Source organism: Muscardinus avellanarius, assembly GCF_963383645.1.
Source record: "Muscardinus avellanarius genome assembly, chromosome: 5".
Lineage (NCBI taxonomy): Eukaryota > Metazoa > Chordata > Mammalia > Rodentia > Gliridae > Muscardinus > Muscardinus avellanarius.
This window is the reverse complement of record NC_137790.1, coordinates 87089796-87364214: the sequence shown is the minus strand read 5'-3', so window position 1 is coordinate 87364214 and position 274419 is coordinate 87089796. Positions and strand designations below refer to the sequence as shown.

Below are 274419 nucleotides of genomic sequence, written 5' to 3'. Positions count from 1 at the left end.
TCGCGAGCCTCCAAGTCCCCTCGGGGCTCTCAGATCTCCTGGGACTGTAAAGCCCGCAACTCCTCGCTCCCCACCTCCACCCCGAGCCCCGCACCCCTCACCTAGCGCTGCGGCGCGCCTCCCCCGCGACCTGCGGAAACCCGCTTAGCTTGCGCTCCGGAACCGTTAGCCGCCCCCGCCCGAAGCCTCCCAGGAACCGAACCGGACCGGGCCGCGGGGAGGGAGGGGGTAGCCAGCCCCCGGGGGTTCACCCTAGATGTGTGCAGGGACTTGGAAGATTCTGAATCAGCCCAGGAACTCTCGCCAGGCCTTTCGGACCGGTTGCAGGACGCCCCCTCGGATGCGTCCTCGCCCCCGCAACACCCCCTCACCTGAGGCTGCCGCGCTCTCCCCCTTGCAGCGGCCCCGGCGGCGCAGGCGCGCTCACGCACGCGCGCACCGGGCCTGGGTGCCTCGGCGAATAGCTGGGCCGAACTACTCAGAAGACCGTGAACCGCTCAGCGCACCAGCCGCTGGACTCTGCGCCGCAGCTGCCAACCAAGCTGGAGCGCTGGCCCGGCCCCCAGCGGCCCACTGCTCCGCCCGCCGCCATTGGCCCGCGGCCCTAGCTTAGCCCGATTCCCATTGGCCGGAGGCCGTTCCCGTGGCTGTCCATCACCTCTTGTTTACCCTGTCCTCGGGCAAATCCAGCCGAGCCGCCCCGTCAACTCTAGCTCCCATTGGCCTAGAATAGATCTCTCTCCACCCCAACAGGGGTCTGTTTTACATAATTTATGCACCGGGGGCCATTGGCCAATCAACACAGGCTTGTTTATATAATGAATGTAAGGACGTTTTTCATTCATAAAAAACGCGACCTGAGGGGGGAAGCTTAGCTGAGTCAGTGAAGTACTTAAAGGGGCCGAGGCCGGTAGGAGCCGCCTTTACTTCCCTCCTCGCCGCTCTTCGGACTTTTAGCCCGGGCATGGCCCTTCCTTCCCCGCTTCTACCCCCATTTCTCTCTTAGCAACGCCACGGCCAGAAATGGATCGCCTGGCGCCAGACGTTCGCAGCTGCAGCACCAAGCAAAGTTATCATTTTAGAACTGAAGCGAGAGGAATTCGTCATTCCACACAGAGAGAAACTCGCTGACCGACCTGGGCATGCGGCCCACAGAAACGCAGAAAACGGAAAGCGAGCACTCTAATCTTAGTTACCTTTAAGAGAGGCTTTAATTTATTTTAACCAGGTTTCCAGGGGGGAAGAATAACCAGTTATCTCCCTTTAAATCTGAGCTCTCACAGCGTTAGCTATTTTATACTGGCAAGGCCTAAGACCCCATCAAATCCTGTTCTCTCCTTCTGTTTAATTGCAGCTTGTAACCGTCCCTGGAATGGGTCGGGGCTCCATGAAATCCTCTGGGCGGAAGGCACCAGCCAGTCAAAGGATCTCAAAACATAAATCCCACTGAAACGGGCCTGCAGAGTTAGACCGCTTTGCTTCCCTCCCAGGCTGCTTGTTTTCCATTTAAGTGTTGAATGCAAGATGGTGTATTTGCGAATTAGATCCCGTGCAGCTGGGAAGGACGGGAAGTAGCTCTGCTTGCCAGACGATAGGGCACTAACTGCAATTGCTGAGATTCTTAACAGGGTGTTCCAGGAAACAAATAAACAAGCAATCTTCTACACCCCCACGCCCTCAGCCCCCTCCTTTGAAGGCCTTGGGGCGGCTCTCCTCTTCCCCAGGATGCCGGGGACTTGTGAGGGAGTTATTCTGTCCTCATTCAGTTGGGGCGCCCTGCCATTCACCAAGGTGCCAAACGTTAGGAGAGAATCTCTGGCAAAGGGGGCCCTGGGGAGGCCAGTGCCGGGGTTGTCCTTCATCCTTCACCATGCAAGATGCATGTGTGGATTTGTAGAGGAATTTTTTTTTTTTTAGTCAAATTTGGCCCACCTTTTTGTCTGCCTCCACTTGTGTATCAGAGTGGGCACTTGTGTGTTGAGACCTTTGAGTTCTGAAGGACCTGGAACACTGTGTTGAGACCTGGGCCCACACTTGGCCGGCTGAGCTGTCCTTGCTTTTGCCAGAGCCTGGAATAGGCACGAGTTGATGTGTGGGAACATTCTCTGAACTTTTAAGGAGCACTTCCTCGACACTAAATTTCCTTATTGTTATGTTTCCTACTCCATTTTTTTCTTAGTACTTTTCTCTATTTCCCAAAATGGCAGCACCATTTCTCTTTGGTGGCTGGAAATTTTACCGTAGTCCGCTTGGGCTCCCAGCTTGTTGGTGACATCTCTGAGGGCTAAGTCTCCTCAGCTTAGATGCTGAGGAGACGTTTTCTTCCCAGCCTTGTCTATTTCCCACCCACCACCAACAAGCACTCCCTTGCCATGTCCCGTGTCGGCCTGCTCTCATCTTGTCTTTCTCACAGAGCTTGCTTACTCCTTTTTAAGTCTGTCTGCCCCACAGGAGGTTTGTAACCCATTGGGGCCCTTGTAACTACATGTTATCACCACATAGACCATAGCAAATCAATCCCACTTGATAACTTTGACTACAGGAAAACAGTGCAGGGCACTTCACAGCGACTTTTTCACAGGGCTGGACTTGATGCCTGGAGTGTGGCTCTTGTGTCCTTTGTCTTAAGCCAAGGCTTCCCTGGGGAGAAGTCGAGAATTTCTGGATTGAGTAGAAACAAACAGTAGCTGAATTGGGGAAAGAGAAAGAGGTAGATGACAGGTTTTTATAAGAAGATTGCCAGAGACACAAGATGATATGCAAGGATTTATGCCGGAATAGAGCCATTGTTAATTATTTTGTAACAGTTTGTACTAAATATTCAGCCAGATGATGTACTAGGAAAAAAAAAAAAAAAAAAAAAAAAAAAGGGAAGGAAAGAGTAAGACCCAGTTTTTACCTTGGAGAAATTCATAGCCTCATGAAAATTTCAGTAGCTGTGGTTTATTAAGTAATAATATATGACATGGCCATGCCATTTACAGCTCTCCACAAATTATCTAATTTCATCCTTACAATATGGTACCCAAGTGGTCAGTACTATTAATATCTCCAATCCTTTTTTGTTATTGTTGTTTTTGGTACTGAGGATTGAACCTAGGAGTATTCTACCTCCAAGCTACACTCTGATCCTTTTTATTTGTCCTCTTGAATTAGGGTCTCACTAGGTTGCCTAGAGTATCACTACATTACTGAGGCTCACCTCCAACCTGTCATCCTCTTGTCTCAGCCTTCCAAGTACTAGGATTGCAGGCGTGTGCCACCACAACCAGCTCAATATCTTCATTCTAAAAATGAGAACTGGGCCGGGCGTGGTGGCGCACACTTGTAATCCCCGCGCTTGGGAGGCTGAGACAGGAGGATCACGCAGGTTCGAAGCCAGCCTCAGCTACTTAGTGAGGCTCTCAGCAACTTAGTGAGACCCTGTTTCCAAATAAAATATGAAACAGGTCTGGGAGTATATCCTGGAGGTAGGAAGCCTCTGGGTTCCACTCCTAGTACCACCAAAAAAATAAAATAAATAAATAAATAAATAAAAATGAGAACTGAGGTACAGAAAAATTAAGTAATTTGCTAATGGCTCCAGAGCTAATACATATGTTGCTGAACCTGAGTAGGAGCCAGGCCAGGTCACTCCAGAGCCCACATGTAACCTCTGTTGTTCAGCAAGCCACCAGGAAACATCATTTGAACCCAAATGCGTAAGAGGACAAAGCCTGTTGAAGTCATCCCATCCACCTTCCTTCTCTTGTTAAGAGTTAAGGGTCAGTATTTAGAGGGTCTTTGTCTAGTACATTGAGTCTTGCCTATTAAAAGCATTACTTACATTGGAGACTTGTACAGCATGTGTTCTAATTATCATTCTTTCTCCTCCAGGAGAGAAATCGGGTTGGAAAAGAAAACAAAAGGAGAGACCAGCTTCCCTGGAACATTCATCAAGCCCCAGTCTAGCCTTTGTCCTCTCACAGAAGCAAAGCTCACATAATCACAATAAGAAAACCAGATCCTGTTCTTTACACTCTGTGTATAGTGTATCTTCAGGGAAACAATGTGGAAGAATAGAAAAGAGAAAAAGAAAAAAAAAAAGTACCTTGCCCCAAGCCGACAGCTTCTGTTTCCCTTTAGGGGACTGCTTTTAGAATTTCCTCTTAAGCCAAGTGCAGTCGCTACCTGCCTATAATCCCAGTATTTGTAAGGCTGAGACAGGTGACTCCCAGGTTGGAAGCCAGCCTGGGCAATTAGTAAGACCCTGCTTCACAATAAAAAATAGATTAGGGCTGGAGATGTAGCTCAGAGGTAAAATGCCTCTGGGTTCACTCCCCAGTATCACAAAGATAGATTAAATAAATAAGTAAAATAAAGTTTCCTCTCAAATTTCAAAGCAAGTTAAAATATAAGGCAGGCAACCTTACCTTGAGCTGATTACCAAACTGATGATGGGAAATGTAGCCACGTTATGATCCTGGTTCCTCATGTTGGGAGCAGGTCTTCTGTTCCTATGTTAGAAATGCCCATTGTGCTGGTGCACACTTGTAATCCCAGTACTTACTTGGGAGGCTGAGACAGGAGGATCTCAGGTTCGAGGCCAGCCTCGGGTACTTAGTGAGGTCCTCTACAACTTAGTGAGATCCTGTTTCAAAACAAATAATTTTAAAAATGGGGCTGAGGGTGTAGCTTGGAGGTAGAATGCCCTTGGGTTCAATTCCCAGCACTGAAAAAAAAGAAAAAGAAAGAAAGAAAAGGAAAAAAAAAAGAAATGCTATTGTGAATATGGGCCTGTCTAGGGCCTGGGGTATGGGCAGTGGGCACACAGCTCCAAGGTTCTTCTCATTCTTATCCTTAGGAGGAAGGGACTGGAAGATAGTGTCCAAAAGGTATAGAAATTGCTGGGAGTGGTAGTGCACGCTTGTAATCCCAGCGCTTGGGAAGCTGAGTCAGGAGGATCACACAGTTTCGAAGCCAGCCTCAGCTACTTAGTGAGCCTCTCAGAAACTTAGTGAGACCCTATTTCCAAGTAAAATATAAAATAGGTCTGGGAGTGTAGGGTGGAGGTAGAAGGCCCCTGGGTTTCATCCTCAGTAACACACACACACACACACACACACACACACACACACACACACACAGGTATAGAAATGTTTTTTGTTTTTGTTTTCAAAGAAGAGATAAAGAATTCTGTCTTTCTTTCCAAAATTCAGAAACAAATGCCCTTCCTGAGGGAAGAAAAGAAAATCGTATAGATTCAAAGTCTCTTTAAACAAGCAGAGACCACATTGCCTCCTGGGTTCCTCAGAGCCAGGGACAGCAATGGCTAGCGGTACTGAGCGCTTAACATGAATCAGACATTATTAGACACTTCACTAAACACTCAGTCCAACACGGACTCTCTGAGGGAGGTACTATTGTTATTACCTCCAGCTTTCCTCCACAGAAGACGCTTAGGCACAGAAAGCATTGTAAGTTGCTCCAGGTCATATAGCTGGCACAAAGTAGAAGGAGGGGTGTGCCAGGCAAGCTCCTCCCTGAGCCCCCCACTTAACCACTTACTGAGCCGCCTCAGCCACGTGGAAGTGGTGTGTGCCCAGGGAAGACTGTCATCCCTCAAAGAGCACCTCACTGTCCCAGGCCCTCTTTCAGAGCCTTGCTTATATTATCCCACTTGGACCTCAACAAGTCCTGTGAGGTAGATGTCATAATTATCTTCATTTTGTTTTATTACTTTTTGTACTAGAGATTGAATCCAGAGGTATTCTACCTCTGAGCTACACCCCAAGCTTCATTTCATTTTATTATATTTCATTCCATTTTATTTATTTTAATGGTACTGGGGATTGAACCCAGGAATATTCTACCTCTGAGCTAACTCCCAGCCCTTTTTTATTTTGAAAAAGGGTCTTGCTGAGTTGTTGATGGTTTTACTAAATTTCTCAGGCTGGCCTCAAACCTGCAATCTTCCTATTGCAGCCTCCCAAGTACTGGGATTATAGGCACATAACACCATGCCCAGATGTCCCCATTTTACAGATGAGAAAACAGGCACAGAGAGGTGGGGAAATTTTCCCAGAGCTTGAATCAGGAATTGAATAAAAATCTTGAACAGAACCAGAGCTCTGAAACACCTGGGTGTGCAGCCTTCATTCCTTAAACCTCTTACTCTGTCATCCCTATCATCTTACCTTGGGGCCTGGCAGCTTACCTGCCACTCCAGATGGGAGTGCTTCCTTGGGAACTTGGGCCAGAAACTCCAGCCAGACTTCTGAATTATCATCCTGGGCTAGGCAAGCAAGGATTTGTCCCTATGAAAGCCACTTTAGAGAGAGAATGGAAATTGTATTTACTGAGCATCCTCAACATACTATGCTCTGTGCTACACACTCAACATATAACGTATCCATCCATCCATCCATCCATCCATCCATCCATCCATCCATCCATCCTTCTTTCCATCCATCCATCCACTCACCCACCCACCCACCCATCCATCCTTCCTTCCTTCCATCCATCCATCCATCCATCCATCCATCCATCCACCCACCCATCCATCCATCCATCCATCCATCCATCCATCCATCCTTCCATCCTCCCTCCGTTCTTTCTTTCTTCTTTCTTTCTTTCTTTCTTTCTTTCTTTCTTTCCTTCTTTCTTTCTATACTAGGGATTGAGCCCAGGAGAATTGTATCCTCTGAGCTATACCCTCAGTCCTCTCTATTTTTACTTTGAAATAGAGTCTTGCTAAGTTGCTGAGTGCCTCACTACATTGCTAAGGCTGACCTCCAACCTGTGAGCCTTTTCTTTCAGTCTCTCCAATACTGGGACTACAGGTACGCTCCACCATGCCCATCTTACAGTGCCTTTTTAGTGTTTCCCAATCCTTCTCAAAAGTAGTGATAATACCGATTTTGCTGACATGAAAACTGAGGTTATATATAAGAGATTTAGAAACATGCCTGAGATTTCTCAGTTAAGGAGCAGGTCAGGTGAAATGCATATTCTTCACTTGACCCCGTTGGCCTAGAGGTGTTTTTTCCACCCCTGGTTCATTTCCTGAACTCATAGATGTTGCCTCCTCCTAACTCAGTTCTTAGATCTTATGAAATATCTATTGAGTGGAAGTACCTGGAAACTTCCCACAGCTTCCTGTTGCTCTGTGACAGGTTCTTCACAGTGGTCCAGTGACCCTGTAGTCTCTCCCAAGTCCCCTGGAACCTTTGTTATGGCCACACAGGGACAGAGCCAGCATCCTGCACTATCTCTTCTGGCCATGAAAAACTGCCTGTCCCACATGGAGGACCTGCAGGCCACTATGCTTTTGAGGGATCTGTAAAAACTGATCTTAAGAGTTGTCCTTCTTCTTGGATTCGGTCTTAGATTGTCAACCAGAACTTCTTGGTGCGTTAAGAACTTGGCTTCTCCAGCCCCTCATGTCCACAGTAATTTTCTGCCTCCAACCTGTCAACTCAGGAACCAGCAAACCAGGTGGGCTCAACGCAGGCTTAGAGAAAGAGCCCATGGGTTCTGAGTGAGTGCTGAGCTGCCCACTCCAATGCAGAAGTGGAGGGACTTGAATGTGTAGACTTGGCAAAATCTATTTTGACCAGCCAGAGTCCTCTTTTTGCTTCCTTTTATGCCCTTAGTGGTGAGTTTCATATGACCAGGAGTTAACTCTTGCTGTGACATCTTCAGACTTTACTTCCAACAGGAGAGCAAGTTAACTCAGCCCTTGGCCACCTGGAGCCTTGACATCTCCCAGTTGTCCCGCTGGAAGAGCTGCTGAGGGCCTGGCAGGAGCACTGGAACACAGCTTCTCTCATGGGCCTACTTAAGAATGGCCCCAAGACAGAGGGTGGCAAGGCAGGAGGTTCTTTCGGCACTCGGCTTGGTCTGTAAGCACCCACCACTGCCAAGGTTCTGCTTGGCCTAAGTGTGAGAGGGAGGAGATCAACAATGGCCAACTGGTAGTTGAGGCCCAGATGAAATGCCCCATCAGCAGATTTGATTATTTGGCCTCATCTGGGACATCAGCCCACCCTTTCAATCTCCTATCTGTGGCCACTGGAAACCTAACCACCACAGTCAGTATTTAAAGACAAAATTATACACTCCCTCCCCCATTATGTTTCTTGCTAATGGTCCGTCTGTGTGCCCCTTGGCACTGGAGCAGACGGAAGCCTTGATTTAAACCAGAATCATCTGAAAGCCCTCCTCTCCCCTCTCCCTTCTCTAATCTTTCTTCAATCAAGAAGCCAAATGATGCCAAAATATGCAAAATATGAGAGCAGCATCCCATCCCAGGGCATCCCTGGCTTCTTGGCAGTGTAGGTGCTCATATCCTCCATCTGTTCCTCCCTGCCCAGAGCTGTACCTCGAGGCAGTGCTCACGAAGCCATTAGGAACCACACTTTGGCTCCACCTCCATACTGGCTGTCCCATTACGGGATGTCTAGGAGGCAGGAAGGTCAGCATCTGACTCCCAAGAATGACTGTCAGGATGGTGTGGTGTGAAGGGGTGCTCAGGCATCTCAGTTTTGGTCTTCTGTGTGTTTTTTACTTTTTATTGATGTGTGACACACATACAAGATAATACATAAATCACGAGTATAGGACTTGACAATTTTTAAAAAGCATCTTTGTGCATGCAGTACCCAGGTTAAGAAACAAAACACTACTAGCTCTTCTCCTTACCCTTCAGAAGCCCCTAGCTTGCTCACCAAGTACTAAACTCTCCTTTCTCCATCTTAGCTTCTAACATCCTAGGCCAGTTTTGCCTGTGTGTATACTTTATATAAATGGAATAATACCATACATACTATTGTATCTGGCTTCTTTTATTCAACATTAGGCTTGAGAGGGTCATTTATTTATAGTTGTGTTATTTATTCTCTTTTTCAAACATATAGTGTTCCATTGTATGCATATATTAAGTCGATCTATTCATTTTACTCTTAATGGACATATGAGCAGCTTTCAATTTCAGCAAGTTTAATGAGGCTGCTGTGAACATTCTAGTGAGATGTTGCTATGAAAATTCTCTTGTTAATTTTAGTTGATTCATTTAGGATGTAGTCACAGGATTCATTTAATGTCTTATTTCTCTTAAGAAATGACAGGGCCTCACGACAAAAAGTCAACATCATTGAAAGGTATAGGGAAAAAAAGTCAAAGTTCCTAAATCACCTTCTAGCTTATATCTATCTTCCAAAATCACACATTGTTAATAGATTTTTAGCTGGTGACACACATCTGTAATCCCAGTACTTGAGAGACTGAGCTAGGGGGGTCGCAGGTTAGAGGATAACCTCAGCAAGTAGTAAGACTCTCATAATCTAGTGAGACCCTGTTTCAAAATAAAAATAAAATAGGGCTGGAGGTGTGGCTCAGAGGTAGAATGCTCTTGGGTTTAATTCCAAGTACCACATGTACACCAAAATAGATTTTTTTTGTGTGTGTGGTACTGGGGATGGAACCCAGGGGCATTCTACCTCAGAGCTACAACCCCAGCCCTATTTTTTATTCTTTATTTTGAAGCAGGGTCTCACTGAGTTGCAAAGGACCTCACTAAGTAGCTGAGGCTATCTATGAACTGCAGTCCTCCTGTCTCACCCTCCCAAATGCTGGGATTACAAGCGTGCACCACCATGCCCAGCTAGAAATAGATTCTTGAATATCTTTCTTGGTGTTCTCCATTGCCTAGACAAACATATTTAAGTGTATGCATTATAGCCCTTTAAAAAACACAAATTGGATTTTATTACTCTGTATTTCTGCTCCCTGGTTCCTCCCCTCCTCTGGCATGTCCAGGGACTGTTAATTTCTTGCTCATGTGTGGCTAACCTGGAAGATATTAAGACTAGGAGGAGACATGACTAAAGGAGGGCTAGAATGGAAATTTTGGGGATAGGACATCAGGGATCCAATCATTAGAGGGATGATCATTCACATTTTGAAATCTTGTAATACATTTCATTTGCTTAAAAGCAATCAATCAAAAGATACAAAGACTGCTTCAAGCATCATATTCTCTGTGGTGCTCTTGATTAAAGCATCTACTAAATTTTTGTGCATCTTTGTTGCCCATGGGACAAATTCCTCCAGTAGGAATGCTGTCAGATTCTTGTCTGAATCCCCCAGCCTGGAATACATCACTTTGTACTTGATAGGTGGTCTCAAAAGTTGACTATGTATGACACAGTATAATACTGCACCTGGGAAAGGAAGCAAGTGGGACTCTGTAGACCTAATTTCATAGATGCTTAGCTTTGGCCCTGCCTACATGGTGGGAGAAGAATGAGGAGCTGGTAACTTGGCCTCTGCAATAGCTTAGGGTGTGTGTTCAGGGAAGCACTTCATTTCCTTAGCAACAGGACTTGGGCCCTGATGCCAATTTTCATTTGGGAATTGCATGGCGCTTAATAGGATTTTGAGCCTCATCTTAGTCCTTAGAAACCCAGAGGAATTCATACTGCACCAGAATACCCAAATCTCCTGTTTCCGTGTTGGCATTCCAGTCTTATTTGGAAGAAATGGTTCTGCTTCCTCCTTGTCTCATTCAACCTGTTCCCTGAGCCCAACCACCAACCAACATGGATACCTCACCTACTGGGGCTAGGCAGCATTGAAAAGGATAAAAGAATCACTTTCCATTTCTTCTTTTTTCTAGGAAGATGGAGGAGGGGACTTTGGGATCCAGAAAGAGAGTGTCTTTCTCATTCCTGCTTGCCTGGTCCTCATCCAGGTCGCTGGTTTCCTAGGGGGTAGACCCCAGTGAACTGGAGGGCCTCCTTCAGGCCACCAAGGAAAAAGAACTTTCTGAGGCATTCCTTTCTGCCTGGCCACAGAGCAATTTTCTTCATCAAGTAGCGTCTTGGTTAGGGAGAATTTCCTACGTCCTCTGACTTGAACCACCTTTGAAATCTTTCCACACTCTTGTTGCTCCTTGCTCCATAACCTAATTGCTTTGTAATTTATCTGGGTTTCATCTGGACCTTCCTACTTAGGAATGCTCATCTTGAACCTGGAAGCTGACCTCAGGGCCTGCTCTGACAGGGTTTGTCTGTGTCACGATAGAGCATAAAGACTAAATATGGTCTTTTCCTCTTCCTCCCGGTATGTTAAACTGCTTTCAATGACAAGATGTAATTTTTCATTACAGGATCCATGTTTTACCCATTCCAACCCAAGCGTTCCTAACTAGAATGTGAGTACATTTTAAGTACAACTATGCATACACTTTGTAAAGGTAAATGGTAAGTATGTAATCCATATGGCATTATGGTAATAGTGCCATAAATTCAAGTCTGGAAGAAGCTCTTTATTCAAATATTTTCAGTGGATTAAGCTCTCTCTCTCTCTCTCTCTCTCTCTCTCTCTCTCTCTGTTTCCTGGATTCATCACCTTCTCTTGAAGCTACTAAATTATACCTGTGCTTCTATATGGCAGCTGGGATGTGGTCAACGGAGCATGCACTTGGAACCAGAGTCCTAATTCATATCCCAACTCTGCTGTTACTTACTGGCCTATGTATTCTTATTGATGTAGGCCATTTTATTTCTACGCACATCACTGTCTGTCTGTATCTATCTATCTATTTATCTATCTATCTATCTACCTATCTAGTGGTATTGGGGATTGGAATCAGGGGCATTTTACCTCCAAGTTTACTTCCAGCCCTATCTCAGTTTCTATTTTTGAAAATGGCCTCACTAAGTTTCCAAGGCTGGTCTTGAACCTACAATCCTCATGTCTCAGCCTCCCAAGTACTGGGATTACAGGCATGCACCACCACACTTGGCCAGGCTTTTATTTAAGAAATGGGAACAGTAGCTCCTGCCTCACAGAACTGTTAAACTATTTAGTGAGCTATTGTGTACAGAGATGTGTGATGCCTCGCAGGTGTGGGCAGTGGAGATAGGTTCCCATTATGTTTAAGTGGACAAATTTGAGCAAATAATTTAGTTTCTCTGAGCCTCAGTTTTATCATTTGTAAAATGGGAATTATAATGCCAACTTAAAGTTCCTAGGGGAATAAATTGAGTATTTGAAAAGCATCTAGCAGAGCATCTGGCATAAAGTAGACATAACACATCTTGTTCCCTCATCTCTTTGTGAATTCAGTCACCAGATGCTAATGTTTCATGACCACCACTGACCTTCTCAGTAAGACCCACAGTAATATTTGTGGAATATATTAATGAGTTCCCACTCTTTCCTTCTCAATTTGATATCTCTTGTAAATTTCACTTAGTCCTATCTTCCTCTCTCTTCCTCTCTCTCTCTCTCTCTCTCTCTCTCTCTCTCTCTCTCTCTAGGTGGTACTGGGGATGGAACCCTTCTATTCTAACTCTGGGCTACACTCCCAGACCTATTTTATCTATTTTTTTTTTAAATTTAGAAACAGGGTCTCTTAAGCCAGCGTGGCTGGCTTCGAAACTGCGAGATCCTCCTGTCTCCATCTCCCAAGCGCAGGGAATACAAGCGTGTGCCATCAAGCCCGGCATAGCTACTTTTCTCTGATGTTGTGTCTCCCTCTTCATTGATCAATGAAACTAAAAGAGTTCTTGGTGCAAAGGACAGAAAGTCTCCAAGGAGGATGGGGTCTTGCAGAATGTAGAAGTATTCTTTGGCAAAGAAGGGGGCATAGAGATCATAGGCAGGATGGTAATGATAAAGGCAGAGACGAGCATGAATGCACAGCATGTTGGGTGTAACTTGTCTGACACAATTGTCTGCAAAGTTATCAGAGTGTCTTGGCTCACAGTAATCATGACACCGTACTTTTTTTAAAGGCTATGACAAAAGCATGTGGTTTATAATCCTATTACATAAATCAAGGACACTTCACTTTTATTGGTAGAAAATGGGCATTTGCTTCATGTGTACCTATTAAGCCACAACCGTGAGCACGTGTCTGTGAAATAAACAAGCTGTGGAAAGACACGTGAGGGGCTGTCCCTGAGGCTTTCCTGTGATTATTCACCGGGGACTGATTCCTTCGCTTTGCCATCTGTGGGTTCTCACAAGAGATAGGCAGAGCTGCTGGTGCCAAAGGTTTAACAAAATTTGATTGGAAAATCTTAACATTGAAAGGATGTATCTTTTTTTCTGTTTTAGTGAAGAAATATTTCCTTTCAACTGATGGCACTTCTAAGGGCCACCGAGGTGCAGGCTGTGGGTCAGGGAGGGCTGGGCTGGCGGCTGGGGGCTGGGTAGGTGTGACAGGGTTGGGGGAGGCTAATTCTGGAGGGAGTTGTGTAGGACTGCTTATTGGAGATCTGTGGAAGTGAGGTGTGATTCCTTCAACAAGAGGGAGCCACAGTTTTAGAGTAGGGTAATAACAAAAGGGGAAATTTGAGAAAGACAAATCTGATAAGTTTGAAGAATGAGTTGAAGTCCATCTGAGCAAAGATTGAGAAAAAGATAACACAAAACCTGGATGAAGAGATAGGGGGACCAAAAAAAGCTTTCTTCAGATGCCTTCTTGTCCTGGCCCAAACCATCTCAAAGTACAGAGAAAAGGACTAGGGCCACAGGAAGAAGGGGGGGGGGGCATCTGTGGGCTACAGGCACCATGAGTGCCTCAGAATGATTGGAATCAACCCAGCATGTCCTTCTGCTGCTGCTAGCTGGGAGAGAGAACAAAGCTTTAAATTCCTTCAGTGAGTAATTAACTAAGCTCCTCACCAGCAGTGGGAGGGTGAGCCAGAGCAGAGGAGGCTCAGATTTGCTCTCTTCCCCTGACCCTTCCTCCACCCCACAGAGTCCTCCTTCATCAGAGCTGATCATGAATGGTAGAGATCCATCCAAGCCTTTTAGAGCTAGAGCCCAGATCCAAGTCCACTGTAGACAGTAACAGAATCCTGCAGGCTGTTGCATTTGTTATTTTGCAAGACCTGGTACATTACTAGTAAGGGAGTGGTGTGGGAAGTAAAAATTGTTCTTTCAACTGGCAGGCATGGCTATCTGTCATGATACTTTTAAAAAATCAAATTTATGGCCTAATTCCAATCAGAGAAGTTTCAGATATTTAGCAATCAGGTTTTTTTTTTTTTCGCAGTTCTCTAAAATTGATTGCTTTTGTTAATTTTTTTTAAAATCAAGGCCTTAATAATTCACCCAACTAGGGAGTTTAAAACAAGCTAAAACATCAAAATACAAAATCATTTTATACCCATTGTGTACAATTAGAAAAATTTAAAATAATGATTAAAAATAAACTAGCAAGCATTCATCATCCTAGACATGAATGCTATTAAAATTTAAACATATTTCTTTCCTGTCTTTTTTTGCTGCTTTACATAAAGGAGATATTTTTTAATATATAGCTTTGAATGTTTGCCTTTCATTATATCATAGGCATACCTCCAGGAATCTTCATAAACTCCCCATTCAAGATTTGCCTAACATGCCTTCTTTGGCTATAGCATCATTTACTTGTTTTTTCTAGTATTTTCCCAATTTGCTACAATGAATCCCCCCCACCCTGTGTCTTTTAGAATATGCAGGGTTTTAGGCAATCTGACCAAACACTTGCCTGTTTCAGATGAGGATTAGATTATCCCCTTGCCTTTGTGAATGACAGCTGTCAGCCAAAGAGAGGGATGCAAGAGAGACTGTCAATCTGGCTCCAGGGAGAGGATAACACTCAGCACAGGAATGTGGTAAACACATTAGAAGTCTTGCAATTCCACGTTGTAATGGAGAAACCTAAGAAACAATATATTTTCAAAGAAAACAGAGGTTTCCAAAAGGCCTTTTAAATAGACTAGGTTAGTATTGTATTGTTTTTAGATCACACATGATAAAAAAAAAAAAAGGAGACCTAATGAGGTGGAGAATAGCAGTGACTTTGAATAACAAATTAGTAAGAATATTATTCATGAAGTTCCAGGCAGGCAAAATTTTTTGCTGAAGGAGTTCTCCAGGATAGCAGGAGATTTGGGGCCAACAAAATAAAATTCTCATCCTTGCTTGGCCATATTAGGAAAGTTGTTTGACCTCCCTGAGTCTCAGATGTCCCATTTACAAAATACGGCAATGAGGACATTAATGTTTCTCACCTGCAGTTTGATGAGAGGATTCAAACACAAACGAAGTGTCAGTAAGTGGCACAGCAGTTAGGCAAATGCTCTACCACTGAACTGTACCCCCAGCTCCCAAGGCTCGTTCCTAATCTAGAATTCTAAATAGGTGTGCTTGACTTCAGGATAGCTCAAGGCAGAAAACTCAGACTTACAAAAGGTGGAAATGAACGGAGAGTCCTGGATTTTGTTTTCAGAATCCACTGCAGGGATCTTAAACCCCCTCTCTTTAGGCTCTTAATAAGTGGTTTAATTTGCCCACATTGGCTTTCCATAATGGCTAGTTTGACATTGTCTGTGTGTATGTGTGTTTTTTACCCCAGCCTATAGGGAGGGCCAGGGCTGAGCTACAGGCACACAGAAACATTGCATTCCTCTTGAATCTCAGACACCCTGCAATCAAACCTGAGGCCAAAGTTGGAAGCAAGTGTATCCCATGACAGTTTATTATAGAAGGTTCTGAACTTCTATGAATTCCAGAGTAGAAAACAAAAACAAAAGTTTCTTCCTAATTTTCTATGACTAGAATTATTTTCTCTCTCTTCCATTCTGCATGTTTTTGTTTTTGTTTGTTTGTTTGCGGGTCTGGGAATGGACCCAGGGACATTCGACCTCCCAGCTACACCCCCTGACCTATTTTTTATTCTTTATTTTGAAACAGGGCCTCACTACGTAGATGAGGCTGTCCGCGAATCGCGATCCTCCGGGTCTCAGCCTCCTGAATGCTGGGATTACAAGTGTGTGCCACCATGCCTGGCTTCTGCATGTTTTTCTTTAAAGGTGTGGGCACACAGGATCTGTGACAGTTGCGTGGGAGACAATGAGTGTCTGCAGGTTCAACACACACATCTCTGGGAGCTGAACTTCTCCCTGGTTGGTTCAGTGTGCATGTGGAGCAGGATTTCTGGTGTGAGTGTGTGCCTGTGTATTTTCAAATCATGAGTTCAGCCCCTCTGGGCATGTAGAATAATAGAGAAGGGAAGCCTGTGGGTGTGGGGGTCCTGGCAAGCCCACAGCAGGGATTATTTACAAATATTCAAGGGGAAACTTGCCATCTAGCCTTCATTTGCCTTTCTCTCTGGGAAGGAATGAGCCTCATTTGTCCTGCCCCACTGTGGACATTCTATTTTCACAGTTCTTTGAAGTACCCTCAAAGATCTAAGCATCAGGCTGAAGGCGGCTCTGTGTATCTTTGCAACAGATTAGAACATATTCACATTTTGTTTGCTTGCAGAACAAATATTTCCCTTGGAATGAGACCGAGGCAGTGGAACAGGAGCAGGCAGGACCAGCCACCAAAGAGCCCCTACCCCCAAGGATCGGGTCTCCCTAGTCACTTTCTTTGGTGCTATAGACACATATGGATTGACTGGCTATTCATTCAGAAATATTTATTAAGCCCCAACCATGTACTAAGCACTAGACAGGTTATAGAAATAAAAAAGAGTCTGTTTTGAAGGAACTTGTAGTCAAGTAGGGAGATAAGAGATGTTTGGAATTAATGACTCTAATCACAGTGACAAAGATAATTCTTCAGAACTCGGGAGAAAGTGTTCTGAGGTGGGTTACTATTCTGTTTGTGTGTGTGTGGGGTAATTGGAGGGTGTGTGCCATGATTATGGGGTATATATGTCTCAGGTGGGGGACGATGTATATAATGACTCTGTGTGTGTGTGTGTGTGTGTGTGTGTGTGTGTGTGTGTGTGTAAACGTATGTATATCTAGTAAGTGGAGGCAGTAGTGAATATGTGTGTGAGCTTGGGATGATCATGTGTGGTGTGTGTGTGGTGTGCATGCACACATGGTGGTGGTAGAAATGAGAAGGAAAAGCCTTCCTGTCAGTGAAGTAGAGGTGACAGCATAGGAGGAAGGCCCAGCCAGCAGGGAGTGGTCAGCAAAAGTATGGAGAGGGAAAACTCAGAAAGGTATGTCAAGGGGTGAGTGTAGGGAATACTCTGAGGAGAATTTTTATATTTAGATCAGTAGTTTCTGATCCAAACAATAGCAGCTTCCACTCCTCTGTTCTGCTCCCTAAACTTATGTGAGGTTATTGGATTAGAAGAGATGTTCCCGTCTCTGAGGATGGAAGTCCAGGATGGGCTGGGGATTCCACCTGTGAAGGGCTATATATGTCTGAATCTCTGAGCATTTACTGGCTCTTTTTTTTAACTGAGCTGCTGTGCCAGGGATAGGCCTGAGAGTCTCTAGCTGCTATGGCTCCGAGAGTAGCAAAGGTAGATTCTACTGGACTTGGAGCCAGAAGTTTACATGCCAGAATTCCCGAAGCAGATGGAAGAGAGTGCGGTATGCCTCTACCTACAGGCAAAGCAAGGGGGTCTCTAGCTTCCTTGTGATGCATGGGCTATCTTGGCTGGGTCTGCATTTTGTGGAGGTTTTAAAAGAACACACAATTAACTTAGTGAGGCCCTCTGCAACTTAGTGAGGCCCGGTTTCAAAACAAAGAATAAAATATAGGGGTGAGGGTAGAATGCCCCTGAGTTCAATCCCAGCAACACACACACACACACACACACACACACACACACACACACACATGAATACACAATGAGGCAGATGGTGGGAGTTGGTTCCCTTTCTCAAATTTTGGTTTGCTTTGTGTTCTGTCCCCCTTTCTGGATAGGGTTGAAGCCACTTCATGATTAAACCTTAGCTAGATAAGAATTATTTATTTCTATTTTATTAGACAGGGAAACGAAAGCAATATGTATAGAAGGCCTAATGTTTGCAAAATACTGCGCTTGTCGTATAATTTCATGTCATTTTCTTTCTTTCTTCTTCTTCTTCTTCTTCTTCTTCTTCTTCTTCTTCTTCTTCTTCTTCTTCTTCTTCTTCTTCTTCTCCTTCTTCTCCTTCTTCTTCTTCTCCTCCCTCCACCACTCCTTCTTCTTCTCCTTCTTCTCCTTCTTCTCCTTCTTCTCCTCCTTCTCCTCCTCCTCCTCCTCCTCCTCCTCCTCCTCCTCCTCCTCCTCCTCCTCCTCCTCCTTCTTCTTCTTCTTCTTCTTCGCCAGCGTGGCTGGCTTCAAACCCGCGCGATTCTTCTGTCTCCACCTCCCAAGCGGGGGGATTACAAGCGTGTGCCACCATGCCCGGTTTCATGCCATTTTTCATAGTTTCCCTTGAGGAAAATATTATTATCTCTATTTTTTAAATAAAGAAATTAAAGCTACAGCATTTGGGAGGCTGAGACAGTAGGATCTGGGTTCGGGGCCAGCCTCAGCTACTTAGTGAGGCCCTTTGCAACTCAGTGAGACCCTGTTTAAAAATAAAGAATAAAAAAATAGGGCTAAGGATATAGCTCAGAGGTAGAATGCCCCTGGCTTCCATCCCCAGTACTGAAAAAAATAAAAAAAAGAAGAAAAGAAAGAAAGAAATTAAAACTAAAAGAGGTAAAGTAACCCAACCACTCTAATAACCTCAGCAGTGAGCTTCCTATCACTGGTCATCCAGTTGGAATTTGAACCCAAGTCTGTTTGGCACCAAAGACCAGGCTCTTTTCATATGTGCCTGAAGTTTAGAAGGCGCATGGGGAGAGAAAAATAATGGTGGTTTTTTATCATTGGTTGGGCCTAGCTTCAAGCTGAGCCTTCCTATTCTGGTTATGTATGTGACCCTGTATTCCTACTTTTCTTTTGCCCTTGTCAGATGTTTATTGAAGGCCTATTAGATCCATATTAAGCCCTGGGCTGGGGTCTGAAAACGCTAGTTAAGGCCATCGTCCCTGCCCTCCAGGGGCTTCCAGTCTGGTGGATTATGCAGACCACAAAGCAGGCAGTTGCAACGTGGCTCTAGGAGAGCTGTGATGAGGAAGCTCCAGATACTATAGAGTCACCTCTAGCAGCTCTGACAGCAGCTGCTAACCTGGATTTTGGAGACAAAAAAAAAAAAAAAAAAGACAAAGTTCTGTATTGTATTAGTAATATTTTATGTCGATTGCATATTGAAATGATAATATGTGGGGCATGTTCAGTTTTAAAATATTTTGCTAACTCAGGTGTGGTTCTGCATGCCTGTAATCCCAGTATTTGGAAGGCTGAGACAGGAGGAACATAGGTTTGAGGCCAGTCTCAGAAACTTAGTGAGACCCTGTTTCAAAATTTAAAAATGAAAAACGGGCTAGAATGTAACTTGGATTAAAATACTCCTAGATTCAATCCCCCTACTATATTTACTAAAATTAATTTAATCTGTTTTTTTTTACCTTTGTGTGTGACTACTAGAATATTTAAACTTATATGTGTGACTTGCATTACATTTCTATTGGAGAGCCCTGTTCCAGAAGAATAAACACATGGGATGGTAAGTCCTATTTTAGTGCAATGATTAAAGAACATTTATCCTATTACCTTCCCAGGGAGGTGCACATTTGCACGCGCTTGCGTGCGTGCGTGCGCGCGCACACACACACACACACACACACACACACACACACACACACTGCTTAATGTGTAGGAGTTTCTCTTCCTCCAAACGTCATTTAGGTGGCCACTATTGGAAGGGTTGTTCACTGTAGGATCCTCAGTCCTCTGATACTGAGAAGGTATCCAGGGACATGGCTACAGAGCTCCTTGTTCAGCCCCCTTGAGGATCACTTACCCTTTGGGTCCTACATCTTTAGAAATCACTGCTGCAACTCCTCAACAGAAAACAGAAAAAGAAAAAAGAAACCATGGCAGGCGATCAGCAATCAGATGCAGTAAATGTTGCTCATTGCCATGGCCTCTAGCCATCTTTGCTTTTCCTTATTTTAGCAAAAGATAGTCACATTAAATATTTAGTGAAGACTGGTTTTTAGTATGTTCATTGGATTAAAAAAGACAGGAGACCATGGAATTAATGATAAGACTTTAGATTGGTGGAACTGGGTAGGGTCTTGGGAATTAACTAGTTCTACTAGTCCTTAGAAAGTGAGGCTCAGAGAGTTAAAGGTCTTTCAAAGGGCAGCAGATCATTTGAGGTGACAGGCCTGGGACTGTGCCTCCAGATCCCCTCCTTTCATGTGCAACTCCCCACCACACTGCACATTCTTTTCTGCGATGGTCTCTTTTCTGTCCTTCTTCCCACCTGCTTCTCCTGTTTGGTAACTCATCCTCTTCTACTGCCGGTTTTCTTTGACCCACTGTCTTCCCTTTAATCTAACAGGTAACAGAAAGGGAATAAAAAAGATATAGACAAGATTAAGTATGGGCATAAATTAACCAAACAAAGTGGAACAGCAAAAAAAAAAGACCCTAACAAATGAAGTCAGGAGGACCTTTCTTGGTCAAGTAGTGTTTGAAGTGAAAAAGCAACATGGGTGTGCTTAAGGAGTACTTTGAATCACAGGCTCAGGCTAAGATCTGACCAGATGGCCTTGGTAAAACTGTAGTTTCCTTGTCTATATCAATTACACTGGATTGTCCTGAATAGAAAGGAGAGGATCTTCTAAAAGAACTGTCATCTGGGAAGCATCATGGTTTGAATGTGGTTTATCCCCTACTGCACCACATATTAGAAGATTGGTCTCTGGTGTGTGGTGTTGAGGCTGTGGACCTTTGAGAGGTGGGGTCTAGTAGGAAGTGATTAGGTCATTGGGGTACTACTCTTGCAAGAGTTAAAGGTAGCTCTCATAGGACTAAACTGAAAGAGAAACTAAAAGAGCAAGCCTGAGCCCCGAATCTCTCTGACATCTTGTCTCCTCATGTGATCCCTTATACATACACTTCCACCACTGTGATGCCATCCCCCAGGAGACCCTCACCAGAGCCTAGCAGCAGCCAGTGTCATGCTCTTAAATGTCCACAAACTGTGAGGTATATGAACCTCTTTTCTTTATAAGTATCAGGCCTCAGGAATTTTGTGATAGCAATGGAAACGAAGACACCAACGATAGTTATTATTATTCATAAGAGGCTAGAAGATTTTGTCAACTGAGAAAGCAAGATGAATCAGCAGGGTGACATAGTTGCCAAAGAAAGCTACTATAATATCCAGAGCAAGGGATACAGCTCTGTACTTGTCCATCTATTTCGGAGGCACTGTACTGTGTTCAGTTCTGGGAATCTCATTTTAAGAGGGACTTTGGCAAACTTGTTTTTCCAGAGAAAGTTGTAAGAATACCTTAGGGTTTCAGAGTCATGGCATATAAGGGATGATTTAAGGATTTGGAGAATGTTTAGTCTGGAGGGGAAGAAAAAGGATTTAGCTGGGATGAGTTATCTCCAAATATCGCCCCAAAAAAGAGAAGAAAGATTTCTTCTATGTTGCTATTGGCCGAGCTAGGGCCCAGTGGTAGGAATTACTGGGAGACAGGCTTGTGTGCAGTAGTTGATTATCTAAGGTTCAGAGAGCTGCTCCCAAGTGGGTTTCCTGATAAGGTAGCGAGCTGCCTATCAGCGGAAGTCATCAAGCACAGGTGGCAGCCCATGGGACCTGGAGCTGTTTAGGGGAGTCCTACTCTGGTGGAGAGGTTGGATCAAGTGTTCTCTGTGATTCCTCCAATTCTGAGACCACAGTGACTTTCTGATCTCTCTGATCTTTCTTTTTGATCTGTTTTGCTTCCATTTCTGGTGCCTTTGTTGACTTTCTGCTCCCTCTGTGAATTGCTTTAGGGTTTTGGATTCAGAAATATTTCCGTAATAATTGATAGCCTGGTTTAATGGAAAGTGGGAGGGAGAAACATTTACAAAGGTGGTTTTGTTACGCTGAAGGGCACACAGTAACCTGCTAAGTGAGGGGAGGAACAGGAACATGGTCATATGCTTAGAGAATCCTGTAAATACTACAGCAAATGAATAGGCATCATTTATTCTTAGCTATAGTTCAAAATGCAAACAGGATTGCTGAAGGCCTTTGTTCTTGAATGGCCCAACATTTTCCTTGTTTACACAATTCTTTTGTTAGCTATAGAGATTCAAGAAAATCCTCACTATAAGAATTCTCTTACTTTAAGAGAATTTTCCAGATTGCTACTTTAAGTGCTTCACTGATTGGATTATACCACATTCTGTACAGGAGGTGTTTTCTTGATTTCTTGACTCCAGAGAAACCATTTTCTGAAGGAAAATATTTTTCACGCATAGTTAGTGTTGCAGTGGGAGGCTAGTTCCATCTCTGCAGTGGAGTTGGGCAGCCAAGCTATTTCTAGTATTTTTGTTCTGCCTCCATGTAGCAATTATGTATCTGTCTCACAGTGTCCAGCCTCAGACCAAACATCATTTGAGAAGCCTCCATCTAGACTCTGAGGCACAAAATAAAACTTGGCAGATCCAGAGGAGGGAATGCGTAGGAATGAGTAACGTTATGGTTAGCTTCCCTGAGGTCAGAGCCCTTGTCCAGCCCTAGGAATGACAGCAGGGACATGGAGAATACTGAAAATTTAGGGCATGAGTTCCAGGGCTTTTGGAACCTTGTTGGTCAATTGTGTATAGAGAAAACAGTAATGGTTCTGCAGATCCAGAGGACTAGTCAGTCTGGCCATGCTGGGATGAAAAGGCTGGGGGGATCAGAGGCAACTGCAAGGTCACCTTGGTCATCCTCTGAAGTTGCTAACCCTGCCCTGATGTGGCCTTGAGCCCCAGGCTTAGGACAGCCTCAGACTGGAGACCAGGGGTGAATTTGTTCCTGGGTCTAAATTCTGGGGCAAGGAGCCAGGTTACTCTGAAGTCCATGGCCTTGCTTCCCAGTCTCTCTTTCATTCCACACCTGCTTCTTCACCAGATCCCTTCTGCCTAAGAGTGTTCTTGCACAGGCTCTAGGTTTTAATTTGTTCTAAAGCCCTGAACTATCTTTGTTCTCAGAGAGTGGTCCACCCTTCCTGTGGTTCAGGGGACCTCTAACTTCCACCAGTGAAAGGGTCCATTTGTAGCCCCAGCTTATAAAATACCAGCTTTCAGAGTCCTGCTCTTAGACTTCATGACTAAGGAGGTCTGGGTGGGACTCAGGAATCTGGAGCCCAGGTGTTTCTACTATAAGGAGTCCATGGGCCACACCTGGAGAAGCACTAGTTTTGAGTATGGGACTTGAACTTGGGGGTATGAGCAATAGAACTGGGTTACTTATTGTGTTACTTGTTGAGCAAGTTAATCACCAGTTTTGAGCCTTCTCTTTCATCATCTATATAATGCTCACCACTTCACAATGGAGTTTTCAGATGTCAGTGGGATGATGTATACAAAGTGTTTATCAGGGTTTACTTAATAGAGTGTCTTCCTCTCCCTCCCCTTCAACACCAGGAAAATGGCAATGTAGACTTTCAACTCCTTCTAGCCCTGGCATATCAGAGGTAACTTCCTGGTTGTGGGCAACTGTGAAAAGATTACAGAAGAGACTGGGGGAATAGCATACCCCCAGTGCTCTGTGGCAGATCAGACAATTTCAGTTTCTCAAGTAATGACTATATATATATATATATATATATATATATATATATATATATATCCACCAGGAGGTCAGGGTTCAGCCGCCTACTGCCATTTTTATTAGTAGTAAACCACAGAGTCAGGACACACATACATAGTACACTCCAGGCCAAGTCCAAGGTGCACTCTGCAGGCAGACAAGCAGGCTGGAGCAGGCAGCCACTGTTACAGAACAACATATCTGCGGTGGGGGAGGCTGTGGAGGTGGGAAAGCAGGGAGGGAAGGATCTGGATTCCCACACTGTGCTAATTAGTTACTGCTACAGTCTTGGCTGGTAATGACTACAGTTGAAGTGTGTCGGAACCTTTACCTTCGACCTGTGTCTATGGTTATCCTCAAGCGTGATGGTTTAGTTAAATTCCCTAAGTGGAAACACTGCTTTCCCATTGTGGGACAAAACTGTCTCCCAACTTTCTGGCAACTAGGAAGGGTAAAAGAGGTTTGATACACAGAAGGGAAAATGCTTTGAGTTTCAGGTTTTATATATGTGTGCGCATGAGTAGGTGTGTAGCCAGAAGGCTTACCAAAAAGTTTCTTTGTAGTGGTTTATGTTGACTCAAAATCAGCTAGCCGGGCCTGGTGGTGCACACTTGTAATCCCAGCGTTTGGGAGGCTGAGACTGGGGGATCGTGGTTCACAGACAGCCTCAGCTATTTAGCGAGGCCCTCCGCAAGTTAGTGAGACCCTGTTTCAAAATAAAGAATAAAAGGCCGGGCGTGGTGATGCATGCTTGTAATCCCCGCGCTTGGGAGCCTGAGACAGGAGGATCGCACAGGTTCGAAGCCAGCCTCAGCTACTTAGTGAGGCTCCCAGCAACTTAGTGAGACCCTGTTTCCAAATAAAATATAAAATGGGTCTGGGAGTATCGCCCGGAGGTAGAAAGCCTCTGGGTTCCACCCCCAGAACCACCAAAAAAAAAAGAATAAAAAAATAGGGCAGGGGGTGTAGCTCGGAGGCTGAATGCCCCTGGGTTCCATCGCCAGACCCGCAAAAAAGAAAAAAAAAAATCAGCTGGTTTCTGAGTATAATCAATTACTAAGAAGAAAAAACAGTAGATGTGTGTGTGTGTGTGTGTGTGTGTGTGTGTGTGTGTGTGTGTGGTACTGGGGATGAAATCCAGGGGCATTCTACCTCCAAGCTACACCCCAAGCCCTATTTTTTTTTTTTTTTTTTTTTTGTGTGTGTGTGTGTGGTACTGGGGTTCCTGGAAACCCTTCTACCTCCAGGCTACACTCCCAGACCTATTTTTATATTTTTATTTGGAAACAGAGTCTTAAGGTCAATGCGGCTGGCTTCGAACCTGCACGATCCTCCTGTCTCAGCCTCCCAAGTGCGGGGATTACAAGTATGCGCCACCATGCCCGGCTCCGAGCACTATTTTTTATTCCTTATTTTGAAACAGGGTCTCACTGAGCTGCAAAGGGCCTCACTAAGCAGCTGAGGCTGTCTGCGTGCGAACCGTGATCCTCCTGTATCAGCCTCCCAAGTGGCTGGGATTATATGCATGTGCCACCATGCCTGGCTGCAATTATATTCTTGGCTGAGGAGCCCTCCTGGATCAGCAGAGCTGGAGGAAGGCTGGAGCCTGGTGAGAGACCCATGAGAACAAGGATCTGCCTTTTTTCCTGTGGTCACAGCATTGATCTCAGGGGAAGGTAAGCTCATTGGTGGAGGATGGGGAGGCTGAAGAACATGTTCAGGACCACAAGTCCGAGACAGAACTGTAGCCCATTCCTTTGTTACTCTTGTTTTTCTAGCCAGCATTTTATTCCTCATCCTCCATGGGATGCAGATTGGCTCCTTTCCCTCAGAAGACTCCATCCAGTATTTGCCAGACTTTCCCAAGATAGAAGAGTCTTACTTGTTTTCTGCATAGAGGCAAACCTTCCATTAGAACCCCCTTAGCAGGTTGCTTTTTAGAATTGTGATTAATTGAAGCTAGGCATGGTGGCACACGCCTGTAATCCTAGCACTTAGGAGGCTGAGACAGAAGGATGGCAAGTTCAAGGCCAGCCTCGACAACTCAGTGAGATCTTGTTTTAGAATAAGTTAAAAAGGTGGGCATGGTGGCGTACACTTGTAATCCCAGTATTTGGGAGGCTGAGACCAGAAGATCACGGTTCACAGACAATGTCAGCTACTTAGTGAGGCCCTTCGCAACTTAGTGAGACCTTTTTCAAAATAAAGAATAAAAAATAGGGCAGGGGGTGTAGCTCAGAGGTTGAGTGCCCCTGGGTTCCATCCCCAGATGCACAAAAAAGCGGGGGGGGATGGGTGTAGCTCAGAGGTAGAATGCCCTTGGGTTCAATCCTAGTACCAAAAATTTGAAGAAAGTGTGGAATTTTGATTACTTGCTAACAACAGCACTTTCTTTGAGATACTCACCAAGTGTTGGGGTCAATGGCAGGGAGAAGCACAAAAGGCTAGTTCTTCCCATTCTATGAAAGAGGACAGCAGTGCTGTAAGTGGGGCCAGAAGCTTGCTGGGAAGCCTCTTTTCTTTAGTTAGTCACCTACTTCTTGCCATCTGGAGAAGAATGAGACAAAATGCTGCAGGATTTGAAGTCATCCTTCTGAGTGAGCAACTCCCACACTTGACCATGCTGCCTTTCTCGAGACCGTTAGACTACCTCGGCAGGTTGGCACAGACCAAAAAGGGCAACATATGAAGCATCAGGCCCTGTCCAGGGCCTGACTTGCCTCCTACCCTAGGGAATTGGATTTGGAGAGGAATTATGTATATTCTGATGGAAGAACCAGGGCTAAAGACTGCTGTTTGTTACTCAGCCACAATAACAAAGGACAGACATCACACTACACTGGCCTCAAGGAACCTTCCATGTCTCAGCACAGACAGGACGCTGCATCATCTCATCCCTCTATTCCCAAGATGCATACAGTGTCTTATGCCTGAAGTCAGCGACCCAATTAGAATGCTGTCCAGCATTTTGGAGAGGATTCTAGATTTCACGGACATCTCATTGGACTGCCCATCACTGTGGTGAAGGACACATGGGAGCCCTAGACTGAGAGATCCGGTGGCTGAGTTCCCCAACTAGGAGGCACCAACAACAGAGATCAGGGGCTGCGGGTGCAGGACTGTCATCCTTCTGCTGAGCCACCCCAAGTAAATACATGCATTCTAAACAAACCTGCTTGCTTTGGGAGCTCAAGGAGCACCATGCAGCGGTGCCACGTTTGATGTGTGTGTCATTTTGAACATATATGTTATTTTGGACACGTGTGTCATTCTGAACATGTGTGTCATTTTGAATATGTGGCATTTTTGACTTATGTGGCCACATATGGGAACAGGAAGGGAACTCCTAAGCTCTGGGCATAGCATCCCAGCTGAGCTGTAGGACCCTGGGTCAGGGAGGGACAATGACTTATTCAGTACCTCACCAAGTGGGAGCTACAACCAGTCCAGGCCCTGCCTTCCTTTGTTTGAGATGAGCAGCCAGGGTCCCTTTTGGAAGGATGGGCCAAGAGCCATAGGTCAGCAGGGCACCTGTCCTCTACATCGGGGCAGGGAAACTGGAAGAGCCAGGCCTTGAGGGTGGGTAGATGTTGAGAAAAGCAGAATGTGATGGGAAAAATGGAGATAAAGTAAGAGAACCATGCTAAAACATGTTAAGAGACTAGAGCACAGTACCTGGCAAATAGCATTGTTTAAAAACAAAATATTTGTTAACGAATCAATGAGTAAATCCTATCCGGCTCCATTCTACTTGTGGGCAAAGTGTGATATGTCTGTCTTAAATCCCTACTGCTAGTTGGTGTCAGAGTAGGACCTAGAGTTGGCTCTGTGGAAGAAGTCCAGTGCTGAGCAGTGGGAGAAGGGCGCATTTCCCGACCACTGCTAAGCCACTGTGTGGCTAAGAAGTGCCCCACGGACACAGCTGTGAAGCTGAGGAAAGAGGAGGTTGCCGGCAGAAACCTGTGCCTTTACTGGCTCAGCCTCAGGGCTGCCAGGCCCAGGTGACTGAGAGGAATCCCCTGACTGCACAGGACCTCTAGTCTTTCTGTTTTTCTTTTCCCCAGTGGCTGGAGAAAAAAATCCTGACATAAAACTGTCCTTCTTTTGGAAGCCATGTAAAATATCCACTAAATTTGGAGATTGGCTCATGGCCTTTCCTTGCTTCCTCTTTCTCCTCACATCTGAGTTGCCTAAGTACAGTTTCTAGAAGTTTCTCTCGTCCATCAAGAAAATATGGTCTGGGAATAAACAGGACCTTTCACCAAGTGATTTGGAGGTGGAATCAATTTCCTGCAGGTGACCTGCCTTGGGGACCATCTCTTCCTCTGTGGGATGAAGGGAATTCTCATCTATTTTACTTTTCTCGTTGTTCTATTAGCGCTCACAGACATCTTAGAAGGGACCTTGGACCAAGGAGTCCTCTGAGATGCCAAGGAGGCTTGGCCTTCAAACTCTATTGTTTCTTTTGTTGCTCCTCTGCAGTGACCCAAAGCAGAATGGCCCCACCAGGGACAACAGCAGAATAAAGGAGAGGCTCAACACATTCCAATGAAATTTGTCTTTTGAATTCCTAATTTCCCCTTCCGGAAATTATGCTAGTTTTAATCATTGGGAAGTAGGAGGAAACACTGCGCTTCCTCCTCCCTGCTACAGAATGACTGATGAACAGTAGTGCAAATGGGCCTTTCTGTTCTAGGCTGAGTGAAACAAGGAACTGCATCACTTAGGCGAGCAAACTCGAGTGCGTGGAAACTCAACTATCTCTGGGAACACCTGCCAAGAGCTCTTATATAAGCTCCTCTGAGCTCATGTGTTTTCACGCCCATCACCAGATTCTGGGCTTCAGGGCCAAGGGTTAGACAGGAGGAGGGAGCTTCCAAGAGATTCGTTCTTCCCAAGAGGGGGTGGTCTGGGAAGAAAATATGTTCTTACACTCAGGATGATGAAAGCATTTTTCAGCTCTGTGCCAGTCAATGTAAACGTATATTCCTCTTAGTGTCGGTGTCAGGAAAGGAAAAGGTGATGCTTGGTCTTATGAGGTGGTGGGAATATCAGTGCTTTATGAGTCAAAGGTATGCAGGTGTGTACACGGGCTATGAATAAGAAAGATTTCCCCCTTATGTTTGGGAAATCAGATGGCCAATGAGATTGCCATAGGCTGGAAGTCAGGCTGTGGTTGAGTATCAGGTCTTGGTCTCTAGTTGGTGCCATCACCTAGGCCATGCTCAGATAAGAAACTCACTTCATTTATTGACTGAAGCAGTCACATATTGAGATCCTGCTGTCGCTCATTTCATCTGTGTGGCAGAATCATGAATCCTGTAGACCTGTGCAAGCAAACTGACCAAACAACTTGTCCATCATCTTGTTCAGCACACCTGCGGCCAGCTCACTCTGATCCCAGTGGCTAGGCATGGAACAAGGGGAGTAGTACCTGCTCTCCTTACACACTGCCTACTGCAAGTCATCTTTGCCCTGCATAAGTGAACCAACGTTTTTCAACCAGGCTTCCCAGACGGTCTCGAGGGGGTTGACACACTTCCAGTTCAGCTGTGCCCCAGTGGAGGGGGAAGATCTGTCTGTATATCACAGCAACCTCTCCCCTCCCCTAGTCTAGCTTCAGATTCTTCACATGATGGAACAATAGTTATAACTGCTATGTGAGTAAATTAATCTGCAAATATGGTATTTTATTGTTTTAACTTATTCAAAGTAATATTATGCCCAACCTCTCTGCAACTAATGCTTTAAACAACGTTTATTTCAGAAATAAGAGTGTGAGCTGGGGACAGTGGCATATATTTATAATCTCAGTACTCAGGAGGCTAAGACAGGAGAATCACAGATTCAACACTAGCCTCAGCAACATAGCAAGACTCTCAGCTATCTATCAAGACCATTTCAAAAACAAAAAATAAAAAAGCTGGAGGCTCAGAGGCAAAATGTCCCTGGTTCAATCCTCAATAACAAAACCAACAACAAAATAAAAGAAAGAGATAACATGATTTTTTCAGGTGAATTTCCAGTGCCTTCAAGAGTTTTATATTTTTCTCTTGGAAGGATTAGTGCTTATAACATTTCCCAGTTTAATATATTTTGAGAATTTAGTTACTATATCCTTTACTTTCCTCTTTCTAGATCGACCAGGAATAATTTGAATACAGCTAAGACCTTCCTTGGGTTCCACTCAGAACTTTCTCTTCATGGGTGGTAGAGTGATGTCCTGATTAATTTTATTCATTTAATTTCTAACTGGATTCATTCAGCTGAGGAATAACAGGGTTCGTGTGCATAACACCTTGAATTTTCCTCTAGCATTGTGGATCATGTGTATAATATTTGATGCCTAGAAAAGAATCCTCCATTATGCTGCTTGCTTAAGTATTTTGTTGTGAGATTTTTAAATTTTAGCTTTAAAAAGATGAAACAAATATAGCAAGATGTTAATAACTGTTAAATCTAAATGATGGATATATAGTTGCTTATTATACTCATGGATCTACTCTGCAGTATATTTGAACATTTTCATAAAATAAAGTTACAGCCGGGCGTGGTGGCGCACGCTTGTAATCCCCGAGCTTGGGAGGTGGAGACAGGAGGATTGCGCAGGTTCGAAGCCAGCCGCGCTGACTTAAGAGACCCTGTTTCCAAATAAAAAAGTATAAAAATAGGTTTGGGAGTGTAGCTCAGAAGTAGAAGGGCTTCCAGAAACCCCAGTACCACCAAAAAAAAAAAAAAAAAAAGTTATGTATGCCAGATGTGGTAGTGCACACTTGTAATCCCAGCATTTGGGAGACTGAGACTAGAGCACTGTGGTTCATGGACAGCCTCAGCTACTTAGTGAGGCCCTCTGCAACTTAGTGAGACCCTGTTTCCAAATAAAAAATAAAAAACATAGGGCTGAGGGTGTAGCTTGGAGGCAGAATGCCCCTGTGTCCCATCCCTAGTACCGCAAAAAAAAAAAAAAAAAAAAAAAAAGTTATGTCCAGATGTTATAATGTATGTTCGGCCTCTGGGGCCTTTAGGAGGCAGACAGGCAGTGTGTGTGGGTGTGTGTGTGTGTGGGGGGGGGAATTGCTTAGTTCTCTTTGGCTTATTACCTCAATGCCTGGTAGCAGCAGGGTATGATGATAGCAAACCCCAAACAGCAGGTCAGCCATACTTTCTATTATTAACACTTCCATGCAGTTTGGTTTTCTGAGTTAAAACATCTAGTACTTGGCCCTTTCGCCTCAAAGATGTTGGAGAGAGAAGAACTACTCACTAGGAAAACTTTTCCTTCTTGAAGATCTTGCCATTTTCTGATTACCAACTGGCACCTGTTTTATTTAAAAATTTTTTATGATACTCGGGATTGAACACAGAGGCATTCTACCTCCAAGCCCTCCAATGCCCAGAGGCATTCTACCCCCAGCCCTATTTTATTCTCTATTTTGAAACAGGATCTCACTAAGTTGCAGAGGGCCTCGCAGGTTGTGGAGGCTGGCTGCAAACCTGCGATTCTCCTGTCTCAGCCTCCCAAGTACTGGGATTACAAGGGTGCATCACCACGCCCAGCTTAAACAATTTTAAAAAGACAAAGGTTCATTAGTTACTTTGAAAGTATGGTTGTATAGCTCTTCAACAGAAAATGCAGACTTTGTGGAATCTTCTAGATGGCCACTTATATTATAGAATTCTTTTTTTTGTGTGTGGGTCTGGGGATGGAACCTAGGGGCATTCTACCTCTGAGCTACACCCTCTGCCCTAATTTTTATTTTTATTTTGAAACAGGGTCTCACTAAGTTGTGGAGGGCCTCACTAAGTAGCTGAGATTGTCTGCAAACTGCGATCCTCTTGTCTCAGCCTACCAAATGCTGGGATTACAAGTGTGTGCCACCACACCTGGCTATATTATGGAATTCTAAGATTTCCTTTTCTTTTCCATCTAAAAAAGAATTTCATGCTAAGTGTGGTGGAACACAGCTGTAATCCCAGTACTTGGGAGGCTGAGACAGGAAGATTGCAGGTTCAAGGTCAGCCTCAGCAACTCTGTAATGCAGCAATCTAGTGAGACCCTGTTTAAAAAAGAAAAAAAAAAAGGGTTGGGGGTATAGCTGGAAGGTAGAATGCTCCTGGGCTCAATTTCCAGTATCACATACATATATAAATATATACATAATAACAATTTTATTGGTTGGAAAAGTTCAATTTGTGTGTGTGTGTGTGTGTGTGTGTGTGTGTGTGGTTTGGGGAGTGGAACCCAGGGACATTCTACCTCCAAGCTACACCCCCAGCTCTATTTCTTACTCTTTATTTTGAAACAGGGTCTCACTGAGTTTCAAAGGGCCTCACTAAGTAGCTGAGATTGTCCGCAAACCCTGATCCTCTTGTCTCAGCCTCCCAAATGCTGGGATTACAAGTGTGCACCACCACGCCTGGCTAGTTGTTGAGTTTTTAATTCTGATGTTTGACTCCCTGACCTTATTTCCCTTGCCCGTGCTCTTTGCTATAGAACTTTTTATATGATCTTTTTTGAATGTTTGTGGTACTGGGGATTGAATTCAGGGGTAATATCCCTGAGCTATACCCGCCACCCTTTTAATTTTTTTTTTTTTTTTTTTTTGTTGTTTGTTTGGAAACAGGGTCTAGTTAGATCTTTGAAAGTCGAAAGTCTCACTAAATCACCAAGGCTGGTCTTGAACCTGCAGTCCTGTCTAGGCTTCCCAAAAGGTGGGATTACAAGTGTGTGCCACCACACCCAGCTGAACTACGCCCAGCTTGATGATTAGATCTGGTCTTGGCTGTCTCTTCTGTTAGTCTTAGGACACAGCCCAGATAGTCCTTGGGAGTGAGGACCTAAGTGGAAGATAGGAGAGATGGCGCTCGTGGGACTTCTGCTGCCCAAGTCTGCTCCTTTCCTGTTCCTGGCTGTCCCATGCACCCACTCGCGTAAGTGTTATTTTCCATTCTAGGTTTGTGGAATAGAGAGGAGACATGAGTGTCCAGTGCTAGAAGGAAGTAAGCCATACACAGGGGATTGATTTGAGGGCAGTTCATCTCTGTCCCTGTGTGGAAGCCCAGAGGAATCATTAGTGGCACTGCAGGCACGGACAGGGGCTTGAAGGCAGATACTGACAGATCTGAATCCTGCATCTGCCACTATGAGGTATGCTCTGTTTCTCCATTTCTTCATTTGTCAAATGGGGAACCATAGAGCATCAAGTAACTTCATAAGGTTCTTGTGAAGTTCAAGAGTGGTTATAAAAGGACTTCGGACTAGATAATAGTTGATCATTGTTATTTAGTAACAATTTCGTTAATACCTGGACATTTCAATTGTAATCTCTCTCTCTCTCTCTCTCTCTCTCTCTCTCTCTCTCTCTCTCTCTCTTAAATTTCTCCATCCTTTCTTTCAGTGTTGGACTGTAGTGCTCATGTTCACCTCCCTTACCCAAATCAGTCTTCTAAAACATACAGTTCTCTCTCTCTTTTCATCCCATGAATCTGCATCTTATTATACTGATCTCTTACTGTGTTGTAAATCTGCTTTTATGCTGCCCTTTATTTTTTGTCAGTTCTGGCCTGATCTCTAAGAAGTGGATTGCAGATTTTTCTCCCTTTCTGTACAAGCTGAATTTCATATTTTCTGAATCATGAAGCTGCCCTCCATGTGACCTAGAAAGCCCTTTGATGATCCATATTTAGCTGTATCCATCACTCAACAGATGTCTGGGTAAAGGCCCCCATGAGCTCCCTCTACATCCTGTGGTTTCAAGTTCCTGAGTTGCTAGTTTAAAAGCTTTCATCCCCTTGCCCCCCACCCATTCCAGGGTAGGACAGATACCCACTTTAGCTATTCGTTCATTTGTTTCTTTAACAGCTATCTACTCATTACCTACTACATGCCTGATTCAAGCTAGAATTTATTCTCTTTTCTTCAAAATCTGACTCACTTATAATAGCCCATATTTTCTGGTCATTTCTACAGAATCTACAATCAGCATTCAATGAAAGGGACTCTTCTGCAGTGTTTCATGACCCCTAGGAGACTTCCTGGTAAATTATGATGCTGTGATAGAGTGTACCTGCTATGTGTTATATGCATATTTCAAGATAAGACAGGCTCATCATGGCTCTCAGGGAGTTGAGTTAGCAGATGAGGCTGCATGTCATCTTGTACATGAAAATGACGGATGCAGTGGTGGCAAGGGTAGACTGCTGAACAAGTTAAGCAGGTAATTTCCAAAATCTCTTGATTTTCTACGTCCTTGGTTTCCCATAGAGATGCCTGCAAGGAAAGATGCTTCTCTGTTTTTTGAGTACTTTGGTTCTTCCCATTAGATAGCGTCTCTTGGCATCTGAAAGGCAGCCTGCCATTCTGTTCTCCCGTGGAACACAGATGGCCCAGCCCACGCCTGTCACTAATGAGGATCACATGCAGAGTCTCCTTGCTGGAGGCTCCCTTTAGCAACCCCAGCTCTCCTTTCCCGGGATGGCTGGTCACTGTCAACTATGGCATTGAAGCCTGAGAAGACTGCTTTTCTCCCACTCACAGAGCTCATCATCATCATCATCATCATCATCATCAACAACAACAACAACAGCAACAAATTAATGTATTACATAGGTACTGAGAAATGGGTTCCACTTTGGCAGAACTGGAAGACATTGAGTATTAAGGGATGGCTGCCAATTGGATAGCAAGGGTGAGGTTTTGGAATCCAGCTGTCCATGGAGGCTGTTGAGTTTAAATATGAACCAGAACTAGAAGTTCTTCAGGAGGAACATGATTAGATGGCTACACAGAGGTTGAACAGATAGGATATCAATTTGTCAACCCTATGTAACTCCACTTAGGGTGCTAGAAGAGTTGGAAACAGAAAAGAATATTAAAGGTACTAAAATATAGTAGCAAAAGAATATATTTTGGTGCAAGACAGACCTATGCTAAATCCTGGTCCTACCACTTTCTATCTATTGGACAAGGAACGTCACCTTTTTTATGCATTCATTTCTTTGTGAAATAAGTAAACTGTTCATGTTTTAAGTGAGGGGTAGTACATGAAAAGATCTTGACATAGGGACTGGCACTTAGTAAGCAGTAAGTGGGAATTCTTTTTTTTTAATCTCCCCTACCTGTTTTCTGTGTATAGCAGAATGTTGAAATACACTCTCCAAGATGGTAGAACCTCAGATTGAGCTAAAAGTGATGGCTTCACATTAAAGTCTAATATGATTCTGCTCTCCTGTTTTATTTAGAATTTTATCTGTATTTGAGGTGTGGGATAGTTTCTTTTTTTTTGCTATTCCAAGTCTGATGCTGGTTTTGTATTTGTGACAGATTTGTGAGAAGATTTTCAAGCTTCTAATATTGACCCCAATAGAAATGCAAAATCTCTTTTGGTTTTAATACCGTAGCACATTCTTCAATTCTCAGAGCTGCTAAGGGGAGATCACAACCATCATCACTGCCTTTGGGGTTCCAGAGTCAGTTCAGTCCTGCCATGTATAAATCTGAACTAGTTGGTTAGTACTTAGTGATCTGGAAATTTCTCTTGGAGTTAAGTTTTCATTCTTTTAGAAAAAAGGGGATATCAAGAAATACTGTTCAAAAGGAATAGATCTATTGATTTAATATCTATGCCTACAAAAATAGCATTAACATCTTTTTGGGCAAGATATACCAATTACTGCTTGTTCCCTACCTGACCAGACTAGTTTTTCCTGTAAGAGCAGGTGGATGTTCAACCCCTCCTTTCCCACAAAAAGGGCAGATCTTTCCACATTAGGCCAGCCCTAAGAGCATTCGTTAATTCAACAGATGTTCACTTTTCTATAACTGTCTTGTTGAATAGTGGTTCTTACTCTGGAGCTACACAGAGAAAGTCTTAACCTTGACAGCTGTCAGGTCTCCCCTTTAACTTTTTCCCCCTTTAAGCCCCTTTCCAGTTCTTCTTACACTTGCAGACTAGAAAGTCTGGATTCTTGATTTTTGCTTGAAGATGTGTAGAGAACAATAAAGAGTAGATAATTACATAGGAGAAACAATGAAGAGTGTCTTAGCTGGGTGCAGTGGTGAGTTTCTATAGTGCTAGCTACCTGGGAGGCTGAGGTAGGAGTTTGAGGCTAGCCTGGGCAGCATAGTGAGACCCTAATTTCAAAAAATAATAAAAGAGAATCTTAAAGATGGAGACTTCTTATCCACTGAAAATAAATAATAATGAATGGTGGGCTTAAGGAGGCATTTTCTGATCTATATATATTGAGAGACAAGGACTCCATAGTTTCCTCCTGTGAGTTCTCCAACCCTCTTTCGGTATCTCTTAGAAGGGATTGAGTACTGGACCAAAGAACCCTTTACATTGAGCCTTTTCTGGATATGAATGTTTTGTGACGCACATTCTAGGAAATTATGGTTTCAGATATGTTTTGAGGACTTAAAACTAGACATCTGAAATGATTTCCTGTTTGATTATTGTTGAAACCTGGAACTGGGAGCTGAGGAAGACTATGGTGTTTCCTTCTTTGGGTCCCTTGCTCCTCTCCCTTCCTCTCCCTTCAATGTTAGCATCAGGCACCCACCTGGGAGTGTTGAGGTGCAGGCCCGTGACAGAGAGAATCTGGGAGCCTAGATCCTTCCCATCCCCAGAATTCTATTTTTGTGGATCCTGATTGTGGCACTATCACACGGAAGACAGACTTATTGGGACAGGAGGTAACTGAGAGTTTTGGCCAAGATGAGAGGGGGCTAGAGATGGGAAAAGTTGATGCAATTATTTTTGGCAGGAGTTGGAACCAAACCAGCAGGAGAGTGTAAGTTTTAAGACTCTCTGGCAAAGTAACTTCCTAATCTGTCACTGAATATGTGTAAAAAAATGATTAGTGGGTCTCTATATTTATCATGATTACTCACAAATATGTAATTTACATAATATATACAGCACATTAAGTACTATGTCACCTTATATAATGTGCATATGTATAATGTATATGCACGTTATGTAATGCCAGTCTGGAGGCTCTTCCAGATTCTGCCAAGTATTTCCTAATTTATTTGGCAATTTTAACGTATCTTTTTCCATCTGTGGAAATAACCCTCTTGAGAAGAGCTGATTGCTGACCTGAATATAATCATCCTACCAAGTCTATCTCCACTCTCAACTCAGTGGGGAAACCCCACACAAAAAAAAGACATAATGAGCCGCATCTCCTAGCCCATCAGCCCAGGGACAACACAACGTACTGAAGATTTTCTGTTTCAACTGTTTTTATTGCTAGTGGGTGGAAGCGTGAAGGCAGGTGAGAACATGTCTGCAGCATGGTAAGGAGCAGATCTAGACAAGAAATAAGGGACTGGGCTCTTCCCTGACCACCTGTGTGGCTTTGAGAAGTTGCTAAACTTCACTAAGCCTCTTCCTCCTCATTATGATTGAGATAATAAGACTGTCTGCTAACCCCAGAGGTTTCTGCGAGGATCACTACAATGAGATACACCACAATAAGAAACCACAGTCATAGTGTTTAAAAGATGATTTGCAAGGTAAGATTAAACAACAACACAAGACTTACTAAGGTTACCAAAATCAGAAGTACAATTGCACTGAAGTTTGTTATACTCTGTGCCTCTAGGAGGATTGGGAGCACGTCTCTCAAGCAACATTCAAGTCCTGCACACCAGTGTAGAGTAGACAGTAGCCAATCTCTGCGCAGCCCCTTTCTGAGCCTTGTGAGTTTTGTAGAATCGGTTTCACCTGTTGATGGTGCTGCATCTCGGCAGCCTCAATCTTGGGAGATCATAGCTGAAACACATTCAACCCTTCGATAAAGGTTTTAGAATCAGTGATCCCAAACTTGAACCTGCCTCAGTTTCAGAATCAAGTGTCTTTCAATGTAGAATCTGTAGTCATTTTAGAGCTATCCGTCCATTACCAAGAACCTCAACAGTATGGAGATTCTTCAGATGAACTGTCTTCCCCTTGCTCAGCAGTCTGCAGTTGGTTGAGCAGGATGGTCCCAGATCTCACACTAAGATGGTCCCTCATGACCACTTCCTCAGAGGTAGGCTCAATTTGTACACACGATCTTAACATTCTTTTCTTTGTCCAAAGCTCCTGGCCCAATGCAAGGAGATTAAAGGCAGATCATTAGGGTGATGTTAAGTGGGCCCAGGTCTCTGAGAGAGGATGGAGGCCCCGGAAAGCCAACAGCTGAGGAAAATAGTGCTTTCCACCAATGAAGCTTTGCACAGAGTTACTCTAGGGGAAGGGGAGGTAATGCCGGCACCTTCTGAATGGAGCCCGCTGAGCTCTGCCAGGACCCTTCTGTCCTGGATGGTGGCACCTCGCAGAACGTGCCTCAGTCCTCCTTGTGACTCTCCCCTGAGGTCATCCCTGCAGCCAGGGATGAAATAATAACACCGTCTGCTAAGAAAATCTGGTGACCATGATGAAGTGACTTGTAGAGAATTCATTTTGACTACCTGTCTTGTGTCTTCAACCTCAGACCAATTTCTACCCAGACCAATTTCTACCCAGGTTAGGTCATAAAGACCTTCTGGGCAGCATTCCAAGGCCCCTGTTTTCCCCTGTGGGCTTGTCCCATCCATGTACATGCTGCACATTCATTTGCCCTGGAAACCCAGATCCAAATGAAATCACTTCTCAGTGACCAGAAGCGACACTATTCTCAGGCATGTGGGTTCTTCTGCCTATTAAATATCTTCTTAGGGGCACATATTTTCAAATCACATTAGTCAAGATACCATGGACAAGTCCATTAGCCAGACCCAGTTTTCTCATCTGATAAATGGAGAATAAATCCTGCCTAGCCTATCTTTCATGGTTGTTTTGAGGATCCAGAATGGGAGTTCTCTTCATGATAAGAAGCTCCTTTGATTTCCCTTATAAAACATATGCACAAGGAAATTATCTTATCAATGAAATGGCAGAATGGGGGAGTAAGAATCTTCTTTTTCTTTCCTACTCTCCCCCATACCACCTGTGCTTATTTCCAATTGGAAAAAGTCCACCAGTAAATAAATATTTATATATTATATAAATATGTATGCTACATATATACACACATAAGACCATCAGAAGATTCTTTAGGTCATTCCCTGGAAGTGGGAAGTGCAGAGAAGGAAAGGTACCTGCCTGGTAGACTACTTCCTTCCCACAAACTCCCTTCCTCTTATCTTCTCTGCTTTTAGGAATAATCTGCCACCAGGGCTTAGAACTCAAACAGGAAACATTCTTTGGCTTGGGAAAAAAAAGCTGGGTGTGTTTCTTCCTCCTCTTCCTCCTCTTCCTCCTCCTCCTCCTCTTCCTCCTCCTCCTCCTCCTCTTCTCCTTCTTCTTCTTCCTCTTCTTCTTTCCCTTTTACACAATCTTATGACACCAATTAAAAAAATAAACCCCAGTTTCTTTGCTTTCTCTCCCAGGTGTTCACAGAACTAAGAAAATAAATACCACATCTAAGGTGTGCTGCACAGGCAGCTCTGGTGCTCTCAGAGCTGTCTCTAAACAAACACGAAGCCACCGGGAGAAGGCTTCGGGAAAGGAACAAGTGCCCAGTGACAGTGCAGAGAATCAGGAATGGAGGTTCAGCTTTCCACAGTCCTGCAGTCTCCACAGCAAGTTCAGGGAGAAACTGCCATTCAAAGGATAACCAAGAAACCACCGTGTGCTTGCTGAGCCCTGCCAAGGATTATGCTCAGAAAGCTGGAGGCCGCTGTGTCTCTGTACAGAAGGACCTTTGTGCAAGTTTTCTGGAACAGGACTCTTTCCCTTGACCACATCCGATCTCACTGTAGCAGGAAACCTGCAGCCTGATCCTCAGGAGCAGGAAACTTGCAGGGTTGGTGAGCTGCTGTTGGTTTCAGAGGCCTGGGGAAACGCGGAGGTTGCTGTGTCAGCCAACCCATTCTGCTGGGCCCGAAGTCCGTTCTCGTGTTCCATGGGCACTGGCTCTGTTAGGGGTATGTTGTCTAATGAAATACACAGACCTATGGAAAGGTGAAGTTTTCTTCTGCAAGTGTGGCTTTGCTTCCACTGGGTAGAGAGGGGTGTGTGTGTGTGTGTGTGTGTGTGTGTGTGTGTATGTGTGTGTGTTTACAGTTTCTTGTGTTCCCTCTTGATTTAGCTGGCGTTTGGTACAGTGCTTATTCTTTTGAACGGCTCTTCCTCCTCAGTGAAAAGAAGCTGCTCTTCTGGGGAGGCCCCATCATCATGGGCGCTTGGTTCTTGTGAGTAATTTTAATCTAAAAGCAAAGAGGTAGGAATGAATTAGCAGCAATGCAAATCCCAGTAGCCTAAGAGAAAGTAAATGGCAGAGAAGAAAGAAGGCCAGCTTTGGCCTGGAAGGAGCTCCATGCAGAAGGACAACTGTCCTTGAACGGCTTCAAAATTGGCAACTTGACCCTGACTGGGTCTGGAGTTTGGCACTGCTGGAAGCGAGGGGCGGAAACACTGGGGAGAGACAGGTGTGAGCTTCCCACGTGGCGATCAGCTCGCACCTGTCTTATGTCCTTACTATTCATAGACTGTCAGAATGTCATAGCCGGAGGAGACCTTGGGGACCTTCTCATTCAACCCTTCTGTAGGATAGATAGGAATGGGAGCCCAAGGTTCCATAGGGACTTAGGTTAGCTCAAGTTCACGTGGGGAGGAGCAGGACAGCTAAAGCCCTGTTTTCAGGTTCCCAGCCTCCACTCCTGCCCAGGTAGTGGAAAAACTCAGCCAGCTGACCTGCAGGCTTCAGTGTGACTTCTGGCCAAGCAGCACCATGTGGGCAAGTTCCAAGAGAGTTCTTTAGTTTTAATTTTTTTTTTCTGAGCCTCCAGGGAAGACACTGCTTTCTTATAAAAGCACTTAAAATTTTTTACGGTTTATAAGTGTTCTTTCCTGTACATTTTAAGTAAATTTGAAGTAAAAGATGCTCTTTATCATTTTTAATCCTTTCCCCCAAAACTTATCCTCAGGGCATGGCTTACAAATGTTTAATCCTTATTTGAATGTGACCTTCTCACACTGTTACCATAATACTCTACATTCTCAGTCCATCAACAACATTGGTCAATTATGACCCATGGCCAGAGTGGACAGATGGTGTGGAGATAGGAGGCATGCAGGATTCAAAGCCCTGGGTTTGGCCGGGCGTGGTGGCGCATGCTTGTAATCCCCACCCGCGCTTAGGAGGCAGAGACAGGAGGATCGAGCAGGTTTGAAGCCAGCCGTGCGTGCTGGCTTAGGAGAGACCCTGTTTCCAAATAAAAATGTAAAAATAGGTCTGGGAGTGTAGCCCGGAGGTAGAAGGGCTTCCGGGAACCCCAGTACCACCAAAAAAACAAAAAACAAACAACAACAACAAAAAAAAACCCAATAACAACAACAAAAAAATAGCCCTGGGTTTGGATCCCAGCACTTCCACTTCTTTGCTATCAATCTTTCTTCTGTTTTTGGTGGTACTGGGGATGGAACCCTTCTGGCTTCGAACCTGCGCGATTCTGCTGTCTGCCTCGTAAACGCAGGGATTACAAGCGTGTGCCACCACGCCCGGCGTTCTAACTTTCTATTTAACCTTTAGAGCCAGTGCTTGCTGAACTATACAATGAGCATAATGACATCTGTACTATTTTCTTCACAAAGATCATATGATAAACTGTCAATGAAAGTCTACTGTAAACCATAAAGTGGAAAGTAATGGTTAGTTAAATACTTGTATTGGAGAAGAAAGAGAGAGGAGAAAACAAAAAAGAATGTTCAAAGAAACAATCTGTGAGCCCATGAACCTATAAACCCAATCTTGTGGTTTTTAACCACATTATTGGAAAAGACAGCGTGACCACAGGGAACAGAAAAATTCTTGAAGAGAGAAACAACCCATCAACAAGTTTAAATTAATGTAGGATAAACCAAGTGGTGTAAAAAAGAAGTTGGGGGCTGAGTGTGGTGGTGGCACATGTTTGTAATCCTAGTACTTAGGAGACTTAGATAGGAGGATGGCAGGTTCGAGGTCAGCCTAAGCACTCTGTGAAACCCTGTCTCAAAAATACAAAGTAAAATAGAGCTGGGGGGGTATAGCTCAGAGGTAAAACCCTCAGTTCAATCCTTGGGATTCAATCTCTGTCTCTCTCTGTCTCTCTGCCTCTGTCTCTGCCTGCCTGCCTGCCTGCCTGCCTGCCTGTCTGTCTGTCTGTCTGTCTCTCTCTCTCTCTCTCTCTCTCTCTCTCTCTCTCTCTCTCTCTCTTTCACACACACACACACACACACACACACACACACACACACACAATGAGTAGAGTCTGATGGGAGTAATGAGAGGAGAATTTTAAGATTTGAAGGAAAGGAAAGAAACGTGTTGGTGAAAAGGTATTGGGTAAGCCGGGCGTGGTGGCGCATGCTTGTAATCCCAGCATTCGGGAGGCTGAGACCAGAGGATCATGGTTCATGGACAGCCTCAGCTACTTAGTGAGGCCCTCCGTAGTTACTGAGACCCCGTTTCAAAAGAAAGAATTAAAAATAGGGCAGGGGGTGTAGCTCAGAGGTCGAATGCCCCTGGGTTCCATCCCCAGACCTGCAAAAACTAAAAAATAAAAAAATAAAACAAAAGGTATTGGGTAGAAGAGCCATGTATGAACAGGCTGAGTAGAGAAATGTGGTCCGGGATACAGTGGGGCCGTTGGTTGGCTCAGGGCATTAAAGGCGGGGTGCGGTAAGCTTGGGTTCATGCGAGGTAATGAGGAACCGTGGAAGATGGATGAGAGATGAAAGACGGCTCAAGAATAACATAATGACAAGTAGAGTTGCCAGCGTGAGCTGCAGCGGGAAATGTCTGGCTAAGCGCGGACTACTCAAGCCAGGTTTATGTTTATGTCTCCAGGAAATGGAAAGAAAGGAAGGAACCAGAGGACAGCCCAGCCTGGTGATGGCAGCTGAGAGGGACCCTTGTGTTGCTTCCACCAGCCGGGAGATCCCCAAGGGGAGTGAGTCTTTCTGCTGTGTGGGGTCACCAGAGGAGCAAACCGAGAATCCACTAAGTGCCATTTGGAGTTGTGTGTCTTGCGGGGGTTCTGGGAGTGAGGCACTGGCAGGGAACCCCCACAGCACAGATCCATGGCATTAGCACTCCCATGTGCTAGTGATTCATGGCATGTTCCCTTGGGTAAACCTCTCACTCCTGGGCTCAGGCACTCTTTGGAGGGAAAGATTTCTGCTTCCTCACCTGGGCTTTCCCTGAGCCAGCGTGGCGTCTGGTCAGAGAACACACAGGGAAGCACAGCCAAAGACTGTGTGTCCTGGCAGGAGAGAGGGCTCTGCTGGGCACAGGTGGCAGCTGGGGCGCTGCCCACACTTTCTGCTGGTGGAGCCCATTTTTTTGGTTTTTGTTTTAGATGATAGAAGATACTTGCTTCTCCTTTCTCTCCCTCTCTCTCGCTGAGCTCTGAGCTTGCTTAGCACCTCTGAGGCACTGAGGAAGTGAAACTCAAACTCAAATCCCTCTCCTTTGGTTTTTAAAGCAGTGTTGACAAAGATCTTGATAGGGGAGAAGTTTGGAGCTCCGGGCAATAGGATATTTTGGTCATGTTTGTGAATTCTATTATTACAGATAACTAAGAAAAATATGAGGTCATATCTTCATTCTGAGGCAAAGAGATTTCAGCCTTTAAACACAAATTAGGGCTGGGGGCTAGTAGTAAAACAGTTAAGATCCTGTTTTAGGAGGTGGTTTGGCACTACTTAAACCTGCCCCTGATAGAAAAAGAGCATCCCAGCCGGACGTGGTTGTGCACGCTTGTCATCCTCGCACTTGGGACGTGGAGACAGGAGGATGGCACAGGTTTGAAGCCAGCCTCTCTGGCTTAAGAGACCCTGTTTCCAAATAAAAAATATAAAAATATATCTGGGAGTGTAGCCCGGAGGTAGAAGGGTTCCATCCCCATTACCACAAAAAAAAAAAAAAAAAAAAAAAAAAGAGCATCCTACACCTCTGTCGTTAAACCAAACTTTTCTGGTAACTAGGCAGGTCAAGAATTTAAAGTCTATGATTTTCTTAAGAGCCATTCAGAACACTCATAGTTCCAGACATGCATTAAGGACAGCAATCTTATGTTACTTTTCTGCTTTATTACAGAGAGAATTGATCCAGTAGACTTTTGCATAACAGTTAAAAATTCATAAAACTACTACAGCCCATAATTTCTCCTTCTAAAATGAAGTAAATTTTTTTTTTTTTTTTTGCAGTACTGGGGATGGAACCCAGGGGCATTATACCTTTGAGCTACACCCCCAGCCATATATATATATATATATATATATATATATATATATATATATAATTATACACACACACACACACACACACACACACACACACACACATATATATATATATATATATATATATATATATATATATATATATAGTTTGCAGGTCTGGGGATGGAACCCAGGGGTATTTGACTTCCGAGCTACACGCCCTGCCCTATTTTTTATTCTATATTTTGAAACCGGGTCTCACTAAGTTGCAAAGGGCCTCACTAAGTAGCTGAGGCTGTTCGCGAACCACGATCTTCTGGTCTCAGCCTCCGGAATGCTGGGATTACAAGTGTGTACCACCACTCCCAGCTATCTTTTAAGTTTTTGAAACAGGGTCTCACTGAGTTGCAAAGGGCCTAGCTAAGTAGGTAAGGCTGTCTGTGAATCACGATCCTCTGATCTCTGCCTCCTGAATGCTGGGATTACAAGTGTGTGCCACCATGCCTGGCTAAAATGAATTATTAAATTTTAAACCTCACTAGTGTTGAAGGTTCATTTTGTTTGGGGTGGGAGAGGATGTTTTACATTTATCAGCATAATTTTATTACTTTAAAAGAAGCAATAAATCAAAGGACTTCTTCCTCTCAGAGTGAGTGATTCAGATCACATCTTAGCAAAATGACTAATAACCTTAAGTGTGGACCCTTTCCAAATCATGTGGAAAGTATCTGAGGTCTGCCATGATTCCAAAGGGAGATAAGTAGAAGGCACAAACAATCTTAAAGGGGACATTTAAAGTTCTTCTGACATTTAAAGAAGTTAAGGTAATATTCTGGCTTAAAGTGAGTCCAGGGAATGAAGACCAGGTTTGCATTAGCTTTTTAGGTCTTGGTTCTTTCTAGATTCTCCAAGATCTTTGAGTGTCCTGCTCCATGAAAATACTTACACCAGAGACCTTCAAATGTACAATCAGATTTGGCAATGAATGGGGAAGTGTGGGGTTAATAAATAGGAAAATTTGGCCAGGCGTGGTGGTGCACATTTGTAATCCTAGCATTTGGGAGGCTGAGACAGGAGGGTCGCAGGTTCGCGGACAGCCTCAGCTACTTAGTGAGGCCCTCTGCAACTCAGTGAGACCCGGTTTCAAAATAAAGAATAAAAAATAGGGCAGGGAGTGTAGCTCGGAAGTCAAATGCGCCTGGCTTCCATCCCCAGACCCGCAAAACAAAACAAAAAACAAAACAAAAAAATAGGGCTGGGGAGTGTAGCTTGAAGGTAGAATGCCCCTGGGTTTCATCCCCAGTACTGAAAAAAAAAAAAAAAAAAAAAAAAAAAAAGCCGGGCGTGGTGGCGCACACTTTTAATCCCCGGGCTTGGGAGGCGGAGACAGGAGGATCGCGCAGGTTCGAAGCCAGCCACGCTAGTTTAAGAGACCCTGTTTCCAAATTAAAAAATATAAAATAGGTCTGAGAGTGAAGCCTGGAGGTAGAAGGGCTTCCAGGAACCCCAGTACCACCAAATAAATAAATAAATAAATAAATAAATAGATAAATAAATAAATAAATAAATAAAAAATAGGGAAATTCAACTAGATTAGTGATTCTCAAAGTGTGGTCCCTGAACCAATAACATCTGCATCACCTTGTTAGGAAAGTTCTCAGGCATACAGAATAACTGGACCCCAGAAATCTGGAATATGACCCAGTAATGTGTATTTTAAAACTCTTCAGGTTATTCAGGTAAGAACTCAAGGAATCACTGGCCTGAATAACTGAGTCACTTTCAGCTTAGAAATCGTACTGTCAACCAACTGTGGGAGAAGATTCTTAATTTTGAGGCTCAGATCTTGAAGCATGAGAGATCATCTCACAGAGCTACCGTTGAGACAGTTTTCTTAATAAATATATATTTTATATACAAAAAATATGGAAAAAGTTTTTTTTTTTTGCGGTACTGGGGGTGGAACCCAGGGGCATTCTACCTCTGGGCGACACCCCAGTCCTATTTTTATTCTTTATTTTGAAACAGGGTCTCACTGAGTTACGAAGGGCCCCACTAAGTAGCTGAGGCTGTCCATGAACCGCAATCCTCCTGTCTCAGCCACCCAACTGCTGAGATTACAAGTGTGTGCCACCAAGCCCAGCTTGGAAAAAGTTTTTAGAAAACCACGCAGAGGTAATAACTTTTTGGCATATTTCTTTTAGTTTGTTTCTTTGCTTATATTTTTACAATTTTTATCGTCTGTGTGTGTTCAGTGCTGGGGATGGAACCCAGGGCATTCTACCTCCAAGCTATACCCCAGCCCTATTTTTTATTCTTTATTTTGAAACAGGGTCTCATGGAGTTGCCAAGGACCTTACTAAGTAGCCAAGGTGGTCCTTGAATCACTATCCTTCCATCTCAGCCTCCCGAATGTTGGATTACAAGCCTGCACCACCATGCCTGGCTTATGCTTATATGATTTTAATAAAATTGCAATCAGATTTTAATGTGCTCTTTTTGGGGGGGTGATGGTACTGGATATGGAACCCAGGGGCATTCTACCTCCAAATTGTACCCCTAGACCTACGTTATTCTTTTATTTGGAAACAGGGTCTCACTAAGCTGCAGAGGGCCTCACTAGATTCCTGAGACTGGCAACAAACCTGTGATCCTCCTGTCTCAGTCTCCCAAGTACTGAGATTGCAAGTGTGTACTACCATGCCCAACTTTTTAATGTGCTTTTCATTTAACATTATTTTGTAAGCATTTCTAATGTTATTAAGTATTTAATTTTAAAAATCAATATTTATTTATTTACTTATTATGCTGGAAAAAGAATCCAGGGCTTTGCATATGGCAGGCAAGTGTTTTACTACTGATCGATACCTCCCACCCTTAAATATTTATTAAATAGGATTTTCCAGTGGCTAAAAATAATTCCACTTGATAAACTCCACATTGCTTATTTAAACCCTTTCCTTAAATGTTGGACTTTAAGGTAATTTCCAGGTTTTTTTTTTTTTTTTTTTGCTATGATGCATGAATAGCCCACAACATTTCTTCTGTGAATTACTTGTTCATAGTTGCATTGTTAGTATCTTTTTCCTGCTGGATTTTAAGAGTTGATTTGTTATAAGGAATTAACCTGCACTTTGATGTTATGATTATGTATATAGAAAGTTAACAGAATCAACTAAAATATCTAAGTACAAGCTATTTTAATGAAGTCTCATAGAAAACTAGATAAAAATTGATAGCTTTGATATTGATATTACAAATATTTTGTTGGTAGCTTTTTAAATATCATATTGGTTCTTGACTTCTAGAAGTTAAAATTGATTAATAGTCAAATATGCCACTTTTTCCTTAGAAAAGCCCTACCCACAGTGTAAATATAACCATATTTTTCCCCACAACTAGTAACCTTTCCTTCTTTCCTTCTTTCTCTTTCTTTCTCTTTCTTTCTTTCTTTCTTTCTTTCTTTCTTTCTTTCTTTCTTTCTTTCTTTCTTTCTTTCTTTCTTTCTTTCCTTTTCCTCCTCCTCCTCCTCCTCTTCTTCTTCTTTTCAGAACCCAGAGGCATTCTACCTCTGAGCTACACCCCCAGCCCTATTTTTTATTCTTTATTTTAAAACAGGGCCTCACTGAGTTGCAAAGGGCCTCACTAAGTAGTAGCTGAGGCTGGCCTTGAACTGCGAACCCCCTGTCTCAGCTTCCCAAATGCTGGGATTACAAGTGAGCTCCACCACGCCTGGCTTCAGTTTATTCTTTTAGCTTTCTATGTACATAATCATATCACCTACAAGTAATACCAGTTTTTACTTTTCCAAATAGTTACATTTGTTTTCACCTTCACATATATTGGCATTACCTAAATTTTTCAAACAATGTTAGCATACATGGCTTATCCATGATTATAGTGAGAATTTATCTAATGTTTTCCTATTAAGTGAAACATTAGTTTTGAGTTTAGTGTAGATATTTATGTATGTATGTATGTATTTATTATCGGTACATTGTAGTCATACATTTTAATGGGGTACAAGATGATAGAGGCACATGCACACATCACTTATTGAGCCCTTCCCAGTTCCCACCCCATTCCCCCCTTCTCATGTTTCGTTTACTGATTGACTTTGATGTGCTTATTAATGTATATCATGTATGTTAGGGGGTTTTGAAACAAGGCCTCACTGAGTTCCTGAGGGCCTCCCTAGGTTGCTGATGCTCTTGACATCTTGCTGTCTCAGTCTCCCAAGACTGGTATCACAAATGCACTGCCATGTCTAGCTATTTTTCATTATTTTGAGGGAATTTCTTTCTAAGCAGCTTTTATCTTTAAAAGTCAGAAATCTTAGTGGGGCACGGTGGCACATACCTATTATACCTGAAAAGCTGAAACAGGAAGATTACAGGCTCTCAGTCAGCCTTAGCAACCTTGTGAGGCCCTCTGAAACTTAGTGAGACCCTGTTTCAAAATAAAAAACAAAACAGAGCTGGGAGGCTGTAACTCAGAGATAGAATGCTTCTGGGTTCAATTCCTAGTAGCTTTATCTCCCCCATTAGAAATTTTGAATATACCTGAATACTTTTGGGTCATCTGTTTATATTATTATGTAATTTTCTACATAAACTAATATTAAAAGATTTATTTTCATAGCTTTGCTTTCAGGAGTGAATGGTTCCTTAAACACATGGTTCAATTCTATCTGTCTATATGTTTCACTAGAGTTTTTATATTCATATTGAATATGAATTTATATTTGTCTGGAGTTTTCTATTTTTAAGCATAATTTTTGTTAGGTTATTGTATATGCCTCTATTTCATAAAATGTATTGGTTAGCTTTCTGTCCTTGTCTGTACTATGGGATTGTTTATTTAAATACTTATGTCCCAATAGTATGCAAGAGTCCTGCCGCAAGACCATCTGTTTTGAGGTTACCATGTATGCAATTCTTTGAAAACATTTTTTATTTCATTAATGGTTAACAAGATTTCCCTTCATTTTCTTAAGAGGTTCAAGCTTATTAGAATCAATATGATTATACATATTATCTTATAATTAAACAAAGCCAATGCCACATTTATATTTAGTTTTTGTATCACATTTACTATGCATTTTTCACATTTGAATATTTCTGATCCTTGTTTTTTCTCATTTTAAAATGAGATTTTCAAACATTTGATATGTTTAAGGTACTAGATTTTGTTCCTGTTTTTGAAATTATTTAATTCCTATTTTTATTTTTGTCATTGTCTTTCTTCTGCTTTTTCTAATTTTTTATTATTGCTATTCTAATTTAATTCAATTCTATTTTAATTTCTATTGTTATTTTAATTATTCATTATATTTTTTCTTTTTATATGATAAAGCTATATGAGGCTTTGAATTTAATTCCAAATATAGTTAAGGTCATATTCTGAAGTCTTTGAACTGAAGACTTCTTGTTTTCATACTTTTTTTAGTAGTCAATAATGAAATTCCCTTGAACCTATTGTTTTTTATGAGTGTGTGTGCATGTGTGTGTGCGCGTGTGCATGTGTGTGTGTGTGTGTTGCTATTGTTTGGTACTGAGGATTGGATCCAGGGGCATTCTACTTCCAAACTACAACCTCAGCCCCTTTTACTTTTTAATTTTGAAATAAGACCACACTAAGTTGCTGAGGCTGGCTTTGAAACCACAATCCTTCAGCCTACACCACCATCCTCGGCTCTTTAGGAGAAATTTTAAGTCTCCAAGTAACTGGATTTTATCTTCTGTTAGCAATATCTGGTTTTGTCACCTTTCGGTCCCTATTTCTCTCTCTTTCTTTCTTTCTTTCCTTCTTTCTTTTTCTTTCTTTCTTTTTTTTTGTGTGTGTGGCAATAGGAATTGAACCCAGGGATATCCTAACTCTGAGCTATATCCCAAGCCCTATTTTATTTTTATTTTGAAACAGGGTCTCACTAGGTTAATGAGTCTCACTGATTGCTGAGGCTGTCCTTAAATCTGTGATTCTCCTGTCTCAGCTTCCCAAGTACTGGGATTACAAGTGTCTTCCACCAAGCCTGACTTTTGGTCACCCTCTCTTACCTTTATTTGCCTATGTTTAACAAAGGCAGTGTGTGTGTGTTTATTCTTTTGTTTTAGGTATATCTGTTATAGAAAACATACATTTGAGCTGGGCGTGATGGCACATGCTTATAATCCCAGTACTTGGGAGGCTGAGACAGGAGGATTCCAGACTTGAGACCAGTTTACTACTTAGTGAGGCACTCCGCAAGTGTTCCACCACTAAGCTACATTCCCAGCCCTGTTTATTTTATTTTATTTTTAAAATTTTGATACAAGGTCTCATTAAGCTGCTCAGACTGGCCTCAAACTTGTCATTTTCCTGAATTACTGGGATTACAGATATGCGCCACCGTGCCTGACTTGTATTTTAATTTTTAACCCAATTTGAAGGTATTAGTCTCTTAGCAGAAGACTGAACCTTTAAAAAAAGAATCAGTCTTAAGCTGGGCGTGGTGGCACACACTTGTAATCCCCAGGCTTGGGAGGTGGAGACTGGAGGATTGCGCAGGTTCAAAGCTAGCCACGCTGGTTTAAGAGACTCTGTTTCCAAATAAAAAAGTATAAAAATGGGTCTGGGAGTGTAGCCGGAGGTAGAAGGGTTTCCAGGAACCCCAGTACCACCAAAAAAAAAAAAAAAAAATCAGTCTTGATATAGTTAACCTTGATCCCTTTCATCTACAAAAACATTTTAAATGTTGGCTTATAATTTGGTTTCTGTGTTTTGCTACATTGATAGAATTTATATATGCAGAATTCTCTCAGATTTGAAAGGTGTATGCCCTGTTTTGGTTTCACTAATGAGTAGCTAGTGATTTATATATTTTAATTATGAAAGTGAAAATAAATAATAACAAATTTAGCATATTTTTACTATTCCTTCAACAATGTCTCCCACAGACTTCCAGTCTTTGTGAATATAGCATTAGGCTTGGGATCCAAGCTATTAATGTTTATATTATACAGCTTCTCTTTTGAGGAATGAGTTTTCCCATTTGCATTTAGTTGCATGACCATACTTAACATATGTTTTACTTATTCTAATTTAATCTGGCTTTAATTTTTACCAAAAGTTCACTATGTTGTGATATCCCAGTCTTAAGCCTTTAATTTTTAACTATTTTATAGTTGGTGTGTGCCTTCAAGAAAATGGCTCAACAAGAGATAAGTTTGTTTTAAACCTTGCAACTTTAAGAAGGGCTTTGTTACCAAATTGCGTCCCTCTCAAATTCATATATTGAAGCTTTACCCTCCGTGTGACTATATTTGTATCCAGTGTCCTTAAGAAGGTAAATGAGGTTAAATAAGGCCAGAAGGGTAGGGCCCCAATCCAGTAGGATTGGTGTCTTTATGAGAAGAGACAGAGGTGATAGAGTGCACAGGCAGAGCAAAGGCTGTTGAGGGGACAGGCAGCTGGATGCAAATCAGGAATAGACACTTCAGAGAAATCAACCCTCCCAGAACCTGGATCTTGGGCTTCTAGTCTCCAGGACTGTGAGAAAACACACTTCTTTAAGCCACCAGTCTGTGGTATTCCATTAGGGTTGCCTAAGCACACTAATATACCTTTACAGGTGGATTACTGAACCTCACACAATACAATCACAGGGTCACAATTGTTTTCCCAGTGAGTTATACTCTTGGCAGGGAAGGATGCCGTAGAGGGAGTGTGGCGGTGGGGATAGAGAAGTATTTGGCTGAGGTAGAGACCAGTGCTTGGAATTGGGGAATGGCAACCCAGTTTTCAAGTATCCTTGGCCAGGTGGGAGAGAGTTTATTTTTCTTCTAGCTTCTTCTTCTTTTTTTTTTTTAAGGTAGAAAAAGCTTGGGTAGATTTTTTTTTAAATTTAGCTCCATCATCATAATAAGTAGGGAAATTCTCTCCATCTCTCCTAATTCCTACAAGATGAAATGCTAATATTAGTTTTTGCTATAATGTGCTTTCACCTTTTTGTTAATCCTCAAAGGTCAAAGTAAAATTTTGCAAAGAATCTTCTTTTTTTTCTTGTAATACTGGGGATTGAACCCAGGGTCTTTCTGTCTCTGAGCTATATCTCCAGGCCTATTTTTAATTTTTTTATTTTGAAACAGGGCTCACTAAAGTTGGTGAGGTTGGTTGTGAACCTGAAATCCTCCTGTCTCAGACTCCCAAGTCCTGGAATCACAAGTGTGTGCCACCACGACTGGCTAGAACATTTTATTTTTATAGAAATTTCTACTCTTGACTTTAAGATACCATTTCTTTTCAGCAGGTTCATGAAAACCCTCTCTATATCAGAAGAAAACTCAATATTCCAAAAGGCTAAAAGAGGAGGAGGTTATGGCGGCACCTGAATACTCTGTAGTGTAAGAAAACTTTGGGGATTTGCATATTTGTTTTCTTATGGAGGCTGTCACTCATGTAATATCCCAAGAGAGGCCCTGAAAACCAGAAGTGGTCCCCCCCCCATAGTTTCTAGCTGAGTTTCTAATGGAAAACAAACCAAGATAGGAGAGGAGGAAGCTTGCATAGGGAGCTGCCATGGGCTGGCAAGCCAGGGAGGGAAGGGGATGCTTACTTTACTTGTTCTTCGTTTGTTCAGTCCTTTATTCATCATTCAACACATTACTGTGTAACTATTACAAACCAGGCACTGGGCTAGGGGCTGGGTGATAATGCCATAAACAAATCAGATAACCTAGCAACCCTTTCTGTGGAGTTTTCAGGTAGGTCCTCTGGATGGAAGCATGTCTGTGCACTGTGTGGTCAGAGTGCCTGTAGGGATGTCCTGGGGTAAGTGTGCCCCCTTGGCTTCCACATATGGAAACACTTAGCCAGCACACTTGCTCACCAGCAGGGAATCTTTCTTTTGATGCAGTAAGTTCCCTCTCAATTGGAATGGTTCAGGCTGAGGCTGTCAAGGTACCACAGACAACCTGTCAAAACTCACCTAGAATTATTGAAGATAGGCTACATCTCATCCCAATTTGTATCTGGTGCCTCACAGTGCCTGGCACAGAGCAGGCATTCAATAAATGTTTGGCAGGTAATGAATGGATGGGTGTATGATTTTCCAAAGTCCCTCCATCTTTGAGATTCAGTGATTTCTTTTTTATGTGTGTGTGGTGCTGGGGATTGAACCCAGGGGCATCTACTTCCGAGCCACACCCCCAGCCTTATTTTTTATTCCGAAACAGGATCTCACTAAGTTGCGGAGGGCCTGGCTAAGTTGCTGAGGCTGGTCGAACCTGTGATCCTCCTGTCTCAGCCTCTTAAGTACTGGGATTACAAGTGTGCACCACCATACCTGGCTGAGATTCAGTGATTTCATATCAAGTCATTGTCCAAAAGGGGGCAAAAATCAACCTTATCCTCCCCATCTCGAAGACTGGCAAAACTCACCGTGCAACATGGCTGCATCCAGGGCTCTCCATCCACTTGCATGGGCAGCAGCTTGTTAGTCCTGGAACCCCAAAAACCAAGGACAGTGAGCTTCTCAAAGTTAGAGAATTATTGTCATTTGAACCAGAGTAAAAGTGGGAAGACCTCAGGTGTCCACCCAGGAGTGGCTCTCTAAGACCTTCCAGGACAACTCATTACAAATGGAATACTAAGCCCACTTCAGGGACTGGGCTTGGCAGTCTGGGGCCATGTGCAGGTTTCTGCACTTTCATCAGCAGTGTGGGCGATTCTGTTGCCTTGTCCATCTTCAGACCCCACTTTGAGAAACCTGTGGGCGAGCAGTGAAAATCATGAATATCTTGAAAAAAGAGGTCAGCCAGCAGGGCTGTGCCACTGCTGAGGAGACCCTTCTCAGTCCCACAGGTGGCCAGAGGGCCAGCAAGTTGCGCCAAAAGTTCTGCTCTGGAACGGGAAAAGGCTTGGGCTCCAAGCTGAGCCCAAGTTGCATCTGTCCATGAGGTAACGTCTCCAGCTGTGCGGGGCATGGCTCGGGGCTCAGTGCGTCTTGCCTTGTACTTGATCCTGAATAACGCTATGACCTGGGGTTGCAGACTGTGGAGTTGGCGTAGTTGGGAAAGGGGACATCCAGGAATATTGTCCTCAAGGATAGAAGGGGAAGAGAGGAGAGTGGTGCTTTCCTGCTTCCTTCTGCAGGCTCTGAATTTGCGTCCCTTGCCCTTTGGAGGACAGGCTGCCCTGTAGGAGCCTGTGGTTGGGATGGCAGGAAACAGTTAACCCCCGCTAGCCAGGAAGCCCTCATCTGGGTTTGGCATCTGACTGGTTTTTGAAATTACAAAATGAGAGAGGAAAGTTGCACTTTTCTGTGATGATTCTAACTGCCCTTGAGGCTATTTAATAATAAAAACAATAAATTTAATAAAAGCAAACAAGGAAGAGTGGCATTTTGGTACTCAGGGCTGAAAAGGGGATCTGGGAAATGCCCAGGAGGATGGAGCTCCTGCTTTCTCTCTTCCTATCTGGAAAGCGATCTGCTGATTATGGAGAAGTTGTCCCCTTATGCATAGCTTTTGAGATTCCTCAGGGATCAGGATGTGTTCTCTGTGTTCCACATAAGTTATGCGCTCAATATGTTGACAGACTGAATTCACTTGGTATTAGAGACCCAGAGAGTGGGCAGGATTAAAGAGATTAATCTGGAAAACAGGGTGCACATCATGACAACAGCTCAGAAAGAAAGGGAACAAAACTTTGCAGGAAAAGAAAGAGAAGACGAAGACAAGGGATGAAGAAAAGGGGGTGGTGGGATGGAGCCTCAGTTAAGACGCTTCAGAGAACCACCTGGGGGTCCTTTCTGATGGATACAGCAAAGTCTCCCCCAAAATGCTCTGATGACACTTGTCCACAGGGTTCTGGGAGAAAAGAGTTCTATGGTCAATATTCTGGGAACTCCTGCATACTGTGGCCCCTCTAGGAGATCCTCAAGGCATATTAAGAGATATGATCTATAACAATTGAATGGAAAAGGCAAAGAAATAAAGACTCCTGAAATAATCAGATGGGGGAGGAACCCAAGAAAAAAAATGTGGCTAGTTGCATTGATTAATCAGAGGCAACTGAAATCAGAGGATTCCTTTTATTAGACACCATATCTTCCTAATCCTGTAGTAGCTGGCCGTGTGGTCCATGCCCTGAAAAGTTACCATCTTCTTAGTCAGTTATACTGGGTTTGCTGATGTTGACAGTTTAGCATTCAAAGGCATATAGGAAATAGCATTTCCAAAACCACTGTCCAACAGAGCAGAGAATCTGGGTTTTACCACAGAGTGCCCCCTGACATATATATAGCATTTTAATTTGTAAACATAAAAACCCCCGAGGGACTGGACCTTTGGTTCTCTGGACTTCATACTCTTACACTTTTGTTTAGAGACTTTCAACAGTCAGTTTAAGAAAACAGCAAACTGACTGTGGTGGCCCCTCTGGCTGGTGCCTTGGGTGGTTGCATTTTATCCTGTTTGGGAAATGATCTGCAAAGATGTTCTTTATAAATGTTACCAGGCTTCATTCCTCCACTTTCCTAGCTGACGTCTGCAAGATCGTTTAGGAAGGCGGAGAGTCTCCGAGGCTGCTGGGTAACAAGGAGGCGTACCTGATGGTGACAGAGGAACACTGGGCCAGCCTTCTGCCCGCACTCTTCAGGCCGGTGTAGATCTGCCCCATCTCCATGGCTCCCTCTAGCCCCACCACTTCCAGGAGCTGATCGCTGAGGTCTGCAGAGTGAGAGATCAAAAGCAGTACAGACACATCTCTGTTCCTCCTCTGTCAGTGTCCCTTCACCTTTCACCAAATGGCTTTTTCATACTCTGAGAAGGCATTTCCCCAAAGGTCAATAAATAGACTTTTTTTTTTAATGAGCAAAAGCCCAGTTATAGCAAAAAAGGTTTTGATTCAGAACATTAATACGCATTCAATGACTAGGTTGACACACCACGAGGTGTCTTCAAATGTCACGTGACACTAATGACACATCAACTACTCCTGAGATAATTTTCAGAACAGTGAAACACGCATTGATTTTGGGCTGGATAGGAAGGAATGTTGATGAAGGCTATTAGCCACTCTTTTCTTAATGTCTGGGCAACATTTTGGCCCTCCTGATGATGGTGAGTGATGATTAATTAACCTCGACTTTGGCCTGCGGGAAAACCGTGATCTCTTTCAGGACACCAGGTGCCTAATCCAAACCAAGGAAAAGAATATTTCACCTACACCAGATTATTGTGGGCCCGCAGTAGAAAAGGAGGGATAGAAAATACAAGTGTCAGGCTTAGAGTCCCCCAAGATCAATGGCCTCCTGTCATGGCAGTTGTTTCTGATTCAAAACCTGGAAGTGGCCCATTTTGTCACCATCCTGAGGCTTGGATTTTGCCTCCCAATTTTCCTTCAGCAATGACAGGCTCTACCTTTGCCTTGATGTTGGGCTCAAAACTCACTTAAAAAAAAAGTTGCTCAAGGAAACTTTTATGTATTTAAAATAGAAAGAAAATAAAAAGGCAGGGTTTAAAAAAGTTTCTGTTCCTTTGCCTACCAGAGCAAGAGTATCTTTCTCATAGGTTGTGGCTAATCATAAATATACTATTAATAGCCACAAACTAGAAACTTGCGTCTACATTAATGCTTTTGTTTATTTAACAGATGGCTTCTGTCCTCTAAAGTGCCGTCTCGTCTGGTGTAACAGTGCTTGTTGAGATTGGCAAGGAGATACTTGGGTTTGTCTTTATTCTTTTGTTTAGAAGAGTAAGTATTGTTTAAAAAACATTCCCTTGATGGATGTATTTCCAGTGCAGACTGCTAAACAAAGCACTGGGCTGACCACAAATGTGTCAACATCGCAGTCTAAACTCCTGATGATCACTGATGGACATCGGCTGCCAACAAGTACACAAATTGTATTGGTCTCTCTGTGAGGAACACACACACGCAGCTCTTCCCTCTCTATCCATCGACACTCCATTCTCCTTTCCGAGTACTCCTTTCTGCACATCCGTGAAAAGATACTGTCTCTCCATCTCATTTGGACTTAGGACAAGGAGCCATAAAAGGATAGTTTGTTTAGGAGAATGCTCCAGGCTCTCTGAAGGAGTTTGGAGCTAATAAACAATGAATGTCTAAACCTCTAGTCACTTAATTAGTTCCCTGCTTACCAAAGAGGGTTGAATAACCATTGGAATAGTCTTAGCTTATTGCGTTACACTAATAGTGTCTGTAAAAACAACATGAGCTATGGAGAAAGAAGGAAAAAGGGAGAGACAGAGAAAGGAGGAGGAAGAAAAAGGAGGGAGAGGAGGGGCAGGAGGGAGGAAGAAAGAAATGAATAGGGATAAGACGGGTGGGAGTTATGTTGGGGTAGGAGAGAGGAGGAGCTAAGGGAGGCAGAACTTTTCAGAAGCTTCTCTGAGGGAGAGACAGATGACTTTTAAAATGTTGCTCTGTACCAGCCTTTGGTATCTCGCAGTGCTGTGATAGTTCAATGTTTTCCCTCCTTGACACATTCGCTGGTAACAAAATGTTCTGAGAAGCTGGGACTTAATAGACTCAAGTGTTTCAGCTTTACAATGTCTTGGTCTTTTAACACGTTTTCCTGTTGAATGGCTTTGACTCTGAAGTTGTTATCACTTCCCACACATTACCTTGCAGCTCTCACTTCCCACACATTACCTTGCTCCCTAGCTCCTAGGTAATGAAGGCTGAGCTCACGCAGTGTGGGCGGCTGGGGGAGGGGCTTACACAGATGTGTGACTGCCGAGCTAACACAGGGGAAGGGGCAGGATCCTCCTATACTTTTTTCCATTCTGCTTTTTTTGGTGCCCTGAATCTTCCCTGGCATAAAGAGGCAGGGATGACTGTTGTCTACTATGGAAGCAAGACAGGACTGCTCTTCTCTACCTTTGCCTAGCTGATGGTCCTTCAGCTTCCTAGAATACCTATCGAGAAATCCTAGCCGGGTGTAGTAGCGCACGTTTGTAATCCCAGCACTGGGGGTGCTGAGACTGGAGGATGGCGGTTCACTCAGCTACTTAGGTCCTTAGCAATTCAGTGAAATTCTGGTTCAAAAGTAAAAAAAAACTAAAAAAAAAATAGGGCCTGGGGATGTAGCTTGGAGGTACAATGGTCCTGGATTCCATCTCCAGTATCTAAAAAAAAAAAAAAAAAATCCCAGAAAAAGAAAGAAAGAAAGAAAGAAAGAAAGAAAGAAAGAAAGAGAAATGTTTAGTTAAACTGGGTGTGGTGGTGCAAGCCTGTAATCCCAATACTTGGGAGGATGAGATCGGAGGATCACAGGTTGGAGGCCAGCCTCAGAGACCTAAAAAAATAAGCTGGGCTTGGTGGCACATACCTGTAATTCGATATTTGGGGGACTGAGACAGGAGGATTCCTCTGGCTTAAATCCTCAGTATTTCTCTATACACACAAATAAATAAAATAGGGCTGAGGATATAGCTCACAGGTAGAATGCCCCTAGTACCATATTTTTTTTTCCTTTTTTAGTTAAAGAAACCTATTTAACTTTGTTTTCCAAACTTACCAAACAACAATACCCTTCTTTTATGTGACACCTACTTGCTGCCCATGGTAGTTTTCTTTGCAACATGCTTTCGGAAGCTCTGGCATCACCTACCTTCTCCCGTTTGTTACTGGGGATCGAATCCTAGAGTGTTCTACCTCCAAGTTACACCCCCAGTCTCCCCTTTTAATCTTGAAATAGAGTCTCATTAAGTTGCTGAGGGTCTTGCTAAATTACTAAGGCTGTCCTCACACCTGTGATACTCCTATTTCAGCCTACCAAGTACTGGGATTAGAGGTGTTTGCCACCATACCCCGCACTTAATCCCCTTTACTTCCTTTATCACAGAGATATTTAGGGAAAACTGTATTTAGTGTTAAAATAAAAGAAAACAGAATGAAAGTTAGTGTCTAGGCACACATAATAATGTTGAGAACACAGAATCCAGGATTGGGACATCTGGTATACCAGGTGTCTGTTTTACCTTAGTCATCAATGATTCTGAATGTGACTTTGGCAATTCTTGTCATCTCCATATTGCCTTTACTCTATTCAGCTCATTCGTATTTAAGATGGAATGTCTATACACCTTAATAAAACAGAAATTCATTCACTCACTTATTCATTCAATATGTACTGAGTAACCACCAAGTGCCAGACTCTAGCAATACAAAATGTTCTATTTTCACAGGACTCTTGGCCAAGAAAGAGAAAGAGAATTAGGTATAGAAAACACTATAATTGAAATAGGGAGCCCACGTGGCTGATTCTACTGGGCAAGGTACAGAAGGTAAGTGTCACGGGTAATTAAGGAAGGATGAAGGACAAGGTGGACAAGGTAGTTTTCTGGATTGAGAAGAAGGAGGGATGACATTTCAGGCACAGGGATGATGGTCATGTGTGGGGTTAGATAAGCACAGGATGAAGGTAAAATATTAATTTAACAATAATCCCACTTGGCAACTTCATAGGAAAATATTTGAAAAATTTTTTCCCTCAGAAGAATTACTGTCCAGAGACTCTTTTTGCTAGAATTAGAGGAAGAGGGTCTCTGGGCCAAGTTTGTACAGATATAGAGGCCTTTCAGTATAGCTCTCATTCTATCTTCTTAACAGAGTTTTGCTCAGTGATTTGCACACAGAAGTGCTTAATATACACTCTCCAGGAAGAAATAAAATTTAAAGTATGGGAAAATAAAGAAGAGAGAATATAGGAGCAAAGGAGGAATGGAAAGGACATTAGTATCAATTCCAATCTGGCCCAGTCTGCTGTAAGCAATTTTATAAATGCAAATCTCACCATGTCACCCACATACCAAAAATCCTCAGTGGCACCAAGAATAACACCCAATGCTGGGCAAGGGAAGAGACAATTCTTTCATACAGTGATGAAAACCAGGAGAAGCCTTTTGGAAAGAGTTTGGTCAATAGAAATGAGTCTAAAATTTACATACCATTTGATCCATTATTTTCTTTCTTGGTGTTGGTCATGAGAGGTCAATGACAGAACCCAAGTCCATATAAATATGTACATTGTGTCATAGTGGCCCATGCCTGAAATCCTAGTATTTGGGAGGCTGAGACAGGAGGATTGTAGGTTCATGGCCAGCTTCAGCAACTTATGCCCTCAATTTAGTAAGAACCTGCTTCAAAATTTTAAAAAATAAGAAGATAAAATAGGGCTGGAGGTGTATCTCAGAGGCAGAATGCCCCAGCTTCAATCCCAGACACACACACACACACACACACACACACACACACACACACACACCACTGAATGATATATCCCTATGATCGAATTCTTGCTGCCATTAAAACATTTAGGAAGTTTCAGTAATATCAAATTTATGCTATAATGTTAAGTGAGAGATCATGATATAAGTGTACTTATATATTATACTCTCAACTAGATAAGAATATGAGAAGAATAGTACAAATCCTAACAAAATCTTCATGGTAGTGAGTTCTGAGTAATTAAATTAAATTAATTGCTATTCTTTATTCTTTCCTAGATGTTTCCTACTTTCTCTAAGTATGCATTAATCTCATAACCTAAAAGTCTTTTTAGAAACCTATCAACTGCTCTTCATAAAAATAAAGGTCAGGTGTCATCAACTTCATGAAGCTTCTCTAGATTGCTGTGCCTACAATTTGATTTAGATACTTGTCAAATTCTTCCAGGTAGATATGGTCAAAGAAAGAATAAGGGGATTTTTAGAACTGATTGTGGGCAGGAGACTGGGATAATTACTGTAGTGTAGAGTCTGGGTTGAATAGGGAAGGAGATGAAGGGCTGGATGAGAAAGGAGAAGGAAGTAAGAGACTTGAGAGGTTCTGTAGCAGGTGTTCTGAGACAGTGGGAAATAGGAAGCTGGGAAGAGGTGCTGTGAGCAGTGGCAGTCGATGACAAATTCTCCCTGTGGCCCGAGTAATGCACAGCCAAACTGAATGGTAGCAATGAGGGTTGGAGTACTTGAGATGTAAAGCTGGATCGGTGGTTCCTGAACTTTGCTCTGTGTTAGAGTTACCTGGGGGCTTTTAAAAGCAATGATGCCCAAGCTGTGACCAATAGCAGTTACATTAAAATGTGTGAGTGTGGGAGCTGAGCATTTGTGGTACTGAGGATTGAACTCAAGGGGTTCTGCCTCTAAAATACACCTCCAAAGCCGGGCATGGTGGCACACGCTTGTAATCCCTGCGCTTGGGAGGCGGAGACAGGAGGATCCTGCAGGTTCGAAGCCAGCCGCGCGTGCTGGCTTAGGAGACCCTGTTTCCAAATGAAAAGTATAAAATAGGTCTGGGAGTGTAGACTGGAGGTAGAAGGATTTCCAGGAACCCCAGTACCACACACACACACAAAAAAAACCCTCCAATCCTCTTTAATTTTTTATTATGAAACATGGTAACTCTCTAAGTTACCATGCTCTGGCCTTGAACTTGGATCCTCTTGTTTTAGCCTCCCAATTGCTAGGATTATAGGCATGCAACACTCTCTGGCTCAGAGAATATCACAGGTGATTCCAAAATGCAGCAGTTTGGGAACCACTGGGTTAAGTTACGGGCCCCATTAGCCAGTCAGTGGCTCTCAGGGACTGGTCTTGGACCAGCAGCCTCAGCACCACCTGGGAACTTGTTAGAGGTGCAGATTCTTGGGCCTCACCCCAGACCTACCGAATCAGATGCTCTGGGGTTGACTCTACCAGTCTGTTCTAATGAGCCCTCTGGAAGATTTTAAGACACATTTAAGTGTAAGAACTTGAGCCTGAGGCAATAAAACTGCCTAAAATGTTTGCAGGAGTTGGAGTGAGGACTATAAGAGAGTTACTTCTGACTGTTTTGATCTAGTACTTCCTCAGTTAAAATTTAGAAACAATAATATTGACATCCAAGTATGGTTGAGATTGATTGATTGATTGATTGATTGATGGTGGTACTGGGGTTCCTGGAAACCCTTCTACTTCCGGGCTACACTCCCATACCTATTTTTTTATATTTTTATTTGGAAACAGGGTATTAAGCCAGTGCAGCTGGCTTCGAACCTGCGAGATCCTCCTGTCTCTGCCTCCTAAGCGCGGGGATTACAAGTGTGTGCCACCACGCCCGGCTATGGTTGAGGTTTAAATGGCCGGGCTGTATGTGAAAGTGCCTGACTCAGAGTGGATACTCAAATATATTGGTTTCATTTTTCATTTTCTCTACCTTCATCCTGACCACTCCCAACCATTTGCCTATTTACTTTCTTAGAGCTATGTACAAGAGTGCCCAAACATCACATTAGACCTAAAAACATTTTCTTAAATCTTCCATGTTTCTCACAGTGTTTCATGTCCATACAGAGGCTGGAAATCCAGGTGAGCTTAAGATTAAGTGAGCATCCCACTCAGTCAGATTTTTCTTTTTTTTTTTTTCCTTCTCTTCTTGGCTCCGCTCTCTTTTCCACTTCTTTAAATTTTTTTTAGTGGCATTGGGGATTGAACCACAAAGGTATTATACCTTTGAGCTATAACCCAGCCCTGTTTTATTTTATTTTATTTTATTTTATTTTATTTTATTTTATGCGGTACTGGAGATGGAACCCAGAGACACTCTATCTCTGAGCTACACCTCCAGCCCTATCTTTTATTCTTTATTTTGAAACAGGGTCTCACTGAGTTGCAAAGGGCCTCACTAAGTAGCTGAGGCTGTTTGAGAACCGCGATCTTCCTGTCTCAGCCTCCCAAATGCTGGGATTATAAGCATGCACCACCACCCCCAGCTCTGTTTTATTTTTTAATTTTGAAACAGGCTCTCACTTAGTTGAGTAGGGCCTCACTAAATTTCTAAGGCTGGTCTTGAACCTGTGATTCTCTTGTTTCAACTTCTCAAGTACTAGATTACAAGTGTGTGCCACCACACAAGACTTTTTCCGCTTCTTTTATACGATAGGTCCATTTTGCTTTTATTTTCTTAGTCCTACCCACTGTGGGGAGGAGGGACAAGAACAACTCTATGGTTGGCATCTAAGGAACACATCTGATCTGTTCACTCCTCCCTGCAGCCCCTTCTGTAGCTCTGGAATTCAAAGAGATAACGTCCACATCCAACATCAAGGTGTCAGCAGGGTTGGCTTCCTCTAAGGCCCGTCCTTAGCTTACAGATGGCTGCCATCTTGCTGCCTCTTCCCCTGGATGTCGCTAGGCACACACATATCCTGATTTATCTGTGTGTGGGTCCAAATTTCATCTTTTTACAGGGACACCAGTCAGATTGATTAGCCCATCCTAGCAGGCTCATTTTTAATCTCTTTCAAGGCCCTGTCTGCAAATATGGTCACAATCTCAGGTACCAGGGGCTAGAGCCTTAACATATGAATTGGGGGTGGGATCCTATTCAGCCCATAAGAAGGATAATAACAAAACCTACTTCACTGGGCTATTTTGAGAACAAAAGGAATAAAGGACATGAAGGTGTTCTGTAAACAGAAATGTTTCTTACTACTGTGGTATTAAGAAGCTGCAGTGCTAGAGGTGCATGGGACCCCCCCCCCCCCCCAGGAAGAAAAGACACAGCCCAGCTCTGCTCTGCAATGGGGCCAGGCCAGTCCCCAGATCCCAGCCAGGTGAATGGTAGTTGGCAGGCCTCCCTGCACTCGGACTGCCAAGGTTACGGCAGGCATTGCCTTGGGCTCCTCTCTCACCTCCAAATTTCCATGGAGATGGGGCCATGTGCCCTTGGTGAGTAAGACACCGGATCCCCAACAAAGCCAGACACTGATCAGCTCTCAAAGCCTCCCACTGGGGCTGGTCACTCGATGAAACACTGCTCCTGGTTAAAGAGCTGTGAGGTGCGACTTAGAAGCAAGCATGGTGGCCTGAAAAAGCCCAGGAATGGGGAAATAAAAAGAACCCCCAAGACTGTTTCCTGGTCTTTTTCAGGGAGGGGCCTCTGGAGTTCTATAGGCACAAAACTGTGAAGAAGAAAGAAGGCTGTAACTGGCCCTACTGGCTCCCCACCCTTCTGTTCCCATCTAGACTCTCAAAGCAGCAGGCCCTACGATACTCCAACCATAACTAACCTAAAGTATGTTCTATGGCTGTTTTCCCTAGAGATCCTCACCCAGCCACAGAGACAGAGGCAAAACAGGCAGGAGGACTCCTTCCTCTGCATTCTGGAAACCAGCACAGCAAAGTGGTCCTACGACAGGTTGCAAAAACAAAGAGCTGGAGACAGACTTGGGTCTGAGTGCCACTGCTCTGGCACTTGCTTGTCACTTGGGAGGAAGCACTCAGTTTCTCTGAATCTGCCCTTTATCTGCACGAGGGACAACCATGCACTGGCAGGGTCGTGATGAGTTCAGAAGGGATGTCCTCAAATGTCCTGGTTGGATCCCATTTGGAGCGGCGCACAGAGAGCCCTCAGGAAATAGTTCCTGTCCTTGTGACTATATTTTCTTAGAAAGGGATGTCCCCAGGAAGTTCTGTTTTTGCTGCATGATAAGTATGTGGCCTTCCATAGATGATATTAATGTAATTCAAATAATGTAACAGGAGGAGAAAGAGGAAGAGGAAGAAGGGGAGCAGAAGGAGATGGCAGGCAGGAAGCACAGGGTAAGACAAGAAGGAAGAGAAGAGAAGGAGGATGTGCCGAAAAAGAGAAAAGTGGAGACATTGTAAGGGGCAGGGCATGACATTGGGATTTTAGGGTGACTGGCCTTTCTGGCAGGTGAAGCATCCTATTTCTATTTCCTTTACCCTAAAACAGGGAGGAAGCCCAGTCTTTTATTTGGAAAATGTGTTACTTTCTGGGTTACTGCTGCTGCTGAGAGAGTGAGTGAGAGTGTGAGCAAGCCTGCAGGTTTCTTCCTCCTTCAGAGGTCTGGCCTGTCCACCCCTCCTCAGACATAAAGGTGGCCAGAGGACATCAAGTGGCCTTTGACTCCGGATGATGTTGCCGGAGAAGGGGAGGAAGGAGGAGTGGAGACCACTGCTTTCTGAGGAGGGAGCTACTGCCAGGCCTGCAGGAGAGGCTATGGGCTGGCTCTGTAGGCGGAGCTGGAATTTGGGTCTTTGTTCTGGCTCTATCTAGTGGCACAACCTTGGGCAAGCCTCTCTCCTTAGGGCCTCAGTTTCCCCTGACTGGGGGGGTGACATACTCTATCCTTAGGAAACCTGGAGCTCTCCCAGCCAAGGCAGAGCTGGTTTCTTGACTGTGTGGATCTAGAGATGACTGGCAGCCGTCTTTGCCTGTCCTCACACTGAGCACAAGATAGAGCATTAGTACAACACAGCACTGAGGCAAGAGAAGCCTAGGAGCCTGGCACACAGAGGCCACTGTTGTTGGTTCCTGCAGGCCTGCTTGTGTGGGGGTGGGGAGGGAAAATCATGTTTGCCATTCTGTGGGGCCTACTGGCTTTATCTTCTGGGGTTGGGCAGGGCTCTGATGAAGGTGTTTTAGGGTTGGAGGGCTTCTACCTCTTAGAGGGAGGGTCAGGTGCTTCAGATGGGGGCAGAGTATGTGGAAGGGAGTTTCTCAGGAAGAAAGGATCATGCTGTACTGAAGGTCTGACCTCATCGTGCTTCTGTCAGAGCCTAGGGAGGCCGGGGAGTGTGCAGCTAAGGGAGCCCCACCTTGTTGTTCATGAGGACCACTGCTGGGCACAGAATCCAGGTGGGGCCTAGAGCTTTGCAAAGATTTTGTTTTTAGTTCTTTTTTCCCCTCTGGTATTGGAGATGGAACCCAGGGGGCATTCTACCTCCGAGCTACACCCCTAGCCCTATTTTTTATTCTTTATTTTGAAACAGGTTCTCACTGAGTTGCAAAGGGCCTCATTAAGTATCTGAGGCTGTCAGCGATCCTCTTGTCTCAGCCTCTCAAATGCTGGGATTACAAGTGTGCGCCACCACGCCCGGCTTTGTTTTTAGTTCTTATGGCAGCTCTGTTAGAAACTATTAGACCAACATAAACCCCTGAGCTCAGAGAGGTCAAGAAATTTCCCTGATATAATTCAAACTAAGGCCTGTCTTATTCAAAGAACAGACGTGGATTAAAGGACTCAAAGCAGAGACAAACTCCCTTGAGGTGATGGAGCATCTGAAGGCAGGGAGGTGGGCTCAGAATGGGGTAAGACTCTTCTCTCCTCTCAAGGAGGACTTCCTGGCAACACAATCCCATTAAGTGGGTTGCAGAATTCTCTGGCTTGGAGGTAAAATAGCAGCTGGTGTCTTATCTGGAATTACTTTACCCACTGAGCCCAAGAAGCTTCAGTTCCAGAAACAGTGTATATAATAAATCAGTGGTGAGATTTCTAGTTCAGTTCAAACCTGATCCTTGGGTAAGACTTATCTAATGTACATTGCAGAGAGCTACACTGACCAAACTAAAGACAGACCAAACGGATGCATATAGCACCCAACGACCCCAAGAGGAAGCTAGAGAGATTCCTGACAGGGAGGGATTTTTCTGGTTGTTGTGACAGGATCAGCCAGAAATGGAGAGGTAGAAAAGAGTATTGTGGTATGTGTACAAAGAATTCTAGGTTTGGAATACTAGGACTTGGGTTCTAGTTCCAGATCAATGTATTAGTGAGGCCTTCCAAAGGTCAATTGTCCTCCCCGGGCCTCATTGTTCTACTGCAGACAGCGTTTCTCAGAGGCTATTATGATCTGAATGTTGGTCTCCCTCAAAGCATGTTGGGATTTAATTGTAATAGCATTAAGAAGTGGGGTCTAATGGGAAGTGTTTAGGTCATGAGGGTTCATGAATGAATTAATACTGTTATTGGAGGAGTGGGTTGGTTTCAAAGGGGAGTACGGCCTCTTTTTCTCTCTTGTTAGTTCTCTCTTGCCATGGTGCCCTCTGTTATGTAAGAAACAGCAAGAAGGCCCTCACCAGTTATGACTCTTTGATCCTGGACTGCCCAGACTCCTGAACTGTGAGAAATGCGTTCCTTTTCTTTATAAATTTCCCAGTCTGTGGTATTCTGTCACAGAAGGAGAAAATGAACTAAGACAGAGATACTGTAGGGAATTAAAATGAGATAATGAATGTAAAACATTTTTAGCATCTTGTGTTAAATTCAAGTAGATGTTTATCAAATGGTGGGTGAATCAACAGGGAAATGGGAGGGGATCTGTGTTGGCAGTGTGCTGGGGGTGGAGAGAGACACGGCCCCTGCCGAAGGCATCCGCCCTGCCAGCAGAAGCCTCCGGCAACAAGGAGTGCCTTGGATAGGAGGCAGGCAAGAAAAGGCTGAGCTTGTGACTGAAGAAGCAGGGATCCTGTCCAGCAGTTTGTGAGGAGGGAGGAGTCACCAGTGTGGCGGTGCCCTCTTTGTCCATCCCCCACAATGGCTTCTGTTTGTTCTTCCCCTTGGGCCACTGATTACCAAATGCAGGCCTTATGGTTATAAGCCTGCATTCCGCGTTAGCGTCTTTCTGACCTTGTTGCCAGTCTCTCTTTCCTATAAAACAACCTGACCAGGATCTCAGATTCTATTGCTCCTGGCTTAAAAAACTTTCATTTCTCTTTACTATTCAAAGGATCTCACACAAACACAGTGACATATTACTCAAGGGCCTCTGTCTTCCCAGTCTTCTCTTTTACTACTTCTGTGTGCTAGTGCCCTAGCACATTTCTATTTTCTCATTTACTAGTGTGTGTGTGTGTGTGTGTGTGTGTGTGTGTGTGTGTGTGTTATTAGATATTGAACTCAAGGATATTCTACTTCTAAGCTACATCCTCAGTCATTTTTAGTTTTTGTTTTGAAACAGGGTCTTACTAGGTTGCTGAGTGTCTTGCTAAGTTGCTGAGGCTGGTCTCAAACCTGCAATCCTCCTGTATCATCTTCCCAAAAGCTGAGATTACAGGTGTGTTCCACCATGCCTGACTCACTATTTTTTTTTTTTTTCGGTACTGGGGATGGAACCCGGGGCATTCTACCTCCGAGATACACCCCCAGCCCTATTTTTTATTCTTTATTTTGAAACAGGGTCTCACTGAGTTGCAAATGTCCTCACTAAGTAGTAGCTGAGGCTGTCTGAGAACTGCGATCCTCCCGTCTCAGCCTCCCAAATGCTGGGATTACAAGTGTGCTTCTCACTATCGTTTAAAACCCTTTCAAGTTCCAGTTATTAGCACACACAACTTTCTATCTTATTCATTCATTTATTCATCCATCAAATATTTATGGATTGCTTACTAGGTGCGTGGCACAGTGCTGGGCAGCTGGGAATTGAGTTCTGAAGGTGAAACCTTTTTCTTACCCTTCACATTCTTGTGGTACTTACTGATTCTGCTATTCTGTGGTGCTTGCTTGCCTATTATGCTAATATCATCAAGATTGTTAGTCACTTCCTGAGACTTAATCCTAGGTACCATGCTGGCCTCATGCAGATTGTAATCTACTTGAGGGCTGGACCACATTGTATTCTTGCTTCAGCCTCCACGACACTTGGAGCAGCTTAGGACAGGTATATAATGTCTTGTTTCTTTTTCTTTTCTTTCCCTTGCCTTTCCTTTTCTTTTTACTAGAGATTGAACACATGGGCATTTTATCTCTGAGCTATACCCCTTGCCTCTCCTTAAATTTTTTTGCTCTCTAGGTTGCTCAGAGTCTTGCTGCTCAGGCTGGTCTTGAATCTGCAATCCTCCTGTGCTAACCTTCCAAGTCCTGGGATTATAGGTGTTTGCTACCATGCCTGACTGAAGATAGGTATAAATCTGGTGCTATTACATGCTATCTGTGTGATTTTGGTCTAATCTTTTAACCCCACTGAGCCTTAGTGTCCTCAGATTTGCAGTGGATTAATTAAATATACAATAGTCTCATCCTCTAAGTAGTTATTCAGTAGATACTTGCTGGTTGATTAAGAAGATTAAATGCTCTAGGCAATTATAGGGATTATAGGTGACTCACACCTATAATCCCAGTACTTGGTAGATTGAGACAGGAGGACTGCAGGTTTGAGGTCAGCCTCAGGCACTTAGTGAGGCTCTCTGCAATGCAGTGGGACCCTCTTTCAAAATAAAGAATAAAAAGAAGCCGGGCGTGGTGGCACACGCTTGTAATCCCGTGCTTGGGAGGCTGAGACAGGAGGATCGCACAGGTTCGAAGCCAGCCTCAGCTACTTAGTGAGGCTCTCAGCAACTTAGACCCTGTTTCCAAATAAAATAGAAAATAGGTCTGGAGTATAGCCCGGAGGTAGAAAGCCTCTGGGTTTCGCCAACAGTAACACACACACACACACACACACACACACACACACACACAATCTTGGAGGTAGAATACACCTGGGTTTAATCCCTGGTACCAAAAAGAAAAAAAAAAATCAAATTCTGTTGAGGTCTGCATGTTGGTACCTCCCCAAATTCATATGTTGAAGCCCTAACCCCTAATTCGGAAGTGGAATCTTTGGAAGGCAACTAGGTCATGAGGATGAAGTACTTATGAAAGAGATTAGTGCCCTCATAAGAAGAGACATGAAAGATCTGATCTTTCCCTATGAGGATACAGTATGCATTAATTACAAGCGACCCCTTTCCAGGAACCAATTGGCCAGCACCTTGATTGTGGACCTCTCAGCCTCTAGAACTGTGAGAAATAAATGCCTGTTATAATCAAAGGAGCTCAGTCTATGGTATTCTGTTATAGTAGCCCAAACTGACCAAGAGAAACAGGTGTTGCACAAAATAGAAACAGACCAAGGAGAACATCAATGTTCAGGCCATGCAGAGCATGCAGCCAGTCTGGTATTCTGCTGTGCTCAGGAGGTATCCCATGTTAAATGCCCTAAGAACTGCTACAGGGGAACAGGAACAGGTTTGGGAACTAGATGGGCAAACAGAAGAGGGAAAAACTAAGGTATCTAGTCCTGCCAACAAGCCTAACCTAGAATTTTCTTTTGCATGTGAAAAATGGAAATTTCCTTGGCTCCGTGGTTCCTATTTTGAGCAGCAGACCTCCAAAGGCAGGAATTAAATATGAGTTCGACTCCAACCTGTGTGGGCAAGTTTGCCTCTGCAGATGATGAGCAGCCTCCACCACCACCCAGCAAATTTCCACCACCCAGGACCTCCCAGGTCTTGGGGCAGGAAGTGAAGGAGGAGGAGACACAAATGGAGCTGGAGTCTTCTTCATTCATGTCAGCTGGGAAAGAATGACCCTTGAATCCACAGTGAATTTGAGTTGGGTCTGGGCCAGGCAGAAGTAGGGAGGCTGTGGTGGGCTGTGGTGGGTACTCTGGTGTGTGTAGAAGGAATCCCATGTTTAGAATATTAGGACTTGGGTTTTAGTCCCAGTCCCACCAGTTGACTTCAGATAGGCCAATTAACCACCCTGGACTTCATTTTCTAATCTCCAGTTTTTCTTGGCATTCTTAGAGGGGGCAGTCAGGTCCACCAGCCCAATGCTTCTCATATGTACATGCAAATGCCAGGGCATCTTGTGGAAATAAAGATTTTGTTTCATCAGGGCTGACTTGGTGACGACAGTCTGCATTTCTAAAACACACACAAGGCGATGTCCTGGTGGTACTGGGGTGGTACTGGGGTGGTACTGGTGGTACTGGGGGTGGAACACAGGACTTTCTACCTCCGGGCTATACTCCCAGACCTATTTTATGCTTTATTTGGAAACAGGGTCTCACTAAGTTGCTGAGAGTTTCACTAAGTAGCTGAGGCTGGCTTCAAACCCGTGCGATCCTCCTGTCTCAGCCTCCCAAGTACGGGGATTACAAGCATGCGCCACCATGCTTGGCTAAGATAAAGTTCTAACACAGGAATTGTCCAACTATGGCTTGAGGGCCAAATCCAGCCTATTATTTTTTTTGTCAAAAAGTTTTATCAGGACTCAGCCCCCTCCCACTTCATTCATCATGTACTGTCTAGGGCTGATTTCATGCTAAGTGAACAGGGTTGGGTAGCTGCTTCACAGACTCTGTGGCACACAAAACCTAATTATTTTCATAGTTATTATGTGCCCATTTATATTAAAAAAAATTGGTGGCCCCTATTCTAGAGAACCAGGGACTATTCTGAGTCAAAAGACCTGCATTTCAGTTTGGGTTTGGCCAAGGGCAATCTATTTTACCATGCTGGTTCTCTTGCCTTATCTGCAGAACAAAATGATCTCTCTGTTTTTAAGAGGCCTATGGCTCTGGACTACATAGAAAACATCAGTTTCTATAGAAACAGGGATCAAATAACTATGTTGTATAGTCTCCATTTGAGAGCTGTAAAAATGTGTTTGGCCTAACCCTGCAGAGTCTAGCATGATAACTCCTGCCAGATGGCCTAAGAGGTCTGTGGAAATAGACCACAGCTACTGCCTGATATAGAGCCTGCTTGGAATCGAAAGGGGCTTGGGAGAAGAGGAGAGCTCTCAAAGGGCTGGAGGCAGAACTTCCCAAGCTCCAACACAGGCCGATTCTGGCCCTGGGACCCTGGGACATCACAGACCAGATTCACTCACACAAATTTCATTTTGCTAAGGCCAGCTCAAAAAAGTTCCACAACTCACCACTCCATGCGGTCCTGACTCTGGGTGCTTTTGGTCAACCAATATTCATAAGCCCTTTGAGGTTTCAGACATTGTGACAGGCACAGAGATGTAAAAGGGACGCTGACATCTGGGGCTCCTTGAGGAGCTCACAGTCTGGTGAAGGGACATCATGTAAATAAATAATTATAGAAGTGTTCCACCCAGCAGCTTCAAAGGGAAATGTATGACTCTGAATCTCCAGCTTGAGGAACAGGTGAGACATTAACCAGGCAAAGGACATGTGGCTGTGGGGGAGGCAGTGGGTTTTAGGAGGGGAGTGTGTGTAAAAAAGGGGAAGATAATGATTAGTCTGGGGCACGTTGATTCCAACGTGGGCTGCTTGAAGAACTAGATGACAGGGCTGTGATTTCCTATGAAAAGCAAAACATGGGCCGGGCGTGGTGGCGCACGCTTGTAATCCCCGCGCTTGGGAGGCAGAGACAGGAGGATCGCGCAGGTTCGAAGCCAGCCGCGAGAGCTGGCTTAGGAGACCCTGTTTCCAAATAAAAATGTAAAAATAGGTCTGGGAGTATAGCCCGGAGGTAGAGGGGCTTCCAGGAACCCCAGTACCACCACCAAAAAAAAAAAAAAAAAAAAAGCAAAACAAAGTTTCTCTATAGGCCTGCAGATGTTTAACAGGAATGTCATGTTCCTGTTGCCACTAATACAATAACTATTGTATTACAATATTTTATTTATATTTATTGTATTACAATATTACTATTGTACTACGATAACTATTGTGTTGAATAGTTGCCACGGGTTAGTTCCTAGAGCTAAGGGGAGCCCTGGTGCACACCTCAGTACTTCTCAGGCTTTTTAGGGGTTTTCACTTGCCTTGTTCTGTCTTAGCCTACAGGAGAGACCTAGGCCAGAGAGACCTCTGTTAAATGCACTAGTTTTAGGAAAATTTTATTTTCTCTGGACCCCAAAGACTAGTGGCTGACTATTACTCCCTATGACCTCACTGACTGGGGAAATCAGGAATAACCCTGAACAGCTCCTGAACCCCTGAGGCTGTGTCTGTAATAAATTGATAATAGTGAAAAGAATCCAAGTGCAGTGTTGTATACCCCTTTACTTGGGAGGCTGAGACAGGAGGATCCCAGGTTCAAAGCCAGCCTTAGAAACTTAGTGAAGCTCTCAGCAACTTAACAAGACTCTGTTTCCAAATAAAAAATAAAATAGGGCTGAAGGACATAACATGGAGGTAGAAGGCCCCTGGGTTCCATCCCATTAAACAAACAAACAAACAAACATATATAAATATATAAATATGAAAAGAAAGCCACAAGAAAGGCTGACAATTATTTTGAGTGTCTCCACTGAGCTCCCATTCCTCACTGGAGAGTGTAATCAGATTGATGGCTGGTTGAAATAGAATTCTCTTGCTTTTGAATTAAGGGCATAGTTCATACAATTAGTGAAAACCCACACAGGCACAGTGTGTAGATGATTGATTTACAGACGTTTGCAAAGCAGCAGAGTCAACTACTTCCTGGGTGGAGCCTCCACATTTGGGAGGCCCTGTCTGAGGACTTTGCCTAGACAACGCCTGTCCTGGTTGGTTTGAGGACATAGGCATGCCAGTGGTCTATATGCTGGCTGGCTGGCCTTGCTGGGCCCTGCGTTGTCAGTGACTCGTCCTTTGCCACAGTTCCTATTTTATGCCTACTTGTGGAGTTATTTTATTAAAACCAGGCCCCCCCACTTCCTAATGGCTATCAAGGAGCCACTGTTCACCAAACCTGGTACCTGGGATTTGTTAGCAGCTTTGTAAGTATGTGTTGAGTGGTCTGGTAGAGAGCCCGTGTCCCCTCTACCAGACGTGTGTTTCCAAATCTTAGCCAAGAATTGTAAAAATCATTATCTAGTGATAGTCCAGTGGAGACTTTTCCCTATTTGTCCTTGTCTTAGGGAACCTTGTTTGCAGTTCAACTGGGATAATGAGAAATGGCATATGAAGCAGCCAGAGAGGCCATTTGTGGGCCACAGTCTTAAGGCTGCTGTTGGCTGGACGTTGGAGGTAGACTGGAAAGGTGTGAGGCTCAGTGAAGAGTTTGAGAGAAGATGTATAAGGTACTGCATTTGTATTTTGGGTTGGGGCCAGACAGGGACAATGGCAGAGCTCCCAAGTTCACTCCTTGGCCTCATGGGAACTGATCCAGCATTGTGCTTCACCCCAATTCAAGACCTGGCTCTCTCTCCTCCCCTTGCTTTGCTGGGTAGCCAGCTGGGGTGAGCCCCCCTCCCCCATTGACAGCAACAGCCAAATACATTTAAGTACAACACAGATAAATAATCCCAGGATTACAGGCTGTTAGAGCCACAGGTGGTTTAAAGATAATCGAGATCAGATTCCTAAAGCAGAAGTCAAAAGATTAAAGTTCTAAATTGGGCCCCTTTCATGTCCTATGCCAAACACCTTCTACTTATTACTGGACGATAATCCTAATCACTGTTGATCAGGAGCTCACCAAGTTCCAGGTACTTGGCTGAGTTCTCTATAAGGATGATTGCATTTAACCCTCAAATCCAAGCTGAGGGAGAGAGGCTGTATTCATTCCACTTTGTAAGTGTTGAAATGGAGGCTTGGGTGGAGAGGTCGTGGCTCATCTGGTGCCACGTGGCTGGTGGGTCTTCTGAGCTCTCATTCAGCGTGGGTCCCATACACTACATGGATTCTCAAGTGCAAGTCCTTTAAGCTATATTTGAATAACTTATTTGAAGATGACTAGCATATTCTACTCATCAAATGAGTTTCTGATGGCTCTAATGAAACTAAGTTCTCAGTCTCACATGTAAGTTCTCATACTCACATGTACACCTGAGACTGTCTTTTTTCCCCCTAATATTTTCACTCCGTGCTTTTTCCTGTCCTGCTCCAGAATCTACTGCCAACTACCCTGGCCGACTGAAGGCAAAATTCCTTCTTCTTTCTCTCCTTCCAAACAACATTTTTGCAAGAACATTGTGAGTCTGGCAGGATGGTAGGTTTTGAAAGGGACACAGAGATAAAGAACAGATGCTCTTTCTCTTCCAGGGATGGGCAAGGGAAAGATATGATGAGGATACACAAGCCTAAGATACAGGGCAACCCGTAATCAGTGTGCTGGTGAGATAGAAGGCATAGTTCAGCGCTTTAAGATTCAGAGGCTGGCCTCACTTCTGGGGCCACCAAAAGCTCCGGGGAACAGATGGCAAGTAGCTGGGTCTTGAGAAGCAGAATTTCAACAACTAGATGTGGAGCTTTCCCTTGGACTGGGTCTAAATGCTTCCAGTTTTCAGAAAGCCTGGCTTGTGCAATGTATATATAATAACCTCTCTAATAATGTGTAGATGGATACCAGCCACTGGGAGCTAGGCCAGAAATCATAGACCTGGTTTCTGATGCTACCCTTGGACATAAATTGTATAAAGCATACTCTTTCTCTGGGCTGTTTTTTCCCCCAACTATTAAATAAGGATGGGTCTAACCTTTCTTATGAGTTTCTCAGTAGGATTGTGTTGTTAATACATGCCAAATTATTTGCTGATGAAATATTTTAAAAAGAAATTATTTCTCACTATTTTTGTTACAAAAAATAACCAAATACCATGTGTTTCTCAAACACTGAATACTTTTTTTTAGTGACTACTTTAAAATAGGCAGAATGAATACAAAGATGAATAACTCTCTACCTCTATCTTTGGGATCTGAAAAGTCTAGGAAAGTGAACACTGGGAAGAATTTTTTATTTTATTTTATTTATTTATTTTTTTGGTGCTGGGGTTCCTGGAAACCCTTCTGCCTCCAGGCTACACTCCCAGACCTATTTTTTAAAAATATTTTTAAAATTTGGAAACAGGGTCTCTTAAGCCAGTGCTGCTGACTTCAAACCTGCACGATCCTCCTGTCCTCGCCTCCCAAGCGCGGGGATTACAAGCGTGCACTACCACACCTGGCTTATTGGGTAGAATTAAAGACATGGTTTTTTTTTTTTTGTGTGGTACTGGGGTTCCTGGAAGCCCTTCCACCTCCGGGCTACACTCCCAGACCTATTTTTACATTTTTTTAAATTTGGAAACAGAGTCTCCTAAGCCAGCACGCGCTGCTGGTTTCGAACCTGCGTGATCCTCCTGTCTCTGCCTCCCAAGCGCGGGGATTACAAGCGTGCGCCACCACGCCCAGCTAAAGACATGTTTTAAGTGCTAGGATGAAGGCTGGTGGAGTTTGCAGGAGCTCCATTTTTTTTTTTTTTTTTTTTAGTGTTGGAGAGGATAGATAATAATGTTAAAGAAATGAACTTCCAGCCGGGAATATCTCCATTTTATAGATATGGGGGCTGAGTCTCAGGGATATAGAGTAACTTTTCAAAGTTTATAAAGGTAGAAAGCAAAAATCCAAACTTTAAATCCGAGTTATCTAACTGTAAGCCTGGAGCTCTTCCCTCTGCTCCTTACTGGTTTTTCATCAGCCAGTGGTTAGGTTATGTGTGTGTGTTACTTGAACCCAGGGCCTTTCTACCTCTAAGCTACACCCCCAGGCCTGTTTTATTTTTTATTTTGAAACAGGGTCTCACTAAGTTGCGAAGGGCCTCACAAGTTGCTGAGGCTGGCTTCGAACCTGTGATCCTCCTGTCTTAGCCAGTGTTTCTGTTGTTGTTTTTTATTTTGTTTTGGTAATAGGGATTATTGAGCCAAGGAGCATTCTACCTCTGAGCTATACCCCGAGCCCCTTTTGTCCCCCTTTTTTGAATTGGTCTTACTAAGTTGCTGACAGTCTCTTTAAGTTTCTGAGGCTGGTCTTGAAGCTACGATCCTCCTCTCTCAGCCTCTCAAGTACTGAGATTACAGTTGTATGCTATCATGCCTAGCTCAGCCAGTGATTTTATAGAATTTGTTCTGTGCTAATCTTGAATGACCTTCTTATTTAGATTTTTTTCCCCAAAGAAAGACTAATCTATGATGAGATATCTGACTGTATGTAACCCTGTTACTGTTATTTCCTCTAACACATTCTGTGATAAAAGCGTTTCTCCCACTACTCTCTCCTGACTTTTCCCTCTCCTCCATCCTATTTTAGAAACTGACAAGGAGAAAAGTATTCCAGCAAACGGGAGAGCCAGCAGAGAGAGCTCCCTGGCTCTTCAGCTACCAGTCTACAAATCTTGGGATTAAAACTCATGGAAAGAAGGAAAAAAATTGCATGTGATTCTGTCCACGGAGTCCAGATAGGTCAAAATATGACTATGATTTAATTTTGTTGAAATATAAGAAATCTCAAAACGTGATTGTCAGACTTACTTATTTCACAGATAAGGAAAACTGAGATCCAGGGAGTGAAAGAACATGCCCAGGGTCACTCACTAGTAAGAGGCAGGGTCTGCACTGGAACCCAGGTCTCCTGACTCCCAGGCCGAGGTTTTTCCACTAAAATAAGATGCATCTTTAGCTTCTACCACTAGCAACTCTGTTACGTGAGACCATGGCCCTTTTCGGAAGAGGTCTCCAGGTCTGCATCTTGGCAAAGCTCTGAAGCCAGGGCCACCTACTCGGCCTCTGCTTTAATCAGCTCACATAGTCATCTAAAAACAGGAAGTGACTTTATTATTAGCTCTGAAAGCACAATCTTGGGTGGGAAAGGAGGATTTGGGGAAGAGAGTTCCTGTTCATGCTGGTCAGGAGCCATCAGCCTACCCTTTACTCTAGCTTGAGGAAGGGGTAATATTTAAGGTTATATATTAAAGGAAAAAATGAAGGCAGACCTTGAGTCCCACCCCGAAAAATGACCTCAGCGAGAGCTTCCTCAAGCCCAGAGTGGGGAGAGAGGAGGATTCTGCTCTGCTCGGTTCTGATGGGGCTGGATGCCAGGGTGGGGTTTGAGGTAGAAGCACCAGGGTGGGAAAATTTGCAAGAACTTTATACAGTCTCCAGTGCTTCCCCACTCTCTGCTAGCACCCACAACTTCCCCTGCCAAAGAAGGAAGAAAGAATGCATTATTTGCTTTAATAATTTATACAAATTGAAAAGTTTTTTTTTTTGGTGTGAAATAAAGGGCCTTAAGGGGGCAACCAAGAAATAAAAATCCTCTCTGAAAGGATGGAGGTGTGGAGATGGTCCTTCTTGATGGCCTTGTCCTTACATAGAATGAATGGATTGTCTAAAAGATGGATGTGAATGAACAAGTAACACCACCTCCCCTTCCTACGGTCAGGCTGCCTGTCTCCTACTGGTGGGAGATCACATCCAACCTCAGCACTTAGGCCTGGGACATCAAAGAACATAGATCCAGATCTGTGTAATGCTAGGAAGAGATCTAGGCATCTGTCTGTTTCTATCAGCAGTTCTCAAGCCTGGCAGCCCATCAGTCATCTGGGGAGCTCATTACAAACCAGGTTCCTAGGAACCAATCCAGAGATTGATTAGGAAGACTGGCTGGGCCAAGAACTTTCATTTTCAACAAGCAGGCCTAGTTTAAGAACTGATGACCTGGTTCAGTCCCATTCATCCACTTATCAAAGCTTTTACATGAAATACAGATTTGCAAAGAAACCTGACGTGTTGCTAGTAACACTTGGACTGGAATTCAGTCTTTTTCCTGCCGGCATGGCATCCCTGTCAACACCCTTGAATATGGCCTCTTTTTCCTGGCCCACCAGGCCGTTGAAAACCCACAACGATTGAACAATGGACAGAGGGACCAGCTGCCAGGTGCTGTGACTAAGTCCCCACTGGGATCTCTGTGGAAGTGGCTGAGAAGGGGTCGGGGTGAAAGTTATTGTAAGAGTGTTCCTAGAAAAGTGGTTGTCTGTATTCTCCGGAGTTATAAGCAGCGGGCCCAGTTGATGGCCCCCAAGTCACGCTACCTAGTTGTTCCAGACAGAAGAAATAATGAGTTCCTGGACGCAGCCTGCTGTGTGGGTGGAGCCAGAGAGGTGGAGTGGGTTAATGGGAGGTGCACAGAAGATGAGGTCTGGGAGGTTGTGGGAAGACAGACAATAGGGGGTCTTAATACAGGTATTAAAACCTATAGCTTTTACTCAGCACTATTGCAAGATTTTTGAGCACAGTGTCAGAATGGAACATATTTTCACAGGGGGTTTTGACATAGTGAGAACAGATGGTATTCAACAGAGGTAGACGCAGGGAATGCAGACAGGAGGATGTGCCGTGAGCCAGGGAGCAGAAGACAGTGACTGACTGAGGTGGTAGGGAAGCAGGCGATGAAAAGTGGTTGGATCCTGGGTGGTTTGTTTGTTTGGTACTGGGGATTGGACTCAGAGGCTTTCTATCTCTAAGCTACACCTCTAGTCCTATTTTTATTCTTATTTTGAAACAGGGTCTTACTAGGTTGATGAGAATCTCAGTACTTGCCAAGGCTGTCCTCAAACCTGCTATCCTCCTGTCTCAGCCTCCCCGATACTGGGATTACAAGTGTACAAAACCATGCCCTGCTCTGTCTGGATGGTTTTTGAAAGTAGAGGTAGCTGATTTTTTTATGGACTGGATATGAGATAAAAATATAAAAAAGAGTTGAGAATGGTGGCAGTGTTTTGACTTGAGTCTTGGGAAGCCTGGAGTTGCCATTCAAGGCTGAATGGAGAAGGCTTGGGGAAGGGCATCAGGATTTCAGTCTTGGAGTTTATAATGTCTTTTATATGAACCAGGGGAGAGGTGACACAGGCTGCTGGACACCTAAGCCTGGGGCTCAGGGGAGGCCAAAGACAGGTTTGCCGTTATCACGGGCACACACATGTCTGATCAGGTCCTCAATGGAACAAGTACAAACAGAAAAGAGGGTCTAGGACTCTGCTTGGGGACCCTCCAGCCTCAAGAGGTCAGAGCTGAAAGACACTGAAAAGGAGCCACCAGTGAGGTAGGTAGGAGGAAAACTTAGTGGCTGGAGTCCTAGCAGCCAGGGGAAAGAATATTTCTTGGAAGATGGAGTCATCAAATTGAGCTCAATGTCACTGCAATTGAAGCAGGATGATGACTGAGAAACACTGGTAACCGTACGTGAACAGGAGTGGCATTTGACACCTAACCTCATGGAGCCCACAGTTGGACCACTTAATATTGTTACTCTCTTATTGTGAATTTTGTTTTCTCAATTAGGTTGTAAATGTTGCAGCATCTGGGAAGATGATGACTCATCTTCCCAGAGGACCAGGTTGTTGGCAGCTGTAGTCGGCTGCAGGTCCTGATACCCAGCACACCCTTCATTGGACAGTGGTTTAGAGCACGCATCCTCATGCCTGGCTTACCTTGGACACAGAGTTTCAGTTCCTTCGGGTCAGTGATGCTTTTTCTGCTTTCCCGGATCACAGCCCTGTTCTTCTTAGTTTCTCCCCAGAGATTGGTGCCACCATACATGCTGGGAATATTGAGAATAGCAATGCCTTCCAGGAAGATGTTGCTCAGGTCCACCTCCACTCCATCACACTGGGAAACAGACAGAAAAGGCCATCTATTAGTGTCCTCAGCAGATTGCAACCGATGGTGTTGTGTGTGTGTGTGTGTGTGTGTGTGTGTGTGTGTGCGCGCGCACATGCATGCGCCTGGGGAATCATTTTAAAGGATGGACAGTTTCTCAGCCACCACCTTGCTGTTGTTAGAAACTGAATCTTGGATAAAGTTGCTCAGGTTTGATGCTTTTCTACTGTAGTGAGATGGGGAGATTCAGTTCTGGTCAGTGATGCAGAGGTCAGCACAAGACCTCAATAGGTCTAGAAAGTTTTAGGGATAGTTCCCAAGTCGATTGCCAAACTGTTTACCAGCCCAAACTCGTCATCACTAATTCTATCCCTTCCTAACCACTGTGAAGATTTACAGGGATACTGAATCCAGAACCCAACACAGGAGATTTTCAACAACTGACAGAAAAAAAAAATCATCTTATTTCCTCTTATTTTACCCCTCCTTTGAGATGTATAAAACTTTCACATTTGGAAGGCTTTCAGAATCTGCCTTTCTTTCTTATCTTTATGTAAGCATAATCTTTGGCACACATGTTTGCTGATGTAGCAGAGTTCTCTTTATCCACCCTCCACCCCTGCTTTCCCCACCAGGTACCAAAGGCCAATAGACTTGAATTTGTGTGTTTCATGTAGCTTTAAAGTCAGCTCTCCAGCTGGGCATGGTGGTACATGTCTGCAATTCCAGTACTTGGGAGGCTGAGTCAGGACGATTGCAAGTTCAATGATACCCTAAGCAAATGAGCAAGACCCTGTCTGAAAATAAAAAATAAAAAGGGCTGGGAATGTAGCTCAGTGGTGGAGTGCTCCTGGATTCAGTCCCCATAATGAATGAATGAATGAATGAATGAGCACATAAATAAAATAAAATAAAGTTAGCCTACTTTGGCATAGTTCTTAACAACACAGCAAGAAATATTTTAGTTCTGATCCCAGTTCCTTAGGTTTGTAGGTAATTTACTTACATATATAGAACAAACCAGATCCTAAGAGATCAGCTTTTGCCCAATATTACACATGTGGTAAGTAATAGAGCAGGGATTCAAATTTGGAGAATTAGATTGGTAAGTCCACACTCTTGTTTATTGTGAGAAGGGAAAAGTCAAAATCTTGTAAAAGTATGAATATAGAATGGTTAATCTGGACAATCATTTTTGGGAGGGAGGAAGGGGAACTGGCGGGGAGAGAGAGGGCACCAAGCACAGTCTGAATGTATACCATTTTTTTTTTTTTGGTGGTATTGGGGTTCCTGGAAGCCCTTCTACCTCCGGGCTACACTCCCAGACCTATTTTATATTTTTGAAACAGGGTCTCTTACGCCAGCGCGGCTGGCTTCGAACCTGCGCGATCCTCCTGTCTCCGCCTCCCAAGCGCAGGGATTACAAGCGTGCGCCACCACGCCCGGATTGAATGTATACCATTTTTGATATGTTCCACATATAAATAAAATTAAAAAATAAAATAAAAATGAAACATGACAAAAAAGTATACTTCTGTGGTTAGAATGTCTCCACCATAACTCAGGTTGAGAGTTAATTGCCATTGTAACCATACAAGGTATAGGGCTTTTGGAAGGCAATTAGGTCATTAACACAAATCATGTGTAAAAAGGGCAACAGTAAGGGCCAAGTCCTTCTCTTGATCAGAAAAACAGACCATTTGCGGTGTGCTGACAGCCCTTGGGGTGTGACTATTTTATTGGAGTGCATCTTCTGCACTGTCCTGTCACCAGCTCACTTTTACTTTCAAAGTAGAATCATGGAACTTATAGATGAATGGGACCGAAGTAATGGAACATGCAACATATTTCCTAAATAATGCCTGGTGTAGTAAGGAACTTCCCTAAAAAGAAGATGGATTCAAATCATGGTCTGGTGTTCTATCAGAACACAAGACACTAGACTAAGATCAAACAGCATTTTCTAAATGACTCTCCTACAACCTCTATCAGAAAAGAAATAAGAGAACTGATATTAAGTCACTTGTATCTGTGTAATAACCAACTATTCTAGAATCTTGCCAGGAATTGGGGTGAAGCATAGCAATGTGTCATTTCTAGAATATGCTCTTTGTCATTTTTTCAAAACTAGGACATTTGTCCATTAGCTTCCCCTTAGATAGAGCCTACTGTGGTTTTCTAGATTTGTCAGAGTGGTCCCTGAATGATATCTAGAAGTTGGTCCAGCAACTTGGATTCAAATGTGTGTTTCCTCAGGTCAGTTCATTCTTTATTGACCTACCCTGGACATGGTAGCCACATTGAGTATCTGTTCGCTCATGTTAGCTTAGAGCTACTCTTGTCTCTGGAAAAGATGAAAACTCTCCCAGAACCTTAGTCGTATGAGCTATGATTTCTGTGTTTTGTTATTTTGTTTTGTTTCAAACATTCTCCACCATTCTGCTTGTCTATCAGCATTCCTGAAGCCAAGCTCAGAGGTCTGAGCTGCTTTTGTATAGTCACACACATGCCTGGCTTCAGGTCCACACCTTGCCTCTGCATGTAAGGATACAGTCCCATTTAAGAATGGGCTCAACCAAAGCTCCCTTTTACTGTCACAGGTGACTTAAAAAACCAACTCCTCTTCCTTCTCACTGTGACTAATGACCTGTTGAGCACTTATTTTGGGGATGTCTTCCACCCTTTCATCCTTCATATGCATATTACTAATTAGGAATTCAGGCTGGAGTCCACCAAGTCCTACTTCTCTTATCTCCACAATCTTTAAAATGAACTTTTCTCAACTCTGGGCTCAGTATTTTCTCCTTTCCTTTATCTCTTTGCATCAGAAAGCCACTTTCCCTCTTGGTTCTGGTTACTGCCACATTATCTCAATCTATTCCCTATTGGTGGAAACAGCCCCCTGCCTTTAGAGAGGTAATGCTAGCAACTCATGCTTGTTGAGAGCATCCTTGGGCACAGAAGGATGCCCACCTCCCACAGGCACCACGACTACCCACGGTGGACGGGTCTCCTGGGGTGAAGGTGCTTGCTCAAGGCTGCAGAACTTGCCCCCATACTGGGTGGCAGAGCTGAGATGCAAACCCAGGCATCAGATGCCAAATCCTACTCTAGAGATGAGTCAGTGAGGCAAATTGGGATTTGTGCTGATGCTAGACATAGAGCAAAATTAAACTTCCAGCTGTTGTTTGAATAATTGAAATCTCCCACTACTGTTCTATCTTATAAGTGCTTGGAGAAGTGTCTGGTGCATCAGTGTTGGATATTAGCATTATTATATCTTGTTTCTGTGCCAGGTTTGTAAAAATAAATAATTAATTAAAGGATACTACTGGCATGCTCCATGGCAAATAGTGTTCCACAGTCATCTTTCTTCCCCATTGTAGTTTGTTTGTTTGTTTGTTTTATGGTACTACGTAGGGAACCCAGGGCATTCTACCTCCGAGCTATACCTCAGCCCTATTTTTTATTCTTTATTTTGAAATAGGGTCTCATTGAGTTGCAAAGGGCCTCACTAAGTCGCTGAGGCTGTCAGAGAACTGCGATCTTCCTGTATCAGCCTCCCAAATGCTGTGGTTACAAACGAGTGCCACCACATCTGGCTTCCAATTGTAGTTTTAAGTATACTCTGTCCCCTCCATCTCTAGCCACAACCAGCAAGGGTTGCCAGTTATTAAACTTGGTCAACTGTTAATCTCTCCCTGAGAGAGGACACAGTCTCTCCTCTGCTTTCTGACAGACTGTCTCCCCATTATTTCACTGGGCCCTCTATAGATGGGCAAATAGAACAGACGATGTGGGTTTGATGTGATGTTGGTGATTCTGCCTCTGGACAGTGGGAAGCCATGCAGGACCTTGGAAAGAGCATGCTTGGGCTTGGAGACAGAGAGATAGGGGTTAAATTTTGGCTCTTTTACTGTACAGCTGTGTGGTAGTGGGGTACTGGGCTGGTTCCTTAACTTCTCTGAGCTTTGTCATCTGAAAAATGGGGAGGGGGATAAGATCTATGTGAAGGGTGTGACTGGTCTCTGGAAGGCAGTGACACTCCAAAACTGCATTATGATGACAGTTTCCCCAAACCCTGTGCCAAGAGCATATTTCCTCTTGAAATCGCTCCCTCATTACCTGAGGCTTCGCTGGAAGCAAGTTAACAGACTCTGCTGGAGACAGCCTTGCCCCCCCAGGCCTGCAAGCCTGTTTTCAGGAGTTGCCGCCTAGCCATCTATACTGATTTCCTTGGGTACCCCAGGTCTCAGGAAAGCGGGGGGGGGGGGGGGGGCTCCCGTGCTTGAGTCCAGGAAAACGGAGAGAAAGGGTAGAACACAGCCCGCCTAAATGCAACACTGGCCTCAGCGGGTTCCTGAGCTAAATCCTCCAAATGTTCCATGACGTCATCTGGCCCCCTTCCTCAGCCCCCACCTCGGGCTGCTTGAGGGGACGGCGGCAGAGGGTGGCGGTCCCTGCGCGCACCACTAGCCATCCTAAGTCTGGGTCAGCAGGCCCTCCTCCAAGCAGAGGCTGCGCTGCGGCCAAACCCAGGTATTTATAGCGCGCAGTGCGGCTGAAACAGAGAAGCTCTTGTCCCCAGTGCCAGCGCGCACACGCCCGAAAGCGTGCTCCGGGTGTGCGCCTGGGCCCGGGCACCGGGGCGGCGCTTCGGCTCGAGGTGGATTGGGGGTGTATCCCGGCCAGCCCCGCTCCGGCCCACCTGGAAGCAGTTCAGGAATCTGCCCGAGCTCGGGCGGGGAGCGGCCGGCTGCGCCTCCTCCCAGGTCCCCGGCAGATTGGCCCCCCGGGCGAGCACTATACCTCTAGCTGTTTCTCGCTGAGCCAGGGATGGCTGGCTTGTTCGGTTGGAATGCCGGCCCATAGGTAACCCGAGACTAGGCTAGGAGCGAAGTGCGTTTATGTGTAAATGAAACGACTGGGACATCGGATTCATCCCCCCCCCCTTGATATCTTGGCTCCCTACAATTCCATAATTTTGGGCAGAACCTGAATTTGCCCAGTTCTCTATCCTCCCAGAGCGGTGAAGGAGGGAGGACAGCGAAGCTTCCCGGGCCCCGAGCAGGCTTTTCCGGCCCCTCAGGTCCGCCTGCCCTGGTGACCTGAAAAGACAGCCAGAGGCCTCCTCCTCTTTAGCCCGGGCCCTCGGAGGAGAGTCCGCAGTTTATTTGGTGACCTGCTTCAGTTTTTAGTAACTAGGGAATTCTCCCTTCTTCTAACATCAATCCACTGTGCCGCGGGCTAGGCAGATTTCCCCTGGTTTGGAGTGTGCATTGTAGGGTTTCCTTGCTTCCCGCAGGGCTGGCTGCTGTAGGGAAGGGCTTCCTGCAGACATGGGCACACAGGCCCTAAGGGCTCTGGGGACTGGTGTCGCCTTTCAGCTTGAAATGTTCTCTTTCTTGGGCACCCTGCCACAGCGTTATCCTCATTTCTCTTGCTCATCTTTGATGACTCCTTCTTGGTCTTTACTTTCATTTTTTTCTTTGGATGGGCATAGGAAAGTAGAGAGTATAATAGACCTCCATGTGCCCCCAAACAGCCTCAGCAGTTAGCAACTCACAGCTAATCATATTTTAAGTCAACTCCAGTTTACTTTCTGCATTTGTACTGAACTATTTTATACCAAACTCTTGATTTTTTGTCATTTCATCCATAAGTACTGTGTACTTTTAAATGATAAAGACTTTAAAAATTACCCCAATATTGTAATCATTCTTAAAATTTACAATAACTTCTCAATATAATTAATATCTAGTAATTGTTCAAATTTTCTCAGTAGTCTCATTTTTTAATAGTTGGTTTGTCTGAAACCAACTATTTAGTTTTTATCTCTTGGGTTTCTTTTGATCTATAAATTCCCTGTACTTTTTTCCCTTTGGTTTCTTTCCTTCTCTTGGTCATTTGTCCTGAAAAGCAGCCCTGCTCAAGTAGAATGAGCATATAAATCACTTCATTTTAATAAATGCAAATTCTGGTTCAGGAGCCCTGGGGCTGGGCCCGAGACTCTGCATTTCTAATGATGCCAGTTGCTGCCCATCTACCGCCCACACTTGGAGAACTACCCAGATTCTGAATTTTGTTGTCTGTATCTTTGAAATGCCTTTTTTTTTTTTTAAAAAATTATTTTTTTGTGGTACTGGGGATGGAACCCAGGGGCCTTCTGCCTCTGGGCTATACTCCAAGACCTATTTTATATTTTATTTGGAAACAGGGTCTCTTAAGCCAGCTCAGGCTGGCTTCGAGCTTGCGTGGATTACAAGCCTGTGCCACCACGCCCGGCTTTGAAATGCCTTTAAACATCCCTAGTCCCTTCCCTGTATTTTAACTAAATTTGTCCTTTTAGGCTAGAGCCTTGAGCAGATTCATGGGTGTTTTTCTTTTTTCTAAGAATACCTCATTAGTGGGGCTGTGTATTTCTTATTATATTTCATTAGGAGGAGGTTAGGTTGTCTAGTTTTTCAGTGATATTCAGGTGTTGCCAGCCTAAACCTCCCATTCCGGTTCTTCATTAGACAGGGGTGATCTTTGGCCACACCCATTATCGCAGTTCCCTAATGGCAGGATACCCTTCAGGACACGTGTATATTTCTAGTGCTCTCCCAGGACATTTCTTTCAAATCTCCACAGCTGCCACTTTCTCCATGAATTCTTTCTTGTCCTCTCTCTAACAAGTATCTCTCCCTCTTTCCCTCACTCTGTCCTTTGCTCTTCTCTGCATTAGTACTCTCAGGGAATAAAAAACCTATAGGGCTTTGAAAGGTCACCCAGCCCAATTATCTCATTTATAGATGTGAAAACAAAGGCTACAGAGGTTAAGAGAATGGTCCAATGCTACATGGCTGATGAGAGTCAACTGATCAGGAATTAGACCTGTGGTCATTTGGATTGACAGTAAACAGAGTGACTTCATAAAGAGGTATTCTGAGCTGGGCGTGTTAGTGCATGCCTGTAATTCCAGTATTTGGGAGGCTGAGATAGGAGGATTCTGTGTTCAAAGACAACCTCATCAACTTAGTGAAGCTGTTAGCAACCTAGTTAGACTCTGTTTCAAAATAAAGAATGCCCCTGGGTTTAATTTCTAGCAGAGAGAGAGGGGAGAGAGAGAGAGAGAGAGAGAGAGAGAGAGAGAGAGAGAGAGAGAGAGAGAGAGAGAGAGAGAAAAGAAAAGAGAAGAGGAGAAGAGAGAGATATTGATTGATTCTGGATGGTGAATACAGATAGAACTTTGATATCACTCCTAATTACCAAAATGCAGTTGGTGGTCAAAAGTTGCTAAGTGACCTTCCATGATCACACTATCTCAGTGAAGATCCAGGGCTTAACCAGACTCTAGAGTGAGTTGTGGTGGCAGTAGTAGGGACACAGAGTCAGATGAGCTGTGTGGCTGACAGCACATGGGACTGAAGCTGGAATGGGTTCAAAAAGGATGATGTCAATGGGAATAGTTTTACCTGGATGTTTGAAGCAAAGAAGATACTCCATTAATTTTTGTGGGATGAAGGAATGCACAAAGGAAAGAAGTTGGAGATGACTAGGACGGGAAGTGGATGGAATGGGAGAGAAGATGTCGGAGAGAGCAATGGGACATTGGTCTGGGGATGAAACTGGGATCCTTTTCTTTCCCAGTAAGTGAGAGAACTGGGCAAGAGGGTAGCTCTCTTAAAGAGTGAAGTAACAAAATGCTAGGGCCATGGCTAAAGAAAGCAGTATTTCAATTTGAGTGGGGAGAAAGAGATAGTGCTGAGGAAGAAGTCATCCCGGCACACCTGAATAGGGGCTCTCTGTGGACTGAGGAGGGGCAGGAGGTGAGGGTGGCTTCACTTGATGCCTGGGCTCCTTGTCAGAGCCTCAGATAGACTCCGAGGGGCAGAGAGGTGGCTGACATACACCTGACCAACCCTCTCATCTACTACTTATTATAATTTTTTGAGGAGACAGGACACAGGTATTAGGCAGAGAGGGGGAGGGAGGGAGGGAAGGAGGGAGGGAGGGAGGGAGAGAGAGAGAGAGAGAGAGAGAGAGAGAGAGAGAGAGAGAGAGAGAGAGAGAGCGCCAGCCCTAGTAATTGTCCCTTTGTAGCCCAGGCTTCCATAGAGGCCAGGAAAGGACAGGGTGGCGCTATTCATTTGTAGTGGGAACATTTCTGCCACAGTGGGAGGGGAGGAGGCACGCTCTCTGAGCATGGCAAGCTGGAATGTAAGACTACAGGGAAGGCTGGACTTAGTAGGGTTCTCTTTGGCTTGGGAAAAGGAGAGTAGCTGAGGTAAAAAGCTTACTGGGCCCCAGTGGATGCCGGTCATGGGATCCTGACTGGTTCTTCAAAGAAGCCACAGAGGGGCTTACTTGCTTTTTTCCTACTGTACAAACTGCCCAGTTGTTCACCAGCATTTTTGTGCCTATTAAAAATCCTGCTCTAAAATCCCTCCTTCCAGCTGAGAAGTATCTCTTCTACAAGGCTGCTCCCAGTGCTCTGGCTGGAAAGTGATCTTCCCCTTCCCTAAATTTCCATGGCTTTGTTTCCCCTTGAAATAAGGACTTCTGCCATGGGTTCTGCATATTTGCCTGAGCCCCTGGAGACCTGGGGCTCATGGAAGGTGGGAGCCATGTCTTCAACAACTCAGAGCCTCAGAACCATCACGTGTCCAATATAACTATTTGTGAATTGAAGGAAGAATGTGTAGAGAAATCCTAAAATTGAAACTAAGATGTTCCTGGAAGAAACCTGACAAGATTTCCTTCCTTCTAGATGAATTCTTTCAACCTCTCTGGATGAATATGTGACCAGATAAGTGGGGCTGAATGTCTAGGATAGGGAGAGATATGGAAGGTTAGATCTAAGTTTGTGTGGAATGGTCATAGCTTAAAGAAAAAAACTATACCCAGGAGGCACATTTCATATAAGAGAAGCATTAAGAGGCAGAAGACAAAGGCACTTATTTATCCATCAAGAATAATGAGAGCCGGGCGTGGTGGCACACGCTTGTAACCCCCGAGCTTGGGAGTAGGAGACAGCAGGATCCCGCAGATTCAAAGCCAGTCCTGCTGGCTTAAGAGACCCTGTTTCCAAATAAAATATGAAATAGGTCTGGGAGTGTAGCCCAGAGGTAGAAGGGCTCCATCCCCAGTACCACCACACAAAAAAAAAAAAAAAAAGAAAAAGAAAAAGAAAAAGAAAAGAAAAAAAGAAGAATAATGAGAACCTAAGCCAGGAATGGTGGCACACGCTTATCCCAGCACTTGGGAGGCTGAGATAGGAGGATTGCAGGTTCTTGGCCAGCCTCAGCTACTTAGTAGTGAGGCCCTCTGCAACTTAGTGAGAACCTGTTTCAAAGTAAAGAATTAAAAAATAGGGGCTGGGTTCAGTACTCAGTACTACTACTACTACTACTACTACTACTATTACTACTACTACTACTAATGAGAACCTACCTATTCTCTGCCTATTCCCTGGGGATGGATAAGAAATGGGTCAAAGTCCTGTCTTCAAGGTGCTCAATGCAGGTCAATGCTGGAAGCAGTAGTGTGCTGCTAAATGCTTAATATTAGGCTATCTAGCAAAACAAAAACAAACCCCCAATGGTATAAATCCTCCTACAACAGCCAATTTGAAAATACCAAAAGACATCCCCGAATGGAGAGTTGAGAGAAGCTGCTCCAGCAAGCAGCAGTCTAACACACCACTGGCTGGAGGCAACAAGACAGAAAGGAAGTAGGTGTCTTTATATCTGCAAGACCATGGCCAGAAGAGAGAAATTTACTGAGAGCAAAGAAAAACAGCCAGGGCAAACAACGATATCTGTTTTCCCTAGGGAAGAACTAGAGAGAATGCTTTGAGTGTTAATAATCTGATATACTCTGTGAGGGAAGAAAAGGCGCTATACTGAGTGCTGCTGATGAGTGGTGATAGCGTTATTGGATGGACAGCATGGTACTATCTATGTATTAAAATTGACCTGGCACGCAGATAAATCTTATAGGAAAGTGTCTTCTCCTGCATCCAGGGAGGCTATTTTATATTGATTTAGGAGGTGATATCTGTTTTAGGCAGTTAGCTAGTAATACTGATTAAAAATTTGTGTAAATCAATATATAGGATATATTCGGAACTAAGTACTTCATATACTTTATACCTAATCCTTACAACCCTGCAATGTCAGCATTTGTATCCTAATTTTTGCAGATGAGGAGACACTGACCGAGTGAAACCAGCGAAGATCTTTTTGAAATTTACCAGTCTGTGGCAGGTTTCCTGCATGAGAGGACATAGCAAGACCAAGAAGCCAGTCTGACAGGCATGCGCTTGGTGCTTTTTATTCTTGTACTGTGTTACCTATGGGACCGCATCTGGAGTATCCGAGATAACAAGGGATTCAATTTTTCAGTTTAAGAGAGACATTGAGAAAATAGTCTGTCAGAAGAGTGGTCAGAGTAGCTATGAGTCTGTAAATCGAGTCCTAAAAGGAACTGAGGATGTGAAGCTTGGTGAACGTTAGTGAGAGACAATGTGGAAGATACATTTTCAGCCCTAAGAAAAGCAAGGAGTCAGTTTCTAGGTGGTTCTGGAAAATAGGTCCAGCAGATTAGGAATTCAGTCAGTTCACCTTCAGACACTTACTGTACACCTAGTTTGTTCCTAGCACTCTGCTAAGTGCCAACTAAGGAAGAAGACAGCAAGGAAAAGCACAGGTGACTCTTGTTCAATACTGAGAAGAGCTCTCTGAAAAACCAGAGCTGTCCAGCAGTGGAAGAGCCTTCTTGAGAAGGAGTGAGCGTTCTATTCCAATCTTTGGAGTATCAGGAGGAGGCTGGAGGACCACTTATTAGAATGTGCTAGAACGAATCTTTTGTGGAGTGGTTAGTGGGATTAAATCTCCTTCCAGTTCAGAGATTCTGAGTTCAGAATTTGCCTTGGCAGGCTAGAGTGTGCTGTACTGAAAAAGTGTCGTTGTGACACCCTGCTCCCCAGTCCACCCCGCCCAGCCCGGTCCACCCAGCTGTGTGCTTTGCATTCTCTGGCAGTGAGCTGCGGAGGCCGGTTACACTGGAAAGTGGCTGCCATCTGTGACAGGGATGATGGAGTTCTGGCGGGTTTGTGTGGGCTCACGGAATGCAGCGTGGAAGCCATGTACACACAACCTGCCGAAGAACATCCCATGGGCAGAAAATGTTCACTTCCTCTTTAGCCCTCCTCTGTTGCTCTGCCAGGCGGGCACAATGGTGCCTTTGAGAGGGGCAGCTGGAAGGGGTTGTTGGCAAAGATGCTGGAAGTAGAACACTGCAGCTGGGGATGTGGAGGGGGGTCATTTCCAGCCTGCGCTGAGTGCCAGTTTCCAAAACAAAACTGCTGTTTCTCCGAGCTCACGGTGGTGGGTTGCCTCAGAGTTGGACAGAGGGCAAAGCTGTTTCCTATCCGCCGCTCCACCCTCCTCAAGCTTAAAAAAATCCTGTGTGTTAGGGCATTCTTCCTCTGGATGCAGATTAATAGGCTTTGCTGTCTGTCTGGGAAGCTCAGGCTGGTCCGGGCTGGCTGGGACTTTCTGAGGGGTCCAACTCTCCTGCAGGCAGAGCTAGGCCAGTGCTTCAGGGATTGGCAAGGGCAGGGAAATCGCTGGGCAATGGAAAGGACTCAGAATGGAGACCCCTTCTGCCCTGCAGGGTACATCCTCCAAGCCCTCAGACACTGGGCACCCTTGCTGCCATATGGGTTCTGCCCACTCACTGTCTTAACTCTGGTGGGAAAGTGGTGGGAGAACCCTGGCATTTCCTGTTCTGGTTCACAGTTGTCCCAGACCCTCTGAGACTTTCAAAGATCCCGGTGACAGCTCAGAGCTGGGAGTGGGAGGTGGTTCCACTTGCCCCCGGGTTAAGAGAAGGCCTGAGTGCCAGGCTGCCAGTTCTGCCAACCCCCCTTGGTGTTACAAATGTAGCAGGGTGGGTCCTTTGTATTCTAGTGGCTTCCAACAAAAAGGTGTGACTTGAGGCTGGTCAAGTGGTAATTTCTATTAATGTTCACACTAAATATGAGATTTTCACACTGTGGTTCAATTTTATAATCAGCAACTAACTACTGAGGAATTACTTCATTTCAGGTTCTGTGGCTGGGTCTGGGAATTCAGAATGAATAAGCAATCCTTGCTTCAAAAGCTTAGTGCATAGTACATATGCCAAGTCCTGGACAGGAATACTCTATTAAATATGGACACATGCATTAGTTGGAAATCAGAAGTGGAATGCAGGGGTTAGTGCCTATTGGAGTTCACTGGCATTGTGGGGGGGGATAGGAGCTGGGATTCCAGACTTAGGCTTGAAACACATCTGATCTTAGAGTACTTACTTGTCTTTATGGGACTCAATTTCTTTGTGTAAAGAATGAGAATAATGCTCACCATATAGAGTTGTTAGGAAGATTAAATAAAACAATGTATGAAAGTGCCAGGGCAGAGCTTGCCACGTGCTGGGTACTCAATAAGTGGCTGCTCTGGTTCTTAATTTGTCAATCCTAATAAACTCAGGATTTAACATGTATTTGCACATAGGGGCATTTATCCAATACCTCCTTAGGTTCTATGACCTTCCTCTAAGAGTAAATTTGTTTACCTTAATAATTCATCTTCGGGTGAAGACTAGGATTAGCAAGTTTATGACCTTACATATTAAATTAGAAAAACAGACCTATCTGCTATAGCCAACAAGACATATCTGTATATACTATTCTCTGTCTGTTTAATAGCTGTGTTGTAGAGAGGGAAAAGATTGAAATGTTCCTTTCCTGAGGTTCTTAAATCTCTGGAGTGTGGTGATAAGGATCATGGATTCTTTTCAATATTCGAAAAATATCTAAAAGAACTAATACATTTCCCACTGACAAGGCCTCAAAGTTCACTACTTAAAAGAGGCATTTGTTTGGTAGACATTAATTGGGGGAGAGTTATTCTTTTACCATGAGGCCTTATCTGCTGAAAAGCTAAGCTCTCAGGGGCAGAGGTTAGCTGAGAGCATCTTCCAGAAACCTGTGAAGGGACAGAGTTCTAACCCAGCATGCCAATCACACGACCCCAAGCCTAGGTCCTCAGACTTCCTGGGGCCTAGTCTATCAAACCTGCTGTGTATTATCTAACTACTTTGAGAAAATGTAGCATAAGACTTGATCTTTAAGTTATTCCTAAGTCTTTGGAAGACATAAAGTATGTATTGCCTGGAATCGAAAGACAAAAGAAAATCAAAGCAATTCACAAAGAACAAAGGAAATGGAAAAGAACAGAAAGATAAAAGCATAGGGATGAATAGACACTTAAAGTGAACCACAGGGTACACATTTGTAGGAAATAAAAAAGAAGGTCATTTAAGAGAAAGAAAAAGTTATGTATCAGAACTGCAAGCTAACAATGGGATTTTATAAGGGAAAATTGACAAAAACAATTTCTCCTTAGTCAGCAGAACAAGCCTAAGCATCAGTGAAGGAAACTTGTAACTTTAGCATGGTTGAAAGAGGTAGAGAGTTGGAGGCAATATGCTGCATTTAAAAATGGAGGAAGGCCGGGCATGGTGGCGCACGCTTGTAATTCCCGCGCTTGGGAGGCTGAGACAGGAGGATTGCACGGGTTCAAAGCCAGCCTCAGCTACTTAGTGAGGCTTTCAGCAACTTAGTGAGACCTTGTTTCCAAATAAAATATAAAAAAGGTCTGGGAGTATATCCCGGAGGTAAAAAGCCTCTGGGTTCCACCCCCAGTACCACCAAAAAAAAAAAATAAATAAATAAAAAATGGAGGAAGATTTAACAAAACCAAAGGGTCAATCACATAGGTCCTCAGGAGGCTTGATGTTAAAGAAACAAAGGCTAATATTATTAAGGGATTAAAATGATATTATAATGGTACTGATCCCACTTGGTAAGAGTATGGGTTACTTTTCTTTTTTTGCTCTTCTGCATTTTAAGATATTCTACCATACATATGGATTACTTTTCAAATCAGAAAAGTAGTCGGTACATACATTAGGAGAGAACAGAAAGAAACCACCCTAGGGGCATCTGGGGCAGTGAGACCTGATGGATGGGCAAGAAGAGGGAATCTGAAGTGGCAAGAGCTGCATTGGATGGTTTCATAATGAGGAGGATGCTGGCAAGTGGGGCCTCTGCACTTGACTGAGGAAAGGAATGGACCACAAGGTAGATCTCTCTCTCTCTCTCTCTCTCTCTCTCTCTCTCTCTCTCTCTCTCTCTCTCTCTCTCTCTCTCCTCTTACTTTGGACACTAAGGTTTGATGCAAAATCAGGTTGCCCCTTTAATTTTCTCAGACTTCCCTTCCACTTCATCCACTGTGGCTAGGTGCATTTGCTGAGAGGCCAATTCTCACCATCCTCATTCCAAGCTCTAAAAGGCTCTACCTGTCCAGGCTGAGAAGGTTCAGATCATGACAGAAGAGACCAAGGCTTAATGCTCTCTCCCCTTCTGGTTGTAACACTGCAGGTGGATGCCAAGGCAGAATAAGAGAATGCTCCTGTTAGAGCTTGAGAGCTACGGGTTCTTTTCTGTCACATTCTGGATGGATGAACTTGGCCATGCTACCTGACCTGTAAAATCCTCAGCCAGGTACAGGCACATTACCTGTAATTCCAGTACTTGGGAGGCTGAGAAAGACAGAAGGATCACAGGTTGGAGGACAACCTCAGCAATTCAGCCAGACTCTCAGCAATCTAGGAAACCCGTTTCAAAATAAAAAGAACTGAGGGTATAGCTCAGAGGTAGACTGCCCCTAGGTTCAATCTCCAGTACAAGAAAGAAAGAAAAAAAGGAGGAGGGAGAAGAAATGGCAATGTATCAGACTGGAGTAGCTAAAGGTATCTGCCTAATCTTAAAGTAAATGGATTCCTTTTTGTCGTTGTTGTTAATGTTTGGTACTGAGGATTGGATCCAGGAACCTTCTACCACTGAGCTACTTAATGAACTCCCACATAACTCATTTTTTAAAATGAAGCTTCTCTATAAGCACATGGCTGTGCTTAATGTTAGTTTTAAAAGTTAGGATTCTTATGGGCGAGACCCAGATGATGATATAGATTAAGTGTCACAAGCATGATGTCTAGCACACTCCCTTTTTTAAATAAAAAAATTTTAATGAGGGTAAAATTCACAGAACATAAAATTAACCCTATTAAGATAAACAAACAATTAAGTGGCATTTAGTACACTCTCTCACACTGTCTTTTTTTTCCTTTCTTTCTTTCTTTTGTACTGGGGATTGAACTCAAGGGAATTCTACTTTCAATCTACACCCCCAGCCCTTTTTAGTTTTTGTTTTGAAACAGGATCTTGCTAGATTGCTGAGAGTCCTGTGAAGTTGCTGAGGCTGGTCTTGAACCTGCTATCCTGTTTCAGACTCCCAAGTACTGGGGTTACAAGCATGCTCCACCACACCCACTTCACACTGTCTTTTAAGATGTTAGAATAATGCGGTCATTTGGGCTGACTCCCTTTTGTTGTAATAAGAAACTGCTGCCCTGTGCCTCCATGCTCACCTGGGGCCCAGGTGCAAGAATTCTCCAGGTCTAGGGCTAGAGGCACCTGCTGTGTCAGGCAGTCTATAAATCCATTTCCAGCTTAGCATGCTTTGGCAAAGTACTCTTCCAGGTTTACTATTCGTATTCCCACCAGCAGTACCTGAGAGCTGCTTCTGAGCAGCAGTGGGTGGGGCATTCATGGACACCAGAGAGCTGTTGAAAGGAAGGAACCAGCTCTGTCAGTATCTGCAGGGACAGCTCAGAATACAAGGTGAGGGAAAAGGGCAGGTCTCAGAGTATGGGGCAGGGGGATTTCTGTTTTACCTCTCATATTTTATTTCCTTGATTGACTAATAACTGAAGAAAATAAGATACAATATTGAAAAGTCAAGGGGGAAGTAGGAATGTTTGATATACTGTTCCCAAAACTTTTCTTTTTTAATTCTTAATGCAAAAGGATCACAGATGTGCAAAGTTCTCCAAAACAGACTGGATCAAAGAGTTTACTGAGCAGCTTTTAGGTTGGATTGACTTCCCCATACTGAGGTTCCTATTTGTGGAACTGGCTAGCCATTTTTGGGGGAACACTATCTTAAAAATTAGATAAATATCAAGGAATTTGGGAACTTCTTATTTTTAGTCATAGGAAGAAATGTTTCCATAGAATATAGAAGGCGTACTTGAGTTGAAGCTTGCCTGGTCTTCCATCTAACTGTGATCACATCTAAAAATCTTTGCAAAGTTATTCTGGGCCCGGGGTGGGGAAGGTGACTCACCAGGAGCTGCTCTTACCTGCTCCAACCCCCACCTGTTTGTCCAGGTGAAATCAGGTTAGAATAAGTATAAAGGGCCTCCTTAGAATCAAAGAGGTGTCAGAAAGTTCCCAGAGAGACTGGCTTAGATTGGGGATGGTGATAGTAATAGTCAGTGGGGAGAGGGTACAGTGACATGCCACTTCTTGAATAGGGCCAACAATGAAATTTTGAACACCCCAGTTCTATGTATAGCCCTGAGGCTCACAGGCCTTCCTCTGTTCTTCTAGAGGAAACACCTACGGAGAGCATGGGAAAGATTTTTTATGCTTCCTTCCTGGTAAATGTAAAAGTCTCATGCCTTCTTTTAATGTTATCTGACATGGCATAATGAATGAGAGACTGAATTGCCAGCAAGACTCCCCTCATACCTGGCTGGGAATCTCTGCTGGCCCAACATTCTTGGGTTCCTGGTAGACAAGAATGAAGCCTGACCCCTTACTACTTATAGGTTGTGGACCTAGGTGGGTTTCTTAATCTCCTCTTAGCCTTCCATTCCTCTGTCCTGGAAAGGTGACTAGGACACCTGCCACTTAGGGCAATGTTGTGAGACATTTAGCACCACTGCCGGTTAAATAAAAACTAACAAAAAGAAAAAAAAAAAAAAGAAGCAAAATGATATACCCTACCCCCCACCCAGGCCTGAAAACTTTAACTTAAACGGTGGCCTTGAGAGATAAGCCAAACCCCATTCTCTCCATTTTACAGATGAGAATACTGAGGATCAGGAATACCATTTAGCAAGTTACTTATCCTAAGAGCAGGACCAGGCTAATCCCCAGGCCTTGTGTCTGTGGGTCCTCTTCACTGGGCCAGCCCTGGCGAGTGTCTGTAGGTGAGCAGTCGACCTGGAGTCACTTCTCCCCTGCCTGAGTCACTGGCCCCCGAAACAGGGTCCAGGGTGAGGTAGCACATGTAGCTGCGACTCTTTGGGTCTGGTTCCTTTAGGACTGGAGCACTATATTAACCAGTCCTTGTGTGTTACATAGACTAGTCTTTCTTGTCAACTGGACCAGGAGTTTTATGTCAGAGACAGAACCAAATCTCCTATTTCTTCTCAGCCAGCTGCTAGCCTCAGAGGAGTCTGTAAATTACGTGAATGACTTTCAGTGGAGACTTTCCCTGCAAAATCTCGTCTGGGCTTTGGTTTCACCCTGTAATTTTTACCCAATAATAAATAAGTAAATAAATGAACAGACTTTGCTATCTGATCCCTGAGTTCCATACAGTTGTGCTCTTTCTCAGGTCTCCAAGCCTCATGACCTCAATTTTCTCATCAGGTGAGAACATGAATACCTGCTGTGTGAGTTCTATGGGGCAAGATAAAATAAGATGCTGGGGGAAAATCTTTTGTAAACTTTAGGACACTTTTCCTTTCAGACTCTCTCTCCTGCGGTCTACCTGGATCTCTGAATTCTTCTTCATATGAGCAGCAGGACTGTGTCCTCTGATCTTTACAAAGCATCTCTCAGCAAAGCTGAACAGCTGCCTGCACTGATAGGAAATAAAATGGTCCCACGTACCATGAAGGAGTGAAGAAACAGCACATCCAGGCTGCAGGCTTTACCCAGTTTTAACACTTAGTAGGCAAATTTCTGCTTATTGAGTTACAAGCTAAACTCACTCCAGAAAACCTGGAATCTTCTCTTCCTAGTTTCCAGTAATGAAATCATGGTCAAGTTTCAAGTTACTGAATGTATTTGAGTGTGTGTGTGTGTGTGTGTGTGTGTGTGTGTGTGTGTTACTGGGGACTGAGCCCAGAGGCATTCTACGTTTGACATATACCCCTGGCCCTGTTTTATTTTTTGCTTTGAAACAGGTCTCACTAAGTTGCCTAAACTGGTATCAAACCTGCAATCCTTTTATTTCAGCTTCCATGTCCTGGGATTATAAGCATGTACCATTGTGCTCTGTTTGAGCATTTTTTTTTTTGTTTTGTTTTTTTTGTTTGTTTATTATACTGGGGATGGAACCCAGGGACATTCTACCTCTAAGCTACACCCCAAGCTCTATTTTATTCTTTTTTATTTTGAGACAAGGTCTCACTACATTGCAGAGTGCATCACTAAGTTGCTGAGGCTGGCCATGAACCTGTGATCCTCCTGTCTCAGCCTCCCAAGTACTAGGATTACAAGCGTGTATTACTACACACAGCTTGAGTATCATTTTAAAAAGGAGGATTGCTCAGGTTTGAAGCCAGCCTCAGCTACTTACTGAGGTTTTCAGCAACTTAGTGAGACCCTGTTTCCAAATAAAGTATAAAATAGGTCTGGGAGTATAGCCCAGAGGTAGAAGGCGCCTAGGTTCCAGCCCCAGTACAAAAAAAAAAAAAAAAATAGATAATACTTGCTTGCTGGTTGTCCTATCAAATGAGGACATGCTATGGAAGACAGGTACAGTTAAGGCATATGACTTTTTATTTTTCTTTCCCTTCTATTTATTCTTCTAAAACTCTGTGGCTTAGTTTGCTTTTCCATAAAGTGAGGGGTAATGATCCCTGGCCTACTCAGTTCACAGGGCCATTGTGTGGCTTGAAATAAAGGCTGGAGCAAGGCTTTGAAAACAGTGAAGTGTATTAGAAATGCCTGCATGTGTTCTCCTGGGCTCATGACTGTGAGCTGGTGAGTGTGTGCTGGTCCTCACAGGCCTGGCTGTTGTGTGCAGCAGCCACAATTAGAAGGTCACTTGACATAGCTTCTCTTACCTGCTCTGAGGCCCTGGATGCTCGCACTTCTGCTTACACCTGTCACTCACATGCCTTGTCCCCTCTGTCTCCTGCAGTCACCCTCTGCATCACAGAGCACAGGACCATCCACTGCTTTTCTCTGGATGCAGAAATGGTGCCTGTCCCAATCACAAGGTCTGTCACAAGCTGCTGTCACATGACACTCTCACCCCTACTCCCTTAGCTTATCCTCATGAATAGATACTAAAAAGACTCCTTATGAGGAGATAAGGAAAACAAGAAGTGCTTTTGAAAGCTCCCAGCAATGTACCGTGAGAAGAGCCCCACCCTCCAGAGGCCACCAGGGTGTCTAGAGGCTAGGCCATCAGCCCCCTCTGCGGTTGAAGCTTGGGCCCCAGTGGGCACAGCCAGCCTGGATCCTGCAGAGCAGGCCACAGACGCTGGGAAGCTGAGATGCTGCTGTATATTCTGAACACAAGGTCAAGGCCAGCTGCAGAGAGAACAGGCAGTCGCTGTGTGCCTGCAGCTGGCTGTGGTTAGGCCAGGGCTGTCCCCCATTTGTGGTATATTTAAAGAGACCTCACTTGGCAACTGTACCAAGAGGAGAAAATGCACACATATCTCTGTTAGCCACACTCAGTCCCACTGCCGAGGCACTCGGGCTCCAGCTCTGGAGCGGTGTTTCTGTGTAAGTAAGGGAGGGCTAGCTCTTAGGCTTCTTCTAGGTATAGGTGGTTTCTGCTATGCACCACCTGGGGACACAGGATCTTAGGTTTCAGTGCTAGTGCCTTCTGGCTGGTCTGGCCATAAGTACAGGGAATTTACCAAGGATCAGTGCCTCTCACCCTGGTGTCAGTAACCCAGCAACCGAAGGGGAGAAGCAAGCAGCTGATGAGTCAAATAGAACCTCTGGCTTTGTGTTTTGTTTGTGAGAACTCCCAGGGAGTGTGCGTACAGCCTTCCTTCCGGAGGGGAGTGGCAGGGCTCTCCTACAAGCTACATACAGGCCTAGCACCTCCCAGAGGGCTGCCTGGGACCCACTGGACTGCACACAGAGGCTTGGAGAGCAAGCTGGGGGACCAGGAGGAGCCCGTCCTGGCTCTTGCACTTGCTTTTCTCAAGTGGGAACAACACAGCCGGCCCAAATGTCCTGTGGGAAGGTGGGGCTGGTTAAGTAAGACCCCTGGGCTTGTGGTCTCACAGAGTGAGGATAGAGCAGGTGTGCATAGAAGGGTGGGCTCTCAGGTGGCCGAGACCAGGGACACCAGCTCAGCAGTCCTCCAGAGGACCCCAGTAGAGCAGGCCTGCAGAGGGCATGGTGTGGGAAGCAGGCAGCTTATTAACTAGGGAAGGGGAGCTACAGGCAAAGCTTCTGCTGGAGAGTTTGGAAAGTAGGAGTGTTCTGAAGGGATCCGCTGCATAATTTTTAAGGCCCAGGGCAGAATGCAAATGCAGGGCTCTTTGTTAACTTATCAAGAAAAATTGAATGGTAACAGAGGAGTTGTAAACCACGGGGTCTTCTTCTCCTTCTTTCTTTCTTTTTCTTTCTTTCTTTCTTTCTTTCTTTCTTTCTTTCTTTCTTTCTTTTTTTTTTTTTTTTGGTGGTACTGGGGTTCCTGGAAACCCTTCTACCTCTGGGCTACACTCCCAGACCTATTTTATACATTTTAAAAAATTTGGAAACAGGGTATCTTAAGCCAGCGAGGCTGGCTTAAAACCTGTGCGATCCTCCTGTCTCTGCCTCTCAAGAGTGGGGATTACAGGCGTGTGCCACCACGCCCGGCTAACCACGGGCTCTTCTGAACACAGGGAGCATTGTGATGTACCTTGGACCTCTAGGAGTTAGCTCCTTGAAGCCGGTGATCTGGGGTATGTCTGGTCAACTTTCAGCCCCCTAGACCACCACTTCTGCTGCTCCTTGGCCACCACTTCCCAGACTTCTCATGGGTTTGGGGCATTGCCTTTACGTACCAGTAGCCCCTCTCTCTGCGATGGTAACTTTCCTTGACTTTTGGGGGGAACAGCAAGGTCATGTTGGAAGATGGCTGAGGGCCAGAAAGGACTGTGGGCCCCAGAGTCCCAATGATTCTCTGGATAGGCCAAGAAAAACAGGGCCCTCTGAGAGAGTTTTTAAAGTGTATGGGACAGGCTAGAGGTACAACCAATAGGTTCCATTCTTGATCATCTTGTAGGAACCCAAGAGGATATGTTCTGAGGGTGTGTATGACATTCCAGGAGCTAAAACAATGTCAAAGAAGCCTTCTCCTCCTGTAGGATCTCACCTCCAACTCTATGTGGTCATGGAGTTTCTTGCAGGTAGCTGCAAAGGTCTCCGAAGTGCCAAATTCAAAGTACCACAGCTTGTTCTTCATCCTAGACCAGGGAGCAGAGAGATGGCTCAATATTCTGTATTTGAAATAGTCACATAAAATTGTCATGATAGTTGGTCCAGAACTTACATCTTCATTACTTGTTAATCAGATAACCAAGGGATAGAAATTTTTACCAATTGTTCTTGCTAGGAACTTAAAGAAAAGCCATTTATTTCTTAGACATCCTGCAACTTTGGGTGAACTGTTATTAAACAGAGGTGTGAATGACAGCATGCTGTAGTCTGCGTGTTGTCCTTTCTGCTAATGCAGAGGGACTTTAGGTAGAGGTCTCTTTTGGGTATGGTTGGGGTATGAAGTGGTCTTAAACCTTTTGAGACTTAGGGATGTGCAGTCTTAGGACAGGAGGGATAGCACTATGCTAACCCAGCCAAAATATGTGCTGCTTCATGTATGCTCTGACCGGGGTAAGCAGAGTGAGAGAGTTCATACAGGTTTGCAGGCAGGTTGAAAAGAGAAGAAATAAAGGTGACTTGTTTAGTAGCAATAGTCACCCCTCAGATGTATTTGCGTAGGCCAGGACAATCCTTCATTTAGAGACAGATCTTGTCTATTTGCTTCGAAGTAGGAGCTTACTGTGTGTGTGTGTGTGTGTGTGTGTGTGTGTGTGTGTGTGTGTGTGTGTTACTGGAGAAGAAACCCAGGGGCATTGTACCTCTAAGATATATACACTCCCAGCCCTATTTTTTAGTCTTTTATTTTATTTTTTTATTTTTATTTTTTGGTGCTGCTGGGGATGGAACCATTCTATCTCCGGGCTACACTCCCAGACCTATTTTATATTTTATTTGGAAACAGGGTCTCGTAAGCCAGCAAGGCTGGCTTCGAACCTGCGCGATCCTCCCATCTCCTCCTCCCAAGCGCGGGGATTACAAATGTGGGCCACCACGCCCGGAATCTAGTCTTTTATTTTTTGAAACAGGATCTCACTGAGTTGCAAAGGGCCTCGCTAAGTAGCTGAGGCTCTCTGCAAACTGCGATCCTCAGGTCTCAGCCTCCCAAATGCATGTGCCACCCCCACTCCTGCCAGCTCTAGGAGCTCACTGTTTTAAGCTTTAAAATTTTACATTTTATTTAATTAATAAATAGGGTTCCTATATAGCTGGGGGGTTTGCAAAGTCAGATGGCATGCCTGACACTTGGTGATTTTGATCAGATGGTCTCACCAGGAAGTGTTTCAGAAAGTATTCCATTCCTTCCACCCCAACTGTCACCCCATTATCAGGGGCTGGCCTAGAAAAGGGACACCTGTCCAGTTTGCAGGCTGACAGATTTTGCTAAGGAAGGATTAAACAAAATCACATTCCTCTTGGCACTCACGAGAGAGGAAGCCACCCTGAATATTGCTAATCCTCTGTCCTCAGATTTGTGGACCAAGAGGAAGAAGCGTTCTCCAGAGGGAGGGAGGCTCTTATTTCTTTCGGGTTTTCCTTAGGCCACAGTGAATGACTCATCAGAATAACAGGAATTTTATCTACATTTCTCCAACAGTCTACCTAGAACTTGAAAGTGAGACTGTATTCTTCCATTGTATGAAGATTTGAAGATTTAGTTGGTTGGGAAGTAGCCTCTCTGTCTCTTAGCATGCCTGCAAACAAGTGATAAATGGTGAAGGAAATAAGAGAAAGCAAGGTGTGGGGAATTATGTCTCATGAAGAAAAGCTGGAAGAACTGGGGGCACTTGAGGTAGACCCATGCTTCTCAAGAAGTGTGCTGTGTCACAGGTGTCCTGAGACACTGCTCTCCTCCATCTCCAAGGAGGTGGGTGGGGTCTGGGGGGGACTGAGCTCCAGTGTCACATCAAGCACTCTCATCAGTATTACCAGTGTATCAAACAAATGCTTTCATTTTCTATGTGTGCCGTGATGTAATGAAAATATTGGAAGCATTGTTCTATACTGGTTCACGGCTGGGCGTGGTGGCGCACGCTTGCAATCCCAGCGCTTGGGAGCTGAGACAGGGGGTTCACACAGGTTCGAAGCCAACCTCAGCTGCTTAGTGAGGCTCTCAGCAACTTAGTGAGAACCTGTTTCAAAACAAAGTATAAAATAGGTCTGGGAGTATAGCACGAAGGTAGAAAAGCCCCTGGGTTCTACCCCCGGTACAACCAAATAAATAAATACATAAATTACTGGTTCTCTGCACAGAAATGTGTATATACAAATCACCTGATACTTTGTTAAATGTAGATTCTAATTTAGTAGTTTAGGGTTGGATCCTCCAATTTTTAATTTTCGAATAGGCTGATGCTGCTGGTTCTAAGGATCTGGAGACTCTACCCGTAGTTCTCGAGTGTTAGTGTTTCTAAGAATTCCTAGAAGAAGTGATTCAAATGATGTTTCCAGGGCCCCGATATCTGGAGACTCTAAGTAGTAGTTGTGGGATGGGTCCTAGAAATGTGCATTTTTATGAGAATGCAGGTGATCATTATGCCTGTGGTCAGAGGATAGGACTTTGAGATTCATTGCTATAGATCCCAGTGCAAAGGTGGAATTAGTTAAACCTGAAGGAGAGGATCCTTCAGGGAGAAGTGAGTGAGAGTCAGTGCCTTTCAACAGTCAATGATGGCAAGAGACCAAATAACGGGGAAAACACGGGTCATCATAAACTTTAAGGTGGAGCATTCCTTTCCGGCAGCAAGAACATCTCTGTAGCCAAGAAACTTGCACTGTGATTCCATTTTCAAGTATCACTACTGGTCTGAATCATGACTTTTGAAGGTTATTGCCAAGAGATTTAGAGTTTTAATAAAAATTTCCAGAAGCCACAGCTATTTTTGCCCATAAGCAGCTCTACTGATGGTCTAATAAGGTGAAGAGGTCATAGTTAGGTCAGTATTGCAGGATGACTGGGAGGATTCAATGAATTACTCATCCACTGCTAACTGTATAATCTTTGGAGAGTTGTTCATCCTTTTAAATCTCAGTTTCCTCCTCTATAAAATGGAGATAATAAAAAGATCTGCTTCAAAGGGTAGCTGAGAAAGTTAAATGAGATGCAGCAAAGGCTTCACATGATGCTTGATGTTCACCAAGAATGTTAGCTTCTATTAGCTAGTATTGTTTTATTGTCTTGAATTGGCATATTTGGACAACAGAGTAAGGCAAAAGTGACTGATCTGGTTATATAGCTATAAATATTTTATATTTTATGGCAAGAAACATATATGATCATATTTGTTAGATCAAGTGTCTTGACTTTTGGCTAAAAATTATGTCTTTCTTCATGTCTAAAGTAATAGATTTTTCCAGTTTTGTAGGCCACACCCTAATCCTTTGTTAATTGTCTTGACTGGTCATACAATTGGCCAAAGATGTGATGTGACTGTGAATATGCTTCTAAGAAAGGGCATGCTTGATGTGAAACTAAATATTTATCAATTCAACAGACTTTCATTGTACCAGGAACCACAGGGGGTGTAACAGATACAGAGAACAAATGCAGCATTCCATGAGCCAGGCACCTGGAAAGGTAAGGAAGTGACCATATTGTGATGGAATGAGCGCTAAGCCTTGGGTACATACGAGAAGGGACACCCAAATCTTAGTGGGGTCAGGGTAGTTGGCATAAGGGTCCTACAGGGGCAATGCCAGAGTTGAGTTCAGAATGAAGTGCAAGGGAAACAGAAAAGGTGGAGGCTGAACATTCCCAGCTGAGGAAGAAACACAGATTTTTTCCTTTATTATAATGAAACACTCAAGGCTGGCAATTATTAAAAAAGATACTTCTTTAGCTTACAGTTTTAGAGATCCAAGATCATGGTGCTAGCTCAGCTTCTGATAAGAGCCTCATGCTGTACCATATCATGGTAGAGAAGCAGAAAGGGGAAGTAGGTGTGTGCAGAAGGAACACATGTTTGACAGAGGAAGCAAGAACAAATAGAGGAAGTTGAACTTGCCTTATAACAACCCACTACCACAGTAACTCACCCACTCATGAGGAAATTACATTAATCCATTCACGAAGGTGGATTCCTTATGACCAAATGACTCTTAAAGGTCCCATCACCTCTCAACATTGTTAAATTGGGGACTAAGCCTCAATGAGCTAAAATTTAGGAAGCTAATTGACAGAGTTGATTAGTTGTGTGGAGTGAGTAGAAAGAGTAGTCATAGTGATACTCAAGGTTTTGTCTTAGCATAATAGACACAGGTACCATTTCTTGAAAGAGGAGCACAGGAGGTGAGTTCTCCAGGTCAGTCCTCTTTGTAACTTCTGGCTTTGGCCAAAAAGGTTAGCACTTTTGGCTTTGACCTACCCATCCATCCATCTCTCCATCCATCTGTCCATCTGTCCATCCATACACTGTTGAACACTTATTGTACCTACTATGGGCCAGATGCTGTGGAAGACCAGAGACAAGTGAGGAGTGTGACAGGCAGAATCCCTGCTCTCACAGAATTTACATACTTTTAAGAGCTTCATCTAGACACTAACATTTGACCTCTAACCCACAAGAGACTATGTATTTGAAATCTAAAAGCTTCTATTTGCTCCCCACTCCCTTTTTTCCTAGTGTGTGTGTGTGTGTGTGTGTGTGTGTGTGTGTGTGTGTGTGAGAGATACTGGGGATTGAACCCAGAGGTATTCTACCGCCAACCTACACCTCCAGCCCTATTTTATTCTTTATTTTGAAGCAGGGTCTCACTAAGTTGCAGAGAGCCCCTCACTAAGTAGCTGAGGCTGGCCATGTACCTGCGATCCTCCTATCTCAGTCTTCCAAGTGCTGGGATTACAAGTGTGTGCCACCATGGCTGGCCCTACTTCCCTTTTTTGAGACACGGTCTCACTAAATTGCTCAGACTAATTTTCAATTTGTGATCCTTCTGTCTCTGCCTCCCAAGTACCTGAGATTATACCCTACCTGGCCTTATTTATCCTCTTAACACAGGCACTTTGAAGTTAGAAGTGAACAGATTCTATTCCCATGGCCCTTTGGCTTTTCACTCTGCTTAAATATTTTCACTTAATATCACCCTTGTTTCTCAGAAGAACCCTGGGAGGTAGATACCATTGCCACAAATAAGAATTCACAGAGTAAAATTTCCTCTGCCCCATCTTCCTTTCCTCCTTTTCTCTTACCATCCTCAGCATAGCACTGCAACTATCACACTTCCAAAGGCTTTGGTAAGAGTCTAGAGGCAGGTGATGCCCTATAGTTTGAGGCAGGAGACATGGGCCCTATCTCCCTACCAAACAGAGAGCTTGAAGACCAGATGCTTCTCTTGTGAAGATGTCTCCCTGGCCACCTTACTCTTAGTCCTTGTTGGAGGACACTGGGCATCCATGTCTGGTGCATCTTGAATTGTACAAGACTGTAGCATTTGGAAGCTGTGGGGCCAGACCTGGCTTTGCCACTTACTGACAGGCAAGTTAGTTATAGTTATGGTCTTTGAATCTTTATTTTTTCTTCTACAAAGTAGGAACATTATTCTCTGCCCCAAAAGTTGTGAAGCTTATATAGCCGATGCAAAGCAAGCACTGAGCAGCAGGTGTTTAATGCATAGTAAGTGCTCAATAACTGTTCTTCCTTGTTGCTAGGAGACACAATTACTGAATGGTTCACTTCCCCAATAATTGCAGGGGTAAGGGGAGGAGTAGTGTGGGGGTTTATCCCAGGTGGCCAATATTTTTTTGAAGAAAATAAAACTCATAATGTTTTAATGACTGCTGGAATGCTTCCTCTGCATCTCTCTTCCTGCATTTGCTTTGGCCACTATTTCCTTCCCTCTCATAATCACCTTTCAGCTAGAGATGACTAACCCATAACCAGTTGTCTTGAGACTGATTTCCAAGACCATGGAGACTCCTAGGTTCCTTGTCAGGCTCTGGTCTACCTAGCTGAACACATTCTTAAGGCAGAAGATCCTCTTCTGGGCTCCAAGGGGCTCTCAACCATGTTGAAGAATGTTGAAGAATGGCAAATAACAGTAGTGATACCACGATTGACTCTATTTCTGGATTGACTTAATCCCCCCCCCCCAGTTTACAAGAAAATAACATCAAATGCATACTAGTTAGTTCAATCTTTTCATTTGACAGATGAGGGGGAAATGAGAATAATTAAAAATGTTCCTATATGCTTGTCAGCAATTCAGGGCTAGAATCAGTCATCATCCTGTCAGCTATGAATATCCTGTTTTCAAGGATGCCCATAAGTAAAACCAAGCTAGCTGCTGGGCATTTGTGCCAGCAGAGGCAAAGAATTTAGCTCCCTCCACCACCCTGAGCTCCTGGTGGCCTTTTTCTGAGAATCAAGGAGGTTTTAAGGGCAATGGACTTTTGAAGTTGTTAAAAGTCAAAACATGAAAACATTTCTCTAAGCTTAGAAGTCTACACAGAGAACACTATAGTTATTTCTAGAAATAGAAGCCCTTGAAATGAAGGTGTTCCTCTTTGTGGTTTGGACTTTGATAATCAGGTTCCCCGAGTGGCTCTCTAATAGTTAGTTGGGCTTTCTGTGTCAGTCAGTATTAGGTTGGAAAGCCTGGAGAAACAGATGCTGCCCACGAGATGGTGTTCTGTGTTGTCGGGAGGGTTAGAACCACGTAGTGGAGGCTGTGGTAGAACAGCAGGCAGGAGACTTGCATTCCAGCCCCAGTCCTCACACACCTCTCTAAAGATGCCATGAATCACATGGGGGTACCAAATTTTTCATTTCTCTGGAGGGCTCAAAACAACTGATTTAAAAGTTTTCTCTGGGCTCCCTGAGCCACTTGAGATAACAGGAGAGGTGGGAGGACCTGTGTGCTCCATCACTGTTTCCCTATAGAAGTGTGGCCCAAGTACTGCCAGAATTGCCATTTTTTTTTTGGTGGTACTGGGGATTGAATCTGGGGTCTTCTGCCTCTGAGCTACCTCCCTACCCCTTTTTATTTTTTTGTTTTGAAACAAGGTCTTGCTAAGTTGCCCAGGCTGGCCTTGAATCTGAGATTCTCTCCTCTCAGCCTCCCAAGTACTGGGATTACAGGCATGTGCCACTGTGCCTGGAGAAACTGCCATTTTGAAAAAGACTCAAGAAATTTATATTTTAATGTAAAATATCTTGAATATTAGTGTTGGCAACTAATTCAACTTTTTTTTTTGTGGTACTGGGAATGGAACCCAGGGGCATTCTACCTCTGAGCTACATCCCCAGGCCTATTTTTATTATTATTATGAAACCAGGTCTCACTGAGTTGCAAAGGGCCTCACTAAGTAGCTGAGGCTAAAGCCGAATGTAGTGGCGCACGCTTGTAATCCCCACTCTTGGGAGGCGGAGACAGGAGGATTGCGCACTTTCGAAGCCAGCCATGCTGGCTTAAGAGACCCTGTTTTCAAATAAAAAAATGTATAAAATAGGTCTTGGAGTGTAAGCCAAAGGTAGAAGGTTTCCAGGAACCCCAGTACCACAAAAAAAAAAAAAAAAAAAAAAAAAAAAAGCTGAGGCTGTCCATGAACCTGGATCCTCCTGTCTCAGCCTTCCAAATGCTGGGATTATAAGGGTGTGCCACCACGCCCAGCCTAATTCAACTTTTTAGAGAAGACTGTATAGGCCAAAATCTACACATCTAGAAAAACTATACCTAGCCAACAGGCCATTTCTGTACATTAATTACATTATTATACATTTTCATAAGGTTTGTATCAATGAAAAAGCAAAACAAATGATCTACCATAATACCTCTGGGGTTTGCTGGATTATTGGTGGTTATTGCCACTTTTACTGAAGATAATAGACTATGATCAGATTATTAGGTAAATAACAATCTAGCAAATCAGAGTAAAAACACAGAAAGGGCAAATAAAACTAAGGTTGAATTATAGTTGAATGACGAGGGTCAATAATAATATTGAGAACACTTTACCTATTAACATTATACATTATTTGAATCCCAAATACCCTTAGAAATTTAGTAATTGTGTTAGTGATGGTTTATATTAAGAGTAAAATTTAAAAAAAAAGCAACAACAAAGCCAAGGCAGGTGGGATTGAAGGCGAGGATATCAAGTCCTGGAAGGGGCTTGTGACTGTCACCTCACAGGTGCTGCCAGAGGCCATCTGTGTCCCCCCCACATTCAGCTGCCCTGGCCCGTCAGAGGGTTTGTCACCCCATCTAATCCATCCTGCATGCTGTCCCCTATTCTCACTGCTCATCAGAATGGGCATTCGGTGACACTCAGGCACGGAGCTATGGCTGGAATAATCTTTCCCCAGAGGCAGCAGTGGCCCCTTTGGTTCAAGGGAAAGTGAACAGCCAGCAGTCAGGAAGGAGGCTTTATAAATAGCTGTTCTTGTACTCTGAATGGGACTCTTGTGCTGACTGCTCCTGCCAAAAGATCTGTGTGGGCTCAGTGTAGTTCAGCTTTAAGAAGCAAGGTATTCCCTGGCTTTGTTCCATGCTTGGGACAAGACTAGTGTTCATGGCATGCAGAAAAATATAGTGTGATGAATGAAGAGAGGACTGGAGACCAGAGACCAGGAGAAAGTAAGCAGAAACACTGGGGGCAAGAAGGGGAGAGAGCTCAAGAAAAGGCCCAAGGGAAAAGAGGGACAATAATGGAGGGAAAAACTTGCTCAGGATATAGTTTATTGTATCAGTATAAAAATCCTATTTTTATTATTATGTGTGTATGGTGCATGTGTGTGTGTGTGTGTGTGTGTGTGTGTGTGTGTGTGTGTGAAAGAGAGAGGGGAGAGAGAGAGAGAGAGAGAGAGAGAGAGAGAGAGAGAAAGAGAGAAATGAATAGAGATTGAACCCATCTGGGGCATTCTACCTCTGAGCTACACCCTCAGCCCTATTTTATTTTTTATTTTGAAATAGGGTCTTGTCAAGTTGCGGAGGGCCTCACTAAATTGCTGAGGCCATACTGACTGAATGGTGAATAGATAATAAATAATACCCCCCCTATTTAGAATAGCTTTATGGCTGACAAAAGTCTTATTCAATATGGCCTCCATGGGGGGGATGAATAGAAATAATGCACTTTTTGATAGTAAAAGGGTACGTGCAGAACTACTCTGTACCAGGTCTAGCGGGCGTTTCTCTTCTAAGCCATGGCATCCTTCTCATGGTACATGGTAGGAAACTGGAATTGGTCCTTGATGATGCAGATGGGAGATGGGAAGCTGGAATGAAAACTCCAGCTCCTGACCTCCAGTCCATATCCCTTACCACTTCACTGCCCCTGGCTCCCACTGCTATGCCCCAGAGCATCTGAAAGAAATGAACAATCAACCCATGTCATTAGAGCTAGTGATTCAAAGCTGGGCCCATTCTCATTCATGCCCGTAGGCTGGGTTTCTTTAATTCTACTATACAGATCACATGCATGGCCACAGGATCCCAGCTTGGTTGGCTAGCTCTGGTTGCTAGGGGCCCTTTGACATTCATCAGACTCAGTGGCCTGGGCCTTCCCATTGGTCTTTGGTTTCTACTTTTGTCCCAAAGTAACAAAGGGACAAACCCACCCATGAGCATCTTGTTTATAGCATCTCCTCCTTCCTTCAAGGCTAAGTCCAGGCTCCAAAGAAGGTACGGCTTCAGAGCAGTGACTCTTCCACAAGTTTGTTTCTGTAGAGTATGGACATATTCCACTTTGATATACCCTCCTGAATTCTGTCTGGCACCTGACAGTATGAAGCCTGCCAAAGTCTGAAAATGGATTCTCCGTGAGCACCGCACACGGGAACATACATGTATACTGGCGGGTACACACACAAGCCACACAAGAGGGCTTATCTGAGACTCAGGATCTGTGATCACCCAACATGCTCACATACACCGAGGACACCGGGTCTCTGCGAAGACCCTGCAGCCCATCTGGAGAACTGCTAGAATTAACAAATCCACCACTTCGGGGTGAACCTCAGGAGAGACCTCGGGGGGAGGGGGCAGCAAGGTGGGGCAACCTGTCAGGGCTTTTCTTTCCTCTCAGAGTGTTTTTCCAGTGGGTATCTGTCCCTGCCAGGAGAAAAAGTTCTCTTCCCCATTAAAAAAAATAAAAGAAAAAGAAACCCCTTAGAGTTTGGCTGTTTCTTAGCAATTCTTTCTCCCTTTGAAGAGTTACTCAGTTATTTGTGGAAAGCAAATCCCTTCAGGCTGATTTGGCTAGAGCATTTATCAGTGAGCAAAGTCAAACACTGGGACAAAAAGAAATCCCTGCCTGAGGGAAAGAAGGGAGGTAGGACAGGAATGTGTACTCCTGAGGTTCAGCAGAGATTTCTTGGCTGGGCTTCACCAACATTCATGCATTCATCAGCCCATGAAGCTCGCATCTGAAGGTGAGAGGGGACACTTAAGACACAGGTGGGTGAGAGCAACTTATTAGAACTTAAGCCCTGAAGGCCTGAGAAGGTGGCTGCTTTGCTGGAACTGAGCCTCTTGCTGAGGGTGGCTGCTTCCTTGGTCCTGACCAATCAAGGCTGAACTGCCTGGGGAGCAGAGACGAAGCCCTGAGGCAGGGCCATGCTTCACCCTGCTGAGACTGCCAGGTGGGCCCCAAGGGGTGCCAGCGAGGTCAGCCTCGGGCTCCATCTTGCTCCAGCTCAACCTGCCTCTCAGCTGTTGAGAATAATCTCCTTTCCCTCTTACCAAGGTTTACTGCATGTCTGAACTGCGTAACTACTGCACACATCGAGGGGTGCCCCTTCATTTGATCCTTACATCACCTTCAGTGGTAGGTACTACAGGGGCTATTAGACTGTTCTATGTCAGATCAAAGCTAGACAGGGAATAGTATTGAGGAGTCGGGGGGGTGTGGGCTGAATGTGCCTGTGTCTCATCCCTCCCTCCCACGAGCAGCCTTTCTGAACACAGGGCCCAACTTATGATAGGTCGGGTTACAAAAGTTCCTTGGTTAAGCCAGTTGTTTGTCACTCTGAGCACATTTTCCCATAGAAATGATATTCTGTTGAGGTTGGGTTCCCATACTAACCCACAAACACCAGTTAACCCTCTTGGTACCCAAAGTATGATGCTAGTTTCAGAGGCAGGTTGGTGGAATTGAAGAAGCTTTGGTTAGAAGCCAAACAGGCCTAGGTTCAAGCCACAGTTCAGCCCTTTTCTTGCTATATGGCATTGGGTAAGTTGTTTAGTTTCTTTCTCTTAGTTTCTTCATCTTTGAATTGGAATAATATTACCTTCTTTTTCAGGGGTTTTTGGAAATATTAAGAATAAATATATATAACCATATATTCAAATAAAGGCAAAATAGAACTTCATTGCCACATATGAAGCTGTCCTTGTGGCCTCTTAGATTCTGAGTTGGGACTTGAAATACAAGTACTATGTCTTTTCTGGGGAATTGGAATTGGTGATCTTTGCTTTCCTCAACTTCCTGGGGAAAATAAAGAGATGGAGACTCTTCTGCACTGAAGTCCCTGGTGGACTGGGCTGGAATTCTTACTAGGATGGGGCCAGAGATGCCAGAGGGAAGGTGAGAAGCAGCAGAGGAGGAAGTGGAGTAGACGGCACCCACTTAGGTATGTATCATATTTTTTTCTTTTACTGTCATGAAACTCCAGGATGGTCAGGCGACCTCCTCCTGTTTCCTGTACTTTATTAACCAGTTAGATACCTCCTGTTCAGACCAAGTCCAGAGTAAAACATTTCCTATTAGTTTTTCTTGCCTCTCAAGCCATGGAATTATTGCAAGAAAAATTGACAATTCATTAAAGGGGCAGATGCTTAGATAAATACTTCCATTCTTTTTTTTCCCCTTCCCATCCCTTTCTTATTCAATCTCCCTCTTGTGCCAGTTTTTAAAAAAATCTTAAATAGGAAAGCATCAGCCAGAGCCTCGCTCTGCCGGAGAAGCTGTGGTATACACTGCCAGCAAAATCTTTTCGATTTCGTCCTTTTGAAAATCTCAGCCATATGCTCTCGGCTTTGCTTCTACTCTGACGTTTGTGACTTCTTTTACTTCTGTGTGCGTTCCTAACACCCATTTCTGTGACTGTGATTTATGTGAACATGTCATCCCTCGTCACTGCTCGGAGGTTGTGTGCTCTCCCCCACCCTGTCTCCACCTGCTGTCTCTAAGGTCGTGCTCCCCCTTAATGAACATGACTAGCTCAGTGCGCCCCTCTCGCTGTGCAGTTGGCAAACATGTCACAGCTGTAGGTGTGGCCCTGGTGTTTCTCCCTGACAATTTCTCAGGAGAACTGGTTGGCACTACCTCTACCATGCCTCTTATTTCTAGCTCACACCTGCTGCCCCTCTGTGGGCTGTGATTTTAGATTTCATTTGAACATTCTATATTTTATCCCCTTTAAATCGCATTTTAAAACTCTCCTGGTTTGGTCTTGAAATCTCTGGCCAAAAATATTCCTCTTGGTTTATGTGACAAGCTCCCGATTCCTTGCCAGGGCCTCTCATTCCAGCATCGAAACCCATGGTCTAGAACAGTTACTCTCAGAACAGCTACAGAGCAGCTCTGCATTTCCCATAGGTGCCCGTTTCTTCTAAAATACTTAATTCTGCTTTTGAATGATATAAGTAGGTTACTATCTATGTTAAAGGTGCAACAATATTCCATAGAACAGAAAATGTTTGACTTAGACTCTCCCAAGTATGCTTGATGACTGAATACCCCACCTCCCCACCCCATCTTCCTGTCAACTTCCTTTTTACCATCTATGGATGCACAGTAAACAATGCTACTTGCTGTAATACATGCTGGAAGAAACGACTTAGGTAACTATCTCCACTGGCTAATCATGAGCTGCACCTCACCATGAGTTTGTTAGCTCTTCTGTTCTTCCTCTCCAGAAGATCCAAATCTGTCCTCCTTGGGCAGACACTCATGCTTTTTGCATTTTTCCTCAAACAGGGATTGGCATTTCCTCTTTATTTCTATGTTGTATTTTTTTTTTTTTTGTGGCAATAGGACATTATATTTCTGGGTTACGCCCCTAGCCCTTTTATTTAGTGTGTGTGTGTGTGTGTGTGTGTGTGTGTGTGTGTGTGTGTGTGTGTGTGATACTGGGGATAGAACCCAGGTGCCTTCTACTTCCAAGCTATACTCCAAGCCCTATTTTAATATTTTATTTGGAAACAGGGTCTCACAACGTGAACCTGTAAACCTGCAATTCTCCTGTCTCAGGCTTCCAAGTCATTGGGATTATAGGTGTGTGACTACTGTGCCCGGATCCTTACTTTTTATTTTGAAACAGATTCCCCTAAATTGTTGAGGGCCTCACTAAGTTGCTGAGACAGGTCTTGAACCTATGATCTTCCTGTCTCAGCCTCCCAAGTACTGGGATTACAGGTATGTGCCACCATACCCGACTCCATCTCCATGTTATATCTCTTTTCTTCCTTTTCCTTTTCCTTCCTTCCTTCCTTCCTTCCTTCCTTCCTTCCTTCCTTCCTTCCTTCCTTTCATTCTTTTACAGTACTGAGGATGGAACCTAGGGGCATTCTATTTCCGAGCTACACCCCAGTCCTACTTTTTAGTCGTTTTTATTTTTTGAAACAGGGTCTCACTGAGTTGAGAAGGGCCTCACTAAGCAGCTGAGGCTATCTACAAACCACAATCCTCCAGTCTCCGCCTCCTGAATGCTGGAAGTACACCTGGCTTTATCTATTTCTTAATCAAACTCTGCCTTACATTCTCTTTGACTTTCTGAGTCCCTTTTCCTTTTGGATATTATCTTTTATGACATCTAGTATAATGGTTTAGATCTGGACCTTAGTGTAGCAAGTTTCTGAGGAGGACTTTGAGATAACGATTGGATCAGGAGAGCTCTGATTTGTCAACAGACTAATCCGTTAATAGCTGAATGGACTAATGGGAGGTGGGATCTAGTTGGAAGAAGTAGCCATTGGGGATATTCCTTAGAAGGGTTTATTGTTTCTCCAATCGCTTCTTCTTTCTCTCTCTTTCTGTTTCCTGGCTGCCATAAACTGAGAAGTTCTGCCATGTGTTTCTATCATGCTGTTCTGCCTCAGCTCAGGGTTAGAGCAATGGAGCTGGCTAACCATCGACTGAGACCTCTGAGACCGTGAGTCAACATAAGTCCTTCCTCCTCTAAGATTTTCTTGTTAGGTATTCTGTTCACAGTGAGGCATACCTGATGAACACATCTATGAACCCCTTATAAATATAAATATACTGATCTCTTAAATTTTCCTGAAGGCCATTCTCCTTCTTTGGTAAGATATATCAGTCCATATTTATAGCACAAATAATTTGTGACCCAAGTCAAGCAAGAAAAATAAATAATTTGTCCCCATCACACCCTTATGTTTATAATTCCTGGATATCAGTGTGGCGATTTGGAAATCCAAGGATCTTATGGGCCTGGAAATGTGTTTATTTGGCTTGCACAGATGTTTTTAAAACCAGAAGATCAGACATACAAACTTGAAGCCCAGCTTCTCTTGAGAAATAAGATCTGCTAAAATTAGGTTGCTTTCCAACCTCACAGCAGTTGGCTGGAACCCAGTATGGACTGCTGCTCCCTTTCTGCACTCCCCCATGCTCTCCATGCTGGAGTCCCCACCACTCCCTGAAGCCTCACATCCACCAACTTCTCTCCTTTACACTGATTTCCTGGTCTCTGCAGGCATGCAGGCATTTATGACCCCTCATATAGACCTTTGTAGGTTTCCTTAGAAGCTGCCTTAAAAGTATCTCCCTACGCCCTTCCCAATCTGATCTTTCCCATCTGAGAAGCTGGCACCTTTGGTCATGAGTCCTAACACCTGTCTGATTTCAAGGGCTGACTGGTTCCAAGAGGGTAAGAGCTAAAGCTGCTGGTGTTTGCAAAGACTGTGTACACAGAAATGAAATAGACATACCTACTTCTTCTGGGAAAAGATGTCTTGTGTTTCTCTGTGTTTATAGGTTAGGGCACAACCTGATAGGTATACCAACTATTCCACAATCATGAAACTCTGAGTGAATGACAAACTTGTCTTTGTGTGTGTGTGGTACTGGGATTCCTGGAAACACTTCTACCTCCAGGCTACACTTCCAGACCTATTTTTATACTTTTTTATTTGGAAACAGGGTCTCTTAAGCCAGCGCGGCTGGCTCTGAACCTGCGCGATCCTCCTGTCTCTGCCTCCCAAGCGCGGGGATTACAAGCGTGCGCCACCACGCCCGACACAAACTTGTCTTTTAAGAACTAGAAAAGCAGCCTAAGCTCACATATACCTTGCCTGCTTTGCACAAATAAAGATTGCTATGGGACAAGTGATGTAGTTAGTAAGTTATCCAGTTCTTCAAATCTTTTCCTTTCTAATGCATTGACTTATTGTTGACTATCTCATTTTTCCCCATTCACTTATTATTCAGTTAGGTGTGGGAAAGATTATAAATAAAATCATAAACTAGATCATCAACTCAATTCAGAGGGCATCCTATTGTGTTATTTTCATCCCAACTCTGCATAAATGCACAGAAACCCTGATAATGAGTAGTCTTTGTCCCTTTCTCCACCTGAGTTCAGAATAAGGTGAAACAGAAGAGGAAAGGGAGAACCTGACGAACTGGAATGCACTGTGTTGACAGCTCCAATAAAAACTTCAATACGATGAATAGTTTGAGGGTTTTAATTTATCTAGGACCTTCCCACTACCTCTTACCCGATGGTAACCCAAAGCTGGAGATTACCACCACACTTTTAGCTCATTGAGTTCAAAGACAAGGTAGGGTGCTTGCTTTGATTGGCACTTTGGAATGCTCTCCAAAAAGACCCACTTCCAAGATTAAAGGGACACTTCACTCCAGCAGAATAGAAGATGTCTTGTTACTAGACGGTGAGGAATTTCAATCCAAGTGAAGGTTCAATAAATATGGATATTTAGTGATTACACAAGTCCCTGACACTTTAGTAATTTGACGGTGTGAAGTACATTCTTGGAATAAGGAGAGTCTTTTCCTTGAAAAGCATTAGAAGATTAGGAAAATGTTATGTTTTCTTAGTAAAATGTGAAGTGGTAAGACCCCTCCCCCAACACCAAAATCTAAGCACTCCTACAGTTTCAAGGTAGAGATCTGCAGTCTTCAAAGTAGAGATCTAATGACCCTCCACAGAGGGATGTTTATGGAGAGGATGCTTACGCTGGGTGGGAACTGAAATCTAAAGTCATGTACAAAACGAAGATTCTACAAGTTATTACAAATAAGAAGCCCAACAGCATGCACTTAGATACTCTACAGTGCACTCATACTGCTGTATGTCCTCCTTGCAAATTCCTATAATAAGTAATGACATATCAACCCTGGAAATTTTTCACATCCATTTACTTATCACCTTTAATTCTCATAATCATCTTGTAAAATAGTATAATGTCCATTTTACACACCAGAATATTAAGTACCAGAAAAGGGAGCAACTTCCCAATGGCACACAGTAAATAAGAGACAGGATGGGGGCAGAAACTCAGCTTTTTTTTTTTTTTTTGGTGGTACTGGGGTTCCTGGAAGCCCTTCTACCTCCGGGCTACACTCCCCGACCTATTTTTACATTTTCATTTGGAAACAGGGTCTCCTAAGCCAGCCCGCGTGGCTGGCTTCGAACCTGTGCGATCCTCCTGTCTCTGCCTCCCAAGTGCGGGGATTACAAGCGTGCGCCACCACGCCCGGCAGAAACTCAGCTTTTGAGATGTTGAATGCAATAAAACTCAGGGATTCATGTCTGCATTTTATATCAGGGCTACATGATCTGACATAACAGAGTTGTAAAGCCATTTACTCAAGGCTTCTTCTTTATTTCTTTTGGTGGTTCCTGGAAGCACTTCTACTTCCGGGCTACACTCCCAAACCTATTTTATATTTTTATTTGGAAACAGGGTCTCTTAAGCCAGTGAGGCTGGGTTCGAACCAGCGCGATCCTCCTGTCTCTGCCGCCTAAGCGCGGGGATTAGAAGTGTGCGCCACCATGCCTGGCTACCCAAGGTTTTTGAGAGATCATTTATTTATAACCATAAATGGAGTTACCAAGTTTTGGGATAAGTTTAGTGAAAGGCTTTTTTCAAAATTTCCTTTTCTCAAATGGTGCATTGCTTTTTTTTTGAAAATGTTGTCTTAAATAAGGAATTAAAATTAATCACTTGACTTTTGAGAACATCTAGTACCCTTTAACCCTGTTTTAAATTTCTTCTTAAACATGTGACGTTATATACAGTTTAAAGAAAATATGTCAGAATAAATATGCTAATTGTATAAGCTGTAAATATAAAGGTGAACCCTGCTATCCCACAAAAATATTGTTATGCAAAAGGATAATAATTCTCCAAAGTTCTAACTAGTAAAGTATGATAGAAAGCTAATGAACTCCGACATTCTTTTCTTTAGAGATAAATCACAACCAAGCAAGCAAAGACATGTTAAACTAATTTTTTTTTTGTGTATGGTACTGAGGATGGAACCCAGGGGCTATCTCTGAGCTATGCCCCCCAGCCCTATTTTTTTTATTCTTTATTTTGAAACAAGTTCTCACTAAGTTGTGGACAGCCTCAGCCTCACTAAGTAGCTGAGGCTGGCCGCAAACCACTCTCCTCCTGTCTCAGCCTCCCAATGACTAGGATTACAAGAGTGCACCACCATGCCGGGCTATGTTAAACTAATTTTAAAAGTCACCTAAGTTGACTTCAGCATAAGAGAATCTCAAATAGTGGTGAGGAAGAGAGAAGAACACATGGCTTTAAAAAACCAATATGGATTTCTGTTTCCACAACCTTACACACCATGCTTTAAACTTTAGGGTTTGTAAGAAAGCCCTGGGGTTGGTTCCCATAGTTTTCCCAGCCCTGATTTGGTCCAGCTCCCCCAGGTCAGCAGAGCTGGTTTCCCTCATCTCTCTCCTGACACTTCTGGAGATTACCTCTTCCTCTTTCTCTCTGGGTCTCTGTCCAGCCTAACACCTACACTATGGCGAGACTTCAGCAAGGCTCAGTATTTAAAGTTTGCAGTTTTCTAGAAGCTCTGAAATTATTCCTCTGTAAACCTTGAAAATAAGTCATCCCCTGCTGGGTGTGGTGGCGCATGCTTGTAATCCCAGCATTTGAGAGGTTAAGACAAGAGGAGCACAGTTCGCAGACAGCCTCAGCTACTTAGGCCCTTTGCAACTCAGTGAGACCTGGTTTCAAAATAAAGAATAAAAAATTGGGCTGGGGGTGTAGCTCAGAGGTAGAATGCCCCTGGGTTCCATCCCTAGTACCACAGAAAAAGTCGTCCTTTCAATGATCCAGTTGAAAAACATTTAGTGACTGTGTATCCTCACTGTCCACTTTCCCACTGTTGGATAAAGTACAAACTCCTGTGCAGAGCGCCACAGTTTTGCCGGGAAGTGGGGGGGCTGCCTTCCACCTGCCTTTTCGACTTACTTGGGATCTCATGCCTTTTGCATGTGCCAGTGCCTCTCACACTGTGCCCTTTGCCCAGGCTGCTGGCCCCTGGTCCCTTCTCAGTCCCTTCTCTCCTTGCTGAAGTCCAATTTCTCTCCCAAGCTCTCACTCAGAAGTTACCCTCTTTCTAAAGTCTAATCCCATTTTCGCATTTAGGTACTTCTGCAACAACACCCTCATTGTTCAAATTCCCTCCTTAAACTAAGATCACCATGTTATATTGTATTTTTGTTTTTGTGAGGGCTTGGGGGAGTATTGATGTTATTTGACAGGCTAAGTGGAGGTTCTGAAGTATGAGGGACTAAGGTTTGAATAGCAGCTTTCCTATTAACAAGTGTGTTATTCTTTCATTCTTTTTTTGGCACTGGAAATTGAACTCAGGGTCATTCTATCTCTGAGTCACACCCACAGCACTATTTTACTTTTTATTTTTTGAAACAGGGTCTTGCTTAATTGCTGAGACTGGCCTTGTACCTACAATCCTCCTGTCTCAGCCTCCCAAGTACTAGAATTACAGGCATGCACCACCATGCCTGGCTAACTAGTGTGTTCTTGAAGAAATTTAATCTTTCTCCAAACCTCAATTTTCTTGTGTGTAAAATGGACCAATAATGTTTAACACATATTTTAAAAGTCATGCCTATTAAAAATAATATACATGAGATTCTTCAAATCTCAGCTACTATTGTCAGTAAGAGTCGCAGCAGGACTAATTACATTGGGAATATTACCTTTCTAAGCACTATGAGGTGTTAAAAAACATCCTGATAGCCACTCATGCTTAAAAACTGTATAGCGCTGCAGCATTCAGATGGAGCCCTTGTTATCAGAGATGGCCAAATAAAACGGAAATGGATCTTGTAGAGATATAGCAAAACTATGTACAGGACCCAGAAATGTATAGAGAGAATGCAATTTTTTTAATTTACCCTCCACAAAAGCAGAGCTGTATAACATGTCATTTAGTTATTTCCATTGCAAGGGGACTTGAATAACAGCTTTAAAATTCTCATATTGACCGAAAAAGAGCATTGGGATTTTTTAGTTAGGAAAAACGAATAAAACTGCTTAAGATAAACACACTCCAATTGGCTGCCTTCTATCATCTTCCTTTCAAAACCTATAAATTCTACTGTGTTGATAATGTTTTAAACCACTGTATAAAGTGTGATCTCAAGTAAATAAAATTGCACAATGAAAGTATAAGCAAATATACTGTAATACTGATAGGGTTTATTTCTTGAGGGAGGGAATGCAATGTGATTTATTTTCTACAATGAGCCTACATGTCTTTTATGAAGTAAAAATACTACATATAACTTTGTACAGACATATTATCACAAATGTTTTAAGATATGTATATTAAGTTAACTGTTGAGATGTACCCAAATGTCAATATTGCATTTCTGAATGGTGGGACTATGAAAGATACTTTCCCCCTTATTTCAACTTTTTTGAGCTTTCCAAATTATTTATGAGATTGTAATGTGATATGCAAAAATACTGTATAGTATACTATTAAGTTATATAATGACAAATTTAATGGTATATTTTCTTTTCTTTTCTTTTCTTTTTCTTTTTTTTTTTTTTTTGCGGACCAGGGATGAAACCCAAGGGCATTATACCTCTGAGCTACACCCCATCCCTATTTTTTAGTTTTTTTTTTATTTATTTTTGAAATAGGGTCTTACTGAGTTGTGAAGGGCCTAGCTAAGTAGCTGAGGTTGTCTGTGAACCAAGATCCTCTGGTTGTCTGTGAACCAAGATCCTCTGGTCTCTGCCTCCCAAATGCTGGGATTACAAGTGTATACCACCTGCCTGGCGATGACATATTTTATTGAAATAATCTATTTTATTTTATTTTAAGGTACTGGGAATTGAACCCAGGAGCATTCTACCACAGAGCTACACCCCCAGCCAAATTTTGTATTCTTTACTTTTGATCTTGCTAAATTACACAGGGCCTCACTAAGCAGCTGAGGCTTAGTGAACCTGCGATCCTCTTGTCTCAGCCTCCCAAGTACTGGGAGTACAAGCATGCACCAGCACACCTGGCTAGAAAATAACCTTTTATTTTATCAAGATGAATGAACAGAAAAAAATGCCATATATTTTTATGAATGACTTATACCCTATGACCAATAAATATATGTTCAGTATAGAATTACCAAAGGGCTCTTGAGTCATCTAACATGACTACTACTGGATATAAGATATGCCTTTGTAATATCAATAATAATTATATATTAATGTCAATTAATACATAATATAAACACATTGTTATATGAATTAATAGATTGATATTAATTAAACAAGAATAACAGGTACCATTGGTGCATCAGATTCTGTAATAAACACTTTACATGAATAGTTTTATTGGATCCTAAAAATAAACCCATGAGGTAAGGTACTTGTGGTAGGCAAAATAATGTCCCAAAGATATGCCTGTTCTAATCCCTGGAAACTGTGACTATGTTATGTTTCCTGGTAAAGGGGAATTAAGGGTACAGATGGAATTTAAATTACCAGTCTGTTGACCTTGGGATGGGGAGATTATCCTGGATTATCTGAGTAGATCCAGTGTAATCTTGGGGAATATATAAATGGAAGGGAGAAGCAGAAGGAAGTCTGTCAGAGGGATGTAATATAAAAGAAACTTCTCTTTATAGTGCTAGCTTTAAAAATGGAAGGAGGTCTTGGCCTCCCCTGGACAAAACAAGGAAAAGATTCTCCCCTTGAGTCTTCAGAAAAGACATCCCTGATGACACCTTGGTTTTACTCCACTGACACTTATGATTTCTGGGAAGAACTAGAACATAATGAATTAGTGTTGCTTTATGAAATTCATGGTAATTTTGTGACAGCAACCATAAGACACACATAGAGATATATTTCAATTTTACAGGTGAGCCGATTGAAGTTTACGGCGAGTAACTGTGTCAAGGTTACACAAAAGTGGTGACACTCCTGGGCTCTTGGCTTCACTGGATCCCCAGAATACATGACTAGTACCTCCTTGCACATGAAATGTGAAAATTCGCCACCATTTCTAAGGGCCCACTCTACCTGAGTTCAGTTTTAACGGGTAGAAGTGATGTCCTTGTTTTTAGGCTTAAATTGGTCTCTCTAGTCACTCTCCTCACTGATCTGTCATGTAAAAATAACCCATTTTCTCCTTATGAGAAAAGCTCTTTAAAGATTGGAGGCAAATCATCATTTGTCCCTAAGTTTTCTCTTCTGTGGGCGAAACAATCTCAAAGTTGGTCTTTCCTATAAGATGTGGTTTAAAGCTCCAGTGCCTTCTTGACCTCTCCCTTCTGGAAAGCATCCAGACTGTCAACATTTAGCTAGCTCCCACCTTGCTTTGAATGAGTGCATTTTGATTTTTTTTTTCTATGAATTTGTTGAACTAACCTTAACCTTCTGAACTTAATTACATACTACATCTTGAACTCTTTGATGCAAATACTTCTAGAAAGCAATCAATCAACAAATACTGATTTGGATTATTTGGCCTAAAGTCTTGAAAATATTGCTTTTAAGTTCCTTCTGATATTATCACAAACTCATTCCACTCTTTGATGACGTGAATAATACCCTTCTTATTCTAGCTTGGTGGGGACTGGAAGAAAGGCCTGTTAAGCTGCAATAAGGAGCTGTTTTGGCCCATTGGCACCTTTGTAGGGAGTCTAGAGGTTCCATAGGCTGCTCCTATGCACCTTCTGAGAGGTTTTCCCGCTGGTTCCTCCTCAGCTAGGAAGGCAGGAGGAAAATAAAAGCAATGCTAAGAGCTAATGTGATCTCATCATATTTAAAATATCATGAGTGCCGGAGAACTGCACACAAGTATTAATAGCAGCCTCCTAAAATCTTTGATCATCCACAGCTTTGACTGATCCATGTGGCTGCTCCCTCGCTTCTGCAAATAATCAAGGGCTGGCTGTAAACAAATAATCCAGCCAAAAAAAAAAAAAAAAAAAAAAAAGACAAAACCTGGACTTCTGCAGTTGCATAATGATGTGCGCCTGGTGAAAAACACATGAGCCCATATTTCATCCATTTCACCCTCTGCGTCTTTCCTCAGGAGAGGTAAGGAAGATAAAACATCTTTATAGGTTAGTATGTAAATGTTCAAGGAGTTAAGTAAATTGCTCTGTCAAAACCGGCTTGAAGACTCACAGGCATTTGAACACAAAGCAAAAGATTTGCACTTCCTTTATAAATGTCTATAGGAGTAAGAATAAAAATAGAGAATAACACAATCAATTTCTTTTTCCCCCCAAATTCCATATATTTGAAAAAACAGTTTGATATTTTTGGGGAAACAGGTGCAGACAGTTTGGACTGTTGGGTACTGCAGGTAGGTATGTTTTGGGGTGAGTACTGGATGAGGAGAAACAAAGCCCAATTTAGGGTACAGTATGAAGACTCCAATGAGGAGGACTTTTAACCCTGCCATAGTGTAGTTGCAGCTGTTAAACCTTTCTGCTTTGGAAAAGCCAAATATCCGGGCTGTGATAAGGACTGCCTCACAGGGCTCCTGGAAAGACTAACATAGGAGCTGGACATGATGTCATGCTCCTGTAACCCCAGTACTTAGGAGGCTGAGACAGAAGGATTGCAGGTTCGAGGTTAGCCTCAGCAATTTAGCAAGGCCTTTAGCAACTTAGTGAGACCTTGTTTCAAAGGAAAAAAGTAAAAAGGGCTGGGGGTGTCTCTTGGAGGCAGAATGCCCCAGAGTTCAATTCCCAGTACCAAAAAACCCAACTCAAACAAACAAACACCAAAACAAGAGAAAGAAAAAAGAAGAAAGAAAAAAAAAAACTTAGAATGGCTTCCTTTTTACATGTCTTATATAAATGGTAATACACTATATGCTGGGACTGCTGAGCATACCAGGGTATTCAAGAGAGAAGGCCCTTTCATTTTCAGAACTGTGTGCCCAGAGCTTTGCTAGTTTCTGTTGTTCCTTTTTCTCAGTATATCCATTCTGCTCAGGTTGGAGGAGGGGAGGGGAGTGGTGGTTGGAGAAGCGAGCACCAGTGATGGGAAGTGTTGTCACATCTGTGGCATCTGACTTTCCCGGGGCCACCTGCTTACCCACAGCTGTGTGCTTCATGGCCCCAGCTGGTGAGCAGTGAATATCCCGAGAGTGCTTGGCGCCTGCCCTGCAACTCTCCCTCCCTAATTCCTACCCTGCCCCTTTGGTACCATTTCAGCTGGAGTCTTTGACCCCCTATTTTAATCCTGCCTTTAGATTATAGATTTAGAATCTCTGGTATTCAAGACCCCCAATATCTGCCTCTTGAACCTATGTGGAACCAGTGGAAGGAATTATCTCCACAGCTTTAGTCCTGGAGAATCCAACCCGATCATGGCGAATTGGTCCTATCTTGCCATCTTCTAACAGAGGGATTTGGTCGGATCCCATGCATCATTGCTGGGGTGTCCTACAATTTTTATCCATCCCCCAGATTTTCAGTTTAAGAACCTATGTATAGAGCAAAGATCCTATGAGAACCAGATCCCACTTGCCACGCCAACCAGAAAGCCTTTTATTGTCAATGCTTTGTTGGCAGCCGAAGGCAATGTTTTCCTCATGCTTGTCATGCAATGATATTCAGCAACGGTTGTTTATTGAAAAAACCTACTGTGTGCCACGAACCTACAGCTTGCTTATTAAATGCTGATAGCAACCTTGCAAGATTTTCAAAGGAGGAAGCAAAGGATTAAAAAGATTAACTTGCCCAAGGTCACATGACTAGTAAGCTAGAAAGCGGCACAGCCGGTTTTGATGCCAGCTCGGGCTATACCCTGCTGCCTCCTTCTATAAATATCTACTAAGGGCTTAGTTCTTTGCAAGATATAGTTCTAGCTTCTTAAGGACTCAAGCTACACTAGGCCTTCTGGGGGAACTCCTCATCGGCTACTCCATGGGCCTAGCTCCAAGAAAGCTAACACTCCAGAGCCTGTTAATTGCCCAAGGGCTTTTGGGAAAGGTGGTCAGCTTCTGGCAGAAATGAAGCACTGTTGTGGTCCCTTTGAAGGGCCCGACAGGAAATAACTTGCTTCAGTCTCAACTGCCGAGGGACATGTTCAAGTGGATGACACTCAACAGGTTTGGAATAGCACATTCTTCAAGTGCTCTGAGTTTCTGACCAACAATAAAAACCTTCCATAGTTAGACTTCTCTTTCTGGACGCTCAGTGACAGTGGCTGTGGAATTAGGTATTTTTCAGGTGTAGAGTCCATATATTCAAAACTGTCCACAGAGACTTACTCTGGAAAATTCATGAAGAATTAGGTATCAGAAGACTTGAATGGGACCCTAGTCTCCGTTGTCCCTCTGAGGAACTGCTAGTCCCTCTCCTTCTCTCCTAGTTGAACACCCTCCCTCTATTCATTGTTTCTCTCTCTACTCTGTAACTCTGGGAGATATATGCCTTTTTTTAAAAAAAAATTCCTCTTTTGTTAAGGCCAGCTCACGGGTGTGAGATCTGTGTAGTCATTCTGGGCCCCATACTTAGGAAAACTTAGTTTAATGCTCTGTCCCAAACAGTTTTTGAACAAGGGGTCATGCATCTCAATTTTGCCTTGAGCCATGCAAAATCATACAACCAGTCCTGCTCCTTGCTGTGGACACTGAAAAAGGGAGAAGACTTAGAACAGACCAAGTGTGAGTGGGTGGTGTACCTGTGCTTCCCTCCTTCCAAATGCAGCCGGCATTTTAAGGCAATCCACAAAGGTGGACACACTCACAATGGCTCCATTAGCTTCAGTTTCTTCATCTCTAAAATGGGGACAGTAGCATTTACCCTTGCATGTTAGGAGCATTGAGTAGGGTCATGTATAAAGTATCTATCAGACCCCCAGCCCTGTTTTTTATTTTGAAACAGGGTCTTGCTAGGCTGATAAGAGTCTTACTAATTGCTGAGGCTGTTTTCAAACTTGCAATCCTCCTGTCTCAGTCACCCACGTACTGGGATTACAGGTGTCCACCACTATGACTGCAGTGCCTTACACTAGAAGTTTGCAAAATTAAATCCAGGAGAGTCAGCAGGTACATCAAACAGACCTTAAACTCTGGAATGAAGGTTTGTCAGAAATCAAATCAGTCTCACTTCGTTTCTCCTAGCTTTAGTCCCTTTATCTGTATTTGCAACATTAGAGTGCTAATATTTACCTAATTGCTTTAAGTAATTTAATATATTTTAGAAACCTAGTTCACCACCGGGCATCTAGTAGGAACTATAAAATGGGTAGTAGTTCTTATTTGGTTCCCTTACAATACTGCTTCTTTACTAAAAATGGTCCATTTATGGATGATATTTGGAATATGAGCTTTAAAGTGTTTTATATTTTATATAATTTCCTCTATACTCTATGACCTACTAAATATAATTTCTTTGTATATGAAAATAATTTTATAAAAATATTTGGGGAAGCCGGGCGTGGTGGCGCATGCTTGTAATCCCAGCATTAGGGAGGCTGAGACCGGAGGATCGCGGTTTGTGGACAACCTCAGCTACTTAGTGAGGCCCTCTGCAACTCAGTGAGACCTGGTTTCAAAATAATGAATAAAAAATAGGGCAGGGGGTGTAGCTCGGAGGTCAAATGCCCCTGGGTTCCATCCCCAGACCCGCAAAAAAAAAAAAAATTGGGGGATATTATTTTTCCTTCTTTGATAGCTTAAAAATCTGGCAATTCCATGAGTAGATAGTGAAAGGGACCAAAAACAACCCATCACACATGGCTTATCTTGCTACTGCCTTGGGTCTGGTTCTTGCTCCATCAACAAACCTATTTCATCAGGGAAATAACTTGGCACAACTAAACCACCTTCCCTGGCAGCAGCCAATACAGAGAGGCCACTGGGGGAAGACTTTCCGGAAACCTCAACAGTTGAGTCATAATTTGACACCTCTTAGGACTCAAAGAGGCCTCAGAACTGTGACTTTAAACCATTTGGAAATTTGGGTCCCTTGAAGAACCTTCTGGTAGTTATAGACATAGACATTCTTTCCAGAAAAACACATCCAGTATTTAAGGTACAATTTGAAGGTGCTCTCAAAACCCCTGAAGTCCTGGACCCCATATTAGGAATTCTTATTAGAACAGTCCAGGAAACTGTCTTGGCAATGTGAAAGGATCTAGTTTCCCAGTGAGTTTTAGCCACAACTAGTCACAGTCCCTTGGTGAAAACAAAACAAACAAAACAATTACAACTCCCTATATTTAACCTCGAGGTTATCCCTAAGGACCCAGTCCCAGGCAGTAATGGTAACGGCTTCCAGCCAAACAGTGACTACTCTTTGGAGAACCTAAGTTCAGCTCAGTAAAATGAAGCCTTATTTGATAATATCGTTTACATTTCCAAATCCTGGGTATCAAGCTTTCTTCCTATCCCTTGTGGCCCTTCCTAAGTTTAGCAGCTGGTGTAATGGGGTAACCATGGCAACAACCACCTGCCTATTTAAAACCAACTCTACTGCTAAATAAGGAAGCCTGAGGAAAATGGCTGCTTGCCTGCCTCTCCGTGGACAAACTGAGCACTCCTGGGTATTTTGGACATTAATAAGCAGGTAGGAAAGATGCAGCATGGTCCCAAAGTTCTGACTAGGAAGAGTCTGATGACCTTTGTGAAATAGAGGGTGTTCCTCTGTGTCTGCATTTCCTAGACAAGCACATGGATTTAAATTCAAATCCATGTGTCTATCACACAAAGTAACCACACCACCTTGACTTCAACCAGGTGAAGAGTGAGGTGTGAACCTAAGATCCAAGAGTAGTCTTGTTAATGGGAAGTGGAAACGAAACCAGTTCTACAGATCACAGTGAATGTGTTCATACTTTGCACTGAAATGCACACTACACGTTCTTCTAACAGATGTATTTTTCCAATTGTACTTAATCACGTGGATGACTGATGATTGCTCTATTCATGTGATATGTTGACTTTTCTATTGTTTTTTAGAATATAGAGAAATTTCTCCCTCCCTCTGCTTCCTTGTTTTCTACAAACTACTGAGATTTTGCTTCTTTCCCATGCCAAGAGACCATGCAACCAGCCACACTGGCTATCTGTCTCTTTTTGCCAACCTAGAAAATATATTGTTGTTTTCTGGGTCTTGGATGGGGCACCTCTGTCATGAGAAGACCGTCCATACCAAGTTCCACGCTCTTGCTTTGTAATCCCTTTGGTCACCTCTATCCACATCGCTCAACACAAGGCCATTATGCACATCTGCGTTCCATCCAGTTTCCACCAAAGGGCAGTGCGTGCCCAACACTGGTATTCAAAATATAACGGAACACTCTTCATACCAGAAAAGTGCCTGGAGTGTAGTATGTCTTCAAAAGATACTGCTGAATTAACGAATGAACAGGACTCATGGGCTTCACAAGTGTATGGCACAGGTGTGCGAGTATGTGTGAGGGTACTTGTGTGGAAAGAGGACCTATTCCTGTGGAATGGGTGGAAGAGGAGTATTCTAAAAGTGATTATGTACACATAGTATGTTAGCACTGTGTGTAGTGACTGTGCAAGGATCTGTGTGTGAGAGCAAGAGGGGACATGCTGTAAAGAATGCTACATCCTCATAAAGTTAGCTTAGCTGCTATTAGATCCCACGAGAGTGCCATTAGCTCACTCTGCTCAAGGCCTCGTAGCTTCTTTATGTTTGGTTTCTGATCCTTAAAAAGACTTGCTGCTTCTTAGCTAACCTCCTGGGTTGTGGGGTCAGGGCAAAGAGAATTAAAAAATGGCGAAGTCTTTGTGGTTGCTGGGCTTTGAATTACTGTGCTCATGTAACACTCTCACCTCTGCTTTGAAGAGAATTCTGTGGGCTAAATAAAGGTCTGTTCTCTCAGGTTCAAAGATCAAGTCCAAATTATTATCGCCTCCCCCTTCCCCACCCTACTGAGGTTGGGGGCAGGAATCCAGTAGTGATCTTGAAATAGTACAACCAAATGGAAAGAGAAAGGATAGAACTCAGGCAGTGGGAAGAAAAAGCAAGAAAGAAGGAAGAAGAAATTTGGCAGCTATATGCCGGTGGCAACTCAGTTCTGGCATCCTCTCGCATGCAAGAATGGGTTGGTTTTCTTTGCAAATAACCTGGGATTCTCTTTCTTTTCATTTAGGAATCTAACATGCCGACTGCATGGGGCACCGGGGCTGAGGAGCCTCTGCTGCTGCCCTCTGTCGTCGGGGAAGGCAGAGGTGACCCTCCCAAGGCCTCCTTCCACCCGCCCTTCCCCTCCCCAGAAGAAACGCAGGACTGCAGGAGGCAGGCGGGGAAGGAGTGGTGCGTTTAGAGGAAGCGGCCGAGCCCCAGGAGAGGGTTTCAGTTAGCCAAGAGAAAACTCCCCTCCTGCAAAGGAAGGTGCCCCGCGCCCCCTCCCACCCCAACCCCCCCTCCCGCACAAAGCCTCTGGGAGGGGCCGGGCGGCTGGGTTGTGGCAGGTTTCTGACATTTTTTTTCTTGGAAATGGAAACCTTCCTTCCGGCAACGTGGCAGGAAAGCAAGTCCCCGGGCGGCCCGGGCCAAGAACATTTGGATGGGAGCAGGTGTGAGGCCTCGGGCTGGGCTGCGCGGGGGCAGAGCGTGCGGGGCGGGGCACCGAGCAGCCGGCGTGCGGCCCTCTTACCTGCTGTTGAATTTTTCAGGGTGCTTCTCTCTCATCATGTGGAATCTGTGTGCAATGGAAGCATCCTGAAAGCGAAAGAGAAGAAGACAGATGCCGAGTTAGGTGGTTAGGGCCCTGCAGTGTGGAAGGATGCACAGGCGCCCTCACCGAATCCCCATCCCCCAGGGGAGGATCCATGTCACAGAGCAGCTGGAACAGAGGCAACTTCAAGTCCGAGGGTGCAGTCCGAGGAGTGCCACCAGTGCCCCTCCAGCCTACCCTGGTGGCCTCCAGAGCCCCTGCAACTGGCCCTGCCCCAGGCCCAGCGAGGAGAGAGAGTGGGGTTTGGGTACTTGGGAGCAGGAAGCCCTGTCTTCTGAGGAGCAGGAGGGTCTCTGAGCCAGTGGAGAGGAAAAGCCTGCCTGTGGGGCTGGGTGTGAGTCTCTGGAACTGCCTTGTCACATTAAGTAGTCTTTAAAAATACTTTTTTATTTTGGCATATTTTGACGCACAAGAGGTTGCAAAAATAGTACAGAGTTCTATGTCCCTTTCACCCAGCTTCCCCAGTGATAACGTCTTACATAATACAACAGTGCATTGTCAAAACTAGAAAGCTGATGTTGTTAGATGCTATTATATATTAACTCTTAATCATCCTTACCAGAAATAATGAGTGCATTGGATAACATGTCTAGTAGATAACTTAAAAACATTCTAAACTTCTAGCTTCTGCTTCTTGATCGGTCCACCCAAAGGACTGCCAGGGTGTGGAGTGTCAAACTACACCTGTGGACACCTTGTCTCCTGTTGGTGTGTCCTTTGGCTGCCCTCAGAACTCACCATGAGGAGGCTTCATGACACCGTGTTTCCAGGTTCTCCATTCTCTCATCAAACTTCTTAGCCCTGAGTCCTATGAGCAGCCCACACCCCCACTGTGAGCCATCTCATGATTTCCTGAGGTTGTTTCTAGTATCTAGATTCTGGTAGCTCCAATTCCTAGCTCTAGAAACAACCCTGAGCTTCAAACTTCAACCTGAACTCAACTTTCCTCAAGTCTGGTCTTCCTCCCTCATTATTGGTCTCATTTTCCAACAGAAGAATGTGTACCACCCCCTCAGCACTCAGGCCCCATGCCAGCGCTCTGGGTGCAGGTGCTGGGCTTTAGAAACAAACAGGCTAATTGGGCTGGAGATGGGGGGCGACCCAGAAACAAGGGAGCTGATTCAGATTTGTTCAGGAATGACAACAACAAAAATACAGACCCATTTACTGGAATATGTGGCTAAAAGACGATTGAAATTCCATACAGCAGATTTTCAGCTAATGCATATTCCATTTCTCGATAAGGAAACTCTACAAAAGAACATTTCTGAATGCTTATTTAAAAAAAAAAAAACATCAGGAGATACAACAGTTCAGTGAAGAAGGTTTTTTTTTTTTTTTTTTTTTTTAGTGTGCACTGTGTGTGGTGAGTCATACTTGGGATGGGAGTGATCCCAGCCAACAGCCACCATTTGATACGTGGGGATGGCAAGACAAGAAGATGGGCTTATTTTGTGGTTGGCAAATATTCCTTGCTGAAATAATGTCTTGGGAGTTATACTTTAGCTACTGGCGTACTTTTTAGTGTTTGTTTGTTTGTTTGTTTGTTTTTTGGTACTGCAAATGAAACCCAGGGGCTGTTCTACCTCCGGGCCTACACTCCCAGACCTATTTTTTTTTTTTTTGGTGGTACTGGGGTTCCTGGAAGCCCTTCTACCTCTGGGCTACACTCCCAGACCTATTTTTATACTTTTTAATTTGGAAACAGGGTCTCTTAAGCCAGCGCGGCTGGCTCCAGCGCGGCTGGCTTTGAACCTGCGCGATCCTCCTGTCTCCGCCTCCCAAGCGCAGGGATTACAAGCGTGCACCACCACGCCCGGCCTCCCAGACCTATTTTATAAATATATTTTTTTAATTTGGAAACAGGGTCTCTTAAGCCAGCGAGGACTGGCTTCGAACCTGCGTGATCCTCCTGTCTTCGCCTCCCAAGCATGGGGATTACAAGTGTGCGCCACTACGCCCGGCCAATCATACTCTTAATATGTCTTAAACTAAAAAGTAAGCCAGGCGTGGTGGCGCACGCTTCTAATCCCCGCGCTTGGGAGGCGGAGACAGGAGGATCGCACACGTTCAAAGCCAAGCTCAGGCACTTAGTGAGGAACCCCAGTACCACACACACACACAAAAGAGACTGGTTGAGGTCCCCCTGTGGACACCTGGTGGGCAGTGTGCAAGGCGGAGGAAGGCCTCCCTCCCACCCCTGCCCCTCTACAGCCTGCACAGCTTCTCTAGGTGACAGCACTGCATGCTCCCAAACCTTGCACACTCCCCTCACTTTGAGCAACTCTCAGTGAGCAAGCAGCATGAGATTAATGTGACATTTGTCAAATGCTTCTCTAGAATTCAAGAAAACATTCCATCTACTTGTGTTCCTTTGAAGCACTAATTTTCTTCTGTCAGAAAAAAAAAAAGAAAGAAAAGAAAAAAGCAATCATATATTGCCTGGCACGATTTGTGCCTTGGCCATCCCTCTTCCCAGTACAGCTGCAACGGGCTCCTGGGTTTTACTTCTCTGGGATATTTGCGTAGGCCCCTTCCTTTGTGTAGTTCTGATTGTTCTTGGTTTTTCTATAACCAGCTTTTGCAAGGCTTCTTTTCACAAGGACCAGCCTTTCCAATAGTATTAGTTTAGCATGTGGTTCCTAATTTGACAATGTAATCTCTTGGCAAATACATAAAATAGCAAGGGAAAGCCAAGCAGCAATTTTGCTGTTAAGTCCTGAAGCAGAGATGATGGTCAAGACGCTGAGCGTGCTGCTCTACCTGGGATACAGAAGAGAGTCAAGACTCACTTTTGCTCTCTTGAGCATCTGTATCAAGCACCGAACTTGACATATTTACAATCAGTAGTGATTTCATTTGAATTTCAGTACTTTTTTTATTGATTATACATTGAAATAATATTTGGGAAACATTGGATTAATTCAAATACATCATTAAAATTAATTTTATCTGTTTCTTTTTGCTTTTTTATGTGGCTACTAGAAAATATTGTTACATATATGGCATATACTACATATCTATTGGACAGCATAGGCCTAGACATTCCAGCATATCAGATTCCAAATACTGGCTACTATACAAAAATGTCTACTGTCTACTAGATATGTATATCAATAAAAATTACTGAGATACTTGAAATTCTCTTCTTTATATCACACTTTTGAAATTTGGTGTGTGTGTGTGTGTGTGTGTGTGTGTGTGTGTGTATATATATATATATATATATATATATATATATATATATATATATATTTTTTTTTTTTTTTTTGGTGTGGTACTGGGGTTCCTGGAAACCCTTCTACTTCTGGGCTACACTCCCTGACCTATATTTATTTTTTATTTTACTTTTTTAAAATTTTACTTTTTTATTTGGAAACAGGGTCTCTTAAGCCAGCGCGGCTGGCTTCGAACCTTCGCGATCCTCCTGTCTCTGCTTCCCAAGCGCGGGGATTACAAGCGTGCACCACCATGCCTGGTGTTTGGTGTGTATTTTATACTTATACCCCATCTCAATTTATATAAGCCCTATTTCAGGCACACAGTAGCCACAGATGGCTATTAGGCAAGACAGGGCTGTCATTTTTAGTAATTTATGGGGATAAAAAGAAGGAAGACAATAGAATTGATTATTTGAAATTTGGATTGTTCTGACAACTTATGGAGGATTGGGAAGTCAAAACAAGTGTGGACCTCTTATCTACTTATCTAAGTCACTTCTTAGTGAGTTCCATTGACTTAGTACCTTTCCAGATGACAGATAAGAACCAGATACTGATAGAATCTGAAAGTTTACAGGCAATCGATGTCTTATTGACAAATTCTCTAATGGGTAGCAGTCTTGTCATTGGGGAAAACTTGGCTGGTGAACTCTAGTAACATTCTGTAAGGTAGAAAATGTTGCTTGGGTCAATGTGATGATGACACTGGGTTTTCCTTGACCTCTGGGCTCCCCTAGCATCTGAAATAGATTTCATTGATTCAGGGGATTAGCTGTTCACCTATCTGGTTAAGGCTCAGTGAAAGCAGAGCCTGTGAGAAGTTCAGAGTTGTGCATTCTCCAGGAATTATTCTGTAGTCCAAACTTCCTGTCACTGATACCTGGTCATCCTGATATTTCTGCTAATCCAAAAATAGAGAACAGGGAGGAGGAAGCCAGAGAAGTCAGAGGAAGTGGTGTCTTGGATATGACTATGCTTAATATCTCTTGCCAGTGGATATTCTCAGAAGGAATGATACATCCAACTAAGTTAGGTCTTCACAGCTGGCACATGGATGGGGATGCGGTGGCCATGAGCCCATAGTCACTTCCTGGAAAGGCCAGGTGAGTCTGTCTTATTTATCCTTGCATCTATTAAATGGGTTCTTTTGGATCAAAGGGACTGTGTAAATTCATCAGGGCAAATTCCCATCCATGACACCCTACCAGCGGTCACTGCCATCATCTTTATACCTGAGAGCCAGCAGCCATTTGGCACCAGTAAGATATTCCCAGTCCTTCAGAAAAGGCAAAGACTTTGCAGGGATCTCTTTGCCAAAGGAGTCTGACTTTATTTAATTGTTATAAGGTGGTAAAACTGGGTTGGTTTACATACCTACTTCTCCTCTTACAAAGTTTGGGAAGTCAAATAGGGAGCAAGACCTTCTGCAAATGTCAGCCCCAGACTCTGTCAGGGTTGCGTGTTGGTTACTTGTTTTCTCAAGATTTTCCCTTTACAACTTTTAAAGAGCGAGCACACAAATCTTGCAAACATTTTATTGAGAGAAGACTAAGGGTGCACCAATGAGCTGAAACAGTCTTGGCTCCTCACTCCTGTATAATACATGCACAAGCTAAAGGCATATGAAAAAAATTCATGAGTAAGATACTTTGAAGTTCTTCATAATTTGAAAGATAGATTGGATATACGTATCTTGACCACTGAGGATGATGGAGAAAATGTTTATGTATGTTTCCTTGGATGGACTGCCTGCCTGCCTGCCTGCCTGCCTGCCTGCCTTCCTTCCTCCCTCCCTCCCTCCCTCCCTCCCTCCCTCTCTCCTTCCTTCCTTCCATCTCTTCCTTTGTGAGAATGAATTAGAACTATGATTACTAATCAATCTTGGTGCTTAGCTCTTAGCCAGTCATCTAGTAAGGGGAGGTTACCTATTTCTTTTTGGTGTGTCCATCTATAGTATTTGCAAACATTTATCTCTTAGTATTAGAGAGTACCATATTATGCAGCCACTGTGCAGAGTCAGATAGAACCATGTTTTTGTCATCCAGAGCTGAGTGTGTTAAGAAAGGGAAGATGTGGGGCTGACTGTGAAGGAGCCATCACTGTACCCTGCCCTCTATCCTGCTGCCAGCTCTCTCCTGGCTGGCTGCTCTCCTCACCTTCTAGCTTCCTTTTCCCTTGTTTCTTTCAGTTTGGTTTCTGTATGCTGAAGAATGCCCTCTTTGCTTGGCAGTCTTTACTCTCTGAGGACCTGATCAGGACCATCTGCATCAGAATGGTACCAGGGACTTGTTAAAAATTCAAATTACTGCCAGCAGTAGGCCAGAGACAAGCCAGTTCTGTGTGTGTGTGTGTGTGTGTGTGTGTGTGTGTGTGTGTGTGTTACTAGGGACTGAACCCAGGGGCATTCTACCTCTGAGCTTATACCCCCAGCTCTATTTTTTATTTTTCATTTTGAAACAGGGTCTCACTAAGTTGTGGAAGACCTCACTAAATAGCTGGGGCTGGCTGTGAACCTGTGATCCTTCTGTCTCAACCTCCCAAGTACTGGGATTACAAGTGTGTGCCACCATGCCTGGCTCCAGTCTTGAAATTTAAAAGGGCTGGGGATGTAGCTGTAAAGTATTCCTGGGTTCAATTCCCAGTAAAACACACACACACACACACACACACACACACACACACACACACACACACAGTCTCGAAGCTTTCTCAGACCTACAGAGTGGAACTGGAATCTGTTGTGAAGAGGGAATTTACGTATCTATCAGATATGCTGGCCAGCCATCATGAACCAACTTTGAGGACTTCCCCCCAATCTACCCCCCACCCCGCCATCTTCTCCCCAGCTTTGGTTTTGGCAGCATGAAGATGGAAGGTTCTGTGTAGAAGCCACTTACTGGCTATAGTTCCTCTTACAAAACACAAATGCATAATGATTTCTCCAATAAGGAAACCGGGCCTGGTATGTCAGAAGTACTCAATACATGTTAGCAAGTTATACTCTGGTTACTAGAGAAAAAACACTGAGGTTTGGTCAAACTGGTGACGGGAAGCCCACGCTCCAGGAGCCCCTGATGGCCAGTGCTTCAGCCACAGCTGACCGGCGGAGCTGAGGACTAACTGCAGCGCTCTGCTGGGGGAAGCAGGGCCTGAGCAATCATTCAGAAAAGGAGAGGGGCCTGAGGGCAAGAGGAGGAAGGGCGGCTGTACAGATCCCATGAAAGGACCAGAAGAGGGCTCCAGGGAAAGATATCCTTTCCAACTGAAGTCTACTCAAGGGGTAAGCCAGCTTGGGGGCACAGGGACCCCTAGATTTGCTCCTTGTCCACTGCTGCCAGATCATAGACCTGGCAATGCTGCTGTCTTCTGTTTTAGTCACAGAAGAAGAGCACTGGTTTAGGAGTCAGAAAATGAAGGCAAGTCTCTTAATCTGAATCTACGTTTGGGGCTGGGGGTGAAGCTTAGTGGTGGAGTGTTTGTCTAGCTTAGATGAGGCCCTGGGTTCAAACTCCAGCACCACAAAAACAAAACAAACAAAAATGGAATCTCTATTTCCTTACTCATAAAATAGAAATAATAATGCCCTTCAACATGATTATAAGAATGAAAAAATTTGTACAGATGGTAAATTTTAAATCCTTTTGTAAATAGAAGGTAATATTATTTTAGCCCTTTCCTCTTTCATGCCTTTTCTTTTAGCCTTCTTGCTAAAAAAAATAAAACCCTTTCCTTACACTTGCTATCTACTAGTAGCTCTATACTAGTCCCTTTCCTTTTTTTAATTACCAAATTTTTCAAGAGGCACAGGTGAGGATGTGAGAGGTGGTTAAGGAGCACAGGTGTCAGACTGGGGCCAGATATTGGCTGGGGGGATTCCTATGCCCCAGGACAGGAGGATAGCATAACCTCAAGGTGGGGAGACAGAGAGGAAGGACCCTGGCTCCAGGGTAAAGTGCAGACATTCGTAATCTGGTTCTGCCTCTTATGTGTCAAGAGTCTTGAAGCCTTCTCTGTAAATGGGGATGTTGGGACAATGACATCTGCAGAAAGATTGGAAGGAACTAGAATCCGAATTCATAAGACCTAATAGAGTGGAGCACACCCAGTAGTGCTCAATAAATGCTAGTGTCTTTGCTGCATTCCCTCCTGAATGCTAGCTGCGTGTATAGATATGATTAATCCCTTCACTGCCCCCGACCCCCTCCTGTCCCCAACAGCTGGGGAAGCGGTGCCCACTCAAGGCCCTCTGGACCAGAGGCTGAGTTAGCGAGACAATGGACTGAGCCACACTCACTGTGCTGGGCTGGGGTATGCTAGAGGAACATGGTTCTGTCCTTGTGCCTCTGTGTGTGTGTGTGTGTGTGTGTGTGTGTGTGTGTGTGTGTGTGATCAAGAGAGAGTACATGCTCCTGTTTAGTAAGCCAGGCACATTGTCCCAGCCCTGCAATCAAAAGCACACCAGTGAGGTGAACACAAAGGGGGTGTGGGACATTAAGGGAGGACCATATCATGTCCTTTCTTGGGATCAGGATTCGCAATTCCTGAAACTCATGTGAGAGTTCCCTCCTGTCCCTAGCCCTTGGTTATTTCTCGGGATTGATTTTCTTTAACTCCTTCAAATTACTGGAAGGGTAAATATGTCTTTTGAAAATGTTCTAGAATTTTCTTTTACTCAATTAATGTACTCAGATTTAGTTAAATTTATAAGGAAAGAATTTCCTCTATAATTAAGAATAGAGAGTTGTGGAGACAGTGTCCTCCACACCCAGATTTGAAGATGCTCAGACCCAAATCAGAGCTTGGCAACAGGCAGGATGGGCAAAGAACAGGGGTCCAGAGTGGATGATGGAAGACAAGAGCACTTCTTGGGCATTTCTCTGCCATGCAGAAAGGCAACCAACTCACCACGCCAATAGAGAAATAGTTGTTCATGATGCTGTACGGGACCTGGTCCCCGTTCTCCACCTCCTCTCTGGGGGTGACTTCCAGATACCAGCGGTCCAGCATCACCAAGGGGCTCTGCTCAATGTCCTTTAGGATTTTGGTCAAGCTTCCCCCTTCATAACCTGTGGAGGATGACATTACATTTGCCACCAGAGCAGAAAGGCTAAGTTGCTGATGACGCACAAGTAGCTGTCAGGGCAGGTGGCCCCAAGGGCATCTGTGACCAGGTAATACCTAAGTGTGTCTGTGGGTTGGAATCACTTATGTTCCCTGAATTATTGAAAAAGGGAGGATAATAGGGCACATTAGGAAGAGTTTGGGTGATTTGGAAAACGGAGAGCTGGTTAGGGGCAAAGGTGAGGCAGGTGCTGGCTAGCGGTGAAGTCTGTGGAGCTGAAGTGAGCCCTAGAGAATTGGTGGGCTGATGGCTGGAAAGCTGTGTGGGAGATAATGGACCCAGGATTGTGTCACTTGGGAGATGGACAAGGTGGAATCAGAATGTTAAGATGACCTGTAGGGCTGGCTACTGCTTCTCACCCTGCCCATCAAGGGACCCAGTCTCTGAACAGTAGCACTGCCCTGTCTTGTCTTGAATCCCTCCCTGAACAGATCAGCCATCTGGAGTCCCTGCTACTCTTTTGCCTGCAAGATGATCTGTCCACTCTGTGTTGAACTAAACTTCACTCTCTGCAGCATGCCCAGCTTTGGCTGCTGCCATTTGCAAGTTCTGCTTAGCCTTGCCCCTTGTACTATAAAATCCACTACTCTGTGCTTTCCCTTAGGGAGATTTCAAAATGAGAGCCCACGCCCCTGGGGGCCTGGGCTAATCTGGATGTCCATAGTGACTCTGAGTAACTGGTGATGTGGCATTTTGGTGTGCATTCTAAGCCCTAACTCAGGAGATCATTATTTGGGGGAGTTTCATAGAGAAAACACCTACGTGAGTCTCTGTTGGAACGTGTATTGGGGACAAATGAAATTCCATCTTTCCTCTAAAGGTGACTATGTTCTATTGGGGAGTCAGGCTCCATGCTGATAGTTTCAGGATGGTAGTAAATACGGGGAGGGCGAGTACAGGGCTCCTGGAGCCCAGGAGAGGGGCTCCTCTTCCAGACCCAGCATGGAATGGAAGGCAGGGTCATGGATTAGATATGTTTGTTGTTGAGTATTACTTTGAGTGTTACTTTGTGAAATATGATCCATAAAAAGGGTAAGTGCTGCCTAGCTCTATAAAGCATCCCTGTAAACTGGAACACTAGTCCCCAGGGTAGCTTTGCAGACTCACCTCCTCCCCAGCGGAGACATCGGGCAAGGTCATTTCCTGTTCCAAGAGGCAGGACAGCCACTGGTGGGTGCTGTGCAAAATTGGCCTTATCTGAAACCCATACAAAATAATGAGAGCCATATAACATGGGATTACAGAGTCTCTGGGTTATTCTGTTGTTCCTGATCTGATACTTGAATCTCTTCATAACATTCTTTGCTTGAGTATCTACCATGATGGAGAACACACTAACTTCTTAAAGCCATCAATTCTATTTGCAGTGTATTAAATTATGCCTGAGATATCATTTTGTATTTCATATTGGGATATATATCTCCCTGTAACTTGTACCTGATTATCCAAATTGCATCCTATATACCTTAAAATATTAGTTTACATGGTTTTAATCCTTAACATTAACTAGCACTTGTCCTTATTTATTTGTCAGACCAACCCTATAAGGAATTTTCCTCCTTTGTAGATGAAGGAGTGGAGGTTCACTGAGGGAAAGCAATTCCAGAACCAGGACCCAAACCTGGATTTCTGTGGCTCCAAGTCTATTCTTTTCCTCTCTTCAGTGGCTAAGCAAGTGCATAGATTAGTAAAACAGGTAGGTCTAAGACATTAGAGGATAGTGCAGCATTTGGAAAACTAAAACTTCTCACCTTAAGATGTTAAGATTTAAAAGTTTAAAAATAGTATTGCGTTAAACAAGCAAAATTTCCAGGTGTTATTTGGCACCCATATATCAGTTTATCGTTTCCACTACCTACTTTCCAGAATTGCAAATACACAAATTCTCACTCTTTCTCCCTTGATGGTTGTGAAGGAGGATTGGCCAGCACCATTAAAGAAAGCACAGCAGAGCATGTTTTTACCTGTCTACAGACCTACAGCAGCATGTTGGCTAGGCAAGGAAGGTTGAAGAGGGAGGTGTAGCCACTCAGGGGGACCCAGGGAGCATTTACACAGATTTTTGTGTCATGGTGCCCATTATAATTGGGGAGAGGGAGCCAGGTGTGGTGGCGCACGCTTGTAATCTCAGCATTCAGGAGGCTGAGACCTGGAGGATCGCGGTTCGCGGCCAGCCTCAGCTACTTACTGAGGCCCTCTGCAACGCAGCGAGACCTGGTTACAAAATAAAGAATAAAAAATAGGACAGGGGGTGTAGCTCAGAGGTCAAATGCCCCTGGGTTCCATCCCCAGACCCGCAAAAACAAAATCGGGGAGAGGGTGCTTTAGGAATCAGCAATTGAGGCTCAAGCTGGGCCTGCCATGGAAAATTAGGAAATCACAGGTCCCCCAGGCTGTTTGGTGCCAGATATTGCTGAGCTGAGGAAAGACCCAAGACTGGGTTAGCACTGAAGAGGTGAGATGGAAACTTGAGCAGGTCACATGATGAGAGCTTTTGCCTTCCTGCCTTTGAACAAGTTCTTTCCTTGCCTGGAAGGCCCTTGTTTCTTTGCCCCTTTTCTGTGGTCCCCACCTCACAGGTCTACCATCCTTATGGTGTTGAGCCTAAAAACTGTCATCTGTTCTGGTCTAGCTCTGGAATGTCCCCCAAAGGCTCATGTGTTGAAGGCTTGCTCTTCAATGTAGCAATGTTGGAGGTGAGCCACTTAGGAAAGTGATTGGATCATGAAGGCTTTGGCTTGGTCAGTGGGTTAATCCATAGATGAATTCATGGCTGATGACATTATTGGGGGTAGTGGCGACTTCTGGAGGTGAGGCCCAATTGGAGGGAGCAGGTCACTGGGGTGAGCCCTGGAAGGGTGTGTTGTCTTGTCCTTGGCCCTTTCCTCTTTCTCTCTGTGATTCCCAGCTGCCATGAGCTGAACAGCTTTCCTCCACCACACGTTTCTACCATAATGTTTTGCTTTACTTCAGACCCAGTGGAATAGAGCTGGTCAACCATGGGCTGAAAGCTTTGAAATTGAGCCAACTATAGAAATCTTTCCTTTTCTATGTTGCTTTTCTCAGGTGTTTTGTCTCAGTAATGAAAAACTAACACATTATCCTAGGTTTTTTGCCTTTCCTCACCCTCACCCATTCACACATTACTTTCTGTGTGCTGATTCCTTAAGAGATCTCCCAAGTAGTCTCCTCTTTCCATCCCTGTGGGGCCTCCTGAATGCAGATCTGATTCCTTCTCACTGATATTGTTGCAACAGCATCCTTTCTGTTCTCTCTGCCTCCATTTCTATCCTCCTAGTGTATTTTCTGCCAGGAAGGGCAATTCTTAGGTCACAGCCCCATCATAGTAGCGCACTGTTTTACTTCTTCCATGGCTCCCCATTACCCTTTAGCATGCCACACCAGACCCCAGGATCCAGGCTCTGGCTTTCTCTCTAGCCTCATCTTTCTACATGTGTGACTTCCCATTCAACTTGTTACTGCTCTTGAAATATTTTCAGTTCCAGAAATCACAAAGCTGTTGCTGCTCAGCTCAGAAGCTGTCTCTGGGAGGCCCTCCCTGCTTGCCCTGCTCTGGAAATCGTGGCTCTCCAGAGTGTTTCCTTAGCATGAGAAATGACCTCATCATACTCTCCTGAAATTGCTTACTAATTAGTTTGCTCCCTCAAGGGACTGTAGCCTCTTGGGGGAATGCACCTCATTCATCAGGTCACCTCTGTGTGCACGGATGGAGGCTACTCTGTGCCAACTGCTGATGGTGGGCCTGAAAGCCTTGGCCCAGGCAGAGACAAGATGCTCCTGGGTCTTCGTGTGCAGAATGCACATTCACATTCAGATTGAAGAGGAAGGAGCGTGGTTCTATAAAAGCCTACTGAGTCTGGCAGGTGTGCTGGTGAGGCCACGCTGTGGCTGAGATCTGAAGTAGAAGCTGGCTGAGCAAAGGCTGGAGAGCATTCCAGAGAGTCCCTTGGGGAGGGAGACTGGTATGTCCAGAGTTTGAGAGAAGCGCTAGTTGGCTGGAGTCCAGAGGGATAGGGATGGAAGAATGGCCTTAGGCTGGAAGGGTGGGTAGTGGCTGGACCACCAGGGCCCTGTGAATTATTTGAAGGGATTTTGTCTTTATCCTAAGAATAATAGGAAGCCGCTGATATGTCTTCTGCACATCATAAACCCACGGATACTCAGGAAAGACTACTCTAGCTGTGGGGGAACAGATCAGCGAGGGGACCACGGTGGGGTGGTAGAAATCACTAAACAAATGCCTAAGTATGTGCTGAATGAATGAAGGAACCATTTTGCAGTTATTCTTTATACCTCTGATGTTTTTTCTCTTTGGTCCTAGAGGGGGGAAAAAACTAACAGTTTTCTATCTCACCTGATCTTTCTGCTTTGAGCAGCTCTGTCACCTGTGTTTTCTGCAGATACATTTTGTAAAACTTTTTACCAATGCCTGCTTTCTCCTTGTGCTATAAAACGGACGGTTGAGTCTCATAGTGCCCCAGCCACCTGCCTTCATCCTCCTCCCCAAGACTCCTCCCTCCTTCTGCCAGCATCTCCTGAGGACAGGCCAGAGGTGACAGGAGAGCCAGGATTGCATGTGTGGCTGCTAAGTAGGACAGTGTCCATGGAAACCAGAGCACGCCTCCCACATGCGGGGGAGCAGCAGCTGCTGCAAGAGGCCTTCTCACCCCTCCAGAAGGTTTGCTTACAACACCTGGTGGCTCACTCACTCCCACCCCATGCCCTAGCCCAGCTCAGCGTCTGGTCCTGGCCCACCCTTGACTCCTCTTGTCCTCTCATCTCCCACCTGTTGCCTCCACCTTCCAAAGAATCAGCTCCAGTTTCCACTGTGGCCAGCCCTGGTCACCTCTTGCTTGCACACTACAGTAGCCTCCTAACTGATCTCCCTGCTCCTGCCTTTGTTTTCTATCTGTTAGGTTCCTCCTTTGCTCAGTACTACCTGTTGTCTTGGGACTCTCCCAGCATAAAAGCTGTGCTGCATGTTATAACCTACCCCCCTTACCTTTGCTCACCCTCATGCTCTTACATGAGCTCTGTTCTGGCACTGGCCTGCTTTCAACAGCCTGGCCTGCTCCCTCCTTGGGGCCTTTGCTCTCGCTCTTCCCTCTGCCTGGTCTGCTCTTCCCTTCGGCACCCATGAGGCTCATCCCTCCTGTAGATGCCCCTGCAAACAACTTCTCTGTGCTTCCTTTGTCCTCTCCCTGTTAGTTAGCATCCTCTGATGATACATATTTCACTAACTTCATTGTTGCCTGGTTCTTGCCTCTAGAAGGCAGGCTCCAGCAGGGTGGGATATTTGCCTGTTTGTTCACTGTGGTGCCTCCAGCACCTCAAGGAAGGCCTGGCACAGAGTGGGCACAGGCAGCGTTTGTGGAATGAATGATGGAACAATCGGAGCAGCCTGGGGCTCATGGCTCTGGGCGCTCCTGACTGCGATGACTGCCCTCCCTCCTTTGACTGCCTTCCTGTCTTTATGTTCCGAGTTGCAGCATTTATCTCGGTTTTCTAGGGTTAGATCTGCGTATGCTCCACTGCGCAGTTTCACAGCCAGACTCCATCACTTCTTGGGCGTGATGTGGTCCAGGTCCAGGCATGGCTGGGCTGGAACTCAGGCCTCCAGATTCCCAGCCTGGGCTTCCCTAGATCTAGGTGCACAGGACACGGCCAGCATGGCCTTTCTTTGTTTGCACTGATCTGTATTTTCCAGATGTACTTTCTGGGCTCAGGCTCCAGGTGTTCATCTCAAGGTGATCTGCCCTGGGCTATGCATCCATGCTTAGTTCTCTGGCTTCAACTCACCACATTGATCTGCCTGGAGTCCCAGTCCTGTCTTTCCCTCACCTCCGGTTCTGCTGCTGTTCCAACCCTGGCCATGGCAGACAGACATGTTTTTGAGGCAAGGCCTGAAGCTAAACTGTTATTTCTGTACTTATAGGAATCCTCCAATTGTTGTAATTTCTTATTTTTTCATCCAAAGCAGATGGACAGTATCAGTCCAAGGGTGGATTCAAGGATGAACAGGGTCTAGCTCAATTTTCTCTCTTTTTTATTGCCTTCTGCTAACGTTGAATTTACCTACTATAATTAACCAGTCAAGGCACTCCCATGCCATTCTTACCAATGCAGTCCAAAATCCAGCCAACTGTCCCATCTCCCCCGCAGGCTAGGACACGGAAGTCTGGAGTGTCACGGAAAAAGTTCAGTCTGGGAGGGAGAAGAAAGGCCACAATGGGCTTGTTACTAGGTTGTGGCTGACATTCGATACTTGTTGAGTTAGAATCTTCCTGTTCCCTGGAATTATGTAAAGACCTTGATTCTTTTGGGGGTTGAAAGGGTCATTTAACATTCTGAAACCAGAAATTACTCTGCAGTGACATTGAATATGGAGAAAAATTCCAGGGAGTCATCATGTGTAAGGAGAATCTGACTCAACATTCAACACAAACAGAAAGTGGTTTTCTAGAAATTTTATATGATTTGGGCCCAGAAATCTGCAGTTTACACATTTTAGCACCAATACAAATAATGCCTGATATTCTGACTCTGTTTCTCCTGCCCATACAGCCTCCCTTTTAAGCGAGATGCACGTAATTAGCTGGGTGTTCTTTGTGCCTTTCTGCGGCCCAGAGCTAAGTGGAAGGAGTACCTGCTTCCCCAAAAGATTTCACCCTAATTTAGAGCAGGCTCCTCATTATGGTGTTCATCAACCTCCAAGGGGTCTGTGCACAGAATTCAGACGATCATGAACTTGGAGGAGAAAATATTACATTTATCTCTTCCCTAAAGTTTGCGTTAGAATTTAGCATTCCCTTCAATTGTGCATGTAGATAAGAAACCATAGGGCTATTTACAATTCCTGTGATGGCAGCAAAATCACAGATATTTTAATATGTCTCTACAATTTCGGCATGTGTCTCATTATGTCCGTGGCTGCCTGGGATTTACGGTACTTATGAGACCAGGCTGTGGATATTACTGCTCACTGTGTTCCTAAAGCATATATAAGCCCATATCACAAATTTGTTTTTTTTAATATTTGGGATCTATTTTTCAATGTAGTTACTTCCCCTAGTAATCTTATTATTATTTCATTTTATGCATTAGGAAATATTATGCTAAGAAGGGGTCTGTAGTCTTTACTAGACTGCCAAAGGAGTTTCTGGCACAACATGGTCGAGAACCCCTGCTTTAGACAACTGTGACCCGTGGACCCCTGAGGGTGAGAACTGGGAGGCTGACGGCCAGTCCTTTCTCTCTACGCAGCCTGGTGGTCTAAGAAGACCCCTGGGGCTCTCTGAGTCACTGTGTAGGCAGAATAACTTTCCCTTCTTCTCTCTCCCTTTGGAAATCTGCTCTTCTCAGAAAGCGCATCCTGAATGGGGCTACTTTCATCTAGACAGCTTGTCTCATTATAGATGGACGTGAACATCAGAGTCCCCCCGGCCCTGGAAGTCAGCCCCTGGCTTGTCATCCATGGTAAAAACATTTTAGGATCAACAAGGTTGAGCTAGAAGATGGAATTCAAGTATTGAAATAGGATAGAAGAGAGCAGGCTGGCGAAGGCATTTGTGGGTTGCTGCTCTGGCACAAGGCTGCGCTGTCTGGCAGTAATTGACAGTCATGGTGACCATGACAGCAACCACAGCAGTCGAGGTGGCCTCTGTTTTGAAATTAGTTTTTACAATTAAATCATGGCAGGACTCAGGTTCCTTTTTCCTTTTAACCACTCTTGTTCTGCCACTTACATAAGTAACAGCTTTGTGTCAGCGAAACAGACAGGGACAGTTTCTATTTTTAGAGTCACTACTCCAGCCCCTTTGAGAAGTCTCCTTGAATCCAGAGTAGAAATGCAGGTTGAGGCTGAGGGAGAGCCCAGTTCTGCTTGGTCACATAGCGACGCCCCGGGAGTGGCCAGCAGATGGCGCCAGAGCACCGGCCCTGCAGGGGTAGAAGAAGCCCAGTCCTCCCTTCAGCCCCAGGCAGGCACCAGCAAAGCTCATCAGATCAGCCACTGCACAGGGCCAGCTCCTCCTACCAGAACTTCAGACAAGCCAAAAAGGGGCTACCACTGCTCTTCTTTCCAACCCTCTGCTGAGGAACAGGGAACAGCAATAGGCAGTAGCAGGAAGAGCCATGGGGAGCGAAACCATCTCACGACTGGAGAATCCAGAAGGAAAATGATTTCAGTAAATGGCCAACTGCTTTGACCCTGAAATGCCCCAGTAGCAGAACACAGGGAAGAGCTCTGTGTCACTGTATAGACTTCCAAACTGCTGAGTGACAGGGATAAAGCACACTTTTTAGCTGGGAGTGGTGACTCCCAGTATTTGGGAGACTGAGACAGGAGGATCACAGGTTAGAGGACAGCCTCAGCCACTTAATGAAGACTCTCAACAACCCTGCTTCAAAACAGAAAATTAAAAGGGCTGGGGGTATAGCTCAGAGATAGAATGCCTCTGGGTTCCATCCCTAGTACTGAAAAAACAAAAACAAAAACAAAGCAAAGTGAAAGGAGCAAGCAAACAAATAAGCAAAACACACTCTTTGTGCTCCCTGCTGTTGACCATGAAGACACAGCTAACACAGCTTTACAAATAGGTTCAAATAATCTATCAGCCTGCCCTTCCTGTCAATCAGATGAATGGTAAATGCAGTTTCCCCATCTTACAAAACCAAAACCTTTTTTGGGGACAAGGTAGGAGGCCACTTCTCTAACAGAGTTAGCCATAAAGGGTGGTCCTGAGCATCCGCAGGGGTCAGAGTGGGATGTGCGAAGAGGAAGAGGAAGGACATCAAATGGCAGGAAGGATGAGTTCATTAAAAAGATGACAAAGGAAGGTATTGCCTTCAGCGATTGAAAGAGGGGGAGAAGAAGTAAAGGTTGTTATCGCCGTACCCTGGAGTAGGCCCTCCATTGTCCAGGTTGAAAACTTGTTTGGGGTTGAGCAGGTAGTGGAATTTCCGAAGAATTCTATGAAAGAAAAAGAAGAGAGAAGGAAGGAAGGAGGGAGGGAAGGGAGAGAGAGAGAGAGAGAGAGAGAGAGAAGGAAAATGTCACTGTGAGAAGTCACATTGGGACAAACACCTCTGGCCCCCATCAGTGGTAGGACTGAACATTCACTTAACCCAAGATGGAGAACACTGCATGCAGACCATATATCCCAGGTTCATCTGGCACTATCCATGCCCTCACCTTGGGTCCAAGCCTGCCCCATCATCTGAGACTCTAGCCCCACCCCAGAAGCATGTTCTGGCAGAGAGCATGGCAGAGAAACCCAGAGAACAGAATGTTCATCCTAAAGCTTCTTTCTCCTTGGAGACCTTCTCCCAAATGTTCTATATGATTTGGACAGTCTAATTTGGCTCTTGATGGAGACTGTCCAAAGGCATCAAAGGATCCCCTGGGAGAGACCCCTGCAGTATCGATCAGGAGGAAATGCAGGGGAATGGAGCCAGGAGCCCTGAGAGGCAGTGACCACATATGGGCTTGGTTTCTGGGCTACAGCTTGAGACTATTTGAGTTAGCTCAGAAAGTGGGTGTTCTGTCCCTTGCACTGGGACTGGGGTCCTCATAGTTTTGGCTTTCCCCCTGTTTATTCTTATTTTCTTGGACTCCAGATCATTGTGTCATCTGCTCATTACCCTGAACTGTACAGGCCTGGAAGCTGCTCTCCTCACTCTGCTCACCGGTCTCCAGCTTTCACCAGGGGGGCATTTCCTGCCCCCTGGATGAGGAAGGCCCAGGAAGTCCTAGGCAGGTGAGTCCCACCACATCTCTTAAACCAGAAAAAAAGACTTGGGAGGCTAAGGAGGAACAGGGATTTCAGAACTCAGTCTGCCCCTCACAGGGTCTCACGGGACAGGCCTTGTGACAAGCACGGGTGAGAAAATATTGTTATTTCACTTTACAGAAGACAACACTGAAGTACAGGGTTGTCAAGTCTTGAGCCGGTGATGAAGCTGTAAGCGGTAGCACTGGGATGTGAACCTGGGTCTCCCTGTCTGCAGAGTCCACTCAGATGTGGCGGAGGGAGGAAGGGGTCCAGGTCAGGCTGTTATAGCATCTCCACTTTGCCAGAGAAGAGGACATACCTTTCTCCTTGTCTCCCTCCACTCTTGGGGTTCACCAAGACCAGCAGGGGGTGGGTCCCCGGGGTGGGGATGATCTTATACTTAAAAGGTAAAAGAAAAAGAAATTAGGTCTGCTTCATCCAACAGGGGTGTGAGATGAGAGCTGATGCTAAGACGGCTTCGGAGAGGTGGATGGGAAGCAGGCCCAGGCATGGAGGAGAGGTGGTCGGGGAGGTGGGTCTTGGTCCACTGGCTGAGTTTTCTGAAGGGCCAAGCAGCTAAGTGTTTCCAGCTTGAGTGGCCTTTAAGGAGTGTTAATGGCAATGAGGGTTTGAGGTTGGGATCAGAGATGGGGCAATGGCACTGTAGCTTCAAATTGTGCAACGATGGTGTAGCATTGTGTCCACAGCACAAGAGTAAATTCCGTGATGGGCACAGCTGAATATACTCTTAGAAGACATGGAAGTCTATTCATACACCTTAATAAAATAATGCTCATGGAGTGAAAAATTATTTCCACCTTGGCACTTTCCAAGTCCACATTTCTAGATCTAGTTTTCCGCCTCTGCTTTGGTCCTGCATTTCTCCCTGTCCAGTGGTTGTTTCAACCAAATGTTCACCATCATTGCTGCGTCCACAAGCCCCAACCTGACTCACAAACCCGGTCCTCTCTCCTCGATCCCTGCCTCTGTTAAAGGTACAGTTATTCATCTAGGTATTCAGGGAAAATCCAGATTTGCTGGGCCTTTCTCTGGGATGTCCCTTTATCTCTGGCAGCTGTCGTGGTCCCCAGGACGTTTGGGCCTTTTCTTCCCCAGGGAAGTCCTGTGTGCTACCACCATGCTGTTTCTTCCCAGGACACCATGAGAGGCATGCCAGTCCTGCTCACACACTTTTTAATGGCACCTCATTGCCCGGAGGGTAAAATCCAGATCTTCGAGTTTGGTGATCAAGGCCTGTTATACTGCTGTCACCTCATTCCTTTAACCCTGGGCTGCAGTTCTATCTAATCTCTGAGCCCACCCTCCTGTGCACCTGCTCGCCCTGCTTTCTTCTCCTGTTCTGTGCCCTGAAATGTCCACTTCCTTTTTTGAAATCTTTTCTTTAACAAGGCAAACAAAAAGCCTTTTATCCTCAGGGCCCAATTCCAGAGCCTTCTCCTCTATAAAGTTTCCCTTGATCATTGTAACTAAAACTATTGCATTATGAGTATGTAATGTCTTTTGGAATTTCTTTTGTTGTTTATTTGTATTGTAGTTTTAAAAACTTTCTTAGGAAGCTGGGCATAGTGGCACACACTTGTAATCCCAGCGCTTGGGAGGCTGAGACAGGAGTCTCAGGTTCGAAGCCTGCCTCAGCTACTTAGTGAGGCTCTCAGCAACTTAGTTTCCAATAAAGTATAAAATAGGTCTGGGAGTATAGTCCGGAGGTAGAAAAGCCCCTGGTTTCCACCCCCAGTATCACAAGAAAAAACTTTCTTAGTTAAATGTCTCAAGACATCAACTGGATTTTAGATGCATAAGGAGCAGGGTGGGCATGTGTATAATCCTCCTACCAAGAGCCCCGTGGTACCAAGCACAAGGGCAGGCACTGGATAAATACTTGTGGATTCAGCTGAGTGACATTCAGACACAGAGATGCAGCTCTGCTCCACATTCAATATTTAATGCCAGCACTTCAAGATATCACACTAAAAATCCAGCAAATACAGTGTGCCATGTCCTTTGAAAAGAAAGTACCACTGTTTGTTGTTTTAAAGAATTTTCTCATTTGTACAAGGTGACTGTGTGACGCCCAGAAACATCTCAGAGTCTAAGGAATACACCTTTACCTCTGGGGGGTGTTTATTAGAGTGTTTACCAACCCATACAGCATGGGCCCTGATGCAGAACAAACAGATAGATGCCTGCTGTAAACAACTGGTGTAACTGTGTGTGTGTGTGTGTGTGTGTGTGTGTGTGTGTGTGTGTGTTCCACCTGACTTGCTCCCTTCTAGGTGTCTAGAACTTTCTCATCTGTTAAGGTTTCCCCATCATTATTTTATCTTACAGCACCTCTCGGAGATGGACAGTGCAGGGACTGCCACGCCCCTTTATACAAGGAAACTTAGGATCCGAGGTCAAGGAGAGGCCCTTGCTCCTTATTTCCTTTTCTAGTTCTTTGTACCTCACCAGGCTGCCTTCCTTGGGACTTCATGGAAGGCAGAAAGAAAAGATGTTCATTGAACCTGGGTGGAAAACGAGTTCTTAAACAGAGACTTAAGGATTAAGAAGAACTTTTGGATTTGGGGAGCTTCACTTTGGCAGATTGTGCTCTGGAGACAGCTCGGCAATCTTGGGAAACCCATTGTCTACTTTTGGCCACACTTTTGTTATTGTTTAGGAGGTCTGCATATTGAAGTTTTAGGTAACTTGCTCCTAAAGAGGTGATAAAGCCAATTAGACCAGCGATGGGATCAGCCAACCTCCCTTCTCACCACTTGCCTACAGTGTGGCGGTCAAAGGTAACTCCAGAGGCCGGGGTAAAGATCCTCCTGTGTGACAGAATTGATCAGATGAGAAAGCAAACGTTGAGAGACATTTCTTTAGAACCCACACCCAGCCCTCCCCAGCACATCCTAGGACCCACTTAGAATGAGCTGCTGGATGCAAGCTCATGAGATACCTGCATTACCAGGTCGCCCTTGGCTGCCACACTGCCATCAGACATCCCGCCTTGTCTGTCCTGTAAGAGAGAAAAGACACACATCTATTAAAAGAAAAATAGGAATAAGAGACTAGTTATAAAGGAACAGATCAGATGGAAACAAATGGCTGTCAACAAAGGGATTAGAAACCCAGGATAAGGAATGCATCTTTATGAGTTTCTATAGGACTCTTCAGGGCTCTGACATTGCTTGCTCTGAATTTAACCTTGAGACAAGGGCAAAGGGCAGGGGTGAGCAGATACTGAAATTGGTAAAATCTATTTGTTGACCGAGAAGCTATGAGAAACAAAGTCTTACACTCTAGCTTCTCTATTTAGCATAATTTAATGAAACAGTATTAAGTCATTGGTTTTAGTTTTGCTTGAGTTTTTAGTATTCATTATTTATTTTATTGAGGTTTGTCTAGCATTGGTAAAAGGCTCAAATCTAAATTACAGAGTTTGATAAATGTTTGCATATGTGTGACTGCCGTCTCTCCAAGAATAACCTTGCATGACTCTGATGCCCTGTTGGTTTCACCTGGCTTTTGAATTTTATGTCAGAGAATCATAGAGATGCCTCTTTTGAGTCTAGTTTCTTTTAAGCAGCATCATGTCTTTGAGATTTTCTGTTTCCTCGTTGAAACAATGTTTATTCTTTCCATTGCAATGCAGTATTCCATCACAGGAACACCGTATGCCTATATGCCTCCATTATTTACCTTATTTACTCTGGAAGGGCGATTGGTTTCCAATTAATGGCCATTTAGATGGCTTCTAGTTTTTGACTGTTATGAATAAAGTTGCTATGTACATTCTTATACATGTCTTTTAGTGAAGTAAATGCTTGAATTTTCCAGGAAGATCCCAGGAGGGTAATTGCTGGCTTTTGGAGTTAATATATTTCCAACTTAGTAGATACTTTCAAATGCTTTTCCAAAGGGGTATGTTTTTGGAGGAGATATTATTATTATTATTATTATTATTATTATTATCTTAGATTTATTTATTTATTTGCTGGTCTGGGGATGGAACCCAGGGGCATTTGAGCTACAAGCTACACCCCTTGCCCTATTTTTTTTTTTATTCTTTATTTTGAAACCGGGTCTCACTGAGTTGCAGAGGGCCTCACTAAGTACCCGAGGCTGTCTGCGAACCGCGATCCTCCAGTCTCAGCCTCCCAAATGCTGGGATTACATGCGTGTGCTACCACGCCCAGCTTTTTTAGATTTTTAAATTAGAAGCAAATCAAGCATTTGACTTGAGGCAACGTTTTTAAGATGGGAAGAGGAGAGAATTAAATTGGTGCTTGTTTAAGAGAAGTCTTCAACACTAGAGACAGAAAAAGTTTCAGGTGGAGAAAAAGAAGGCTTATTTTGTTTCTTTCAGTTCCAAAAGAGGGTGAGAAACCCCAGCAGAAACCTCAAGGTAGGGAGGATTCACGTTTGGACACAACAGAGAGGCTGACAGGGCAACTGAGGCTCTGTGAGCTGGTGCTTAGGACCAACACGCTTTCTTGGTGGGCCATTCAGGACCAAGAGTGGAACTAATAGGGTCAGAGGAGTTTTCTCTCACATCTGGCCTCTTTTAAATGCGCACTGAAAACTCAGCCCTCAAGAGTTATTGAAGAAGCCCTCTGGGGGTGTGAGGGCTTGCATGCTGCTAACACCTGAACCGTGCACCCCGAGAACCCAGAGCCTTGGCAGGGGCGGGGCACTTACCCGGGTGACAGGGCATATCGAAGTGGGCAGTAAAATATGGTCTCTGAGTTCCCCACCATCACACATTGTAGATAATTCACATTTGCGGTGAAACTGGAGGGAAAAGAGGAAACGAGAATGAGAGGAAGTGAACAAGGAAACATGAGTTATGAGGGGCTGGAAGCTGCTGGGGAGAAAGCCGCCCAGTGCCCCTGTATCCTGAAGCCTGAGGCTCTGGCAGGGTCACCCAGCGTGTGTCTGTCTATGCACGTGTGACGGTGAGGTGACATGGCTGCCACGGGCAGAGAAATGGGACCAAGAACTGCCCTGGCACAGAGGCAAAACGCCCACGAGCAGGCCTGAGGCCTGTCAGTATAGCACCCTCGTGTCGGATGTCTGTTCCCCAGGCTTAGAGACTCTGGAAGAGCAGTCTCAATGACCACACTTGCAGGAGGCTGGGAGCGGACCCTGTGGCACTGCTCTGCTTTCTGTACTCTGGTTTGGAGATGCCTCCTCGCTGAGGTTGATACCTGGTCGGGGGACACTATGTGGCCCTGAGTTGGCAGGCAGGTTGGGCAGCTGAGCGGCTGCCAGGGGTGCTCCCGATGTTTGGAACGGCTGTGGACTCGGGCATATGCCGTGGTTGGAGCCAGGGGCTGCTGTAAGGAGCGTGACTGTGGGGCAGGCATCCCTTCCTGTGATGCCTTAGGAGCAGGCATCCGAGTGCCCAGTCCCTCTCCTCCTCTGGCAATACTCCTGACCCCAGCTGACCCCCAGGTACTGGAAGTTCAGGGTCCTGCCTGCTATTCCCAGCTGCCTGGCCATGCCCGCAGTGGGCTGGCCAGCTCTTCTCTAAGCAGCTGTCATTGCCGGGGTCCTGCCACTCTCTGGGCAGCCTGCTGATTCTTTGGGAAACAAGTAGACTGAGTGCCCTGAACGGGCTCTGGGGCCCTCCTGGCCTCTCTCCCCTGGCTCTGTTCTTGGCCTCTGGTGGGATGTTCATGGCTCCTGGGCTGCAGCTTGAGTTAAAAAAGAAAAAAAAAAAAAAAGAAGCAGGGCCGCCCTGGGCACCAACCCACCGTCATCCGGCACCACACGCAGTGCCGCGCGGTGACACTCTGGTAGCACTTGATACTTTTGTGGCACCGGTCACACTTGACGGAGGAGTTCCCTTCCACCCACGCGTGCTGCATCACCTGCGGGAGGGAAGCGGAGGATACCAGGGCAGGCAGCAGAACCACAGCCCTGGGCAGGGCTGGGGGACACGGAGCGGGAAGGCCGGAGAGGGTTGTTTCCTACTTAGTGGCTGCTTATTGGATGCTGGGTCCCTCTCTGCCTAACCATCCCTGTACTAATCAAGGTAGATTAAAAAACACTTGGCCTGAAGTGTGAACCGCTCATTCACTCTGGCTGCGAGCCTCGGAGCAGCAGCTTGTTTGGCAACCCATCTCTCTGCTTTGCAGGACTCCTCACGAGTGCTGTGTTCATGGGGGCCCTTTTCTGGACAGCTGTACAGTACAGGAGAACATGGGAGGCCTTGGGCTGTAGACAAAACTGCATGGATTCACTTATTTGTGCTTCACAGCAGGGGTGACTTTGGGCCAGTTCCTGGACCTCTCTGAGTCTCAGGTCCTTCTCATAAATGGGCATGAAAAGCCCCACCCTGGGATTGTTGGAAGGATGCAATAAGACGGCACACTTGGAAGGGCCTCCCTAGAATGCTCTCCATCCTCCGAAGGTGCCTACTGTTGGGTACCCTTCCTCTCTTCCCCCTCCTCAGCCATAGCCCCTTAGAACCATCTGGGGACTTTTCTACAAGTTGCAATGCCCACCCAACTCTAGCTACATCACGGTTTCTAGGGGTGGTACCCATCATTGGTATGTTTTATGATGCTCATTTATAATGTGCAGCCAAGGTTGAGAAGAAATCTGGAAGGAGGTGAGGTAAAATGTCCAAAGGAACTAGCAAAGGTCCTGTTGTCCTGTGTTTCCTACCTGTTTCCTGGAGAGTCCAGGAAATGCCAGCCGGGCAGGCTGGGAACTTGGGAAGCAGGTAAGGATATGTTTATATGTATGTGTAAGTGCAGTTAAGTGATAGTGACTGCCCCTGCAACGCTGCCCTGGCCCCCAGGAATTCCACAGAACTGCAGGAGGGGGTGGGTATATGTGGACTCTGGGGGATGGGAGGGAATGGCACAATATTAAAAACCCATGAAATATTTAAATTATATTATCCATGTTTGTATTAAATAACAATACGCATTTTAAATTACTTAACAATTAAGTTGCTTAACGGCTTCCACCCTGAAATACTTTGGGTAGAAATTACTGCTTTAAAAGTTGTGTCATGTCACACTTCCAGGAAGATGGCGACCAAGAAAAGCGGGGCTTAAGAGCCCCACTAACAACCAGTCTCCATTACCACAAAATCAGCGCCTTTCATAGCCAGAAAACACCATCACCAGAGAAACAAAAAAATCACCAGGCTCCAGAGAGAAAGTGGACTGAGAACAGAGCTCAGAGCCACAGAGGAGATACACTGGCCTCACGCCCGAGGACGCGGCAGCAGCGCTTTACTGCCGGCGGCAGCGGCGAGTTCACCAGACAGCTACAGCAAGCCGAGGTGAGCCGCTGCAGAACAGCCAGGCGGGATTTCTTGGCACAGGGAGCATCTAAAGCTCCCAGTGGCTGAGCTCAGCACACACTGCAGAGATTCAGAGTGGAACTCAAAACCAAGAAGAAATACGCCAGCCTTACGGCCGAGGGCATAGCAGCGGCACCATATTGCCACCGGCGGCAGCAGCAGCGAATTCACTGAGTCCAGTACAGCTACTGCTGCGTACTCAAGAACAGTGAGTCAAATTGCAGGCCACAGAGGAGAAATCTCAGTACTGTACTCCCTGGGACTTGACCCAGTGGGGGAGTGGCAGTGGCAGAGATATCACACCATAGGAGAACATGCAACCTGGCACCCCCCACAGTCTAAAGCAGCCTCTATCGACTCTCTGGGTCGGAGACTCTGTGATACAACCCAGTAAAGGAGTAGTGGGGTCTGAGATAGTACTGACTCGAGATCCAGAACACCTTAAGTGAAGTCATAGTGACCCAAGGGAAGAACCCAGAGAAGGCATAAACTTCCGAAATCATGGGAAAGAGGAATAATACTGGAGCAATGAATGCCCACAACCCCACAACATCAGAACCCGATAAAACAGAAAATCAGAGATTTCTAGAAGATCAAATCAGGAAAATAACTGTAGAAATAATAGAGGTGCTTCGAAAAGAACTCAGAGAGAGCCAAAAGGAGATAAAGGATGCAATTAATGAAGTAAAGGCCTTAATTCAAAGTATAAACAACCGATTAGACCACATGGAGAACAGAATCTCGCTCTTAGAAGATGATCATTCCAAAAATGAACGCATAGTTTCTAATCTAGAAAAAAATATCCGACAGCAGGAATCTGATATTGAAGAAATATGTGTCCATTTTAAGAGAGCTAACCTAAGAATAATTGGAATAGAGGAGGGAAAAGAAAGTGAAACCAAAGGGATCAACAATCTCTTCAAGGAAGTAATAGCAGAAAATTTTCCAAACATAGAGCAAGAGGTTGATACACAGGTCCAGGAAACTTATAGAACTCCCTTTAGACAGGATCAGAGAAGAGGATCCCCACACCACATAATTGTCAAAATGACCAATGTGGAAGCCAAGCAGAGAATCTTAAAGGCAACAAAAGCAAAGGGCCAAGTGACATTCAGAGGCAAACCAATTAGAATCACTCCAGACTTCCCAAACCAAGTCATGAGAGCCAGAAGGGCTTGGAGTAACAGATTCCAAACTCTGAAAGAAAACAACTTCCAGCCAAAAATTTCCTACCCAGCAAAACTTTCTATCAAATTAGATGGAGAAAAAGAAGCTTCCATGACAAACAGAAACTGAAGGAATTTATGTCTTCAAAACCAGCACTACAGAAAATACTCAAAGAGATTAACTGCAAAGAAGAAAAAGGTAACACACACCAGAACCAGAGAAACAAGATTTTCCATCCAACAGACAACTAAGACTGGTTATCTGTGGAGATTTATTATTTATGTTAGTCTTTTACCTATCTCTAAATGGTATTGTTTGCCTTTATTTTTATTAATTTTTAGGATTTCTAGTTGGAATATTAATATACCTTCAGATATAGCATTTGGAAATATTTTATCCCATTCTATTAGTAACTTTTAACTCTGTTTACATTGTCTTTGGATATACAATATTTTTTTTTATTTTTTAGGGAGTTTGTATACTCTTCTGTTGCCTGTGCCATTGAAATCATATCCAAGAAATCACTGCCAATTTCAATGTTGTGAGGTTTTATGACCCAGATTTTCTTCTAAAAGTTTATAGTCTTAAGATTTATATTTAGGTCTTTTATCTATTTTGAGTTAATTCTTGTATATGGGATTAGGTAAGGGTCCAATTTTATTCTTTTCCATGTAATTATTATTTTTTAACAATATTTAGTTAAAAGATTATTATTTCCACCACCAAATGTTCGTGGAAACCTTGTCAAAAATAACTTGACAATATAGGAAAGAATTTAGCTCTAGGCTTTTATTTAACTCCAATGGTTTATATATCTGCCTTTAGAATAGTACTACACTGTTTCAATTATTGCAGCTTTATATGGTTTGAAATCAGAAAATATATATCTTCTAGCTTTGTTCTTTTTCAAGATCGTTTTGGGTATCTAGAGTCCATATTCCATATTAGGATAGATTTTTTTTTCCTGAAAAATAAATATATAAATATATGATAGTTTCACCTAAAAAAAATAGAAAAAAATATTCTCTGGTAAGAAAGAAAGTAAAAAGAAATATTGAAATGTTATCTTTAAGTCATCAAAAGCTTGGTATCAGACAAATGAAACTGTTATGTGAGATTATCATTTTTAATTTTGGATAAATTGCTATAATACTAGATGTCAACCACTAAGCCAAGCATGGGAGGGAGGGATGGGGAGAGAATGGGGTGGGGATCGGGTGGGGGCTGACTGGGCGATGTGTGCATGTATGTCTACAAAAGTTTGTATCCCACTATGATGTATGAATACAGTGCACCAATAAAAATAAATAAATAAAAGTTGTGTCACATTTGGCTTGTAGCTTCTCACCTTGGAATCAGTTTGTTACTCAATTTGTCATCCCCATGATCACATGCATTTGCTCCCAGATTATTGCTATTTCCATCTTTCAGAGGGAAAGAGTTGAGGCTCCTGAGAGGTTAAGTGAGTGGCCTTAGGTTTCCAGGCTGGTAAGTGGCCAAGCAGGGGCCCGCAACCAGGTCTGACTTGTCTCCCAAGAGCCACGTGCCTCCTCCAACCTCTCTGGGATCTGAAGAGATGGGGAGGGACTTGGGTTGTCCCTGAGGCCCAGAAGACTGTGAATGTGCCCACCTGGTTAGTGGTCTCGCTCAAGTCTGTTTGGCAGGCAGCTAGAGTGTGCACAGGGGCTGAGTGCAGGAGGCACACCGTGTGCCCTGGCAGAAGTCATGGACATGGAAGGGGTGTGGATGGGGGTGGTGCAGGAGTAGATGATGAGGTGTATGGGGCATGCAGATGTGTCCTTGGAGGTGCCTCTCTCATTTCTTCTGTAGGAGAGCCAGGTACCACTCCTGCCTGCTAACCATCTCCTGACTCAAAAGAATCTTCCCTTTGCAACAATGTAAAACACCCTTTCTCTAATTTTAAGGACAGTCTATTTCCAGACTCAGCAAATGGCAGCACCCAATGGTGGAGACAGAAACATGGGAGACATTCCTTTACTCTCCCCCTCTCTCATCCTTTGTATCCACATCACCAAGTCCTGGTGGTGGCACTTCCAAATTGCCTCTCAAACGTCTCTCTGTCTTCTTTACCTTAGTCAGTGGGATGGTTAAAATTCTCCATGATCTGCATGGGCTGCGGGGTGCTCAGCCTGGACATGGCTTTGACCATGCTATTGCTCTTAGTGCAGATCCCACCCCACCTGGGCCCTCAGTGCTTTAACTATGGGAACAATTTTCCTCCCTCTGATTTTTCTCTGACACCACGCTTAGAACAAGTCACCCAATTCACAAATTCAACCCCCTCTTCACATTTTGTGAAACACAGGAAACTCTTTTCTAATTCCTGAGCTAGCCTCAGAAGACCATCTCCAGGTGGGATTACACCACATTCTGAGCACATCTCCCACCACTTCCCTTTAAGCATCTGTCCCAGCCACACCAAACTAAGACTGTGTCTCAGAACAAGCCCTGGATCCAGGCCTTTACACAGGGGCTCCTTCTGCTGGAGCACCCTTCCTCCTTGATACCTCACGAAGCCCTCCTGATATGGGTTCAAGGCACAACTCATATGCAACCTCCTTGGAGAAACTTTCATTGGTTTCTCCTTTGTGCCTCAATTATATATTTCATGTAGCCCTGTTATGACAGCACACATTTCACTATTTTGCACTCTTCTTACATGGCTTGTCTCTCCTGGTATACAGCACAGTCCTTGAGCAGGCTGGGGAATATCTCTTATCACCCCCTAACACAGTGCCTGGCATAGTGGGTGCCGGGGAGATGCTGAATGGATTGATGGAAGAATGGGATGGTTTAAGGGTGGTCGTCAAGGCAGAGAAGGAACTGGAGGAAGCTCCCAGAGCCCCTTTGTGCCTGGGAGTCCATGGTGATGGATATGTTTCCCTGGATGCAGCATGCAGAAGAACAAGGTAATAGGTGTCACCAACCTCGCCAGTCCTTTTGGCTTTTGAGTACGTTTTGACACACCCAGGAATATTTTTGGATACACAACGTTCATGGACAGTGTATTTACAGTCTGAAAAGAAAAACAAAAATAAGGAAGGTGCTTGTGAGTGAGTACCTAGGAAAGGTCAAGCTGTTCCTACCCAGTCAGGGCCTGTACCTCCTGCTGGTGGCCAGTGAGGGCCATGTGGAAATGGCCTCCTCTAATGAGAAGTCAACCACCAACCACTGTTTCTTCAGCAGGAGCCCCCAGTTATCTTCAGTTCTACTTCTCTGCCTTGGCACACTGCTTTCCTCTGGGCAATGAATGCAGCAGGAAAATGTCCCCTGAAAGGGGAGTGTGAACCTGCTCCCTAGGCCAGCGCCTGTTACTACTATTATGCAAATAGCAGAGGCCCAGAGGCCTGGAACCTAATAGCAATGTGAGTAGGTGGATGAAAAAGTGAGGGGGGCCTCCCAGTGCATGTATGTCACTATACCGTGATTTACATTATGATACGATACTACAATGCACCAATAAAAGTGTATAAAAATGTTAAAAGTGGGCAAGAGGTGAATTTGAGTGGGGCTGGGAAGATCTGCGGACTTCTTTGGCCAGCCAGTGTTTGCTCGTAGTGGACAGTGGGCCCAGCTTCACTGAAGAAATAACTTTGTCAAGGTCACATGCACACTTCAGAGGAAATACTTTGGAGATCTGGACCACACTGAGGTCCTCCCTGGTGGGCTCTCGCCCAGTAATGAGGCAGTTGACAGGGCTCCGCATACCACATACTCTGTCCCCCGCAAAGCCTTCTCCTTGTGGCCCCTTCCCTCTCCTCATGCTCCCCACAGCCCATTCTTTCCTACATCATCCTTTCTCCTTCCTCTCCATCTATTTTTTTAGCTTTCCTCTCTCCTTTTTCTCCTCTCACTTGTGATTGCTTCCATCCTTTCCCTCTGACTTTATTAAATAGATTATAAAAAGGAACAAATGCATAATTTTAATTCCCACTGCATTTACAGAATATAGAATATGTGCTTGACTAATAGAAAAACAAAAGAACAGATTTCTCCAAACACACCTGAAATAAACACTGGGTAAAAACCCCAAGTAAAATTAGTATGAGATGATGTTTGTTTGTTTGTTTGTTTGTTTTTGGTGGTACTGGGGTTCCTGGAAGCCCTTCTACTTCCGGGCTAAACTCCCAGACCTATTTTTTACATTTTTATTTGGAAACAGGGTCTCCTAAGCCAGCGCGGGCGCGGATGGCTTCTAACCTGCGTCATCCTCCTGTCTCTGCCTCCCACGTGCGGGGATTACAAGCGTGCGCCACCACGCCCGGCTACTGAGATGATGTTTAATAATGTATGAACTTTCATACTTTTTTCTAGGGGATCAGTGGCCCATGTCTGTAGCAATAGTATAAGCCTTGTTGATTTGATTCAGAGTCAGGACACAAGAGGTCTTCCTTTATTCCCTGATGCTGGAACAAGAAGTGATCTCTCAAGCTCAGAAGCAGAAATAACTAGATTTTCCTGGAACGGCTCAACCAGCCACGTGTAGAGCAGCACAGTGCCCGGGGGAAGGGGCTTGAAGGAAGTTTACTCACAAATGCAGCACAGGCCTTGCTTCCGAACACCCATCAGCATGACGTGGCAGAAGTTGCAATATGTTGGCTTCTTAAAGTGCTTCATGGTCCAGGCATGCCTGCCGTCCCCCTTGGAGCTCTGCAGGGGTAACAGGAGGTGAGACCTGAGCTGGCAGCCCCCAGCTAGAGGAAGCCAGGGATGTCTGTGCATGTTCTTTTTTCTAAATAAGACACTCTTCTCATGTCTGGAAGGTAAGTTACCCATTTAAAACATTGTCTCAGAGCCGGGCATGGTGGTGCACGCTTGTAATCCCTGCGCTTGGGAGGCTGAGACAGGAGGATTGCACAGGTTTGAAGCTAGCCTCAGCTACTTAGTGAGGCTCTCAGCAATTTAGTGAGACTCTGTTTCAAAATAAAATGTAAAATAGGTCTGGGAGTATAGCCTGGAGGTAGAAAGCCCTGGGTTCCACCCCCAGTACCACTTTAAAAAAATTGTCTCAAACACAAACAAAACATTATTGGTATTTTCTAAAATTAACAAATATTAAAATAAGGAATACCTGAATGTGTGTGTGTGTGTGTGTGTGTGTGTGTGTGTGTGCAGAATATCTGTCTATCATCCATCTATCATCTATCTATCTAATCTATGATCTATCTAATCTAAACTATCCATCTACCTATCTTTTTTGTTTTTTGCTGTACTGGGAACCCAGGGGCATTCTACCTCTGAGCTGCACCCCCAGCCCTATTTTTTGTTCTTTATTTTGAAAGAGGGTTTCACTGAGTTGCAGAGGGCCTCACTAAGTAGCTGAGGCTGTCCGTGAACTGCAATCCTCTTGTCTCAGCCTCCCAAATGCTGGGATCACAAGTGGGCGCCACTACGCCTGGCTTCTATCTTTTATCTATCTAAAGATCTGTTAAATACTTATAATCTTTTACTTGCAAATTTTCTTTCTTGGACTCTATCCTAAAGAAATAATTTTTAAAGGACAGATGAGCATTTTTGTGTTCTGTCAGATGTTTAACCCGGCATCATCATCATCATCATCATCATCATTATTATTATTATTATTATTATTATTATTATTATTATTGCAGTACTGGGGATAGGCCAGGGGAATTCTACCTCCGAGCTACATCCCCAGCCCTATTTTATAGTCTTTTTATTTTTGAAACAGGGTCTCAATGAGTTGCAAAGGGCCTTGCTAAGTAGCTGAGGCTGTCCGTGAACCGCGATCCTCTGGTTTCTGCCTCCTGAATGCTGGGATTCCAAGCGTGTACCACCACACCTGGCAAATCTGGTATTATATAACTAAAAACTGAAAATGTTCTAAAGGTCTCCAAATTACTAAAAGGTTAATTGTGGTAAATTCATATGACAATGTTAGGTGGCAGTCAAAAAGATTTATATAATTAACTAATTGCATGAGTATGTGCTTATATATTGCTAAGTGAAAAAACTCAGACTCTAAGTTTGACAACATGATTTTAGCTTTACACACTAAGATCTTTGTGGTACTGGGGATTGAACCCAGAGGCATTCTACCTCTGAGCTATACTTTCAGCCCTTTTTTAATTGATATATATATATTTTTTTTTGTTTGGAAACAAGCTTTCAGTAGGTTTCTGAGAGTTTTGCTATTTTTCTGAGGCCGGCTTCAAACCTGTAATCCGTCTGTCTCAGCTTCCCAAGACTGGGATTACAGAAATGGGCCACCATGCCCAGCCTAAGATCTTTGATGGGAATAAATACCACTAACCTATTAACAGAATTTAGTTATAGCTAGAAGTCCTACGCATTAATTTTATTTTATAATTTCTGATTTCTTCTCTATTTTCCATATTTCCTATGTGAGCACATATTAGTGTGATAATTGGGAAAACATAGTAAAAACAGTGTAGTTCTTGTAGCCAATCTTCTGCATACAGATAAAATAGTAAAAGTAAAGAGTAAGCCAGAAAGAGAAGTCATTTCCTTCTGATCTGACTCAGAAGCGAAATCATCCTTGTCTACTTGATAAACCACAGCACAACAAAGCCTTCCCTGGAACACCAGGTTTCCCACCTTCCAGCCCCTGGTAGCACAGGGAGGCTCCAGGTTGTGGCTTAGGGACGCCCCCTTCCATATCCTATTGCTGAAGCTTTCTCATGGACGCTATCACAAGAGTAACTCTTGGGTTGATCTGAAAGGCAGTATTAGCTATGACAGTGAGGTGATGAGGGCTGATGGTCAGGGACAGAGAGTCCAACATGCTGGATTCAAGTCCAACTCTTACTTTGGGCACCTATATTGTGCACTCCCCGCCTCAGCCAGGCTGGCTCTGCTTAGGGCCCCCCAGATGTTCACTTTTCCAGATGTTGGTTTCCTTCTTTGGGCCAGGTGAAACTCTTTCTCATTATCTGAAAACTCTGTTTCTTCTAAGACCTGAGTCTTATAGAATTAAATAAAATAAGTACAGTTCCTAAGCCACTGCCAGACACATTGTAAATGAAAACTTTTATTAAATTCCTACTCCATACCAGACACTGGAGGACACAAACAGAGCTAAAGAGTGTGTATTTATGAGTAAGAAGGAGATTCACTCCTGTTTTAAGACGAGAAATAGAGACTTGGGGAAATCATATAACTAGACTGAAATCTCTGGGTGAATAAGTAATAGAGCTAGTAGTCAAATTGGGGGCTCTGGCTGGCCTCAGGGTCCACGCTCCTTCCATACCCATCTCCTCCCTTCATAACCTAGGGCTTTCCTTCATGTATAAAAGGGAAATTATTCTTTCTTCAAAAGAACCATGCTAAAGGACCATCATCTTATCTGAAAATTCTTCTATTAGCTAAGTCAATTAGCTAACTCCTCTTTCCTGGCTACTACTTTTATAGATAGAAGAAACAAATGGGTGGTGACTTGGAAGTAAGAAGCATTTCTGCTTGGGTTACAGCACCATCATGTGGTTCTTTCATTTCTACACACTGGATGCTGCTGAGCATAGTAGTAAGCTTCCTGAGCTCACTGGATTTGAGGCCACTGCCACAACTTCACCGGAGGCAGTGTTTGCATACGTCCTCTTCACAGATGACCAGAATTCTCAGTGGCCATATGTGGGCGTGAAAATGTCAAACAAATAACGGAACATTCAAGACATTGATAGGAGAGGCTTTCTTTAGAACGCCAAATATTACATGTTAAAAACGTATTTAGTACATATTTTAAAATCAAGGCATAGAATTCTGATTGATAAAATTAAGCTTGCATTTATTTTTGTTTGCCACCTTTCTGATATAAATTATGGTTTTTTACAAAGCTGATTTGGCATTTAGGGGAGACACTGGGGAGAGTGTTGAAGCAATAGGTTCTCTGTCTTCTAGCTGGGAGACAGAGGGTTTTTTTTCCCGTGCAGAGTTAGTGGCATTTTGTACCTCACCAACTCCAAAATAGAGCAGAAAACAGAAATTGTGATTAAAATGTCTCATCTCAATTCTCCAAATGAGAAAAAACAAAGATAAAAACCAACACCCAAATAGAACTTCCATCTTGATCTGAATATAATCCTGAGTGAGCATTGCTAGCAGAAGTCTATCTACTCATCTGAGCACCCCCAGGTCCCAGCTTGTGTGGGTTTTGGATGTATAGCTTTCTGGCAAGAGATGGTCTCTGGTATAAATGTGATGCATAGCCATGGGCAAATCCTTTACTTCTCTGGATCTCAGCTTATTTATAAAATGAAAGGGATAAACAAGGACATTGAAGGTCTTTTCCAGCTCTGACTTTCTATGGCTTTAAGTAATAAGAAGAGAGTTGTGTAGATCCAGGTTCCTCGATTTCTGCTCAGCACTTGAAAGAACTAGACATGCCACAAGCCGAATGCAGGGCTCTTAGCTCCCAGGTTTTGGAAATGAAGGCTCAGCTTCAATCCTAAATTACAGGGCTGCTGGGGAGATAGGGAGACCTCGTTCAGCTAAGCCAATCTGACTGCACTTCACTTCCTGTCCTAGTTCATTTCAGAAATCTCCACGCGGTGTTGTCATACAACCTGTGTGACTGTTCTGGTGAAGGCTGAATGTCATGTGTATGCTTCTGCCAGTTCTCACCTTCCTACCTCTCGTGTGGAATTTAGTTCAGCTGGTAAAGAAGGAGGAAATGCAGTAACTGACTTGGTCAGAGGCAGGCTACAATAACCACTGATTTCTCATTAAACCTTTACATATATCCTGAACTCTGCCTAATAGTGAGATTTCCTAAATCCCCTTCATTTGGGTCTTTGATAAGTTGTTCTGCCCTCCAGCTTTTCTCTTCTGCTCTCTTCCACCAGTCAAGTCATGCTCAGCCTTCAAAGCCACATCAAACATCCCCTAAGTCTTTCCACCTGAGCTTTACTCTCAAGAAGGATATGTCAAAATTGTGTGCGTTCTTCAGAGATAGGTTAAACATCCTCCACGATTTCTTCCTGCTATCACTTTCATGTTAGAAAAGGCAGGAGTTTTGGAGTCAGGTGCAAATCCTGGCTCCTTCTTTTGCTCCTTAGGCTCAGATCCTCAGTTTTCCGTCTATATAAATCGGGATAGAAATATTTACCTTATCTGGTAGTTTTGATTTTTAAATAAGAGATCATTCATGAAAGCACCTTCCTTTCCCCTCTTTTCGTTCTCAATTCTCTTAGCATTTTCGACTACAATTTGTCGAAAAGATGGGTCCTTTCTTGGAGTATCCTTTCCCTTTTGCCTAGTTGAGTATAAACCTCTTGCAGGCAAATTTTGTATTTGCATCTCACAAAGCATGCAGAAAAATAATTTTAATTTAATAATAAACAACTCAGTAGCCTGGGTGTGGAGGCACATGCCTGTATCCCCAGCACTTAGGAGCTGAGACAGGAGGATTTCAGGTTTGAGGCCAGCACCTTAGTGAGGCCCTGTTTTAAAGTAAAAAAAAAAATAGGGCTGGGAATGTAGCTCAGGGGTAGAATGCCCCTGAATTCAGTCTCCTTCTCCTCTTCCTCCAGCAACAGCAGCATTTAGCAAATGTCTGTCGAGTGAATATATTTTGGGTATGTATAGGAAAAAGGGATAAGCATAGAGAGGTGCGACACAGAAGGCACAGATATTAACATGGATTCCCATGTTCCTGAGTGGCAAGGAATCTTTGGACTCCAGCTTTTTGACTTACAGAGTCGTCCATTCCGAGGAGCACCAGCAGGGGGATGGTGGTCATCCCTCCATGGACCCATTCCTCTAGAGACACGTAGCCATCCTGGTCGTAGTCCATTCCTTGCAACATCTCCTTCAATATCTGTGGAATCCACAGAGCAACAACTGTCCATTTTCATCCTTGATTTTCCCACCTCCCTCTGGTCTCTGCTTTTTCTTCGATTCTACATCATCTGCTTTCTTCTTTACCCATCTCCCTTCTTATTCAGAATGAGTAGAGCAGCGAGGAGCCAGACCCGGAGCAAGGAGACCAGGGTTCTAGGTCTGTCCCTGCCCTGATCTGACAGTGTGGCCTTGGGCATGTCAGCCCAACTCTTGGGGATCTCAGAGTAGAAATGATGACACTATGTTTGTAGAACTAAAGTGAGGATTAGAGAAAATGTATATGAAGTGTGTAATATATAGGAGCTCCCCAAATGCAACTAGTTTTATTAGTATATGGTGATTATTAAAAACCTCAAATTGTTTCTGGCTGTAAATGCCTTAATCCATGAATTTCTGCTATAAAATCTTAGCTCTGATGGAAGGGTTAGAGGGATTATGACTGCCATTATCGCTGCACCTTTTGCTGCTTCCACCTGCATTTTTCCTATCAGCCCCAAAGAAGCTGCTGGTAAGAAGACAGGCCTGGGAGCCCCTGTGCAGTGAGCATTTGCACATGTGTCCTGAGTTCCCCCTCTCATCTGGAAAGCTCATCTGAAGTCACACCATACTTCAGAAACTCACAGGCCTTAGCTCAGTGGGATCCCACTCCAGGTACTGGGCGATATGTAGCATCTGGTTGACAATGCGGTCCAGCTCCTAGAAAACACCAGGGGAGAATAATATCAAGGGGAGATAACCAAAGATGCAATCTCAGCAGCCAAACTCAAAGTCAGAGCCAGTGGGAAGACAGGCAGGGTGGAGTGTGTAGAGCAGCCAGCACAACACACCATGTCTCGACCGAGTTTCTGTCTCGACCGTAAAGCTCAGGAGCTAGAAGATGGTCACAAGAAACCGCATGAGGAAATGGAATTTTGTCAGTGGGCTACACTGATGCTCAGGACAGTGCTTGACATGCGGTAGACACTCAGTAGGCAAGTTGCTTCGAGAGCCTGTGATTTTGTGGTTGCTCCCTCAAATGCCTCAACCCTCAGCATTGTGATGTGGCTGGAGGGATCCTGTAGAGGCAGTGGGCTTGAGGGAGTTGGGATGATTCAGTTGGCCTGTGGACTGTTCTCTTCCTTCTTCCCTCTGGTCTGGCTCAGCCCCACAGAGTTCAACCCCATGGTCTTTCCATTAATGAGCTCTGAGTCACACTGCCAGTCAAGACCACAGGGCCAGTCTGACTTCATGTGCCTCCTCCTTCTCTGCCTTCTTCCTTTTCTATTCCGAATCCTCTCACTCTGGGGTCCCTGAGTGGTCTCTGCCTCTTCCTGATGGGTCGAGGTGATTATCAGACTTTCCCAGGTCCAGTGGGATGAGATCGGGTGCCAGACTCCTAGGCTGGTGCCCTGGCCTATGGGAGGAAGGCAAAGCAGATGCCAAAGCACACTAGCGTCACCTCCCTTCTTCTTGCCCTCCTGCCTTGGTCTTCTTTCCCCCCTGGGCCCCTCCTCTTGGTCCTTAGCTATAGGAGGAAATTCCAGGGGGAGTTTATGAATGGTGAAGTTATGTGAGATGAACTTAAAAAAAATACCTATTCTGAGATTTTATGATCCCAGGTTTCAGGAATAAAAAAGCAAATGGTAAGTTCACTCTGCAAGGCTGGTCTTTGGAAATAGATGGTGAGGGGTTCTATTCAGATTTCTGAAACCCTTACAGAGACATTGCAGTTCCCATAAAAATGGAAAGGAGAAATCTCAGATTCCTCCTCCAGCTCCTTCCCACTCCCCCAGCCTTTCTCAGATCCAGGAGGGATAGCTGGAGCAAGAGCTTACCGCTTGGTCTAGGAGTCCGTTCTCATCCGAATCATAGAGACGAAACATGACTGCAAGAAACAAGGAGGTCAGGCTTGAGGTGTCCTCCAGAGACCAGGCATAGGCTGAGGCTTTCGTGCTACTGAATCTTTTAGATCGGTTCTGGTCATCACTGGGCGAAGGCTGTCATAGCCAGTTCACTTCCCTGCAGGGCACAGGGTCTGACTCCCTTATATGGAGGAGGAGATGAGGAAGGAGAATCAAGCCATCCGGCTTCCAGACCTGTCCAGGCAGTAACTCTGGGGCTGCTGAGACCCAGATGAAAGTATGATCTCTGGAGGTTCATACCTCTCTGCATCATGAAAACACAACTGAAGGCGAATGCCTTGAGGGTGGTGGGATAGAGACAGCATTGTAGCTGGGCCTTTGCTTGCATTGCACATAGAAAGAGTGAGGGGTTAGGCAGATTGAAAACCTGGCTTGCTCTACCACTTCTGGGAAGTCAAACAAGTTATATCACTTCTTTGGGCTGTTCTCTATGTGTAATATGGAAAATAAAGTACTTCTAGGGTTATTATGAGAATTAATATATAACAGATACATCAAATGGTTAGTGCTTGGAATGGACAAAACACTCAACAGATGCTATTTTAAAAATTATGAACATTTAAATATAGAATTTAATATATATCAAGTACTGTCATATATACTTCATCATTACTTAATCCTCAGTGACAATCTTATGAGGTAATTACTACTATGGATGCTATTATAGGTTGTGTAGCCCTATCTTATATGCTTGGCATCAGAAGTGTTTCCAGTTTGGGATTTAAATTTTCTTGAAGTATTTGCATATACATAATAAAAATTTGGAGAATAGGAGTCAATTCTAAACACAAAATTCACCTATGTCTTACATATGCCTTATACACATAATCTGAAGGTAATTTTATATAATATTTTTGGCATGTTTACATTTTGACTGTGACTCATCACATGAAGTTAAGTATGGAATTGTCCACTGTGGTATTATATCAAAGCTCAAAAAGTTTTGGATTTTGTAGCATTCTTGATTTTGGATTTTTAGATTAGAAATGCTCAACCTGAGCCCAGCATGGTGGTGCATGTGTGTAATCCCAGTACTTGGGAGGCTGAGGCAGGAGGATCACAGATTTGCAGTCAGCCTCAGCAGCTTAACAAGGTGCTCTGCAACTTAGTGAGATCCTGCTTCAAAATTAAAAAATAAAATAAGTCGGGCGTGGTTGCACACGCTTGTAATCCCAGCATTTGGGAGGCTGAGACAGGAGGATCGTGGTTCTCAGGAAGCCTCAGCTACTTAGTGAGGCCCTCTACAACTCAGTGAGACCCTGTTTCAAAATAAAGAATAAAAAATGGGCAGGGGGTATAGCTCACAGGTCAAACCTCTGGGTTCCATCCCCAGCCCCCCCCCTGGCCAAAAAAAAAAAAGAACCGGGAGTGTATCTCAGATGTAGACACCTCTGGGTTTAATCCCTAGTACTACACAAACAGCTCTCCCCCAAATAAATAAATAAATAAATAAATAAATAAATAAATGGCAACCTATATATTTTTTTTCCTAAAATTTCAATATGTGGGGTTGGGGGTGTGGCTCAGTGGTAAGAACTTGCCTAGAATGTGTGAAACCCTGGATTTCATCCCCAGCACTGCCTCCCAAAAATCAAATTCAATTCCTGAATAAAATACCAATATACTATTTGGAAACATCTTCATTCATGTTCTAGCTATAGGGAGATGATATATATAAGAAGATCTGGGAAGGAAATTTGAATTAAAGAGTACATCTTCATTTATAGGACCTGGGAATCTGTATTTCATTTACCCGAAAGGCAGAGAGAAAGATATCTGTGCTCTTGAATTAAACAGGGCAGGAAGCAGAACTAAACATTCCTTCCTTTCCCTTTCATTCCTGAGGCCCCTCATCTTGCTTGCATTCTCTATCAAGCCCCCTGCCCCAGCTAACCTTGCTCTGATGTACCCTTTGGGTCTCTCAGCACACACCTACCTGGTCACACCAGGTTGTCCTTGTGTCCTCATTTCCCTCTAGATGTTTTCTTGTCTCCACACCTCATATATTTTTTTTCATTGTTGTGCACCTGGCCAGAGCCTAGGTTCTTTAAAAGTAGCACCATGGCCTTCCAGTACTTTGTGACTCCCCAGAATGTCCTGGTCAGAATGTCCTGGTCAGGGACATTCAGCATATGTTGCTCACTCCCTGAACAGATGGCTGAATGACAAAGAAGGACAGCGCTTCCCACTAGCATTGTTCCAGGACTCTGGGCTCCCGCGATTGTCTTCCTCTGGCCTCCCTGTGGTCCCACTGCTTGTGCACAATAGAACTAGAAAGAGCTGAGCAATCAGGCTACTGTGGTGCTGTGGCCCTGGCGAGTCTTTAACCCTCCTGTGCTTTTTTATGAGTAAAAGGAGGATAATCATATCATCCTTCTAGGGTTCCTGTGAGGTTAAAATGAAAAAAGCATGTGAAATATTTAACAAGTATAAGGTGTTCAGTGATGAGTGTCATTATTGCATTGACAATAAGTGAGATTTCAGGTTATTACTTCCCAAAATACACATTTTGGGGTGTGTGTGTGTGTGTGTGTGTGTGTTGCTGGGGATTGAACCCGATGGGATTCTGCCTCTAATATAATCCCCAGCCTTAAATTTTTTTTTTTTTTTGTTTGTTTTGAAGCAGGGTCTTGCTAGGTTGCTGGGAGTCCTGTTAAATTGCTGAGGTTTGCCGGGCATGGTGGCGCACGCTTGTAATCCCCGTGCTTGGGAGGCGGAGACAGGAGGATCGCGCAGGTTTGAAGCCAGCCGCGCTGGTGTAAGAGACCCTGTTTCAAAAATATAAAATAGGTCTGGGAGTGTAGCCCGGAGGTGGAAGGGCTTCCAGGAACCCCAGTACCACCAAAAAAAAAAAAAAATTCCTGAGGTTCCTTGGACCTGTGATCCTCCTGTCTCAGCCTCCCAAATACTGGGATTAAGCAATATGTCACAGCACCTGGCCATGTACATTTTTTTTTAAAGCTTCATCTGTTTTCAAGCATTAAAATTAGGGAAGGATTTAAATTGATGTGATTAAAAAACAAAAACAAAAACTCTACCGAGTAAATAACCAAAATTCTGCAACAAAATATTAAAAGGACAAAAATTATCAAGAAATGGAGAGGGAAACTGGGAATGATGGCACATGCCTGTAATCCCAGTATATGAGAGGCTGAGACAGAGGCCTCACAGGTTTGAGGCCAGCCTCAGCAACTTAGCAAGGCCTTTAGCAACTTACTGAAACCTGTTTTAAAATAAAAAATAAAATAGGGCTGGGGGTGTAGCTTAGAGGTAGACCACCCTTGGGTTGAGAGAGAGAGAGAGAGAGAGAGAGAGAGAGAGAGAGAGAGAGAGAGAGGAAGGAAAGAGAGAGAACCAAGAGTTTAAAAGAGACTAAAGAGTTAAAATAACCAATTGCAACATGCGATAGGCTTTAAGTGGATCCCAATTCAAAGAAACAATTAAAAATATGTAAGAGCTGGGGATGGTGGCATATACTTGTAACCCCAGGACTTGAGAGGCCGAGACAGGAGGATTGCAGGTTCAAGGCTACTCAGCAACTTAGTGAGACCCTGTTTCAAAATAAAGAATAAAAAATAGGAATGGGAGTGTAGCTTGCATGTAGAATGGCCCTGGGTTCCATCCACAGTGTCACACACACACACACACAAAAAAAAAAAAAAAAAAAAGAAGAAAAAGAAAAGAGAAGAAAAGAAAAAGAAAAAATAGGGCTGGGAGTAAAGCTCAGAGGTAGAATGCCTCTGGGTTCAGTCCCCAGTACTGTTAAAAAAAAAAAAAAAGTAAGGTAATTCAGAAAATATGAATACTGGCTAAATATATGATAACAGTGTTGTGGTTTAGATGTGAAAATAGTGGTGTGATTCTATTTAAGAAAAAAACCCTGTAATTTTAGAGGCACATACTAAGATATTTACAGATAAATTATGTGATAATTGGATTTTTTTTTTTCAAAATAATCTTAGGTAGAGGAAGTGAATAAAACAAGACTGACCATGAGTTGATAATCATTGAAGCTGGTAAGGAGTATGCGAATGTTCACTGTACTCTCTTATTTTATCTACCTTTGAGATTTTCTATAATTCAAAATGCTTAAGGTTCTTTTGCATTGCTATTTCAAGACTCAGTCTGAGAGTCACCAATATGGAGAATGGGCCACATTCCCTTTGGCAGTTAGTAGCAAATATAATGTCTAAATTTCAAAATCCATCTAAATGGAAGTAATTTGACATTTCACTTTCAACATTAGCCAGAAGAAAACAGAAGTCTGCTACATTTGCTACCAAATTAGCACTTATGACTTGCAATTGTTAACACCTCAGACCTATGGGGGAGATTTTAAGTTCAGCTAATGAGCAAACTGTTTAATTTTGTTTCTGGCAGGGTTAACCTTTGGCAGACTTCCCTTGCTAATGTTTAAGTTTGGTTGACTAGTCTTATCATTAACTGGATTTTTTACTTTTGCTCTAAAGTGTATGTTTCCCTCTTCCTGTCTACTTAAGTTCCCAGCAGAAGCAAAGATGGAAGATATTTTAACAAGGCATTATCATCTCCTGTTATAGAAAGAATGCCTGTAGGCTGCCAGAGGCCCAAGAAACCTTCCCTCTTCAAGACTACATGCTCCTTCTGCCCTAGCTCTTACCTCCTGAAGATATGTTTTGAAACTATCTTTGTAGTACCATAAAAGTGAGCCCAACTCTAATTAACTAGCCTTCTTTCTTTAGAGACCAAAGGGCTTGGGTTGGAGGAAAAAATGGAAATAAGACTTATCAAGACAGTGGTTGAATACAGATCAGGAAAAGACAGCATGGGGATCCTAGGGGGTGAAGAGGATAGATTTCTCTTAGAGTTGCTTGTTTATGAAATAGGGGAAGAGGGCAGATGTTGAATATATGAAAAATCCATTAGGAGGAGAAGCAGCAGCTTTCTGATTGGAGGCCTTCAGGAAGTCCTGTCAGCCACAGAAAGGAGTCTTGACCCCTTGATAGCATCTCTCAGATTCTGGTTTTCAATGCCAAGGTTTCAGATGCCTTTCCCACCGTATAGATAAGTGGGACTGCATCCTGTGGTGGATTCTAGGAAATATTGTTTATTACCACTATTGGCAGCATGACAAGAAACCTCCTTCAGGGAAGTAGAACCCGCACCCATGATCCCAGGTCAATCTCCAGGGATGACTGACAACACCCTAGACCCTGCTCTTTGATAGGGTGAGCACTTACACTCTAGCTTGTCTTGAGGTCTCCCCGTCTCCAGGAGGGACAGGTAGCACACGACATCCTTCAGGTACACTATGGGGGATTCTGGGCTGGAAGGTTGAGCAGCAGGGACTCCCATTGAGGTTGTAGCCACTTGGTTTCTAGCTGGTGCTGGCTTCTCAGCCATCTTTGATTCTATGATAAGAAAAAGAAGAGCATCCAATGACACTTCATGGTAAATATTAACCCCCTTTGTTGCCACGTCCTCTTCATGGTAGAGACAAGAACTGTACATTGGTGTCTCCACAAGCTTGAGTTTTACAGACACAATTAATTAGTGGTCCAAGAAATCTAGAGTATGGAGCTCGTGCTCTCTGATCACATCCTAACCCTTTAAAAAGTTCAATTCCTTGTAGGAAACTCATCTATTCTCAGTAATTTTGCAAAAAAAGATGAGGATGACTCTTAGTAAAACTACTAGTGAACAAGCAAATGTCATTTAGCCTACTATTTTTGGAACATATCCAACTTGTAGAAACAATTTTGGCATTTCAAAATGGTAAATGACCAGCAGCCACTTACCAATATATTGTCTCATAATTTTATTCTCAAATACATTTAAAAACAAATAAAAAGATGAATATTAAAACAAGAAAAAACAGGCGCTGACAACCGATTAATTTCCAGAAACTAGGAATAACTTTGACTAATCATAGGCCTAATCTGTTGGTTAAAAAGTATGCAGAAAGTGACTTATTGTTATACTTTGGATTCGGAATGTCTCCCAAAGGCTCATGTGTTGAGGACTTGGTCCTCAATGCATCAATATTCAGAGGTGGGATTTGGCACAGTGATTGGATTACAAGAGCTGTGACCTTCTCAGTGGAGTAACCCATTAACAGGTTCATAACTGAATGGACTATTGGGAGGTGGTGGAATCTGGAGTAGGTGGGGCCTATTTGGAGATGAGTGCATGCCCTGGAAGGGTATAATTTATCCTGTCCTGGGCCCCTTCCTCTCTCTCTGTCTCTCCTCTCCTTCCTGGCTGTCATGAGGTGAGCAGCTCTGTTTCACCACATCCTCTCCAACCATGAAGTTATTTTATTTTTTGCAGATCTGGGGATGGAACCCAGGGGCATCTGAGCTACACCCCCAGCCCTATTTTTTATTTTGAAACCGGGTCTCACTGAGTTGCAAAGGGCCTCACTAAGTAGCTGAGGCTGTCCTTGAACCACGATCGTCGGGTCTCAGCCTCCCAAATGTCCAACCATGAAGTTCTGCTTCACCGTAGGCCTAAAATAAATGGAGTCAGCCAACTATGAACTGAAACACTAAAACTGTGCCCCCAAATAAATCTTTTCTTCTTAAATTGTTTTTCTCAGGTATTTTGTCATAGTTACAGAAAGCTAACTAAGGTCACAGAAATAGAGTAAATTTTCCTTCTAAAATTTTTCTTCTTTGGAAAATTATTTTTCTCTTTCATACTGTATTGTCTAGTTCAAACACATATGGTCTATTGCTAATTAAAAACAAAACAACAAAACAGGCAGCTGCAGTTTACTTTGTAAATTCTTCTACTATAGGTACTTTATGTGCTCTTACTCTTCTATCAGCTTTTCTATCTCCATACCCAGGAGAAATGATCTCTTCATACTCAGTAGGAGGGTACTACTCATAGAAGACAAGTGACCAGAAAGTAAATAGAAGACAGGCAGTGGAAAATTCAACTTAGGTGCTGTAATACCATCAAATAATAAAGTGCTGAAGACACAGATAGAGGCAGAGATAGTCTTGATAGTGATGTCTGCTTGAGAAGGCAGTGTCAACTGTACACTCTCATTCAGAGAACCAAAGAGCTAAGCAATGAGAGTAAACATTCCCTCATGGGCCAGAAGAGCTAGATTAAAGCCTGCCCGATCCGAGGGCTTAGGCCGTGAGTCCAAAGGGAGTCAACCATCATCCACATGGACAGTAGGCGAGACCAAAGGTCACCGACACATTCTGTGTGTTACATAGGGCCCTATGGAGAGACCAAGATGGAACCTAAGAGACAGAGCTGCAAAACAAGGAAAGGAACTCCATCCTGGATTCCCAGAAGGCCACATATTTGAAAGACGTTTCCTACTGGACAAGACCGTCAGTATATTGCCAGAAGATATAACCTCAGTACGTCACTCTTAGAGAAGGGCTCACCAGAGAGCAAGTAAAGATGAACGCGCAATTGACTAAGATGAAAACAGAGATAGTGAGGCCGGGCGTGGTGGCACACGCTTGTAATCCCCGCTCTTGGGAAGCGGAGACAGGAGGATCACACAGGTTCGAAGCCTGCCATGCTGGCTTCACAGACCCTGTTTGCAAATAAACAAAAGTATAATAAATAGGTCTGGGAGTGTAGCCCAGAGGTAGCTTCCAGGAACCCCAGTACCACCCAAAAAAAAAAAAAAAAAAAAAAAGCAAAGAAAACAGAGATAGTGAGATAGGAGGCGCTGTAACAAAATTGCATATGTTATTGAAATCTCTGAACTTGCTCCAATTTACCAGATCAAATACTTGGGACAAGTCTTTGGGAGGAAAGAAAAAATAGTTTTATTGATTTGCTAGCAAATGGGAAAATCAATAAACAATCGCTAAAAAATAGCTAATTTTTTCAAAGTGCAAAAGAAAAGCCTTTTAAAGCCACTTCCTATCTGTAAGATGATTTCCTTAGATTCATTGGTACCAGCTCTTATTATTACAGTCAGTAAACTTATGAGAACACATTCCTTGTTAAGAAAGGAAGAAAAAAAATGTTGGCTTTATTTTTTATTTTAATATTTTTGCCTTTTTGTTTTGGGCACTGGAAATTGAACCAGAGTTTTCTACCTCCAATCTACACCTCCTGACCTTTCTATTTTTACAATCTCTCTAAGTTGCTGAGAGTCTTGTTAAGTTGCTGAGGCTGGCCTCGAACCTGCAATCTTCCTGTCTCAGCCTCCAAATACTGGGATTATAGGTGTGTACCTGGTTTCATGTCCATTTAAAAAATAAGCCACCTGTTAGTTGACTTGAAAGCTCATAATTAATCCATGAAATGGGCCTCATCAACGCATATGCAACAGATATGTTAAAATCACCAATGGAGGCAAAGTTGTTGAGAAGCATAACGCTAATGCAAAAGACAAATGAGAGAAGTCCTTTGTACTGGGTATAACCTTACATCACCTGGATTATTTATCCATTAAAACATTACAGATGACTTCCACTTCAGCTAATGTGGGGTGACAAGGACCAAATTTACCTTCCCACCTGAAAGAACTAAAATAAATAAATAAATAAACTGGACAGAAGGCAGTTTGTAGAACATTACATATTAGGTAGCACCTAACAAATAAGATGACCCTTACAATTGTCACATCTTATTGTTTGGAAAGGATTTCTAGGCTGCACTCAGGGAGCGGGAGCCCAGGCAGATCCTTTAGTCTCTTAGCTGAGATAAAGCTGGGAATCTGGGGAACCCAAGGTGGCTAGAGTCACAGAGCAGAGCCCTGGAACAGAGGGAGGTGTACAGAGAGAGAACTCCAGAGATATATAGATGGGTCCCTTTGTACAATCAACAGAGAGTTACTCTCAGTTATTTAGCTGAGTGGTGAATAACACTCTCATGTAAGGAAACTACCTGATACTGGGTAAGAACCAGGGTTAGAAGAAACAAATTCTCGACTGCAAAGAGAATCAGGAATAACACTTATTCCCACCAATGAGATAGATAGCCCTTTATCTCACAAATCATCAGTGGAGTGCTTGGAAAAGTTTTCCTCAGCAGTGAGGCAAAATTAGCTCTAGATTAAATTAAATACCTTTCTTCTGCTTCTTCTTCTTCTTTTTTTTTTTGTGGTACTGGGGTTCCTGGAAACCCTTCTACCTCTGGGCTACACTCCCAGACCTATTTTATATATTTTTAAAATTTGGAAACAGGGTCTCTTAAGCCAGCGCGGCTGGCTCCAAACCAGCGCGATCCTCCTGTCTCCGCCTCCCAAGTGCGGGGATTACAAGCGTGCGCCACCACGCCTGGCTAGAATAAATACCTTTCTAATTCTTCTCAAATAAGCTTAAAAGCTAGACCCTCCCCAAATCAGTTTTTTTCCAAGTAACTTAACTGTACCCAAGAACAAAGCTCAAGAATATTTGTAGAAATGAAAAAAAATTAGTGCCCACTATTCAAAGGGGTAATATAAAATCTGCAGAAATTCTACCAGAAAATTTAAAAGGAGATAATTGTACTTAATCCATTTTGTGAGACTAGCATTAATTGAAGGCCAAAATAAAGGAAATTACAAAAAGAACATGTACATAAAAATTCTTCACAAACATAAATGAAAAAGTTCTTAATATAGTTTTAGTAAATGGATCCCAATAATATATGGAAAGAAATTAAATGAGACCTAAACAAATAAGGAGACACAATATATTCAAGGAGCCAATATATTGAGATGCTGGTTCTTTTTGAGATGCTGGTTCTTTTTGGTCTTGAGTTAGGAAAAGATTTCTAAGATACAATACCAAAAGCTCAAAAGGACAAATTGGACTTCATAAAAATTAAGAATTTTTTTTCTTTGAAAGATACTGTTAGAGATTAAGAAGACAAGTCAGAGACGGGGAGGAAACAACTTGTTTCCATAATATATGTTGAAACTCATGGAGAAAGTAAAATACCCCAATTTTAAAATGGGCAAAAGATTTGAACACTTTGCTAAAGAAGATACGCAGATGGCAATTAAGCACATGAAAAGATGTTCATTAGTCATTAGAAATGCAAACTAAAATGACAGTGCAACACTACTACACACATATTAGAATGACTAAAAATCAAAAGACTGTTACACTGAATACTGACGAGGTTGTGGAGCAACAGGAACTCACACACTGCCACGAAGTATGTAAAATGCTTTGACCACTTTGAAAAGAGTTTGGCAGTTTCTTATACAGTTAAATGTATACAGTACCTACTATATCGTACCCATGCATTCTGTTCCTAGTTCCCCAAGAAAAATGAAAGTTGTCTTTACAAAGACTTGTGCAATAATATTTACAGCAGTTTTATTTGTGAAGGGTAAGGGAATATGTAATAAAAAGGTGTTTGGAAAATAGATCTTTGAAACAGTTTTAACTGGCTTCCTCTTAACTTACTAGAAACTCCTCAACTTGTTCAAGATGCATGTGTAGTCAATCTTGCACTCTTGCTCTTCAGCAAGATAGAGTCATCTGTACTTCAGTCTTAGAGCCAGTCCTTCCCACACACTCACATACTTCTATACACACTCACATGCACACGGTTTTCCTGAGAAAGCTTTCCCATTTCTGGGCAAGCAGACCTCTCTGAGGTAAAATCTTCACTCTGAGATTAAAAAAAAAAAAAAAAATCTAACAAGATCTAAGTCCCGATCTGCTCTGTCCCAGGGCAAGTGAAGCAAAAACCTTTATCTAACCTCAGAATACCAGAAGATTCTAATGGCAACCTGGAGATGGAGGTTCTTAAGGTCCACAAAAAGATAAAATCTGCTAACGGTTACACAGTTATACGGAAACAAAACTTCTGGTTAGGTACCCCTGCTCCTCCCCATGGATGGGGTAGTCCCCGTTCCTTCCCCAAATCATGTATTCCCAAGACTCACCAGTATCAGGGGCGCAGGCTTGATCTGCTTTGGCAGCATTATCTGCATTCTGTAGACTAGAATCTGGGGAACAAAAAGATTTAAAAGTCAGCTCATGCCCTCGATCTTCTTAGAGGAACCAGTAGGGGGCCTTCCCATGGGTCCCAGAATTACTGTCAGCTAGGCTCATGCCCACTGACAGGGGCTGAGTGTGTCCCCTCTCACAGCCCACGCCAAAGGAAGACTGAGGCCATGCCTTCCTCTTCCTCTGACGGTTCCCAGCCCTGGAAGCCTGACGCACACTGAATGCGCTCCATCCATAAACCAGAGCCTTTGTTGAAGGAATCTTCCCCCATCGCATGTTAGTTTGTGTTCCCTCTTGCCCCATCCTACTTGTTGATCCTGAATGGCAGAATTATCCTCCTTATTCTACTGACCTAGAGATTTATCAGACATAACCTCCTGTGAGATTCTATGAAGAAAGGAGTCCTGGTCCCTTGGTTCCCATTTCCACCCCATGGAAAAGTTTGTATGCTTCAGAGACGCTCTAGGAATACAGACTGTGCCTGTGGCAAGGTCATCAGAGCTCTGCGACATCCTCCCACCTTGGGGAAAGCGGTCCATGTACCTGGGGTGTGGGGCTCACTGCTGCTGGCTCCCTCCTTTGAGTGGTCAGGGGTCTCTTGTTTGGGCTTCTGGCTGAAGGCCAGGAAGAGGTGTGTGCTCAGTGGCTGGGGAAGGTCCACTTCCAGGTATGCTCTCATGAACAGCTTGAAGACGTCATAGCTAACTGGCTGAGAGGGTAAAAAGAAAGTCAGCGGAGGGACTGAGAGGAAGGAGAGAAAGAAAAGGAGGCAGGGGGATGGCAGGTGAGACAAATGGAGAAGGAAATCGAGGGGTTTGTGGAGGCGGGAATGGGAAAGCCAAGGAGACAAGAGTGAGTGACTGGCACAGAAAATAGAAAGTAGGATTCAAGAACGGGAAACACTGGGGGTTGCACGTTGGGGCTCAGTGGGGCAGAAAACCAGAGCGGGATTTTTTTTTTCTGTGTGTGATGCTGGGGATTAAACTCATTAGCTTTATACCTCTGAGCTACACTATTAACCTTATTTTATTTTTTATTTTGAAACAGAGTCTCACTAAGTTGTCAAGAGCTAGCCTTGCCAATTTGCTAAGGCTGGCTGCAAACCTGCAGTCCTCTTGTCTCAGCATCCCAAGTACTGGGATTACAGGTGTGCACCATCATGTCCTATTTCAAAGGGAGAATTTGTAACAAGATATGGTGTGGCCTAAATTTGGATTTAAAAAAAGGGTGATGGAGAGTGAGCTCTTAAAGTGGAGGGCTCTGCCACAGGCCAGGCCCTTGGGAGGGATGTGGCTTTAAGGAGTAGGGCTGAGGTCCGTGCCCAGGAGTCTCAGTTAAGATGAAGACAGATGCGCCTAAAACAATGATGGAAAGAGATGGTTCTTCTGTGGAATCTTGCTTTTCTTTCTTTGCCATCAGGGATGTAATTCCTCAGTCTTTAGGTCTCAGAAAACCAAAGAGATCAGAAAGAGAAAAGGACAGGTTCCACCCTTTGGTTACTTTCATAATTCTCATCTTCCTGGACAAATCCCAAGATGACAGAGGAGTGTGTGTGTGTGTGTGTGTGTGTGTGTGTGTGTGTGTATCAGCTGCTTCTCAAAACATGTCCTTGTGAAGGTTTTCTGCACCAGAAGAAGAGCAGGAAGCCAAGGACAGAAGGTAGAACAAAGAGACATGCCAAAAACTAGACCCTCTCCCTGCTGTGTCTCTCCCAGTACCGCCTGGCTTCTGGAGCCAGGCTGGGAGTAGCCATGCCAGAAAGAGCTGCTGCACTCAGCAAACACTCAACAACAACAACAACAGTTTGCAGTGAGTCATCGCTGGCTTGTGCGTTCATGGCATCGATTCTTCATCAGATCGGCAGATGCTCTTGGAAATCATTTGAGAAAGCATTACTCCAGGATCTGCTGTGCTGGCTCCTGTGAATAGTAGCAGCCAAGAGAATAAAATCCCTTCTGGGGAGTCTACTCGGTGCTCCTATCAAAATGTTGATAGCATTTAACCCCTTCTCTGTTCAGGGAGATCTGTGAGCCTTCCTAGATCCAGGAGCTGATTTGAACACGTATGCTCAACTTCAGGATTCAGGTCTTGGCTCTAAAAATCAAGTGATCCCAAGACCCAGGCTGTGCTCTTCTATAGATCTCTTTTGCAGAGTGGAAGAAGGTTGATTCAAACCAAGGCTGTTCTCAGACTAAAGGAACTAAGCAAAAGGTGGATTCATATTGCTGTACAGTTTATCCAGCTCACTCTGTCTCTCTTTTGTGTCTGTTTCACACTCTTTCTGTCTTTCTCTATTTTCACAGCCTTATCATCTAGAATACTGCTTCCTCACACATATTCCTTTTTCCAAGTACAAAATCTTTTCCTAGCTGGTCATGGTGGTGCACATCTGTGACCCCGTACTTGGGAGGCTGAGACAGGAGGATTGCAGGTTTAGGGCCAGCCCCAGCAACTTAACTTAGACCCTCAGCAGCTTAGGAGACCTTGTTTCAAAATAAAAATAAATAAATAAGAAGGGCTGGGGGAGGTTTAGCTTAGAGTTAGAAACCTCCTGAGTTCAATCCCTAGGATAAAAGATAAAATAAGTAAGTAAAATATTTATATAAATACATTAAAAAAAACCCCTCTCCTCCTACTTTCCAGGTATAATCTACCCACTATGACCCCTTGCTTCTACCTTTGCTGTCTCTTATTGCATCTTCCAGCATTTGTCTTCTACCTGAAAGGCTGTTCCATGTCCACGCTCCCAAAGATACTACTGTCTACTAGAACTACTAGACCGTCTTTCTTTCATTTTCCTTCAGTTTTCTCTAAACAGAGCAGGTTAGCCTCCTCACCTCCTTAATCCCTTTCGGTTTGGGTTCTATACCTTTGCTTCTGAACCTGCTCTCTTGGAGGTTGTAAATTAAAATGTCTCTTTAGACTCTCATTTTTGGTTTCTTGGAAGGATTCCATCCTCTTCTTTTTGAAACTATTTTCAATGGGATTATTCTATTTTGGCTCTCTTTCTTCTCTACTTCCATTTGGCTGACTATTTTCTAAGGGCATTTTTAATCCATTAACTTGTTTCAAGAAGCTCTTTTGCATTGTCTTTTCACATTATTTTAATTGACAATTACTATTTTAAGTTGTAGTTGTGAGTTTCAAAGTATACTTTTAATCTCTTTTGGTTAGCATCAAAGTATAAACTATTGGGTTAGTATATTTTTGGAAAACAGATAGTACTAAATGATTTAACAAAAAGAAAGTTCAGTTAGAGTCTAACATTATGCTGTGAAAAAAAAAAACAAAGTTAAAAGATCATTGGGTATTATCAGTGTGAAACTCAGGATAGCTGAGACTGGCCTCAGATCTATTACATGCTTTGAACCTCAGTGTGTTTTTTTCTGAGCAAAATGTGAGTGCTGGGCTAGAAGATCTCAAGTTCTAGACTTCTACTAGCATCCTCCCTAAACCAGAGACAGACATTTTCCCAACATTCCAGACCAGTTTGAATTCTCAGGGTGTGAAACTAGTTCTTGCCCCTCCCTTCTGTCCACTGTTCTCTGCAGCATCTGCCGCATCCTGACCTTTGCTATGTCCATTACTCCTCCTGCCATCACCAAAGTTCCCAACTTTTGTTTCATGCATCTTACTTGGACCATTGCGATACCCCTGCCCAGTCTTCCTTGTTCCCATCTCTCATCTGTCTTATCTATTCTTGCCAGGTTGACTTCCCAAAGCACAATCTGATAAGATTGCTTCTCTGCTAGAAAACTTTCCATAGATTTTAATTGTCAATGATAGAATTGAAATCATTCGATCTGTGCTCCTATGCTATATTATAAAATACATGCAAAAAACAGTCCGGCCTGGTGGCTCATGCTTGTATTCCCAGCATTTGGGAGGTTGAGACAGGAGGATTGAGGTTTGAGGACAGCCTCAGCTACTGCTTAGTGAGGTCCTTTTTAACTCAGTGAGACCCTGTTTCAAAAAATAAAGAATACAAAATAGGGCTAGAGTGAAGCTTGGAGGTAGAATGTCCCTGGGTTCCCTGCCCAGTAACACACACACACACACACACACACACACACACACACACACACACCATGCAAAAATGGAAATGGATGACATAGAAATGAATATAATTAGAGGGCATAATATTCAGTATTCCTGTATCCAATGGATCATCTTGTGTAGTTTCTGAGACCTTTGGGATTCGGGGCTTCTTCAACCTATATTTGTAGCTAATTAAAGCTCTCAGACCATTCTGGAATTTTCTCCTATTATTCTCTGTGTGCAACTATGTGCCCTGTCTACACTGGTTCCTTGAACAAGCCTCCATGCACTTTACTCAGGATAAACTGATTCTTTTTCTACCTGTTAAAATTATAGCCAGGCTTTAAGGCCCAATCCAGATATCATCTCCTTTAGGAAGTCTGATGAGGTCTCGTAGACTTTCTATACTTTATATAGAAATACTTTCTATACTTTGTATACTTTTTATATAAATTTCTATACCTTGCACTTTAGTTTCTATAATTTGATACTCATATATGCCTCTCTATATTAATATACAGTAATTTTTGACATGTCTAAGTTCTTCTACCAGATCTAGAGCTCCTAGAGGTAACGAGAATACTTTATGACACTTCTAATCCTCCAAATCACTCATCACAGTGGGCCTTGATTGGCATTTGAATGGATGATGGGTTCGTAGTTGGTACACTTCTGGAATAACCTGGTGTCTGGTCCCTGGCCAACATCAGTCATTATGGGATCAATTCGTATATATACATAAATACCGAGACTCCTAAATAGTGCTGGGCATTGGAGAACATACCAGTGATTAGGTATAGGTCCATAATTTTGAGAAACTCAGTGTTACATATATAGATAAAGGTGTTGAGAAATTTATGATTCATGGTCAGCAGTGGCTAGTGGATGAGAACTGGCAGACTGCTATGAAAACTTACAAAATAATGATGATGGAATTCATGCCCACTCACTCATGTTCCATCCTAGGGAACAGGATGGCACAGAATAAACCTGAAAACACAGAACATTTAAATCAGAAGAGCCTCAGGGGAACTAGGTTTCCTCATGCTGCTGAGACTCAGAGATGCAGTGTTTTGTCCAGCTAGCTAGTAGCAGAGGAAAGCCTGGAGCCAGCTCTTCTGACTCCTAGTCTGCCAATGCACCTGTCACAGGTTCCAGGGCTGGCATGATGCTCCTTGCCACTCCTCCAAGCACCACAGAGTTCATCCAGCAAAGGAGTGTGACCATGTGCCACTCTCAAAGTGATGTCTGGGTTACAAGAAAGTCCTTTATGAGCACAAGCCAGGAGCAGAGTAGCAGCTTAGTAAACATGTAATGGGTGACCAAGGAGGGAATGACTGGATATCATTTCCAAATCAGATGACAACCTCCAAGAGACCTTTTCCCAATTATCTGAGTGTTGGTGAAACATTGCAGGCACCCCCATTGTGAAAGTCAAAGGAATTCTGTTTCCTCCCCAACACTTGCAAATACCATGCAGGAACTAGTGGAGCAATTATTGCTGCAACCTGAAAGCATGTTAATTCTTACACAGGCGAAGCAGGGAGGAAACCTGGAGGAAGAGCTCACTGTGCACCAAGCACCTGAATTCTCAAGACAAGTGTGTGTGTGTGTGTGTGTGTGTGTGTGTGTGTGTGTGTGTGTGTGTGAATGCTGTCATTTTGGGGGTTAAACAAATTCTGACAACATAAATCACTTGCTCAAGGTCACAAGGCACGTGGCAGAGCATTTTGTGCTCCTGTATGTCTAAGTCCTTGCTCACAATGCCACCAAGTCATTTGCCTCTTTTTCTCTGCTGGGTTTTGCACACTCTAGCTGTCACTGCTCTGGTGTCCAGAGGGTACCTTGGTACTGATGGGCAAGAACACATGCAACAGGGCCAGATGCAGCCTTGCTACTCTGCAAACTTCTTTTCCCGTTCCAGCTTTCTTAGCAATCTGACCCTTCCCAGGGCTAACTCCTTTTTCATTGAGACATTTTAGCAGTAGGAAGCCATCAAGCCGAAGGGAAATTAAGCCCTTGTTGTTTCCCCAGCCCCATGCCATGACATTACACCTGGCATACCATGTAAGAGAATAAAATCAGAGTGACAGAAATCCCCTGGGAGGCCAACAAAGAGTGGGGCCAGCCCTGGAGGAGGCGAGGGCGGCTGCGTGCTCCTAACAGACAGGCTGCTCCTGGCTTCTGAAAGCTCTTGTGGTCTTCACAACTGAGGGGGCCATGACCAAATTGTTCCTCCCACTCATCAGCCTCTGGGGAAGGCAGGCTGATTAGCAGCCCCCTGCCTGTTGCTGTTCCCAAGTTTCTGGAGTTGGGGGTGGGAGGTGTGGGGCAGTTTCTTTGGTTGTTCTGCCATCGTCTCTGCATGGCTTCTCCTCAGGAATGTTCTCTGAAACTGCACGCTCCTTCTTGCCCCTGTTCTGGCAGCCTCCCTCTTGCTTCATCCTCCCAGTCATTGATGCATTTTATCTAAAGCTTATCTCTGGGCACCCCGGAGCATGGGCTTTTGATGCACTTCCAGCATCCAGCAGAGAAGGCACTGACTCAGGTTTGTTGACTAGATTAAAAATGTGAATAAGGAAGGTCAGCCTTCCCCAAGTTAGTCCTGCCCATCTGTCACTTTTCTTTAGTTGGCCCTCATAAAAGGACCCAGAAGCTGGGAAGAGAGAAGTGAGTTTAAAACATTCTGGGGGTAGAGGAGAGAAGAGGAGCAATAACGGGTACCAATTTTAAAGTCTATTGTGTTTGACAATTTGCAAAACTGCTAACATTTAATGCATTCATCCACAGTCTTCAGGGTCTTTATTTTTATTTTTAAAGTTTTGTCATCTTTAGCTCACATATGAGGAAAGTGAGGCTTAAAGAGGGGAAATATCGCTCCTAGCTACATTACTGGCTGATGGCAAAAGTAGAGGTCTGACCTAATACTATGTGACTTTAGAATTGTGGCTCACAAATTTGACCCTGTTAGTAAAAGTTAAGTGTCAGAAGGCAGAAATTGTGCTTCTTCATCTTTTTATCTTCTATATTACCCAGAATAATGCCTAGATACCCAAGAAATATTAGATGTATGAATTTCAAAGTGAGAGGATGTCTTGCATGCATTTATTCATTCGACAAATATTTATCAAATGCTTGCCATGAACCAGTTCTGAGCACTGAAGGCACAGTAGTGAGCAAAAAATATTCTAGCTGGAGGGACAGATAATTAATTAAGTAAATTATATAGTGTGACACATTGGAAGAAGTACTAAGGAGGAAAAGAAAGCAGAGCAGTAAGTTAGGAAGTGTCAGGAAAGAAGGCTTAAGATTTTGGATAAAGAAGGTGAAAATGACTTGGAAGGTTATTTGAGCATAGACTGGAAGTGGTTGAGAGAATGAATAACATGGAAAGGTTGGGGAGGAATGTTCTAAGGAGCAAAAGCAAATGCAGTGACATGGAGATTGTAGCAATATGGGCCTGTCTGACAGCATTTGGGGAGGCTAATGTGACTGGAAAGGGTGAGGAGGGGCATGGTAGCAAAAGAGTAGGAGAAATGCAGACTGTTATGACCTTGACCTTTACTCTGAGTAGAGGCTGGGGGAACCCTGGAAAATTACTGAGAAGAGTAGGGACAAGCTCTGACATGAGTTGTGACAGATTATTTAGGATGTGAATGAAGCCTACACCTTAAAGGGCAAGGGAATACAGGGAGTCCAGTTAGAAGACTCCTGCAACAATCTGGACAAAGCACGGTGAAACCCAGGTCAGGATGGCAGCAATTCCACAGTGAAATGTGGCTAGTGTATGAGTGTGCTTTGAAGATGATCTGGATGTGGGATATGAGAGCAAGAGAGAACTCCATGGTGATGCCACATTTTAGTTGAATAACTTGAAGAAGTGAAGTCGTCTGAGACTTCTTGACTGGAATGGAAAGACTGCTAGAAAAACAGGTTTTATAGAGAAAGATAAAAAGCGCTGGTTTAGCTCATAATAAACTGAGATTTCGATTTGATTTTTAAGTAGAAATGAATGTCAAGTGTAGGGGGAGAGTAAAACCAGGAGAATGTGTTCTCCTGAAACCCAGTGAAGAATATGGAAGTGGATTTGACCAGCTGTGTTCAGTGCCAAAACTTCTGTTTGATTTAGCCACATGGGGGTCCTTGGCTATCTTGACTAGTGGCTTTAGTGGAGGAATGGAGTCACACACTGATTGAAGAACTTTCAGAAAAGTAGGAAGAGAAGAACTTGGAGGCAATGAATATAGCTAAATTTTTTGCATAGTTTTGCTATAAAATACATGAGAGAAATGAGCTGGTATCTGGAGGGAGAAGTGGAGTAGAACAGTTTTTTTTTTTTGGTGGTACTGGGGGTGGAACCCAGGGGCTTTCTACCTTGGGGCTATACTCCCAGACCTATTTTATATTTTATTTGGAAACAGGGTCTCACTAAGTTGCTGAGAGCCTCACTAAGTAGCTGAGGCTGGCTTCGAACCCACGAGATCCTCCTGTCTCAGTCTCCCAAGCTCTAGGATTACAAGTGTGTGTCACCACACCCAGCTAGAACAATTTTTAATAGAGGAGAAATAGCTATGCTTATATGATAATGGGAAAAACCAAATTATACAGGAAAGATGATATGTGAAACATAGAGGAGATAGAAGGGAAGTGGTTGGGGGGACGTGTGTTTGAGGTAGTGCTTGGCAACAGCCCAAAAGAGGGTGGGATTGAGTACACAAGAGGAGCAGGTGAACTTAGATGAAAGCCCAGCGAGTTCATTCCTAGTTACAGGAACAAGGTTTTGGTAGTTGGGCACTTGGATGAAGAGCACATGGAAAATCTTTTCTGTTTCTATTTTCTCAGTTGTTGGCTGAGAATGAGAGAGGAGGAGAAGTACCTGTAGCAGAGGAGAAGGTAGGGTGTAGTCTGTAGGACAGTGGGAAGGATTAGTGTGCTCGGGAAACATACAATGCACTGATGGCTCACTTGAGACTCAGGAGAAAATATGTTCAGGAGCATGTACTTTAAGGCAAGCCAAGCCATCAAGAGGGAAACAAATTATGGAAAGCCTGGAACACAGGTTTTTGTTTTTTAAAGTCTTGAAATGGAAATCTTCTTACCTCATGTGGACCATGTTGTTTGAGGCTCCCACCTTCATTAAATTCAGTCAAGACATCCTTTATCTTCTTGGAAGAATCTGGAGAGACACAATCCATGTATGAAATACTGATGAGCAACTAATGAGAGCAGGGACAAGTACATTCTCTCTATGTGAGCAGTTATGATGGGCAGCCCCTCATTCTCAGGACCATAAGGAGAAGCATAACTTTTATCTGATCTACTGCCTCCTCTCATTTCTGCTCCTTTTTTGTCCTTCTGTCCTTGATTTGTTTCTAAAACATGATTATGATTAGATTATGTTTCTGCTGATGTGGATTTTCACCTTCTCAGGATAAAAGTCCAGCCTCCTTACCCTGTGTTCAGCCCTTAGTGATCCAACATGATGTTGCCCTTTTTCTCTATTCATCCTACTCTTCAGCCATATCACATCACATTGCAAGAAATCTCCAAACACAGTATACTCTTTCATGACATTTCTTTTCTGTCTTGCAAACCTCACTCATTTCTCCATATCCAGCTCATGAGTTAACTCTTTTGTAAGATATTTCTTTGAATTATTCAGAGTTAATCACTCCCTCCCTGGAATCCTATATACTTTGTACACAACACTATAATAGCTTATCTCTTGCCCAATTTTATCTTGAAAGCTGTAACTGGCTGGAGAGTCTTTGTATATCAAGACAAGATCTGACATATAAACAATGTTCAGAAAATAGTACATAGATAAGTGCATAATAATCTGAGTAGAAATCTTAAAACATTAAAAAAATTCTAAATTAGCTGGGCATGGTGGCACACGCTTGTAATCACAGAGCTTGGGAGGCTGAGACAGGAGGATTGCACACGTTCGAAGCCAGCCTCAGGTACTTAGTGAGACACTCAGCAACTTAGTGAGACCCTGTTTCCAAATAAAGTATAAAATAGGTCTAGGAGTATAGCCCGGAGGTAGAAAACCCCTAAGTTCCACCCCCCAGTACCACACACACACAGAAGTTCTAAATTATACAGAACAGGTAGATAGTAAGACCCAAGTGACACTGTCCTTGGTGCTGAAACATTCTTGTACACTAGGCCAAGGTGGTTTCTCATAATTCTGGGACTGTTAGCTCTGCGTCTTTTTTTTTTTTTTTCTTCTTGGTTTGTATTTTCTATCTTGCTAGGGGAAATTGAGTTACTCATCCTGACACAAAAACATAACCTCAATTATGTTTCATAATTAGCATGGCTAATTTAATATTCTTGTGGCAGTTCTATTATATTTCTGACAGCCAAAACTTTTTCCTCTGGAAGTTCAGCCATCCCCATTCCTCATGCTTTTTCTCAGTGTTTCCCTATGCACTACATTTATATTGGATGGATACAAAGAAAGACTCAGAGGAGTCAGGAGCCATGGTTATTTTGAAAGTTCTGCTTCTGTAGGAAATAATTCAGAAACTACCGGAGACAATAGTGGCTTCTTCTTCTTGGTGTTTTAGAAAGGAATTGGTAGTCAAGAAAAGGAACTCAACAGTTGTCATTAGAAACACATTGTGAGTGCACTTGGTGTAGTTAGCACTCGAGACATAGAATTTCTGTGACTTGTGCTTCCCCTGTCTCCAACTATTGTGGATAATTCAGAGTTTCTCAAGCTCCATTATTGCTATTTAAACATCTGAGCAAAGGGAAATGTCATTAAAAGCTCACACAATGTTCCTTGATGTTCAGGCTCTCTTTACAGAAGATTATGTCCTGTGGCCTTAGGTAAAGTAAGACACACTCACAGGCTGGGCTGCTCTCCATGGTTTTGCTGACTTGGGTTCTATTGAGCAGAAGTTATAATCATTGCAGGATTGAGACAAATTGAAATGCCACCAGAAAATGCTGCTGTTGTCTAAAAATGGAAATTTCTTTCTGAGATTCAAAACAGATGTTGAAAAACTAATAGCTCAGTAAGATCCAGGCAGCAGATGCCAACAATTTGTGTTGCTTCCATTCAACTCTGAAATCACTACAGAGGGTAAGATGCTGCAAGGTACTGTTAATGAACTAGTGGGGAAGCTGATATGAACAACTGTGATATTATTAGCTACCCCTCACAGAGGATGTCTCCCTGTATATTCTTATAGCTCTCCTCTGCCAATACATGTAAATTTGGTAATATTTTTCAGTTTGCAAATGAAGATGCTGAACTTCAAAAAAAATTAAGTGATTTGCCCACCAGCTAGGTTTTAACTTGGGTCTTGTCTGGCTCAAAAGTCTGTTATTTTCTCTTGTCATTCACTAGTGCTTCAAAAATATTTGCTAACACAAGGGAAAGTATAATTAATTCTGTAGCAGTGACATGAAGCTTTAAGAAACACTGAGTAAGAAGTAAAATTCAGCCGAGAGCAGGATCGAGTTGGGCACTGGGCCAGTCCTCTGCAGAAGACAGCATTCGAGCTGAAGCTTAAAGACTGAGCACTGTTTTGAAAGGCAGACACAAAATGGAATGGTATTCTCAGAAGCAACAAAGTGAGCACAGATGCAGGGATCAGCACCACAGAACATTTAGAAAAAGTTAGAACCAAAGGGTAGTTTGGGGCCAGATTTGTGGAGGTTTGAATGCTGAGTTGAAGTCATTGGTTTGAAATTGTTAAGGATCTTTTGAGTGGTGGAATAACATACCCTAGTGTGTTTTTACAGGCTTCTGAAAAGAGAATTCAAGAGAGTTTATAATTAGGTCAGAGCTCAGTTAACATTACATGCATATTCTAATTATTCTATAAGCAGTTAGGTCATTTAGGAAAAAATCCTACATTTTAGAACCTATTTTTCTGGGAGGTTTTCAGCTCATCCAAAGTAACCAGATTAACTGGAAGCAATGGTGCACACCTGGAATCTCAGTATTTTGAAGGCTGAGACAGGAGGATTGCATTTGGGGCTGCCTAGTAATTTAGCCATACCCTGTTTCAAAATAAAATAAGGGCTTCAGGGATAGCTTAGAGGCAGAACTTTCTGAGTTCAGTCCACATTACCAAATAAATGAACAAAAATACAAAGTAACCAGATTAGCAAATGCAAATTTGAGAATAGGAGTATCCTGGTATGGCTTCTGCAATAATATTATAAAGTCAGCATTTTGATTGAGGATCACGGAGTGATTTCAATAGAATCCATACACTTTTGATTGCATTTTGGAGATCTCACAATCCTATGGCTCTGTTTCTGAAAATTCTGCTTAATATTTAAATATCTGTTATATGTTCACATTTAACAGAGATTTTAAAAAGAAAAAAGAAAGACATTTATCTATGATATTTAATTAATAGCCTAAAATTAAACAAAAAATAAAATATTTTGACTAATTTTCCATAAAGAATATCCCTCTTTATATATTTACTTCAATTTGTTTTATGGGATTTTTTAAATCTACTGGCGATTGAACCCAGGGGTATTTTACTTTTGAGCTACGTCCCTGGCTCTATTTTAATTTATATTTTGAAACAGGGTCTTGTGACATTGCTCAGGCCCACACTAAATTACTGAGGCTGGCCTTGAGCTTAGTATTAGCCTACCAAGTACTAGCATATGCCACCATATCTGGCTTTGTTTTATAGGATTTTATGAGCCCACCGCATGGATACCTTTAAAAAGGGGAAGCAGTCTAATTCTCAAATCTGAGACACATTACTTCTCCTTGGACATATCCTGACATTATATGGCAGTTTTCTCTTTGGAGGATTTCTGGCTGGGTTTCCCTCTCCATGCGGAGTGAGTGGGTATTATACGTGACTAATCCACTTCGGTGGATTCTGTTTTGTCTTAAGACATAAGAATGACAAGAGACTTCTTTGTTGCTTTCTCTTATCTTATTTCAGGTTCCCAATAGTATAGCCTTAGTAGAGAACTTCCTCATCAAAGTCTGTCTCATTACAGTACCATCAGACTCAGAAGACATCAAGTTCCATTTCGGAGTGAACAAAGCAGGGCTGTTTCCACCATTCTTTGTAACAACTCCCATTTTCTTGAGCATTATTATATGCTAGGCATTGTCCTAGGAGCCTTCAGATTTTAAGTCTCCACAACTACCTTCTCACATAATAATTAGCCCTATTTTAGAGAATAGGAAAGAACTCATCCCTTTTTGGAGGCGAGGAAATTGAGGCTTATGGGATTTAAGTGATTTTTCCGAGGGTACACAACTAGTGAATGAGTCACTCTTATTTTTAACATATCTGAATAATATGACACAACTACTAGATTCACTGGTTCACAATACCTGATAAATCAGAAGACAAAAGCCTTCCTCTATACAGTGGCTCTCAAACCTGGCTGTGTGTTGGAATTACTGGGAAGCTCATATAAACCGCAACCAGATCTTTCTCACCTCACACCAATTAAATCAGTGTTTGTTGAGGGGCCAGGAAATAATATATTTTAAAGCTTCCTGGGGGATTCCAATGTAGAGCAAAAAATGAGGACTATTGTTCTATAATGTGATTTTTGTTTTTTGAAATGAAGACTGTCCTAAGAAGCAGCTGAGCTTCTTGGATAATTATTGCAAGAAAAACCCTTATAACTCTGGCAAACCTAAAATTGCTGCACATGGCAGATATTCTCCATTGCTCAAATAGGCAATATTAAAGAAATATGCCCAGCAAGTCAACGTAATCAGCTGCTCGGAAAAGCAGGGCTGTTGTGCATTAACCCAGATGATCAGCATGCAGATCTGCCCCAAGTCAGGTGTTTAGAAAGCTCTTCTCTGTGACCAAGGTCACCAGTGTGAACAACTGCCCTAAGATGTATTAAGCCAGAATTGTCTCTTTATGCTTTATGTACCAAGAAGTCTAGGTCTTAAACATTTATTTCTAGTGCTTGAGAAAATTAAAAGCCTATATGAGAATCAAATTTGGCTCTGCTTACAGATACCTTTCTGTCAAACTGGTGTGGGACAAATTAGAAACATGTTTACAGCAGAACACAGTTGTGCTGATTGGACCAGAACCTGAAGTTTGTCTTCTAATTAAGAACGCTGTGTATTTGAGTACCAGACCATTAAACTGTTAAACTTTAAAATAATCATACAGTGACATTTTCTTTTTTTCTTAAAGTTTTTGTTATTACTTTAATATTTTTATTGGTGCATTATAGTCTCACATCATAATGTCATTCATAGTGATAGTAACAGGCAGGCACACAGCATGACATTTTCAAAAGTGAATCTGAACATCTTGTATGAGAGTGACATTCTAAACTCTCCACTCCTCAATGTCCTCCAGAAGCTTCTCAAGTGGAACATGCATGCGGATTGCCTGGGATCTGGTAGGAATGCAGGTTCTGACTCCGGTAGGTCTGGGCCAAGGCCCGAGGCGTAGCATTTTGAATACGATCCAATGACACTAATTATGCAGGTCCATGGGCTTCAGTTTTGATGAGCAAGCCTCAAGCAACATGCCAGTAGATCTGTGGCTGACTGTTGAGCCTTACCTATGACAACCCAGAGAAGACCAGGAACACATTCCAGAGACCGAAAAGACTCAACGCAGGAGTGGTGGTGGAACGGAGACACGGAGAGAAGCGGAGGAAATGTGAGCATATGAGGAAAGACACAAATCTAGAATTCCCATCTTCGAATGAAGGCTGAGAGGCACAAATAAATGCTCTCGTTACTCCAGGGAGGCAAGTGCACAGCGAGATACACAGAAACCAGAACAGTGCTTTTGGAAGAGGAGGGATTATGTCAAAGCAGTGGTGCCAGGGTCAGGAGCACTGAGTGGAAAGGTCCCCTCTACAGCCAGGAGGAATCAGGCCCCGAAGCAGAATGTGGAAGCAGGTGTGAGAAAACCAGCGCTGGCTTACTTCCATGTGGCAGTACATACACACTCTCCCCAATACACTTATTTTCCTGCTCAGTGTTTATTGCAGCACGTAGCCCATTGCCCGACACAAAATAGATGTCCAATAAATCTGTTGAATAAATGAGGGTTAGAAAAGGGACTGGGCTGGCCATGCTTGTCCAGTGTGGCCTACATTCCCAAGGGCATAGGAGGAAAATGTAAACCAGCGGTTCTCAACTTTGGCTGCAAATCAGAATCACCTGGTGAGCTTTAAAATATACCGATGGCTGGGTGTGGTGGCGCACACTTGTAATTCCAGCATTCGGGAGGCTGAGACTGGAGGATCACGGTTTGCAGACAGCCTCAGCTCTTAATGAGGCCCTCTGCAACTTAGTGAGACCCTGTCTCAAAATAAAGAATAAAAAAATAGGGCAGGGGGTGTAGCTCGGAGGTTGAATGCCTCTGGGTTCCATCCTCAGACCCGCAAATAAATAAATAAATAAATAAATAAATAAATAAATAAAATAAAATGTATCAATGCCTGAGTCACAGGACTAGAGATTATAAATAAATAATTCAGGGGATACTGGAAATGTTCAAAGCCTTCCATTTGGTTTGAATGTATAGCCAAGGCTAAGGAGGATTGAGGCAGATCAAGCTAAATACTTAGGGACCTATGGAAATCATGGCTATGATACAGACATTACATGCAAAATAAGAGGAAAGTCATTCCATTGAAGCAAAGGAAAATTTAACTGTTGTAAGAAAATACTTTTTTCAGGTATTAAATTTTTCTGAATAACTGGTATGGCTTATATGTAAGCAAAATTTGCATGGAGAGCAAAATTTCCCACTTTTTCTCCAAGTAATTTTATCCTCATCAGTCATAGTTACAAAGCTGGAGAATGGATTAGACAAGCTTTACCAACTCACACCTGAAAGTGTGGTTCCTGACCAGCAGCATCAGCATGGTCTAAGAGCTTGTTAGAAACACAATCTCAGCACACCTCCCATACCTACTGATTTGGAACTGACATTTAAACACACTTTCCAGGAGATTCATGTATATATTAAACTTTGAGAGCCACTGTTCCATAGAAATTTCTCCCTATCCACAAATTCTGTGACTTCTTGTAGACAGTAATCAATAAAGGAAAATAAAGGAAAAGAAGGCCAGTGTACTGAAAGAGATTTGATAAGAAATAGTTGTGGTTCTTCCAAGATAAAAGCAATTACATGTAATATTTTATGGGCTCAGGAGTGTGTGAACATTTGATTATGTCTCATTCTGCTGGACAAAATATTTTTATTATTTACTTATTGGTGGTATTGGGATTGAATTCATGGGCATTCTACCTTTGAGCTATACCCCTAACCCTACGTTTTATTCTTTATTTTGAAACAGGGTCTCACTAAGTTGCAGAGGGCCACACTAAGTAGCTGAGGCTGGCCATGAACCTGTGATCCTTCTATCTCAGCCTCTCAAGTACTGGGATTACTATTGTGCCACCAGGCCTGGCTACTGGCCAATATAAATAGCAAGGTTTCAATGACTTATGTAGAGCTCTACACTGTTCTACATATCAGTTCCAAACATTTTCTCTGACTCTCCTATTAATACTGACAGGTTTAAATTTTGAATCATACCTACATATTAAAGTCACAAATTTTACTTTGATCTATCAAAAATACATTTTCTAATAGCACAGCATGCTGATTCATTCTCTTTAAATGTGTTTAAATTTTTTGCTCTATTATAATTTAATCTGTCTATAGAGTTATGGTTGAAGGTTGAGATCCAATGGTTTTGTTTTTGTTTAATTTCCAAAAATGGAATTGAAACAAATTGAACTCACAGTAGAATCAAGAAACTTTGGTTCTAATTCCTAGTCTACATTAACCTTCTGTGTGACCTTGAACTTCTGGTTTCAGTGCTCTGATTTGTCAAATGAAATCTTACAGTGATCTCATTTGTAGGAATTAGAATTGATGATGGTTGAGGTCTCCTCCAGCTTTAAATATTCTTTTTTTTTTTTAGTTCTGGGGATGGAACCCAGGGGCATTCTACCTCCGAGCTACACCCCCAGTCCAATTTTTTGTTCTTTACTTTGAAACAGGGTCTCACTGAGTTGCAAAGAGCCTCACTATGTAGCTGAGGCTGTCTGGGAATGGTGATCCTCCTGTCTCAGCCTCTCAAATGCTGGAATTATAAGCATGCACCACCATGCCCAGCTAACATTCTTCACAATCTGAGGGACCACCAGTGGACATAGGAAACATTAGGGAATTAAGAGTCAACTTGATGCTACATCAGCTCTTTTCCTTTCTGAAAATACTGATAGTTTCTGTCATTGACAAATCATGGAACTTTTAAGTAATTAACAGAAAACCTAGAATCCCACATGCTCCCTCTCCCCGGAAAATATCAGGATTGTGGGAAGGAGACTCAGTAGGAGGTACCTCTGCCTGCATTCCCCCCTAAAGTAAAAAAAAAAAAAATCTGTTTCAACACAGAAACTAAGTCTTAGATGGGGTCATGAAGGTCGTGGAATTAACCAAACAACTAACACTCCTACCTCCCTATATTGTCTCAACCAACCCTGGAACAGTTTTAGGAAAAGGAAACAGTTGTTTTAAAGCCAATTCTGTTCCACCTTGGGCAGGTTTGACCACAGGAAATAATTTTGTGTCATAGTTAACTGAAGTATTCCTATGATTTCCTCCTTTTAGTCCTAGGGACATTCAAAATTAATTTAACACAACTTCCCTCAATGACACTGAGCTGTCTTAATACAACACGATCTTCCTCACTTTTCCCTTCCCTTCTCCATAAAATGCACACAGTAACTTCATTTATCCACAGTCAAGCTGTGAAGGCCCTCATGATGCCAGCAGCATTTTTTAAACACCTCTGGTCTGTCTATTGTCCCTTGTAAACTGTAGTGCCCAGAAATTAATTTAGCTCTCCAGAGATGTCTGATCAGTCTGCTTTACTAGACACTTCGAGTCTGTTAATGCATCCTAACATTGCAATAACTGGTTTGGTTTAATGAAAGTGTAAATATTTTCAAAAGAAATCTCTACAACCATTAGAAGCCATGCTTCCAGAAAGCACTGAATGATATGGAATGATGGTCTCCAACAATCCCTTCTCTCCCTGTGTGAACCACATGCAGTGTCTCCTCTACTCGATCAAGCCAGGGACAGCTTTGACCCATGGAATATGGAGGGAGTTCCTCAGAGGCCTCTGAGCAAAGGTGTTGAAAAAGGTCTGATGGCTGCTCCTTTATGTTCCTGGACCCCTGAAAAACCAAGTTAGAAGTCTGGGCTCTTCTGCTGGAAAGAAAGGCCCCATGGAGAGGCCCTGGAAGATGTGGAAGTGTTGGAGAAAGAGATTCCATGGAGGAACACTGAGGGACCACTGTATGATGGTCTACTTCTCCACTGTTTGTGGTATCCCACCTGAGGCCTCACACATGTGGAACAGAGACTGGTCATGCCTCAGTGTGTCCTGTCCAGTTTCCTGACACACAGAATCATGGGAAATAAACAAAATGGCTGTTATATAAACTCACAAGTTTTGTTTGTTTGTTTGTTTTTTTGCCGTACTGGGGTTGAAACACCGGGGCATTCTACCTCCAAGCTATGCCTCTGAGCTGAGGCTGGCTGTGAACCTGTGATCCTCCTGTCTTAGCCCTCAAGTACTAGGATTACAAGTGTGCACTACCAAGTGTGCATGCCCAGCTCCACAAGTGGCTTTGATATAGCAATAGAGGGAACCTATTGTTAGAGTGAAGAAAACAACATACAAAATAGCATAGCATGTGTATTCCCATGTGTCTTACATATGTATATATTTATGTGTACATATATATATGTGCTTATATATTTTAACATATTTATACACAAACATACTAGTAGTATTTAGCACCCGGGAATAGTAAATAGACAGTTTTAAATTTCTATTTTTTTAAATTTTACTTTGTGCTGAGTGTGGTGGTGCACACTTGTAATCCCCTCACTTGTGAGGCAGAGAGGAGGATCCCACAGGTTCAAAGCCAGCCGCGCTGGCTTAAGAGACCCTGTTTCCAAATAAAAGTATAAAATAGGTCTGGGAGTGTAGCCCAGAGGTATAAGGGCTTCCAGGAACTCCAGTACCACCTAAATAAAATAAATAAATAAATAAATAAATAAATAAATTTTACTTTGTTTTTATTTTATAATAAAAATCTATTAATAACATACTAGCTTTTTTGGCCGGCACTGCACATTGTTGATTTACAAAAGCTTACTTTCAAATATAGATGTATGTATGTGTAATGCTTACATGTACATAAATATAATAAATATGCATGTCTCCAAGAGCAGTTTTAAGATGGCTTCTCCTGGACCAGGCGTGGTGGCGCACACTTGTTATCCCAGCATTTGCGAGGCTGAGACTGGAGAATTGCATTTTGCGGACAGCCTCAGCTACTTAGTGAGGCTCTCTGCAACACAGTGAGACCCGGTTTCAAAATAAAGGATTAAAAAAAAATAGGGCAGGGGGTATAGCTCAGAGGTCAAATGCCCCTGGGTTCCACCCCAGACCCGCAAAAAAAAAAAAAAAAAAAAAAAAAAGATGGTTTCTCCTCCCAGAAGGTCATTCGAGAAGGTACAGGTGTATACTACATAAATGAAGCACAAGAGCTTCTCCTTCTTGGTAACTCCTCTGGAGGAAGTTCTTGATTCTCAGGCTGTGCACTTCATTATTTCTCTATTGTAAAGCTCCTGTTTGTGTGGTTATGGAAGAGTGGTTGCTATGGCAATGCAGTCTGACTGAATACCAGAATGCATCTAACATTGGCGGAAGTGACTTTTTCAGTGTTTCCTCTGAGGATTAGTCATTTTTCCAAGAATTTTTTTTTCCTTCTCTTGTTAGAACAACAGTGCTAGAGTATCTCATCGAGTCCTAGGTCATGGACAATGTGAGGAAGGGTCAGAGAATAACAAAGATAATTGCTGAAGAGAGGACCCAAACCATGAAAGAATTTGTCCTAGCAAATACTCTGTGGTTTCTTTGGTCTCTCCACTGCTCAACTCCCCAACTGCTTTGTTACCTCTGGAACCCCTTCTTCCCTTCACTCCCTCCATCCTGGGCTCTTTTTTTTTTTTTTTTTTACCGGGTTTTCTCTCTGGTTCTTCTCTCTGTGTTTTCTAATTCCTCTTACTTCCCTGACCCCTAGATGACAGCACACCCTAAGCCACGTTCTTCATCTTCTTTTTTCTTCTAGCACTCTGGTTCTCCAAAGTAACTTTGTTCTTACTTTATTCTTTCCCTAATATTGTCTGCACGCATGATTCTCAATCCAGAAGTATAGCCTGACCCTTTGTTTCCACTCACACCACTAGGGTATATCTCACTAAGAACATAGACTCCTTGAGATGGGGTCCTATTTGACCTTCTAGTTCTCCCCCTTCTCCAACATGTGTTCAGGGCTCTCAGTCTATGTCTGAAAACAACACCTACCTCAGGAAGTACCTCACTGGGCTATCGTAGGCCTCCTACCCTGGCCTTCCCATTTCTCAGCACCTGCCATGCTATGATATCATTGTTTAGGTCCTATCTGTCTTCCCTACGAGGCTGTGAGCTCTTTGAGAACAGGAACTCTGTCTCATTCTTTGCTGGCTCCCTAGAGCCTGTCACATACAAAGGCATGAGTGGATGGGTCATCACCATCTCAAAGTCAACATGCCCAAACTATCTCTCCCAGCTCTGTGTCCTACTGTGGCCACTTGCGACACAGCCCATCTTTGAGTCTTTGAGGAATCTATAATGGCTTCCTTTTGTTTATATGTTCTGAAGAAACCTTAACTGCAATTTCTATCAAATTAGCCTTTGTTCACTACCACACCCACCATCCTAGCCTTGTTCCTCAATTCGGACTGAATTCATCCAAAGGACTCTGCCTGAGTGTTTGGCCTGGAAGCCACCTGATCCCAGCCTCCTGCACACCCTCAAGATTTGGGGCTCCATATCTTGCCATTGTAGTCCAAGGCCCACATCTGAGTCGTAGAACCAAGGCCTCCGGCTATCCTCATCCCTCTGTATACCTTTTCCTCTTCTGCTCCTCCTTTCTACCCAACCCAGAGCCCTGTTTGCTACCCCCACAACCCTCTCCCACTGCCTTTGCTTCTACTGGCCCCTCTACTACCTACCCTTTAAACTTCCTTCCTCCTTAGAGTTCAGTCAGATAAATTCTCTGTTATGCATTCAATTGTGCCCCCCATTGATATTTTAAAGCCCTAACCCCTAGTACCTCAAGGTGTGACCTTATATAGGGTGGTTGCAGAAGCAGTTAGTTAAGGTTAGATCACACTGGAGTAGGGTGTATCCGATTCAGTAAGACCATATCCTTATCAAATGGGAAATTTTGGACAGAAACAGTCACATAGGGGCTTTGTGAAGAGCTTTGGGGAGAATATGGCCAGCAACAAGCTGAGGATTTGCCTGGGACAGGTCCTCCCTCACAGCGTGCAGAAGGAACTAACCCTGCCAATGCCTTGATTTTTGGACTTCTGGCCTCCACAACTCTGAGACAGTCCATTTCAGTTGCCACACACCACCCTCCTGCACCACTTTTCCCTGGCCTTCCGATCTCTTATGCTTTATGCTGCAGCTAGCCAGAGTCACCTCCCACTGCCTTATGCTTCTCTACTTGTGTCATGAGCACATTTCAGACTCTCTAACAAGATTCTGATCTCTGTAGAGCAGGCCTTTCCTTTGTGCTTCTTTTTCTTCCTTGACAGGGCCTGGTACTTTGCTTACCTACGGAGTAGGCAGAATTAAATTGAATTCACCTGGAGGGTGATTCCTTGCTTTCAGTATGTCAGAGCTTCTCTAAAACCACTGAGGTTAGTGCAGGCCCCAGAGAACCAGGAGGGAGACCACAGCACCCTACGGGGCTCTTGTTGCCCTTGAGAACCGTGTGGAGTCATAGCCTTCTTGTGCAAAAAGGGTGCAAAGACTCAGGGGCATTAAGGACCATCATTCTACAGAGAGCAGGAGGCAGAGCTGGTACTTGGGCCTAGTCCCCTGACTCCCAGACCAGCGCTATGGACAAGGGCTGCCTATGCTCGGAGAGGAAGAAGGGCCTGCCAAAAGGGCAGTGAGAGGGAATGGGAGGGAGCTTGCCACCCTCAATCCACCACCAGCCCAGTGATTTACAAAAGTGCAAGTATAATTATGGGAAGGAAGAGGAGCGAGGAGCTCTGCAAGACAAAGAACTCTGAAGAAAGTCAGTGCTGAGGCACAAGAGTTGATGGCCACTATGCATGTGCAGAGAGCAGTGGTCATAGGCTTCTGCCTCCACCCAAGCAGATTCCAGTCAGGACTAGCAGTGGCCAGTAGGGGGCACCTCTGTGCATGAAGGTGGATTCTCCATGACTGCGCCCTGATGCACTAAAATGGTTCCTGGGCACAAAGAATAAGAAACCAAGAATCCCAGGTAAAAGCCCCGGACTTTCAAGAATAAATTAAAGAGAGACTCATACAGCAGAATCCAATCTTGTATTGAAAGTAAACTTTGGGTCCAAATGCAGTATTTTTTTTTTTGTGTGTGTGTGGTACTGGGGATTGCACCCAGGGGCATTCTACCTCTGAGTTTGTTTGTTTGGTTATTTACTTTTGTTTGTTTGGTTATTTATTTATTTTTTTGTTTGGTTATTTATTTATTTTTGTTTGTTTGTTTGGTTATTTATTTATTTTTGAAGCAAGGTCTCATCAAATTCTAAAGCTGGCTTTGAACTTGCAATCTCCTGTCTCAGCTTCCAAAGTAGTAGAATTACAGATATGCTACCATGCCTGACTACAAAATTATATTAAAGTCAGTGATTAAGCCAGGCATGGCGGTTCATGCTTGTAATCCCAGGGAGGCTAAGAAGGGAGGATCATAGGTTTGAGGACAATCTCAGCAACCAAATGAGACCCTGTCTCAATAAGTAAAAATAAAATAGTACTAGAGGTGTAGCTCAGAATTTCCCTGGGTTCAATCCCCAGTGTGATACACACACACACACACACACACACACACACACACACACCAGTGATTAAATAACATAGTAATAGTGCTACCTACAGCCATTCATAATTATCCTCTAAAGAGGTTTAATTGACCTGTGATTATAATAGTATGTTTGGGAGAAATATAGTCTTAGAAAAAAGATTCACCTGGGCATGGTAGCACACACTTGTAATCCCAGTATTGGGGAGTCTGAGACAGGAGGATTGCAGGTTCGCAGCCAGCCTCAGCTACTTAGTGAGGCCCTCTCCAACTCAGTGAGGCCTTATTTCAAAGTAAAGAATAAAAAAATAGGGCTGGAAGGATAGCTTTGAGGTAGAAGGCCCTTGGGTTCAATCCTCAGTACTGAAGAAAAGAAAAAAGATTCATAGTACAACTCAACCATGTAAAGCAATATTGGGTGTGGGGGAGTGATCTAAAATGTTCTACTTGTGACTTTTAACCTACTCTATTTTCTTCCATACACATTCAAAATTCTGTGGTATGCATGTGTTACTTATAGTTCCTAAAGGCAAGTGTGTTTTTATGTCAAAGCCACTAATTCTGGACTCATAAGTCAATAGAAGATGTCAGGCCTGACCTTGTCCCTTGCAGCTTTGTAATGACTATACTGCTCTGCTCTCCAGAAATGATCACTCCAGCCAAGAGGAGACCCCACCCCAAGTCTGTCTGTCTGTCTACTCACATTCTGAGTATTTCTGGAGTTGGTCAAACTCTTCCGAAGTGAGAGAGACCCATCGTTCTTCAGTCATCTTTAAACTGGGTGTGAGTGCTTTGGGGCCAGGGACTGAGTCTTGTTCACCAGTGTGAAGCTGAGGCTGTGCCCAGAGCCTGGTTCATTGCAGTTGTGCAATGGATGAGCCCTTGAGGAGACTTCTCAAGGGACTCCAATGCTTCTGGTAGCGGCAGGTGTGTCTTGGCAGCTGAGAAAAGGCCTCTGTTACTCCTCAGGCAACATCTTTCTGTCTGTAGTCAAGGTGAATTCAGAAATCCTGTTTTTTCCTAGGTGGAAGCAGAATACACTGTAAATGAGAATTTTAGATTAACACACACATACAACAAAACAAAACAAAATACCACATCTTCTTTCCTGCAAGAGCTACAGAAATGAATGGTTCAATGGCACAACTCTAGTCCATCATCTGGTTAGGGCTGGGGTCGGGTGGCAACCTGTGGCCTTTATAAGTAGTTGGCCCATACTGGGAAAGTTTAAATGTCTAGGGTGAGCAGTGGCATCAGGGCTATTTAACACTATCCTCACGGATTGCAAATGCCTTAGACTGTTGGATGGCTCCTGTAATTTTAGGAACAGTGGCGTTTGTGAATATTTGGAAAGGCGAGCCATTCTCTCTGCCACTGATTTCTAAATTCCACCTTTATGTTTTCCTACCTTCCTCTGGTAGGCCCCTTTGGAAATTTAAAAATTCCAAGACTGGCCAGCATCAAGAGACTAAGCTGTTTTATGCCCTCTCAGAGCCATAAAGAGGGGTAGAGGGAAGGCCTGCAGGCCTAGTGCAGAGGATCCTGAGCAGAGGGAGGGAGGGGGCCAGACAGATACTCAGGGGCTTTCCCTTTGGTCCTCTCCTAGCACTTCATTAAATCAATTCTGTAGGCCATTAAATCAATGTAGTGGACGGGGATAAGCATTTAACAGCACATAGTAGGATAGGGTAGAATGGTATGGAATGGGCTGTAAGAGAATGCATCTAATGTAGTACCTATTGTTTCATGAAACTTCCCTTTGTTATAAATATATGTGTATAGTGACCAGAACTAGGAATGTACTCCGTATTCTGGTTGAAGTTATAAAAGGGTTGGAAAACACCAATCTAACAGGGGGAGAAATAAAGACCAATTGAAACATAGCCTTAATGATACTAAAGAACAAGCAGCTTTAATAAAACAGGATCCATCCCGGGGAGCAACCTCAAGGCAGGTCTGCAGAGCCTGGAGCACGGGAGCAACGCAGGAGGGAGGTCCTGGGGGAGGCCCAGGTGGGGAGTTCTCTGGAGAGTGTATAAATGTGGCTGGGGTGGAGATAAGGGCTGACTAGTGCTGGGGGAAGATGTGAAGGGAGAGAGATTCTACCTCTGTAAGGAAGAACAGCAGAAGGAAGTGTGTGGCCAGGGAATGAAATGCCTGCATCTCAGGGAGCATTCAAGTACTAATTTCTCTCTTCTAAAAGGGCTAATTCTCTCTTAATTGGGTGATTGAATTCTGCTCCTTCGTGCTTACCCTTGTTTTTTTTTGTTGTTGTTGTTTTGTTGTTTTGTTTTTTTGTTTGGTGGTACTGGGGTTCCTGGAACCCCTTCTACCTCCAGGCTACACTCCCAGATTTGTTTTTATATTTTTATTTGGAAACAGGGTCTCTTAAGCCAGTGCGGCTGGCTTCGAACCTGCGCGATCCTCCTGTCTCCGCCTCCCAAGCGCGGGGATTACAAGCGTGCACCACCACGCCCAGCAATGCCTACTCTTGTTAAGGTCACTAGTTCCGTATCCTGTTGGCATCTTTCAGTGTTCCCTGAAGGCTTCTCTGCAGCAAAGGCTGCCTTGTTCTGTCTGCAGCCTCTGCCACGGCAGAAGACTCCCAATTTGAACCGTGTTCATCTTTGTAAGTGTCCCTCTCCCCAGTCTTCTTTAGTCTCTTCTCTTGCCATCTTACTTATTTACTTATTTATTCATTCATTCATTTTTGGTACTGGGGATTGAACCAGGGACTTTCTACCTCTGAGCTCACCTCCAGCCCTATTTTATTTTTATTTTTTATTTTGAAACAAGATCTCACTAAATTGTGGAAGGCCTCACTAGGTTGCTAAGGCAGGTCACAAACCTGTGATCTTTTTGTGTGAGCTTCCCAAGTACTGGGATTATGAGCATGTGTCACCACGTCCAGCTCTTGCTGTCTTTAAACACTGGCATTTCCAAAATCCTATCCTCGGCCATCTCCTCACTTCATCTCCCTTCCCTGTGGGACCTCATCTATATCCTCAGTGATTTCAGTGCTGAGCTCTCTCCCTGGTCTGGATTTAGATATTTGAATCTTCAGATTCCTCCACCCTAATCTAAATAAGCCAACGATCTACTGGGACTTCACTGTATGTTTCAACCACCTCCAATGGGCACCTACCAGTGCCCCCAGGCTGCTCCTCCTTGGCACTCTGCTGGCCTGGACAAGGCAATACCCAACTCAGATGCCTAGGTTCAGCCGAAGTTCCTCTTACTTTCTTTCCTGACAAACCCAAGCACCACTGCAGGAGTGTGACTCTCTGTGGAGTGCTCCCTTCTCCCCAGTTCCTCATCCTTGTCTGGCAGGTCTTTGACAAAAGCCTCCTGCTGGCCTCCTTCTTTTGTGTTCTGCTCTCTTCCCCTTGGTCTGCTCTGTAAATTGCTAACCTGATCATATCTCTCCAAGTAATAGAATTCTTCAGTTTTCTACTGCTCTTAGAATAAGATGCAATCTTTTCATGATATACACCGCTCTTTATGATCTGGTCCCTGATCATCAATCCAGGCCAAAAGCAAGGGATGTCCTTTTGAAACATTTTCCATCATCAGGGAGTTAACATTACGGCTGTTATTACCACTGCCGCTGCTATCATTTAACAGACACTCATTTTGTACTATGCTAAATGCTTTGGCATGCATTACCCAATTTAGTCCTCACAACAACATGTACATTAAATAGTCATGCACCACACAGCGAGGTTTTTTATTTTCAGTACTGGGAATGGAACCCAGGGGCAGTCTACCTCTGAGCTACACTCCCAACCCTATTTTTTTTTTATTCTTTATTTTTCTGAAACAAGTCTCACTAAGAAGCTGAGGCTGGCCGCGAACCTGGATCCTCCTGCCTCAGCCTCCCAAATGCTAGGATTACAAGCGTGCGCCACCACGCCTAGCTTATAGCAAGGTTTTGATCAACAATACACTACACATTCAACAATAATCCCATAAGACTATAATGGAGCTGGGAAACTCCCATGGCCTAGAGATGTCCTAGCTATTGTAATGTCATGGCTCTACACTCTACTCACATGTCGGTGGTGATGCTGATGTAAACCTACATGCCAGTCATATAAAAGTATAGCATGTCATATAAAAGTATATGCAGAGTACACTTGTTTAATAATTGTGACAAACAACTGCTACTGGCATTTGCATTTACAATACTGTACTTTTTATCACTATTTTTGTGTGTTCTCCTTCTACTTATAAAAGAAGTGTACTAAACAGTAGGCCATGCCATGCTGGCAGCAGCCTCGTATAGCGCATGTCACCACGTCTCTTGCTTACATCAAGAGGCTGCACCAAGTGATGGACTCGCACCACCTAGGTTTGCGTAAGTACACTCTGTGATGTTTGCACAAAGATGAAATTGGCTAACGATGCAGCTCTCAGATTGTGTTCCTGTCATTAAATAACAATGACTGTAGTGTGCTCTCCTTTGCAGGTGAGGAAAACGAGGTTAGGTGTTTTATAAATATAACAAGGCTGCAGAAGGAGACAACAATGCTTTGTTTAAAATGCCTCAGTGGCCTGGCTCTTCTGCACATTAGCAGAAGCTCGGGGTTCTAAGAGGACCCTGAGACACAGCGCGCGTGATCGAACAACACTGAACTCAAAACCAGGAGGCAAGGAATTTGAATCTGGACGTTGGCCTCTTATTAGATATTTGATCCTAGACAAATTTTCAATTTCTTAAACTTCAGTTTCTCCCTCTTAAAAGTGAGGACACTAGATGGTTGTGATGGTGCATGCCTGTAATGCCAGTACTTGGGAGACTGAGACAGTAGGGTCACAGGTTCTAGACCAGCCTTAGCAACTTAGTGAAACTCTCAGCAACCTAGTGAGACCCTGTTTCAAAACCACCAAACCAAACAAAAAGGGCTGGAGGTGTAGCTCAGAATGCTCCCTGTGTTCCATCTCCTATCCAGAAGGGGGAGGGGGGCGAAACAAAGCTGGGCATGTTGGTACACACCTGTAATCCCATGACTTGGGAGGCTGAGATAGGAAGATTTCATGTTTGAGGTCAGCCTCAACAACTTAGGGAGACCCTAGCAAGACCCTGTTTCAAAATAAAAAATAAAATATGGTTAGGGATATAATTTAGAGGCAGAAATCCCCTGGTTTGTATCCTGAGTACTAGACTAGAAACAAACAAACAAAAACTCTTGGTGTCAGAATTAAGTAAGTGAATACATACAAAAACAAAAATCTCAATGTCTTACCTAGCATAAAGCCTGACACATGGTGAACACTCAATAAATAATTACTGTGTGTGCCTATTGCAGATACAACACTTAGCAACACACAGTCAGCTGACGACAGCTGGGAGAAAGGCATGCCACAGGTTTCTGAACTTAATCTTATCCTGTGCCAGGTAGTTGTAATTTTGTCATTGTTCATCAAACTTTTTTTGGGGGGGGCTGGGTATGGAACCCAGGGGCATTTGAGCTACAAGCTACACCCCCTGCCCTATTATTTTTATTCTTTATTTTGAAACCGGGTCTCACTGAGTTGCAGAGGGCCTCACTAAGTAGCTGAGGCTGTCTGTGAACCGCGATCCTCTTGTCTCAGCCTCCCGAATGCTGGGATTACAAGTGTGCGCCACCATGCCCGGCTTATTCATCAAACTTTATCCACTAGTTTTAGCATTCACTGATGACTTGACTGTATGTGGATTAATTATTACTAGTGATTTTCTGATTCCATTATTCCTTCTATATTAGTTGGGATTCTAGTATAAGGAAGAGCTTTCCCTTCTCCTTTATTTATATCAGCATATATATATTCATTACTTATGTTGATATATACTGCAAATTCTTTATATGATAAAAAAATATAAATTATATAAAAATAAGTTTAAGCCGGGTGTGGTGGTGCATGCTTGTAATCCCAGCATTTGGGAGGCTGAGACAGGAGGATCATGGTTCGCAGACAGCCTCAGCTACTAAGTGAGGCCCTCTGCAACTCAGTGAGACCCGGTTTCAAAAAAAAAAAAATAGGGCAGGGGGTGTAGCTCGGAGGTCGAATGCCCCTGGGTTCCATCCCCAGACCCACAAAAAAAAGTTTATATAAATACTTAGTATTTATATGAGCAAGTATAATTATATGTTATATTAATTTACTTATGTCATATGTTCTTATTTTGCTCAGTGGGTTATACCGCATTGCTATCTTTATTTGTTTTCATTCTCAAATTGTTCCAGATTTGAACAGCAGATGCTCATTCCAAGAGGTTCCTTTTTTTTTGTGTGTGTGTGTGTGGTACTGGGGGTGGAACTCAGGTGCTTTTCTACCTCTGCGCTATACTCCCAGACCTATTTTATACTTTATTTGGAAACAGGGTCTCACTAAGTTGCTGAGAGCCTCACTAAATAGCTGAGGCTGGCTTTGAACCTGTGTTATCCTCCTGTTTCAGCCTCCCAAGCGTGCGCCACCATGCCCAGCAGGTTCCTTGTTTTTTAAACATTATTTCCTGCATTCTTTGATGACATCCTTATTTTCTGGGATTACAAAATACCTGGCATTTATCCTACGCCTTGTCAGCCATGCTTCTAATACCAGTCTTTTCTCCAGGTAGTCCTGATTCTTTTTTCAGGGGATGATATTTGAAACCAAGGTTTGGACACTATGTGTGCACGTTGCTACTGGGGTTTGTCATTGCTTCTAGGTGCCATCAGGGACAGATCTAGAAAAATGTGCACACATACATACACATCTCCTTCCTGTCTGTCTGTCTGTCATCTGTCACCGTGAATTCACACTCATACCCCAAACTCCAATCCCAAAATGTCCATTTTAGTCTTCCCCTTGTTCCATATTTTTAAACTCTTGTCTCCAATAAACATTGTTTCTATTATCTACAATGTATCTATTTGCTCAATCTTTAAATACCCAGGAAGTAATTTGGGATTTGCTGGCACACCTCTGTGAGAAGCAGCGGTCATGACTTGTTTACAGTTGTTTCCAGCCAACAGCTTCTCCTCAGAATGCTAAGCTGCTTGGGTCAGTTCTTCGTCACTCTCACCGCTTTCTGTCTTTCACTTTCGGGTGTTTTCTCCATTCCCATGGATTCATTTTTAGTATGCTTCCACAACACAGAACTGGATAAAGTGGTTTATTGAGAGAGGCATCGCTCTCCCCCACTTCCCCTGCTCTGTTCCCATCCCCCTTCTTTTCATCTTATTCTGACCCACTCTTGAAAGTGTTTAGCTTTTCCTTTCTGTGTTTATTTTTGCACAAGTGAGCAGATACAAGGGAATCCCATTTCCTCTTATTTCTTACACAAAAGGCAACACATTATAGATTGTCATTTGTACATTGTTTTTTTTTTTTCATTTAACGACTGAATCACTCCTTATCTATTTATAGAAATCCTCTTCCTTTAGAACCAAATGTAAGTACGACAATTTCCTGCTTTTGAGGACTCTCCAGGATAGCCAGGCCTCCAGGATAAAGGGCCAGCTCCTTAGCCAGTTCCAGAAGGTCCTTTAGGCATGGTGACAGCTCACCTCCCCATTCTCACCCCAATTCTCTCCTGCCCCACGTGTTCTACTTTCCGTCAAAATCAACCTGTACTTCCAGCATTAGCAAAGTGTCTGGGACACGGTAGGACCTCATCAACACTACTTAATGACACACAGGGACATTCTACCTCTGAGCTATATACCACAGTCCTGTTTTAGTTTGAAACAGGGTCTTGCTAAGTAGCTGAGGGTGTCCCAAAGTTTCTGAGGCTGTCCTTGAGCATGCAAACCTCCTGTATCAGCCTCCCAAGTACTGGGATTACAGGCATGGGCTACAGTGCCCGGCTGTACATCATGCCTTCCATCTATCTGGAATGCCCTTCACTACTTCCTCCCTATAACAAAACCACTACTCATCTGCTTTCAAAAAATTTTTTTTCACTTATTTTTTTAAATAGCTTTATGAAACTCTTTGAGCAAATTTACCTGCTCTTCCAGTTGTGTTCCACAGAACTTTATATATCTCTGCATTGTGGTAGTTGACAGTCCCTTGTGGGAGACAAACACTTAAACAGCTAACATAAGCTGGGAAAGTGGTGGTACAGATATGCATAGGGCGTTGTAGGACTGAGCAGCCACAGAGGTCAGGGAGCTTTCTGAAAGAGCTGTTCCCCTGCTGAGGAGGGAGAATGAGGTGGAGAGGGATACGTGGTAATAACTCAACCAACATTCATATTATTACCATCGTCGTTTCCTTGTAGTTCAGTGCTTTATTGTACCATGGAAGTAGCGGCACTGTTCTTTATTTCCATTAGGAAAAAACAGGGGCCTCAAACACGCTTGGCTCTGCAGATGGATCCCACACGGCAGCCCACCTCTGCTTTCTGCCCTTTCACAGAGTTGACAGCTAGCGCTCGCGCCTGGGAGGGTAGCTCCAGCTTACATCAGCCGGCTTTTCCTCCCAGCAGCCGGCCCAATCACTCTCTTCTCAGAGGCTCTTTTCAGTGTAAACAATCTTCTTATTACCACTCCGAGCATCTTTCCTGACAGGACAAAATTTAATAGGGTTTTCTAAATAAAACTCAGATTGGATATTGTCTGACTTGGATGGAAGAAGAGTATTTGATGTCACTAACGCTATGCCGCTCTGAGCAATTGCTTTGGCTCTCTGGGCTCCCTGGGCCTCAGTTTCCTTGACTATAAAATGAGGGGGTGGAAATAATGGTTCCGAACACATTTTTTAGCTCTGCAATTCCATATACTGGATCGAATTCTATTTGTTCTGTACAGATGTCAGCATGGAAATCACAAGTCAGAAGGAGATGGCAAATTCAATGAGTATTGAATTGCACCCTGGGTCTCTCTATTCATTCGTATGAATCAGCCATACCCAATTATCCAGGAACAAACACCTCTTCATCTCCTTTCTGCTCTCCTAAAGACATTAATTCATGAACATGACATCAGGCTGGGGGAACTTATTTATATGCAACTGAAGATTTATAACAAAGCCATAATGAGTCCATTTTTATAAAGGAAGAATGACTAGGAGCTAGGAAGATAGAAGCCCTCTCTTTCCACCCTTGGGACCAGTCACATCTTGACAACTGTCCCAGCTCTGGCTTTACTATTGCTACTCCTTCCTCAACCCTGTGACACGTATGTGGCCTACAGAGTTCAGTTTAAGTGTCACCTACTTCAAAAAGTTCCCTTACCTTGCCAAGCCTGGGCTGGGCATAGATTCTCTGCTTTCCAGTAGCACTTTGGACTTCTCTCCATATGACACTTGCCAACTCTCTTCCCTACAAGACTCTGAACTCCTTTGGGGGCAGAAACAGAGTCCTGTCTACTTCATACCTCTAGCTACTACAAGATCTTATAGTTCATTTCTTCACCACTAGAAAAGTTGTGCTCAACCTTCTTTTGTGCATGTGTATTTGTGGTACTAGTGGCTGAATCCAGAGGCATTCTACCTCCAAGCTATACCCCTAGTCCTATTTTATAGTTATCATTATTTCTTAAACAAGTTTTCATTAAGTAGCTGAGGTTCTTGCTAAGTTTTGAAGGCTGGACTTGAACCTACAATCATGTCTCAAGCCACCATGCTTGTCCCTCAGTATTTTTTGACTGAGACCATTTGCATGCAGAAAATATTCGATCACATCTATCTGCATGTCCCTATAGAGAAAGAATGGGGTGATAATAAGGAATTGGAGAAGAACAAGCCAAGCATGGTGGCACATGCTTGTAATTCCAGTACTTGGGAGGCTAAGATAAGAGGATCACAGGTTCATAGCCAGCCTCAGATACTAAGTGAGGCCCTCCACAATTTAGTGAGACCCTGTTTCAAAACATCAACAACAAAAAAGTAGAGCTGGGGTGTAGCTTGGAGGTAGAATGCCCTGGGTTCAATTCCCAGTACCACAATAAATAAATAATAAATAAATAAAAATTGAAGAAGAACAAAAGAAAGACACAAGTTGGAATAAAACTGTTGATAATATCATTTATGAGCTGCTGACTTTATAATAAAAATATGCATTGTGTAACTTTTAATATTGAAATAATGGCCTGTAAACCTAAAGGTTACCAGAGTTATGAGCTATAACCTACAAATTTATAATATGGTCACTTTAGTATGGTTAACCTGATAGTGTGTTGCAAGTATTGAGTTGCTTGATTAATGAATTGTCACAGTGTGTTATTATTGGTGGTCCCCCAGAAACCATCCTTCCTGATATTTACATCCCTTTCAATCCCTTCCCCTTGAGTCTGGGCAACACCTGTCACTTGTTTTAACCACAAAGATGCTGTTCAAGTGATGCGGTGCCGGTCAGATCTAAGCCTTAAGAAATCCTGGCAGTTTCCATTTTCATGTTTACAGGAGCGCCAAACTGATTTGTATAAAGTTCCGTCACTTTGCTGCAGAGGTCCTACCGAGACCATATGGAGAGGCCACATGAGCAAAAGAAGGCTTAACATCACTTGGATGAGAACTGAGCAGCCCGTGGATCAGGAGACCTGAAGCCCAGATAGAAGATCCAGGCACACCATTCCAGCCAGAACTCAGCTGGGAAGGCACCTTAGCTGCAGTTCTAGGCACGCGAGACAAGAAGCCATCTTGGATGTTACAGCCTTAGTAAACATCACATGGAGTAGAATTAACCTGTCCCTTCTGAGCCCTGTCTGAATTCCCAGTGCATGCTTCTTGCAGAATAATAAAGTGATTGTTAAGCCACTAAATTTCGGAATAGTCAGTTATTCAGTCATAGATAAACAGAACAACTGTGTAAGCACTTTTGAGTGCAGATTACACATGTATCTGTTTAGCAACAGGATATGTATGAATCATGCTTGACTGCAACTTGTTCATGTCTTAAAATCTAGTAATTGGAAAATTGTAGGCTAAAAATAGCTTTGATGCAAATATGTACAACTTCATGCTGCAGGGTTAACCAAATATCCTCCACAGACTAATATGATAATGATGAAGTCAAATGAAATATAATTTCTAATTAAAAAGCAAGTAGAGCAGTAGCTAAAAGCCACAACCAACTCAAAACAAGACTGACACTGCGGTGATAACAATGTGGCCTTCCCCCAGGTCACAGGATTCTAGCCTCGTGCTTGAGGCGGGGGCAGTAGCTGGTGAGCCTTGGGAGGCAGCCTGACTTCACAGATAACCAAATTAGAGTCCCCAGGGAACTTTGTAATGAGCTAATTTAAGTTTATGAATAGCAAATATGAGTAATACTTAATAACTCATTTAGTCGATTACCAGCATATAATTCTTAAACATAAAAATAAGAGTCTTGGAATTACATGCTGCCTGTAAGAATTCAGAGAGGACTTTGACTTGAGGAGCACTTTGTACCCCATTAGTCCATTAGTGGCCTCAGAGTGAACCCGAGGATCTGTGCTCTAAGAAGTAACATAATGTCAGGCTGAACAGAGCTGTGAGGCCTGGGGGAGGGGGGCTGGTGTCCAGCAGAGATTTTCAGGATCCGGGGGAGAGTTGAGACCTACTACCCCAGGGAGCTGCCTTTGATACACATGGAGGGTGTTGGTCTTGGGAGTGTTTATAGCCCAGGGGCATCACAGCTTGAGAATGGTCATTTATTTATTTATTGGTTGAGCTGTTCCACACATCATTGTAATGACAGGCAATAATAGCAGCACCCAACATTTATAGACCAGAACACATATGGTGCTGTACTCACCATCTGCAATATTCACCAAACCCTGTGAGGAAGGTATTTATGTGCCCATTTTACAGCTGTAGAAACACATTCAGAGTAATTTCCCCACTAGTAAGTGGCAGGATGGTAATTGAACTCAGGTTTATTTAGTTCCAAGGCCCATGGTTTTCCTTCACCACCATAATTCTTGGTAAATAAGTATGGCTGATTGCCAATACAGAGATAAGGGACTGATGAAAAGGATTGTGAGTAGAAGCCTCCTTCATGAAATTACTACCTGAGGAAGTAGTAATTCTTCCCTAGACTCACACCTGGTTTCAGGGAGACTCGTTCCCAAATCATTAAGTGCAAGTCTGACCTTGGAGTTAGAACTTAGCTCTACCACATACAACCGTGTGATATGAAACAAGTTGTTCTTCATTTATAAATAAGCATACTAATATTAATACATGCTTAACCAGGATATTATGAAGATTGTTTGCATAATGTTTATGAGAGGCAATGCAAGAAAAACTTTATATCAGTGTTCCTAAATTGTGGCCCCTAACTGTAGCAGCAACAACATCACCTGGAAATATGTTAAAAACAATTCTTGGAAACCACCCCAGACCTAGAGAAAATCAATGTGGCACAGCAATTCGCCAGTGTTCTATAATCACTGCCTTCCATTAATGTAAAGGATAGGGTTAGGAGGAGAAACTGAGGACTTGGAGCTATTCCTTCTCTTCAGAGGACCCTCAAGCACACACAGTCTGGATCTCTCATGTTAGGTCCCACTTTCCGGAGGCAGGAAAACATCAGAGGGAAGCCAGAGTCCCAGACTGCCAGAAACCTGTCATTCTGCCACAGTCCTAAAATCCTCCTGTTATGACTTACATTCCCTGCAGAGTTCTTCCTTTCCTTCCAATCCAGATCTATTTTTCATACTCCTATTGTGACATTTTGTGCCAAATATGTCATCCACAGAGAGCATGGGATGGATAATAAGATTTTCTTATCATAAAGTGAGTGGACAAGAAACAGAGACAAAAAATCCTGAGAAGGTAAGAAAATGACAACTCCATTAATGTCAGTAGCTCATCCCAAAATCAGAAACAGAACTGTCAAGAAGAGACACTGCCGGCTTCTGGTCCTAAAGTGTGAGTCTAAAGCTTGGGTAGGTCTAGAAAAAGATAGACTACAAAAATACCAAGTAGTGTGGTGATAGTTGTGTGTGCAGGCAATTTTTAGCAATAACCATAATAAAACCACACTAGTTAAGAGACAACATTCAAGTCTGGAACAGTAAGTGAAACCACACTGAGTTCTATGAATCATGAGGAACTTGTCCACCTGGCCCTGGCCCATCCCCATCTCCACTCGGTGAACCTCTTGAGTTCTCCCTCCCTCACCCCTCTGCCACCCTCTGATTTCCTGTTCTATAATCTCCTTTCCTTTTCTTCCTTTCCTTCTTGATTCTAAAATCAATATAGCCGGGTGTGGTGGTGCAGGCATGTAATCCCAGTAGTTGGGAAGCTGAGACAGGAGGATAGTAGGTTAGAGGCCAGCCGCAGCAACTTAGTGAGATCCTGTTTCAAAATAAATAATGTTTTTAAAAAGAGCTAAGAGTGTAGAATGCCCTTCAGTTCAATCCCTAGTAAACAAACAAACAAACAAACAAACAAACAAACAATAGCAACAATTTACTGAGAGTCTACTGGCTCTATCTTGATGTAATCTTCAAAATGATTTTTCCAGGTAAGTATTACTATACCATCGTACTCAGAACCACACTCCCTGCAGTCAAGACAGAATTCGAACGTTTATCAGCCTGAATGTTAAGGTCATATTCTCCCAGCTGTACTGACTCTCAGATCTAGAAAGGTCATTAATGCCATCCTTCTATTGTAAACATCCTGTGGTTGGATTTTATGGCTTATTCCAAAAGCCCAGTATTTAGTTAAAGAAGGCTCTGGGTAGCTGGGCATCCTTTCCTCTACTAATTCCATAGAAATGTTCTAATGGACAACCATGAAAGTGATTTAAATTTTTTTGTGGTACTGGGGGTGGAACCCAGGGACTTTCTACCTCTAGGCTATACTCCCAGCCCTATTTTATATTTTTATATTTGAAACAGGGTCTCACTAAGTTGCTGAGAGCCTCACTAAGTAGCTGAGGCTGGCCTTGAACCTGTGTGATCCTCCTGTCTCAGCCTTCCAAGCGCTGGGATTACAAGCATGTACCGCCATGCCCAGCTTCATGAAAGTGATTTAGTACCATGGAAAATGGCAGCCAACGGTGCTAATACTTCATTCCCACTTCAGATAACATATCCCTGGGTGACTCTAGAACCCAGTATGAACAAACACCTCATTAATGATAGCTAACAAACCTTTACAATGCTCCAGACTGTTATGAATGATTTGTGTGAATTACTGTACATGGTTGCCCCATAAGGTAGACATGAGTATTATGCCCATCATGAAGATAAAAAAAATGGAAGCACAGAGGTGAAGTCACTGTTCCTAGGTCATGTAACCATTAACGAGTGAAATCAGGATTTAAATCCAGGTGATCTAACTCTGAGGCTGTTCTTATGCCATTATGCCACGTGATTTATTTATTTATTTATTTATTTATTTATTTATTTATTTATTGGTGGTACTGGGGTTCCTGGAAGCCTTTCTGCCTCCGGGCTGCACTCCCAGACCTATTTTTACGTTTTTATTTGGAAACAGGGTCTCCTAAGCCAGCGCACGCGGCTGGCTGGCTTCAAACCTGCACGATCCTTCTGTCTCTGCCTCCCAAGCGCGGGGCTTACAAGCGTGCGCCACCACACTCCGCTGATGCCACGTGATTTAACAGGGGCACCAAAATTATATGACAGTACTGGCAAGAAGATAGCCATCAATAAAGTACAAATATAGTAATTTTAAATATTATCATTTGAATAAGACACAAAATTAAAAAATACATTTTACAGTTGGTTCAAGAATCCTCACTTAGCAGGGCATGGCGGTGCATACCTGTAATCCCAGTACTTGGGAGGCTGAGATAGGAGGATCACAGGTTTGAGGATAGCCTCAGCAAATAGTGAGAATCTTAGCAACCCAGCGAGACTCTGTTTCAAAATAAAATAGGGCTGAGGGTAGAACACTCCTGGGTTCAATCCTCAGTACTGCCAAAAAAATCCCCTATTCCTTATTCTCTTTCACAAACTACAGCTTAATGGGGTTTAGAAACCTAGAAGGAAGAACAAATTTATTTCCCAAGCAAAATAGAGATAGTGTTATAGTGTGACCTGGAGCCCTGGGGTCTAATCGTGGTTCTGAAATGCAGTAGACTCTAGCTGTCACCTCCTCTCTCTGGACTTCAAGTTCCTCATTTGATAATTGTGGAGCATGGAGTAAAAAATACTTAAGGCTCCTTCTAAGAGTAATTCTATCCTCCTTCTGGAACGTTAGACATCAACTCTTTGCTCTTGCCCCGTGGTATCTGGTGCCATCATTTTAGGCTGGGAAATGCCACTTGTATTTATATTCACTTAAACTACACTTCACTGGACAGAGGAGAAAACAGAAAGAAATTATTACCAACTATCAAACTGTTAATTTTAGGAAAATGTAATATCTTTGTTGGTAAGAAATAAAAGGAAACAAAAACTCCAGTGCTGCTAGAAGTGAATTAGATAAAATAGCACAATATATCGATAACCTCAAAGTATATGTTTCCATGAAATTCTGCTTCTCTAGGTTATCTTAAGAAAGTAACTATGCACTATATTGACAGTACTACTTCTGAGCTACTGCTGCAACTGCTCTTGCTACTTCCTCAAGATTTCAAATCCAAGGATATTTGTGGAAGCATTGTTTAATACTAACAAAATATCCAACGACTTAGAAGGCATACAACTTAGATTCGCCAAATACATCTTGTTATGTACATCTAAATAAAATATTCCAAAATCACTAAACCATATGCTTTACAAAATTACTCAAATTCCTGGGAGAAATGCCTTGTATAGATGAAAAGTCAATATTCATATCAATATTCATATCATAGTAGATCCCTCTTTGGGAAGAAATATTTCTTCTCTCAGTTGCTTTGGAGTGTGGCTGGCAGTCACTTCTCAACTGTCAACCCTTTCCAGGAATTGCCTTAATTGAAGAAGGCTGCCTTGCCCAAGGCCAGGTCCCCTTCCTGGGCTGCCCACATTTAGTTTCTGACTGATACCAAACACTGAGATACAAAGGCCTGGTCCCCTCTCCTCAGCTGTGAACAACTGCACAGGATTTTTTGAGTCTAGCTTCTCCCTCTGTCAAGTCTTCCTTTATCCCTGCCTTTCCGCATGGAGTGATGCCAAGTGTGCTCCTTAATAAAACTAGTAACACTCCTGTGCAGCAATCACCATCGCAAAGTCTGAGTCCCAGGAAATCTGATCTGCAGCCATATGAAAACAAAGAAAGAGATTCACATATTCAAAAGTAACTTCTTGTTTTAAAAGAAAATGAAAATATGGACACAATACACGTTGATTCAGGGATGTGCAATTTGGTTATAGCAATGCTTAAAGGACACTTGTTGCCTTAAATGAATTTCTTAGAAAACAGTGTAGACAAAAACAAACAAACGAGCAAACAAAATGAATCAAGCTTCCAACCCAAGAAAGTAGGAAAAGGAACACAAGAAAAATCTAAATAAAGCAAAAAGTCACTAACAAAAGTAAAAAAATTGATAAACTAGTAATAAAAAACAAAACAACTAGACAGGAAATAAAACCAAGAGCTCTTTCTGTTGTTGATATTGTTGGAAAAAAACAATAAAACAAGACAATCTTTTGTTAGAGTTTGAGAGAGAGAGAGAGAGAGAGAGAGAGAGAGAGAGAGAAAAGAAGAAGAAGAAGAAGAAGAAGAAGAAGAAGAAGAAGAAGGAGGAGGAGGAGGAGGAGGAGGAGGAGGAGGAGGAGGAGGAGGAGGAGGAGGAGGAAGAGGAAAAGAGAGGAGAGGAAACAGGAAAGGTAATATTAGGAGTAAAATAAGAGATGTAACTATAGAAGATATTTTGTTAAATTATGAAAGAATACTATATTCAACTTTATTTCACTTATACACTTGGAAACCTACATGAAATGGGAATTATTTTGAGAAAATATAAGCAATCTAAAGTGATTTGAGAAGTAGAAAAGTCTGATTACTTCAATAATAACAGGTGAAATTGAATCCATATTCAAAGATCTGTTTGCCCCAGTCCACTCCCCACTCAGACAATATTAGACAACTTCTAAAAATCACCAAGGAACAGATAATTCTCCTTTACATAACCTGTGCAGAGCACAGAAAAATAAGTTGTTACATTTTTTTATGAGCTGAGATTTCCTGGTTGCAATAATTGAATAAGGAGAGCACAAAGAGAAACAAATTAAAGACCAACTTTACCTACTGAATTAAGTAAAATCCCATATCAAACAGTAAAATCCAGTGCTGTATGAAAAGAACAATACATAGGGGACTGAGGAAGTACCTAAGAGGTAGAGGCTTGTGTAGCACATACAAAAGGCCCTGCTCCATCCCCAGCATTGACAAAGCAAAATAGCTGGGCATGGTGGCTCAGGCTTGTAATCCCAGCACTTGGGAGGTTGAGACAGGAGGATCACAGGTTCACAGCCAGCCTCAGCTACTTAGTGAGGCTCTCTGCAACTCAGTGAGACCCTGTTTCAAAATAAAGAATAAAATATAGGGCTAGGGGTGTACCTTGGAAGTACAACGCCTTTGAGTTCAATCCCCAGTTCTGCAAACACACACACACACAAAATTAACAACAATAAAAAACCAACCAAGAAACAAAAATAATAGCACATAGATTTTATCCTAGGAAAGTAACAATGAATAAATTTGACCAAACCTATCAACATGCAGTATTCACAAAGTAAAATAGTAATTCATATGACTGTCTCAATATATTATAGAAAATTGATAAGATTTAACAGTCAAGCCAGGTGTCATGCTGCAGACCTGTAATCCCAGTATCTGGGAGGCTAAAACAGTAGGATCCCAGGATTGCAGCCAGCCTCAGCAACTTAGTGAGGCTCTCCACAACTAAGAGAGACCCTGTTTCAAAATAAAAGATAAAATAGCCGGGCGTGGTGGCGCACGCTTGTAATCCTCACCCTTGGGAGGTTAAGACAGGAGATCATGCAGGTTCAAAGCCAGCCTCAGCTGGCTTAAGAGACCCAGTTTCTAAATAGAATATAAAATAGATCTGGGAGTGTAGCCCGGAGGTAGAAGGCCCCTGGGTTTCATTCCCAGTAACACACACACACACACACACACACACACACACACACAATTAATTAATTAATTAATTAAAATATAAAATAGGGTTGGGAGTGTAGCTCAGGGGTAGAATGTACCTGGGTTCAGCCCCCAGTACCAGAAAATAAATAAATAAATAAATAAATAAATAAATAAATAAATAAATATATATTAATACTCAAGTGTAATGGGAATAGCATGGTGGTATACACCTGTAATCCCAGCACTTGGGAGGCTGGGATAGGAGGATCACAGGTTCAAGGCTAGGCATAGCAGTTTAGAAAATCCCTCAGTATCTTAGTGAGACACTGTTTCAAAATTAAAAATTATCAAAACAGGGGGAGAAGGAGGCTGAGGGTGTAGCTTGGAGTTGTAGAATGCCCCTAGGTTCAATACCCAGTATCTTAAAAAAAAAAAAAAAGAGCAGTGGAAAGAAAAAAAACCTTTAAGTGCATTTAAAGATATATAGAACATCCTTTATTTCATAATGGCTATGTACCAATATTTCTTACTTAAATCACAATATGAAAGAAGCATTACCATTAAAATCAAGACAAGAAAAGGATGTGAGATATGATCTATATTCAGTGATCTACTCAAAATCCTAGCCAATGCAATAAATAAGAAATGAGATTACACAATTTGAAATAGAAAAGATGGTACTATCACAATTTTAAGTGATATGACAATGTACCTAAAAATGAGAATCAAATAAATATCAATTATTAAGTGATATCAACAAAGTGACTGGTACAAAACCAATATTAAAAACTTGATGGCCTTCTTTTATACCAGCAATAGTCAATTTGGAAATAGAGCACAATGATAAAAGATTTATTTCAAGATTTAGAATAAATCTAATAAGATCTATGTGAGACATTATAGATAAACATATAAAAATTTATAGAGGGATATAAAGGGAAGCCTGAATAAATGGTAAATAGTTCATTCATGGTTAGTAAGATTTCCTTTAGCTCTGGTGTTTACTAGTATCTGGTGTTTACTAGTACTAGACTTTTTAAAACTATAATCTATCTCAGTTTTAGTTTCCTCATGTAAAATAAGAATAAACTCTTCTTTGTGGAGTTTGTTGTCACTATTAGAACTAGGAAAAGTGGCAGTTTTTTAAAAACTCAAAATTACATACAATTAATGGCACAAATGCATGCAACTGTAAAAAACAGTAACATGAAAGGATGCACATAAAATATAATGTTATCTCCAAGGATGCACAGAGGTTAAAAATTGAGGTGCCATTATCTGTAATGTTTGCATTCTTTTTAGAAGAAAATATAGTAATGTATTATTTATATTATTTTTTAATTTAAAGGAAGTTCCTTATTCCACCATATTAGGCTGCTACTATTTTTCTTGCACAACTTAAATCAGTTTTCCCTAAGTTTATGTACATTAGTTAGAAACTGAGCCTTAAAGAACATTGACAGAAAAGTAGATACCAGAGAGGTCATTGTATGAAGTGTCTGTCTATGAGCATTGCACAGGACCATGTATATTGTATGTGGCCAAGCAGAATGAGCAGCATTCATTTTTTTTGGTATTTTATGAGTATTATTTGTGAATATGTGATTTGCAGTGTTTGTGAACTATGCAAGAAAGTATATAATAGTTAAATAAATAGCCGGCACCTATGGTTTTCCTACATCAGAATTATTATTTTGTATAGCATAAAGAATTTTTTCCAACTTGAAATCCTATTCTGTCTATTTTAATTTGATTTATTCTATCCTTTCCTATAAAAGTTTGGTTAAAAAGTAATGTTCAGCCAGGAATGGTGGTGCAGGCTTGTAATCTCAGTACTTGGGAGGCTGAGATAGGAGGACAGCAGGTTCTCAGCCAGCCTTAGCTACTTAGGCCCTGTGCAACTTAGTGAGACCCTGTTTCAAAATAAAGAATAAAAAATAGGGCTGGAGATGGAGCTTGGACGTAGAATGCCCCTGGGTTCCATCCCTGGTATTGCAAAAAGAAGAATAAAAGAAAAAGAAAAGAAAAAGCAATATGCAAAAGGCAATTTTGCTTGTACATTTACCAGCTCTTGGAATGTGTACACTGCTCTGCTAGGAGCTATGGGAACACAAGGATGAATTATGATTGATTTCAGCCTTCAGTGGACTGGTAGTCCACTGGGGACACCATAGAGCTCCCATAAAAGCTGCAGTGCTGGGCTGCGTGTGCAAAGCATTGTGCAGCTCAGGGAAAGGAAAGCTCAGTGTGCAATAATTTTGATATGGTTGATTGAGAAGAAAGGACAGAAAAGACTGCGTTAAATAGCTCAATCTTACATGCGTGCACTACAGACAAGAACTGTTAAGATAAAAACTCCTAAACTAGGTTTAATTTACAGTTTCTTCATGCTATGTGATTATTTATTGTATTTTCAATTTCAATAAAAATATAGCTAATGAATCGCTCAGTTCAAACTAATTAGTAATGTACCATTTCATTTCCCCTAAATCTTTCAAACTAATGAGCCCAGTGCACTCAAGCATGCGCAGAGGCCTTTTACACTGGGACCTAAGATATAAAAGGCTTTGCCTCAACTGCTACTTTTTCCACTGGTTTCTGATGTGGAGAGCAACGTGCCTACAGTATCCTGGATCCAGAAACCTGTATCTGCCAGGAAGCAGAAGAGTGTAATCCTAGGGTCCCAAAACCCGAGTCAGTGTCTCATCCATGACATTTCCTAGGCTTGTTGTCTCGAGCACGTTACTTATTCTTACTTAATCTCTAGAGCCCAAATTCTCTCATATGGAAAACAGGAATAAAAGCATCACTTTACAGAGTAGGATTAAAGATAATAGACATAGGTTTCCTGGAACAGCGCCCGGCACAGAAGGCTCTGTGGACATTCATTGCCTTCCCTTCCTTATCATATTTATCCTTAAATATGTCAAGATTCTCTAATAACTTGAGTACTTTTGTATAATGGAGAAGAGATTTAAAGGACAGAATGTGTGAATTTAGAGATGAAAAAATCTTAACCTTCATTTAAGGAAGAGGGCGGAAGAGAAAAAAGATGCTTTTCAGTACCAGCTGTAAAAGATGGACAAGTGGCATTTTTCACCTTCACCCCCAATCAATTAACAAATAGAACAGAAAACTTTAGACTTTGTGGCAACATCTACTGACAGAGGTTAAGAGTGGCTGGTGGGCTAGATTAGGACACTGGAGGGTTTGAGACATAAGCATTTAGTAATTCGGTTGAATGCATGTAATAAATTACAACCCAATTGGAGAGACTGGCCTCCCTCGGTGAATTACTTTGAACCAGGCAAAATGAGCCAACAGAAACTATGCCTCTTAAATAAGAAAGAAAAAGTCATTTTATTTGATTGACTTTGTTTTGATCAGAGTGTGAAATAACATGCTGACTTTAGTTTAGTCATAAAGATACCCTGTTGGTGATGGAATCACGTGCCTTTACTCATTTCCACATCCATTTACTAGGTGTGACTTTTAAACATAAGTAGACCCACTCCCAAACATAGCTTTCTCTCACTTCTACCTCAAAAACTCAATAACTTTTTCAATGGAAATGTCATTCTCCACATTTGGTTTCCAGTACCAAAACAACAACAACACAACGACAACAACAACAACAACAACAACCCAACTCATTCAGGTTTGTTGTAGATTACTTCTTGGCTTTGTTCCTTTCTCTGCACTTCTCTTTGGAACAGCCCTTCCACTTCTCATAACAGCTTCCAATTGACCCCACATCTGCCTCTAGTGTTCATAGCCACCTCACTCCATTTCAGTCTGCTCTACATATGAGCAAATTATAGAAACCATTAGTTTCAATCATTTTGGAGTCTAAGAACTAAACTATTAGTTTGTGTTCAGTTCCTTTCCCAGGTATTCAAATTCTTTATTTTCTAGTCACACTCAGTATTCCATTAGTTTTGGGCAAGACAGTAAAGGACTTGGGAATAAATATGGTATTGGTATTCATCCTTTCTGCTGACAGTTGGAATTCTGGGATCAAAAACATACAAATGGTATTGATAACTGGCTGTCAATCTGGGGGGGGGGGCATGGTTTGCCACTCCCTGGAAGGGTAAGCTCAGGTCTAGTCATAAAGGACACACATCTCATGGACATGTGGACATGTTTATTTTTATCTAGAGGCGGATGAAAAAGAGGATCACAAAACTGGAATAATACTACAAATATATACATCGTGTAGAACTGCTGGCAAAACAGACACGAGGGGGGAGGTGTCTGGTGATGTGCTCATACACACAGTGTCTACATAATTACAAAGAATACTAGAATCTATTCATGGACTGATGATGTGTCTTCATAGCAACAGGGCAACATGACTTTGGACCAAAAAATTAATTTATGATGGAAATCCATGATTCTAAGGACAAGACACCTAGAATATCTCATGAGTGGGTAGAAAGAGGTAAGGAACACATGTGATATCTTTCTGAGTATTTTCTATAAGTCACTGGACCACAGGGAGGAAATGGAGAGTGCATTCTTCACCATTACTATTCTGGCACAAGGGACATCTCTCAAGGGACGTTAGAGGAGTGAAAGTGGACTCATACTAGCTAGGCATTTGCAGGAAGCCTCATGCTGATAAAAGTATGCACCAGACACTCCTTACCATTTATCCTGTTGACGTGGAGTATAGAGCTTTACTGGATGAACTCCTCTGGCCCTCATCCTGATCAACAGAATGATGCCGTGAGGTAAAGCAGCATCAAGGACATCTTAGGAGAAGAAAGGTAATTCAACTCAGAGGCCACAGTTATCAGGAAGGAAGAGCCTGGGTGTAACAAACAACCCCAATTTCAGATTTAGACAGACATATTACCTAAAAGTTCTTTTTTTCTTTCCTTTTTACAAAGATAGCTTTGATTGCATAAGATTCTGGAATGGAATCAGAAGAAATTCTTGAAAATGGGGAGGCATTAAAAAAATCCACTATTTTTTTTTTAAAGAAATGGTTCTTCGTTTTTAATTCCTGTATAACTAACCCAGGGGTTCATATTTGAAGAGGACATTTAGAATAACAGAAAATAAAAACATATAATCAAGGAATATGTAGGAAGATAGCAAAACTTATGCATGAAAAATATTTTATTAAACATAGCTTTAAACGATTTGGAAATATTAAGTGATAAACACTATTGGCTAAAAAAAGTTGGAGGAAGTTTGGGAAAGCAGGCTGGTTAATTTTAGAGCCAGAAGTGCATAGAATGGCTTGGTATAATTGCTTGGGAATAAGGATGACCAGGAGAACTTCAGTGCAGACTACTAAACTACTTTCATTGATCTTTTGAAAAATAAATGGATAGATCAATAACAAGCCAAAGGACTAGAAATGAGCAAATCTAGTCTTAATTTCACTGTCAAAAAATGGAAGAAGATATACTCTACAAACTTTAGACAAGTGGGGACATGATATTACTCCTAGCCAAGAATCCAAATTATATTTTTAAATTATGTTAAATAAAAATCACTTATAATCTCACCAATTAACTATAACTACAATTAACATTCTACTGCAAGTTATCTAGAATTTAGAAAGAAATAGGCATGTTTCTTTTAAAAAAAAACCTTAAAACTCATTTGGCTCTTTTTAATTTTTTTCACTTAATATTGGCCATAATTTGGTGTTACTAAACATTCTACATAAATAATGCTTTTCATTGAAGTATAGTATTTCATTATAGAAATGAACCATAAATTATTTCCAGTTCCTTTTCTCAATATTTTACTTTTAAATTTTTTGCACATCACTCTGTTTTAGAGTTGCCTATGACAAGAATTTTTTTTTATTTTTAAAAAATTTTTATTGGTGCATTATATTCATACATCATATTAGGGTAAAAAACTTGTGTGTACAGACATTTACACATCACTGATTTAACCCCTACCCAATTCCCACCCAATTCCCTCCCCATCCCTCCCTCCCTTGCTCGGCTTAGTGGTTGACTTCGATATGTTTAAGTACATTGTGTGTTTTAGAAATTTTCCTCTTCCCCCCTCCTTTCTCCTCCTTTAGGTTGTCTTGTTTTCTCCTCCATAGGATTTCCTTTTTCATCTAGACCCATTTCTCCCTAACTCTCACATATTAGGGAAAGCATCTGATTTCTTATTTTTTGTGACTGACTAATCTCACTTAGCATAATGTCCTCCAGTTTCATCCATTTTCCTGAAAATAATGTGATTGAGGTTTATTTTGATGGCTGAGTAAAATTCCATTGTGTACATATCCCACAGTTTTGTAATCCATTCATCTGGTGATGGACATCTTGGCTCATTTCATAGTTTGGCAATTGTGAATTGTGCAGCTATGAACATAGATACACATGCATTAGTTTGGTAGTTTGGCTTCTTTTCTTTTGGGTAGATACCCAGAAGTGGTATTGCTGGATCAAATGTTAGATTTGTTCCCATTCTTCTGAGGATTCTCCATACTGTTTTCCAAAGTGGTTGCACTAATTTGTAATCCCACCAACAATGTCTTAGAGTTCCCACTTCTCCACATCCTCGCCAGCATCTATTTTGTTTGTGTTTTGAATGATTGCCATTCTAGTTGGAGTTAGGTGAAATCTCAGGGTTCTCTCTTTCTTCCTTTCTTCTTTTCCTTTTCTTCTTTCTTTTTTCTTTTCTTGAAGCAGTGGAGTAGTAGGAGTTGAATCCCAGGATGCTTTTATACTGAGCTATGTCCCAGTCCCTTTTACTTTTATTTTGAGACAAGGGTCTCACTGAGGTGTCCAGGCTGACATCAAATTAGTGATCTTCCTGCCTCAGCTTCCTATGCCACTGGGATTACAGTGTGCACCACTGCACCCAGCTGATTGTTTATTTTTTAAAAATTCATTTCTTACAGTTAGCTAGTTTTGCTTTGAGTAGGTTGCTGAGGTTTTATTTGTAACTTAATATGTAATTTTTGTAAATGTTCCACGAACACTGGAAAAGAAGTTTCGGTATTTTGCTGCATATAATTTTTTCAGTAGTGTTAACTGCATTACATAGTTCCTTTATCATGTTATGTTTTGTCTTTTTACTTTATATGTTAAAGCCCAAGAGTGGCATTTGAAATCCTCCACCATTGTTGTGTTTCTATCAGTTTGGGCTGTAATATTAATTGATCATCCATTTCCATGATGGCTATATCTTCCCTGTGACCGGGACTCTTCATTTATATAAATAAACCCATATTGCATTATTTAATATTCATCTTATACTACATTCTGTCTTATTTTTATGTTATGACTTCTGCTTTAGTTTTTATTGCTTCATCCTGTTGCCTTTTCTCAGTACTGTACTTTTAATTTTTGCACATCTTTTTGCTTTAGGAGTGTTTGAGGTAAGCAACATATGGTTGAATTTTAGTTTTCGGTCCAATATGAAGATCCTTATTTAAAATGGGCGACTTAATTCCTTTATGCTTGCTGTTGTAATTGAGGTGCCTGTTGGCATCATTTTCCTGTTCCATATTATTATTACTATTTTTTAGTGTTTCCTTGATGTCTCTTTTATTTTCTCTAGCTATATAGAGAATGTTTTTAGACCCCTTGGTTTGGAATGTGAATTCGTGGGAAAAATTCTATAGTTATTACTTTCTAAATTTAAATGTCAAGAATTAAACGACCTTTTTATAACTAAATAAAAAATTCAGAACATTTTATTTTCACTCTCCCATCCTTTCCTACTGGTATTTGACCCAGACAAATACCAGTCTTTGCAGGATTTTAAACGTATTATTCAGAGATATTAGACCAAGTTTGCTATTTCAGAATATTTTGTAACACTGCATATCTGCTGTTTGAATATATTTTACTTTATTCTTTTGACATCTCTATTTTAATTGGCTTCAGCACTTTTGCCTATCCTTTATACTGTTACTTCCTCTATGTGCTTAATTTGATTTTTGATAGAATACCCTGCTAATTAATCCCAGCTAGTGGATTTTAATTATGCAATTAGCCTTTAGTTCCATTGCGATTCTTCCATATTGCATTCATAGTTTTTGAATACCATGCTTAGTTCTTACCTCAGCCCTATTTTTGTTCTCTTCTGACTTGAGAAAGCCGTGCCTTTTTGCTCTCTTAGGAGGACTCCAGTCTCTTAAAAGGTTCTTTTAGGTTCAGCTGGAGCAGCTCATTTTCATATTGTATGCTATTCTCTACTCCCTTATTTTGCGTTATCATCATTTCCTGTGTTTTACTCTTTACTCATTCTTTTCTTTTCTTCACTGATTGGGTTAGTGAGACTTTTATTCTTAAATTAATTTCTAGTGGTGCATTATAGCTATGCATGATAGTGTGATTGGTTGTGACTTATATGTATACACACATAACATAATTTAGAAGTATTCTATAGGCTTGGGGCTTGCCAAATAACAAGTCTTTGGTCTTGTTCCACCAAATGTAGTGGCAAGTAGACGTGTGTACCTCCCTGACCTATACTATTTCAAGAATATATTATCTTGAGCTGGGCATGTGGTCCACACCTGTAACCTCTGTATAGGAAGGCAGAGACAGGAGGATGGCAGGTTCCTGGCCAGTCTCAGCAATTTAGAAAGACACTGTTTCAAAATAAAAAATAAAAAAGGATTAGGAGTGTGGCTCAGAGGCAGAATGTCCCTGGTTTCAATCTCTGTACCAAAAAAAGGGATTGTATTCTGAAGTAACTATACTGCCATTTTATTTCCCTCTTCCTGTCAGAACACTTTCTGATTTGTATAATGCTTCATGACATTCCCCAAATTCTCTATGGTGAAATAAAAACATCTCAATATTTCATAAGCATTCTAATATATAGTCTTTCATTTCAATATAAAGTCCTGTATATATTATTCCATCAGTCTTTTATATCCTTAACATTCTTTATATGCTAATTTATTTTTGTCACTCAATCTGTCAAAGACTGATAGACGCATGTTAAAGTACCTCTACAATTATGTTTTGCCAGTTTTATTTTACATTTTTCATCTTTGTTATTCAGAATAAAAATATTCTTAAATGCTACATCTTCTAAAAGATTAATTATATACTTTAGCCACTTTCAATGTTTTCTGTATTAAATTCTACTTTTTTAATATTAATGTTGCCTTCTCTTCTTTTATTTTCATTTTCTTATTATATCTACATTATCCTCCCTCTCATCTGTCCCATTTGTTAAAAATAGCATATATTTAGAATTATTTTTGCCCAACCCAAGGCTCTTTGTCTTTTAATAGAAACGAATAAACCATTCACACTTAATGTGATATCTAATATGTTTGATCTCACTTCTATCATTTTATTTTATACTTTCTATTTTTATGTTTTCTTGCTATTTCCTTCTTTAGTTTTTAATATTGGTTTTAATGTTCCAAATCTTCCTTCTAATTTTGAAATGAAACATAGTGTTTGTAGTTTTATGTTTAACTAATCTTTTATTTAAAATGTATTTAAATTTAAATTTCTCTGTGTCAACAATGAAAAATTATTCAATGTTTCCCACAGTACAAAATTTAGCACCTCTATTAATTTTTTCTTAAGTAATCTGGAGTTTTTAAAATTTAACTGATAGATGAGAAACATAAAAATTATAAATATTAGTAGAGCTACCATGTACATGTGTACAGTGTGTTTTATTACAATTGGGTTAAATATATTTATCTGCTCAAATATTTATCATATCTCTATAGTGAAACTTTCAAAATAATTTCTTCCAGCTTTTTGAACTATGAAATACATTATTATTCTCTACAGTCACCCTACCGTACAATGACATACTAAAACTTCTTGCTATTAATGGAAACGTAGGCACCATTAGCCAATCTCTTCCTACCTACCCTTTTAACTCCCCAGCTTCTAGGAACCACCATTCTACTTTTAACATCTATGAAACCAACTTCTTTATATTCCACACATGAATGAGATAATGTGGAACTTGTCTTTCTGTGCCTGACTTAATGTATTTGACATAATGATCTCCAGGTCCATCCATGTTGTCCCAATGACAGGCTTTAACTTGAATTTTTAGGCCTAGATTGTAAGTAATTAAATTTCCTAGGTATCTTCTTTGTTAAGAACAATTTTTGACAGTTGTATTATTTCATAACCATATTAATAACATTTAAGCTTTTAGTCCATATTTGAGCAGTCTTGATTATTTACACTTTTATATTGCACTTTTTCCATTCCAACTCGTGTGTGTGTGTGTGTGTGTGTGTGTGTGTGTGTGTGTGTGTGTGGTGTGTGTTTTGTGTATGTGCTGGGCGTTGAAGTCAAGGGCATTCTACATATGACCTACATTCCTAGCCCTTTAAATTTTTTTTTTTATGCTTGAATAGGGTCTCTCTAGGTTGCTAATTTGTGGAGGTAGTTCTCGAGCCTGAGATCCTCATGTCTCAGCCTCCTAAGTACTGGTACTACAGGGGTGCACCACCAGGCCCGGCTTCCATTCCAACCCTTAATATTCATTAATTTTCCTGTTGATCAGAATATTTTGAGTAAGCACCCTTCTTCAATAAAAATTTCATTGGGGGGCACTGAAACTTTTTTCTGAGCACTCTTTTTTTTCACATACTCTTGAATACAGTATTCTGAGACATAATCTTATTACCTTGAATTTCTATAGCCTTATTTTAACTTCCTTTTGATATTTAGTGTTGTAGAATATATGACACTTGCTTATTTTTCTTTGAAAGTAAAATATTGTTTTTCTAATTTCATACCAGTATATATATATATATATATATATATATATATATATATATATATATATATGGTACTGGGGTTCCTGGAAGCCTTTCTACCTCCGGGCTACACTCCCATACCTATTTTATTTTTGGAAACTGGGTCTCTTAAGCCAGCGCGGCTGGCTTCGAACCTGTGCGATCCTCCTGTCTCCGCCTCCCAAGCGCGGGGATTACAAGTGTAAGCCACCACGCCCAGCTCATACCAGTATATTTTTATTCTTATAATTAATAATTTAACCAGAATACTTAAAATTCTCTGGTACACCATGCACTATATTCAAATAAAGTCAGAAAAATGCTTTTATATATTTTTTATTGCAACTTATCCTCCATTTCCTGTTTTCCTTTCCTGAACAATTTTGTAGTTATATGTTTAGTGTGTTGAATTGCAGACTACATATTTTTTGCTCATTATTCTATTGCTTCATGTGGTTTGTCAGTATTGTTAAGATGTATATTCATCTTTAGCTTTCTGCATTGTTCCAATGTTCATGCTTCCATCACATATTTTTAATTCTGCAAAATGGCTCATCTCTCCAAATGCATCTCCATCTGGATCTCTCACTGACACCCCCAATTTAATATGCCCCAGGCTGAACTCATTATCTAACCCGACTCTGCTCCTGTTTGCTGATTCTCTTGGTTGATTCTCCCAAGCACACTGGGTAGGAACCTGGAAGCTACCCTCCGCTCCTTTTCTCACGACCCATCACACCTGCTCAAAAGTTCTTCTCTGATTTTGTTTTTCTCTCCGTTTGCACTACCATTTGTTCAGCCCCCATATAACCTGAACTCCTGTCAAAGCCTCCTATGGCTTTCCTCCTTCCCATGCTGAATCCCAAGGGATTGCTCCAATATTAAAATTTGACCATGTCAGTTTCTACTTAAAATTTCTTAGTGCTTGAACTAGAAGTACAGTTCAGTGATAGACCACTTACCTAACATGTGCAGGACCCACAATTTAATTGCTAGTACTGAAAATTAAAATAATAATAATAATAATAATAATAATAATAATAATAAATTTCTTAGTGCTTCCTCCAACATCTAGAAGGGGGAAAACCCTACATTTTTTAATGTGTCAGGTAAGATCCTCCATGGCCCAGCTGCTGCCCACATTTCCAGACTCATCTCCCAGCACTTTCCAACTTAGCTTTTGCTCCAGAAACACTGAACTATAGACAATAAGATCTGCCTCTGAGCTTTTGCCTACACATTTTTCTCACCCAGAATGTTACCCATGTTCCTGTACTTATTTCTACTCATCCTTTAAGTTTTATTATTATTATTATTTTTTGTGGTGGTACAGGGGGTTGAACCCAGGGGCTTTCTACCTCCAGGCTATACTCCCAGACCTATTTTTAAAATATTTTATTTGGAAACAGGGTCTCACTAAGTTGCTGAGAGCCTCACTAAGTAGCTTAGGCTGGCTTCGAACCTGTGCAATCCTCCTGTCTTAGCCTCCCAAGCGCTGGGATTACAAGCATGTGTTACCACGCCCGGCTTCATCCTTTAAGTTTTAGATAAAGCTTATCTACTCCAGAAAGCATAACCAGAACTCCTTGGTTCAATAACTTCCGAGGTGGTGGAGGGGATTCATCCACTCTTGACTCTCATGTAAAGATGATGCTGTATCATTTCTATTTCTGGTCTTTTCTACCCAGTTTCTGGAAACCTATTTAGTCCTCTCTAGAAACTAGTCCTACGCCTAGCACAGAGTGGATCTCAATAAATATTTGCTGATCCAGTGAGTCTCCTCGGGAGGGCATTTACTTTGATTTGCATGACTTAGAGATTTGGAACAACATGGGCTTTGAGGCAGAAAGAAATTTCTCTGGTTTTTGTAAAATATGGCCACTGGCCTCCTAACAGTTAAGAAAAACCACTTTGTGATCAGCTTGACATTCTGGAATGAGACAAGGGAAGAGACTGGACTTCCATCAGTGGGTGTCCTGGGGTCAGGTTCTGGGGTTCATGAACATTCTTGTTGACAAGACTTTGGAATGGGGTAGGGAGTGGGAGGAAATGGGTGAGAGTACCTGCTTTGTGTGGCTCTCAAGGACTCTGGGAAGAGCACCTGGCCCTCTGGGAGGAGGAGAGAGATTTCTTGAGTTCGTTTGACTTAACCAAAGGTGAGTATAGTGAGTATACTGAGGCAACGGATGAAATTCTTTAGGCTGTCACCCTAGAGCAGAAGGGTAAAGAAATGCAGAAATGCATCGGAGAATATATTTTGGCCAAATTATTTCAAGCATTTTGGCATCTAAGAATCAACGTGACCTTGCTGACCTCTGGCCACTTGAATAGTAGATCAAGGAAATACCAGTGATAGAGAATCTGGACTTTACCAAGACCTTTGATAGGATTCCTCTGATAATCTTTAGAAAAAAGAAATACGGTATAAGTGATAGTACAAGTTGAATTAACTTTCTGAAAGACAACTGTTTAATTATTGACTTAATATCTGTATTTAGGGACCCCACAGTGAAATGCCTTGAAATTCTGTAATGTTTATTATTTTTAACTGATGATTTAAGTGAAGATGTTATGCTCATCATATTGGGAGCTGGCTGGAAGGGACAGGAGAAGTACTGGATGGCAGTCGCAGTCAGAAGTAGTCACAGTCAGAAGTATCTGGGAAAGTTGGCAAGACAGACTGAACTGAACAAAACAAAATGAGGAATGAATGTAAAGGCTCCATATTTGCATCCAGGTATTAGCTGTGTAAGCACAGGGCGGGTGGGGTGGGCAGGACAGTTCAAGGGTAAGTTTAAAAGAGAATTTGATTATCTCAGTTGACACTAAGTGTAGCAGGCGTCTGTCAATGGCATTGATTCCTAATTAGATTGTAGATGGTTTTAACAGAAACAGAAAATGTGGAATGAAGGAGGCAATAATTTTACTCTTCTCAATGATGATTAGGCCTCTCTTGAAAGTTTGCATTATTCTTTGAGAACAAAGAAATCAGTTCTCTAATGTTCATGATATACATAAACAAACATATCAAAGTCAATCATTCAGCCAAATATGAGAAGGAGGGAGGGGGGAAATGGGGTGGGAATTGGGTAAGGGCTAATTGGGTGATGTGGGCATATATGCCTCCATCATCTTGTACTCCATTAAGATGTATGAGTACAATACACCAATAAAAATTTAAAAAAATATATAGAAATTAGAGAAAACTGGGACAAGAGTGATAATGACAGTGGGGACATTAAGCAAGGGCTCCTTGAGGCAGGTGGAGCAGTGGAAAGGACTCTGGTCAGGGAGAAGAGAGCCATGTTATAGCACCAACGACCTGTGGGATCCTGGCCAAGCCAGCATTCTTTGGAGCTGGTGACTGGATTCCCCAAGAGAAACACAGAGGATGCTTGCTTGCTCTGTGAGGTTTTGGGTCCTCTTGGAAAGTCAATTATTGGTGAGTTCCTTTCTTCCTATTTAGTCCAGCCAGAGACACTGCTTACTGAGCTCCTAAGCACAATTTAGAACTCTTTAAATGACATTCACAGACTATATCAATCATTTCCCTTGGAATGCCTTCAGAAGTACCCTTTCTCTGACTTCTTTGGAAGCTAAGATAGCAGTAATTCACATCACAATCAGTACACACATCAGTTATTAAAATCATAAAGCAGAATGTCTAAGAAATAGGCTTTGAAGTCATATATAGACCTGAGCTTAAAACTCAGCCTCTCAACTCAATGGTCTTTGCAAACAAAAGCAAGTTATTCTACCTTTCTGACACTCAGTTTCCTTGCCTATGAGATGGGGTTAATATCAGGCTTGTAGTAATGTGAATATTAAGTAGAGACCATCCCTGCCCAAATATACCACAATCTGAGACATAAAATAAGTGCCCAATAAATGCTTTAGATAGTTTTACTATAATATTTATTACCACCACCCTCCTTTTTCCTCCTTCCCCTCATCTCCTCTGGGTTAGGCACTGTGCCAATACAGAGGATGTGGTGTAGAAAATAAGACAGACACAGGCATGCCCATTACCTGCACTAAGTTTACACTGTTACCAGCATAATTCACTTAAGCTTCTTGCAATGACGAAATGTTCTATGTGTGCATTCAAAAATGTAGTAATCAAAAGGCACATGTGGCCGGGCGTGGTGGCGCACGCTTGTAATCCTGGCACTTGGGAGGCGGAGACAGGAGGATCGCGCAGGTTCGAAGCCAGCCGCGCTGGCGTAAGAGACCCTGTTTCAAAAATATAAAATAGGTCTGGGAGTGCAGCCCGGAGGTAGAAGGGCTTCCAGGATCCCCAGTACCACTAAACAAAACAAAACAAAACAAAACAAAAGGCACATGTAGCATTTAAGCACTAGAAATGCAACTAGTGAGAATGAGAAACTAAATTTAAAATTTTGATTTTGATTTAAATGAACATGGAGAGAGACACTTGTGAAAACAGCACAGTTCAGGTATGGGTACATTTGTGAGACCGACTAGCCTGAGTAGAAAAAAAGATGGACTGAAAGAGAAAAGCACATAAAGCACCCAGTACAGTACCTAGAAATTCTTGTTTATTGACACTTAATTGTCAACTATGTATTAAAATAATCTGAAGTGCTGGGGATATAGGGAAGAATTAGGCATGGTCTCTGCTCACAAGAAACTCACAATGTAGTGGGGATATGCAAATAAGTATGCACACCAGTGTGGTAAGTGTATGCATAGGGGTGTGTATGCCGCTAAGAAGTCTAGCCCCAATGAGCAGTAGAGGAGGACATTTTAGGGTCTTAGCTGAGTCTTGCAACAGTAGTTATCAGAATGGGGCTCAACTAATATTTATTCTATGTGTGACAGTAAATTATATTCCAAGGTGACTAAATCCACTGCTGGTAGCAGAGGTGTCTAAGAGGCAAACGGCAGAAGAGAAAACTCATAGCCAGGGTCAATTTGTTTTTCTCTAAAATTGGTCTTGTGTGTGTATGTGTGTAGTACTGAAGACTGACCCAGGGGCACTCTGCCACTGAACTGCACCCCTATTCCTTTTTATTTTGAAACAGGAACTTGCTATATTGCCTAGATGGCCTCAAACTTGTGATTTTCTTGTCTCAGCCTCCTAAGTACTGGGATTGCTTGCAAGTGCCACTGTAATGGGCTGTATTACCTAATTCCATCTTTTCAGCTAGTCACATTTTCTTCCATTCTAGGACATTTTTGTGATGATATGTATAACCTTATCTTTAAAATTATTTTATTAGTGGCTATAAACCGCAACTGTTTTTTTGTCATTTTGCTTATCAGGTGACATCAACTATTACTATGGTTTGGTTGTGGAATCCTGCATATTCATAAGAGGAGGGTATTATAACTACTTGTGTGAAAAATGGAATATTATACACATATATTTTACACAATTGTTTGCTCTGCTCAAAGTTAATATGTAACATCTAGCCAAAGAATTCTGCATGTGAAAAACTCTCACATAAAAACAGGTATATATTTATATGATATGGTTTGTGTAATAACACTCTAGTGTATAAAGGAGGGTGGTATTTTGGTTCTTCTTTTTTGAGGTCAGGGGTGTTCATGTAGTGGCGTTTGTCAGGCAAGGACCTGGACAATGTAAGTGCCTAAGAGTCGCCTGCTTTGACTATGACAGAGTTGCCTCTGGTGAGTGGAAGTGTAAACTAGAGTAAGTAGCCCTTTTGAAAAGTGTCTCATATATATTGAGGGCTTGCAAACAGTCATGCTCTGTGACCTACTGACTATACCTAAAGGGAGCAATGGTAAATGTGTGCAGTAAAGGCTTTTCCCAGAGTTATTCATAGTTACTAAGGATAGGAAACAAATGACTAAGAGTATAATATGCAGCCAGGAAAATGATGAAGGATTTTTGCTATTATACCAATTAAGAAGATAAGCAGAGAAGCAATAGGTGCAGAAGCTAAGCAACCATGTTGTGGAATCAGACCACCTGAGTCTGAATCCTAGATCTGCCCTTTACTAACTGTGACTTGAGCAAGCCACCTGAACTCCATGCAATCCTAGGAAAATGGGGTTGATAATAATAATACCTCTCAGAGGGACTTCTGAGGCTTAAATGACATAATGAATATAAAATGCTTAACACCATGCAAAGTACATTTACTAGGTTACCTATAAATGTTGGCCCTCTATGGACTGTATAATTTCAAGGTATAAAAATAGATGGGAAAGAAGTATGCCAGTATATTAATGATGTGGGATCTGAGTGGTATAATCATGGGCAATTTGTTTGTTTCTTTACATACTTTCCAATTTCCCAAGTTTTCTGCAAGAGACATTAATTACTTTTGTGCTAAAAGTTGATCATATTGTCATATATAATAATAATTTTAAAAAATAATTTTGCCACACTGAATGAGTACTTCCGTTCCCTCTCCCCTTTCCCTTCTAAGAGCCGGAGGCCAGCCCTGGCAGAGCCTCACATGCACACCCTGGGCCTCTGTGAGTGTGGGGACTGAAAGGATCTTTGACACTTGCTGATAGTGTGTGTGGGAGGTCTGAAGGGGAAGCAGAGTGTATGATCTTAGGAGTTCTCCTGTCTCTGGAGGCCTGCATTCAAAGCTGCTCTGATGTGTATGATTTCCTTGTAATGTTTTGATTGATCTGAACCAAATAGTACATAAAAATGTAAAGTGGAAAAGATTCATCCACTGGCTTCCTACTCTAGACCCCTCCCTGAAAAATCCTGTGAAAATGTCTATAATACTGGACTTCGACAAAAAGTGATTGGCAAAAGAAAGATAAATAGAAAGTAAAAAATAAAAACCCAAACCCAAACAACAACAACAACAACAACAACAACAACAACAACAACAACACTTAGATCAAGAACAGGACAGGAAGTTACAGTCACTTTATTTAATAAATATGATTTATATTCAGAGTGAAATTTCTGGCAAATATAGCCTTTTCTAACTTGACAAACTGCTAGATACTTCTTGCACTGGGGCATATCCCTGGAATGAGAAGGGTAAAAAAAGGCGTACGTGCGTGTGTATGTGTGTGCATGTGCACTCCGGTTTGTAGCCAATCCTTGACATTTGCCCCCACGATCTAATATCTTTCATTGACGAGGGTTTCCTGGGCTCAAGCACGTGGCTCTGCGAACTGTATTTTATAACGCAGAATCCCAGGCACCGAAATAACAAGTGGATGCCCGGGGCCAGACCAGAGCGGTAGTTTCCGGTCCTGTGTCCCGACCACTGTCCCCTGTCATGTCTGGAGGTGACCGCTGTACACCTCCAGATCCAAGGCGCGTCTCCAAGCCCCTGAAATGAAAGCAGGACGGACAGTCCTCCCAGACCTTCCTCCCCACAGCGAGGTCATCGTATGCTAATGCGCTCGGGGAGAGCCGCGCAGCGCGGACCAGCGAGCCCCGGGCTCGCCGCGATCCCGCGCCACTGCGGCGCAGCCACAAATCAGCGAGAGCTGCAGCAGACCCTCCTGTGGCCGGGGGCGGAGAGGAGGGGTCTCGACGGCCACCCTGAGTTCCGCAGCTGTATCTCTAACGTCTGGAGATGTCGCCTCTGCCGCGTCCCAAGCTTTCCACTGCAGTGATGGCGGCTGCGCATCTGAATCACCTGTAGGGCTTTTTCGAACTCCATGGCCCCCTCCCTAAATTCTAACCCACCGGTCCAGAGGAAATAGATCTCAGAATGTGCCGGTGAAGTGGACAGGTGGAGTTTGCGGACGCCCCACAGGTGATCCTGAATGCGCACCCCTCAAGACAAGCACACACGCGGTCACAGGTCTTGTGACTCCGAGACTGAACAGGTCAGCTTCATATTTTCTCCCTGATCCTCTCCCTCTCCTCTATTTGCCAAACTACCTGTGTTTTCTTCGCCTTCCCTGGAGCTCACCAGCCCAGGGGCTTTGTGGATGCCCCTAAAGTCTCAGAACCCACGGGACTGTCGGAGGCTTCGGCGGCCCCCTGCTCTTCTCAGTTCTTGGGCTCCCTGGAGCGCGAACTGGATACCCGGGAGCTTACCCAGGTAAGTCCAGAAGCGGAGGCATCCGACCAGTTGCTTCAGCAAACTGCTGGCAGTAAGGCCGCCTTTGGCTCACACGCGTTTGGGGTTTCTGTTTTTGGGGGGCCTCCCAATCGCGGAGGGAACCGGCGCTCCACCCTCACCCCCCCCCGGCGCCCACCCCCCTCCTGTGGCAGGTGGCCCTGTCAGGGTGGGCAGAGTGGCCTCGTCTTCTGCCTCCTCCGGGGCCGCGGGACCAGCTCCCGCTGTGACCTCCTTTTCCAAGTTGCTACCCGCGCGCTTCCGGAGCTGGAGACCCCCTTCGCCGCTCGGGTAGCGGTCTTACCTCACCAAGCAACACTTGGTTGCGCGGGTGCCCGGGGCGCTCCTTTCTTGAGGCGTATTCCCTTACTTGGGAGGAAAGAGAAACCGAGAGACAGAAAGGGGACCGAGCTGGCGTCTTCGTGCCCGCGCAGTCCTCTGGGGAGAGCGGGATGGCAACCCCGGTGCGCGGCGCGGAGATCTGCCCGGCCAGCCCCTGGATGGGCAGCTCCGGGGTCTTCCGCCTCTGCCAGGGATTCAGCGGCTCCAAAGCAGTCTCTCTCCGCTGCCCGTTACTACGGCACTGCGGCTCTGCACCCCGTCCCTCACAGCCTGGCAAGTCCAGCTGCCACTCTCACTGCGGAGCCCTGCCCCCGGCTCAGAGCCCGCCCCGCCACGGGCCCGCGCGCGCGCAAACACGCGCGCCACACAGACACGCGCGCGCGCACACACCCATGCATGCATATCAGTTCAGCCAGGGCCTGTGCGTCTTTGGTGCAACTTAAGCACGGGGTAACCTTGGGGGAGCTTTTTACCATCGGGGATTTGGTTTGGGAGGAGTGATTGTTAGGGCTTGAGAGTGTCCAGAAGATGTAGCAGTGATGGGTGCCAGAGGCCAGCTGACCTGGAGGTGGAAGACAACTGTTTAACAAATAAAATATCCATTGAGAAAACCTAGGTTTCTAGGTTGAGAAACCTAGGTTTTCTCAACCTAGAAACCTAGAAGTCTAGATTGCCTTAATATCTCAACCAAATCAGAGGGGGGAGGGGGAAACCCAAGTCCTCTCCCTTTTCCAGGTGGAAAATAGAGGTCTCTGTTACCCGAATTGTTAGCCCTGTCCAGGAGGACATTTCTGACAGCCCTGCCCCTGGTGGTAGTGTATTGGTGGCTATTCAACCTGAAAAGAGTTTCTCCTCTGCAGTTATGTATGGTGGGGGATGTGCATTCTAGCAGAACTGGGCTCTGATGGAAAGATAGGGTGTGTGTGTGTGGGGGAGGCTGTCAATTCCGTCTATTGCTGTTAAGTGACCTTGAACGGTTCTCCTGCAAAACAAATAGACCACTTTAAAAACTGTAGAAAAGCACAGAAAGTGAGCTGGGAGGGTGGGGTGAGGGATGGGGGATCCCACTGGCCGAGGCACCCTGACTTGTTGCTTCTTCTCTTTCCATGACGTTCTTGCATGTCTGTATTCCGGTTGGTGGTGGTGGCAATGCTATTTCAGGCATGTCACACCAGCAGGATGACATCTGTCCATTTCACACCACATTTAGAGTCACCAGGAGTTTAGACTCTCATCTGTAAAATATGTGGAGTTTACCAGTTTCCACAGCTGAGAATTCTTTTTTGCTAGCGGGCAATGGAGGTCCCTGGGCCAGGCCTGCAGCCAAGAAAAACTTTCTGCAGAGTGCAGAGGCGCCGAGGGGCCCTGGGTGTCTGGGCATCTAGGAAAGAAGCTGCAAACATAAATGTCAAATAGCCCTAAGGACCCTTAGGGTCAGTGTTCATACTGGGCCATATGCAGGCCAGATGATGGGATGGATAAGGAACTGAGGCCCAAAGATGTCCCCAAAGTTCCAGATGGTGAAGAAAACAGGGCTGATACCAGAACCCGGTGCTTATCTTTCTTCCTACCATTCACACTTGATCTTCCTCCCTGGTTTGTTCTCTAAACTTCTTTTGGCTGAAATACTTTTGGTGAGGAAGCTGATACTTTTTGGTTCTTTTGCTTTTTTTGTTTCCCTTTCATTCACAAACTCATTCATGTCACAACTATTTATTAGGTGCCTATTACATCGTCAGGCATTTCCCACTGACTATAGTCCTGGGCCTTACTTGGAAGGAAATAAGAATGGAGAAAGAGAAGAGCTTGAAACAGTTCCAGTCCTGATCTTGGTAGGGGAGAACTCTAGGCAGGGACTTACTGTATATATTCTTCATTATGTAGGTTCCTGGGGTGTGGAAGATGCAGTCCTGGTCTTCTGAGCTGTATCCTCCAGGGAGGAAAACATTCTCACATGCACGTCCCAAGAAAAACATTCTAGCTCTGTCTATTCCTGACTCACTGTAAAGAAGGCTAAACTGAAGCAAAGCCTGTATTTGATGGAGTGTCATGGGACAGAGCATCGTGATGGATTTGGGGGATGCGTAACTGCTAATAAGAGTTGGGCAGCACAGCGTTGAATTATTCTGCCTGTTAGAATGGGAAGAGAATAAGTGGGATGGGACAAATGGGGAAAACACACAGAGATAAAACGTGAAGATTCAGTTTGTCTGGGTACACATTGTGGAAGAACAATGGAGAGAAAATTTGGGGACAGAGCTGTCAAGCAAGGATTTAGAGAATGTGATTGCTTGCAAAGATCAGTAGTTTTCTATAGGGTGGACCATGAAAGCATTTGCTCCTATAAGTAAATCATTGTAAAGTCAATATTACTCACCAGTTTTTTAAATTGGTGCATTGTAATCCGACATGTTAATGAGGTACAGGATAGTAGAGTCATACATGCGCACATTGCTCATTTAGCGCTTCCCAAATTCCCACCCCCTTCCCTATCCCCTGCATCCTTGAGTTTGGCCTAGTGATTGACTTTGATAATGTTTGTGAATGTACATCTTATACATTAGGGCCTTTCCTTTTCCCCCCTCCAGTCTCCCTCAGTAAGTTTGCCTTTTTTTTTTTTTTAACTCATCTCAGGTTTCTCTTCCTTTTTCTAGGGTTCTTCCTATTATTATTCCCCAATCTGTGAATGAATTCCTTTGGGGTGCTCAGAGTGGTACAGAGTTGAACATCTGAATTGATGCATTGTGCTTATACAAAGCCTGTGCAAACAGAGGGCTAAAAGACAGAAGACCCCAGGGTTAAATGCTACCAACATGGAGAGAAAGGATTGTAAGAGAGGACAAAGCAACGTGAAAGGCAAAGAGGGATGGGGTGGCAAGAAGCACAAGAAGCTGGGCTCAGTGGTGCACACCTCCACTCCCAGTACTTCAGAGGCTGAGACAAGAGGATCAAAGGTAAGATGACAGCCTCAGCGACTTAGCGAAAGCCTGTTTCAAAATAAAAAATAAAAAGGATTAGGGGTGTAGCTCAGAGGTTCAACCTCCAGTAACTCCCCCGCCATACACAAGTAGAAGCACCAAGAAGAACAGTCCATGCTCTTTTACTCAGCATAGAAGAGGTGGGGTTTGGGTTGGGATTTGGAAGGGCCAGAGGGATCTGACCCAAAGATCAGCAGAAAGGGGCACTCTGGACTGACAAAGCTAAAACAGAGAGGTAAGACAACTTATGGCAAGAGCTGAGAGAAGAGAAGAAGCTTGGGACATTGTACGGTGCCTCCAGGTGCCTGTCTGGAAATGTAGACACAGCCAGAAACTATTAGAGGTGTGTTTGCATGTGGGAGCATGTGCATGTATGTGCATGGGTATGCGTGTTGCTGTCATTTGTTTTTCACAAGGAGAGAGCTAGGAAATAAGCTGAGAAGTGTACGAGGCAATTTTCCCAAGGTGGGCCTTCCCTATCAGAATAGAGAATTGAGAAGGACTTTTGGGGAAAAGCTCTTGTTACTGCCCTGGTAGGGAGCCACAGGCCGGTGATGTGGTAGCCCACTGCACAGGATACCCACTGCAAGGCTGAAATCCAGCTCAGATGTGCAACCTGGCAAGCCTATGTTGGCCAGCAGGTGTGGGGTGGAGGGTATCTTTTCTCCAATTTGCAGAGGCCTGGCTGCTGAGATCTTTCCTTGAAATGAGTGAAGCCACCATGAAACAAGTGAGTATTTACAGTGCATGTTCTGGTTCTGTATGTACAAGGTAAAGCAGAAAGAGTTCTGAAATCAGAACTCTGTGAGTCTGCATGCACCTTTGCTCTTTGGTGACACTCTGGGATGCACTGCAGGGTACAGAGGAGGAAGCTTAGCTCTTTTCCTTGAGCATTTGCGGTCTGTGCCAGCTATAAAATAAATGCTCAAAATGCTTAAGTAGCAATAAAACTATAGAATCAATGCCAGACTATGTAGAACAGATTCTCAGGCCATGAGAAGGGAGACCTGCTCTGGGCTTTAAGAGTCCAAGCTGGCTTCAGACAGGAGGAGGACTGGGTATGGGAAAGGAGCATGTGTTGGTTCTAGGTTAGAGCAAAGAGCTGTGAGCAAAGAGCAAGAGGCAGAGAATCTGGGGGCTTCTCTGTGGGGGTTTTAAGGCACGGCGGCTTCTTAACACCCTTTCCAGTCGTAGAAATGCTCTGGTGAGTCACCCTTGTTTCTGAGAGACAAGGCAATTGTGGGATGCTTAACTGGCCCAACACTTTGCAGTCCCTGATACTTCGACGTTGGCAGCTCACACTTACCATGTCATCGCTCTGGGAACACATCATCCAGGCCAGCAGCTGATGCTTGGGCTCCATTGCCAAAGCAAAGCAAGGGCTGAGGCCTTGTACCTCAGATAAATTTTACCTTGTACCTGTAGATAAATTTTAAGTCCAACTGTCTTTGACAAGTTGGCTGGCCTTTGGCCCTTTGAAAACAGGGCTGCCAAGCACAAGGTGGGCTCAGTAAACAAGGGCCAAGAGGGTTCTTCTTGCCTTTGTAGGCTTCACCTCTCCCACAGACAAAAAGCAAAGAACAGACCAGGATGTAGCTCAGCAGCAGAGCATTTGCCTAACACACAGAAGGACCTGTATTCAACTCCCAGTGCTAAAAAAAAAATACAAAGAATTATACTAGATTATCTACAAGCCCCCCTTCCCATAATGTTTCACGATTTCACAGTTAATTGGATCTTTCTATCTTATCAAATAAGACAGGATAGAACTTCTGTGAGCTGCATCCTAACCCGGGCTTTGTGCTTGGCTTTGATTGTGAAGGCTGTGCTTAAGAGGGATTGTGAGCCTGGGATGGTCACAATTCCGCCTCTGTAGACTTCAGTTTTTTATAGATAAAATACGGAGATTGAAAATGGTCTCTATAACCCTTCTGACTCTGCTATTCTGTTGAGAACTGTTTTTATTTGTTGTTGTTTTTTTGTTTTTGTTTTTTTGGTACCTGGGATTGAACCCAAGGGCATTCTACCTCCAAGCTATACCCCAGACCTTTTTACTTTTTATTTTGAAACAAATTCTCACTCAACTGCTGAGGCTGATCTCAAAGTACTGCCAGCTGACTAACTTTTAAATAGTGTTCAATTGTCTGGGAGGGACCCTATCATAGGCAACTTGGGAAATTTTTCACAATACCAACTGATAAGCCTGAAAGAAAAAAGGTACAAAAGAGGAGGCTGAGGTGTTAAGAATAATAAATAGGCCATTTGGATGGAGTTAAAAGGCGTAGGTGGTTTCTTCTTTTATAAAATAGGGAGAGTAATATCTATGTCACTTGATAGGGTGATGGTTCAATGGAGGCCCATATGTGAAAATACTTTATCAATTTTAGAAGTGCTATGCAAAAATGTAAAGTATTGCTATTCAAGATTATCTGTTTCTCTAAAACTCTCTGTTAAAGATGTTAAAAGTCTCAATTATTATACAACTTTCTCAATTGTCTGCTTCTTAAGAAATTAGCAGTGCAATTCAGGTCAGCAGCTCTGTCTCCATGCTCCTAAAGATAGTAGTATTTTAACATGAAAACTTAATAAAGGAGCTGGCCGACTTCAGGACTGACTAATGAACGGGCTGCCGACCTGCTCCTGTCTGCAACTCTGCAATGTCACCGAAGTTGTGCAGTGATTGTCTTGACAACATTGATTCAGTTTACTTGAAAATGAAGGGGACACAAACTCATCCAAGATCCTGCTTTGATTATTACCTGTTGGGAGATGGGTAGTGGAAAGAAGGGAAGGGAAGTGTGAGAAAAGGTGGGAGAGAAAGAAGAGAAAAGCCTTTTTCCTTCCTCTTATATTTTGGGCAATGGACTCATCTTTCTGCTTTCATGTACTTGTAAAGAGGCTAATTTTGGTTCACTACATTACTCTGGGTTTGTTTTCTGCTCTGCCTGGTCAGGAGACACTGCTATGGAATTCTTCACTGTAGTCCCTTGGGGCGGGGGTGGGATTTTCGTGGGGAATGCTGGGAAGAACCATGCGGAGGAAAAGGTTCTAATTCCATAAATGACCATATGCTTCAAAGCCTGCCTAACCCACAAAACTTTTAAGATGATCAGTCCATTTTTAGAAATTTTGGTCACATCTTTTTCTCCTGTTAACCAATTTGGGGGGACAAAATGTCATGGTTTGTAAGAAATCGAGGGGGGCCCATAAGTGTCTGTACTTTCTCATCATTATTTCCACTTGCTACTGTCAGAGTTGCTTTTTGAAAGTGCAGGCATCAGAGCCCTCTCTGTTCAAAAGCCCTCAGATTGCTTATCCATAAAATGGTCATAACACTTATGCATAAGCTCTCGATGAGGTTAGGAGAAATGTTTATAATCAGTTGAGCACAGTTTTGCTCATGTAGTATGTTCCTGATAACTGGAATTATCATTGTCATTGTTTTACAGAAAAGTTAATATTCCTTAAAATGGCGTCCAGGGCCCCTCCATGAACTGGTCCCAGTTTGTTCATCCAGTTACACTCCCAGTAAGCCACAAGCCTTGTCTTTCAAACACATGGCGAATCCAGTCCTCTTCCTTTCTATCTCCTTCTCCCACTCAGGTCCCTCCCACAGCCAGAACTGCCTTTTGTTTCTCCTATGCCTTTTCTTTTTTGGTGGTACTGGGGTTCCTGGAAGCCCTTCTACCTCCGGGCTACACTCCCAGACCTATTTTTACATTTTTATTTGGGAACAGGGTCTCCTAAGCCAGCGCGCGCGGCTGGCTTTGAACCTGCGCGATCCTCCTGTCTCTGCCTCCCAAGCATTGGGATTACAAGCGTGGCCAACATGCCCGGCCTCCCATGCCTTTTCTATAGCACTGCCTCTTAAATCCACCCCATTGAAAGCAATTATAGGCTCTCCTATTCTCCCACTGAAATTTGTTTATAATTTATTCTATCACCTACAGTAGGCTGCTTTGTACTATAATTACTTGTGTATCCTTCATGCCCACTGCCCTGCCCCATCCATGGGACAGCCATCTATCTTCCTCAGACTACATCTTAATCATTTTCCCTGTCACTTTCTAAGTATTGCACATAGCCCAATAATATCAAACTTAATTTTAAAAAGGCATTTAGACATCCCATTTGGCCCTGAGATTCTACAATTGGGGAATAGTACTTTCTCATTTTCAAATCTTGCAAAAAGAGCTACCTGTCACTGATCACCTACTATGTGCCAGGCATGTTCAGGCTTACATGTTAATCCTCCCAAGAGCCCTGCCAGGAGAGGGCCATCAGGTTGATGGCTCAGGCTCTCCCAGCCAGTAAATGGTAAAGCTGGTTTCAGAAATCAGAAGCCTTGGGTGCACGCTGCTTCCTCTAAGGGAGTTTCTCCCACCTGGGCCTACCTTAATTTTTCTACCATAATACCTATAAATGAATTGAACCATATTACAGAAAACTGGTTTATGATTGCCTGGCTATACATTTTTATGCCTATGTATTGATTCTTCAGCTAGATTTTAGAGTAGTTTTAGAATAACAATATAATAATAATAATAATAATAATAATAATAATAAACCATTTATTAAGCACCTTTTTATTAAACATCTTTTTTGTGGCATTGGGATTGAACTCAGGGGTACTCTATCTCTGAGCTACACCCCTAGCTCTATTTCATTTTTTATTTTGAAACATGGTTTCACTAAGTTGCTGAGGGCCTTGCTAAATTGCTGAAGCTGGCCTTGAACCTTTTATCCTCCTGTTTCAACCTTACAAATGATGGGATTATAGGTATATACCACTATGCCTGGCTTATTAAGCCCTTATGATATATTTAATACTACACACACGTACATTTCACAAAGAAGATATTATGACAGTAATCCTATTCTTCAGAGAGTAACTGGGGTAGCCACTTGCAGGGGAGTACTACTAGAGGAAGGATTCCAAACTGGTTATTTTTCAGCCCTATAAAAGTCCTTTGTTATTCCAATCACCAGCCTACCAGCTGTGGAGAGAAAACTTCAGCCCAGGCAGAGGTTGGTGTGGCCTCCCCTGGAGATTGGTCTTTATATCACTTGGTTATACTTTCAGGAATGCTTGTCAAAATGCCTATTCCTTCTTGGTGCCATGGTGCATGCTTGCGATCCCAGCTACCTGGGGAGGCTGAGGCAGGAGAATCACAAATTGAGGCCAGTCTAGGCAATTTGATGAGACATTGTCTCAAAATAAAAGATAAAAAGGGCTGAGGGTGTAGCTTAATGATAGAGCACTTGCCTAGCATGTGTAAGATCTTGGGTTCAATCCTTCAATTCCCAGTACTGCAGGGTGAAAAGGGATGGGCTTTCCCCTGACCCACTAAATCTACTTGGCTGGAAGGGAGACCAGAAATCTGCCTTTTGAATAATCCATGAAGGTGACTCATTTGTCTCGCAAGCCTGAGCACCAGATCCTGGGCCACACATCAACCTGGGAATCCTTTTTGGTCTCTGCAACTGCTTCAAGTGAAACTCACTTTTTCTCAGGGTCAGCAGCCATGATAAGAAAAAATCCATTTAAATCTTTTTTTAATTTTTATTTTTATTGGTGCATTGTAATCATATATCACATTGGAGTACAAGACTTGAGAGGATATACAAGCACACATCATCCAATTAGCCCTCATCCACTCCCCATCTCATTCCCTCCCCCTCCCTTGATCCCATGCTTGTTTGGTGATTAACTTTGTTACATATGTTTATGTACCTCCTGCTTTTTAAAGAGGCTCCATCCTCCTCTATTCCATACCCTCTGACTGATCACCTTAGTTGCTTCACTATAGGGCCCTTTCTATAGCTTGACCTCTTCCTGTTGCTCCTTTCCTCCTAGTTATTGCTGATTAGGGGAAGCATCTGGTTTTTATTTTCTGTGATATTTCTCTGTGCATGCCGCGTTGCAAGTACCGATCCCACTCTTGACAGCCCCAGTAGTGGCCTGGCTACCCGGTGGACTGATCCAGACCTCGCTGGCTCAAGCAGTGGCCTTGCCTTATGGGAGGCCCCCATTCTGGTCTCGCTGGCCCCGACACCGGCCTAACCCCTCAGCTGGCTCCGATCCCGGCCTTGGAGGTCCCAGCACTGGCCTAGCCTCATGGCAGGCTCTGATCCCAGCCTCGCTGGCCCCGGTACTGGCCTAACCCCTCGGTAGGCTCCGATCCCAGCCTCGGAGGCCCCAGTAGCGGCCTTGCCTCAAGGCAGGCTCCGATGCCGGCCGCTGGCCCCGTTACCCATGATCACATTTAAATATTTTTATTGCTTCCCAGGGTGGCCCTGAGCAGAGACCACTGTAAGTGCAACAAATTTCATAGGTGCTTTATGTTTCATACGTTTGAAATGTATGTTTCATACATTTACAAGAAAAAGTCAGCTCACAGCATTGCTTCCTTGGCTTCCTACTAGTTTTCTCTGCAATTGTCTCGAGTTAGAGCTGTGTTGTCAGTTGCTCTTCTGAGCATGGTTTATGAGAAAGCATATTCTGAATTTCAAATGACAATTTCATAAATAGACTTTCAGAACACAACATGTTCCTAAGTAGGGAACTGTCTGTGTTTTAAGGTTTTTGTAGTAATTTGTCTCTGAGAAGAAGAGTTTTCCAATTGGCCCTAGAAGGATGTGGATTAGAGACTCTGAGTTTTCCCAAATTGCCTTCTCACAGATCACTGGGTAGCTCCATAGCTTACTTTATTCTGAAAATTGTTTCTAGACATTTCCAGGGGTTTAGCCAATTTGGGGTATTGAAGTTAGAAGAATAGGAAGTGGACTTTCTCATTTGTGAGGCTGTTTATTTAACGATCACTTCTCAGCCACTTTGGATGCGCCAGGCACTTTGTTGAACTGGGGATTCAGACAGGGGTGTTGCTTTCTGTCCCAAAGAGGTTCACAGTTTTGTAGATAGAATAAAAATAATGGACTACCCAGGAAAGAAGGCGGTAATGTGAAAAGTACTATGGCTTCATTTAAAGGAGTGAGAGTCAAGCAGTCCATGGGGGAAGAATGAGAGAAATCCTAAGCAGTTGCCAAGTTTCTTATGCATGTATTTACTGGGAAGGCATACTCAGGACTGTGACCTCTGTTATTTTGAATGACCCCAACCTCTGTCCTTCTATGTCCTGGCAGGACTCACTGACCATTGCAGATGGTGGTGGCCCTCAGGACCTTACCCACGGGGTGCCAGGGAAGTTCATCATCTGGTTGTCACTGCCTTGTTCTGCATTCAGTGACATCTGTAGGAAAGTTTCAAACCACCCACAGTGGGAGTGTTCACACCCTGCAGCCTGCAAATGCTCTCGACCAGAGTTCCCCTTCCCCTCCCCCTTCCCAGGGGTGCACACTAGCAGGTGTTCCCTCAGTATTTGTGGCAATTGCAAAACCTCCTTTACCTCGGCTGGAGTGTGGAGGCAGGGCTGGATGCTAATAGAGGGTGGAGCTGGAAGCTTCATTGACTTTTTCAGAGACCCTAAAACTGCTTCCCTATCACTTCTTTTTGATCCTGATTTTGTCCTCTAAAGCATATCCCTTTTGTAGAAGACATCTCTGCAGATGTTTGATGGCAGCTTCTGTGTTTTTCCCCCTTCCTCTCCCTGAGCATTCACTCATTCATTCTGGGATCCACTCAATTAACATTTATTTAGCAAACATTCTTTATGTGCCTACTTTTCCCAGGCACTCTGCTAGGTGCTGGGGGAATGGAAATGAATACGGGCCCTGTGTTTATGTGGGAGAACTGGCATGTGGACAGATGGTGATGCCATGACCTCACAGGTGATATGGACACAGGGGGTCCAGCTGCTGGGGGGGGGGTCTTCTCAGAAGCAAGCGATGATGCCTTGTCTTGTCCTGAAAGCTAGCTAGAACCATCCATCTGCCCTCTGTGACATGACAGGACTCATTGATGACTGCAGATGTGGTGTCCTTAAGACCTGACCCCTTGGGTATGGAGATGGTGGTGCTTGTTGCCTTTTGATTATGCCTTCAATGACATGTTGATAGTTTCAAACCACCTGTGGTGGGAGTGTTTACACCACAGCAATCTTTAAATGCTATAGATTAGGTCTACACTTCCCCAACCCCAGGAAGGCTGGCTGTAAAGTATTTTCTAGCACATTGGTCCTACCATATCACTTTGTGCTAGGAACTCACAAAGGTACACAAAAGATATAAAATGTAGCTTCTAGTTCTAACATATGGATGATATGCCTAGTCTTCTTGTCTCTACTTCCAGTGATCTCCTGGGTTAAAAACTCCCTGCTGACTCTCAGATTGACCCTGCCCTTCACTTGATCCCTCAGTAGAAGCCCTACAGAGCCACTGGGTGTGAGGGGTTGTAGCACTGTGTGGAGAATCCCAGGAGGCTAGCCTCACATGGTGGTTTCTACTAAGGATGATGAGGATACAGGTAAGGATGCACAACTCTTCTCAAATGTTTCTCCTAGAAATGTCACTGTCAGCAGAGAGTGATTCTTGCTCCTGAGGGCTTGAGGAAAAGCTCGAAGCATTTCACTGCATGCTTTAGATTGATCTAAATCCTGTTTGATTATTAAAATTAATAGAAAATTTGGTTTCAACTCTGTGACACTTTCATGATTCTTGAACACATAAATGAACAGAACTATCCTATGTATCCTCTTTTTGGGGGTAGTGAACGGGCATAGAGAAGAGCCCCCCAAATTGAACTTCCAAAGCCAAGTTGCTAAAGGCATAAAGTGTCACTGGGGTGGTTCTATTTGGAAAGGATTAAGCTCAAAACAAATACATGAAGACATCTTCTGCAGTCTGGGTATTAGTATTACTTCATCTCTATAGACATTTTTTAAAGGGGTGGGGGAGGATAGGAACTTGGCCAATTTGCTATCAGTCCACAAAGTCAGAATCAGCTTATTTCAGTTGGATTTTGGGTTCTTATTTTTTCTGTTTTTTTTTTCTGCTGACAATTACATTTAATTGATTAATTACACTTAATCAAAGAGATTGATTGATACCATTTAGCTTTATGCAGTTTTATGTGAGATTTCTAATCTGTTCTGGAATCTCAAGGATATTGAAAAGGAAGAAAGGGAAGGAAGGAAGGCATGAATACTGTGTGCCAGACACTCTCTTGGTTCATGCCGTATTGTTCTCACAATCACCCTTGAAGAGAAAAATAAGACTTGGAAGCTCAGGGAAGTTAGCTGAGCTGCCCCAGGTGGCACGCTTGGGTTGGCAGTGGCAAGAGGCACACAGTTCGGTCAGACGCCAAGACCCAGGCTCTTTTCTCCTCGTTGCTTCTCATAATCACCAGATGTTTCTAAAACCCAGATAAGCTGATGTCAGAATCCATTTATCCACAACCTTGGGTGGAAAGATGAGTCCAGGGCTGTCCTGCAGTCAGAGTCCTCCTAGAGCTGTGGGCATTAGGCCAGAGAGCATCCCTTAGGGATCTAGGATTGTCCAATGGTTCAAAGAAGGCAGAATCTGCTGGAAGGCAGCTGGAAGAAGGGAAACTGGAGGCTACCCGAGCAGAAACCACTGTTTAAATTAGCCCATTACCTTCTCTGTACAGGTCATCTTGCCGGGTCAAGTCTAACCCTTAGCCTGCAAGAAAGATAAAAGTTTACTATTTTACATATATGAAAAGACTGAGCCTCACAGGGCCAACAAGACTCAGGGTTCGAAAACCTGTATTTTTTTCTACTCTACCATGCCATTCTTGGAGGTTTATTTTCTTTTTTTCTCCCAACATAAACTGCATTGAGGATTCTTTCATATGTGGTTTGTCACGTATTTTCTTTTCTTTTCTTTTCTTTTTTTTTCTGGTGTGTGTTACAAGGGATTGAATTTAGAGGCATTCTACCTCCAAGCTGTACCCCGAGACCTTTTTTTTTTTAAAAAAAAAACAGGGTTTTGTTAGGTTGCTGAGTCTTCCTACATTGCTTAGGTTGTCCTCAAGCCTGAAATCTTCCTATCTCAGCCTCCCAAGTATTGGGATTTACAAGTGTGCATCACCATGCCAAGCTTCTTCTTCTTTTTAATTGTCCCTGGTTACCATTGGTCTTTATGCTTTTGCTTTTTTCCCTGACATTTTCCCATCATTGTGACTCTGACCTCTTCTGCAGGACACAAACGTGCTGCTGTTTCCTCCTGTAGGAGCTGCCACCTTCCCCTTTCCAGATCTAGAACCAAGAGAGAAAATGACTGTTTGCAGTGGGCATATTTGGACAGTGAGAGAAATAAGAAAATAAGAAATAGTATATTTTGGTGTTCTGCATAGTGAGTGAGATTTTTTGGCAGAAAACTCAGAAATGTGTATAAGCCCAGCCTTAGCCTCCAAAAGGACTTCCCAGAAAACTTGCAAACTGGAGGAATAAACAAAGATTGGTCTTGACCATTCATCTTCCCAGAAAAAGGACCTAGGGAAGAGATATCTTCAGACAGGGTCAACCTAGTCCCAATCAAATAGATTCTTTGCCATTACATGGAAAATTTGAAAACAGCACCTCAAACACATCTCAGACCCAATCTGTCTCCTCATGTCCCATCCATTTGTTTTTTTCCCACTGTATTCTTTTTCTAAAAGAAAGTCTCATACTTTCTGCAAAGCCACCCAACCTGGAGAACTCTTGGATCAGCTGAAACTCTCCCTGTCCTTGACCCCTTTCGATCTTCTGTCCCTAAACGATGATAATTTTTTTTTTTTGGTGGTACTGGGGTTCCTGGAAACCCTTCTACCTCCGGGCTACACTCCCAGACCTATTTTATATTTTTTATTTGGAAACAGGGTCTCCTAAGCCAGCGAGGCTGGCTTCGAACCTGTGAGATCCTCCTGTCTCCGCCTCCCAAGCGCGGGGATTACGAGCATGCGCCACCACGCCTGGCTCCTAAACAATGATAATTTGTCTTGCTTCCTTTTTGATTTCCAAATCTGCTGCAAGAAAGACAGATTCCTTGTATTTCTACTTCCTTCCTACCAGTAGAGTAACAGTCTAACACCTAACTTCTGCCCTGTGACCAGAATGAGCTTCCCAAACACAGATCTGATGACATCACTTTCCTGTGATTTTATACTTTTTCAATCTACCTAGTACTTCAAATATAAAACCCTAAGCCCCTTCCTATAAGACCTTTTGTGATATGGCTTCTTTTTACCTTGTTCTGATTCACTTGTAACCTTTCTCATGTTTGCTGCACTCCATATATATATTCTGAACCACTGTATTCGGAATGTCAAGAAGTTATCAGTCTTTATGACTTCCCCCAAAATAGGTATTTTCACCCCACTTTTAAGGCTAACGAATCAGAGTGTCAAGTCACACATCTAGCAAATTATAAAATCTGATTTAAAGCCAAGTCTCACTGACTCTAAGGGCCAGGGTCTTTCTAACAGGCTGGGGAAGCCTGGCATATTTTGTTGAGTCTGCCCAGGCGTCAGTGAAGAAGAGAGGGAAACTGAGCCGCTTTGACTCAGAGAGTCCTGACATTATATTGCTGTAGCCTTGTCTTTCCCTTTTGACCCACATGATTTTGCAGATGTGAGAGGGGGACTGAGCCCCAAGGTTAATAATCACTGCAAGACTCGCTGTGACCACACAGAAGGCTCACTATTCATTATGTGATCTGTGCTCAGAGCCCATTGCTTGAGTTTCATCAGACTAATGAACCAGCTGGCTTCTTTTCTAAAATGATTTCTGCTGTTTTCATTACTGAATAACAGCACAGCAGGATTTGAAAGGAAGAGAGAAGAAAATTTGGCTGGGGAGGAAGGACATCCTTCAAGTTATCCAGCTGACGGGTTGGCGATGTTGGTGGGTGCTGGGCAGAGTGGCGGGTGTGGAGGAGGATCTTTGTGGCACAGATCTGGAGTGCCTTAGAGAAGAACCAGGGTGATGAAGGAACTTGTGCCCAATAATACATTCATTTACCTACCACTTATTGATACCACTGTGTGCCATGCTCTAAGCATTGAAAATATAAAGTAAATTCAACATGGGCTCTGCTTTAAATCAAAGGCAGTTTCTTTTTCAGTTTTTTTCAGTACTGGAGATTGAACACAGGGGCATTCTATCTCTCAGCCACAACCAAGTCCTATTTTTGTTTTTTAAGTCTTTATTTTGAAACAGGGTCTTACTATGTTGCAGAGGGCCTCACTAAGTAGCTGAGGCTGGCCGAGAACCTTCAATCCTCCTATCTCAGCCTCCCAAGTACTGGGATTACAAGCATGTGCCCCCCATCTTCAAATATGTTTTAACTATAGGATTATTTTAATTAAAACTAAGTCTTGGCTGGGTGTGTTGGTGCACGCTTGTAATCCCAGCCTTTGGGAGGCAGAGACCAGGGGATTGCGGTTCGTGGATAGCCTCAACTACTTAGTGAGACCCTTCGCAACTCAGAGAGACGCTGTTTCACAAAATATAATGACTAAAAATTAGGGCTGGGGGTGTAGCTTGAAGGTGCAATGCCCCTGGGTTTCATCCCTACTTCTGCAACAAATGAACAAACAAACAAACAAACAAACAAAAACAATTAGGTCATATAGATAAGCTCAAGTGTGAACTAATGGCAGGACTCTATGTGTCCCCAGATCAGGCTTTTCTGAATCCAGATGAGTGGACCATGCTGAGAGCAAGAATGACTCAGGGACAGGAGCCTAAGAGCTGTCTTCAAACACATGGTCCTGAGGAAAAAGGTCTGATTTATCCATTGTGGTCCAAATAGCAGAAAAACTTAAATACCCAAATTGCCAAAATATGGGCAAAACAGAAAATGGATAGCTCTTATGAATAACTGGAGCCAGGGATTGGATACCATAATGCCTTGGTCTTCCAGTTTCTCTCCCTCTCTCTCTTTCCCTCACTTCTCAAATCTAATTTTATCCCTGCTTCTTTCTGAACTTCAGCCTTATCCTCTCACATTGCAGACTGACTTTCTGTAGGTGGTAGAAAATAATGATACTTAACTTTGATTCTAATTTTTTTGTAGAAAACCCAGGAGCTTTTCTACCTCTGGGCTATACTCCCAGGCCTATTTTATACTTTATTTGGAAACAGGGTCTCACTAAGTTGCTGAGTGCCTCACTAAGTAGCTGAGGCTGGCTTCAAACCTCTGTGATCCTCCTGTCCCAGCCTCCCAAGCGCTGGGATTACAAGCGTGCATGTGTCACCATGCCTGGAAACTTTGATTCCAATTTTTAAAATCTCAAGGGAAATTTTTGATTGGTTTTATTTGAGTCAAGTGCCCACCCTTGGACCAATCAGCCATGACCTAGGTGGAGGATACAATCACAGCTGCTCCTCCAGGATCTGTGGTTAGAATACAAGTGGACATGTTCCACTGAACTCCTTTAAAGGATCCAAGGGCTAGAACCAGAGACAACTGGCCAAAATTTAGAGGTAGATGCATTTCAGCTCAACATAAGAAGTCCTAATGGTCAGGGGTGATGAAGAGAGAAAGAGTTGCCTCAGCTAGCAGAGAATCCCCTACTTAGTGGTAAGGCTGGCTGTCCTTTGTTGATGGTGTTGTAGGGGAAATCCCAGCATCAAGAGTTTAAATGGACTTTGAACTAGCTGTGACTCTTACAATAGAACTTGCCTATTCTATAAACCTGTTTCTACTATCAGGTTGTGTAATATGAAAATACTTCTTCTGCTCCTACTAGAATTTAGCACATTTCTCATGTGATTCCATCATGTTTTATTCAGTGCCAGCTGGGCTTCCTATTTATTTGGGGAAAGTTGTTTGGTAGGTTTTGTTTTGAGGTACACAGGCCTTTGGAGAAGGTTCAGGTTTGTCAGAACCTAATGTTGGGATGATATTCTCCTTGTTCAATAGATAATCATGGCTAGTAGATGTTATGTCATTGATTTTCTACTTTATCTTATTTAATCTTTTTTATAAACTCCTTAATATAAGTCCTAGCCCATATTACATATGAAGAAATTAAGAGTGAAGAATTAGGTAACTTGCTCAAGGTTACTCAGCTAACAAGTGGTGGAGGTAGGATTTGAACCTGTAAAGCCTTCTTATTAACCACTGTCGTGTATGGGCCCCAGATCCATCCTCCAAGCTGTACCCTATTTCTCTGTGTTTTCTCTTGGCCTTGAGGATTTGAAATTCTGGTTTTAGCATAAAAAAGCTTTAGAGTTGGGTGGGTTTTTTTTTTATTTGTTTGTTTGCTTTTGTGGTGGTACTGGGGGTGGAACCCAGAGGCTTTCTACCTCCAGGCTATACTCCCAGACCTATTTTATATTTTATTTGGAAACAGGGTCTCACTAAGTTGCTGAGAGCCTCACTAAGTTGCTGAGAGCCTCACTAAGTAGATGAGGCTGGCTTCGAACCTGCGTGATCCTCCTGTCTCAGCCTCCCAAGCGCGGGGATTACAAGCGTGTGCCACCACACCCGGCTAGAGTTGGGTGTTTTGATCAGCATTATCACTAGTGTAATCCAAAACAACTGACCACACACTTAGAAGAAAAAAGATTTATTTGCTTACAGTTCTGGAGACTTCATGTTAGGTCAGGTCAGTGGAGCTCAGGGCATGGTGAGGAAAAGCAGAGAGAGAGGGGTGGGGGTGGGGGGAGGTGGTGCTCTCACATCCTAGAGGCCAGAAGAGAGAAAGCAAGGGACTCAAAGACACAACCACAGTCCCTAAGGCTATACCCTCAGGGACCCTCCTTCTCCAGCCACACTACCTGCCTAAGTTACTGTCCAGTAAATCCATCATAATAGATTTATCCCCTGATGAGATTACAACTCTCATGGCTTAGTTATATCAACTGAGTATTAAAATACATGAGCTCTTCAGGGGACATTCTATATCTAACCATAACAGAAAGAGAATGAGTGGTCAGAAAAAATGTTGGGATAGAGGAAATAGACTAGGAACAGTAAACTAAAATTTATCCATCCATTCTTTCCACAAAGATTTGCTGAGTTCCCAGTACCCTAAAGAAGTTTAGAGTGTCTAATTGTCTACCACCACTTCTAAGGTAGTCTCTACCCTCTGGCCTTGCTTTAGAGAGTGACAGTGGATATGTGGAGTTGCCTATAACTTGATGCCTCTGATTTGCCTATCCTTGTCACCTTCCATGAGTAGCCAACTAATTTGGAGGCTGGCCAGGGGCTATAACTCTGGCTTTCCTTGGAAGGATGAACTGGGAAAGAAGTATCCTCTATCCCTGAAAACCAGAGCCAAGTATATACAAAGAAGTGGTCATTTAGCTCTGGACAAGGGAGAGAAAAACATAAATTTGGGTGTTGGGGTGGCCATTATGCATTGGATAGCCATGTCCCAATTTGACCGAGAGAATGCCAATTTATCTCAATATAATTATGTATAGGGCCTCATTTTACTTTCATTGGTATCTTAGTTGCCCTAACTATGAACCATAATGAGATATGGAGTGAGAGAAGGGAAGAAGTTGAGATATGACAGGGCCCAGCCCTGAAGAGCATGATAGGACAGGCTAAGGCATTTTGATTTGTATACTGAAGGCTGTGGGAATTTTAAGCATGGGAAGTACAAGATCAGGTATTTTGCTTTTTGAAAGGTCAATCTGATAAACTCTAGAGAGAAGATCAGAAATGGATTAAAGTAGAGTCAAGGAGGTCAAGTGGGAGGCTGATTGAACAATCCAGGCATGCATGTGAACATGGCAGCCTGAACTAACCCAGGTGACTTCTGATATGAGAAAGCAGATATGTTCAAAGAATATCCAAAAGGAAGGTTGAAAAGGATTTTGGAGACTGATTAAATTGGGGAAGGGTAGAGAAAAAGGTATTAAGAAAAACCTCAAGTTTCTCCTTTGGATAACTAGTAAACAATGATACCTTTCAGTAAGACGGTGTTGCTGGTGACAAGAAGATGGTGAATACAGCTGTAAGCATTGTTGGTTTTGAAGGCTTTGGAGGCCATTGTATTAGTCAGGGATCTCCAGAGAAATGGAGCCAGTAGGATAGATTGGTGATTTTATGAATGCTGAGAAGTTCTATCATCTGCCACTTCTGAGCAAGGGATCTAGGAAAGGCAGTTGTGTAAATCAGCTTGAGTCGAAAGGCCTAAGAACCAGATTTCACATGTCAAGAGGAGGGGAAGATTGGTGCCCCAGCTCAAGAAGGAAGGAATTCTTCTTTCCTCCACTTTTTTTTTTAATTCAGGTTGTCAATGGATTAGATGATGCACTCCCACATTGGCAAGGGTGGATCTTCTTTATTCACTCTGCTAATTCAAATGCTAATCATTTCTGGAAACATCTTTATAGACACACCCAGGAATAATGTCTTACCAGCTCCATGGGCATCCCTTATTTCAGTCAAATTGATAGAAAAAAAATTAACCATCACAGCCATCAAACTGTCAACTAAATGATTAGGCCTTGATTAGATAAAAACTTCTGGACTGAAGACACTGAATGGGGAGTGGTTGCTGATAAGATAGCTTCCTTCATGGGAACAGAAGGAACACTGAGACAAAATGGGTAGGGTGAGGAGTAGGGTGGGAGAGATGAGAGATGAGTCTCACTGCATGCAGCCTGTCCTCCCGTGTCTTAGCCACCTTGCGTTCTAGCTGTATTTTGTTCTGGCATTCCTCACCATAGGTTAGAATCTGTTGGAGGCCTGGCATCCTCCTACTCTCTGATCAGTGATCACAATGCATTCACGCAGTATATTTTTAGTATATATTTGGTACTGAGTGATGGAAGCGTTTAAAAGACCCCTGATGTTGGCTGCTAGGAGATTAGTGGTGACCATGGGAGAATATTTTTCCATGGACTGTTGGAACAGATGCCAGTCTGCAATGGTACACAGAACAGAGGATAAAGGAAAAACAAACCAGTAACTCAAGCTGCAATCTGGCAGGCTTTTATTTTCACTGATGCATTTTCTTTCTCTTCACTCATACTTTAAAGGGGATGTTATTTTTTAATTATTCTTGAAAAAAGGGCTTGAGATATTTAGTCATTCGACAGGGACAAGAGGAAAGCCAGGCAACTTCAGAGATGAGAAAGCAGATATGTAGAATGTCTCTTGACTGGTTTTTGTTTTCCCCTTTAAGTCCACTGCTCCCAGAAAATGAATAGTACCACATTGTAATTGGAAGCATTGTACTATGTTGAATTCCAGTTCTGCACTTGGGAAGGGTACCATTCGGATAGCACAGAATCATAGAATTTGAAATCATATCAACCTGGAACCAATATCTAGCTCCATTATTTTTTTTCTTTTAACAATTTTTTATTGAACATAAATTGTATACATTTAAACTATATTTGGTGCCCTCTCCCTCCCGCCCCCGTTTTCCCTTCCCCCTCCCACCAATGGTTGTCCAGGTTAACCATGTCATATTCATAATTTTACACATGTTCAGATGTAGACCCTCATTAATCAAGATCAGCCTTCCTCCTCTCCTATCTTTCCATTCAAACTTTGCTGATATTTCCCCTCCATTATCTGGAGTCCCACTGGTATCCTCTGTGTTTCCTAGTTTGGGCATATTAGAGGAAACATATGTACCTTCTCCTTCTGTGCTTGGCTGATCTCACTTAACATAATGTTCTCCAGGGCTTTCCATCTTTTTGCAAACGATATAATTTTGTTCTTCTTTATGGCTGAATAGAATTCCATTGTGTGTATTTCCCAAAGTTTTGCTATCCATTCATCTGTTGATGGAGATCTGGGTTGGATCCATATTTTGGCTATTACAAATTGTGCTGCTATGAACATAGGTATGCATATATTGCTGTATTTCTCTGAATTCAACCCCTTTGGAAAGATACCCAGGAGTGGTATAGCTGGATCATATGGTGGATCTATTTCCACCTTTCTTAGGAATCTCCACACAGATCTCCATAGTGGCTGAACTAGTTTGCATTCCCACCAACAGTGTAAAAGAGTTCCTCTTTCCCCACATCCTCACCAGCATTTGTTGTTGTTTGATTTCTTTATGTTTGCCACTCTGACTGGGGTTAGATGGAATCTCAGTGTAGTTTTGATTTGCATCTCCGTGATGGCCAGTGATGAAGAACATCTTTTCATGTATCTATTGGCCCTTTGTATCTCTTCTTTTGTGAAGTGTCTATTTAGTTTATTTGCCCATTTCTTGATTGGGTTGTTTGTTTTGCTAGTGAAGAGTCTTTTGAGCTCTTTGTATATTCTGGATATTAGCCCCCTATCAGAATGGTGGCTGGTAAAGATCTTTTCCCATTCTGTAGGCTTCCTCATTAGGTTATTGATAGTATCCTTTGATGAGAAGAAACTTTTTAGTTTCATTCTATCCCACTTGTTTATTCTTGCTTTAATTTCCTGAGCTTTGGGGATTTTGTTGAGAAAGTTACTGCCTGTGCCAATATGTTGTAGTGTTGAACCTATGCTCTCCTCTACTAACTTCACAGTCTCAGGTCTAATTTCTAAGTCTTTGATCCATCTTGAGTTGATTCCTGTGTTTGGTGAGATATAGGGGTTTAGATTCATCTTTTTACAAATGGTTAGCCAGTTCTCCCAGCACCACTTGTTGAAAAGGCTGTCTTTTCTCCAGCGTATGTGTTTGGCCACTTTGTCAAAGATTAATTGACTAAAGATGTGTGGGTTTGTTTCTGTATCTTCTATTCTAATCCACTGGTCAGTATATCTGTTTTTGTGCCAGTACCATGCTGTTTTTACTACTACTATTGCTCTATAGTATAGTTTGAAGTCTGGGATTGTAATGCCTCCTGCATGTTTCTTATTGTTGAGAATTGCTTTGGCTATTCTGGGTCTTTTCTTTCTCCATATAAAGTTCATGATTGATTTTTCTAGGTCTCTGAAGAATGTCACTGGTATTTTAATGGGAATTTCATTGAATCTATAGATCAGTTTTGGCAGAATGGCCATTTTGATGATATTTATTCTGCCTATCCATGAGCACGGGAGATCTTTCCATCTTTCAAGGTCTTCTTCAATTTCTTTCTTTAATGTTTTATAGTTTTTGTTGTAGAGGTCTTTTACATCTTGGGTTAGGTTTATTCCTAGGTATTTTATTGGTTTTGAGGTTATAGTGAATGGAATTGTTTTCTTTGTTTCTTTCATTGTGGATTCGTTGTTGGCATAAAGAAAAGCCACTGATTTATTTATGTTGCTTTTGTAACCTGCGACTTTGCTGAATTTGTCAATCAGCTCCAGAAGTCTTTTAGTTGAGTTCTTTGGGTCTTCCAGATAAAGGATCATGTCATTTGCGAATAAGGATAATTTTAATTCCTCTCTTCCTATGTGAATTCCTTTGATTTCCTTCTCTTGTCTTATTGCTGCAGCAAGACTCAAGGACTATATTGAAAAGGAGTGGTGATAGTGGGCATCCTTGTCTTGTTCCTGACTTTAGCAGAAATTCTTGCAGTTTTTCCCCATTCAGTATAATGTTGGCTTTGGGTTTACAGTATATTGCCTTAATGATGTTGAAGTACTTTCCTTCTATCCCAGTTTTCTGCAGTGTTTTTAACATAAATGGGTGTTGGATTTTGTCAAATGCTTTTTCAGCATCTATTGCTATGATGATGTGGTTTTTGTTCTTGGTTCTATTTATGTGGTGAATAACATGTATTGATTTGCGTATGTTGAACCAGCCTTGTTTTTCTGGGATGAAACCAACTTGGTCATGGTGTATTATTCTCTTGATATAGTTTTGAATGCATAAAGCTAGTATTTTGTTTAGAATTTTTACATCTATGTTCATTAAGGATATTGGTCTGTATTTTTCCTTTCTTGAGATATCTTTATTTGGTTTGGGGATTAATGTGATGCTGGCCTCATAGAAGGAATTTGGGAGAGTTCCATCTCTTTCAATTTCCCGGAACAAGTTATGAAGTATTGGTATTAGTTGTTCACTGAAGGTTTTGTAGAATTCAGCTGAAAACCCATCTGGGCCTGTGCTTTTCTTTGATGGAAGAATTTTTATTGCCGTTTCTATTTCTTTGGTTGTTATTGGTTGGTTTAGGCTTGCTATATCCTCTTGGCTGAGTGTAGGAAGGTTAACTGTGCTTAGAAATCTATCAATTTCTTCCAGGTTTTCAAGTCTATTGGAGTATAAATTTTTAAAGTAGTTTCTGATAATCTTTTGAATTTCTTTACTATCTGTGGTGATATCTCCTTTTTCATTTCTAATTTTGATAATTTCATTTCTAATTTGATAATTTTGATAATCTGATTCTCTTTTTCTTTTGGTTAGGTTGGCCAGGGGTTTATCAATTCTATTAATCTTTTCAAAGAACCAACTTTTTGTTTTATTGATTCTTTGAATTGGTTTTTTGTTGTTGTTGTTCTCTATTTCATTTATTTCTGATCTAATTTTAATGATTTCTTGCCTTCTGCTGGCTTTGGGAAGACTGTTGGAGAATTTCTAGGTCCTTGAGTTGTGTCATTAGGTTCTTTACTTGGTGGTTCTCTGTCCTTCTTATGTGGTCACTCAGTTCAATAAACTTTCCTCTTAATACTGCCTTCATGGTGTCCCATAGATTTTGGTAGGTTATATCTCTGTTTTCATTTGTTTCCATAAATTTTTTTCCTAATTTCTTTATTTCTTTCCTAATTTCTGCTCTTACCCATTCATCATTCAATAGTGTATCATTCATTCTCCATGAATTTGAATACTTTCTTTCAAGTTTGTTGATTTCTACTTTTATTCCATTGTGGTCTGAAAAGATGCAAGGAATTATATTACATCTTTTGAATTTGCTGGTATTTTCTTTGTGTCCCAGGATGTGGTCTATTTTGGAGAAGGTTCCATGGGCTGCTGAGAAGAATGTATATTCTGTAGTTCCTGGTTGAAATAATCTGAAAATGTCTATTAGGTCCATTTGGTTTATGGTTTCCTTTAGTTCTAAAGCGTCTTTACTCATCTTTTTGACTTGAAGATCGATCCAGTGCTGTGAGAGGCATATTAAAGTCTCCCAGAATTATTGTATTTGGGTCTACTTGGGATCTTATGTCCAGAAGGGTTTGTTTTACAAATGGTTGCACCCACATTTGGGGCATAAATATTTACTATCATTATATCTTCTTGGTGTATTCCTTTTAATAAAAGGAAGTGCCCTGCTTTGTCTCTTTTGATGTGTTTTAGTTTAAAGTCTGTTTTGTTGGATATCAGGGTTGCTACCCCTGCTCTTTTTTGGTCACAGTTGGCATGATATATCTTTTTCCATCCTTTCACTTTCAGTCTGTGAATGTCTTTGGCTGTAAGGTGAGTTTCTTGCAGACAGCATATATTTGGATTATGTTTTCTAATCCACATTGCCAGTCTATATCTTTTGATTGGTGAGTTAAGTCCTTTGACATTAAGAGATATTATTGAAATATGATTTTTGTTTTCTGCCATTTTGTGTTCTGTCTACTCCTGGGTGATTTGATCTTTCTTCTTTACATAAACGGCCCACTTATTCCTCTCTTCTCTGATTCTGAAGTCTGCTTCTTTTTTCTTCCTTATGGTTTATTTCTTTAAGAATTTTCTCTAGTGTTGGCTTTGAATTCATGAATTTTTTGAGATTCTGTTTATCCTGAAAGACTTTGGTTTCACCATTGATCTTGAATAGTAGTTTTGCTGGATAAATGAGCTTTGGTTGGAAGTTATTTTCTTCTCTAGCTCCATTATTTACCAACTTAATAGTGTTGTAGACTTTGTAGAGTCTCAGCATCTCTGAGTCTCAATTTACTCATCAGAAACTGGGGTATAGTAATAACTACCTGAAAATGGAAGCCCACAGAGGTGTTATGTGACATCCAAGTCACTTATCTAGCCAGTGATGGAGCAGGGGTTCCAATCCACATTTCAATTTTGATGTTTTTGTACGTTCTTTTTATTTTTTGTAGTGCTGGGGATTGAAACTAGGGACATTCTATCTCAGAGCTAGCCCTTTCTTCCTACTTTATTTTTTATCTGGAAACAGGGTCTTGCTAGGTTGCTGAGGGCTTCACTAAGTTGGCTGGTCTCAAACGTGAGATCCTCTTGTCTTACCCTCCCAGGTACTGGGATTAAAGGCATGCACCACCATGCCTGGTGCTTTTGTACTTTTTAGGGCACTTTACTGCCTAGCATATAAATGACTTATAGGGGCCTTCAACTCCTCTTTGAAATGAAGCAAGGCAAGGTAACTGGAGAAATGCCTTAAACAAAAGTGTGCAAAGTCCTCTTCCTTGACCTATTCCCAGGGAGCCTTCAAAGATTCCCCTGTTATCACTGAAGTTTCTCATCTATAAAAGAGTAGATACTGTATGACTCATTGCACAGGCTACTTGTGAGGTCAAAGAGTCAAGTTAGTAAAGGCAACCAGCAGTTTCACATAGTAGGTGCAAATTAAATGGTAACTGAGATGATTCTAACTTTGGGGTTTGGGGCTATCTCTTCTAACAAGCCTGCATGATAATGACAGTGGTGGTTGTTGTGGTGGAGGGTGGAGGTAGCCGTAGTAAGAGTAGCATTAGCTGACATTTGTAGAACACAAAAGTTGTATGCCAGGAAACAACTCATTTAAATATCTCATTAAAATTCACAACAATTGCCTTAAACATATGTCATTAGTTATTCTTATACTATAGATTAAGATGGTATAAGGTATAAAAAAGAAGGTAAGTAACTTGGCCAAAGTTATCTAGCTGGTAAGTGGTAAAAGAAGGATCCAGGGCTCATGGTAGTAGTGAAGTTACCACCTCCAGTGAATGAACCCACTTGGTTAAAATTTATTCCTTCAGGGTCTGGTGAGCTAAAATGGAAATCAGAAGCCACCTGCAGGTCCAGCAGGCTCCTTGGCTCTAATTCCAGGGGACCCTGGGCTTTCCAGGATAGTGATAACAGCTGGGACAGAAGAAAGGTCATTGCCAAAAAGTCATTGCCCAGATCTGAGGCCCTGCTAGTCTTTTTGAGGCCAGTGGGATAGAGAGTGAGAGATATGAGCTAAAGACTGGAGAGACTCTCCCAGAGTCAGAAGGCAGCTAAGCAAAGCAAGGAAACCTGCTGTGAAGACTGGCCGCAGGAAGGCAGCCAGCCTGTTCATCCATATGCTCAGATGGTAAGGGCTGCCGTGGAAGCTAATGTCCAGGCAGCATCACTGCGATGTGGGCTGTGATGCAAGCCTCACAGGTACAGTTCTGAGCTTCTGGGGTTCTCTGAACCCATTCTGTGCTTGTCCTTGTCCTTTGCCCCAGGTATGGAAGTGGAGTGTGTGTGTATATGTGTGTGTGTGCATGTGAACATGTGCATGCATTTGTGTGGTGTAGAAACAAAATGTGTGTGTGTGTGTGTGTGTGTGTGTGTGTGTGTGTGTGTGTGTGTATGAGAGTGTACTGCAGAAACAAAAGATGAAGGACCTGTCATGCATGTCCATCAGCAACTGGGCCCCAGGACTGTCCGCTCACTCTCCCCCAGGCTGCTCTGAAGTCCTCTCCACCCAGATTGTTGGCAAAGCTGCTGAGCTTCTGATTCAGTGACATTTCACAAGATCACTGTGTTCTTTCTTCAGAGACATTTGAGATAGAACTGGGAACAGGAAGCCCACTGTCTCAGAGGACTGCATCGAGGACTGTGCACCCCCGGCAGCTGAAGGCTGCAGGGTCTCAGAGCAGTGGGGGTGGAAGGAAGGAGCCAGTACAATGTTGTGTTACAGGCCTGACATCTGGTACTTTCACAAATATGTCTTTTCTTTAATCCCCTCAGCAACCCTAGAAAGGGTCTAAAATCGTCCCCAGTTACAGGTAAAGAAAACTGAGGCTAAGAAACACAAAAGTGACTTGCCTGAGGCTATTCAGCAAGTAAGTGTTCTGAAAGATCTTTAATACTGGGCTGCTCTAATTTTCCATGCTGGCTGTTCCTTTATCTGATGCAGCCATGCTTTACCACAAGCCTGAATTCCTGGGACACAGCACTAGATTATAAGCAATGCCAAATGGTGTGAGCTTGGAGAGGATTACCTGGGAGCAGTGGGTCATTATTGTGCTTCATCTCCTAAGACTCTAAATCCAGGTCTTGTCAGAAATCCTCATAAAAAGGTAGACAAATACCAGGCTAAACTGGGCACTTCCATGCATATGCACTTCCCCCCCACAACTACCAAAGAATCTTGAAACTGACAGAGAATGTGTAATCCAAATCCTTGATTCATGGATTAAAGTTACAGTACACAAAGTAAACAGCTTCCTATTGTGTGCTTGAAAATTTATAAATCTTAAATACTTTTACATAAAAGATAGTAAAGTGAGGGCCAGGCACAGTGACACACACCTGTAGTCCCAGTAATTGGGAAGCTGAGAAAGGAGGATTATAGGTTCAAGGACAGCTTCAACAACTTAGAGAGACCCTTTTTCAAAATAAAAAATAATAAAGAGGGCAGGCATGGTGGTGCACGCTTGTAATCTCCATGCTTGGGGGGCGGAGACAGGAGGATTGTACAGGTTCGAAGCCAGCTGCGCTGGCTTAAGAGACCCTGTTTCCAAATAAAAAAGTATAAAGATAGGTCTGGGAGTGTAACCTGGAGGTATAAGGGTTTCCAGGAACCCCAGTACCACCACCAAAAAAATAAAAATAAAAATAAAAAATAAATAAAGGTTAGGGGCATAGCTCAGAGGTAGAGTGCTACTGGGTTCAACCTCCAGTACAAAAGAAAGAAAAAGAAAGAAAGGAAGGAAGGAAGGAAGGAAGGAGGAAAGAAAGAAGAAAGAGAAAAAGAAAAGAAAAGAAGGAAATAGTTAAGTGAGGTATAGCCCCAACAACACACAGACTTACACTGTAAACATCCATAATTACACGGCAGTTGCCATGGTGGAGGTGGTATTCTGTTGGTGACCATGGTAACAGTGATCAGGATGGAGGGGGTGCTAATGGAGAGGATGATGACAACAGTAGTGGGGCAGGTGGTTGTGGTGATGGCAACAATGGAGATGGTGCTAAAGGTGGTCATGGAAGTAGAGGGGTGGTGATGGTGGCAGTCAGGATGAGGTAGAAGCAAGGTTGGCAGAGTAGGAGGTGGTGGGGATGGTGGTAAAGGTGGTTGAAGATGAAGCTTTTGATGAAGAGAGTAATGCTAGGGTGTGGGCATTGGTGGTGAAGGTGCTCAGGGATGGAAGGAGAAGCAGTGCTAAGAAGTAGAGGTGCCAGTGGTCTTGAAGCTAATGTTTTACTTTTTGTGTAAGGTGACTTCCCAAAGCCTGAGGAGACAGTACACACGAGGAAAGCCCTGGGCTCTGAATTAGCAGAAGTAAATTCTTAGCACATCAAACAGTTGCCCAAATTGCCCCAGGTTTGTTCATCTCCATGAAGAGAATGAATAACTTCATAGCTCTCTTCTGGCTCATCCAGGCCAGGCTCTGGCCTAATACAGCTAGTGTCTGTCATTTCCAAAGGTCTAGACCACATACCCCTGGGGCTGGGCAGGGCTTTCTAAGCTCCTGTGGAAAATGCTCATGATGGGAACAGGTTCAGGTTCACACAGGTCTACACACTTCCTCTGAGAGACACATTAGCACTTACATACCTCACATGCTCTCATATACATTCCTGCGCACAAGCCCACACTCACATCGACACTGAGTTTCTGCAGAAGCTCATGCTATTCACCTCTTAGAGCCTGTAGAGGGGGGGACAGATTGTGGCTCCGCAAGCCACATGTCTACCTCCACCATCCTGATCCAGGGTGCTAATATAGAGCTGGCAGCATTGCCACTGACTCAGCCACTGAGATGCCACCAGGGGAGACAGCCAATACATTATTTGCCTCTTAAAGTAAGAGTGTGCCAGATGAAGAGACACACGCTGTGGCCTTGATGTGGCCATGCTGGCTCCATTGACTCTGGGCTTGCCTTCTGTTTAGTTCTAGTGCTTTCTCACCTGTCAGCAGTGATGTCTGGGATACTTGAAGAAAATTCTCATTCTGTGTTATCTCTATCAACTAGTGTGACTCATGACTCCCTTGGCAAATGGCTGTATGAAGTTCTGACAGTATAACCTTGACCGATGGCGACTCCTGCTGGATATTATACTCTACAGTATTCCTTAAGCATACATGGTTCACACTCCATGCACCTCTTCATCCATCACCCCAAGTGCTCCCAGCAATACTACCCCATTTGCAGACTCACCACAATGTCTGACTTTGATAGAGTCCCTCCTCCTGCAGCGAGGGGAGTAATTATCTCTAGGACAAGAAGGTGAAGGAGCATGGAGATGTCATTCCTTATTTGTGTCTGGCTTTGGGAGGAGCTTAGGAAATGTGTCCTCAAGAAGAAAAGGACTGGGTGATACAGATGTGGAAGTTCTTCTGTCTTTTCAAGGCCATATTAACTTACAGTGCAGGGACGAGGTCAGCCCAAGACATGGACAGCCAAGACAGAGAGCCCAGCTCAGCATTATTAGACCACACTCGAAGCTTCCAAAGGCCTCAGCTCATGATGGTGGCGACCAGAGAAAATGCACATGTGCACAAGTGTGCACAGACAGTGGCACACGTTGGCACCTAGCAGTTCTCCAGACACTCAATTTGAATTGTTTCTTTGATATCCTGGTTGTCTCCATGAGGATGGGATTTTCCATGACACCCAAAGCCTCTTGAAATTCGGAATAGAGATTAGACATTAGCCATATTAAATGCCAAATTATCCATGGACACAAGGCTTAGCTAGGTCCTATGTGGACTTGCCTAAAATGTCCCTGCCATCCTGACTGGATCACAGCCTGTATATGAGGAGAGTCGCCCAAATTCTACCAATCACAGAAGTGAAGCCCAGTTTGAAGGAAATAATCATTTTATTTGTTAAAATTATACTCAGATTCTGTTGATTGCCCACAGAACTTCCCAATTGAATCCTGATTTTATTCAGGCATTCACCTATTACCGACTTGTGGCAATGTGGAGGGGGTTTCATTCAAGCTAAGGAATTATGGTCCATGCTCAAGGAAGCATCCAGCTTCCTCATCTGCATTAAACACACATATCCTTAATTGTCATTCCTTAATTGTCATTGTCAGCCATCTTTAAACCAAAAGGAGAAGTAGCTTAGAAGAGTACACAGGATTGCATCATGCCTGCTCTCCCGGGCCTCACTGATGTCAGATGATATATATACCTATTGATGTCAGTTTGATTCAATGTGTCCCATTTAATATATACAGAAGGATCCTAAGTGAGGTGTACTGCAAAACTAGCTAAAGAGGACTCTCCACGTGGAACAAGGCAGAAAGCAACATGGCCCCACTCTTGTTTCCAGAGATGCACCTTCCATAATGATCTCAGAGGGCACTGCTCAGTTTTGATGCTCTGATCACAGGCCCTTTCTTAAAAGCACCCCTAGAGAGCAGAGGCCAGCCTGAGGTACGCAAATAACCCTCTGCTCAGTATTCAGGGATGGCAATGAGAAAATAAGCAGAGAAAGAAATATGCAGCTAGGTAATCTGATTCTCAGTATCCAGCTTGATTTTCAGATTCTGGTTCTGGTTTTTATCCAGGCTTTATGTAGTAAGCACCATCTAGCACCTGAGAATCATGCCTTAGAAATCCACGTTGTTGTTGTTGTTGTTGTTGTTGTTGTTGTTGTTGTTGTTGTTTGTTTTTGGTACTAGGGATTGAACCCAGGGGCATTCTGCCTCAAATCCAAACCCTCAGCCCTTTTTGTTATTTATTTTAAAACAGGGCCTTATTAAGTTGCTGAAGCTGACCTTCACTCTGCAGTCCTCTTGTCTCAGCTTCCAGAGCACTGGGATGAAAACTATATTCTTTGACATGTTGTCTAGGAGCCAGGGAGAGAGGCAATCCTCTTTTCCACTTTCTCAGTTTTCTGTCTCGGGTCCTGCTTCTTATGATGATTAGCTCAGAAAAGGCTACATTCCTAAATGTTAGATGAGGCCCTACATTAGGCTATCACAGCTGCAATGAAAATTTATTGAATAATAAATGAGAAGGAAACTTAGTACAATGATACATGCACGTATTCAAAAGCCCCAAATAGGCCACAAGAGGGACAACAGTATTATCTCTTTACAAGACATGAAGTGGGCCATGCCACTCCATCTAGCATGGATTCCAAACCAGTCGGGCCGCTGCCTCTGTAGCCCAGGCCAAGCATAAGACATAGGCAGCATCATGCCATACTTCCTTCCCCATGTGGGCAGTGGAGTTAGGAGTGGAAAACTGGGCATATTGCCTGAGCAGGACCCATTTTTCTCATTTTCTGGCTATGTGAATTTAAGCAAATTTCCTGGAGTTTTTTCTTTAATCTTGTATGAACCCACTTACTACATATATTATCATGGTGATTAAAAAGATAAAGTGCTGCCGGATGTGGTGGCGCACGCTTGTAATCCTTGTAATTCCCGTGCTTGGGAGGCGGAGACAGGAGGATCGCGCAGGTTCGAAGCCAGCTGTGCTGGCTTAAGAGACCCTGTTTCCAAAAATAAAAAAGTATAAAATAGGTCTGGGAGTGTATCCCGGAGGTAGAAGGGCTTCCAGGAACCCCAGTACCACCAAAAAAAAAGAAAAATGATAAAGTGCACACATGTAGCTATACATAAGTAGATTGTCAACACATGATAACTAGTTTCTCACTTATTCCCATGACTCGTCTGTTTCAGAGACTCCTAACTATATCATAGAATTTATCTTTGGTTGATCCTCTTTGTCACCCTCAGATTAGGTACTCAATTCATTCTTTCCTAATGTCCCATAGACATTCATGGAGAATGGCCTATGGTACTTCCAGGCCCAGGACACTTCCTGCCTAGATCTGATTCTTTTGGCATATTCTTAGCCATCACATCTAGACTTTGGACTTTGGTTGTAGCCCAGAGGAGACTTCTCAGGGGACATGAGTCCATGAGGCAGTCCTCTTAGAAGTTGGAGAGAGGTAGATGGCTCTTATTAGAGTCTTTGCCAATTCAGCAATAGGACTGCATCAAATGGAAGCCATGCCAGCTTGGAGAGGTAAGCAAGTCTGGGCATTGCCAGCATAGTAAACAGTTTGATCTCTCTTAATAAGGCTATCTGCTTGGGGTGGACCAGAGCTGACAAAACCCTCTGAGGCTACTACAGCCAGATGCTTTTCAATGAGTTTTGCCATTGATCCTAATAAATAGGAGAGAGAAGCTGTCATGATAAATCAAAAACAATCCTAGCCAGAAAGACTTATGTTCAGAAAGCCTCAGCATTTCAAGTTAATTTAACCAGTATTTATAGGGCATCTGCCATGTGCCAGTCACTATACTAGGTGCTGGGATTCCAAAGATAGTAAAATGTGCTTCTGTCTTGGAGGAGTTTGGGGCTCGGTGAGAGAGGTAGGGTGCAGGCAGGGGAAGCTGGTAATAACGTGGGATCAGTTCTAAGACAAGGGCATAAATAAGGTGCAATTGGAGCACTAAGAACAGGTCAGTTCTCTTGGGAATGGGAGATCAGAAAAGTCTCCACAGAGGAAATGACCCAGATATCAATTCCACGAATATTTATTGACTGTCAACTGGCACTAATTTTTGTGTTAGAAGATTTCACAGGCATTATTTCATTTGTGCTTTATAAAAACCCTGTGAAGTAGATATTATTATCCCTGTGATTTTCAAAGTTGAGGAAAGGTAAGTTCAAGGGTCCCATTGCTAAAAAATAATGTTGGAGCTTTAGCAGAATTACAACTCTTAATCTGACCACCCAAGGAATGGATGCCCTGACTCTGGGGGTCTATTTGACCAGGCACGCATGCTTCATTTACACAGCGGAGACCTCGATGTCTCCCATCATTCTGGTGACAAGATGATTTGTGCAAGTGAAACCTATAACATAACCTAAAGTAAACCCCACTCCCTCGAACCCCTGTTTCCATCCTCATTATCTTTCTTGGTTTTGGAGGCCTTAACTCATTTCCCTCATTGTCCCAGATACAGAATACCTATAAAAACATAAATACAGTATATAATGTCTGATGTGATTATATAATATGCAATATAATTATATAAGAGAATATAATCATAATGATTACATAATAAAATTAATAATATATAAGTTCTTTGTCATTTACATTAAAATATTTACAGAATCAAAAATTTGGGACTTAATTTAAACTTGACAAAAAATTGTCTTTGCTTCTAGAAGCTACCGCGCTTCCCTATTTCACCACACTGGCCTTGTTATGGACAAAAAACCTACAGCCCAGGAAGCCACTGTAGGCGAGAAGGGAAGACTGACTGAGAGAAGAGAAGGGGAGGAGGAAAGGAGAGAGTCCTGCCTGGGCTGGGAGACTTGGGGCTAAGGGGGATTAGGAGAGGCAATTGTGGAGGCAGAGACTTAAGTAAATAAAGAGGACAAGATATGGGAAAGTGAAAGGCAGAAAGCCTAGAGACCCAGGGGGGATGAGCAGGAGGCCCATAGCCATGTTCAGGGCATTGAAGTAGGGATGCACAGCTGTTCTCTCTCCCAAGATGATTTCCTTATATCCAGTCAATCTCTGTAACTTCTGTAATCCCTTAATTTGTGCCCTAGACCTGAGGCCTCTTTGGGGGATACTGTGCTGGCCCCTTAAAAATACAGACTCAAGTAATGGAGGAACTGATTTATGGGGGAAGGGAACTTAGTAAACTTGGGTTCACTAAGCCTCAGGCTTTCCACCAATGAATTTATCCGTAGGTAAATTCTTGGTTCTTACTGCTGTAGAATGATTGTAAAGAGCCCAAAACTTCCGAGCTCTCAAAGAACAGGAAGGTGGTAGCCGCGTGCTAACAAAAAGCAGGTGTTGACTAGACAGGAGGACTCTCATCTCTGGCAGTAACAGTGTGGCCGAGAGCAGGTGGCCTATTTGCTTTGTGTCTCCAGTGCCCAGCATGAAAGATCCAATAGATGTTTATTGAATGAAGGAACAGACAGATATATGAGTGAGTGAATGAAGAATGAATGAATTAATTAAAATGAGCTCCAAACATCCACATGACTTCCAAATCACAACTTTTTCATATCTGCTAATATTGTGCCGGTTTACAAGATTAGGTTTTAGCCTCAGTTTCCCTGTTTTATTCTCTCTCTGGATTTCTGTTCTGAGTGTTTCTGGAACAAATTCTGGCAAGTCTCCATCAAAGATCCCTGTCTAGCCGGGCGTGGTGGCACACGCTTGCAATCCCAGCATTTGGGAGGCTGAGACAGGAGGATCGTGGTTTGCAGCCAGCCTCGGCTACTTAGTGAGGCACTTTGCAACTCAGTGAGACCCTGTTTCAAAATAAAGAAAAAAAATAGAGCTGGGGTTGTAGCTCGAAGGTAGGATGCCCCTGGGTTTCATCCCCAGTACCGCAAAAAAAAAGAAAAAAAAAAATCCCTGTCTAATACCAATTAGCACTGTTCATCATCCTTCCTTGAATCTACTGGTTATCTGCAATCACCATTCATATGATTCCTCACAGCTCACTGCATTGGGCCCTATAACTGCAGAAGCCAGCCCTGTACTGGAGGGCAGCACCCTCTCTGTCCTGTACCCTTACATAGTCCACCTGCATCTCAGGACCAGCAGCACAGACAGAAGCAGGGGTTTTCAACTCCTGCCTATTAAATCCTACCTCCTTTATCCAGGCTGATGGGGTCCTGGCACAGTTCCCCCAGATTCCAGTAGAAACATGAATGAATGAATGAATGAATGAATTAAAATGAGGCCCAAAGGGAAGAGGGAATATGAAAAAAGAATTCCACAGATTCAGTGAAATTTTTGAGAAGTCTTATTTTTCTCTCTTTTGTTTTTGTTGTTAATTTAATGTTTTGTTTTGCTTAAAAAGTACATAAAAGCATGAACAATTAGAAAACTGTCATCATAATTCTACCATCTCAGCTGTTAACATTCTGGTACATTTCTTTCTGTTATTTTTCTATAATTTGTCCATAATTGAGATCATAGAGTATATAAAATTGAAACCCCGGTCTCTAAATGAACATTTAGCATAGAAGAACTTCTCATAATATCAGAAATTCTCCATAGACATCTCTTTTAATGGATGCATAAAATTCCTCAATCTAGTATTGCTAATGATTTATAGGGATGATTTACATGTTCGCTTTCCCTTAGTT

At 43.1% G+C, this 274419-nt stretch overlaps 1 protein-coding gene across 1 annotated transcript; it reads right to left on the bottom strand.

Annotated features, from left to right (window-relative positions):
• Positions 1–39040: 39040 nt before the first annotated feature.
• On the bottom strand, positions 39041–203122 carry DGKG (diacylglycerol kinase gamma; the record flags this gene model as incomplete). Its single annotated transcript, XM_080696557.1, is given in 26 exon segments — positions 39041–39264; positions 39267–39320; positions 39627–39711; positions 53126–53186; positions 55296–55416; positions 79472–79649; positions 100925–101015; positions 130021–130085; positions 138228–138388; positions 139552–139641; positions 144584–144669; positions 147362–147436; positions 148558–148637; positions 151201–151260; positions 152943–153035; positions 154001–154117; positions 159681–159769; positions 161286–161403; positions 166424–166546; positions 167191–167265; positions 168384–168433; positions 173690–173860; positions 179317–179379; positions 179924–180089; positions 188518–188594; positions 203056–203122. Coding segments are annotated over 26 exon segments (2640 nt in total).
• Between the last annotated feature and the right edge of the window lie 71297 nt (positions 203123–274419).